Here is a 288358-nt window from a genome sequence, read left to right as displayed (position 1 = left end):
CTATTAAAGGTGACAGTCATCCTCCTTCATTGCAATTATGGAGCCATGATAAGTTCCAGCATAAACCTGCTCGCATTTACGTATTGGTCGGAGACACGCTTTGGGCTTTATCCTGGAAATATACATTGGGCGGATTATTCTTTAAGGGAATTTTTGAATTATACAAGCATCGATAGACATAGTGTTGTACAAATTGGATTTTGGCCTTGAGGAAGCCCATAGGGGGCGAAACACGCGTCGGCTGTGAAGAACCTTGTTTTAAAAGAAATAAAATTTGGAATTTGTCTACACTACGTGATGCTTTTTGGATTAAGAAGTTGTGTCTGTGCGTGCTAAATGCACATGGATGAAAGAGACTATTTATGATGTGCACTGATGTCTTTTTGGTATATACTATTCAGACCTGTACATCTATGTTTAGGTGAAGTAAACTGACACCCATCATGTCAGACGCACCTAAAAAAGGCCTCTTCAGACCCTGTGCACCTGCAGGAAGAAAATATTGCACATCAATGACCCTCACAAGGACTGTCTTTATTCTGACCACAAACCTAAGGATTGTAAGGTATGGCGCACGTTTTCAAGTAAAACTTTGAAAGATCATGGAGGGGGGCTTCTCTTGTGGTTGCAAAGGCTTAAGAACAGAGATACTTTCATCACTGATGAGGCAAGTAATGCCTCTTCAAGATCCTCCTCTAAAACACCTCACAAAAGAACATTGGATGACCCGCAGGTCCATCTTCTCAGCCCCTGAACATAGTACTCCTCCTAAGCCACCTTCCCAGATGCAGCAGGATAAAAAAACAGTATCTACGAAAAAATCCCTTCAAAAACCATTTCAGAACCCTCTACTCCTCCTTCAAAGCTTAAACACACATTTAACAAGCCTACATCAGCTCAGCTGACGGAGACCTTATCGATGACATCCCGGACGATGAGAAAATTCTCTTTACGTAGTGTTTCAGTGACATCGACGGAGTCCACAGTCACCACCGTCACTGTATCGTAGGCGGCGATTTCCTTGTCGAAAACGTCATCGTCAATAGGTCAGGCTTCTTTGTCGTCTACCGTGCAGATCACTCACGTCATCTAAATCGTCGTCGACGGAAAACCATCCTGTCGACTAACACCATCCAGTCAACGGCAAACCTCATGTGGACGACAGGGCTCTCGATGACAACCTAGTCTTCCTCTTCGTCGACGATACAAGCCTCGTCGGTGAAAGCAATGTCTACGATTTTGTCGTTGACGGTAGCCACATTGTCATCGTCCACAAAACTTCTTTTCACGGACTGTTCACCGCCACTGACGGCTATTGCATCGACAGAACATGCACATCTGACTGTAAAAAAAGACACAACCAGCAAAAAAAGTCCAAATAAATTTCCACCAAAAGATAAAGCATAAGATACTAACTCCAGCTTTAACTTCACCCAGTCAAGTACAATCACTGTTACCCTCACACCTTATGGATGATTATAGATGAGGATGACTGCCTCTTTGGGGCAGTGCAAAGCCCATCAGAGCTTAATGGTGAATACCAGGAGGACCAGGATTATCAAGACTATTATGACCAACAATGGCATTATTCAATAACTTCACAATAAAGGTATTAGTGGTTCCCAAAAGGGAATGTTACAGCACAAAAATACGTCACAAGTATTTTCTTTTAAACAGTACTGTTTTTATTATTATTTTTTGGGGAGTTTTATATAGTGCTAGCCAGACCCGAAGGTATTGTAGCGCTTTACAACATTTGTCGAATAACAGTTGAGTAAACAGAGAGTGGAACAGTGAACACAGTGTTGAAAGATGGGTCATTGATAGGTATAAGTCATGTAGCAATCGAAAGCAGAGTAGTAGTGGAGGTGGTAATAGTCGGAGAGTAATGTGCGGGTCAAGAGTAAGATGCTGTCCTAAGGGGTTGTCCTTATTGCATTAACTGGATCCTCAGTTGATGACGGATCAGTAATTGTAGGCCTTTGTCATTTCGTGAGAGCTCGATTGAGGAAGAGCATTTTGAGCTGGCTTTTGAATTCTTTGAAGGAAGGGTTCGTCCTGACATGTATAGGGATGGCATTCCAAAATCTTGGTGCATTTCCAGGGAAAGACCGAGATAAGGTCTTTTGTTTACGAGTTTTGGGGGGGGGCTGAGTAGCATAGTGTTGGTGCTCCTGAGATTTCTTGTCTGTCCCGATTTTTTTAGTTTGGCTGCTAGATTGGTGGGTTTGCCAGTGTGCAGAGCTTTGTGGGTGAGAGGCAGTTCTGAAGTTAGCACGCAATTCTATTGGAAGCCAGTTGTACTCTTTGAGAGTGGGGGAGATGTGTTCATATTTCTTCACTCCCATCACCATTCTGGCTACTGCATTTAGGGTAGATCTAAGAGGAGCAAGGTGTAGCTTAGCCGTACCTGTGAGGTTGGCGTTCCCGTAGTCTAATCTGGACAGCACGAGGGATTGCGTGACTTGCTTAAAATCTTTAGGAGGGATGAAGGGTTTGATTTTGTTCAGTAGTTTTAAGTTGAAGTAGGCACATCTTGCCGTGTACTTGATGTGTTTGACCATGTCAAGGTTGGGCTCTAACGTTACTCCCAGTGACTTCACGGAGTCTGCCGGGATGAGAGTGCAGTTGAGAGCATCAATGGACTTTAACCATTCCGTGATTCGGGGGGTCTGCTTTTTGTTTACTATGAGGAGGATTTACGTTTTGTCTTGGTTGAGTTTCAGATGGTTTTGAGACAGCCATTTTTGGACTTCTATTAGGGTATCACTTAATCTTTGCATGTCGGCTTTGGTGGAGGCTTCGAGGTAGATTTGGGTGTCGTCAGCGTAGAGGTGGAAGGGTATGTTGGCTTTTTTGAGGATGATGGTGAGTGGCTCCATGTAAATGTTGAACAGTGTGGGTGAGAGAACTGAACCTTGGGGAACGCCTCTGGTTATAGGGTGTAGGTCGGTCGTGAAGTTTCAGATTTTTATTCTTTGAGAGCGGTTTAGCAAGAAGTAGATGAACCATTGTAAGACCACTCCTTCTGCTCCTACCCTTTCCTGGAGTACGTTGATGAATAGATTGTGGTCAACTGTGTCAAAGGCCGCCGAAAGGTCCAGGAGTATGAGTAGACAGTAGCGGTCCATGTCCAGTGATTAGTGGATGTCATCAATGACATTCAAGATGGCAGTCTCTGTGCTGCATCCTTTTCTAAAGCCCGATTGGTGAGGGTCAAGGAGATCGTTGTTGTCCATGTGATGGGTGAGTTGACGGAGAACACATTTTTCTAGTAGTTTTGCTAGGAATGGAAGATTGGAGACAGGCCTGAAGTTGTTGAGGTTGTTAGGGTCATCGCCTGCTTTTTTCAGTAATGGTGTTACCTGACCGATTTTGAGGCAGTTAGGCATGATTCCTGTTTTAAAAGAGCTATTTATAATCTCCGACCAGCGTGGGGCTAGAGAGAGTATGAGATTTTTAGCAGACAGTTGAGCGGGGAGAGGGTCCTCAATGTGTGATGAAGGCTTGGATCCGGTAGTCAGTGCAATAATTTCAGTTTCAATGACGGGTTTGAATGTTATCTAGTTGTTTGTGGAATGCCCGAGTGGGTTCATGTCTTCCTTATAAAGTAGCGTGCCTTCATTGAGAGGACGGAGGTGATCCTTAAGTGAGAGCTTAATCTTTGTTATTTTTTCATTGAAGAAATTGGCAAATTTGTTACATAGGTCTTTGGAGGCCGGAATTGCAGAAGGTGGTGGTTTGGATGTTTGTCTGATGATATTGAAGAGTTCTTTGGGGTGATTTTTAGCATTATTGAGTGCACCGCAGCAGAAGGTGGATTTTTCATTTATGATGTGCTTTTTATCGTTCCTACGTTCCTTTTTGAGTTTTTCAAGGTGGGTTGTCGAAGGGTTATTGAGCCAAAGTCTTTCTGCAGCTCTTAGTTGTCTTCTTTCCAGGTTTAGGTCAGTGTTGAACCACAATCTCGATAGAAGGGTCTTGGTTTTTTTCAGTTTCAGGGGGCTATTTGGTCCAGCATGGCGGTCAGAGCCGCATCGTACTGTGAGGTGAGTTCAGTTGTGGACCTGTCGCCTGCGGTGGAACGGGGGGGAGGGGGAGAGTGTACTTATCCTTTCTTTTATTTCTCCGAGGAGGATCTGTCTCAGGTTTCTCATCCAGTGAAAGGGATCATTTGTGCTAGGCCGTTAATGTTTCTTATGATTGATATGAAAGAGAATGAGATGATGATCTGACCAGTCAACGGGGAGGGTACAGTCTATGGGAATTGCAACTTCGTGAACTATGATGGCATCCAGGATTGAGCCTTTGTTGTGTGTTTGTTCGGTGCAGTGTTGGGTCAAATTGGTATTGTGGAGGACCTCAAAATATTATTTTTTCTGAAGAAGGACAAACCGAAAGAGGAAAGAGGGTCTTATCGCCCTATTTCACTAATAAATACAGATGCTAAAATCTTCGCCAAAATTCTAGCTCTAAGACTAGCACCCATTATGCCCATGATTATCCATCCACAGCAACATGGCTTCATTATTGGGAGAGACACTACCATACATATCAACACGGCCATAACAGCATTTGACGTTGCAGAGACTGATTCCACCCCACTCGGTATGATTTTGTTAGATGCTGAAAAAGCTTTCGACCGAGTGGGATGGGATTTTCTCTGGTGCGTATTATCCAAATTAAGGTTTGGGGGGGAATTCTTGAAATGTACTAAAGCATTGTATGACAAACCAACTGCATTTACTAGCTATGGGGGGCTGGCATCTTCAGATTTCAGGATTTTACGAGGAACTCGACAGGGCTGCCCTCTTTCACCTCTTTTATTTGCACTTTCTTTAGAACCTTTTTTGCTAGCCCTTCAATCTCAAACCCAGATCATACCGTTTAAATCAGGACACCAAGAATTAAAAATAACAGCATATGCTGACGACATAGCGGTTTACACGGAAGATGTTGTAGAGGCCCAAAAAGGAATAATTTTAGAAGCAGAGAAATATGGCAAAGTAGCGGGCTATAAATTAAACCTACTAAAAACGCAAATAATATTTAATTATGCCCCTCCTGTGATGATGCCTGAGATATGCAAAATAGCCACTTATCTGGGAATAAGAATAACAGCTAAAATACAAGACATCAACAAAATAAACTATGATGAATTAAGTTAATCTACTAGGCTACTATTAAACTAACTAATGATCCCAACTACTACAAAAGAGTCAAATTTAAGACAGCTAGAGATATTACAAAGATATGGGGCAATATTTTATCTGAGATACTAACTTTTTTCATTCAAATTTACCACTATGGGGAAATCCAGGCCTACCAAATATCTTTAATGATAACACTGGCCACGGATGGTCTAGACTAGGTATTAATACCTTAGGGGACTTATATAATGTACAGGGCTTCATGGATTTCGACACTCTTAAGCAACTATACAACCTATCCGAAAATATGAGATACAAATTCCTACAGATACATGATTTCATGATCAATAAAAAACAAATTTTGGAAGCCCCAGAATCTGACATCTGGATCTGTTTACACTCATCAAAAAACAAATCTGTTATAAGTGAGACATATAGAACTCTTATTGCTGTCAAACCTAACGATTGCAGTAAGCTTGCTGATAAATGGAGCAGAATATTGGGATCAAACATAACTCCTACACAGATAACAAATTCTTTAATGAATATTAATAAACGAGTACGATCATCCAGCTTAAGACTCCAACAATTTAGAACAACATGTATGCTATATTACACCCCCGAAAAAATCTCTAAATGGTCTCCCAATAACACTCATAGCGATCGCACTAAATGCCCTAAATGTTCTACTGAAGCGGCAGATCTGACACATATGCTGTTCTCATGCCCGAACTTGAGAACTTTCTGGTGCGAAATTGAAAAAATCTTGCATATGAAGCAGATACAGATACCAGCGCTAACAGCTGTGTCTGTTTTATTAGATATTTATCCAGATTCACTCCCACACGCCGCCCTGATCACAATATTAATGTCCTGTGCTAAACTAACTGTGGCAAGAGCCTGGATCAGCTCAGAAACACCAAAAATCTGGGAATGGTGGGCATTGGTAAATGAAGTACACTCAATGGAGCTTGCTTTAGCAAACATCAGGGGCATATAAGCAATGAAAAACTATGAAAAAAATTGGGGTACTTTTATAGAACGCTGATGCTACACTTTTGAAAAACTGTGTTATTTGACAACTTTCATAGTGTTTGGAGATTGTTAACATGAAATTGCTCTCCTTTTTTTTTTTTCTCTTCTTGCCTTTCTTTTGCTTTCAACTGCAATACCGACCTAATTGTGTATACGTTATGTATGACAGCCATTATATATATGTATTGTGTTTTATGCACTATTATTATCTTCTTTCTTCTTTTGTTTGCTGTTCTCCTCTTCAGCCTGCTAACAATAAAAATTAAAAAAAAAAAAAAGTGGAGGACCTCATTTAAAGTTTGAATCGGAGGGTTGTTTACCTCGTTCCAGTGAATGTTTTGGTCTCCAAGAATTATGTATTCTGTGTCTGATAGTGAGCAGTGTGTGATCAGGTCTGCCAGATGGTCTCCAACAGCGAGAGTGTTGACTGGTGTGGTGGATGGTAGAGGAGGTGACAGTGAAGCATTTTGTTGTCTGAAGTCTTAATGGTGGCGGTTAGGTATTCCAATGTATTGTATTTGAAGAAGTCCGTTTCGGGTATTGAGATGTTCCTTTTATGTATGATTGCGGTCCCCCCACCTCGCTGATTTTTTCTGTCCTTGTTGATGATCAAGAACCTCGGTGGTACTAGCATATCGAAGATGGGAGGTGAGGATTCGTTCAACCAGGTTTCTGTGATGAACGTGATATCTATGTTGTGTGTTAGGATGGTTTCTGCCAGTTCGGTTGTGTGTTTGTTCGTAGATCTGCCGTTTATGAGCATGCAGTTAGTCGCCCTTTTGTTGTTGAGCTTCTCATTTGTGGGAGCTATAAAAATATTGGCGAGGTGAGCTGGAGGTCTCACTGTTCTCGGTACGGTATGTGCTCTACCAAATACAGTGATTACTTGGACCATAGCCATAGGAATATTAGTGAGGTGAGGTGAGCTGGAGGTCTCACTGTTCTTGGTGCGGTATGTTCTCTACCAAATCCAGTGATTACTTGTATCACAGAGCTGGGGGCGACAGCTGGAGCTGCTTTATAGGATTCAGCAAAATTCCTAGCCTCTTGCATGGACATTACAGCGCTAGTCCTTTTGGGTCTATGTTGTTGTATTCTAACGGGGGTTGTCTTCCATCTGAGTCGTTGCACCTTGTGGTGGTATGTGTTTGTTGGGAATGCCTGTGTGTGTGGGGAGGTGGGCATTAGGTAGTATTCGAGTTGTGCTAATCTTTGAGCTGTGTGAAAATATCTAGATTTGGACGAGGTGATCTATAGGTTCAGTCACCCTACCACCTGAAGGTGCTACTTGCAAGATTAGTAGACAAATGTGCTACATACATAACCATACTAGAACCTTTTTTTGCAGAACTCTCTTCGAGGTAAACCACATGACCATTTAATCCTATGTATCATAACAATGTGAACATAGTAGTCCATAATATGCCCAATTCAGAGCAGAGATCCAGAGTCGATGTTCTCTCTTCTCATGCCAGAAATAATTCTGAAGATTCCAAAATGTTCCCATTATTCATTTATTATTTGTATGAACCAGCAAACATCAGCCGACACGTGTTTCTTCTTAGTCACAAGACTTTTTCAAGGCTTGAATAAGAACAATATACATTGTCTGGAAATGTGCACCATGGATAAAAGATGGAAACAAATAATGTGTTTTACATTTACTTGTTCTTCCAAGAAACAGCCAGATATAACGTAATATGAATATTCAGTTATAAAATACATCATTTGAAATTTGATACAAAGACCTTTAAAAACATATCTTCCAAAATTTTACTATAAAAAAATGCGAGCAACAACACAAAGAAAGTCAATTTGTGGAGGAGGACCTTCGCGCGGTTCCAAGATGGCCACGTGAGCACAGGGCTCCTGAGACCCTCTTCGCCTCCCGCATCTATCCTGCCACACATCCTGATTTGAACGACGGGTATTTCTTGCTTATGCCCTGCTGATTCTGAAAACCTTTTTCCGGAATCAAATCGGACGCCTCGAACCGGACTTGCTGCTTCCTGAAGTTTGCGGCCTACATCGTAGACCATCCCCGGGCTTGAGTCCCCGAGGTACCCAGGTGGCAATTCAATAACAATGGCCCGTGTGCCATGCCCACAGCCCCTGAGGCACTTTCGGTTTCGCTTTGGGCTATTGTTGACGGCGCTCTACGGTCGTTCCATTCGACTTCTCGTTCCTGCGACAGATCCTACGCTAATTCTGGATTTTAGCCCTTTTTGCCCTTGAGAACCATCGTTAGCGGGATCATTTTGACCAGATCCCACCGGTTCCGTGGGAGCTCGTCACCCACTATGGCGGGCAAAGCAGATGCCGAGAAGCGGAACACCAAGGGCACGCATCATGGTGGTGTGCTTCAAACTCAAACCATAGAGCGCTACACTTGCCCAAAAGGGTCCCCTGGTGGAGCGAGTAAGGCTCTTGAGGGGACAGGAGATGGTACGCCTTCAATGGAGGAGCCGACATTGAGGGACATCATGGGTGCCATCACCAGTGTTCGTACGCATATGGGCCAACAATATGAGACTCTCGCCGCGAAGATTGACACGGTGGCGATCGAGGTTAACCTCATTAGGGCTGACCTGGGTAAGACGAATGAACAGGTCAAGTCCCTGGACATTAAAACTGCAAGCTTGATCACAGATGTCTCGGACCTCCAGGCTGAGGTTCGCACTCTCCGCACCTCCAATGACCAGTTTGCCCGCCGGCTGGAGGATTTCGAGAGCCGGGCCAGGCGCAATAACGTCCGCATCGTGGGGGTTCCGGAGAACTCTGCGGATGTATCCACAGACCTTCTGGTGGAGGATTTGGTCCTGAAACATCTTGTACCTAAGGGCCTTAGTAACTTCTTTACTGTGGAGCGAGCACATAGAGTTCCCGGCGGGAAGCCCAAGCTGGGGGCCGCACCAAGGCCTATCATCGCCAGGATTTTTAATTTCTGAGACCAGGACGCTATCCTGCAGGCCTCACGTACCATGGATCCCACTAATTATGACAATGCCTCAGTCAGTTTCTACCCAGACTTCACCCAGGCGGTGCAGAAACAACGCATGGGTTTCATTGGTGTGAAGAGACGGCTTAGGGATGTGGGACTGAAATATGCCATGCTTTTTCCAGCCCGACTAAGGATCGAGTATGAGGAGCGGGCGTTTTTCTTCGATCGCCCGAGGTGGTCATTGACTGGCTGGACACATTGCCATAAAACCGTACCTGTGGTGAGAGCTCGAGAGGTGCCGAGGGGGGCCTGGCCAAACAGGAGTAGTGAGTCCGCATCGGCAAGCCGGTTACTATGGACTTCTAGCAGTGGCTTTGTAATAGACTTGCTTTCTATTGTGGATACCCGGGGGTGGGGGGAATCGGGCCTCTTCTTCCTCCTCTGGGGACTTTTTCTCTCTTCTTGTAGGTTAGTTTAATGGGGCGATAGGCACACTACAAGTTGGGGTGGTTTTTTGATCTAACGCAGGGGTGCAGGGTGTGGGGGGTGTTTTTCAGGGTTCCTTGGGAGTGGCGAGGGGGTCTTTTCCTTTTTGTTTTGTTCGAGGCTGCTCTATGTTCTGTCTTTCATCCTGGGTGCTTGTTCCCGGGCGGGGGGGGGGGGGGGGGGGGGGGGGTGTTCAGTGCCGGGATGGGGGGGGGGGAGCTTAGGGTGCTGAGTTGGAACGTTAACGGTCTTGGTGATAGAATTAAGCGGGGATTTGTATTGCAATATTTGAACCGCTGTGCCCCAGATGTGATTTTACTCCAGGAGACGCACTTGGTCGGCGATACATACCACGCACTGAACAGACAGGGCTTCCGTCTGGTGGCCCATTCAGGGTTTACCTCTGGGTCGAGAGGGGTGGGGGTCCTGGTAAGAACTTCCCTCCCCCTGGAGATAGATGACATTGTGTTGGACGACAGGGGCCGCTATGCGGCTGTTACAGGTCGGTGGGAAGGGAAAATTATTTCCATTTTGTCCCTGGCCTGCAGGTCCCCACATTTGCTGATCTGAGTGATGTGATCCTGGGGCTTCCTGATGGCATACTGGTAGTGGGTGGTGATTTTAATTCTGTAGTTAGTGGGGAGGAAGACCGTAGCCCCCCAAGAGCCTTCCCTGCGGCACAGCTTTGGCTCGGGAAGCTCCTGGACACTCTTGGTCTAGTTGATTGTTGGAGGCAATTGCACCCTGGACAGCTCCAGTATACTTTTTATTCGGGAGCCCATGGGAGTCTATCGAGATTGGACTATATTCTTGTACCAGCAGCACAGATGGTCTTGGTACGGGAAATTAGGCATTTGGCCAGGGGGATCTCTGATCACTCTCCGCTTTGGCTTACAGTCGACATAAAATTGGGTGTCGAGGGCCGGATCGCTCCGATCATCCCTTGGCACCTTCGTAATCCTAGGATCAGGCCTGAGGTGGTGAAGTGTATGGACTACTACTTCGCTGAGAATGAGGGATTGTATCCTCCCCTGTTAGATTGTGGGAGGCCTACAAACCAGTGATTCGTGGTCAAGTTTTGTCCCTCATTGCCAGCGAAAGGAGACGTAAGAATGCTGCGGTGGTGGATCTGGAAACTGAAATCACTGACTTGGAAAGGCAGATGGAGTCCGGGGTCACTCCGGAGGTGGTACATTCTCTGGCCCTGAAACAATCTGACTACAAGGCGCTGGTCACTGATGCAGCCAAGGCAATGCACCGTGAGCAGCAGGGGCGTTTGTATGATGTGGGTGATAAGGCGGGAAAACTGTTTGCATGGTTGGACAAAAGAGATAGATTGAACCGGGTGGTGCCTGTTGTTGAACGGATGGATGGTGCGCGTGTCGTGGACCCGATTGATATAGTCTGAGTTTTTGCCCAGCACTTCCAAGCAGTGTATGCGCTGGTTTCTGACAGGCCGGAAGAGGACTCGCATTTATTGCTTCGGGATATTGCCCTGCCTAGCCTATCGGATTTGGACAAGGAGCTTATGGAGGCGGATTTTTCCACCGATGAAGTAGCGCTCGCTATCCGTTCACTTCGTTCCGGGAAGGCCTCGGGTCCGAATGGGATACCGGTGGAATTGTACAAACTATGCCCCGACAAAATGGCACTGTATCTTCGTCGGATGTTCCTGTCCTCGCGAGATCTCAGATCTCTTCCTCGAGATCAGAGGTTAGCATCTATTGTAGTCATCTATAAAGAAGGCAAGCCCCGTGACCATTGCCCGTCGTATCGGCTAATTTTGCTCCTGAATGTTGAGCCTAAAATTCTTGCCAAACTTCTGGCAAATCGGCTGATACGGTGATTGCTGATTTGATCCATCCGGATCAGTCTGGATTTATACCCCACCGTAACACCGCGCTCAATCTATGTCGCCTTGTGGTTCTGAAAATTCTGGACCCTGCTATAATATGGTACCGAGGCCCAACACCCGTGTCACAAAATATCATCGTACCATGACGAATTTGGTGTCTACAGACCGGTAATGATTAGGACATTATCCCTATACATTTGCGTCCTGATGCTATCACCCTTAAATCATGGTTTCCATCCCGAACCCTCGGACTCCATTTTGTGAACGGCATCCATCTTGTGGCTTGCCCTCATATAGTCAATTGATTAAGGCCGAGTTTGATCTGAAAGGACACGTTCACCTTAGCTGACTTCCCCATGACCTGGCCGAGCTGACTCCCCTGCCACCAGCCAAACCTGTTCGGGCAGTCCCTCGCCCAGTGGCCGAGTAAGATAGCATCAAGGCACAACATGCCATAAACCATTCACTACATACAAACCATGTTATCCACACACATACACCTGTCCATGTTTCTTGTTTATGGCCGGTTTTACGATGAGGAGGTGCCCGATTTTATTGGGGTTTCATCGATATCTGATGGGAGTTCTGGGCCTGGCTGGGTAATCCATCACGAACTGGATATCTAAAATGTGGGTTTACCATCATGACTTTGCTTTTTGCTTTATTGTGGAAATATGTATATGACCGTATTGTAAACTCAAGAATTCTTGCCTGCAGCTGTTATTTTTGTATAAAAGGAGAAGGCTGGTTCTGTAAAAACGAACAGTCTCCTGAGAATCTACATCCTGTGCTGTTGTGCTTCTAGGACACTTGTTACTTGGTTGCAGCCAATAAAACTCGATCTCTGACTTCACCTAGAAGACTGTGTTTCTGTAGTCCGGAACAGGGAGAACTCAGAGGTCTTCGGGTGTTATCCCCTGGCACCACCGGGCTCCTAAAAACCCGGCACCTCGGTTGGCGCCCAACTCGGGGCGGTATCAAGCGGTGACGGTCCAAGCCAGATGTTCGTGAGGAGCTTCGTGTGAAAATTCCAGAGGACTGCCAGCCACTTCAGCGACCCCTGTATGTCGACGTGGTTCCGAAGGTCTTTGCTGTGAGGTTCCCCGCATCCCGACAGCTACGAAGGACTGCTGCCCTGACTATCGCCCTGTTTTGGACCCAGTGATCCTTGGTAGAGCGAAACGATAGACGAGTCTTCTAGTGACGTCATCGATCATCAATACTTCAGTTAAGTATAAGTGGAGCGTCTCCCAGTCCTTAGTTTGTTCTTAGTTTTTGTATCCTTGAGATACACCTTGTTTGGAAATTGCAAGCGCCAAAACGAAGGGATTTGTGTATTCACGAAAATATCGTATTCGATAATCCTTTGAAGTTTGAAGCTAGACTAGTGAGCGAAGATGCCTGGTCTTAGCAGACTTGGAAACTTGTTTTGTCTTGGTTGTAGTAAGGATTCCCGATTAGAGGATTCGTGTCCGGTTCCTCCGATTGGAACTCCAACATATGAGCTCTATATAAAGCATGGAGTAGGCCCTATCACATATAATGATGTATGGATAAAGTACACCAGGAAAGATGGTGTTTTAAAATGGCCCCAATATGGTAGCTTTGACGCAGAAATTTTAGATAATCTCGAGGTCAAACTGTTTAAAAAGAAAGCCCGGCCGGCGATGTTTGATTCTTTTCGCTTATGGCGCAAAGAAGCCAAACAGAAAGAAATTAAATTAGCTAAGAAAAATAAAAGAGGTATGTCAATGGTGCAAGCTGCCATTGCATACAGGGATAATGAGGAAGAGCAAGAAAGTGAACAAATGCTCAGAAGCAAGAAGTTAGCAGTAGACAGATGCTACCCAATGTTGCCCCATGAAGGACAAGGTTCAAAAGAGACATCAGAGAAGGATCCATTAATGTCCCATTTACTGAGTTCACCACCCCCATATGCACTAGATGCTACTGCACCCCCGAAGCGTTTTGTTATACCGCGCCCCGGCGCAAGAACACCAGTTCTTGCACAAACACCAGCTCCTCTTCAGTTGGTTCCTACTTCTCCGGCGCAGCCCTCTCAAGGGCCGCCGCCTTTGCTACATACTCCATCTACTGTTTCTGCGACTTTGCCTACTGCTCCAACTGTTTATCATGATACTACTTCTGCCACTGCCTCGACTTCCTCTGCCATTGCCTCAACTTCCTCTTTACATCAGCCTGTCTTTTCTGGCGCATCTGCCTCTCCGCAAGCTTCTGTTCGACAGAGAGTGGCGAGTACTGTCACTGGTCTGTTCTCACCTTTCTTTGGGTTGCCCAAGACGACCCCTAAAACAGGACGTAGACAGTTGCGTAGTCAACTGCCTGATTATGAGGAAAGAGTAGTGCTGAATGAGTTAGCACGTAAATGGGTTACTGATACTGTAAAGTATGATGTTCAGTCTGTTATGGAAGTCTTCCGTCAGTGGGATGCGCCCACTCAGAGATATGTATTCGAAGAGATGTGTGTATATCTCTGCGAAGATTTGCAAGATAATGATCCCAAACGCAAAATGCAGGAATTATTCCGTATGCGATTCAAGTTTTATGAAGGCATGATTGTAGGTGCCGATGTTGAACGAGCAATAGATTTATTGTTATCTTATAGGAGTAAGGGAAACGTCTCTAGCTCACTATATGAGGATGACATGTCAGGTAGGAAAAAGGCGCGACAATACCCCATGAGAGAGGTTCCTCCAGTTTGGAGGGAAGGTGATGCGAACGCAAATCCGGCGATTCCGCCGCATTTTCAACGTGTATGGGTACATGTCCCCTGGAAAAGATCTGAAGTTTTAGCACTCAAGCAGACATTGCCTGATCCCCGTAAAAATCCTGCCGGATATTATAAGGAGTTATCACAGACTGCCAGCTCATGTATAATGAATTTAGCAGATGTAGACATGTTGTTTGGGAATGTTGTTCCACAGCCCTTATGGAGTAAGATTTGTCATACAGATCATGATCAAGAATTAGGTGACACATGGGCTAATATTGCCGCTGCTGATGCTAGACAAGTTGGTGGCTCTAAGCCTGAGCCTTTAGTAGCTGAACTTCCTGGTAGAATTATCACATATATCAAGACTTTAATGCCTGAATTACGTGTGAATTGGGACAAGTTATCTGCGTGCAAGCAGAAGAAAGAGGAGAATGTGTCTGACTTTTTCACGAGATTTGAAGAGACTTTTGTCGATCATAGTGGTCAGGATATGGCAACCGAGGGTGGCCAAAGATTGTTTGTAGACAAGTTCGTACATAATCTGCTTCCCGAACTGTGTAATAAATTGAAAGATTCAGAGAGTGCTTGGGCTGTTTCCACTTCGGCGCAGATTTTAGCCACAGCCCAGTACTACGAAAATAGGCGCAAAGACGAGCTAGATAAGGCAGACAAAAAGACTAAAGATTTGAAAACTAAAGTCCTTCTCCAGCAAGCCTATCCGCCTCGCACTACTAGTCAGCCTGATTATCAGCAACCTCAGCAGTATTCGAGAAACTCACAAAGAAATGAGTCTTCTCAACAGCGTTTACCGTATGGTCCGAATCAGTGTGCGTATTGCAAGGAAGAGGGTAATTTCAAGAATAGCTGTCCAGCTTTATCGCGACGTTTACATGGTGTTTCTGGTGCAAGAGGTAGAGGTGTTCAACAGGCTCCTAGGGGTAGGGTAAAACACAAACAATTGAAGAAGGGTCTGAGGGAAATTTAAAGACCTGCCCAGTTCGTATCCCCCTAACTGTAATCCTAACAACAAAAAGAACCGGGGGTCTATAACGGAGCTTCAAGTACTCCGAGCTGCTGCAAAACTCCTACATAAGTGAGTTAGGCGCTAATAGAGCTATATAAGTCTCTATATCAAAATGTGTGCCAGGACAAACCTGTCGAAGGACCTACTGAGATTGTTGGTAAGACCCGTACAGAGATGTGTTGGATTCCCATCAAATAGGTATGTAGATCAAGTGTTCTCATTTGGTCATCCATTGGTCTGCATTGGTCTGCATTGTTCTTGTTTGTTTGAGGGAAAGGACAAATTACATTAGAGTTTTTCGCCTATTGATCCTTTTACCCCTTGTTTTTAACTCACACATCTTTTGATTTTTGCACTGCACTCGATCCCATCTTTATCATTTGTTCATGGGTACCTTAGCGATTGATGGTGCGACCCAATTGAGTAAGGGCGATGGATGGGTCTCATTGATCAAGAGACATACCACCCCATTTTTGGATGACCAAATGAGAACACTTGATCTACATACCTATTTGATGGGAATCCAACACATCTCTGTACGGGTCTTACCAACAATCTCAGTAGGTCCTTCGACAGGTTTGTCCTGGCACACATTTTGATATAGAGACTTATATAGCTCTATCAGCGCCTAACTCACTTATGTAGGAGTTTTGCAGCAGCTCGGAGTACTTGAAGCTCCGTTATAGACCCCCGGTTCTTTTTGTTGTTAGGATCCTAGGGGTAGGGGCCACGGAAATTTCCCCCAGAATGCTACTTCTTTTCCACCTCAAAATTCCATGAACAGCTTTGACCAACAGAATAAGGCGTCTTCTAGGACAACTCAGTACTATGCTGATGACTACTATGCAGAAAACGTGAATGAGGGTAATGATTGCTAGGACAGCCATGGACAAAGAGAAGGAGTTGTTTCAGTTCCAGTAGATCAGAATGGACCTTATGTTGAGGTTATTACATCAGGAGTGTCGGAACCTTTTCTGCTGGATACTGGTGCTACAAAAAGTTCAATTATGCACTCAAAACTTCCTGGCGCACCTTTGTCTGGTGAAATGAATGTTTCAGTAGGTTTTTCTGGCGCCCCTGTTAGAAACCAGATTTCTAGTTCTATGGCCCTTTCTGTTGGCCCATATGAATTAGAAGCACCCCTCATTCTTACAACAGGTTGTGGCGAAAATTTGTTAGGTTTGGATCTGTTAAAGAGATTATATGCAACTTTGCACTGTTCTCCTTCGGGAGTACAACTTACCCTAGGTAAGAAAGTGATTTCCCCAATGTATTTGTCAAAGGAGAATATTCCAACTGAATTGTCATCACTTCCGGACATACTTTGGGCTACTGGTTCTAACGATGTGGGTCTTTTGGAGATAGCGCCATATGTCATAACCTTGAGAGCTAATGTTAGGTTGCCACGTATTCCCCAATACAAGATCTCTAGCGAATGTGAAAAGGCTTTGTTAGCTATCATTTACGATCTAATTGAGAAAGATGTCATTGAGGAGACAACAGGCAACATTTGTAACAGTCCTATTTTGCCAGTTTTAAAGCGTACTGATCCGTCTCAGCCACCTGTGTACAGATTTGTGATTGATCTTAGAGAAGTGAATAAGATTGTTGTGCCACAATTTCCCGTTGTTCCTGACATTACTGCCCTATTGACCATGGTTCCAGCTTCAGCCACTTGGTTCTCGGTGATTGATCTAAAGAACGCTTTCTTCAGCATCCCTATTGCTGAGGAGAGCAGAGATATTTTTGGCTTCAATTTAGGAGGACGAAGCTTCCGCTTCAAACGCGCTCCTCAGGGCTACTGTGAATGGGATTGGTGTCAGTACAACGCGATGTATTACAACGCGTTCCGTTACAACGCAGATTTTACAACGCGGGATACATTACAACGGATGTCGATACAATGCATGGCATTACATCGCAAATGCTATTACAACGCATGGCATTACATCGTAAGTATAGGTAAGTATAGCTTTTTGTAAAAAATGTTATTTAGTTTATTGTAATTAATTTATTTAAAATAATTTAATTAAAAGACATTTTAAAATTGTCATTAAATTAATTTAATTAAATAATATCTATTTAATAAACAATATCAATTTAATAAATGTAATTTCATTAAAAATAGTAATTAATTTAATTTAATAAAAAAAGGTAATTCGTTTAAAGTACATATTTATGATAATTAAATTAAATTAAATTAATAATAATTATTTATTTAATTTAATTAATTTAATTAAAAAATGTAATTAGTGTAAAATAATTAATTTAATTAATTAAATATATTTTAATCAATTTTAAAATAGTAAATATAATTTAATTATCCCTAAACACAAACCCTACGCTAAAACCTAAAAACACCCCTGTACCCCAAAACCCAAACCCTGCCCTAAAACCTAAAAACACCCCTGTACCCCAAAACCCAAACCCTGCCCTAAAACCTAAAAACACCCCTGTACCCCAAAACCCAAACACTGCCCTAAAACCTAAAAACACCCCTGTACCCCAAAACCCAAACCCTGCCCTAAAACCTAAAAACACCCCTGTACCCCAAAACCCAAACACTGCCCTAAAACCTAAAAACACCCCTGTACCCCAAAACCCAAACCCTACCCTAAAACCTAAAACACCCCTGTACCCCAAAACCCAAACCCTGCCCTAAAACCTAAAAACACCCCTGTACCCCAAAACCCAAACCCTACCCTAAAACCTAAAAACACCCCTGTACCCCAAAACCCAAACACTGCCCTAAAACCTAAAAACACCCCTGTACCCCAAAACCCAAACACTGCCCTAAAACCTAAAAACACCCCTGTACCCCAAAACCCAAACCCTGCCCTAAAACCTAAAAACACCCCTGTACCCCAAAACCCAAACACTGCCCTAAAACCTAAAAACACCCCTGTACCCCAAAACCCAAACCCTGCCCTAAAACCTAAAAACACCCCTGTACCCCAAAACCCAAACCCTGCCCTAAAACCTAAAAACACCCCTGTACCCCAAAACCCAAACACTGCCCTAAAACCTAAAAATACCCAAACACCCCAAAACATATACATCAGTACCCCAAAACATATACTCCTATACTCATACTTATTTTAAAAAATACTTAAATTAATATATTTAATTTATAATATTTAAAAACGAAATAAATATTTTTTTATAATTAATAATAATTAAATCAATTATAAAATATTAAATAAAATAAAAAAAATTAAATACTTACCAATACTTACGATGTAATGGTATGCGTTGTAATAGCATCTGCTATGTAATGCCATGCGTTGCAATGGCATGCATTGTAATGGTATTTGCGATGTAATAGCTGCGTTGTAACAGCATTACGTTGTAAAAGATGCGTTGTAGCAGTAACACACCCTGTGAAAGTCCATCGATATTCAGTCAGGCTCTGAAATCACAACTTGACACGATTGTTCTACCTGATGGTGCGACTCTTATTCAGTATGTAGACTATTTGCTAGTCGCTGCAGATACTGAAGAGATTTGCAAGGAAGCCACATTGTCGTTGTTACGTCATTTATGTGACATGAAGCACAAAGTCTCTCTTTCAAAATTGCAATTTTGTCGACAAGAAGTGACCTACTTAGGTCACATCTTATCGAAGGAGGGAAGGAGACTGACCCCAGAGAGATTACAGGCAATTGCAAGATTGAGTGTCCCAAGGACACAGAGAGAAGTTTGTGCTTTCTTGGGCATTACATCATATTGCAGACAATGGATACCGAACTTCTCACTGTTGGCTAAACCTTCGCTGGCACTAATCTGTAAAGACACCCCCAATCCTATGCCCTGGTCTGAAGATTGTCAGAAGAGTTTTCACTAGTTGCGCGATGCGTTGTGTTCGGCTCCTGTGTTGGGTAACCCCGACTACAGTAAACCTTTCACATTATACGTCCATGAGAAGGAAGGTTGCACATTATCAGTCCTGACACAATCCTTTGGGGACAAACAGCGTCCATGCGCGTATTTTTCAGCGACTCTAGATCCTGTAGCTAAGGCATTACCAAGTTGCTTGAGGGCCACTGCTGCAGCAGCTGTCTGTATTCGACAGTCTGCTGGATTAGTAATGAATAATACACTGATCGTTAGGGTCCCACATGCAGTAGACATTTTGCTAAACAGGACAAAGACACAACACTTAACTAGTGCTCGACTGTTAAGTTATGAGCTGACACTATTAGCGAGTCACATACACATAAAGAGGTGAGATACACTCAACCCGCCACGTTATTGCCCATTCCAACAGAGACAGATGAGGTCGAAATGCATGATTGCTGTTTTAGGACAGAAGAAGAGACAAAAGGGAGAGTAGACTTATTGGACACTCCCCTTCCTGAATGTAATGATGCTTTATGGGTTGATGGTTCATGCTTCAAGTTGCCAAATGGTGATACGACTGCAGCATATGCTGTGACAACATTGCACACGATTGTAGAAACTGCATGTATACCACACCATTCTGCGCAAGCAGCAGAGTTAATTGCACTTACAAGAGCGTGTGTGTTGGCAAAAGGAAAACGAGTGAATGTGTATACTGATAGCCAATACGCCTTTGGCGTGGCTCATAGTTTTGGACGATTGTGGCGTGAACGTGGGTTCCTGACGTCGCATGGTGCAAAGATACAGCATGGTCAGCTAGTTAACGAGCTTCTCGAGTCACTGACCTTGCCACTACAAGTTGCGATTGTAAAATGCAGTGCACACAGAAAGATGATGTTGGTCCTGGGAATGCATTTTCAGATGAAGTTGCGAAAGAGACTGCAAGGAAATCCAATGTATGTTGTGGGTCCTGCGAGATGGATTGCTGATGTGGGTATGTGTGAGGACACTATCGAAAGTGTGAAATCTATACAGTCCAAGGCCACTGAAAAAGAGGTGAATGAATGGAGAGAAAGCAAGGGTAGATTGGATGCGAATGGTTGTTGGGTCGAATTGTCAGAGCATCAAAGATGGTGGTAACCCGACGCATATGTACTTGCAGTGGTGACAATGGCTCATGGGGTGGCTCATATCAGCGTGAAAGGAATCTGTAAGTTGTTGGCCCCAGTATGGCAGAATAGTGGCATCCCAAAATGTGCAGAGAACTTGGTCAAGAACTGTATGGTGTGTTTGAAGTACAATCCCGGTAGGGGAACTCCAACTCCAGCTGGTCATTTTGCGCCTCCAACGTATCCGTTCGAGGTTTTGCAGCTCGATTTCATCCACATGGAGAGGTGCAACAATCTGAAATACGTGCTTGTTGTTGTTTGCGCCTTCTCCAGGTGGGTGGAAGCGTATCCCCTTAAGGACAATACTGCTTTGTCCACAGCCAAAGCCCTTGTCAAGGAATTCTTCCCCAGATGAACAAGTTACTTACCTTCGGTAACGCTTTTTCTGGTAGATACAATATCTGCCTGTGGATTCCTCACCTTGTGAATATCCCCCTTGCGCCAGCAACGTTCGGAAAATTCTTCGTAGCACGCTGGCGTGGACGACGTCATAGGAGCACGGCATCACGCGCGACTCCGTCTGACGTCACCGACTCCATATAAGGCCCACGTCGGCGTGATGACGTCAGTTCCGCCCTTTTTTCCGTGCCTTCGAGGCACCCGGACGGACCAACGAGTACATGTATATATATATATATATATATATATATATATATATATATATATATATATACACAATGTACACAGTACATGCAAATCAAAAGCAATTAAAGTGCAAAACTATACAAAATCAGATATACAAAACCATAATTACATTTGCACATAAACCCAGGTATAGCAGAGTGGACAACGGGGAGGCGGGTGGGTCAGTGAGGAATCCACAGGCAGATATTGTATCTACCAGAAAAAGCGTTACCGAATGTACCTCATATCGCCCGATATCATTGCTTAACATTGAGGCCAAGGTGCTGGCTAAACTTCTGGCCAACCGTTTGCTGCCACACCTGCATAACCTGATCCACCCTGATCAGTCAGGCTTTATGCCTCACCGAAGCACGGCACTGAATCTCCGGAGAGTTCATGGGGTGCTGGCCCGTTCACACCTCCTCTCGGAGAAGGCTGTAATTCTATCCCTCGACGCCAAAATGGCTTTCGACCTAGTGGAATGGGAATATCTCTTTATGGTACTCACACGTATGGGCTTTGGGCCGAAGTATATAGCTTGGATACGATTGCTTTATACAAAACCGGTCGCGCAAGTAGTAGCAAATGGCCACACGTGGAGAAGTGTGGCTCAATGCTTAGAGTGGCAGATCTTGATGCAGAACGCTGGCCAGGGACCAGGATTCGATTCCCGCCTCGGCGGGTTTCGGGCTTAAATTCCTCTGACCGGATATTCTCGCCTCAGTGCCGATTCTAAGCATGGGTCCCACGCTGCAACTCTGGGCAATAGCTTGCTTAGTCTCCACAAAGGCCCCCTGATACACAAGGGATGCCTGGTTTCACCATGGGATGCCCAGGAGTGGACACCCCACAAGGAAAAGCCAGGAGGGGTTCCCTTGTGGTAGGAGTACAAGCGCCGGGATGCCTCCGGGTCACTGTTCGCGCTATACAAATACGCCACATTTACATTTACATTTACATTTACATATCACCAAAGTTCCAATTAGGCAGGGGGACTAGACAGGGTTGCCCCTTGTCGCCCTTACTCTTCGCGCTGGTGCTTGAACCCCTGGCAATCCAGATCATGACAACATCCTTATTTAGGGGCATTAAATGGGAGGAGGGATGGGAGGACAAAATCTCCCTATACGCAGACGACATGCTCATTTACATGACTGCACCTGATGACGGAATCCCAGCCCTGCTGGAACTCTGCAACACACACGGGAAGTCGTCGGGCTATACCCTGAACTGGTCGAAATCGGTAATCTACACACTGAAGGGCCCGACACCGAGGCTGCAAGATGACTGTCCCCTGGCTGCGTCGACGACCTCCTTTAAATACCTAGGTATTGTCATCACACGTAATGAAGCGGACTTCTTTACCAATAACTTAAAGCCGCCTATAGATCGCCTACGTGCGGACGTTAAACACTGGGCGACCTTGCCCCTGACCCTACTGGGAAGGGCAGCCTTGTATAAAATGATGGCACTCCCCAGGCTCCTATATATCTTGGAAAACACCCCACATCTGGTGCCACCACGATATTTCAAACAAATCGTAGCGTTGGTCTCTACCTTGCTCTGGGATCATGGCCCGGCACGGATAGCTTACGACAAATTGGTAAAAAGCTGGTATGAGGGAGGGATAGCGCTTCCCAACATTCAGCTATATTACTGGGCAGCCCAGCTTAAAGTAATGGATCCACACCCCGAGAGAAGACCCAGCATATCGGGCAGACTGGTCTCAGCTTGGGACGGACTGCATGCTATCAGTACTGTACAATAAATCGCAACTTAAAAGTCTGTTCGGTCCAACAAAACACACGGCGGCCCTATGGCACATAGCACAGGCACGACTGGGCTGGGCAGGGAAAATCACCAAAATGACACCATTATGGGACACGAAAACACTGGGAAACCTCAGAGGGTGTAAGGGATTTGCGCATTGGGACTCCATAGGCATTTCCACGGTGGGGGACCTCTGGGACAAGGGCACGGTAATAACATTTCCGCAACTACAGCAGCAATATAACCTCAGACCTACGGAAACATTCAGATACGTACAAATTAAACACGCATTACTCCGGGCGATTCCAGCGGACACTACATTACCGGAATCCTCGCCACTAGAAGATAGACTGCTAACAGAATTCATGCTTCAGAGTGCAACCTCCCTCACATATAAAAAACTGATTAACAACCTAAAGGATCCCACGCTGAAACTTAAAGAAAAATGGGAGGGAGAAATAGGAAAGACGGATGAATCAGAATGGAATGAGGCGTTGGCCTCCCCGAAAGAGGTTGGAATCTCGACTAAGTTCAGGCTGGTGCAACTCAAAATTTTACACCGCATCTATTACACCAGGACACTACTCCACAAAATACAGAGAGCACCCCATCCCTTTTGCTTGAGGGGCTGCGGGGAGGAGGGGACACTATTTCACACATTGTGGGACTGCCCACAGGTATGAGAGTTCTGGAGGCAAATAATGCACACAATCTCCCAGACACTTAAAATTTCCGTTTTGCCTGAACCACGCAAATGCCTTTTAAACATCTTGGACCCCACTGACCTGGATAGGTATGGCCTGATTTGGGCGACACTGGCCATGACAGTGGCCAAGCGAGATATTGTGCAGAAGTGGGGAGCTCCAGACATGCCCACCGCGAACAGATGGGCTAAAAACATGGACATCCTGATGGTTACAGAAAGGGCGGTGTACGTACTTCGAGCGGCACCCCGAAAATGGAACAAAGTGTGGGCAGCATGGAATGTGTATAGGGGGGAGATTTGTGACCCTTTGCCAGAAGGAGACGACCTAGACTCCGAAGGGGAGGATGAGTAGGAGATGAGAATGGGGGGGGGGTTGGCCTCAACGGGCCAAATGCAGAACAGTTTTGCGACAACCTGACTAAGTGGTGACAAGGGGGCAACGAGAATTGCTGATTGGGAGAGTGGGTGAGAACATATTGGCAATGATGACTCATGTTTGAGGGGGGACGGGGAGTTTTTGTTCATTTCATATTATAAGGGGAATGTTCATGTTGAACAACACATAGCGGGAGAAAATTAAACGAACTACAGTGACTGCAATTAGACCATACAGAAGCACATATGAGGGTTTAAGAGGGTTTCATACGTCACGGAGTATGCATATGTCATAAATGCTGAAACATACCTGGATGTAAAAGTACAAAAAGCAGAACCAAACGTTTGATTGTACCGTAATAAATGCATATTATGCCTTCATGTCAATAAAGATTTAAAAAAATAAAAATCTTTTCCGAAGGTAAGTAACTTGTTCTTCTGATAGATACATCTGCCGTGTGGATTCCTCACCTTGTGAATAGAGTCCCACAGCAGTCCCCACTCCCGGAGGAGGGTGTCCACTCTGCTACACCAGGAAATCTTGGAGAACAGAGCGCGCGAAGTGGCCGTCCCTCCTCACCTCAGCATCCAAGCAGTGGTGCTTCGCAAAAGTGTGGAGGGAGGCCCAAGTCGCGGCCCTGCAAATGTCCTCAACAGGAACACCTCTAGACAATGCAGAAGTTGCAGAGTTCGCTCTAGTTGAATGAGCTCTAATACCCTCAGGAGGGTCCTTACCCGCCAGAGAGTAGCAAATCTTGATGCACAGGATAATCCACCTGGAAATTGTGCGCTTGTGCACCGCTCTGCCCTTCTTGCAGCCAGCAAAACCCATGAAGAGCTGATCGTCAGCACGATAGTCTTTAGTCCTATCAAGATAGAAACTAACTGCTCTCTTTGGGTCCAAGCGATTAAGCCTCTCCTCCTCCTTGGAAGGGTGTGGGGGAGGATAAAAGGTAGGAAGGGTAATGGACTGTCTGGAGGTGGGGGTGTAGAACCTGCCCCTCCATCTGAGAGAGGAGGTCTGCCCTGAGAGGGAGAAGGAGCGGCGGGTGAGAGGAGAGGTGGAGAAGATCTGTGTACCACACCCTTCTTGGCCAATCCGGGGCGACCAATATGACTTGGGCCCGGTCTTGGCGAATCTTCCTCAGAACCCGAGGAATCAAGGGCATGGGAGGAAACGCGTAAAGGAGCTGACCTATCCAGCTCAACTGAAACGCGTCCCCCAATGCTCCTTGCATCGGATACTGGAGACTGCAGAATGACGGGCAGTGAGCATTCTCGCAAGTGGCGAACAGATCCACCCGAGGAGTCCCCCACATCTGAAAAATGTTGCGAACAACCTCCGGGTGAAGCCTCCCCTCGTGGTCGGCAGAGAACTGCCGACTGAGAATGTCCGCACGTACGTTCAGGACTCCGGCCAGATGATTTGCCATCAGACAAATCTGGTGGTCCTGAACCCAGGACCAGAGACGCAGAGCCTCTTTGCAAAGACACCACGACCCTACTCCTCCCTGCTTGTTGATGTACCACATCGCAGTCGTGTTGTCCGTCAGTACCTGAACCGACCGACCGCGAAGGGAAGGGAGGAATGCCTTGAGCTCCAGACGTATGGCCCGCAATTCTAGAAGGTTGATGTGAAGCAACCTTTCCTCCGGAGACCAAAGACCCTTGACCTCCAGATCCCCCAGATGAGCACCCCACCCTAGAGTGGATGCATCCGTTATCATCGTCTCCACCGATGGTGGAAGCTGAAAAGGCTTTCCTTGTGACAGATTGCCTTCCACGCCCCACCAAGACAGATCCGCTGCAGTTTCTCTGGAGATCTTCACTGACTCCCCGAGATCTCCGTTGTGTTGATACCACTGCCTGCGGAGGCACCACTGGAGTGCCCTCATGTGCCAGCGTGCATGGTTGACCAGGAGAATTCAAGAAGCCATCAGACCGAGCAGGCGAAGGACCTTCAGGACCGGAACAACCGCTCCATTGTGAAATAAAGGAATCATTTCCTGAATGTCGCGAATCCTTTGCGGAGGAGGGAATGCACGACATACAGTAGTGTCCAGTACCGCACCTATGAACAGGTTGCGCTGGGAGGGCACCAGGTGAGATTTGGGCACGTTTATCGAAAAACCCAACCTGAACAACAGCTGCGATGTCTCTTGCAGGTGATGAAGCACCTTCTCGGGCGACTCCGCTTTGATCAGCCAGTCGTCCAGATACGGGAATACAGGTATCCCCGACTGTAGGAGAGTAGGGTCTGCAATCCTATGATCACCCAGATTTTTTGCTTTTGTTTCACTGGTTTACGACTTTCTCTGGCTGTGGGCCTGCCAATCAGACCCACAGCCTGGCTGTTCTCTCTCTAAATTACGATATGTGCCCTAGGTGCATTTACCAATTGGTACTGGGCCACCTTATCAGACCCTGTAACCCAGGGCATAGGTGTACCCAGGGCCGCCAGGGGCTGCAGCATGTATTATGCCACCCCTGGCTGGCCTCCTAAATCTGACACAACTGGCTGCATGACAGCTGGGGCGAAGTCGTGTAATCACCCTTTGCTTTAGGTATAGTAGCTCTATATCTAACCATACAATGGACACCCGAGTTCCTATCAGTCACTCCTATGGCAGGCCTTAACAATCCTAAAGGCGGAGTGCGTGGGCTCGTGTGAGCTAGGTTCAGGCCCGAGCCGAGCCCGGTTGCAGCTTGCGGAATCAAGACCCAATGGCTGTTCCATGATAACGCGTACCATATCGGTAACTTCGGTGTCGCGTTATCAAGGCATGTCGAGTAAGGTGTCATACGAATCGGGGTGCTGCCCTCTCACCAATTCTGGCGATGAGGTTAGCATTCCACCCTTCTAGAGGGACACGACATGCACGTAACTGTGAACCCCGGTTAAAGTTAACTGAAGCCTCAGCTCCACAAAATGGATGCTGCCACCACAGACACGAGTCTGACCTCCTGCTGCTGGGAGTCCTTCCAGCGAGGAGCGCTTGGACAAAGGGTTTCCTGTCGAGGGCGGTGTTCGCACCGTCCCAGACAGGGTTTGTGTATTCTGGGTAGGTAGGGCTTTGGCGAGAAGGTGACTGCGGAGTGGCACCCCGGTGCTCACTACGCATCTGCCGGTTAGAACCAGTTCCAGGGGCGACAGCCCTGGCCTGGGGAAAGCCCGGCAGGGGGAGAGGGGCGTAACTACCCCCCTTCCTGGTCCCACCCTTAGGGCAGGACCTAGTCATGTACCCACCCCTTTCTTTAGGATAAAGGCCGGAGCGGGGACCCTTCCAAATTAGATCATCTTTGAATCAAGAACTACTTTCTACGAAAGGACCTTCAAGACTCTTCTCAAGATTTCTCCCTTGTGGCTAAGGAGTAGTCACCCTGCATCAGCGGGCACCATCTAAGAACTCTGCGGTTTGCTGTAAGTCCTTCCTCAAGGAATCCGACGGCCCAGCTCGACGAGAACCGGCTTCCCTGGCACCTCTGACCTCTACCCACGTCATCAGCTCAGCTGTGATCTGTGGGTGCGACGAGACCTCGAGGGACCGGCCATCATCAGAACCTGCACGCTCTTAAAAACCAGCACGACCCTCGAGGTAACTCTCTGGTGAGTGCTCTGGGGTCCGAGAAGCCCCGACCCTGAGCCGCTCCAGCACCGAAGTGCAGTCTCCCAGCATCTCCACGATCTGCGTGGGGCCCTTCTGCTCGCTGCTCAGCACGTTGTCTGGTCACTAGCCGTTGGCTCGTGTCCTTCTGTGACGACATCCGAGAATCAACACTGCCGGTCTGGTTGCCCCAGACTGGCCCTTGCTTCCATCTTTTCGAGAAGCACCCTGGACCCTCCTGGTCCACTCCAGACGCCGACAGCGACATCCGTCGTGGGACAGCTCGCACCTCCACCGTGGTCGCCGACAACGCCTCCTGGTCCGAGAGACTGCAGAGCCTAGCGTCGCCCACTCACCTGGTCGAGGTGACGGCCAACCGGTGCCTTCCTGGTACCCTCTGACTACTGGCTAGTAGTACGAACTTGGTCCCCTCTGCTTTCAGGTTTCATCAATCTCCGATCCAGGCTTGGATCTCCACGAACTATTCAGCACTGGTCGCCGGCCAGCAACTCCTTTTCTTCCGGCTCCTGGCTCGTCAGCGAAGACCCCGACGCCTGTAAGACTTGTGCAGCCGCAGCCCTCGTGGCTAGGTAACTCGGCATTTCGGTGCCTGCATAGCCTCCTTACTCTAGGGTCCCGAGTCCCTCGCTTCCGACTTGCCTTAACCTTTCCGTGTCCCCGGACACTTGTTTTAAACTGTGCACTTGAAGTATTTACTAAAGAGATTTGGTTTGTGCTTAGTACCCTGTCCTCATAAAGAGTACAGGGCTGTTGTGATTCTTAATAAATATACTGTTTATTTTCATAACACTTGTGTGGTGTCCTTTCACTGGGTGTTCAAGGGGTACATGTGTGGTAAACAGCTGGCTTAACACGCCCTCTCGAGTCTTTAGCCTTAGACTGCTCGTATCCACGCTACTAGGATAGCTGGTCTATAGGTTGACTTACAACCAAACACCATAAGGGTCGTTGGAACGATACATAGCGGTCGCTAGAATAGCGAACGTTGCATATCGGGCCAACTTCTCACATTGGTGAGCAGCGGTTGGGATTTGAGCTTGCTGTTGTTTTACCACACGTATCCTAAGAATATCTTGTTGAAAGATCGCACAAGTACTGTTAGTACATATAACTAAAGCTTAGAATACTCTGAGTTCTACTGAACCAGCTGTTGTAGCTCCTCAAGGCTTAGCACACCTTGGCTACAGCTCTTAGCAAGGGAAAAGTAGGTAAACACATAGTGTAGGTAGGTGCATCACTTACACCACACTAGAACCAGTATGTCGGACAAAGGTGGAAACTCTGAGTCTCCCCTTGTGTCAGTTGACCCTCCACAGGTCATCCCGTCAAGATATACTGCGCTTAACTTCCATGAGTTACGACAAGTATGTACCTCTAGGAAGATTAAGCAAGGGGCTAACCCCACCACCTCCTTTCTGATTGGTCTCCTAGAGACTTATGATGCCAGAAAGGCTGAGAAGCTTCTTAGCCCTTCTAATCCAGAAGGAGGCATGCCTCCCCTCGAGGGAACCCGGGACGATCCTGACCTCATTCACCTCGCAACTGAGAACGAAGATGACGAGGAGGATGAGGATGAGGATCTCTCTGGGGACGAGGCAGATAAGGGACAGGTAGAAGTCGTCAGACTGACACGGTCCAACTTAAGCAGACATGATAGTGGTACTGGGGGACCCCCGGCGCTACTGTCAGGTGCGCTTAACATTGGGAATGGACGAGTTAGGTCTCTATCAAGAGGCTCTAACAGATCCCTTCGAACCAATGGCTCTCGCAACTCTTCTCAAAGAGGGATGACGTCCCCTCAGAGGAGAGTGTACGAAGCTAAGGAAAGGGCAGCTAATCTGAGGATCGAAAGGGAAGAACTTGCCCTGGCCAAAGAAAAGCTTGCTTTTGCTAGAGAGCAACAGTTAAGTGGGGCAGTCCCCACTGGTGGCAGCAATGTACCTAGTAATAGGGAAAAGAGTTTCGATACGAAACACCTTGGGAAGATAGTGCCCCCCTTTAAACAAGGGGACGACATCCACAAATGGATTACTGCTTTGGAGAGGGCCTGCACTGTGCAAGGTGTTCCCCAGAGTCAGTGGGCGGCTATCTTGTGGCTCTCCTTTGAAGGTAAAGGAAGAGACAAGCTCCTCACCACAAGGGTAGAGGACGCTAACAATTACCAAGTCTTGAAGAATACACTCGTTGAAGGGTTCGGCCTAACCACTGAGCAGTACAGGGTGCTGTTCAGGGATACCCAGAAAACGCAGGCTCAAGACTGGTCTGATTTTGTCGATTGTGCCACTAAGGCTTTTGAGGGCTGGTTGCTGGGCAGTAAGGTTACTGATTACAAAGGATTGTACAATTTGATGATGAGAGAACAAATTTTAAACAATTGTCAGAACCAGTTGTTGCATCAGCATCTTGTCGACTCGGATCTGACCTCTCCTCAAGAATTGGGGCAGAAGGCAGACAAATGGGTTCGTACGAGAGTTAAACAGAACCAGGGCCAGAATCAAGGTGGTCAGAAGAAAGCAGACCAAAAGGGTAAAGAGTCTAAAGGGGAACAAAATGACCAGAAGTCTTCGACAGGTCCCCAACAACCCAAAGAGGGTGGGGGTCAGGCTCCCCAAAAGAAGAAAGAAGGCCAATCCAAACGATGGTGCCAGTACTGTAAAAGTAAATCTCACTGGTTTAGTGAGTGCACCAAGAAAGGAGGAGGGCAGACTCCTGCCACTGCAGCCCCTAAGGCACCTGTGCCCCCTAGTACAGACAGCAGTGGTAGTGCGCCTCCCAAGGGTTTAGTAGGGTTAACCCTGGGTTCTGAGGGGCGTGACAACTTAGTTGGCACGCTCACTCAGGCTGTCCTTGTCAGTACAGGGGACGTGGACGTGTCCCCTGACGTAAGCCCCAATACCTTGGGCAAATACAGACAGACGCCTTTCATAAATGGAAAGATGGCTCAGGCCTATAGGGACACTTGTGCCAGCGTCACCATGGTGACGCCTAACTTTGTGGACCCTGGACAGATCATGCCAGGTACAGAATTCCTGGTGACCAATGCAAGCAATGTCACTACCAATCACAGTATGGCAATTGTAGCTTTCTCCTGGGGAGGGGTAACTGGCCAAAAGAAGGTTGTAGTTAGTCCAGACCTCCCAGTGGATTGTTTGTTGGGCAATGATTTGGAGTCGTCACAATGGTCAGAAGTGGAGCACCGGACTCACATGGAAATGTTAGGTTTGCCAGCACATGTGTTCGCTGTGACTAGGTCACAGGTCAGGAGATGCCCCACTGAACAGGTGCTGGATCCTGGAACAACGGACCAGACACCTCCCAAGAAAAAGAGCAGTAGGGTTAAGGCTGCGCCTTCCCCCTTGCCCCAGGTCGAGGATCAAGTCTCAGAGGAGGCTGACCTACAGGAATTGAGGGAAACTGAGCCGAGAGAGTTCGAACTTGATCAAGTTGAATTCTTGGGCTCAGGGGGACCCTCAAGGGAAGATCTGGGGAAGGACCAGTTAGACTGCCCTTCTCTTGAACCCCTCAGACAGCAGGCTGCTGCTGAGGCTGCTGGGAACGCCACAGGTACCCACAAGGTATACTGGGAAGATGGACTCCTGTACACTGAGTCAAGAGACCCCAAGCCTGGCATGACCAGGAGGCTGGTCGTCCCCTTGTCTCAGCGTGGTTTCCTACTTACCTTGGCCCACGAGATTCCCTTAGCAGGTCACTTAGGCCAGACGAAAACGTGGGACAGGCTTGTCTCGCACTTTCACTGGCCTCACATGAACGAAGATACCAAGGAGTTTTGCCGCTCCTGTGTCACTTGCCAAGCCAGTGGTAAGTCAGGTGGCACGACAAAGGCCCCCCTTATACCAATGCCTGTGGTGGGGGTGCCCTTTGAACGGGTGGGGATCGACATCGTCGGTCCCATGGAACCACCGACAGCATCAGGGCACAAGTTTATACTGGTGGTAGTGGATCATGCCACCAGGTATCCTGAAGCTATTCCCCTTAGGACCACTACAGCACCTGTTGTGGCAAGAGCCCTAGTTGGAGTGTTCTCCAGAGTGGGCTTCCCTAAGGAGGTCGTCTCCGACAGAGGTGCAAACTTTATGTCGAGCTACTTAACTGCTATGTGGAAGGAATGTGGTGTCAACTACAAGTTCACTACACCCTATCATCCACAATGCAATGGGCTTGTTGAGAGATTCAACAGGACCCTAAAAGGGATGATTCATGGACTACCGGAAAAGCTTCGGCGAAGATGGGACGTCCTGATCCCCTGCCTCTTGTTCGCCTACAGAGAAGTCCCACAGAAGGGGGTTGGCTACAGCCCTTTTGAACTTTTGTACGGGCATCCTGTAAGAGGACCCCTGTGTTTGGTGAAGGAAGGATGGGAGAGACCTCTCAAAAAGCCTGCAACCAACATAGTGGACTATGTGCTCGGCCTCCGCTCGCGGATGGCTGAATACATGGAGAAGTCATCCGAAAACCTTAAGGCCAGCCAAGAACTCCAAAAAGCTTGGCATGACCAAAAGGCTGTCTTGACTGTTTACCAGCCCGGACAGAAGGTGTGGGTGTTGGAGCCAGTGGCCCCAGCAGCACTCAAAGACAAATGGTCCGGGCCCCACACCATCCTGGAGAAAAAGGGAGAGGTCACCTACCTGGTCGACCTGGGAACTCCCCGGAGCCCCCACAGGGTGCTTCATGTCAACAGGCTAAAAGCATATGTCGACAGGAAGGACATGAGTTTGCTCATGGCCCTAGATGAGGGACAGGAAGAGGAGAGTGACCCTCTCCCCGACCTGCTCTCTCAGAATCCTGACGATGGCTCGGTAGATGGTGTTGTCTTTTGTGGCAGCCTCTCCGAACATCAACAGAGCGACTGTAAACAGGTTCTTCAGTCGTTCCGACATCTGTTCTCTCTGACACCCAGTCAGACCGATTGGTGCACCCATGAGGTCGACACTGGTGACAGCTTGCCCGTAAAGAGTAAAATCTACAGGCAGCCTGATCACGTTAGAGACTGCATCAAAAGTGAAGTGCAGAAAATGTTGGAGCTGGGAGTCATTGAACCCTCGGATAGCCCTTGGGCTAGTCCCGTAGTTCTAGTGCCGAAACCTCACACCCAGGGTGGTAAGAGAGAGATGAGGTTCTGCGTAGACTACAGGGGTCTCAATGCAGTCACTAAGACTGACGCCCACCCAATACCAAGGGCAGACGAGCTTATTGACAGGCTGGCCTCGGCCAACTACTTAAGTACGTTTGACCTGACAGCTGGGTATTGGCAAATCAGGTTAGCTGAGGACGCCAAGCCTAAAACCGCATTTTCAACCCCTGGTGGGCATTATCAGTTTGTGGTGATGCCCTTTGGTCTGAAAAATGCACCTGCCACCTTCCAACGGTTGGTGAATCACGTCCTTACTGGGCTGGATGACTTCTGTGCGGCGTATCTTGACGATATTGCTGTCTTTAGCTCCACCTGGGAGGATCACCTGGTCCACCTGCGGAAGACATTGGAGGCGCTGCAAGCGGCAGGCCTCACTATCAAGGCCACCAAGTGCCAGATAGGGCAGACACAGGTTGTATACCTGGGCCACCTTGTAGGTGGAGGTCAGGTTCAGCCACTGGAGAGCAAGATACAGTCAATCAGGGACTGGGCTCCTCCAACCACCCAGACTCAGGTTCGAGCTTTCTTGGGCCTGACTGGTTACTACAGGAAGTTTGTCAGGAACTATGGTTCCATCGTGACACCATTAAATGAACTGACAAGTAAGAAAATGCCAAAAAAGGTTCAGTGGACAGCGAGCTGTCAAAAAGCATTCGATGACCTAAAGCAGGCCATGTGCACGGCGCCTATCCTCAAGAGTCCGGACTACTCCAAACCATTCATTGTCCAAACAGATGCTTCTGAGTTGGGTGTGGGAGCTGTTCTTTCTCAACTGAATTTTGATGGTCAAGACCAGCCCATTGCTTTTATAAGCAGACGGCTGACCCCTAGAGAGAAAAATTGGTCAGCTATTGAGAGGGAGGCCTTTGCTGTGGTTTGGGCCCTGAAGAAGCTGAGGCCATACTTGTTTGGCACTCACTTCAAGATTCAGACCGACCATAAGCCCCTCTTGTGGCTAAATCAGATGAAGGGTGAAAACCCCAAACTGCTTAGGTGGTCCATTTCCCTACAGGGGATGGACTTCACAGTGGAACACAGACCTGGTACTGATCATGGCAATGCCGATGGGCTCTCCAGATATTTCCACTTAGAACAAGAAGACTCACCTGGTCAAGGTTAGCTAGTTGTTCCGACGTTTGGGGGGGGGGTCATGTAGGAGAGTAGGGTCTGCAATCCTATGATCACCCAGATTTTTTGCTTTTGTTTCACTGGTTTACGACTTTCTCTGGCTGTGGGCCTGCCAATCAGACCCACAGCCTGGCTGTTCTCTCTCTAAATTACGATATGTGCCCTAGGTGCATTTACCAATTGGTACTGGGCCACCTTATCAGACCCTGTAACCCAGGGCATAGGTGTACCCAGGGCCGCCAGGGGCTGCAGCATGTATTATGCCACCCCTGGCTGGCCTCCTAAATCTGACACAACTGGCTGCATGACAGCTGGGGCGAAGTCGTGTAATCACCCTTTGCTTTAGGTATAGTAGCTCTATATCTAACCATACAATGGACACCCGAGTTCCTATCAGTCACTCCTATGGCAGGCCTTAACAATCCTAAAGGCGGAGTGCGTGGGCTCGTGTGAGCTAGGTTCAGGCCCGAGCCGAGCCCGGTTGCAGCTTGCGGAATCAAGACCCAATGGCTGTTCCATGATAACGCGTACCATATCGGTAACTTCGGTGTCGCGTTATCAAGGCATGTCGAGTAAGGTGTCATACGAATCGGGGTGCTGCCCTCTCACCAATTCTGGCGATGAGGTTAGCATTCCACCCTTCTAGAGGGACACGACATGCACGTAACTGTGAACCCCGGTTAAAGTTAACTGAAGCCTCAGCTCCACAAAATGGATGCTGCCACCACAGACACGAGTCTGACCTCCTGCTGCTGGGAGTCCTTCCAGCGAGGAGCGCTTGGACAAAGGGTTTCCTGTCGAGGGCGGTGTTCGCACCGTCCCAGACAGGGTTTGTGTATTCTGGGTAGGTAGGGCTTTGGCGAGAAGGTGACTGCGGAGTGGCACCCCGGTGCTCACTACGCATCTGCCGGTTAGAACCAGTTCCAGGGGCGACAGCCCTGGCCTGGGGAAAGCCCGGCAGGGGGAGAGGGGCGTAACTACCCCCCTTCCTGGTCCCACCCTTAGGGCAGGACCTAGTCATGTACCCACCCCTTTCTTTAGGATAAAGGCCGGAGCGGGGACCCTTCCAAATTAGATCATCTTTGAATCAAGAACTACTTTCTACGAAAGGACCTTCAAGACTCTTCTCAAGATTTCTCCCTTGTGGCTAAGGAGTAGTCACCCTGCATCAGCGGGCACCATCTAAGAACTCTGCGGTTTGCTGTAAGTCCTTCCTCAAGGAATCCGACGGCCCAGCTCGACGAGAACCAGCTTCCCTGGCACCTCTGACCTCTACCCACGTCATCAGCTCAGCTGTGATCTGTGGGTGCGACGAGACCTCGAGGGACCGGCCATCATCAGAACCTGCACGCTCTTAAAAACCAGCACGACCCTCGAGGTAACTCTCTGGTGAGTGCTCTGGGGTCCGAGAAGCCCCGACCCTGAGCCGCTCCAGCACCGAAGTGCAGTCTCCCAGCATCTCCACGATCTGCGTGGGGCCCTTCTGCACGCTGCTCAGCACGTTGTCTGGTCACTAGCCGTTGGCTCGTGTCCTTCTGTGACGACATCCGAGAATCAACACTGCCGGTCTGGTTGCCCCAGACTGGCCCTTGCTTCCATCTTTTCGAGAAGCACCCCGGACCCTCCTGGTCCACTCCAGACGCCGACAGCGACATCCGTCGTGGGACAGCTCGCACCTCCACCGTGGTCGCCGACAACGCCTCCTGGTCCGAGAGACTGCAGAGCCTAGCGTCGCCCACTCACCTGGTCGAGGTGACGGCCAACCGGTGCCTTCCTGGTACCCTCTGACTACTGGCTAGTAGTACGAACTTGGTCCCCTCTGCTTTCAGGTTTCATCAATCTCCGATCCAGGCTTGGATCTCCACGAACTATTCAGCACTGGTCGCCGGCCAGCAACTCCTTTTCTTCCGGCTCCTGGCTCGTCAGCGAAGACCCCGACGCCTGTAAGACTTGTGCAGCCGCAGCCCTCGTGGCTAGGTAACTCGGCATTTCGGTGCCTGCATAGCCTCCTTACTCTAGGGTCCCGAGTCCCTCGCTTCCGACTTGCCTTAACCTTTCCGTGTCCCCGGACACTTGTTTTAAACTGTGCACTTGAAGTATTTACTAAAGAGATTTGGTTTGTGCTTAGTACCCTGTCCTCATAAAGAGTACAGGGCTGTTGTGATTCTTAATAAATATACTGTTTATTTTCATAACACTTGTGTGGTGTCCTTTCACTGGGTGTTCAAGGGGTACATGTGTGGTAAACAGCTGGCTTAACACGCCCTCTCGAGTCTTTAGCCTTAGACTGCTCGTATCCACGCTACTAGGATAGCTGGTCTATAGGTTGACTTACAACCAAACACCATAAGGGTCGTTGGAACGATACATAGCGGTCGCTAGAATAGCGAACGTTGCATATCGGGCCAACTTCTCACACCGACCTCCTGAGATGTGCCGCCACCACAGCCATCACCTTGATGAAAACTCGAGGCGCAGTAGTAAGACCAAACGGAAGGACCGCAAACTGGTAGTGTTGCGATCCCACCGTAAAACGGAGATACTTCCTGTGCGACTTCAGGATTGGGATGTGAAAATACGCATCCTGCAAGTCGATTGACACCATCCAGTCTTCTTCCAACAGCGCTTGAAGAACCTGCGCAAGAGTGAGCATTTTGAATTTCTCCTGCTTGAGATAGAGATTCAAAATCCTGAGGTCCAGGATTGGACGTAACCTGCCATCCTTCTTGGGGATCAGGAAATACCGGGAGTAGCACCCCTGACCCCTTTCCTGCTCTGGAACCACCTCTATCGCACCTTTTTTGAACAAAGCCAGGACTTCTTCCTGCAGGCGAACAAGGTGGTCCTCCGAACAAAAACCCTGGCAAGGAGGGTAATTGGGAGGGAACTCCTGGAAAGGAAGAGCATACCCATTTTCTACGAGATTAAGAACCCAAAGATCTGATGTAACCGATTCCCAATCCCGTAGAAAATGAGTAAGCCGACCCCCACCGGAGCCACATGATCCAGAATGGCGGATCTAGGGCTGCTTTGCTGCAGAGGGAGGGGGTTGATTATTAGAGGAAGAGGAGGAGGAGGAGGCCTGGCGTCCACGACCACGGCCCCTTTGCTTTCCTCTGTAGGTTTTATACAGAGGATTCTGACGCTGCTGCTGCTGCTGTCCTTGGTTGTAGGGACGAAAATTGGATCTGCCAAAACCCCTGAACTTCCTAGCCGCAGAGCCCCTTGTCTGAAGGCAAAAAAGACTTCGCCGTAGCCCGACTGTCTTTGAATCTCTCCAGAGCTACGTCAGCCTTCTTGCCAAAGAGGCCTGTCCCATCAAATGGCAAGTCCAACAATGTAGACTGAACATCAGAAGAAAAATCGGAGGACTTAAGCCATGCGGCCCTTCTTGTTGCAACAGTAGAGCCCATAATCCTGGCAACAGAGTCCACTGTGTCCATACCACTCTGTATAACCATACGAGCTGCAGCCTGAGTATCAGCAACCACCTCGTTAAAGTTCTTCCTATCGTCCTCTGGGAGCTTAGAAGAAAGTTGTTTAACAGAGTCCATCAACGCATGAACGTATCTCCCCAGAAGGCAAGTAGCATTGGTGGACTTCAAGGCCATGCTACCCGAGGAGAAAATCTTTTTAGCAGACTGGTCCAATTTCTTAGAGTCCTTGTCTGCCAGCACCTGAGGGAAAGAGCCCGCAGCCCTGCTGGAACAGGCGGCCTGCACTACCAGACTCTCCGGTGCAGGATGCGAGAAAAGAAATTCAGGGTCATCAGGAGCCACCCTGTAACGCCTTGCCACTGACCTGGAAACCGCAGGAGCAGACAAAGGTCTCTTCCAGGCCTCCTTTATTGGTTCAGTCAATGCCTCTGTAAAAGGAAGTGTAGGCTCCACAATTGAAGAAGGCGAATGCAAAACTTCCGTAAGGATGTTGGGCTTGTATTCAACTGTGGGCAAAGTCAAGCCTAGCAAATCTGCAGCCTTCCTAATAACAACATCATAGGGTGCTAAGTCCTTAGATGGAGTATCTGAAACGGATGGCAAACCCCACTCAGGAGAAAGTTCCAGGCCACTTGCGCTTTGAAGGTCCTCAAAACAATCCCCCTGATCTTGCAACTCTCCTTCCTCAACCTCGGAGTCCATATACTCCTTCTCCTCCAAGAGGCGTTGTGCCCTGCGCCTCGACCATTCCATGCGGACCGAAGTCGATGGATCGGGCAACGACTCCGACGGCGCCGGAGCCGACGTCGAGCGAGGAGCCTGAGGACGGGAAGCACCACGATCCGAATCACCACGAAGCCGATCCGGAGTCGGCGAAGCCACATGCGAAGTCGACGACCTCGGCGGCGCCGTACCGAGCCAAGGAGTACAAGGGGTCGGCATAAAGGGGGCCGGGGCATAAGCCTGGGGCACACCCACATTGAAAGACAAAGGACCCATGGGACCAACAGGCGCACCAGTGGGGTACAATGCCCTCGAGTAAACTCCAAACATGGCGTTTAAAAACTGCGAGGGATCCTGACCTGGACCTGGAAAGGGTGGGTACGAACCCAACGGCCGCTCCGAAGGAGGCTGATCCGGCAAAGGCGCACCCTGGCCCTCTTGTTCTTCAGGCTCCACAACCGGAGTCGGTGCTCGAGGAACCTCTTCTTCATGCACCGATGAATGGAGCGACTCCATATCCTGTTCCGGCTCCTGAACTGGAGAGCCAACGTGAGATCGAGCCGGAGAAGGAGACACGAAGTCCTTGTGATGTTTACGTGACTTCTTCCTCGAATCCGAAGACTCCTTGCCAGAGTGGTGTCTGGAGTGATGTTTACTCCTCTTATGCTTCTTTCTCGAGGAGCTCGAAGCATGGCCCGAGGCCGACTTGGATCTGGACCTCGACCTCCCTCTGGACCTCGACCTCTCTCTGGACCTGGATCTCTCTCTCGACCTCGCCTTGGCCCTCGAAGCCGACCTAGACTTCGACCACGACAGCTGTCTCGACTTCGAGCGCCTGGACACCGACCTCGAAGACCTTCCGGCTTCTCTTTCCTTCACCTTTGCAAGCAGAAGCTTCGCCTCCCGCTCTCGCAAGGCTTTGGGGTTCATCTTGTCACAGGAACAACAGTTCTTAACATCGTGACCCGAACCAAGACACCACAGACAGTCGGAATGTGGATCGGTGATCGACATCATCCGAGAACAGGAACCACATTGTTTGAAACCTGTCTTCCTCAACGACATCCTCGGCGAAGAAGTGAATTCCAACAGAGAAACTGTAACAGCTAAACAGAGAAAAGATACAAAAGTATCGCAGAAGATCCCAGAAACCGTTAGCGTCGACGACGCGGAAAAAAGGGAACTGACGTCATCACGCCGACGTGGTCCTTATATGGAGTCGGTGACGTCAGACGGAGTCGCGCGCGATGCCGTGCTCCTATGACGTCGTCCACGCCGGCGTGCTACAAAGAATTTTCCGAACGTTGCTGGCGCAAGGGGGATATTCACAAGGTGAGGAATCCACACGGCAGATGTATCTATCAGAATCGGTATGCCTAGAATGGTCTGGAGTGATAATGGAAGTGAATTTGTGGGACGAGTGATGAAGAGAGTGTGAGTGTCTAGGCATACACCAGAAGTTCCACGCTGCAAATCACCCCCAATCAGCTGGATTAGTAGAATGCTACAACGGCACGTTAAAGCTGAAATTGGCCAAGATCCAAGCCAGCACAGGTCTTAAATGGCCTGACGCCCTGCCTTTAGCACTCCTGTCTACCAGAAGGACTGTCCATTCTAGATTAGGACTTAGCCCTCACAAGATTGTGTTTGGCCGCCCAGCCAACATCTGGGGCGTGCCAAGGCCCAAGAAACTGAGTGAGATAGAGCACCCTGTACTACTCGACTATTTGCACGAATTGACAACTAAATTGCGTGTTTTACACCAACAGGTTCACAGTTCCTCTCCGCCAGCGTCTGATGATCCAGGCCACACCATTGAACCTGGCTCCGGGGTACTGGTGCGGAATTTTCAGCGCACGAAGAACGAACAGCCCAGGTGGACTGGCCCGTACCTCAATCTTCTTTCCACAAGATCAGCCGTTCGGGTGGAAGGCAAAAAGAACTGGATCCACGGGATCCATTGTAAACGGATCCCTCTGCCCCTTCCATATGACCGGTGGGTCCAGGAGGGAATTGCTGACTCTGAAACAGAGTCCGTGCCACGCTTTGGACCCTTCAGTGATGCACGATTGAAAGGAACTAATACAGAAAAGGAGAGTGATCACATTCTGCAAGGATTTGTGCCACCGTCAATGCAGTTGGACACTACAGAACCTGAAACTTTGTTTCAAGACCACACCATACCTGGGAAACAGCGGTATAATCTGAGGCCAAGAAAAACGAACTAATAAAAACAAACTAATAAGGTTTTTCTTTCCCCCAAGAACTATTTTTGATTGTACAGCTCTCTCGCCCAGGGAACTTGCTCATTTTTGATTTTCGAACCGCCATCCGGTTCTGCTGCTAGGGTCGCGGTTGACAGTCTTGGGAAGTGCAGCTGGAGACGTTTAGGTCAACGGTTCTGGTTGGTCTAAGGGAATTACCCTGGACTGAACAGAAGCACCCCTGAGCAGAATCAATCTCCCACCGCGGGCAGCAAGTAGAGGATGGAGTTTCCAAGCGTAGAGAGACCTGTTAGATCTACGAACTTTGATAATAGAGTCTGCACTGTGATGGCAAGTAAATGATTTTTAGTAATATGCATTTTAATGTTATGTAGCATAATAATGTTTTTAATTGGCTATGCTCTGTTCATCTTTCGTGTTCCATTCGTACACAACACTCAGCCCACACCACCTCCTACTGTTTCCCCGCATTCTTTCCACCCTCTACCTGAACACGAGTCTGCCAGAAGGTTAGAATTTGTAAATAATTCATTCATCCAACTCCTACACCAGCACCAATCTGTAATGAACACCACGAACTGTTGGGTATGTGGACTTATGCCACACACAACAAATAAGGGTATTCCGTATTTTGTCCTGCCATTTAGTTATTATGGTTCTCTGTGGGCTTTCCAGACCATGTTCCTGTTCGCCCTCGAACCATATGTTCCAGGGAAAAATTCAAGCAACAAGGAACTAGTGGCAGGAATCAGAAATATGAGTAGGGATATCGACACGGTTAGAACGACTCCCAAAGATGAGCTTATACCATACAGCCGATGGAATATAACTAAGTATGGCATTTCCTTGGCTGAGAGTCAGAAAGCAAAGAAATCCTCCCCAATCTGGATAGTACCCCACCAAGGTCACCTATGTCTGCAAGGAAATGGCAACAACCCTAGAGCCCAGTTAGGGAAGAGTGTCTGTACTTAGACTTATGTTTTCTCCTCTCAAACCTCCCCTTCATCCTTAGCGGCTAAGGGTACCTACTTCGTCTGCCATGACAAAGCATATACATGGTTGCCCCCTGACTTCTCGGGCACATGTTTTATCTCGTTTCTGCTGCCACCCACCTACACGGCCAAGGCAGATTACCATCGGACAAGGACAGTTAGGGGTGTCGTGAGTCAAGACGACACTGCGGGTCAAGAGTTTGGAGACTTCGCAAAGGGTTTTCTGCCGTTCTGGGGGCCTATGGTGAACAGCAGGAACATTTGCCAATTGACGAGGGTAGTTGAGTCCGCCGTGATTGAAACGGCCGGTGCCCTTAGTAACTTGACTGCTGAGCTCCAGTCGGACCGACTTATGACTCTTCAGAACAGGGTTGCCCTAGATGTCATACTTGCAGACCGTGGCGGGGTATGTAGAGTAATCCAATCCAGTTGCTGCATTTTCATCCCTGATAATGCTCAGACAGTGTACCAGGCCATCTCCAAACAGCACAAGATCTCTGATTCCATTCATGTGGACGAAGGAGATTGGTCCTTGCTAGGGTGGTTCTGGGAACTGATATCTGCCTGGGGATGGAAGACACTGATATTCGTTGGGATGATCCTAGCCATTCTGTTCCTGTTCTGCCTGTTTGTGCAGTGCGCTCCTGCAAAATGTGGCCTCTGTGCTACATCATGTATAAGGAAGCCTGTGTCAAGGGACGAATTGAGCAACAGGATGATGCTACAGCAGCATCTCCATGACTTCAGGAATACAGATTTGGACTCAGATTAGCATGAGTTATTGCCTAATATGAGGGCAAAAGGAGGGTCTGTGGTTCTGAAAATTCTGGACCCTGCTATAATATGGTACCGAGGCCCAACACCCGTGTCACAAAATATCATCGTACCATGACGAATTTGGTGTCTACAGACCGGTAATGATTAGGACATTATCCCTATACATTTGCGTCCTGATTGAGTGATGCTATCACCCTTAAATCATGGTTTCCATCCCGAACCCTCGGACTCCATTTTGTGAACGGCATCCATCTTGTGGCTTGCCCTCATATAGTCAATTGATTAAGGCCGAGTTTGATCTGAAAGGACACGTTCACCTTAGCTGACTTCCCCATGACCTGGCCGAGCTGACTCCCCTGCCTCCAGCCAAACTGTTCGGGCAGTCCCTCGCCCAGTGGCCGAGTAAGATAGCATCAAGGCACAACATGCCATAAACCATTTACTACATACAAACCATGTTATCCACACACATACACCTGTCCATGTTTCTTGTTTATGGCCGGTTTTACGATGAGGAGGTGCCCGATTTTATTGGGGTTTCATCGATATCTGATGGGAGTTCTGGGCCTGGCTGGGTAATCCATCACGAACTGGACATCTAAAATGTGGGTTTACCATCATGGCTTTGCTTTTTGCTTTATTGTGGAAATATGTATATGACTGTATTGTAAACTCAAGAATTCTTGCCTGCAGCTGTTATTTTTGTATAAAAGGAGAAGGCTGGTTCTGTAAAAACGAACAGTCTCCTGAGAATCTACATCCCGTGCTGTTGTACTTCTAGGACACTTGTTACTTGGTTGCAGCCAATAAAACTCGATCTCTGACTTCACCTAGAAGACTCTGTGTTTCTGTGGTCCGCAACAGGGAGAACTCAGAGGTCTTCGGGTGTTATCCCCTGGCACCACCGGGTTCCTAAAAACCCGGCACCTCAGCCTCCATGGTGTCTTAGCAAGGGCGGGGTCTCTTGTTGAGCCGGCCATCTTGGTTTCCTTGGATGCCTCGATGGCCTTTGACACGGTGGAGTGGCCATATTTGTGGGCTGCCCTTGCGAAGTTTGGTTTCGGCCCTAAATTCATTGGGTGGATTAAGCTTTTATATGAGCAGCCGCTGGCACAGGTGGTGGTTAACGGCAGGGCTTCGGAGCGCTTCCCCCTCGGAAGCGGAGCGAGACAGGGGTGCCCCCTGTCACCGCTCCTCTTTGCGCTTGCCCTTGAGCCCCTGGCTGCATGGCTACGTTGGAACCATCTCTTAAGGGCATCCAATGGTCGCCTGACTTTGAGGATCGGATATCGCTCTATGCTGATGATATCTTGTATCTTAGCTCTCCTCGTAAGTCGTTGGGTGTCCTGTTTGATGTGTTACGCTCCTTTGGGAGGAATTCTGGCTTGGTCATTAATTGGGCCAAGTCCTGTATTTATCCACTCACAGATGCTGTGCCTCTTCTTCCGCGCATTTGTCCGATAATATCAATTGTTTAACTTTTTACACACTGTCTATTTCCCTGTATTACGTATTCAGTATTTGAACAGGGGGTCCTTGTTATTTACATAGGGGTTCTCAGAGGCTGCCAGCAATTAGCGTGGAATGAACACATGGACTGGTCCATGTTCAGGGAAAAAACTGTATATGTCTCCCGTGGTAGACCTAAGAAATGGGGTAGGATCTGGGGTCAATGGAACGCGTTTCGTGGAGAGATTTGCACCCCCCCATTCACCGATACTCCAGATCCGCTTCTTCTCCCTTGACTGTGCGTTCCCATTACTTAGCCTTCGTTGACTATACTGCATTGTTTTGCCCCTGGTTTCTAGAGATGGCTTTAAATACTTGGGGATCTATATTTCTCTGGATCCCAAAGCCAGTTACGAGCTGAATTTGTTGCCTCCGCTTTCCTGGCTTCGGTCGGATGTTGCAGCGTGGTGTGGCTTGCCACTCTCCCCTTTGGGTAGGGCGGCCCTGTTCAAAATGATGTCTCTGCCCCGCTTCCTGTACGCCATTCAAAACACACTTGATTTGGTACCTGCTAGCTATTTTCGAGAGATCGAGAGCTTGCAGAGAAAGTGGATGTGGGGTGGGCGGCCGCGTATCGCACTGGCGAAATTGACTTTGCCATGGTATGATGGAGGTATCGCGTTGCCCGACATCAAGCGCTACTACTGGGCCTCCCAGTTGAGTGCTGTGAACCACGCTATGTATGGCCCTGTCCTCGAACCCAGCGTTTGAGATGGACAGATGGCAACTGCCCGGGGGGGATTATAATCGAGTGCTCTATTCTAGAGCTGGCCGTTAGTATCTCACGGGCCCTACTGCAGTCGCGGTGTGAGTCTGGGGAAGTGTGACCGCCGCCACGGGATGGACAGATAAACTGACGAAATCGACCCCATTGTACGCCGCGGAAGCGCTGGTGGTACCTTCAAGTCAGACATGCGCTTAATTCGGTTTTCCCGGCTGGTACTGCGATTCCGGAGTCCTCACCTCTTGAGGATAGAGTGCTTGACGGATATGTCCCCAACAGGACTATATCTCTTATTTATAAGAAGCGGATTAACGATCGCTCTGATCTCCTTCTACAATTGCGGAATGCTTGGACCAGTGACAGGTTGGAACTGGATGATGAAGACTGGCAGGCGGCGATATCTTCCCCCAAAGAAGTCGCGATTCCGGCGCGTCTTAGGCTGGTGCAACTTAAAATTTTGCATCGGGTATATGTCACGGGCCCACGACTGGTACATATGGGTTTCTCTGCGGATGGATTGTGTAGGCGTGGATGTGGTAGGTTGGGTACGTTTTTGCATATCCTCTGGGAATGTCCGGAGGTGGCGACGTTTTGGCGCCGTGTGCATGCGGTTATGGGTGAGGTGACGGGTGTTGTATTATTGCCTGAGGCTAGACGCGGTCTGTTGAAGGTTTGGGAGCTGAATGACTGTACTGTTGCTCAAACTCAATGGGTTACATTGGGTAATATGGTTGCTAAGCGAGATGTAGCCCAGCTGTGGGGTTCTCTCTAATTAGAGAACACTCATCCCGTGTTTCTCCTAGGTAAGACTTTAATTTCAGTCTATAGATCCATGCATATTACATCATCAACAAAATTAGGAATATTCTGATGGGTATAGTCACTACGTTAGATTTTCCATAGGATTCCTACTTCCCTGAATCTCCTATATCATCAACTGAATTAGGAATATTCTGATGGGTATAGTCACTACATTAGATTTTCCATAGGATTCCAATTTCCCTGAATCTCCTATCCTTGATTCCCATTGTCTAAACACATAGTCACTGCTTAAATGTAAAATCTTTATTGTATATATTGTGTAGCTATATGGTTCAGCTACATTCTGTAGGGAGTTTTTGTTATGTAAGCACAGTTTAAATATGTACAATGATTTGTGTGTTGGGAGTTATTTGATGTCCCTTTCATGTTTTTAATTTCTTCTGCATATGTCTTACAGATTGATTGTGGCTCCTGATGAAGGCGTTCTGTTAACGCCGAAACGCGCGTCGATGTTATACATTTTTCGCCACTGTTTTACTATATATAAATTGGTGTAAATTTGTTTAATATAAGTTATTTATGTATGACTGTTGATTTTTTAGAATTAATTAGTGCATATGATTTTGCACTGAGTCTTTTTAATATGAATATGTACATTTAAAAATAAACTCGACCTTGTATTTTTTAATTATTTGTTGTACTTTTTAATTATTTGTTGTGCTTTACATACTGTTTTTTCCCCTAGTTGTAATATCAATTGTTTAACTTTTTACACACTGTCTATTTCCCTGTATTACGTATTCAGTATTTGAACAGGGGGTCCTTGTTATTTACATAGGGGTTCTCAGAGGCCGCCAGCAATTAGCGTGGAATGAACACATGGACTGGTCCATGTTCAGGGAAAAAACTGTATATGTCTCCCGTGGTAGACCTAAGAAATGGGGTAGGATCTGGGGTCAATGGAAAGCGTTTCGTGGAGAGATTTGCACCCCCCCATTCACCGATACTCCAGATCCGCTTCTTCTCCCTTGACTGTGCGTTCCCATTACTTAGCCTTCGTTGACTATACTGCATTGTTTTGCCCCTGGGTCCCCCCCCCGTACCTTCCCCGGGACTTTTCCTCCTTTATTTTTTATTGTAGCATGTTCTCCGCCCGTCTCCCACTGCCATGAGGGACAGCCAATCTATCACACAGTAATTCCTCGATCTTCTTTCTGTTTTGTTTGTTGTTTATTTATATAAAATAGAAAATGTGAAACCTTCGCTAATCCTATTTATACCACATGTTTTTACAAGTAAACGAGATATCGCTGCCGGACCCTCGGGTTGTCGGCTGAAGAGCTGTGTACTTTGATGTAGATATTGTTGTGTGCTACTGCCCAGCCTCCGTGGTTGTGGATCTGTAATTGTCTCTTTCTTTACATAATAAAGGTTTTAAAAAAAAGTCAATTTGTAAAGATACGAGAAAACATCACATTGCAGAAAACGGTGTCTTATCAGAATGTGATTCTCTATCGCACAAATTTAACAACACCTGTTGTTAAATTAGTGCGATAATCACATCCTGATAAGAAACTGTTTTCTGCGATGTGATGTTTTTGATCAGGTAGTGATTCTATATTGCACTAATTTAACAGTTATTAAATTTGTGCGATATAGAATCACATCTTGATACACAGACTTAATGATCTTTGTATCAAATTGCAAATGATGTGTTTTATAACTGAATATTTATATTAAACTGGATTTATAAGTGTTTCGATACCCCGTGGAATTCATAGCTCCTTTAAAACGGTTTGTGTAACGCATGTGTGTAGAGTGCATATGGAGTGGTTGAAAGGTAGGTGAACCTAAAGGGAATTTATACTTGACTTTCGAGTAAAAAACATGGGTTACTTAACTGTAACTGTAGATTTACATGGAACCCACCTACCTCCCCTTAAGAGGCTCATCTATGGTTTCTCAGTTATTTCTCTTTGTACGCACTAATGTTTGGAAAATCTGAGGGACTGGAGCTTCTCTCAGGAAGCTTTCACAGGGTGATATCATCTGATAGGCTGTTTTCTAATTCTGGTCCTTTTTTAATAAGGACAAGGATATGTTACTAAATAATGAGGCATTAGGCCATATGTTCTAGGCTTACTAGGACGTTACTTTTAAAGATAGTGGGGACTCCCATCTCAACGACGGAGAATGATTCAAGCATGTGAATCTATGAAAGATTCCAATACTGGAGAACGACAGTTACAGGTAAATAACTTATTTTCTTATGTGCTAATTTACAATATTGGGGGATTTTAACTTTCACCTCGAGGATCAGACAGACCCTGATAATTCGAGGCTGGAGCAAATTATGACCTGAAGAGACCTCGAGCAGCGGGTAGAAGGCTCTACCCATGTAGCTGGGCACACTTTAGACGGAATTTTTTCCAATAATCACAGCCTTTCCCTCATCAAAGTACTGCCTCTCCCTTGGACAGATCATGCCGCCATTATTTTTAAACAATCACAGACTCGACATCACCAACATAAACCAGAGCCCAAGCAGATGATTGCAATACAGGACTGGAAAAATGTTAATAGCCTTGACTTAGGGAATATTTTCAAAGCAACAGCCCCATGCCTTTCAGACAAAGTGGAGGAGGCCACCGCTGCATACTCGGGATGGATTGAGGCAGCTTGCAGTAAACTGGCCCCAGTTAAATTGTATAGCCCCAAGCGAGCCCTTCCTTCAGCTCCCTTGTATTCTGAAACACTTACAAAAGCACAAAACTGAGTGCAATAGGCTGGAAAGGGTCTGGAGAAACGGGTACAATACCATCAATAAAGAGGCTTATAAAACAAGTCTCTCTAACTATAAAAAAATTACTCTTCGGAATCAAAAAAGCATATTTTGTGGACCAAATCAACCAGGCCATATCCTCAACAAAAGAACTTTTTAAAACCAGAACCAAACTTACAAACCCGGCCAGAACCAACTCACACAGTAGCCCAGCACTCAGTGAATCGTTAGCCTCCTTCTGTGGGATAAAGGTGGAAGCGATCTGCTCCTCCTTCAGCTATCAACAAAAAGAGGAAGCTGAGGTCTCAGACAGGCAATGCCCATTTCCACCAAATCATCACCTCTATTAGAGGGTTTTACACCACTCGAGACTCAAGACTTAATTAACATTCTGATGGAGACCCAATCCGAATCTCCCCCGGACCATTGTCCAGTGTCGGTGCTTAAAGGCATCCCTGAGGTCAATGGCTCTATCCGTACTCCTTTGTTTAACATCATCTTCAAGTCAGGCCAGTTTCCTAAGACCTGGAAATGGGCCTCAATACTTCCATTGTTAAAAAAAACAACAATCTGGATCTAGGGGATACTAACAACTAAGAACTATCTTGTGCCTCCCTTTGCCGGCAAAAATAATAGAGAGGCCTATGAATGTACAACTCAGCACTTTCTTTCAGGTAAACAGTTTGCTATATTGTACGCAATACAGCTTTCGTGCAGAACACAGCAAGGAGCTAGCCCTGATCAAAGCCACGGAAGAAGTACGAGGCCGTGGACCAGGGAGGCGCTGCGATCCAGATTATGTTGGATCTGTCAGCAGCCTTAGATATGGTCAAGTCAAGTCAAACAAGCTTTATTTCGATATAAATATCATAAAAGCAATAACGGATTCAATATGGGAAAGGGAAGGAAAAAAAAGAAAAACGGTCCATCACAAAGTTTTGATGGACCGTTTATCAACTGCACGGGTTCAGGGGAAGGCCTGGAATCTCCTGAAATCTTTTATGGCCGACAGATCTCACAAGGTGGATTTGGGGAGGGATAGGTCTAAGCCTTTTTTCCTTCCTTGCGGGGTGCCCCAGGGGTCGTCCCTTAGTCCCACTCTCTTTAATATCTATGTGTGCCCACTGGCCACCCTGAAAAGATCTTTCGGGCTACAATTAACATCTTACGCGGACGACACACAAATTGTGCTGTCGTTACAGCGAGGCAAAGAAGTGGGAACAGGTTCAAGATACCATGATTGCATGAAAGCCATTGCAGAACGGATGTCTTCGAACTGCTTGAAACTCAATGCAGGGAAGATAGAGGTCATCATATTTGGCAATAACCCTAACATCTGGACGCCGAACTGGTGGCCTTAAGAAATAGGAATGCCTCCATCCCAATCAACGAAAACCAAGAATCTGTGGGTAATTTTGGATAATAAACTCACCTTTGGTGATCAGGTTAGCGGGGTTATTTCCACGAGCTTCTTTCTCCTCAGAATCCTGAGGAAAATAAAATTCTTTCTGCCAGAGGATAGCTTCAGGACACCAGTCACAGCGCTCATTCTGTCCAGTCTGTACCTGAACATTCAAAAGAAACATCTGAACAGACTCCAGCTTGTGCAGTTTTCTGGAAGCAAAGCAAGTGACAGTTCCCAGAGTGAAAAAAGCCAACTGGGGTGGCAGGAGTGTCATCGTTTGTGCTGCAAAAGCCTGGAGCAACCTGCCAGTGCATCTCAGGACATCCACTGAGCTCCTTTTCTTTAGGAAGGGGCTGAAAACGTGGCTGTTTTCTGAATAACCATCTTCTTCTTGGCAACCACCTAGGCAGTGCTCAGCGCCAGGACACCCTTGGGTAACATTACACTTTAAAAGCTTCATTAACATAACATAACTCTGACAGCCTCCTTGAATCCAGCGGAACTAATGCATCTCCTCTGCTATATGGCGCAACCCCAAGTGCAACCAACACATCGCCGCTACTGTGTGGATCAGAACAGTCGCACAGAATGGCATCGCAGCCAATTACCACATTGGAACCGCCACTATGAAACGCATTCTTGGCGCAGACCATCACAGCCTCAACAACGACGCAGAACTCTGCATCTCAGCTCCTCAGAACCGGCGCATCATACAGACTGCACAGCGCACCCTCTACTCCTCTTCACAAATTCTGGAAGACAGGATCCTCGATGATGCAGGATCTTGCACCGCAGCCTTGCTACATCTCAGAACGGACACACTGGTTCCGCTGCAAACCAAGATTTAAGGTACTTTGTTTGGCTTAACTGGGTCCCTGTAGCTGGCACACGCTCCATTGCGGTCGGTGTAAACTTGTGACTTTGTCTCGGTACAGCACAACCATATATCCACAGTTGGTGCCACTATTTACACTAATATCTTTAAAATTGAATATCTCTGGTTCTACTAATTTAATTTTTGTTTTAGTTATTAAAAGTAACTTAGTCCGATAGAGGCCAAAGTCTTTATGGGGGAGCTACCAGACAAGAAACTGTCCCGAATATATCAAACCGTGGTCCGACACTGCACTACCGACCTGCAGCACCTCAGAACAACATGGGAACAAGACGTTGGGGACCTGGATGAGGAGGCTTGGGAGGAGGCACTGGAGAGCCCTAGGGAAGCTGCAATATCCACGCGCTTGCGACTCATACAATTTAGGTACTTACACCACACATATTATACTAGGCAGCGCTTGTGGAAGGCGGGTCTAATTGCGTCCCCGGATTGCCTTAGGTGTGGGACGGAGGTTGGAACGCTTCTCCATACAGTGTGGGAGTGCAGGGCGTTGCAGAGATTCTGGACAGGAGTGCTTCGGTGTTTAGATGAAGTCCTTGCATGGGTACTTCAGAGATACCCTAAACTGACTCTGCTACATGTTATGGCTGGGGTGGGAGGCAACAGGTACAAGCGTCATTTGCTCCTATTGGGCTAAACCTTGGCTAAAGGACCAAACTTTGGCCAAGAGCCAATCAACTATCACCACCCTCTAGAACCTTCCTGGAAGGAGCTCTAGTCCCTCAGATTTTCATAAGCACAGTGCTAAGTAGTATATTACTGAGAGAAAACTAAGGTGAGCCCTTCCAGGGGAGGTGGGTGAGTTGCATGTGAATCTATGAAAGATACCAATACTGGATAACTGCAGTTACAGGTGAGCAACGCATTTCTTATCCTATATTAGGGGTATCTTTCATAGACTCACATGCCTGAATCAGAGTAGCGAGCAATAACAAGCACATTTCGAATGGTACAACATGAAATCTCACTAGATAATAACATATCAATTGTGAAATGCAAAAGGTACCAAAATGCAATACAAAATAGAAATGTGCAAGTAGACAGTAGGAAGGTGGGATGAAAGAGAAGGCTCAACTCTTGTGAAATAGATGACGGAGCACAGCTTGTCCAACTGCTGCATCTTTCATAAGTTCAGTATCCAAGCAGTAGTGCCTGGTGAACGTATGCAGTCTTCCATGTCGCAGCTCTGCAGATGTCAATGATGGGCACTCCCGCAAAGAGCGCCAAGGAGGTTGAGACTGCTCTAGTGGAATGAGCACGAACCTTGGAATGCTGAGGATGTCCTGCTTGCTGATGACAGACAGCAATAGCTGCAGAGATCCAACATGAAATGCTCTGCTTAGTCAATGGAAGACCTTTCCTAGGTCTGCTAAAGGCAAGGAAGAGTTGGTTAGATTTCCGAAATGTCTCTGTTCTGTGGATGTAGAACTTAAGACAGCGTTTGAGATCAAGAGAGTGGAGAGACATCTCTGCTGCGGAAAGTGGATTCGGGAAGAAAGACCGCAGAACTATAGGCTCATTAAGGTGAAAGTCAGATGGGACCTTTGGAATGAATTTAGGATTAGTCCTTAGAATCACTCTGTCCTGCCTGAATTGGAGGAAAGGGTCTTGAATTGAAAAGGCTTGGAGTTCACTAGCTCGTCTCGCTGAGGTAAGCGCCAGTAGAAGACCCGTTTTCCAGGAAAGATATTTGATATCATCTTTGTGTATTGGCTCAAAGGGATGTTTCATTAATTGAGCAAGCACAATGTTTAGCTGCCAGGTAGGCGGTAAAGACTTTACCGGAGGGAATGTCCTGAATAAGCCTTTAAGAAATTGTTTTATGAGTCTACTGGACCAGAGGAAAGCACCAGTTGAGGAATGTCTGAAACGAGATATGGCAGCCAGGTGAACTTTTATGGATGCATGAGCAAGACCGGAGTTTGCCAAATGAAGAAGGTAAGGAAAAATCTGTGCAGGTGACGAAGAAAAAGGATGTATATTCTTTGATTTACACCACATGCAGAACCTTTTCCATTTCAGGGAATAAGTTTTGTTGGTACTGTCGGCTCGAGCCCGGGCTAGAACAGCCCTGCAATCTTGCAGGATGTCTAAATTCTGGAATTCTCTGAACTCGGGAGCCAAGCCGATAATTTGAGAGATGCTGGATCCGGATGTTGGACTTGTCCGTGGTTCATTGTGAGGAGATTGGGGCATGGTTTCAATGGGATATGCGGTTCCAGTGATAGGAGATGAAGCTCCGTGAACCAGTGCTGGCGTGGCCAAGCTGGAGCTATCAAGATCAGGGTACAATGTTCCGCCTTCAGTTTCCCCAGGACCCTGGGAATCCGGGGAAATGGAGGAAATGCGTACGCAAAGACGTTGAACCATGCAATCAAAAATGCATTCCCTAGAGACCCCTTCTGGGGACGCAAGCTTGCATAATGTTGGCATTTGGTGTTGTGTCTGGTTGCGAACAGATCCAGGTGAGGCCTGCCCCATCGGGAGAAGGTGTGACTGAGAAGTTGGTGGTCCAGTTCCCGCTCGTGGCACACAAGCGCTGTCTGCTCAGTGAGTCTGCAAGGACATTGTCTGTTGCAGGGGCGTATTCCGCCCGAAGGGAAATGTTGTGAAGAAGTATTCAGTTCCAGATTCTCTGAGATTCGTGAGACGTCAGAGAACAAGTCCCCCCTTGTTTGTTTATATAGTGCATTGTGGTGGTGTTGTCTGTTCTCACAAGCACTGGGAAATTTTCGATCCGAGGCAGGAACGCTTGAAGCGCCAGGTAAACTGCTCTTAACTCAAGAAGGTTTGTGTAGTTGTCGTTCGGCAGGGGACCACTGTCCGTTGATTCCGAGTTCTTGGAGAAACGCACCCCAACCTTCCAGGGACGCATCTGTTATAACATGCGGCGAAACTGGAAGCAGGAAAGGCATACACCGCAGAAGGTTCAGTGGGTGAATCCACCACTGTAGAGCTTTCACCATGGGAGGAGTCACTTGGATTACATCGTCGAATGATCCTGTACACTGGATCCATTGAGTGGATAGCACTTCTTGAAGAGGGCGCATATGAAGACGGCAGTGTGGAACTAACAGGATGCAAGAAGAAATCATCCCTAGCAGGGACTTGTAAAGGCGCACCGTGAGGGTTCTTTTGGTTTGTACACGGACCGCCTAGGATGCCAGCTTGGATTGACGCTCCTGCGAAGGGAATGCTTTCTTCTGAGCCGTATCAGGGACAGCGCCTAGGAAAGTGAGACACTTGGAAGGCTGAAGGACAGATTTCACTCGATTGAGAGTAAGGCCCAAATCGTTGAAAAGTTGATGACAGGCATTGGAGGACTTAGTCACGCCTGCAAAAGAAGGTGCCTTGACGAGCCAGTCTTCCAAGTATGGGAAGACTTAGTGATGTTGTTGCCGGAGGTACGCTGCTACTGGAGACAGGCATTTTGTAAAAATGTGTGGTGCCGACTTCAGGCCGAAAGGCAACACCCGAAACTGGTAGTGCTTGTCAGCCACAGCGAACCTGAGGTACTGCTTGTGATTCCTGTGGATAGGCACGTGAAAATAAGCGTCTTGAAGGTCTAGAGACACCATGAAGTCATTCGCATTGAGGAGTTGTAGCACCTCCTTAATGGACACCATACGGAATGACTGTTTTTTGAGATACTTGTTTAGGTCTCTTAAGTCCAATATAGGTCTCCATTTTTTCTCTTTCTTCCGAATTAAGAAGAATCGGGAGTAGAACCCCCTGCCCCTCTGACAGCGAGGGACTTTTTCTATAGCACCTTTCTGGAGCATTAGTGAGAGTTCCAGTTCCAATTGCAGCAGATGTAAATTCTTGTGGAGCATTGGGCGAGGAGGAGTTTGAGGCGGAGTCTCTATGAACTCCAGAGAGTGTCCGAAGCTAACATGTTGGAGGACCCATCGATCAGTAGTAATCTTTCTCCAATTTTGCAGGAAAGATGAAATTCTTCCTCCAACTTGCATGGTGGAGAAGAAGTGGAGACCTGTGGCAGGGAGAACTAATTGTCTTCTGGCTGGGTCCTTCTTTCCTCCTTTACCACGAAAGGAAGACTTTGTGTAAGACGACTGTTGTTGTCTTTGCTGATATTGGGGTTTGTACTGCTGATTTGAGCTGTACGAGGACCGGTAACCTTGAAAATCACTTCTTGAAGATTGGCCTCTCCCTCTTGAGCCCCGAAAGGGAGGATTTTTAAACTGGAGGGTACCCAGTGCCTTCGCTGTATCGGTATCTTTTTTAATACCTTGAAGCGCTTCATCAATGTGTGCTCCAAACAGAAGTTGGCCATCGTAAGGCATGTCGAGCACCTTAGTTTGCACTTCCGGTCGGAAAGTAGTGGCTTTGAGCCAGCCTTGTCGTTTTAGTACCACAGCCCCAGCTAGATGGAGGAACCCCGTTGATGCGATATCCATCGCACAATCAATCATCTTTTTAGCCTCTTCTTTTTCTTCCTCTGACAATGATCCCAAATATGGGGCGATATCAGCCCACATTTGACGGTTGTAACGTCTTAACAGTGCTATAGAGTTTGAAGCGTGCACTGTCAACGCGGACATCAAAGAAAACTGCTTTCCAATATTGTCCAGTTTTCGTCCCTCCTTATCCGGTGGCGCCGTTAGAGCAGCAGAAGGATTTTTCAATTTGCGCTGCGCTGCTTGATAAATGACCGAGTCCGGCTTGGGATGACCAGTAAGGCAAGCTGGAGCCCTAGATTTCTTGTCCAGCCTGAGCAGAACTTGGAGAAAGGAAGAAGGGTTTTGAATGATCTTAACCCCTTGTTCCCAAATGTAGTCGATGATAGGGATGGACCTAACAGCCTTTTTGAATGGTTCCTTAAAATCATAATGGAAACAGTCTTGTTGTTGAGTGGTAATTGGAATCTTGAAACGAAAAGCCGCCCTTTCCAGGATATTATGTCCTCTGGGGGCGAATCGGCTTGCGTTGGCACAGGAGATGCTGGAAATGGAATGACAATCATCCCACTCGTCATGTGAGTCCTGGAGTTCCCCTTCCTCCTGCTTTTGCTCCTCCTCTTCATCATCCGAGGATGGTGGAGGATGTGAAGAAGTAGAATCCGGCTGAAGCACTAGAGGTGGAGGATGAGGTCTAGGCGGAGGGGAAACCACTGGAGGTGGTGGAGGTGTAGAGGGAAACCTTTGTTTATAGTCCGCAATCAATAACTGCAGATCTGTGACTATGGATGCGGGTAGACACACCATAGATTGAGGAGGAGGAGGAGGCTGGAATTCCTCCTGGTAATTCACTTGTTCGTCCTGTTCTTGCTCTTCATAATCTGAACTCACGTGATATTTTACGTTCAGTTCAGATGGGCTAGTAGCTGTCTGGAACATAGAGCCCTCATCCGAGTCTTCGTCGTCCAGAAGATGCGCAGGTGGTAAAGCCTGGACTCTGCTCGGAGAGGTTAAATCCGGTGTCAGCGTGCTCTTGATAATTTTAAGTGAACATATACGCACTTTTTAAGGTAGGTGCCTGTGTCGTTGTCGAGCCAGTCGACTGGGTGGTCGTCGACGGAGGGACGTCGACGACAGATCCAGATGGCATCGTCGACGAGGACGATGTAGTCGACGGTTGCAGCGTCGACGGGGATTTCTTCGTCGACAGCCCCAACGTTGACGACTATGGTCTCGACGACTTCGTCGACGACGATGGAGCTTTCGTCGACGACCATGATGTTTATTGTTATAATAAATGAAACGGACTTACCCGTCGACGACGAGGATGTTGTAGACGTCGACGTGGATAATGAAGATGACGCCACAGAAGTGGAGATAATCGCTGTCGAAGTTGTCACAGGCAGAGCTGATGTTGTCGTGAAGGGTTTCTTGAAGGTGGAAGCAGAGCCCTGAGGAGAAACCTTCACAGGCAAGGCCTTAGAATGAACCTCTGAAGACTTCAGCGTCTTCTTTTGAGGTGGCTCCGAAGAAGGTCCTGGGGATATCACTCTAGGCCTTTTAGGAGAGGAATGTGGACTTCTGAAGGAACACTCACTCTCACCAGAAGAGACTGCCTGGTCTTTATCTTTCAGTCTCTGAAGCCATATCAACAGGCGCCCCTGTCGGTCCTTGAGGGTCTTTGTTGAAAAAGTCCGGCAGACTTTACAATCCTTAGAAGAGTGGTCTGGTTGAGACAAAAAGGCAATCCTTATGCTTGTCATCTACATGAAGCCTCTTCTTGCCACAAGAGGCACAAGGTCAAAAGTCCTTTTTTAGGAGTATCAACCATGGTAAACTGAAAACCCCACACAAATGAAGTTCTGTGAGAAAAGTACTGGAAAATCCAGAGAAATAAGGAAAACTGAGAAGAGCTCAGTGGAGACTCCCTTAACACGACGTGTGGTAGAAAATCTGAGGGACTAGAGCTCCTTCCAGGAAGGTTCTAGAGGGTGGCGATAGCCGATTGGCTCTTGGCCAAAGTTTGGTCCTTTTCACAAAAGGACATGGATATGTTACTAATGAGAGGCCTCTGGCCCATTACTATATATATATATATATATATATGTCTGTGACATTACTTTATTTATGTACCGGGGACTTCCACCCCGACGACGGGGAATGATTCAGGCATGTGACTATGAAAGATACCCCTAATACTGGATAAAGTGATGTCTTTTCTCTGTCAACCATGGTGACAGTTAGTGACAACTGGAAGTTGAAAAGGGTTCCCTACCTCAGTTAAAAGAGACCTTTTCCCCTTCAACTTACAGTAGTCTCAAAGCTGAAGGTAGGGCTGTGTCAGTCCTAGGGTAGACCAGAAAAGGTAACAGGTTGAGGTCACAGAAAGGCTAGAGCAAAGCTCTTCTATGGCCCTCACACAACTGTCTGTCGATATCTGAGGTATGGTGGCCTCTAGGGGGCGTATGACAGTTGGAACTTCCACCTCATTGACTGAAATTCGGATTGCTACAAATGAGGTGGACGCACCCCTAAACAACACTGTTGTTGAGGCCAATGCACATTTTAACACTGCTTCCTGCTATTACACATATGTCATTGTCAGCTATCTTTATACAAAAAAAAATGAAGCCAACTGGTGTGTTTTTTCGGTCAATGACGGAGAGGGTGGCAGACAGCTGTTCATAATGAGCAAGAATCTACAGGCTATAAGCAAAGGAGTTCTAGTCAGCTGCTACATCCTATCTCTTTTCAATGTAATGATTTAGTGCGGGAGGGGAGGAAAAGGCCACCTCTGGCAGTTTACACCTACAATAACCAGTATGAATACCTTTCTCGACAAATTTGTCATTCCTCTAGGAATAGGCCTAAGGCAGAATGCTTGTTGGGTATCCCACAGAGCTGCCTCAACATAAGTTGATCAGTCGAATCCAGAGCCCTGAATTCACTGAGACAAAAGCTCAAGATGCACCCACTGTCCAAGTAGTCTGTTACTCGCTCAGCAGGGCACAAATGCAGAACTAATGTGGGGGCAACAGGGGGCTTCATTCACATGGAACTCCATAATAAAAAATGAAATGGAGTAGCACTCAGGACCACTCAATTCAGTCTAAGATTTTGAAGCACATATGACTCAAAGCCCACTTGTGCACCTGGCTGAGCTCATAGCCATCATTAAATAACCTTCCAGAGAGAAACCTCATTTTCACACGAGGCCATATATTCAAAAGGTTTATACATAAATCTGACTGGATCAGGGTAGAGGGCCAGGTAGGCTTTGCAGCACTTGACCAAAAAAAAAAAACACATGGTATACTGGGAGTTTCATGTGATGAACTCAGTGGCAGTGGAGAAGATATCACCAAGCTCGTTTTGGTAGGCCCACATGGCAGCTATGTAGGTTCTGGAGGTGCCCTATAGCATGCTTTATTCAATCAGATGTTGAGAAAGCATCATGACTCCTTCCACCAAGCAAAAGCGTCGGTTTGGTCTCTTGACAAGCCCCAATAACAAAAAGCCATTTTTGTTGTACTGAGCTCAGATGGAGTTCTTCCAGATGGACATAAGACATCCAGGTCCTCCAAGAATTCCCAGGCGTTTCCTTTCTTTCTCCTTATAAAGACTAAATAGTAAGAAAAGAAAGGGAAACTATCGCAAATACTCAAAAATAAAGAAAACACAACTGCTGAATTGTTCTCAACTGCTAGGTATAGGGGCTTTTTATGCCTGAAAAGACCATGGGGTAGTGCCCACTTCTGACTTTTAAAGCTATTGTATATTTTTAATACAAAGTTCCCAATCTAACCTAGCCTAGTACCGCAGTGGAGTTCCTAATGATTAGTGAATGAAAGACGACAATCTTGTGTACTATTTTCACAAGATTTTACAAGCAATAACATTCTATTTCAAATGACCTTTACATTTAAAACACTGAATAGATTTGAAATGCATTGATCGAGAATTTACATATGCAATAGAGATTTTCACAAATGAATAACAGACAAATATGGAAAATGTTTCTTAAAGTAAAAACAGTTTTCAAAAGGCACACTGCTAGTTTATTAATATTTCAATGACATAACACTGCACAATCTGAATTATTAATGCTCTATTTTGCCAATAATTCATTTCTAATTTTTTTTTACAATAAATATCTGTATTCAAAGAAGAGCAATATAACATTTCAGTTAAAATGTGATTGGTAGAACAAGTTTTCAAATCAAATTCCAGAAAAAACATCAATTCTCCATGTCCCTAAAAAGTAGACATTATCTACAGTTATAAAAAAGAAAATTCGAACTTCTCTGACCATAGTTTCTCCATGTTTTAAGCTTTCAACATTTCCATAGATGTTGAACTAAATAAAGACAATACTGTCTTTAAGGGACGCAACATGCGATACACTCCGGAGTTTGTAGCAAGCCCTTCATTACATGGTTATCCATTTCTAAATTGGGAGAGGTGTAAACTGTTTTCTGCATTCTGTTTTATAAACATGTATACTTTTGTAATTGTCTTTTTTCTAAGTGAATGAAGCCATTCTTTTCAACTGTTCTGTAATATGGTAGACCGCCTTCTCAACAGTATTGTGTAATTCCGCGTTCCAAATTTCATGCAATCACCCACCATTCATGCACACCTTACTTTTATGAGATTTTCTTAATGTTTTACTTATTAATACAGTAACTCTCACCTCCAAAGTGAAATAGCACATTTACTAGAAAAACAGAGTGCTCATGTTGTAGTCCAATCCACGTCCACTAGAGTATGTATCGTCTGAAATTGCGCTCAGAGCAGAGCTCACTAAAGGAACTTTAAATGAGCACCTAGCGCTGCTTTCAATGCTACAATAGCAAAGGGTAATACACAACAATGCAACATTTGAACTAAAAACCCAAAAAAACACATGGAAATGGGTGCTAGCAGGTGGAAACAGCATGAACATTATTGGTCTGGCAGAGGTGTATACACATAGGTGCCCCCCAACACCCATCCCAAAAACAAAAGAACAAAAAAAATAAGGTAGAGCAGATTTGTAAAGTTTTAGAACAACAATCATTTGCCTGGGTTCTTCAGGCACTGTTGCACTTAAAATGTTGAGGGTGAAATCCAGAATGTGAATCATGTGTTTAAGGAAGTTATTTAACCTCATCATTAGGTTACCTACATCGAAAGGTCCCCCATGAGCTATGATTTTGAGGCACTGTGCCAACTACGAAGGATGATTCTATGGTAAATAAGTAGTAGACTACGATCAATGAAAAATACACTACCCTTCCGGACATACTCGGAAGCTCGCAGGCCAGAATACTGTACTGAGGGGGCCTCAGAGCTTGGGACCCCCCCACCCCCCACTGCGGGCCCTGCAGGGGCCTTTGTTACGCCACTGAGTCGATTAGTATGACTTTGAAGCCATTACAGCCAACAGAAAGCACCGGAGGTTCAATTATGTTCAATCAAATTGAATACAACAGTGGAGAGACAAGCGTACATCTTGTTTTTGGGCTCCTTTAAAAAAGGGAATCAGAGGAGAAACAGGACTAGAAGGTCAAGAATACTCGTATTAGGAATGTTATTTCAGAATTCAGATATCACAAATCGGGAGGTGAGTGGTATATTACAGAAATTTTTTGAAATATGTTGTGAAGTCCTACTTATAAAATGAATACGGTGGCGTGGTTAGAGGGCAGGGAGAGTGAAATAGCCTTCAGCGGCAAACTATCAAAGTAACTTAGCAACTTTAACTCTGCAACACGGGCAAATAAAGCCTTAAGTTAAAGTAAACAGTAGCACTTGAACTGGCATACAAAAAGAGGTGAGGTGAAGTTACATTATACGGAATCTGTATTCCCCTGGATTTTAGGAACGTAGGGCTAGCATATTATATATATATATATATCACAGATGTATACACACACACGCATACAATCAGTCGCTCTGGGCCAGGAAAATGTATATTGTCTTCTGTGGCAAAATATGAAAGTTCCTCCTCTCTGCTAAAATGTTTGCAGTTTAAACTACTGAAATACTACTAAAGAAAATAGGAAGTTTAGAGACTAGCACCTTTCAAAGCATTAAAAATCTAATAAAAATAAAATTTGTGGTCTGTGAGAGGTAAAGCTCTAGTGGGTCACAAGTGTTCAGAGGGCCATTTTACGGAGTGTGTGAATAGTAAGATGTGTTCGAACTTAAGACAGACCAACACTACCAAGGAAAAAAGAAAATGTAACTAAAGTAGGACGGTGCTTGAAAAAGACAGGTAGGAAAGAACATTTCCCCTAAATACAATAGGAAAGTGAGATTCTTGAAAGGTTGGTGAGTTGAAGGGAGTAAATCTGATGTGTTAAAGGTGCAGTCAGTGACAGTACTAGGAAGAAAAAGGAAGAGCTAGGGCTGAAAGAGAAGGGTGGTGATGAGTTAAATGTACACATACGATTAAAATGTGTTCATGGATACACCATACTATTGTATATCTATCTGTACATTGTAGGTGTAAAATACTGTAGGTATGGATGCCAAGGCCAGGCAACCCATTGGTGCCTTTCATTTTGCTTTCAATGTAAAAATAATAATGTTTTTATTCACATTTATCCTAAAAGGTTGGTTCGTCTACTCTCAAGAGCATGTCTATCAATTCAATCCTAACTGTTGTCAAAGGTGGGTCAATACAGATAACATTGAGCCACTACAATGGTATACTGACAGACAGAATGTTTAATGTGGTGAACAGTAATACAAGCGAGTGTTCCGAATCAAATCTAAAAACAGAAAAAGCTGTCTGTGTGAGAAATATTTACATCATCGAGGACTTGAATTGACGCATTAATCAATACACCGAGATATTATACATACTGCTCAATAAAATATATATCTTTTGTTAAAAAGTAATGTAAGAAAACAGAACTGCAGCGTCACATCCAGGCATAGACTCTGGGTCTAAAGCTAACCTAATCAACGTATGAGGAAATAGCAAGCGAGCATTTATTGCTATTCTGTACAAAGCTGCTTTACTAGTAGAATAAAGGTAAAGTTACCACTGTAACAAAGCAGAAAAAATAACCTATGAAATCTTATTACACTAATACATAAAGTAATAAAAGGCTTGTTAAAATGAAAAGTTTAATTAATACATTCTCGATTCTTCATGTTGTGTGAAATTCTAGATAAACATGGACATGTTCGAAGAGCCCCCTAGACTAACCAATGCACATGCATACAACTGTTCCCCTACATCACAATCTGAGAAGCTCCTCAGTCTTTTCTGAGGTCTTCACATTTAGGAGGGTCATACCCATTCATAGCCTTCTCCCTTGGAGGCACTTGTACTCTAAATGGGGATGCACTTAGAAATATGTTTAATATGATAAGTTGCCTCCCATGCCATTGGGAATTTGTAAATGCGATTTTCTAATATGTACACAACTTTGCAGCTCCGTAATAAATATCCTATGCGTAAAAGCAAGATAAACCTGTTCTTGCAACTTTAACCAACTTTATAAATATGTCAAAATTGTTAATTTTCAAATGGCAATGATTTATAAAAAATAATGGCAATGGGAGACCAAAGCTTGAAATGCCGGCTGGTAGTGCCAGGTTTGAACCCGGACCTCTTTGACTTCCTGCCTTAGCATTGTACCTTCATACTTCTAACCTTCAACTTCCCCATTCTATAACAAACATTTGTTGAAACTTGAAGCGCCTTCACGTCATTCAAGTCCCATAAAGGCAAGCATATAGTAACCTAAAAAAGATGAAAGTTTAAAGAACCAGTCCCCCTCCTTTCAATCATATATAAATTATTAGCTCGGGGCAGAAGTAATGAGCAGGATGCTAATTCAGAATGATCCTTATCTTTCTTTTTGAACCACTGAAAATATGGGCCAGATATTTAGTCCTGTGTCTGTGAAATGTTGATGCAGCTATAAGGCACAAGTGAGAAAGCTTTAACAACTCAGGACGAACAGAGATATAGGAATATTGAAGTGAATTTAGCTTTATGTTGGAATGCTAATAAATATTGTTTTTAAAACTATGCTTAGGATGATAAGTCACACCTATGATGGGATGCTGGTGATTTTAATAATGGAATGGTTGCTAAAGTTAATGTAAACATCATAATGTCAACTTTTCATATTCTGAGATTGAAAGCAAATTATGACTATTGGAAATGATGCCCAGATTTCCACCACCCCCTTTTGTACCAGATTTCTCACTTAGCACAGGCCTGATTTCAAGGTTTGGTCATGTTTAAATACCTAAAACAGCATCAGAATTAATTTACACTTAAAATGTCCGAACACTGTTCCTCAACTCCGATCTCATCACTCCACATTATAGACTGGTTTTCTGTGAGATGGTGGAAGAAGATGGATGGGCAGTTCATTCGGTAGCTCGTACCCTTCTAGTTTAATCTTTATTAAGTGCTTTGCCAAGGCAAATTCCTCATCATCCAACATTCCATCTTTATCGCAGTCAGCTAACTTCCAGATCTTCCCCAGGACACTGTTCGGTAGCTTGGAATTTACCATTTCTTTCTTGGCACTCACTCCAGAGATCTTGCCATTTATTGGTGACAACATGTAGAAAAGTTCATCATAGCTAGGTTTGTCCTTGGCAACCACCCATTCTTCTTCTCCCAAACCTTCTCCAGCACCTTCACCATAGCCTTGACCAAATGGCCCTTCCATTGTTCCTTCAAAGGCCCCACCGTGTACCATCTGAGTTGGCATGCTGGTCTCTTCCTCGCGAATCATGCTCATCAAGGAAGCAATTTTATTTGCCAACATGTTGTCTACTGCCTCAATCAACTTTGGCTTCAGTGTATGAAATTTAGAGAAGTCGTACGTCTCCAATTGCGCCTGTAGAACACAAAGATAAATTGGTTAATTACAAAGAATTAAAATACCAGCCATGTTTAAATTGAGATTACCATCCTACCTAATCGTTCCATAGTAGGAATTACGAGTGAAATTGAGATTGTTTTTAACACTTCACATTTTAAGAACATATCTACTTGGGGATCTGAAACAATGACTTTGCTAAATAGATGGTGTTATAATCTGATGTGAGGTTTTCAATTGCCTTCTTTAATAAGAATGCCAACAGATGGAAAATGGAAGTTCTGCTACAGCAACAGGTGGATTAGAAGGCATTTGGTTGTCTGTTGTGTTGTCTCTTTAAGAGATTTAACTTCATACTTACACAGCAAAATAATTCACACCTGGAAACACTACAGTACTCTCATTTTCGGAGATGTGACAACATTCAATTTCCCCTCATATCAATCTCACTGGAAACAACACAGAGCAATTCCAGTTTATATTTCCGAAATTCTCCTTGCAGATGGCCAATGTGATACCTAGAATTGGGGTAATTATCCAGACCAAACAACAAGGGTGAGACTGTGTTTTAAAAATGTCCTGTTATGACAGTACTTTGGTGGAGGCTTTCTGGCCTTGAGACAACTTCTAAGGGAGAACTACTTCTCCTTTACTTTGCAGTTACCTCTAGGTGCACTGTAGCCGTCAGAGACCAAATTCAAATTTTTCAGGAACCATCAGAATTGGAACCATTTCTCGCAAACATCTCACTACAAGGACACTGAGTTATGACTAGGTAGCTAAACATGTCCTTGCTTGCTCAATCTCAAATCTTTTTGCTGACGGCACCTGCTAACTATATGCATTATGGATGCATGTATTTACCCCATGAGTTAAGGATGTTCTTTAAAAGTAAATGGTGGTGTAACTATATGTGAATTTTAGATCAACATAGGCTTCATCTGCAGTGCAAGATTTTGCTCTCGTAATAACATTTTGTGAGCCGTTTGGTGTGTTTAATACTGGGGATTCTCTTTCGAAAGTCAGATTTTCAAGTGTTTACATGGCTATACATTGGCTAGCAGTTGAGTTACTAACAGTTAGGATCATTAAGGGGTTTCAGATAAACATCTACAAAGATTATGGACTCAACAGTTTGGTAGGGTTGTTTGGGGGAGGGAGATGCGATTAAATAGACAGGGTTGTTTCGTGGGTAGGTTTTTTTGTTCCATTGTAGAGCAATTTGATCTATGTTTATTTTCTCCTTTGATTTTTATTTTATTTTCTCCCATACTTTTCTATTGCCGAATATCTATCCAGTTTTCCTAGACCTGGACAGGTGGTAACATGGGTTCTAAACTAAATAGGATAATGGTATGCTCGGGTTAGGCTGACAAATTGTCCTACAAGTCGTGGATGGAGTGTTATGCAACACTGAGTATAAAGAGTTCACTCTCTAGTTATTTAATACCTACATCTATGCTTCGAGTTGTTGAAGTGATTACATTTTAAAGGAATCCGGTGACCATCTTAAAAGGATTATTTAAAACTGTTTTTATTAATATTTAAAGCAGCTATATCATACAATTGACATGTATTTCTTTTAATGACAATATTCTTCATTACACTTATGGCCATTCGTATCATGGTCCTGTGGGTTAGTTGTTCGATTTGGATAATACAATAGTACTGTGACCTCTGTCTTTTATTGAGACCATAATATCACTTGCATTGCTATTAACCTGTTTGCTACCTCTCTTCTCTGGTGTTAAGAAAACAATGTATGGTCCTTCACAAGGGCGCATTACCTTACTAGAAGTAAAGGGAAACTGCTATCACTAGCTGTTGTGAATATGCTGCACTTATCCTTACACTACAACAGTGTAAATGATCTGAATGTACAAGGACTTGCTGTTGTAATAAAAATGAAAATAAAGTTTAAAAATATATATATATATTCTGTATTACATATCGTAGTCAACAAGCCAACTACTTTAGGCTTCATACTATGATAATTGCCATCAATTTAACACCTCAATATTGTTCAAAGAATTCTGCTTTTGTCACACTTTTCATGTGCCGGACCACCCAACCAGTCCTGATCGTCCTGGAATAATGAATTGCAGTTAATACACAATTTAAATATGGCCTGTAAACTAATGAGCTCACCACCCCAGTTCCAGTGCAATCCTGGAGACTTACAGGCATCAAATTATGGTGTTGACAGTAATATTATCTACACTTAAAGATGGGTTGTACCCAATAACTTGCGTTCATGAGGGCCTGGCGGGTCAGTCAGTTAACAACCAGATCATGGGTGCCCAAGCCATTTGGTCTTCAAATAAACGCTCATCTTGTCGCATATTTTTCCCATTCCTCCACAGTAGTCTACTCCACCACATCTTTAAGCCAACCTTCTATAGTTGGAAAACTGCTTTTTATTTAATAGCTACTCATTTTTTTGTCAAGGACAAAGCCTGACTAACCTAAAAGGTTATGTTACTAAATGTGCACAGGAGGCTCATACACAGAAAAATAATTGGACTGATGAGGTGTTTTTTGAAGCTAAAGGATAAAAGAATGGGGTAGTAATACTACTAGCCAAGAAATCTGAGCTCTTAGTGATTTCTGCTCAAACAGATGAGTAAGGTACATGGCTGATTACTAAACTGCAGAAAACTGATAAATATATGATGTCAATGTCCAAACACAGAGGTACTGACTTTTGGACGTGGCAGAGTGAGAAGATGAGCAACATTCCACCAGAGTCTATGTTGATTTTTGGAGGAGATTTTAATGTACTTCTGAACAGGATACTTGACAGACAATATACAAGTAAATATTCTCTATCCTTAATCTCACAAAATGATGAAGGATCTTTACTCACAAGGTCAGCAAAAGAACTCTAATCTGGATGGGAAAGATTTTACATTTTTTCATATCCACATCATACATACTTGAGAACCAATTATCTACTCGTCAATGCCATTAATATACCTATGCTTCAAGATGCAGGGCTATAACCAACTGTAATATTTGACCATGGGAAATAACAATGTCACGTTCTTGACTAACCCCGACCTGAAATGGTCTTCCGAAGACTGAATGACCTTTTGAATGAATATCGATTTGTTCTTGGGTGGGTTAATATATGTTCATATTTTTCTCTGCAAATATTAGGGGTTGTAATAAAGTTACCAATCATACGTTTTATTATTGGTTTTATGAACAGGAGAAACAAGAATATACACAATACAATATTACAACTGAAATAAGAGGTTCAGCAACTGAAAGAATGGCAGACATACTACGGAGTCAGTTTTATGGTCTATACTAGAGAAGTCTCTAATGTGGCTCAATGATTAGAGCGGCAGACCCTGATGCAGAGGTCTAGCCCGGGACCAGGGTTCAATTCCCCGCCTCGGCGGGTCTTGGGCTCAAAATTCCACGGACCTGATAATTCTCGCCTCGTGCCTATTCCAATCATGGAGTCCCACTCTGCAACTCTGGGCAATAGCTTGCTTAACCTCCACAACGGCCCCCACAACGCTAAGGATGCCTAGCCTCCACCTTGGGGGTGCCCAGGAGTGGACGCCTCACAGGGAAAGCCAGGATGGGTTCCACAGCGGTATTCGTACAAGCGCCTTGAGACACTTGCGGGTGAGTAGTGCGCAATACAAGTATCAATTTACAATTTACATTTAAATACAACCAAATACTCTGAAGCAAATAAAGCAGCTAAAACTTTAGCAAAATATATAATGTTTAGGAAGAATAGCTCAAAATTACAACAATGAAAAATTCCAGGAGATTATGCAAGACTATCCCAAGAAACACTGCAAATGTTTTAAAGATTACCATGCTGAGCCTCATACCACAAATTGACCAGTATCTGCTAAAGCTTGGGCTTTTTATCATAACTCACTTAATTTGGGAGAAATTCTCGGATTAAGAAAGGGATAGATTATGGAGACCACTAAAGATACAGAAATATCAAATGCTAATAGATCACTAGCAATGATAAAAGGCACCGGGATCTAATGGAATTACAGTTCTATATATATACAGGCCTCTAGTACCTTAGCAGACCTCCTGCACAAGCCTTATCACAATTGTGCAATCATCCAGGGAACTGTTTTGGCGGAGACAGTAGTGGTTCTTCCCAAAGAAGGAAAGCTAAATATCCTACCAAAAGATAATATGGTCAATTTCTTTTTTATCCACTACAAAAAGTATGCAAAGGTTCTAGCGAGAGATTGGAATTGGGCACTCCACATTTGTTTCATCTCTCACCACCAGATTTCATGAAGTATATGTTCTTGAGTAATTTCAGGCTTGTTAAGCATTTTCTAGAAAGCTCTAAATTAGTCTGATAATGTATGGCTGTTTCAAAGCTTGATGCCCAGAATGTTTTGATAAGGTTTCATGGTTCTTCTTAGAATCAGTAATACACAGATTTAATAATTTTGAAATTAATCAAATTTATCAATGACTTTGTATTATGAACCTTACGCAAGGGTTAACTATAAAACCTTATTGCAGCTGTTGGGAATTGGCCAAGGGAAGTGATAGTGATTCCCACTTATCCCCACTTTAAGTGATTGAAACTCTTTTGGAATGCATATCCATCACAACATGACACATATAATAACCATGGAGAAAGGGTTATACAAATTAGTGGCATAGGCCAATGGTAACTTGGTCATGACAAAACAAGCTCAATACAGCCAATTCTGAGTTTTATAGAAAATACACCAAAATCTCTGGATATTCCTCAGATAGGAAAAATCAGAACGAAGGCACTTTAATATTTATTGTAACTAATTATGGTTTCAAGATCAACTTGTAGAATCTTTCAAACAGAATGAAAGCCATATATTCAATAAGATAATGAAAATAATAAGCTCATAGTTGCCTAAATTCTAGACTCAATGGAGCTGTTTTAAAGCATAAAGTAGATAATTACTGCCGTGATTCACAATGTAACTAGTATGTCACCTCTATGTTTGTCCACGAATTCTGGACAAGATGGTTGAAATGTGAACAGACCTTTTATGAAATTCCTCAAAACACAGGAAGCTAATTGGTTTCACAATTAAGCAGAGAATATCTCAGAGTGAATTGAAAAAGAGAATTCACTAGTGGAACCTACCATATTAATCTTCTTTCTCCTTTGGGAGGAAAGGTGATTATCACACTCTAAATTGGTTCTCTTGGGCATGGTCAAGTCCCTACTCTGTTTTGATATATTGCGGAGGAATAGAATAAAATTATTCACTCATCAGTCAATTTAGCAAGACAGGAAAATTTGCACTGATGGGAAACAAAAATACTGGAAAGAATGGGATGAAAGAGGGATTTAATTACTTGAAAAATTAGATTAAAGGGAAAATCAACTCCTTTGCCCTACTCCAACAAAAGTATGGTCTAGAAAATACCAATTTTTTTTTTGCAATTCTTAAATTGAAAGCGAACAAGAATAAAATGGAGGCACATAATACGCCCAGCTTTATATGTGACCAGAAGGACAAGTTAGTTGCCTTTGGGTAAAGCCTTATCTTGTAGAGATACGATCTAGCTGCAGATTCCTTCCCTTTGAATTTCCCAAGCATCAGACTGGATCCCAAAGATTTTTCTTAGAGCAATACCCTTGTGTGCCGGCAGGTGGCGTCGGTTGGCACAGCATGACGTAGTCTGTGTTGTCTCCGCTGTTGTGACGTCCGTGTCACCTATACAGGTGCCACCTCTGTGCGCTGATGTCAGTTACTTTTAACGACTTTCAACGCCAGAAGCACATAGCCATGAAGTGCACTGACACTGGTGTGTTTCTGATCAACTAGGGCCCTGAAAGTGGGTTAGCCTTGACCCTATAAACCTTTCCACAGTGCAGGGAGGATGGGTGTGCCAGTAAGGAATCTGGGGCTAAATCAGGTCTCTACCAGATAAGGCGTTAACAAAAGTAAGTAACTAGTCCATCTGATAGAGATATCGAGTCACAGATTCCTTACCTTTGAATAGATACCCATGCAATACCAACCCCAGGGGAGGAGCTACGGAGAAGTTTAGCCCAGGAAATCCTGTAGGAGAGAGCGGCCAAAAGGGCTGTCCCTTCGGACTTAACTACCCAGGTCGTAGTGCTTGGTAAAAGTGTGCAGGAATGCCCACGTGCTACCTGACAAATATCGCAGACTGGAACTCCAGGTTGCAATGCCTGGGTAGCAGACTTAACTTAGGTGGAATGAGCCCTTAAGCCTTCAGGAGGCTGCATTTTACCCAGAGCATAGCAAAATGTGATGCAGAGGATGACCCATCGCGAGATAGTCCTCTTCTGCACCACACAACCTTTCTTTGATCCACCGTACCCCACAGAGTTGGTTGTCCACCCGGAACTCTTTAGTGCTGTCAAGGTATAACGACAACGCTCTTTTTTGGATACAGATGGTGGAGTCACTCCTTTTCTTTGGAGAGGTGTGGAGGAGTGTAGAAAGTGGGCAAGGTGACAGACGGCCCATGTGGAATGATGTTACCACTTTTGGTAAGAGAGAGGCCCTAATACGAAGCACCAACTAATCAGAGAAGATGGTCAGGTAAGGAGGTTTGGGTGACAGGGCCTACAATTCGTTCACCCTTCTGGCAGAAGTTATTGCCACCAAAAAAATGATGTTTGATGGTAAGCAGCAGTTGCACAGAGGTTTGAATGGAGCACACACCAGGAAGGTGAGAACCAATTTAAGGTCCACTGAGGCATGATGAAAGGGGCAGGTGGAAACATATGTACAAGCCCCTTTAAAAAAATCTATTTTCAATAGGGGATTTAAATAAAGGCTGGCAGCCGCAGAAAGGCAGACAGGGCCGAAAGTTATCCCTCGAGAGTGCCCAGTGCGGAGTCCTACTGAGCAAGGGTCAAAATGAAAAGAAAAATAAGGGAAAAGGGACGCTGACAGAGGATCAATAGACTTTTCTGTACAATATTTTACGAATTGTTGCCTCAAGCAGGCTTAGAGTGACACCTGGCTGCTAAAATAACATTATAGACTTCGGGAGGAAGTTCGAAAGTTATCAACTGCCGCCACTCAATCTCCAAGCAAGAAGGCATAGAGTTGGCAGGATCGGGTGGAAGACCCTCCCCTGCTCCTGCGACAGAAGATCCTCCAGAAGGGGCAGCCTGATCAGAGGATCGATGCTCATTTGGAGAAGCTTGGGGTAGCAGACTCTCCATGCCCAGTCCGGTGAGTGAAAAACGACTTTGGCCCGTTCGCTCCCAATCTTCTTGAGCATTCTGGACAGGAGGGGTATTGGCGGAAAGGTATATAGGAGGCCTGTGTTCCACTCGAGATAAAAGCATCTTTGAACGAGTGCTGCCTTGGAAACTTCAGCGCACAAAGCACCTGACATTACTCGTTCTCTGCGGAGGCGAACAAATCTAACCAATGCTCTCCCCACTGTTTAAAGAAACCTGATGCCACCTAGGGGTGGAGACGCCATTCGTGATTCGCTAGGCATCGATGGTTGAGTTTGTCCGCCCTGGCATTCAAAGAACCTGCCAGGTGTTGAACCACCAGGGATATGCCCTTCTATTTCAGCCATGTCCAGATAAGCAGGGCCTCCTGACAAAGAGTCCATGACCCAACCCACCCGGTTTGTTTCAGTGCCACATGGTGGTGGTGTTGTCCATGAACACTTGAACCATCTTTCCCTTGATTGAAGGAAGACCAGAGTCCTCTGCTCTCCACCTCTCCCACATGATCGCCCCATCTCAGAAGTGACACATCTGTCACTGTGTGTCTTGGTTGGGGAAGGGAGAGGGATCTGCCTCTGACCCAATTGCGGCCGTTGAACGACCACTACAAGTCCTGGGCATTTTTCTCAGAGATCTGGACCATGTTGGAGACTTCAAATCCCACAGCATATGCCATATGGCATGTGTGACTAGCAGGATGGAGGAGGCCATAAGGCTCAGCAGCCTCAAAGTCATACTAACCAAAATCTAGGATAGAGGCTGAAACGTCTGTATAGTAGCCTGATTATCTCAGAGCCGCCATTCGGGAGACTATGCCTAAAACTGCACTGTGTCCAGAACAGCTCCAATGAAAGGGAGAGTCTGAAAGGGAGTCAAGTGTGACATCAGCACGTTAATAGTGAACCTCAGCAAATGCAGGAGGTTTGCCGTAGTCTGGAGGTGGGATATTACCGACTATGGCGGTTTTCCCTTTAATAGCGAGATAGGGGAAGACTGGCACCCCTGATCTATTCAAACCATTTCAGCTGGATAGGGGCACCTGACAAGGGTGACCCGTTCCCACTTCTGTTTTCAGTCTCCATGGAGCCAGTGGTGGAGACCCTGAAATCGCATTGGTTGTCCATGGGACACATCACTGGAGGACATCAATCAATCAAACTCAGCACCTATTTTGCTAAGTGTTGGGGAAATCGTGGGTCTCCATATTAACCTCGAAAAATCTAAGTTGTCCCCCCTGGGGAGTTTGATCGGAGTGCCGAGAGACAAGTTGCCTGTGGTGGGGTTTCCCTGGATGACATATGATGTGCGCTATCAGGGAGTTTGTTTGGCTCATACTGCCCCGATATATCTAGATCTTAATATTTGAAAGGTGCTGGAAGAGATAAGCCCCTCGATTCGATTTTGGAGGGACTGCCTCGTCGCTTATTGGCAAGATTCAATTGTGAAAATTATAATATTATTATGCGGTCTTTATGCCTTATAGAATACTTTTTATGCGACCCTCCCACATTATTTTCGAACTCTAGATAGCTTAATCGTGGATTTTTATGGGGCTCCAAACACAGAAGGGTTAAACTAACTACTCTACAGAGACCTGGAGTCAGGCGGGCCTTGAGGTTCCTTATCCGGAACTATATTGCATGGTTTATCAGCTGCAGCACCCAGTGCATTGGCTGGATGAGGCCAACAACTGGGACAAACAGCTCCTACTTGGTACTCATGAGGGGAAACCTTTGCCGACCCTCCTGTGTCACGAAGCTACATTGCAGCTTGCCTGCTGCTTTGCACACATTACTACACGTCTTTCTTTTTGGTAATAACTCATCGCTGTGTTTGTTCTCTGCATGTTCCTGGGATTTTGACTGAACATTATGTGAAAGGTTGAACAACAATGCCCCTTGTTATTCTGTTCTGACCAGTCCTTGGCCCTTAGACAAAACATACTGATGCAGCTGTTGGTTGGACAGCGTACTTGGGTTTTTAGTGGGGTGCACAAAAAAGTGACACACACTCGGAGAGGGACCTTTCCAGGGAGAAGAGCACCCATGATGTAGATCCACCATCTTTAGGCTAAGGTATGGGGTCTGCTGACAAAGCCCAGAAACCTTCTATTATATAATAATACTTCTTAGCAAGGGGAGGGAGGTTAGACACTATAGAACTTTCTCCATTGTCTGTTTAAGATGACTTCTCACTTCATGATTTATGGATTGACTGCTATGCTGACAATATTTGTACTGTGCATTTTCCTGCTTGTTTTGGTACGTATTATGTATGTTAGGGCACGCTAGTTAAAATAAATATTTTAAACTGTTTTGTGTCTCCGTCCGGTCTTATTGTGGACGAGTACAAGAGAGTGAGCGAAAGGTGTGTCTTGTTACCACGATTCCGAAGAGATCTGTGAGTGTTGTGTTCTGGGGTGTCTAGTCATTAGTTTCTCTCAGTAGGAGAGCAAGTGAGACACTATAGCTGGTGGGTCCTGGGTACTAAGGTGGTAGGAAGACTCAGTCCCTATACACCAAGGTCCCATTTCCTGCGCATAGTTTTGTATTGTGCAGAATCCCTGCAACATGGCGCCACCAACGATTGGTCTGATACTTATTCACGAGACCCCTGAGAAGTGGTTGTGCTTGGCCACAATCCTCTCACACCGGTTTCCGGAGACGTCCGTGGTGTGAGGGCTTAGCCTCCTATATTTAAGTTTAGTTTCTCTCTGACCCTCTTTTGCGCTTCCGTTCTTCTGTTTTGTTAATCTGCATTTAGTCTGGCGGTCACTATCGTGGCTCCTAATTATGCTGCGGTCACTGCCCACTTGACTGAACATGGAGTCCCTAATGAGGGGCTGCTATTATCTTTGTCGTCGAGGCGGATGCAGGTTATCGCTTCGCGGTTTTCTATTCTTGGTTTACATTTCCAGCTGTGGATGGGAATGAGAAATTGTTTCATGAATATACTGCAGCAACGGTTCTGCCGAATTGTCGTCCTTATAGATTACTTGAAGTTCAGTTGACAGCCTGGGAGCATACCATATGGTTTAGTGGCGTCCTTCCTCACCCTGTTTCTGTGGTGCGGTTAGGCCCCTGGTCAGTCGATAGGGCCACATTGCCTGTTTTGGATGGTTTAACACCACACTGAAATTATCTTAATGTCACACCGCAGAGCTACGTCAATTACATATGACGTTGATTCATATACATAGAACAGTCATACAGTTTATGTCACGTAATATTCAAGAGGCTCCAGCTGAAGCCGCTCCTTAACCACCTGGACATAGTGAAAGTCTTGTCATTAGTCCCATCAGGATTAATTCAGTGATGGGTAAGCGTCCTCAGAATAGGGATGAATTCCCTTACTGGCTTGCAGAATAATTTGAGCAACTCTAAGCTGTTTTTCTCCATACTACACCTGTTGAAAAACACAGGATCCTTACAATGAGTTTACCGAGCGCTATAGTTACCGCTTTAGCTGATTGCACCACCAGGGGGATGGTGTCTGCTGAAACGTATGCACTGTGCTTTGGCACCCCTTCCATGAGCATTCTACCTAGTGTTCTAAAGAAGGTTTAAGATGAACACAGGGCTTGTCCAGCCCTGGAATTGGGGATGAGATTAGAGGACATGTTACCTATTGTTTCCGCTATGATTCTGGCCAATGTCAAAGGTGAAGCAGTTAGCTTGCAAGTGCGTCAACGCCTTTAGGCGGTGGCGGACGTTGATCGGCAACGCCAGTTATCGATCATTATAGTGGATGTATGTACATCATTGGGTCGCAATAGTTTGGGATAAGAACTTATACACGGGTACAAAATAAACCCCCTCAGGACAAGGAGGGTCATTCAGTCTTTCCTAGAAAGACATGGAATAAAAATCAGCAGCAGCAACAGCAGAAGCCTAGCTTTCGTACTGGTTCACCAACACCGAACGTTTCTGAAAGTAGATATGATCTGCGTGACATCTCTAAAATTAAAACACCCAAGAGGTTTCAGGTTCCTGATCCTCATTCTCGTTCCTTTCAGGAATCGTTGGATCAACAGTTCGGCAGCTAAGGACGTCAGGATCGCAGGGAAGGTGAGTCCATTCAACCAAGACGTGACCCGCAGCTCCAGTTTGACGTAAAAGCCAAACCGGAGGAACCACCTCAAAGGCGTGCCCCATTTCAGAAGAAAAAAGTTGCCTGTTTGATTGGAAAGTGTGCCTCAGACAGTGAGAACCCTGCTCCTCGATTGGAGATGGGCGGTAACACTCCTCGACAGCGCTGCGGAAGTTACCATTGTGCGGGAGGCACACCAACAGTGTCAGGGGGCCAAAGCAACTGACACATTCATTACGGTTGAAATAGCGGTCACACGAGTTGCACTCTCTGATGTGCTTTATGAGATAGGCCTCCAAATCGAAGGTGATAATAAACACACAATTAAGGCGGTCTTATGGGACAATCTTACTTCTTCCTATATTTTGTTGGCGGAGGTAGATAGGCCTCCCTAATTTTTTCTAGCTTCTTCTAAAGGGGAAGATGTTATTCTCCAGAGTTTTTCGCATTATGTCTCGGAGGAGGCTAAATAAGTTTGCCCCGGCTGAGTATCGTAATAAAGTGGAGTGGGATATGGAGTCCCCAGCATATGAAATTCCTTTGTGATCCATGCCGCAACCCCAACCACAATAAGTGAAATCTTGACCCAATTGTAATATCATGGTGTAATTTAACCCTGTGTTTCTTCGGTGAATAATCCTCTTTGTCAGATATTGAAACCAGACTGCTTATATCATATTGTTTTGGATTACTGTCATTTAAACAATTGTGTTCGTACCTTTGCGGTACAGAACATCCACAGCTGTACGTTAGTCAACACCATTGTTCGTAAAAAATATAAAACAACTCTTGATATCTCCAATGGATTTTACAGTCGCAATTTGGCTCCTGAGACCAGTGACCTGACCGCATTCAGCGCCCTTGGCAATCATAAAAAGGTATATTTGATTGCCTATGGGGTATTAGAATAGTCTTGGCACGTTTGCGGCTCACATTGGGATTGTTTTACATGAAATTGACCCAGATGCATTCTCTTACGTCGATGACATCTATTTGACGGATATATCAAAAGGAATGGTGGATATGCTTTCTGATCTGCACATCGAAGTGTCTATTAATCGTAAAATCCACACTAATTTGCAGTCATATCAATTATTGTCAGCTGCTCCCATGGTGCCAAAATTCCTGAATTCTTGTTATCTTGAGAGCGTCTGAAATAGCGCGTTTTTACTATATAAATTGTAGCTAACGTTTTTATCGCTAAATTGTTATTTGTCTGCTTTATTCTTGGGGGGCTCACCTGAGTTAAGGGGAATCTATAAATAGGCACTCTGACACCACTGACACACATCTAAACAGCATTGTCATTGTCCTTTACTGCTGCTTTGCCGATTCTCGGCGACGGTGGGCGCCATCTTGAGGGAGGCAGGGAGAGCGCTCTAGTCGCGCCATACTCCCACCCCCTTTTCTACCCATATCATGTGTAGACCGGCCAGACGGCGCAGCGGGCTGGCGCAGCGGGCGCGCCGGACGCGCGCCGAAGCCGCGCCAAAGCCAAGCCCGTCTGCGCCCGTCCGCGACCGGATCGCTCCGGGCGCAGGGCACGCCGTCGGGTTGAAACCCACCATCAGGTACGACACTAACTATTTACTGTCCCTACGCCCCCCACCCGATCCCCACTGTTCTGATTGCCCCCATATTGACCCCCTGTCCAGCCCCCTTGCATGCCCTCATTGTGAATGGACTCCCCCTCTGCTTATAAACGACGCAGCCGACACGCAGGCCCCCTCGAAATTTTATTCCACCTACTTCAAGGGAGGTCTTGTGAATGCCAGGTCCTTAGCCTGCCATTGCCAAGACGTGCACGACTTAATATTAAGCCAAGAACTTGATGCCCTGTTTATTACTGAACGTTGGCTCAATGACTCCTCGAACCCTGATTTGACTATTGCCCTCCCCCCTGGTTTCACCATCTTCAGGAGGGACAGACCTTCCGGTCGAGGTGGCGGGGTAGCACTTATCATTAAGGAAACTTTTCCCTGTCACACATTTGACCTATGTCACCTTAAGGACACGGAAAGCTTGGGTTTTTCTATTAAAATCAACGCCTCATTCTCCTTCTCGGGAGGGCTCCTATATCGCCCTCCGGGCAATCCTACCTCTTTCCTCAACTCTCTGGATGAGGCCCTCGGAGCGCTCATGTTACAATACCCTAACTTCACGCTTATTGGTGACATGAACCTACATATGGAATCACTTGTAGACCCCCATACCAGCTCCTTCCTACAGTCCCTGAACATCTTTGGACTCTCCCAACGCATCAACACTGCCACTCACAGTGCTGGACACACTATTGATGGCATATGCTCCAATCTTTCAACCCTCTCCACTTCCCCTCCGTTACCCCAAATTTGGACTGACCATTACTTCATCCCTTTTGACATTATGTCACCTCTTCCCACCCGATCCAGTTCTAGGCATGCCCAAGCCTCCTTCTCAGTCAACTGGAAGAAAGTGGCCGAACAAATTAAACTGGAGTCAAAACCATTGCCCCCACCTCCCATTGTAACTGGAGATGTCGAAATTGACTCTTGCAACTTTCATATCTGGATGAACCAAATAGTCACGGCTAATTCTGAGCCCAAAAACCATCAAGAAAAGGGCCCTAAGAAGAAAAAACCAAATGCCCCCTGGTACACTCAGACCCTAGCAGAGAGTCATCTTCTATGTCGGAGACTAGAAAGACACTGGAGACAAGCATATGATACGATTTCCAGAACATGTTATGTCCAACAGAGGAAATCATATCTCTCTGACATAAAAACAGCAAAAAAGGAATACTACACCAAGCTTATAATGGAAGCACACCAAAACCAAAAAACTATCTTTACCATAGTTAAGTCTTTCACTCACCCGAAAGCCCTCGCTACCGATATACCTCCTTCAGAGAGTCTTTGCAATCAAATTGCAGATTTTTTCGTCGACAAAATAGTCAACATTCAGAAAGATTTTCCCCTTCCTTCGACAACCCCCTTAGAGGTAACAGTCAACTACCCTCTTCTTTCCACTTTCAAATCTGTCTCCCTGCAACAGACAAGCAAGGCAATCCGGGCCTGTAAATCAGGAGCGCCTACTGATTCCTGCCCCCCCCATCATCCTTCATCACCTGATCGGCACAGTCAATCCCTACATTAATGTCATCATTAATGAATCCCTTGAATCCGGACTTGTACCTGCTGAATGGAAGAAGGCCACAGTAAAACCCCTGTTGAAAAAACAGAACAAATCGCCAACAGATTTGACTAATATGCGCCCCATCTCCTTACTTCCTATTCTTGGCAAAGTCACGGAGCATCTAGTGCATGAGGAGTTAAAAACTTTTGTAGAAGCCCATAACATCCTACACCCTCAGCAATCGGGCTTCTGCTCCGGTCACTCCACCGAAACAGCTTTGATCGAACTTGCTGATTCCATCAAGTTCCTGCAGGATGAGGGCAAGCAAGCTGTCCTCATCCTGTTGGATCTTACAGCAGCGTTCAACACCATCTTGCATGCCATCCTAATTAATCGAATGCGAGAGATTGGCGTGACAGACAAAGCCTTAGCCTGGATCTCATCTTTTCTATCAAACAGGTCTCAGACTGTGTCCCTTGGACCCCACCTATCCTGCGAAAAATTCATCACATCTGGAGTGCCCCAGGGGTCCATACTGAGCCCTTTATTTTTCAACATCTATATGGCACCCCTCTTAGCTGTGATAGAATCACATGGGATTCTTGTCACGTCTTACGCTGACGACACTCAATTGGTCGTCACAATTGACAAACAGCGGACTGACGCTGATCTCCGGTTTAAAAACTGCCTTTCTGATGTTTTTAAGTGGTTAAATACTAACCATCTTAGATGCAACAGTGCTAAGACGGAAATCATCCCATTAGGTAAAAATCTTTCTTTCTGCCCGAAAGATTGGTGGCCCCTAGGATCAGAGGCCCCTCCAAGTGCAGTCCCATCAGCCAGAAACCTAGGCGTTCAATTTGACTCATCTCTTTCTTTTGATGACCACGTTAAGATTACTGCCGGTCGCTGCTTTGGACTAATAAAATCTCTGAAATTTTTTTTCGATTTCCTTCCAATTGCTGCTAGAAAGTCAGTCGCGGTAGCTCTCATACTCTCCCGACTTGACTACTGCAATGGCCTTATGGCCGGAGTGAAAAAATCAACTCTCAGAAAGCTGCAGAGCATCCAACATGCTGCAGCTAGACTGGTCTTACAACTCCCCAGAAGGTCATCAGCGTCTGCAGCCCTAAATTCGCTGCACTGGATGCCACTGCATAAAAGAATCCTCTTTAAACTACTCCTTACAGTTTTCAAAACAATGCAAAATACAGGGCCCCGCTACTTCGCAAATCGTTTCACGCGCTATAACCCCCCACGCTGCTTGAGATCCTCTGGGACAAATCTGGTTCTGATCCCCAGATTCAAATATAAGACCAAGGGTGGGAAATCCTTCAATGTTCTGGCCGCCAAAGCCTGGAACAATTTACCTGTCAACCTCCGATCCACAGATAATGAAAACAACTTTAGAAAACTTCTCAAGACATGGGTCTACCAACAACTAGACTCCTCCGTCCTGGCTGCCATTTAGTTTTTCCCTTTATCACACTCCACTCTTTCAGTTATTCTCCGCAGCTTGCTCAGCGCCATGATGCTCCCCTGGGAGCGAACGTTAGCGCTTTACAAATGCACATAAATATCAAATCTCAAAAATATCAAAAATATCAAAATACCCACCCCCTCAGAGTATTAATCCACTAGAAGGATTAGTTACTCACCCGTAATCCTAGTTCTCTTCCAGGCGTATCCTCAACAAAGTCATAAGCATTAGAATATTCCCGCCCATGCCTCCAGATTCCACCGTCCAGGGACAAGGAAGAATGCTCTTTTGATGGACTGGTCAGGGACATTTGCCTACGCCTTTCCTCCTCTGCCCCTGATCCCGAAGGTGGTGTCCAAGCTACTCAGATCCAGCATGACCATGATTCAGATAGCTCCAGACTGGCCACGGCAGTGGTGGTACCCGGACCTTCTACATCGGTCGGTATTTCCACACAGGAGACTACCTTGCAGGCCGAACCTGCTGACCAAGATGGGAGGGAGGATTTATCATCCCAACCTTCCCTCACTGAACTGGATAGCATGGCTCCTGAGGTCCTGCAATACGGACATTTAAATCTGCCTCCTGATTGTATGCATATTTTAAAAGAAGCAAAAGGACCCTCCACAAGAACGTCATACGCGTTTAAGTGGAAGAGGTTTTTTCTTTGGTGTAGAGCACATCACTTCGATCCTACGAAGGGGCAGGAGGATGTCATCCTCCCTTAACTTCTGTATCTAGCAAGATCTGCTCTTCAGTATGCTTTTATCAGGGTGCATTTATCGGCCATTACGACGTACAGGAAGTCGCCTAGTCAGCCCTCCTTTTTCCAGATGCAGGTAGTCAAGGACTTCTTACAGGGGTTAAAGAAAGTGTATCCCCCTGTTCGAAACCCTTCTCCTCCGGGGGAGTTAAACCTGGTGTTATCAAAGTTGATGGGCCCTCCTTTTGAGCCGATCCAAAGATCTTCCTTGAAGCATTTGTCTTGGAAGGCCGCTTTTCTGGTAGCAATTACATCAGCGCGCAGAGTAAGCGAGATCCAGGCATTGTGTACCAATGAGCCTTACACTGTTTTCCACCATAACAGAGTAGTCTTAAGGGCGCATCCTTCTTTTCTCCCTAAGGTGGGGTCTGATTTTCACATCAATCAGTCCATTTCCCTGCCATCTTTCTTCCCTGATCCAGCGACCCCAGCTGAGCGGTCGCTTCATTCCTTAGACCTTAAGAGGGTGCTTAAGTTCTACTTACAAAGTACCAAGGAAATAAGGAAGACAGGTCAACTGTTTGTTAATTATGGCGCCATGAGAACAGGCTTCCCAGCCGCTAAGAGATAAATTTCGAGATGGATTGTTTCATGCATTACCTTAGCTTACCGGGTGGCGAAAAAGCCCTTACCTTACCTCCCAAGGCACATTCCACCAGGGGAAAGCGGCCACTGTTGCTTTCTTGCATGACGTCCCTATGTCAGAAATTTGCAAGGCAGCAACCTGGAAATCAGTTCATACTTTTACGAGGCACTACTGCCTAGAATCTGATTCCAGGGCTGATGCTCAAGTAGGCCAGGCCTCCTTGAGAAATCTGTTCAGATAGTGTTTTCCTCTATCTTAGCTTGGTTTTTACTTGGCTTACTGATCACGTTTTCTGTGTTCTCCTTAGCCCGCAGGGGGATGAGGTGAGGCTCGCTATTCTATTCTCATGCTTATGACTATTGATGAGGATCCCCTGGAAGAGAAGGATTAGTTACTTACCTGTAATCCTAGTTCTCTTCCAGGGGTATCCTCATCAAAGTCATAAGCAACCCTCCCGCCTCCCCGGGCAAAGGACTATTTTAATTTGGAGATTGTTAACCTCCTTGTTCAATGTTTTTTTCAGTCTCCGCAAAGACTGTGGATCCCCTCAATGCCCCTCAGAAAGAGGGGCATTGAGGGGATCCACAGCCTTTGCTGTGCACCATGCCACAAATCTGTTCCACCTGCAGGCGTATGCCGACTTTGTGGAGGGACGCCTGGCTGCCAGAATGATGTTACAGACTTCAGGAGGCAAGCCAAATGGCCTCAACTGTCGCCGCTCAATCTCCAAGCATGGAGGTGGAGACTGGACAGGTTCGGGTGGAGGACTGTCCCCTGCTGCTGCAACAGAAGGTCATCCTGAAGAGGCAGACGAACCGGGGGATCGACTGACATACTGAGTAGCTCGGAATACCAGTACCTTCGTGCCCAGTCCGGAGCCACAAGGATGACTTGTGCCCGGTCGCGCCTGATCTTTTTCAGCACTCTGGGCAGAAGTGGTATAGGCGGAAAGGCGTACAACAGACCGCAACTCCACTCGCGACGAAAAGCGTCTCCGAGCGAGTGCCGCCTTGGAAATTCCAACGCGCAGAACAGATGACATTGCGCGTTCTCTTCGGTGGCGAATAGATCTAACCAAGGCTCTCCCCACTGCAGAAAGAGGCCTTGCGCCACGTCCGAGTTCAGACGCCATTCGTGATCCATCATGCACTGGCGGCTGAGTTTGTCCGCACTGGCGTTCAGAGAACCTGCCAGGTGTTGAACCACCAGAGTCACGCCCTGATGTTCCAGCCATTGCCAGAGGCGCAGAGCCTCCTGGCAGAGGGTCCACGACCCCACCCCGCCCTGTTTGTTGCAGTACCACATGGCGGTGGTGTTGTCCGTGAACACCTGCACTACACTCCCCTGGACAGAGGGGAGGAATGCCTTCAGTGCTAGACGAATCGCCCCTAGCTCCAAAAGGTTGATATGGAGCCGGGACTCCGCCGGAGACCAGAGGCCTCTGATCTCCGCCTCTCCCATGTGGCCTCCCCAGCCCTGGAGGGACGCATCCGTCACAACTACGTGCTCCGGTTGGGGAAGGGAGAGGGATCTGACGCGGACCCAATCGTGGTCCGTGAGCCACCACTGCAGCTGTCTCGCAGTGCCCTCCGAGATCAGGACATGGTCGGACAGGTTGCCCTGATGCTGGGTCCACTGTAACTTCAGGTCCCACTGCAGAGCCCGCATCCGCCACCGGGCGTGATGCACCAGAAGGATGCAGGAGGCCATCAGCCCCAGAAGCCGCAGCGTCAACCTGACCGAAACTCGGGATAAAGGCTGGAAGATTAGAATCAGAGCCTGTATATCCAAAACCCGCTGCTCGGGTGGGTAAACCCGAAACTGCGCAGAGTCGAGAACCGCTTCGATGAAAAGGAGCTTCTGAGAGGGACACAGGTGTGACTTCGGCACATCGATGGAGAACCCCAGGTGGTGCAAGAGGTTTGCCGTTGTTTGGAGGTGGTTGACGACTGTCTGGGGCGAGCCCGCCTTCAACAACCAGTCGTCGAGGTTGGGGAAGTCTGAGACCCCTAACCGGCGCAGATGAGCTGCGACCACCGCCATCACCTTCGTGAACACCCGTGGGGCGCTGTTAAGGCCGAAGGGGAGCACGGTAAACTGAAAGTGCTCGAGGCCTACCGTGAACCGCAGGTAACGCCGGTGGGCCGGCTGGACGGGGATGTGGAAATAAGCGTCCTGCAAGTCCAACGCTACCATCCAGTCTCCTGGGTCCAGGGCAGCTAAGACCTGAGCCAGAGTCAGCATCTTGAACTTCTCCTTCCGGAGGAAGCCGTTGACGTTCCGTAGATCCAAGATAGGGCGTAGGCCCCCTTTGACCTTCTTGGGTACCAGAAAGTAGTGGGAGTAGCAACCACATCCTACTTCTGGCCCAGGAACGTGCTCGATGGCCCCCTTAGCCAAGAGGGCCAAAACTTCCTCCTGCAGAAGCCGCAAGTGATCCCCCGATACGCGGTGGTGTTGCGGTGGCATGGCTTGAGGGGTCGTCTCGAAGGGGAGGGAGTAGCCCCTCCGGACGATCTGCAGCACCCACCTGTCCGAAGTGACAGTGCACCAGTGAGAGTCTTGATGGCGAACCCTGCCCCCCACTGGCGTCACATGGGCCGAGGAGGGACTAGGAGGGTTTAGAGGCAGATGCTACGGGGGAAGGTGTGGACTGGCCTCGCCGCTGTCCCCGACCGCCTCCACAGCGATTTCCACGGCCACCACCGCTCTGGATGTTAGTCTGCGGCGTGTGGCTGGCGGCACGTGTGGGGGCGCCCCTTACTTGGCCACGAAAGGAGCGTAAGGCACCCGTTTGCTGGCGCGGGGCCGAGAGGCCCAAGGTCTTGGCTGTAGCCCTGGAGTCCTTAAAGCGCTCAAGCGCGTGGTCTGCCTTGTCGCCAAAGAGGCGACGGCCATCGAACGGCATGTCCATGAGTGTATTTTGGACATCTGCCGAGAAGTTGGCGGACCTCAACCAGGCGTGGCGTCTAACCGCCACCGTTGTTGCCATCGCTCTACCTAGTGAGTCGGTGGTATCCAGCCCACACCGGATTGAGTATTTCGCTGCATCCCAACCATCCACAAGAGCTTGGCCGAGTTTGGCCCGTACCTCCAGCAGTTCCGCAACCGTCTCCCACAGAGAGTGGGTGTTGCGGCCCAAGAGGCATGCAGTGTTGGAAGACCGCGGTCCCAGACTAAGGGAGGAGAAGATCTTTTTCCCGTACTGCTCGTACCTCTTGGATTCCCTGTCCGGCAGAGCCGACGGGAATGCGGTCTGGGAATTGGAGGCCTGGATGACCAGACTCTCGGGGGTGGGGTGTGTGGACAGGAAACATGGGTCGCCCGGGGCCGGGCGGTGGCGTCTGGCCACGTTCCTATCTACGGGCGAACCCGTAGCGGGCCTGGACCAAGTGCCCAAAAGAACGTCGAGCTTGACTGCGGTTTAAGGACCTCAGTGAGGAGGTTAGTCATCACGGCCGCGACGGGGAGCTCAAGGCCCAAGGCCTTGGCAGCCCTCATCAACACCACACTATAGGTTGCCCCCTCCTCCAAAGCCACGGTAGGAGGGGAGACAAAACCAGTGTCTGGAGAGGTGTCCAGGCCACTGGCCTCCCCAAGGTCTCCTGCCCAGTCCTCTTGAGACTGACACTCCTTGATCAGAGGGTCCTCAGACCCCTCCCAATCCTCCTCATCGCCCATCTCCTGATACTCCGGGTTTTCAATCAATGGGGCCGGTTCGTAGAAGTAAAAATCTCCAAACAGCATCGAAAGCGGCGCCCAGCGGCGCTGTTCCGATGCCGGAACCGGAGCAAAGGAGGCACCGAGGGCGGCGCCGCCCGAGGACGGCGCGGGAAGTGACACCAGACGGACCGACGCCGGGGGGGTTGTAAGGTCCACCAGATGACGCCTCTTTGACTTCTTGTGCTTCTTACCTGACGACGACTTCGACCCGGAGGAGTGGTGCCGACTCCCGGAGCTGTGGTGGCTCCGTCCCCGCGACCTGTCCCTCGACCTCCCGTGGGACCGGGACCTCAGCGGCACGGGGCGGGGCCGACTGCCGGAGTTCGAGTCGCCTGCGGGACCGCTCCCGCCTAGCTTTCGAAGAGAGGGCCCGGCAGTCGGAGCAGGCCTTGTCGTCGTGGTCGAAGCCTAGACAAGTTAGGCACAGGTGGTGAGGATCCGTGACCGACATCGTGCAGTCGCAATCCTCGCAGTGCTTGAAACCAGGCATCCCTACGGCACCGATCGGAGTCGCAAGACTTCGAGAAATGATCAAAAATTATCCCAAAAAGTTAGTCAAAAATTGATTAGGGTTACTGCTTTTTCCAGATCTGCGCTGGCTGGCGCGGAAAAAAGAAGAACTGACGTCATCACGCTGAGGCCGCGTCTAAGTACTCCGACGACGTCATCACGGCGCCCATGACGCTGACGACGGACGCGGAGCCGCAGAGGACGCCTACCGACGGGCAAGGGTACTGCTGCGCAAAAGTTTCCGGATCCAGTCTGACGCCTGGGGATATTCTAAGGTAAAGAATCTATCAATAACGTGTCTCTTTTAGATATGAAATTTAAACCATCTGCGTAATCTGCTTCTCTAGTTCTGAGACTCTGAGGCCACCGGACTGGTAGCACCGTTGGCTCCAACAGCCCTTCTGCCCTCACACTACTCTACAGATACCCCCGGGGAACATCCTTTACAACGCAACTTTTACAACGAAGTACCATTACGACGCAACCATTACAGCGCAACTTTTACAACGTCTTGCGCTGGGGGGGGCGCTCTAGGATAGGGAATAGTTTCCAACACCTTCCCTACTATCCAAGTGGACTGGAGTTGAAATAGTAAATTAAACTATTCACTATCCAGCGCCCCCCAACGCAAGTCGCAGCGACTTGCGTTGTAAAACCTGCTTCGTAAAGGCATGCGTTGTAATAGCATGCGTTGTAACCTCATACATCCGATACCCCCACTGCTTCCAGCGGCGCCCTCTGCTGGTCTATCCCTGCTGCCCTCATACGGTTCTGTGAGCCTCATTCCTAAGTGCCCCCTGCGTTCTAATTCCGTACCCTCATACAGCTTGCCGATGCCCTACCCACCTGGCCGTTCCCTCCCCTGACATCCTCACACAGCTCCGTCAGTGCCCCTCAATCCTGAACGAAAGCTTTCTCTACTGTTTTAAAGCCGAGTGGGGTCCGTCCTAGCACCGCTCTGCAGATGCACCTCCACCTGGCCTGCAGCGGCCACTGCTGTTTGGGTAATCCCTCTGGCTGTTTCGGCTTCAGAGGCGGGAGCAGCCCGTGTAGCTCCCAAAAGCGCCCCAGCGTCCCACGAGGCTGGAACCAGTGACGCAAAAACTCTTGCCACAGAGAGATCGAATTGGCACGTTCCATGCCCATATGATCCTCGGCATCTCTGCTGCGACTCCCAGTAAGGCCATCCATTCTAGGGGAGCTACTTACATCTGTTGCATGGGGATGGGCCGCTCTGGAAGGAAAGAGGGAGCTTTGTCAAAAGGCTGGGGACCCGAAGGCCTGGGGTTGACATTGCCGTAGACCACTAAAATACAAGTTGCGTTAGAATTGGCGTACAAACGCAACAGATTCTAGTGTGGGGAAACCTCCCACGGCTGTCTTCAGCGTGAGCAGAGCTCTTAGCGCTTTGAAATGGCATATTGGCATCATAAGCTCTTTTATTACTGTTCTATACTGCGATGTATATTCTTTTACATTTCTAAGCACTGCGTGACGTGTTAAAAACGTATCACTTTAACAGTGCTTGATTTAGCGACCTCTGAAGGCCACGGAAGGCTGCACCAATTGGTCACTGTCCTTTTGCTCCGCCGGGCATTTCCCCAGTGGGTTGAAGTCATTGCGGCCGGTTATAAAAGCCAAAGGCCGGTGCCGGCGCCTCTGTAATTTTCCCCAGCTCCGCAAGGTTAATTGCATTGGGAATAGGTAGCTTCAAGAGAGAAAAATATGTGTGCTGCACAAGAGACTGTAAAAATACACACCCTGTTATACTGTTGTCCTCATCAGCCACAGAGAACAAGTATTTGAAATGCAATAGATCTTGCATTTTCGCGAGTTTGAGCTATTGGCTTGGTAACTTACAATGCCTTTCATTTGTGTTTTGTGTTTTAAAACAAAAATAAAAGGAGTTACCATTTACAATACTAATAGCTCAAACTCACGAAAGTGCGAGAGACTGCATTGCAAATGCTTGTTTAATTATACCCAATGGGAACATTGCCCAACACCATTACTGGGAAATTCAAAAACCCAGTAAAGTAAATTTGTGTATTTTTCCGGTTACAATCTGTCTGACCACAGTCCTATTTTTATCAATTGAAGATGCCACCCCAAACTAAATGTATGATAACACAGGCTAAACTGGTTTACTCTATGTCTGTGAGGGGAAACAGCCATTACAACGCGGCTGTTACTTCGTAGGCCGTTACGTCCTATGCGTTACAACGAATGCAACGTAACCACGCGTACACTTTACGACGCGGGCCATTACATTGCATGCGCATTTAAAACGCATGTGATGTAATGGCATCGGAGCACAGACAGCAACGCAGGAACCGGGAGCAGAGACTGGGCGGCACTGGGAACGGACCACGAGGAAGGAGAGAAGTAAGTGGGATTAGGGTTTAGTGTAGTCTCAGGTGGTAGTAGTGTAGGCGCTAGGGCTCAGGGTTGTGTCAGGGGGTTGTAGTGTATGCTAGTGTTTAAGTCTTTAGGGCTTAGGGTAGTGTAGGGGGGTTGTAGTGTATGCCAGTGTTTAATACTTTAGGGCTTAGGGTAGTGTAAGGGTGTTGTAGTGCATGCTAGTGTTTAAGAATTTAGGGCTTAGGGTAGTGTCAGGGGGTTGTAGTGTATGGTATTGGTGTAGCCTTTAGGGTTGTGTAAGCAGGTCCGGGACAGACTGTACGTAGGGGTAGGGTCGTGTTTTGAGTACTGTTTTGGGGTAGTTTTAAATTATGTACTCTAGGGTATTATTGTGGACAGTGTGTTTGTAGGGTAGTGTGTTAGTGTTTGGGGGATATTTAGCGATTTAAATACATGCAGGAAAGTGGAGTACAATGTAAAGGCATATAGTAGGCATTTCAAAGGAAATGCGAACTAATGCCATGCGTTGAAAAAACATGCGTTGTGACGGTACATGCGAACTAAAAACCGCGTTGTAAAAGCACGCGTTGTTTTAGTTTGCGATGTATCGTCATACATCCGTCCGTGAGGAATGGTTTCTCCCTGATGGGTTATCAGCATTAAAAGGACACAATTGATTTATAATCCATTTGGGATACTAAAGATTGGCAAGTGCAGGGCAGAGAAGCTTTGCATAGTGCAAGTCTAATATCGTCCCAAATCTTATTTTTAACTGACACAGTACAGCAGACTACTTGTTTTGGTTTAGCCAAAAATCTAAACATTCCCTCCATTCCATTATTGGCTCCATATAATACATGGCAGACACACACTAACTACACAATCGAAGACTTAGCGGTCTTATTTCAAAATGGCACTCTTAACACGTCCAATATGGACTCCTTAGGATGGTTAGTGTGACAGACAACTTCAAATGCATGTCAGTTATGTTTTCTAAATCCTACACAGGGTTTTAAATAAAGTCGACCTGATCCACGTTTCCCACATTCGCATACAATTACCACATATTCAGTGGGTAAATTATGTCAGCAATGTTTGGAACATTCACCACTATCGTCTTTGAAACAACAGCTCTCTCGTTTGTCAGGTGACATCAATTTGGCTGATTTTCCATTAGGTACAAAGTCTCCTTGAACAAAACTTTTTATTTATTCCGCATATAATGAATTTTTTTAACGGTTTCAGATGGAAGCTGCGGTGCGTCTGCGCCAAATTTATCAGGCTAATTTAGAAAAGGTGCTTACAGTTGTCGATAACAGCATTAATACAATGTCTTCCCATATATATACTTTGGATAATATTGTATCTTCTGTTATTGACATTGTACAACTTGAAGTGGGTTTTGTATCATGGTCAAAATCAGTTACGTTTTGTAATGCAGTTAGCTTGGACATCGCAAACACTCAAAAATGGCAAAGTGCCGAGGGATTATTTGAATGCTTCTGCACTATTTTTGCCGTTTAATTTGACTGATAAATAGAGATTAATGTCCATGAAAGATGCCACATACACAATGTTAGCTGTGTGGTTAATACATGGGGTTATTTCAATGTCTATCTCTCTTTTTTCGGTTCACAGCATGAATGAAACATCATCCCGTTCGGAGATATGAGCCCCTTGCAATACTTTTTTCCACTAATTATGGTCATTACCTTTTGCTTACAGATGCCAACGCGCTGGAAAGGAAGTTTTCCTTACAGGGGAGGACTGCGTTTCCACAGTAGGACATTCCCTAGTCTGTAAACAAGTTAAGGTTCACAGAGCCTGTAACTATTCGGCCCCTTATCAGAATTGTTTTTTGAAAGGCACCACTGTCCTGGCGACTATTCCCGTCTGCTTTCAAACTGTAGTTATCTTATTTTGAATAACCACGATTGCTGTGGCTTGAGAACGGGCATCCTGTGTATAGTAACGGTTTCTCAACATGTTACTTGTTGCAGCAATGTCCTATTTCCACCCCTGCATGGGATTGTAAATAGTTTGCTTCGGCCTTCCATTCCAACTTTGTAAACAAATTTCAATAACTAAGCAGACTCAAAGCGCTATTGTTTCAACAAGAAGTGGCTCTCACATCGGTTCGAGAGACCTTCGAACTGCAGGTAGCAAGAACCGCAAGCAAGATACACTCGCCGTTAAACACTAATCTTCTACTCCATTTTGGAGAATTAATACACCAAATATTTAATGTGTCTGATACGGAGGGCCGTGCTGACTTTTTTAAACTTGTGGGATCCAACCTTGTTTCTTCCTTTCAGACTATTTTTGGAGTAATTCCGGCCTTTATTTATTCTATTTTTCCCACCGCCTTTGGAGGGTTTTCCCTGGTGCTTCTCTTGGTTTGTGGCTTGCTGGTTCTCCTATTATTGGTTCGCAATGGATGCTCGATCTGTGGAGCTGCCAAACCTGGTCCAGTTGCAACGGTTCCATGATAGTATGGTGCAGCTCTTTGGTGCTGTGTCAGTGCAGTCTTTTGCCATCGACTACTGGCTGACCTTCTGTTATGCCTACTTAACTGCGTGCAGCTTGTTTCACTGCCTCTGGTGCCCTTTTCAATGGGCCATAGATGTCTGCCTGTCCAATACCACACACGCTGCCCTGGATTACGATCTGTTAATGACGCCTTTAAAGTGTCTGCCAGGGGTAGACGTTTGTTGTGCGATCCTCTACTCGGACCAATGGCAGACTTGGGTACATGTGCTCTTGTGCAGCTCCTCATAGACGACAGTTTTATTGAGGTTAACACAGGTTGCCCTGAGATGCTGCTGGATATGAGGAGCATCTGTGCTAGTTCGACCTACTGAACTGGATGGCATACATGTTTTCGATGGAAGGAATAGTCAACGTTCTGGAGTTCACAGCATGCTGCTTTTCTCTGAACTTTTTTGACTTTGAAGAGTAACTAGATATGGTTAGCAGTTTTTGAGCGCCCAATTGGCACAATTTTGGAACATAATACCTGGTAGAACAAAATTGTTTTTGGCTTCAAAATTACACGAATTGGTCTTCGACAAGCCTCTGTTACCTCTGATTTTGTTGCATATGGGCAACATCCTGGTCAAGCGGAGGGTGTCACTTGGCCCATGGGGAAATTTTTGTTTTTCACTAACTTAGCATGAGCACGTTGCCCCTTGCCTGCTGCTTTGCACACGTTACTACACGTCCATATTTTTTGCAATAATTTCAACGACTGCTTTCACATGAGATCTCATCGCTGTGTTCGTTCTCTGCATGTTCCTGGGATTTTGACTGAACATTATGTGCAAGGTAGTACAATGCCCCTTGTTATCCTGTTCTAGCCAGTCCTTAGCCCTTAGACAAAACATACCGATGCAGCTGTTGTTTGAACAGCGTACTTGGGTGTTTAGTGCGGTGCATGAATAGGTGGAACACACTTGGAAAGGGACCTTTCCAGGGAGAAGAGCACCCATGATGTTGATCCACCACCTATAGGCTAAGGTAAGGGATCTGCTGACAAAGCCCAGAGATCTTCTATTATATAATAATACTTCTTCTTAGCGAGGAGAGGGAGGTTAGGCACTATAGTCCTTCTCCATTGTCTTTTTATGATGACTTCTCCCTTCATGGTTTATGGACGGACTGCTATACTGACAATGTTTGTACTGTGTATTTTCCTGCCTGTTGTGGCATGTATACTGTATGTTAGGGCACGTCAGTTAAAATAAATAATTTAAACTGTTTTGTGTCTCCGTCAGGTCTTATTGTGGATGAGTACAAGAGAGTAAGTGAAAAGGATAAGTTACTTACCTGTAATCCTAGTTCTCATCCAGGGGTATCCTCATCAAAGTCATAAGCACTGAATATTCCCGCCCATGTGCGGGGACCCTGGAAATAATATAAAAAATTATATATGGAAATCACATATATACAGCTCTACATATATATCATTTTTTCTCATACCAATGCAGCTCCCAATAGGAAGGTAACCAATGTAATTACGCACAAAGACTGTATTTGCAAATATATAAAAACACAAGAGGGCAAGTAGCACTTTAACTCTGTTTTTTAATGAGCAAAGTACTCTTAAAAAGGTAAAAACTGCAAATAAAGTAGACATTTTTAGCCTACAGGCTGCATAGTAAACCAATAGCCTAGAAAATGAAAACATTTTCAACCAACTGGCACCGTGCCTTTAAGGCAGCCATGACACCTAGCTTTCCATCATGCCTCAGGGGTGACAGTTAGGTCAGTTGTTCTTTGCATAACCCTGAAGGTCAGGGCACAAAGATATCCTTTAACACTTTAGAAATATCTCATTTACCTGGGGAAGCGGGTGGGTTGCTTATGACTTTGATGAGGATACCCCTGGATACCCCTGGAAGAGAACTAGGATTACAGGCAAGTAACTTATCCTTCTCTTCCAGGGGATCCTCATCAATAGTCATAAGCACTGAATAGAAAGCTCATCAACCTCCTGCAGGTAAATGAGAATAACATGACCAAACAAAAAATAACAGCCAAAATCAGCTGTTGAACAGATTCCTCAAGGAGGTCTGGCCTACTTAGGTGTCTGCTCTGGTGTCTGACTCCACACAGTAGTGCCTCGTAAAAGCTTGGTACGCCCGACCCTCCAGGTTGCCGCCTTACAGATTTCAGACATGGGCACGTAATTAAGAAAAGCAGCAGTAGCCGCTTTTCCTCTGGTAGAGTGCACTTTAGGAGTAAACCCAAGGGGTTTCTGAGCTAATTGATAAGCAAGCTTGATACATGAAACTATTCATCTGGTGATGGAACGCTTTGAAGCTGCAAAACCAGTTCTGATCGACCCATAGTTAACAAATAGTTGATCAGATTTTCTTATAGACCTGGACCGATCCAGATAGAATGTTAAAACCCTTTTTAGGTCCAGAGAATGCATAACCCTCTCAGCTGGAGTGGAGGGATTGGGAAAAAAGGTGGGTAGAGAGATGGTCTGATTCACATGAACATCTGACACCAACTTTGGGAGGAAAGAGGGGTGCGTCCTCAACACAACCCTGTTAAGATGGAAGACTGTAGAAGGTTCTTTAGAGCATAGAGCCTGTATTTCGCTCACTCTGCAATCTGACGTGATCGCTACCAAGAAAAGCTGCCTTCCAAAAAAGATGCTGTAAGTTTGCTTTGTGTATGGGTTCGAAAGGCGGACCCATCAATTTTGATAGCACCAGGTTTAGCTCCTAGGGTGGTGAAGGAGGGTGGTGAAGGAGGCCGGACCGGAGGGTAGACCTTCTTTAAACCCTGCAAAAAATTCTTAACAGCCTGTAACTGGAAGAAGGAAGGTTGAGAAGGAGAACGTCTATTTGCAGTTATAGCTGCTAAATGCACATTAATTTTTTATTTTTTATTTTTTAAATCTGTTTTATTGAAACACTTGACGTACAGTTACATTTCTGTATGTGCATAATTCAAAGGGGAAACAACAATTGGAGCAGCTCGTACAGTATCAGAGCGAATGTTGGCGACGGTTGAAAATCCAATAAATGCACTTGTAAATAAAAGAACTCCATCTGTTGTCATTTGGGCGGACACTGCATGCACCAGACCGTTCATTCCATTGTTACATTACAGTGTAATTCGCAGTGCTGATCCTACCAGGATGTCTGACCTTACCCGTCCAGGCGGGCAGCCTAATGGCCAGCCGCACCCCCGGCGTCCGCTACCTACTGGCCAGTGACGAAGCGTGATGTTCCTCAACAGTGTGAATAACCATCCAGGCCCGGTTCCGGGCAACGTGTATGTGTGCTGTGGACGGCTAGAAGGTTCAGTATTTCGTCGCCGTGGGGTAGAAGGTTGCGGCAGTGGCTTGCATGTGTGCTGCACTCCTGTGTGTAGTCGCCGTGTGTTAAAAGTAAAAGGTGTGAGTGGGAAAGGCAGATCTAGCGTGGTCAACTGGGGGGCGACCTCTGCTGTGGGTGTCGCTGTTCCAATCTGGGGAAAAACAGGAAAGAAAGTGAGGGTGTAATGAACCCTAACTCCGGGAGGGGGTGCTGCAGTGTGGGCCCTGTCTCGATAGTTCCGGGTGGAGTGGTCTCGCAGGGTGCCGGCCTCAAGTGTTCACAGGGAGGTGGTACGAGTGGTGCGTGATAACTCTAAGTCCCGGGGTGGGGGTGCATTGGTGGAGTCGACTGTGTGTGTGGCCCCTGCCGACAGGTGGAGGAGGGGGGGGGGAGAGCGGAATGGGCGGAGAAGTGGGGGGGGGTGGGGGGGGGCTCTGAGGGAGGGGGAGGGGCGAGCGGGGGGGGGAAGGGGGGCGAGCGATGGGTCTCAGGGGTGGTGTTACATGTCTGTCTGCGCGCGGCTCTCGTTTCTCCCCTTTCTCACTACGCTGCCTGCTGCCCGGACGTGTCCCCCGTTCCGCTGGGGAGGAGCCATCCCCTTACATCACTCCTTTATCGTGGCAGACCCTGGTAAATGTTCGCAGGAAGCCCTCCCATATCTGGGCTATCGGTATGGCCCTCCGCCCCGCTGTCTCTTCCCTACGTAGCACCGTGCCCTCTGCGGTCGCCCAGTAGATGAGGGAGGCACTCCAGTGTTTCGTCAGGGGTGGTTCCGCGGCTTTCCAGTGGCGGGTTATGAGTCTTTTGGCGGTTACCAGCCCCAGATCCCAGAACCTCATGTGCGCCTTGTTATGTTTCGTCCTGGTGAGGAGGCCCAGCACACAGGTGTCCCAGTCGTGGCGAACGCTTAGTGCCGTCCCTTTCGTCAACAGCGTGGTGACATCGTGCCAGTACGTCCGTAGCTTGGGACATGCCCACAGCATATGTAGGAGATCCGCGTCCAGTAGCGCGCATCGTGGGCATTTGGAGGTATCCAGTCCAAAGTAGCGGTTAATCTTGTCCGGGGACAGGTATGCCCTGTGTGTGATGTAGAACTGTATGATTCTGAATCTCGAGTTGCGGGGAATGTGTTGCGGTCCCTCTAGAATCCTTTCCCACTCCTTATCCGACCAGTCCTCCCCCCTGTCAGTAGTCCACCTGTCCCTGAGCGACTGTAGGGAGCTCGTTGTGTGGGACCTCAGCGCCTGCGTTGGCCAGTGTACGACGTGTGACCCTGCCCCCATAACGTGTAGGTATTGTATTAAGAGGTGTGTCTCGGGTTCCGCGGACATATCGCCCCAGTGTTCCGTTAGGACCCGTATCATTGATGCATGCATCAGGAAGTGTCCCGCTGGCAGTCCAGGATTCTCCACTAGCCCCTCGAACTGTACCAGGGTCCCGTCGTCATATAGATCCGCCATTGTTTCAAGTCCCACCTGCACCCAGTCGTGTAGGCGCGCTGCAGTCACTACTCCCCCAGGCCTGGGCAGTCCCTCCAGTGGTAACGCTGGGGCGTAGGGTGTAGTCTACTTGGTCAATTTTAGTGCACGCTTGTAGCATCGCAGTGCCACTGCTAAGTGCAGTTGCGTCTCATGTGTCGCGCCTCTAAGGGGGTGGAACAGTGCGAGAGCCTCCGCATGGGTCATGGCAGGGACTGTTGAGGCCGTATCGTTCAAGTTTCTGCCCGCGAGCCAGGCCACCACCCACTGGAGCTGCACGGCGAGGTAGTAATGCTCATGATTCGGGACCGCTAGTCCCCCCCGAGGACGTCGGGGCATACAATTTCTTCAGGGCCACCCTCGGTCTCCCCGCATTCCATATAAGCGTTCGTGCTAGGGCCTCCAGGTCTTTGAAGACCCGAGCTGGGACATACACCGGTATGTTCGAGTAGTAGTACAGAAGTCTAGGTAAGACTATCATTTTGGACAGGGTGATTCTGGCCGGGACGTTAAGCGGGAGCGTGCCCCAGAACCGGATCTGTGCCCGCAAGGAATTTATGGCTCGAATCAGGTTGCCATCCAATATATCCGCTGCGTTCCTGTAAATGTGAATGCCCAGGTACTTAAAGGTGCCGGCATACCATGTCAGTGTCGTGTCCCCTAGCTGTACTGCGCACTCCTGCATATCTGGGTGAAAGGGGAAAACCCCAGACTTACCCCAGTTGACCCTTAGTCCCGAGTGTGTTGTGAATTCGCGGAGGGCATCGGTGAGCCCCGGGGGTATCCGCGTCAGGTCTCTGACGTAGAGGAGTAGATCGTCGGCGTACAGGGAAACCGCGTGTACCCCGTCTATCAATGGGATGCCCCACTCGGCGCCCTGCATCCTCAGTATCTCCGCCAGCGGCTCCATGGCCAACGAGAAGAGTAGCGGCGATAACGGGCAGCCTTGTCGCGTGCCCCGCCTCACCTGTATGGCATCCGATATCAGGCCCCCGATCCGGACCCGAACGGTAGGTGTTTGGTATAGGAGTCCCACCATGTCCAGATAAGCGTCACCCAGACCAAACTTTTGCATAACCGTTCTGAGATACGGCCACTCTACCGAATCAAATGCCTTTTCCAGATCTAATACTATGCAACCCGATTGTGGCCAAGGGTCTCTCGCGTACTCCTGCACCCTGAATCTAAATGCACATTAATGGAAGAAAACTTCAACCCTGCTTTCGCCAGATAAAGTAGGTAAGGAAGGATGACCTCCTCCTGACCTCCTCCTGACCCTTGGTTGGATTACAATTGTTTTGCATACACCACATGTAAAAGAGTTTCCACTTGCATGCATAGGAATGCCTCGTGTACGGACTTCTTGCTTCTTTCAAGATGGACATGCACTCCAGCGGTAGTCCTAGGTGGCCATACTGGGGGACCTCAGGAGCCATGCTGCCAAGTTCAGTGAGGGAAGGTTGGGGTGATGAATCCTCCCATTCATCTTGGACAGCAGGTCCGGTCTGCACGGCAGCTTCTTGTGAGGGTACTCTGATAGGTGTAGAAGATCCGGGTACCACCATTGTCTCGGCCAGTCCGGGGTAATCAGTATCAACCTCGTGCACAAATGGGCCAGCTTGGTCACCACCTTTGGGATCAGCAAAAGGGGTGGAAAGGCGTACACAAATGCCCCTGGCCAGTCTATCAAAAGGGCATTCCCTTTCGATCCTGGTCGGTAGAACCATGAGTGCTTAGTGCTTATGACTATTGATGAGGTCCCCCTGGAAGAGATGGTGCGTCTTGTTACCGCGATTGCGGAGAGATCTGGGAGTGTTGCGTTCTGGAGTGTCTAATCATTTGTTTCTCTGTGTAGGAGAGCAAGTGAGACACTATAGCTAGTTGGTCCTGGGTTTGTGGGAACTAAGGTGGTAGGAAGACTCAGTCCCTATACATCAAGGTCCCATTTCCTGTGCATGGTTATGCATTTGTGCAGAATCCCTGCAACATTTATGTCTGGTTTCCATGTCCCATCATGGTTTCCTTATATTATACGACAGGTGGCGGCTGTGTGAGATGGGGTCTTCCGGTGGGTAATCCAACAAGCTCCATACATGCCGGATATGCCTTTATGGCTGATCAGGCCCTTCTTGAGCATAGCTGAGTCTATTTCGGTTCAAGGGATGGAGAGATAAGGACTGTAACCTTACGGGGGACCTATATGTTGAGCAGCACTTTACCACAATTACTTATTTCTCTTTAGGAACTGGGCAATATCTTCAATATATGAAAATCTTCAGTACAGCTAGAGCGGTGTGGCCATCCTTTCCTGAAGAGCCGTATAAGTCTAATACTCTAATGGTCATGTTGGGAATGGCCCAGGGCTGTCGACTAATATCCCATCTCTATCGTGCTCTTCGGGATGGCTTGCTCCGAGCAGAGCTCAGTGTACAAACCAAATGTGACACCTTATTAGGGGAATTCTTGTTGGCCAGGGAGTGGATGAAAGTCTATGAGGGAGTCCTGAAAGTCAGCTCCAATGCACGTTTCAAACTCCTACAATACAATTTTGTACATCCGACTTCTCACTCTGTGGATGTTGAATGCTATTTACGGTGTCCACCTGGACACCTGCAGGTTGCAGAGTCCCAGCTGCAAACATTTTTCATATGGTGTGGACGTGTCCCTCCCGGACCTCTTACTGGCAGAACATTGTTGCTATGTACTGATCTGTTCAGTTGGAGATATGGCACATATTGCTGGGTTTGCTCCTAGCCCCTCTGTCAAAGAAATTAAGGAGTAAATGTATCCTTCTAAGGCTGGTTTTGGAAACAAGACTCATTATTTTAGCATGGCTCAGTCCCACACACCTTTGTAACGTGGTTGAGATATAATTGTGAGTGGGCGGTTGCGGAGGAGGTGCGAATGGGCCATGTGTGCAAGGATGAAAAACTTGAGCAAGACTGGACGGCCTGGTCGGCTATGTTGTCTGCACTACGAGAGTGACTGATAGTGCCCAATCCTGAAGACGTGACTGCATGTACAATATCCTTTCATCCAGATGTAAAAAGGTAAAAAGGATAAAAAAATATTTTCAATGCATTTCTTAGTGCAAACACTGCCCAACAGCTATTTAATATTTCACTTTTTGCACATAGACCCAACAGTGTTGTATTTCTAACTGTCACTAGCAGTTTACCTGCATTCTCTTGACATCAGGAAAATCTCCTGGTGATATATGGTGCTCCCTCTGTAGCTGGCCATAGATTTCAGGCAATTTGCTGATCAGTTCTTTCTTCTTGCTTTCCTTTCCAAATACTGCAGGCATTTCCTTCTTTAAATAACTGATGATATAGGCATGGACCTGGTAAAAATGGAATATGTTAAAGATAAAATAGTTCAGCTTCAAATCTCACTTCTTTTGTTCGTGGAGATTACATAGCCAACAGTAAAAGGAATGGTTTCCTACCTGCAAAAGGTTCTCCTTCAGGGGAATCTCCACTGACATCACAAGCCCAGAATAGTCCCACCCACAAACAGCATCCTAAAACACTTTATCCAAAGAAAATACATTTCATATTTGTTTTCTATTAGAAAAGCCATGCTTTTCTAACAAACAAAAAATATTTAGTAGCCTGTCAAAAAAACCATAACTGCAAATTCCATGTATTTACTTGAAATGTAAACCCTATTACAAATATAGAAAAATATGTGACACCAAAAAAAAAACACTTTCGCAAACCTTGTTAAAGGAAAAAATAGAAAAATTAGGCAATGTAGCCAGATAGGCAGTAGATGCTTAAGGCTCAAAAACAAACTGCAGCTTTAGGGAGTCGCAGCACTCCAGTACCCCTAAATGGTAGTTGCTCCAGTTCTTATTATTACAATAGAAACAAAGCTCCTACTACAGAAGAACATTATCTTCCTTCCTTTCTTCCACCAGGAGGAAAATGGCTTGCTTATGATTATAATTGAAATTCCCTTCAAGGAAAATTATGATTACAGGTAAGCAACCATTCCTTCTCCTGCAGGAGATCTTCATTGATAATCAAGCAATGAATAGAGAAGCAAGTCCATCCCTACTTAGAGCAGTGTAAGAATAGAAGGAAAATAGAATGAACTTCACAAAGAGTTCCTCAAGTCTTACTAGGGTTTCATAGGGTAAATATATGCAACAGACTATATATCTTGAAAGTGATTTTATAAAAAGTGGCTAGCACTGTATGTAAGGGCCCATGGTTACCAAGTGCTTAGTTTTCCTTTGTGTTGTCCACATACAATGTAAACACTCTCCTTACATCCACTATATGGAGAGATCACTCAACTAGCCAAGTAAGATTCTGAAGGAAAGTCAACAGAGGCGGATCGCTTTAATTAAAAATACGAGAACAGCCTAAGGAGAATGCCGAGGAGAGTCCAAATGACCACTATGTTCTTACGGAACACTGTTTAGGGTTTATGGGAAAACAATGCCTGAATATTTCCAAGCTGTGTTGTGATGTTATAGCTACAAGGAAAGCAGCTTTCCACAATATATGCTGAAGGGAATCTTAACTATTTGGCTCAAAAGGAGAGTCAATGAGCCTTGAGAGAAAAATATTTAGTTACCACAAAGGAGATGTTCTCCTTATCAGTGGGGAAAACATTTCTAATTCCTTCAAGGAAGTCCTTAACCACTGGGAGTTTCAAAAAAGAGCTTAGTGTACAACACTTCCTAATGGCAGGAACAGCTGCCAAATGAAACCCCAATGGGAGAGAACTGTAAGCCTGGCCTAGCCAAATGAAGAAGAATTGGAAATAGTGCTTCTTCTTGACATAAAGTTAGATTGAAATTCTTTAGTGACCACCAGTTAAAATGTTTTCCATTTGAAGGCATATGAAACTCTTGTTGATGGTCTTTGCCTTCTTTCAGATTGACCATACACTTTTAAGGGAGTTTTAAGTGTCTATTTTTTTATGAGTGCAGGATCCAGGCGGCAAAAATTAAAAGACGGCAGCTTGGGAGGGAGAATCTGACCCCTGAACATGTGAAGGAGATACACCCCGTACGACAATCTCTTTTGTGGATTCTCTGACAAGAAATGAAACCTCCACTTTCCACGCAACTCTGGTGATGTTAAATCATCCTGGCTCGGGGGGAGGAGCTACACTAGCAAACAAGATGGCCGCGTAAGCTCCCGGCTCCACCGACCACCGACTACTGCGAGATGATCCTGTCATTTATCCTGATTTTGCGCCCTGCCTCCGTGTGTATGAACCGAACTACAACTTAATGGTGCAATCCCGAGATTTCTACCGGTTTGGTGGACGAAGTTACGTCGTGTGGCAGTTTGCAGCCTAGACCAGCTTGGAGGCCGGGGTCTCAAGTACTGACCCAGCCGGGTCTCAGTTGAACAACATCGGCTGTGGTCTTGGGACGGGGTCCGGTCTACCGAAGTGGAAGTTTTTCTTTGGACCGAAGTTGACGGCGATTGGCTGAGCTGGTAACATCGAAGGAGGGGTGACGATGCACAACTGAAGCGTTGGGCGGGGGTCCCTGGCCCGGTGACCCGGTCTGGCCCCACCGGTGCTCGCTGGGTTAAGATCTCCGCCTGCGGTAGCTGAGTCCGGATTGATATTGAACCGATCAATAAGTCCCCCTCTGCCGCTGTCCGTTCCACATCTATCAGTTCCCCCCGGGGAGACCGGGCTCTCTGGGGACGTGAACATGACTGAGACCGACCGAGGAGTAGTGGAACGGACTGAGAGTGACCCGTCACTACGAACTTTGTTGGCAGCCAGTCACTTCATGATCGTGTTGAAGCCCGCATTCATAAAACGATGGAGCGTTTGTCTGAAATCGGGCAGAGTGGACCGGACCCTACTCCACTACAAGTAATGAAACGACTCGAGACCCCCAAGATGGCCACGTCGTTGGAAGAAGCAAACCCCGTACTGTAGGAGGTGTTGGAGCATCAGACCAATGTTTTGGTTGATGGAAGCGTGCTCGATGCTGTGAATGGATTGTCTGGCCTACGATCGTTGCCGATTAAGTAAGGACTGCTAGATCCTCTCTTTCCGGAGTCTTTTGATGGGAACTGTTGCTAGCTGGAAACCGCGTCTCTCCCCCGTATATCGGCACCACTAAGATGGCGGACGAAACGAAGCTGGGAGTCAATAATGGCGAGGAGAGTTTTTGGACTTGGTGTTCTCAGCGCTTTCATCTCTCCGCTACATCTCGATTTTAACTTTGATACATCTTTTTCGTGTTCTGACTATCCTGTGGAGGCGACAGTTTGTCCGGAAGGGGCCCGCACGTCTGATCGGACGGGTCAAGGATGAGACTGAGTGATTGCGTTTAGCATCGAGTCTTGTTGGACAGGGGGTCTGCTATCATGATGCATTCGGGAGGTTGGGCGGTGTTTAAAGTTTCCCCTGTTGCGCTACGTATATGCGGCTTAATAGACTTCTGGACCTTAGTTTGGGGATTCTTGGTTCTGGCAGGGAGGAGGGGGGGACCGGGGGCATGTATGAATATGCTCTCCTCCACTTTCTCTTTCTACTTTTAGAAGTTAGTTAGTTGGGGCGACAGGCATGCTGCTAGTTGGGGTTAGGCAATAGCCATATGCAGGGGTGCAGGGTGGGGGGATGTTTTTTTTATTTTGTCTTTGGTTTTTTAAGTCAAGTCAAAAGATCTTTATTCGGAATGAAAAACATCCATAAAAGTACAAACAGAATATAATTAAAACAATACAGTACAATAATGACATCTGGGAAACAAATCTAGAAACAATCAGGCATAATCAATTTCAATTTCACATCTACACGCAAATTGTCCCTTCTTACTATAAAAACCGCTTTATACACAGTTAAAAAATACATTCTAACAAACATAATTTAAAAATGGATGAGTAATGACAGCATCGTTAATATGTCCACATTAAAAATTTTACAAAGAAAGAGGATGTGCAAATAAGAGATTTTTTAAAGTGCATAAAAGAGTGCAGTGTGCAATTATTATACCTCAGTATATAAAGTGGCTCGTGATCTAACAGCAGCTTTAAGGAAGCAGCTCACCCTGAATATTACTTCATCCGATCCCAGTAATAAGAAAGACCTCAGTGCTATTTTAAAGTTAGTCAATTCATGTTTTCTACAATAAGGCATTAAATAATGAGCGGAAAGCTTTTTATAAAAACCACAAAAGAACAAAAAGTGCATAAGGCTCTGTTTCATGTTAGGGTTACATGGACAATTCAGAGTTTCTAGGTGTTTGTTGTAACCCAAAGGGAAATTTAGTAAGTTTACTATGCTCCCATCTCGGAAGCGAAACAGTAAACTCCTATTCCATCTGCCAAGATGCAAACGTAAATACCTGTGTGGTGGGCCTGGATGTTTAATGTGTTCAGAATAGCCCATGTATTTTATAACAGTGCATTTAGACAAGTTCTTCCTTTCCCGCTCTTCTCTATACAAATCATATAGTGCCCTACGAATAATGGCCTTATGGGAACGATTTATTAAACTGGGTGTAGTAAACAAAGAGCCCTGCCCTACACTTTCAAGGCAATCTTTTACCGCTTTTAACCATGGTATGCAGTGTGCCTATCGCATCTCAAGCAGTCCAAAATTATGTCACGGGTCAGAGTGGCAGCCGGGTTAATCCATATCTTTAGCCAGAAGAGTGCTGGTCTGGATCTTACAAAGTCTTCTATGTATGAGATATTTAGTTCATTATGGCATACATAGTAAGGGGAGCAAATAACCCCACCCAGCACCTTCCGGCAGAACCTATTTTCTTCCGTTTGGATATGGGAGCAGTTTGTGTAACCCCAAACCTCGGCGCCATAAGTGCCGGTTGGTATACATTGGGTTTGATAGATCTTAACTAGTGGTGTAATTACATCAGCATGGTTGGGTTGTCTCAAAGAGGTGACACAATTTATGGCTTTACCCAACTTGTTCCTAGCATAAGATACATGTGCATGCCACGAACCAGTGTTTGAGAACAGCAACCCCAGATAGGGAAAAGTACAAGTGCTATTCAAAACATTTGACCCTGATTTAATCTCGGCAATTTTATAATTTTTAGGACAACAGCTCATGATTAGGGATTTTTTAAAATTGGTTGTCAAGCCTAAGTCGGCCATAAAAAGAACAAATCCTGAAATTAAAGTGCGAAGTGCCTTTGGAGTGCGGCCTATCAGGACCGCATCATCGGCGTAAAGAAGGGTAGGTATGGGGACTCCATTTACGTGGGGTACATCTTTTGTTAAAATACTCAGTGAGCCGCTCAAATTATTAATATACAGAATAAACAGGAGGGGGGCCAGCACACACCCTTGTCTGACCCCCCTACCGATGCTGATGTCGTCAGAAACTTCACCAGATTGGTTTACACGCACACATGCTTTTAAATCACTATGTAAAAAAGCTAAAAAGTGGACCAAATAGTCATCTAAACCATAATCGAGAAGGGTGGACCATAGACGGGAACGGTTAACAAAATCAAAAGCAGAACTTAAATCCATAAAGCCAAAATATAGAGGGGATTTCTTAGCAGTATTATATTTCGCCATAATCAGACTCAGGTTCAAGCATTGTTCCACCGTTCCAACGTTACTACGGAAACCGAGCTGGCTGGGATGTAGGATCTTACTCTCGTCTGCCCAGGTTCTAATCCTTTTAAAGATAATCCGCCCCAGAACTTTCAAGGTGTTATCGATTAACGAAATGGGGCGGTAACACCCAGGATCCAGCCTATCGCCCTTCTTAAAAATGGGAACGATTTTGCTACAAGACCATGTTTCTGGAATTTGCCCGCTCGTTAAATTATTAAAAACATTACATAACAGTGGAGCCCAGAAATCGGCTTCACACTTCAACTGGTCAATTGAGAGCCCATCAGGGCCGGGCGCTTTGTTTCCAGCGCTTTCCGATATGGCATCCTCAACCTCAGATACAGAGATGTTAAGTGGGTTTAAGGGGAGTAGAGTTGAAGAAGGGTTGTCTGGTGTAGCATAAATTTTAGCAAAATGTTCAACCCAGATAGGACCAGTGATGTTCCAGTTAATTTCCGTTAAATTAGAGCCTATAGATCTTATCTTCTTTACCTCCCTCCAAAACCCAGTAGTATCTTTCAATTCGGCCGAGCGTGCCAAGGAACCCCAGTGAGTTTTAAGCAGTTCATTTGGTTTTTATTTTATGATTTCTTTTTCTTCACTCTCTTTTCACTTTTCTTTATAAGTATAGTTGGTGGAATATCCTTACTTCGATCGTCTTCTAATATCTGGTGATCATGCTTCTTATTATTCTGACTGTTTTGGGTAGACAAGCTCTGAGGACTGGCACTAAACGTGGATCGAATATTGTACTACTGCACATCCTGTTTCTCAAACGTAAGCGTAGGCGTCTCAACTGTTTTTGCATTGTTCGTGTATATCCTGTTTTATGCCTGTTCACCTCATTATTGTACCGGAATGTATGGCACCCAATATGTCTATCTCTTTTCTTTGTTTTTAAAATAATAAAAATATTTACAACAAAAAAAAATCATCCTGGCTCTTCAGTATGTTAGTTTGGTGATGGTATTAGGGGGAATCAGTGGAAAGGCGTAAACAATTTCCAGCACCAGCAGTTTCACAGGGTATTCCTCTTCTCGATTGCTGGTAGCCTTCTGGAGCTGAAGATGGGACATTTTGGGGCTTCTACTATTGCAAAGAGATCTAACAAAGGAAAAACATAGTGTGGCTTCCCTGAAATGTGATGTTTAGGGAAGCTTCTTGAGCATGTTGGGTGCCTGGAAGATGAGCTGAAGTGAACCTTAGATTCCTGGCTATCAGCCACTTCCTGAAGAACTGCGCTTCCACAAGCAGCGCTCTAGATCTCGTTCCCACTTTGTTCATATAAGGCATGGTTGTGGTGTAGTTAGTCTAAATAAGCAGACAGTCCATCTTGAAAGCAGGAAGAAACACTTTCAGGGCTATGCATACAGCCTTTAGTTACAGAAGACTGATATGATGAACTATCTACTTGGAAAACCATGTACCTTAAATCTGCCTTGAGTCGTACAAGTATCCCAAACAGTTAGGGAGGCATCAGTCACAATTGTCTGAATTGGAATATCCTCATAGAAGTCCATTCCACAAAGGAAATTTCATTTGATGGCACCACCACCACCACCATAGGAGGTACTAGGCTCCATGCGGAGACAGTATGACTTTGTCTTGTAATGGCTTCAATATGAAGATGGGTATTTTCTGTGAAACAGGAAAATGCAGGATGCCATTGGGACCCAAAAAGGAGAGATTTGTCTTGGAGTCTGTTGGTTTGTTGTCAGACGACTGCTATACTTCAGATGGCAAAATAATAGTCTTGCCTATGGAAGATACACTTTTGCTCATTGGATATTCAACACTGCCCACTGGAAGTGTAAGGACTGCACCAGGTAAAAGTGACATTGCCTGATTAACATACAACCCCAGTTGTTTAAGGATAGTAACTACGCGCTGGAAATGCTCAGGGCTTACTGCAATGCTGAGGCTTTCATCACCCAGCCGTCTTGATACAGATCGATTGAGATCTTCTGACACCCAAGATATTCCACATCTACAGCCAATAGCGGCCAGCATGGCTCGCCGGGGGAGGGAGGGTGGGGAGGGTTGGGGGATATGAAGGGGGTCATAATTTAAAAAACACAAATTAAAAACCTACCTTTTCGTGGGTCCCGAGTCTTCTCTCCTCCTGCTCTTCTGTCTCCAGGCACATGAAGGTGGCAGCTGGGCTCCCTCCCCATAGCCAATCACAACGCTGCATGCAGAGTTGTGATTGGTCGGGACGGCGCCCATTCAGGGGCTAGTGGGGTGGGCATGCCTTCTGATCGACTATGATCATTTCACCCCATCTATTAACTGGACTGAGGTATGGTGGGAGACTGGACTTGGACTGGTAGACGTCCTGATGAAGACCGGCGTGAACTGTTCACTAGGGGCACAGTAAGACGGTTGAAACATGTTGGCATTGGAAGTTTAACCCCTTCGATGCTCATAACGAGCTGAGCTCATCATGAGGCACAGTGGAGCTATGCTGATGACGAGCTGAGCTCGTCATGAACAATGGTAGTCATAAAATGACAGCACAGGAGGGGAAAAGCCACAGCAGCCAAGATGTTAAGGAGGGGTGTTTTGGGAACTTGACATTCTCTATAAACACTTCCCATCCTTCACTATTTTAATCCTGGCCATAGAACCTATGAATAAAGGTCCAAAAGGTATCCATGAGCCAGTTTTAAGCACTTTCTAACACTGCACTTTCTTCCATCACTGGGTAACACTCCCTTTGTTATCACTGTTTTTGTCACTTTTGTGTTTGTCTGGTGTTTCCCCCTCCCTGTGCTGAGTCATGTGCGTGGCTACGCCAGTGCGTTTTGTTAGCAGACCCGATGATGAAGCAGGTCACACACATTTGTGTGTGAGTGAGGGCATTTTTCAAAACACACTAGTTTTGTCACCACATGTCTGTTAATGTGGTGGTGTTGGGTGCGTTCCTCTCTACCCCTCGTTGTGTTAACAAAGTTGAATATAGCACAGAGGTCAATTTGAAGGTAGGTTTGGAGTCTGGCAAAAGGTTGACCTACCTGCCCTTGCACGTTTATCCACTGGGACCTTCGGCAACAACGCTGACCAAGACGTGGTGATCTCTTCAACAAATAGGGGGATACCAATGTGGAGAAGCAGCGCCCAGTTTTGTAAATTCGCTTGTGAGTGACACTTCTGTTTTTTCATATCCAATTCAAGAAGTCTCTTGCAAGAGAGACACAATTGTATTTTCCCAATCCCAACTGCACACTTCATTTTCCTCAAGAACGCCGCTACCACCACCATGCATTTCGTGAAGTGTGAGGAGCAGACTTTAGCCCGAAAGGCAGGACCTTGAACTGGAAGTGGTCTGATTGTATTCTGAATTTTAGAAACTTACGATGCTTCCAAGAGATTGGGATGAAAATAAGCATCCTGAAGATCTTTGGAACACATCCAGTCTCCTTGATGAATGTGTGGAATGACTTGGTGTAATGTCAACATTCTGAACCTTTCTCAGAGTAAACATTTGTTTAATAGTCTGAGATCTAATGTAGGCCTGAACTCCTTGTTTGGACCTTTCTTTGGGACCAAAAAGTAACTGGAATAGATACCGGGTCGACGTTGGTGGCAGGGAACCTCTACGATGGCATGTTTTTGTAGCAGGGAGGAGAACTCCAATCTTAGCATACTTATGCGATGTACTGTATTTTTCCGAGGAGGTACCGAAGGTGGAGGTGACTTGAATCTGATTGAGTACCCTTTCCTCACAATATTGAGCACCCATTTATCCTGCGTTATTTTGGTCCACTTGTCCAAGTGAAAACCTATACTCCCCCCCCCCCTCCCCCACCGGAGTGGGTAACGGAGTTGGGGGAAGCAAGCACTCACTGCTTAGACGGTTGTTTAGCTGCTGGGGTTGTCTGTCTTGAGCCTCCTCTTCCTCTACCAAGTCTACGCTAGTGGTAGTAAGATCTTGCTTGATGGTGCTGCGAAGACCAGTTAGGGGTTTGAACCCTCTGCTGGTATTGGCGCCGATCATATGGTCAGTAGCAACCCCTGAAATATTTTCTTTTCTCTAACCCCACAGCCTTCAAGGTGTCTAGTTCGTTTTTCATTCAAGACATCTCATCGTCAGCATGAGAGATAAAGATGAATGGTCCGTTGAAGGGAAGGTTGAGAATCCTGTGCTGGGCCTCTGGTTTCAACCCTGTAAGTCTTAACCAAGAGGATCGACGGGCCCAGATTCCATGAGAATAACCATGAGCCGCAGGATATGAGGCATCTGCTGCTGCGCTCATGACCCGATTAGCCACAAGACCCCCTTCATGTAGGAGTTCTTGAAAATCCTGCCAGTCTTCCTTCAGTAGCTTCTCTGCAATTCGTGATAGAGTCCCAAAGAGAGCGGTCATATTGGCCCAACAACGATGAAACGCTGGCCACCTTCATGTAAGCTGCAGACGTGTTGCACATTATTTTGCCAATTGAGTCCATGGCTTTGCTGTCCTTATCAGAGAACAGCAGAAGATGATGACCCAGTGTGAGTCTTTCTAGCCGCTGACACAATGACAGCGTCAGGTGGTGGATCAGACCTAAGAAATAACGGGTTCTATTGAGGTGCCCTATACTTCTTTGCTATCCGTGAATGTTCTGCTCCCACTGAAGCCGGAGTTAGGAGTGTATGGAGAGCCGGTTCTCGCAATCCAGGTACCAGAGGGAGTAGAAGTCTAGAGGAGGGCCTGTGATACAGAGTCTCAAAGATCACAGATGTTGAAGGTGCAGAAGAAGGCATTTCAATGTTTAGCTTTGTAGCCCCTCTGCACAAGACCTCATTAAAAGTCACGATATCATCTAGTGGTGATACCCTAGTTGGTGGAGTAGCTGAGAGAGTTGGTGAGTAGTCTGGAGTCAGAGGACCACAAAGGTGACCTGCGTCTTCGCTCTCTAGGAGAGCGGTGTTGAAATCTTGTAGACCGACTTCTAGGAGACCTTGATCTGTGTCTCCTTGAGACTGATGACCTCTGAGGTATGGCACGTCTCTATTTTCTGTCAGGAGAATGAGAAGGAGAACAAGACTGAGAATGTGCCAAGTTGAATTTCCTTATCTTCCAGTCCTTTATGTTTCCAACCATCTCTGGGAGATGTTAGTAGGACATTCTGGAGCTGGAGAGGCTTCTGGAGTGATCTGTACGATCCGGTGGTCAGGGGAAGAAGAAGCACTCCTGGACTTCAGCACCTGGATTTCCCTCGACGTCAGACAGACCTCTCGAAGTCGGTATTGGAGACCGATCTGATCTCAGTTTCTTGGCAGGTGGAGACCTGTAGATGGAGGTAAGTTTCAACGTCCACCTGGATGGCGATCTCCTCGCTGGTGACCTTCTCAACACAGAAGACTTTCTCTTTGATGCCGGGTGACCTTTGCACCATTCTCGACGTGGACCGTCTCATCGGCAAACTTCTCGTCAGCGACCTCCTAGTCGGCGATCGGCTCGACAGCGGTGATTTGTTGTGCCCTGCCCGCCATCGATGACGCCCTTGCTTTACCGGCGTCGACTTCGTTGTCTGAGGTGTGCTCAACTTCGGTGATCTTGACGCCGGCACCGATATCCTCAATGGCGATCTTTCCAGTCGACAATGAGATTTCAACATCAAGTGTCTGACCCCCGTCATCGTAGGCTATCCGGATCTGGACCGTCTAAGAGGTGGTGTCGACTTCGGCCTGGATTTAAACTTCGTACCTGAAGTTGTTCGCTTCGGCGGCGAAGGAGGCCTCAACGTCGACTTTGATGCTGAAGGTGAGCACAAGGGTATCTTTGGCGTCGATCTGTCCCTTGACGGTGAATTTGACCTGTGTCTTTTTTTCCACCCTTTTCCTTGTGCTCTGACCTTTTTTGAGAGGAGGGCTCTTTAGAGGGATGTCCTTCCAGGCCACATGTTGACTCCTTTCCTCTCTCCTGCATTGCATGCAGTTTGATTTTTTCCCTTTACTGAATGGTTCTTTTGGAAAGCTGCTGACAGTAGTAGCTCTCATCAGGTCTGTGAGAAGATGGTAGACCCACAATACAGACAGAGTGCAAGTCTGACTTTGCCATCTTTTTCCCACAGGAAGGGCACTTATTAAATAAGACTGGCATTCTGACATGAAGAACAAGTTACTTACCTTCGGTAACGCTTTTTCTGGTAGATACAGTATCTGCCTGTGGATTCCTCACCTTGTGAATATCCCCCTTGCGCCAGCAACGTTCGGAAAATTCTTTGTAGCACGCCGGCGTGGTCGGCGTCATAGGAGCACGGCATTGCGCGCGACTCCGTCTGACGTCACTGACTCCTCATAAGGCCCACGTCGGCGTGATGACGTCAGTTCCGCCCTTTTTTCCGTGCCTTCGAGGCACCCGGACGGACCAACAAATATATACATATATACAATGTACACAGTACACGCAATCCAAAAAAGCACTAAAAGTGCAAAAGCATAAAATGCCAGTAATACAAATTCATAAATACATTTGCATATAAACCCAGGTAAAGCAGAGCGGACAACGGGGAGGCGGGTGGGTCAGTGAGGAATCCACAGGCAGATACTGTATCTACCAGAAAAAGCGTTACCGAAGGTAAGTAACTTGTTCTTCTGATAGATACATCTGCCTTGTGGATTCCTCACCCTGTGAATAGAGTCCCACAGCAGTCCTCACTCCCGGAGAAGGGTGTCCACTCTGCTACACCAGGAAATCTTGGAGAACAGAGCGCGCGAAGTGGCCGTCCCTCCTCACCTCAGCATCCAAGCAGTAGTGCTTTGCAAAAGTGTGGAGGGAGGCCCATGTCGCGGCCCTGCCAATGTCCTCAACAGGAACACCTCTAGACAATGCAGTAGTTGCAGAGTTCGCTCTAGTTGAATGAGCTCTAATACCCTCAGGAGGGTCCTTACGCGCCAGGAAGTAGCAAATCTTGATGCAGAGGATAATCCACCTGGAAAGTGTGCGCTTGTGCACCGCTCTGCCCTTCTTGCAGCCAGCAAAACCCACGAAGAGCTGATCGTCAATACGATAGTCTTTAGTCCTATCAAGATAGAAACTAACCGCTCTCTTCGGGTCCAAGCGATGAAGCCTCTCCTCCTCCTAGGAAGGGTGTGGGGGAGGATAAAAGGTAGGAAGGGTAATGGATTGTCCTAGATGGAAGGGAGTTACCACCTTAGGCAGAAAAGCAGCCCTGGCCCCGAGAACCATTCTTTCAGCATGAATGGACAAGAACAGGGTCTTGGAACTAAGAGCCTGAAGCTCACTTACCCTCCTTGCCGAGGTAATTGCAACCAAGAAGACCGTCTTAAAAGAAAGAAGCCTCATGGGACACTTGTGCAAGGGTTCAAACGGAGAACCCATCAGATAGGTTAACACAAAATTCAAGTCCCAATGAGGAACAATAAAGGGAGAAGAAGGGAACTTATTAGTGAGTCCCTTCAAAAATCTTAATACTACAGGAGACTTAAAAAGAGAGGGCTGATCCGGCAAACAGAGAAATGCCGATAAGGCCGAAAGATAACCTTTGACCGTGGCAACAGCAAAACCTTGCTGTGCCAGAGAAAGAGCAAACAACAAAATGTCAGACAAATGAGCCTTCAATGGGTCAACATCCCTCTCCCTGCACCAAGAGACAAACTTAGACCACCTATACGAATAGATGGACTTGGTGGAGTCGCGCCTGGCAGAAAGAATGACATCCACCACATCGTGAGGGAGAGAAAAGGAATTCAAGTTGCCCCGTTCAATCTCCAGGCATGAAGGAGTAATGTCTGGAGGTGGGGGTGTAGAACCTGCCCCTCCATCTAAGAGAGGAGGTCTGCCCTGAGAGGGAGACGGAGCGGCGGGTGAGAGGAGAGGTGGAGAAGGTCCGAGTACCACACCCTTCTCGGCCAATTCGGGGCGACCAATATGACTTGGGGCCGGTCTTGGCAAATCTTCCTCAGAACCCGAGGAATCAAGGGTATGGGGGGAAACGCGTAAAGGAGCTGACCTCCCCAGCTCAACTGAAAAGCGTCCCCCAACGCTCCTTGCATCGGATACTGGAGACTGCAGAATGACGGGCAGTGAGCATTCTCGCAAGTGGCAAAAAGGTCACCCCCGAGGAGTGCCCCACAACTGAAAGATGTCGAGAACAAGCTCCGGGTGAAGCCTCCACTCGTGGTCGGCAGAGAACTGCCCGACTGAGAACGTCTGCACGAACGTTCAGAACTCCGGCCAGATGATTTGCCATCAGACAAATCTGATGATCCTGAACCCAGGACCAGAGACGCAGAGCCTCTTTGCAGAGACACTGCGACCCTACTCCTCCCTGCTTGTTGATGTACCACATCGCGGCCGTGTTGTCCGTCAGGACTTGGACCGACCGACCGCGAAGGGAAGGGAGGAAGGCCTTGAGCGCCAGACGTATCGCCCGCAACTCTAGAAGGTTGATGTGAAGCAACCTTTCCTCTGGAGACCAAAGACCCTTGACCTCCAGATCCCCCAGATGAGCACCCCACCCTAGAGTGGATGCATCCGTTATCACCGTGGCCACCGACTGTGGAAGCTGAAAAGGCTTTCCTTGTGACAGATTGCCTTCCACGCCCCACCAAGACAGATCCGCTGCAGTTTCTCCGGAGATCTTCACTGACTCCCTGAGATCTCCGTTGTGCTGATACCACTGCCTGCGGAGGCACCACTGGAGTGCCCTCATGTGCCAGCGTGTATGGTTGACCAACAGAATGCAAGAAGCCATCAGACCGAGCAGGCGAAGGACCTTCAGGACTGGAACGACCGCTCCATTGTAGAACAAAGGAATCATTTCCTGAATGTCGCGAATCCTTTGAGGAGGAGGGAATGCACGACATACAGTAGTGTCCAGTACCGCACCTATGAACAGGTTGCGCTGGGAGGGCCCCAGGTGAGATTTGGGCACGTTTATTGAAAAACCCAACCTGTACAACAGTCACGATGTCTCTAGCAGGTGATGAAGCACCTTCTCGGGCGACTCCGCTTTGATCAGCCAGTCGTCCAGATAGGGGAAGACAGGAATCCCCGACCTCCTGAGATGTGCAGCCACCACCGCCATCACCTTGGTGAAAACTCGAGGCGCAGTAGTAAGTCCAAACGGAAGGACCGCAAACTGGTAGTGCTGCGATCCCACCGTAAAACGGAGATACTTCCTGTGCGACTTCAGGATTGGGATGTGAAAATACGCATCCTGCAAGTCGATCAACACCATCCAGTCTTCTTCCAACAGCGCTTGAAGAACCTGCGCAAGTGTGAGCATTTTGAACTTCTCCTGTTTGAGGTAGAGATTCAAAATCCTGAGGTCCAAGATAGGACGTAAACTGCCATCCTTCTTGGGGATCAGGAAATACCGGGAGTAGCACCCCTGACCCCTCTCCTGCTCCGGGACCACCTCTATAGCACCTTTTCTGAACAGAGCCAGGACTTCTTCCTGCAGGTGAAGTAGGTGGTCCTCCGAACAATAACCCTGGCAAGGAGGGTAATTGGGAGGGAACTCCTGGAAAGGAAGAGCATACCCATTTTCTACGAGATTGAGAACCCAAAGATCTGATGAGAGAAAAGGAGTAAGCCGACCCCCCACCGGAGCCACATGATCCAGAATGGCGGATCTAGGGCTGCTTGCTGTAGAGGGAGGGGGTTGATTATTAGAGGAAGTGGAGGAGGAGGAGGAGGGCTGGCGTCCACGACCTCGGCCCCTTTGTTTTCCTCTGTAGGTCTTATACAGAGGGTTCTGTCGCTGCTGCTGCTGCTGGCCTTGGTTGTAGGAACGAAAAGTGGATCTGCCATATCCCCTAAACTTCCTAGTAGCAGAACCCCTTGCCTGAAGGCCTAAAGACCTTGCCGTCGCCCGGCTGTCCTTGAATCTTTCCAGGGCCACATCCGCTTTCTTACCAAAGAGGCCTGTCCCATCAAATGGCAAATCCAACAAGGTAGACTGTACATCAGAAAAATCGGAAGATTTAAGCCATGCGGCCCTTCTGGTTGCAACAGTAGAGCCCATAATCCTGGCAACAGAGTCTGCCGTGTCCATGCCACTCTGTATTAGCATACGGGCTGCAGCTTGAGTATCGGAGACCACTTCATTAAAATTCTTCCTATCATCCTTCGGAAGCTTGGTTGAGAGTTGCTTCACAGAGTCCATCAATGCATGAACATATCTCCCCAACAGGCAGGTAGCATTGGTAGATTTTAAAGCCATGCTACCCGAGGAGAAAATCTTTTTAGCAGACTGGTCTAATTTTTTAGAGTCCTTGTCCGCCGGCACCTGAGGGAATGAACCTGCAGACCTGTTGGAACAAGCGGCCTGTACCACGAGACTCTCAGGAGAAGGATATGAAGAAAGAAATTCAGGGTCACCAGGAGCCACCCTGTAACGCCTTGCCACCTGGAAACTGCAGGAGCAGACAAAGGTCTCTTCCATACCTCCTTTATAGGATCAGTCAAAGCGTCAGTAAAAGGAAGAGTAGGCTCTATTATAGAAGAAGGCGAATGTAAAACCTCCGGGAGAATGTTGGGCTTGTACTCAACAGTGGGCAAAGTCAAGCCAAGCAAATCCGCAGCCTTCCTAATCATGACGTGATAGGGTGCAACATCCTTGGAAGGTATATCTGAAACAGATGGTAAACCCCAATCAGGAGAAAGTTCCAGGCCACTAGCACTTTGGAGGTCCTCAAAACAATCCCCCTGATCTTGCAGCTCTCCTTCCTCAACCTCGGAATCCATATACTCCTTCTCCTCCATGAGGCGCTGAGCCCTGCTCCTCGACCATTCCATGCGGACCGAAGTCGATGGATCCGGCAAAGACTCGGACGGAGCCGACGTCGAACGAGGAACTTGAGGACAGGAAGCACCACGATCCGAATCACCTCGAGGTCGACGACTTCGGCGGCGCCGTACCGAGCCAAGGAGCACAAGGCGTTGGCATAAAGGGAGCCGGGGCGTAAGCCTGAGGCACGCCTAATTTAAAAGACAATGGACCCATGGGACCAACCGGTGCGCCAGTGGGGTACATTGCCCTCGCATAAACACCAAACATGGCATTTAGAAACTGCGAGGGGTCCTGACCTGGACCAGGAAAGGGAGGGTACGAAACCAACGGCCGCTCCGAAGGAGGCTGATCCGGCAAAGGTGCACCCTGGCCCTCTTGATTTTCAGGCTCCACATCCGGAGTCGGAGCTCGAGGAACCTCTTCTTCATCATGCACCGAAGAATGGTGCGACTCCAGATCCGGTTCCTGCTCCTGAACAGGAGAACCTACATGAGAGACTGTGCAGGAGAAGGAGACACAAAGTCCTTATGATGCTTACGAGACTTCTTCGAATCTGATGCTTACTCCTCTTATGCTTCTTCCTCGAGGAGCTCGAAGCATGGCCCGAAGCAGACTTGGATCCAGACCTCGACCTCTCTCTGGATCTCGACCTCGCTCTGGACCTCGAAGCCGACCTCGACTTCGACCGTGACATCTGCCTCGACTTCGAACGCCTGGAAACAGACCTCGAAGAACTTCCAGCTTCTCTTTCTTTCACCTTCGCAAGAAGAAGCTTCCCCTCCCGCTCTCGCAAGGCCTTGGGGTTCATCTTGAAGCAGGAACGACAGTTCTTAACATCATGGTCCGACCCAAGACACCACAGACAGTCGGAATGCGGATCAGTGATCGACATCATTCGGGCACAGGAACCACACTGCTTGAACCTAGTCTTCCTCGACAACATCCTCGACAAAGAAGAAATTCTCAAAAGAGAAACAGTAACACCAAATAGCAACAAGATACTCAAAGTATCACAGAAGATCCCAGAAAACCGTTAGCGTCGACGACGCGGAAAAAAGGGAACTGACGTCATCACGCCGACGTGGGACTTATGAGGAGTCGGTGACGTCAGACGGAGTCGCGCGCAATGCCGTGCTCCTATGACGTCGACCACGCCGGCGTGCTACAAAGAATTTTCCGAACGTTGCTGGCGCAAGTGGGATATTCACAAGGTGAGGAATCCACAAGGCAGATGTATCTATCAGAAACCATGACTTTGATTAGTATCACCTGGAAGGGAACATTGCTTTCTCCTGTTATCTCAGCCTTGGGTCGATTCTCTCTTTCTGCCCCCTTAACGAGACAAGCCAGCCGTGGAAGGTTGACGGTAGCTAGCAGGTTGGTAAGATTGCCTGTATTGTGGCTGGTAGGGCTGATATTGTTGAGCTCTCTGGAAGTTTCCTCTGTAGGTGGCAAAACCACGTCCTTTTTCTCCCCTGAATGGTATTTTCCTGTACTGGAGGGAGTCTAAAGATTTTGCTGTATCTGTCATTTTGATGGATAGAAGCGCCTCATCTATGTTTCCCAAACAAAATCGTTCCCAAACGCCATATCCAGGACCTTTGTCTGGAACTCCGGCCTAAAAGTGGTGACTTTCAACCACCCTTGGCGCCGCAAGTCTGCCGCACTTGCCAATTGGCGAAACCCGTGTTGGCTATGTCCATAGTGCAAATGACTGTTTCAGAGGCTGCCCGCTCTTCTTCTACGAGAATTTTTCTGGCTACCTGCCTCTTGTACTCAGGAATAAGGTCTAGTAAGGAGGCCATGTCCGACCACATCTGTCTATCATAGCGGCCGATGATAGCCGACGTGTTTGCCACCTTGATGGTAGTTGAAGCCATAGATGAGAAACGCTTCCCCATAATGTCTAGCTTATGCCCTTCTTTGCCCGGAAAGGTTGGATATCAGGGTGGCTTGGTTCTTTGATCTCCTTTGCGCTGCTTGGGAAATATCAAAATCCGGCTTAGTGTGGCCCGTCAGGCAGGAAGGTGAAATTTCTGGGGCTGTGTACTACTTCTCTATGCAAGAGAGCACTGGTGGTATCGAGGCCGGGGTATACATTATCTTCATTCCCTCTTGCCAGATGTAGTCTAATATTGGTATTATTCACATCGATTTCCTAGTCCGTTTGTTTAACACCATGGGGAGATGGAATCTATTACAGCTCTCTCCATTACGTTGTGGAAAACCCCTATGTCTTCTGAAGGGGTTTCGCTGATGGTGTGAAAGGGGGGGGGGGGGGGAGGGGGAGGGGGAGTGGGAATTATGTAGTCCTCCCAAGGATCTGCAGGCGTAGATTCTGGAATTTCACCTACTGTCTCCTCACCAGATCAGGCTCCTGTATAGATGGGTGTGGTACTGTAGGTGTCACTGGTGAAACTAATGTTTCAAGGGACTGTGGTCGAACCTGAGACGGCTCCTTGTGAACATTTTGAGATGGAAATCTTTTTAGTGTGCCACCCTAGCCTGAAGGTCCTGAATCAAGTCTGGCATAAGATGATCTTCCTAGGGCGAGATTCAGGAGTATATTTACTGTGTTGATAGAGGCAGTGCTAGATAAGGTTGATAGTAATGTTCATTTTCATAGCCCTCGTCATCTTCCTGGCACTTAAAGTGCAACTCTGATGGAATATGCGCCACTCAATATATTCCACCATCCTCTTCTTCCGACTCCTCCAAGTCCAATAGATGTGAAGAAGGCAAAGGGGAGATCTTACTGTATGCTGACATTTGTGGATGAAAATATTTTTTCATCACTTTAGTCATCGTCAACGGTGGTGTAGACGGAATCCTGGCCACTGACAATGGAATGTTGGTCGCAGACAGTGTTGCTGCAATCAATGCTGCCGTCGACGGTGTTGTTGTAGGCGATGATGCAGTCAGCAGAGCTGTCGGTGGCGGTGTCAGCGGCGACGATAGTAAGGATGCCGACGGTATAGTCGTTGACGGTATCTTAGTCAATGAAACCTTTGTTGACAGCACAGATGGGGTGGTCATTGACAAAGTCATCAACGATGCTCTCGTCGACAGTATGAGCCGCTAGCGTCGTACCTGCCGCCGACGGGACAGACGACGTACTTATTGTCGTCGATCATCTAGCGACTGTTGTTGACTGAGGCGTCTTTGATGGGGATTTTTCAGATCTGAATTTCCTTGGATCTGATGAGGAGGCTTTGTGGTGCTTCTGGTCTTTCCTCACTGGAGTAGAGGAAACTGAAGGCTCCGAAGAGACGAACAAAAGTTACTTACCTGTAAACTGTGGTTCTCCAGTATTGGTGTCTTTCATAGATTCACATGCATGAATATTCCCCGTCGTCGAAGTGGGAGTTCCACAGTACATAAAGCAATGTAGCAATAAAACAAGTATATATGCATAAAAGAAAGAAAAACCATAGGGTTTTCCATAGATAGACAACATATCACTTCTATGATATATCATAGTCATTATGTTTTGGTCCAAATTCCAGCCAATCAGGCGTCAGCACCCTCTTAGAATGTTCTCCTCAGAGGCTCAGGCCCTCAGATTTTCGTAGCACAAGAGTAATATAGAGTCACGAGATAAAGAGGGCCTCTGAGGGGAGCACGGTGGGTCGCATGTGAATCTATGAAAGACACCAATACTGGAGAACCACAGTTTACAGGTAACTCTTGTTCTTCTCCAGTATTGGGGTGTCTTTCATAGATTCACATGCTTGAATAAGAATAGTGAGCAGTGGCGTTAGAAAAATTCAAGGTACACATTATTCAACATAATAATAATAATAATAATAATAATAATAATAATAATAATAATACGAAAAGACTGAAATATATATAAGAAAAAAGTACCTTGTATGCAGGAGGAGGGAAGCAACAGAGGCTCACCTTATTTAAAAAGATTACGTAGGACTGCCTGTCCCACCATGGCTGAGTCAGTGTTGTCAGCAGCATCCAGACAGTAATGTCTCATAAAAGTGTGCTTGCTGGACCGTGTTGCAGCTCCACAGATGTGATGAAGAGGCACACCAGCAAATAGCGCAGTAGAAGAGGAAACCTTTCTAGTAGAATGCGCTCAGACAATTGCAGTAAGTGGTTTTCCTGCTTGCGGATGGCAAAATGCAATCTGAGTAGATATCCAGCGTGCAATTGTTTGTTTGGTGACTGGGTGCCCTTTCCGTATCCGCCCATAGGCCACAAAAAGCTGGTCAGTCTTACGGAGAGTAGCCGTCTTTTGAAGGTAGAATTTCAGACACCTTTTAATATCTAAAGAATGAAGTGCCCTTTCTGCTGGTGTTTGAGGATTAGGAGATAATGTCTTTAAAACAACTGGTTCATTGAGGTGGAAATACGACCGCACCTTGGGGATAAAGGCTGGATTGGTGCGGAGCAAGACTGAGTCCTTGGTAAATTGAAGAAAAGGCGATTTAGTAGTAAACGCCTGTATGTCACTGAGGAAGGGAGAGCCAGAAGCAGAGAAGTCTTCCAAGTAATGTATATAAGATTGACCTTATGGATTAGCTCAAACGGGTGTTTCATTAGTTGTGCCAATACAATGTTCAAATGCCAAGGAGGAGGTGGTCGACGAATTGGTGGAATCATCCAAAAAAGACCCCTGAAAAATTGTTGAATTACTCTGGAAGAGTAAAGAGAGTTAGAGCCATCTTGACAAAACCGTGAGATTGCTGCTAGAAAAACTTTTAGGGTAGAAAACGAGAGGCCTGTCTTTGCCAAGTATAAAAAGAAAGGCAAGAGTTGCTCAGGCGTGGAATGAATAGGATGTACTTGAGCACCATTTCACCATAGACAGAATCTTTTCCATTTGCGTTTGTATGTTTTCACAGTTGAAGCTGCACTAGCCTTAGCCAAGACCTTTCTACAATCTAAAGGAATGTCCAAATTTATAAATTCATAGTGCTCAGGTTTCAAGCCACTAAGCATAGAGATTCTGGGTCGGGATGACAGACTTGGCCCTGATCCATAGTCAGAAGATTTGGAAGAGGGCGAAGAATGATCGGGTCGCACTGTGACAGGAGCAGGAGTTCCGTGAACCAGACTTGTCGAATCTGGGGGCTATTAGTATAATATGACAGGGTTCCTTCTTCATTTTTCGAAGAACTCTGGGAACCAGAGGTATCGTAGGCATATTTTTTCGACAAGTTCATCAAAAAAGCATTTCCGCATTACTTTGGTTGGGGAAGCCAGCTTGCGTAGAACAGGCATTTGCGGTTCAGATGTGTTGCGAACAGATCCAGATTCGGACAACCCCATACTTGAAAAATGTGATCCAGAGTGGGTTGATGTAATTCCCACTCATGGTTGGTTGTGGAAGACCTGCTCAGTGAATTCACAAGATTGTTTGATGCTCCCGGAACGTGCACTGCTGAAAGGATGATGGATGTTGAATCGCCCAATCCCAAATTTGCTGAGCCTGATGGGACAGTAGGATGGACTTTGTGCCTCCTTGTTTGTTTATGTAGTGCATGCACGTTGTGTTGTCCGTTCGAACTAACACGGATGCTCCTTGTATGATGGAGCTGAAAGCTTTTAAAGCTAGAAAAATGGCCAGTAACTCCACTAGATTCATGCGCCAGGTTTTTTGCTGACTGTTCCACTTTCCCTTTACTATTAGTCCCTGAAGATGTGCGCCACAACCTTCTAAAGATGCGTCATTTGTGAGAGTGAAACTTGGAGCGCCCACCAGGAATGGAAGCCCTGAAGAGATGTTTTTCTCGAGAGTCCACCACAAAAGAGCTTTTTTCATCCGAGATGTGACTCTGACTAGATCGTTGAAGGATCCGGAAAATTGAGCCCATTGTTTGTCCAATTCCTCCTGGATAGGTCTCATTTTTAGCCGGCAGAGGGGAACAAAAGGGATGCAAGAGGACAACATCCCTAGGAAAGATTCCAACTGGGGGACAGAAGCGGACTCTTTTAATAGGAGGGAGGTCGCTAGATTGTGAAGTTGCAGACGTCTTCCATGCGACACAAACACTTTTGCTAGCGTGGTGTCTAGAATGGCTCCTACGAACAGTCTGTTTTGGGCAGGGAGAAAATTAGACTTTTCCATGTTGAATGTAAGGCCCAGGGGACTGGAAGAGGGACCTGCAGAATAGTGTGTGTTTGGAAGCCTGTTCGAATGACCGTGCCTTCAGCAGGCAGTCGTCCAGATATGGAAAGATTTGCACTCCTAGCAGGCGAAGGTAAGCTGCCACCGGTGCAAGGACTTTGGTGAACACACAGGGGGCGGTGCAAAGGCCGAGTGGAAGAACCCTGAATTGAAAGTCTTTCCCGGCCACTCTGAACCTGTGAAATTTTCCGTGTCTCTGCAGAATGGGAAGATGAAAATAAGCATCTTGAAGACCCAAAGTTGTCATATACTCCCCTTGAGATAGTAAAGGAAGCACCTCCTGAAGGGACAGCATGCAAAAAGTTAGTTTTTTTGATGTATTTGTTCAGGGCACATAGGTCCAGAAAACGGCGCTATTCTCCTGACTTTTCTGTATGAGGAAGAACCTTGAATAAAAATCTCTACCCCTTTGTAGTTTTGGTACCACTTCGATCGCACCTTTTCTTAGTAAAATTGTGAGTTGGTTTAAAAGTTCTTTCAGGTGGGCAGGAGGTGGACCTTTTGGTGGAGAATTGGGAGGAATCTTTAGAAACTCCAATGCATGTCCCTTGCGCACAATATCCAGAACCCATTGATCTGTAGTAATCAGTGACCATTTTGAGTAAAAGTGGGAGAATCGACCTCCAACCCTTGAAAAAGCAGGCGAAGTCAGGAATGGTGAGTGGTGAAAGTCATTGTTTTTTTGAAGTCCTTCCCTCTGCAAGAGGATTTACCTCTGTATTGTCTGTAGGACGAAGAATGCTGTTACCTGTATGATTTTGGACTCTGGGAGGAGTAACATTGTTGCCCTTGTTTATACTGATTGGAATTTCCTCGAAAGGAAGAAGTGGAACCACGACCTCTTGCCCCTCGAAAACTGGAGAGTTCTGAGACCACGGGCTGTGTTGCTGTCTTTCTTTATTGCTTGAAGAGCATCGTCGATATGTTGGCCAAGAAAACAAGTTACTTACCTGTAATGCAAATGCTACTTACCAGTATGCATCTGTTCTTGGCATGTAGGGCTGCTGACATTCATATCTGTGCATAGATCCCCGCCTAGTGTTGGGTCCGGATGATTGCACATTGTTGTCCTGGAAGAGTCTTCGAAGTATCACGAGATAGGTGGCTCCTCCCCTGGACTACAGTGCGCATGGGCATCGCCTCCATCCCCAGATTGTTTTTAGCCATTGGTCGAGATGGAGTGAACTATGTGAGTGATGCCCATGCTATGAGCATATATAAATATGAATACTGCAGCTGCTACAGGCGCCGGGGAGGAGGGCGGGCGATATGAATGTCAGCAGCCCTACATGCCAAGAACAGATGCATACTGGTAAGTAGCATTTGCAGTTCGAGGCATGTGGGCTGCTGAATTCATATCTGTGCATAGAATACATAGCAGTCCTCCTATTATTGGCGGCCGCCCGTGCCAGCTGCAGCAGTTTGAAAAAGTGTTTTGAGAACAGCCTGACCAACAGCTGCCTGCTGTTTAGAGTGCACGTCTACACAGTAATGTTTAGTAAAAGTATGTGTGGTAGACCATGTGGCTGATCTGCAAATATCCTCTAAGGGAATGTTCCCAAGGAAAGCCATAGAGGCCCCCAACTTTCTGGTGGAGTGGGCTCTTGGTGGAATTGTGAGAGTGCGTTTAGCCTTAGCGTAACAGATCTGAATGCATTTCACGATCCGCCTAGCAATACCAGCTTTGGAAATAGCGTTACCCTTGTGGTGTGAGGCAAATGCAACGAAAAGTTGCTTGGTCTTTCGAAAATCCTTTGTCCTGTCAATGTAGTACATTAACGCTCTTTTAACGTCAAGGGTGTGGAGCATCCGCTCCGCCAGCGATTCAGGGTTTTGAAAAAACACTGGCAACTCAATTGTCTGGTTTAAGTGGAATTGAGATACAACCTTGGGTAGAAAATTAGGGTTAGTGCGGAGCACCACCCTATTAGCATGTACTTGGAAAAAAGGTTCTTGGATGGTGAGTGCCTGTAACTCACTAACCCTCCGTAGCGATGTAATTGCTACTAAGAAAGCCACCTTCCAAGTCAGAAACTGAAGCTCACAAGAGTGCAGTGGCTCAAAGGGAGGACCCATCAGCCTTGTAAGAACCACATTGAGGTTCCATTCCGGAGCCAGTGGTGTCCGTGGTGGAATGACCCTTTTGAGTCCTTCCAGAAATGCCTTGATAGCAGGAACCTTGAAAAGTGATAGGTGTTGCCTATTCTGGAGGTACGCTGCCATAGCAGACAGGTGAATGCGGATGGAAGAGTATGCCAGATTGCATTGATACAGGTGAAAAAGATAGCAAATGATGTTTTGAATGGAAGCATCCAGCGGGTCAATGTCGTGGTTTACACAATAAACGACAAACCGCTTCCATTTAGCCGCATAACATGCTTTAGTAGTGGGCTTCCTTGCCTCCCGAATGATGTCCATGCAATCGGGGGGGGAAGATTGAGGTAGCCAAACTCTAGGACTTCAGGAACCAGATCGCCAGGTTGAGCTGTTGCGGATCTGGGTGCTGAATGTCGCCATGGCTCTGCATCAGAAGGCTGGGTGTGAGATGAATCCTTTGATGCGGTACCACGGAAAGTTCCAGAAACGTGGTGTACCATGGCTGGCGAGCCCACGTTGGAGCAACCAGGATGAGAGTCATCGAGTGCTGCCTGAGCTTGCGTGCCACCAGCGGTATCAGAGGTGCTGGGGGAAAAGCGTACGCAAATCTGCCTGACCAGTTCATCCACATCGCATTGTCCTGTGATTGCGGGTGTGGGAACCTGGCGGCGAAGCTTTGGCATTTTGCGTTCTCCCTTGTGGCGAACAGGTCTATCTCTGGATGACCCCACCTTTGGAAGTACGGTTGGAGTACTGATGGATGTATCTCCCACTCGTGCATTTGGTGGCTGTGCCTGCTGAGCAGGTGCGCCATCTGATTGTCCTTGCCTGGGAGATGCTCCGCCATGAGGAAGATGTTCCTCTGAATGGCCCACTTCCACATGCTCTGAGCCAGATGAGACAGCTGCGGAGAGTGTGTGCCTCCCTGCTTCTGAATGTAGTACATGGCCGTCATGTTGTCCGTCCGGATCAACACGACCTTGTTGCACAGATGTACTTTGAATGCCTTCAAGGCCATGAAGATCGCCATCAGTTCCAATACATTGGTGTGCATCCTCCTTTGCTGTAGTGTCCATAGTCCCTGCACTGTGTAGTGGAGTACATGCGCTCCCCATCCTTGGAGAGAAGCGTCCGTCGTCAGGATAATCTGTGGCACAGGCTCTTGGAACGGTCGGCCCTTGCAAAGGTTTTGTGGATTACACCAATGCAGAGAGTTGTACGCCCGACCGCTCACCAACACTAGGTCTGTTAGTTGCCCGTGAGCCTGAGTCCACTGACGTGCTAGGCACTCCTGGAGCGGACGCATATGTAACCTCGCGTGCGGGACGATGGAGATGCAGGAGGCCATCATGCCTATCAACTGCATGAACACTCTCGCTGGAAGCGAGTGCTGAGGTCTGAATCGTTGGATCAGCGTCTGGATACTGGCGATTCTCACTGAAGTTGGCTGCGCAGTGGCTGCCAGAGTGTCTATTGTTGCGCCCAGATACTGCCGTATATGGGCGGGTTGGAGATGGGATTTTGGGTAATTCAGCGAGAATCCCAGATCGTGCAGGAGATGAATGGTGCGGGACATGTGGTCGGCGCACTGCTGTTCTGACTTCGCCTGAATGAGCCAGTCGTCCAGATAGGGATAAACGTGGATGTTCTGGCGTCGTAGATGCGCCGCAACAGTCGCCAGGCACTTTGTAAAAACTCTTGGCGCTGTGGTGACCCCGAAAGGCAGAACCCTGAACTGGTAGTGCTGGTCTTGAATTGTGAATCTGAGGTACTTCCTGTGTGAAGGATGCAGGGGAATGTGAAAGTATGCATCCTTGAGATCCAGCGTAGCCAGGAAGTCCCCTTGCCGAAGCAGAGGGAGAACCTGCTGCAACGTGAGCATATGGAAGTGTTCTGACAGAATGTACCAGTTGAGGGGCCTGAGGTCCAGGATGGGCCTGAGGGATCCGTCCTTTTTGGGGGATTAGAAAGTACAGAGAGTAAACTCCTGTTCCCCTTTCTTGCAGTGGCACGAGCTCTATTGCCCCTTTTTGCAGCAGGACTATGACCTCCTGCTGCAACAAGTGCAAGTGCTCGCCGGACATAGGACGGTTTCTTGGAGGTATGTTTGGTGGAGTGGAAGTAAGTTCCAGACAGTAACCGTACTGGATAAGAGATTTGACCCACCTGTCCGTGGTGATGGATTTCCACGCGGGCAGGAACTGCTGGAGTCTCCCCCCGACCGATGTTGTGTGGTCGGGGGGCAGTGACAAGGCGTCACTGCTTGTTGGTGGTGGAGGACCTGGAGCTGTTGTTTCCACGTCCCCTGCCTTTGACGTTGTTGCCCCTGTAACCACCTCTACCCTTGTTGGTGTATGAGGTCTGGGTGTTGCTTTTATAGTACTGCGTGGATTGCGATGCCTGACCCCTTGAGGTGCCTCTGTTATTGGAGCGGCGAAAGGAACCACCCCGAAACTGCTGGGACTGGAGGGCCCCCATAGACTTGGCAGTGTCCGTGTCTTTTTTCATTTTTTCAAGGGTTGCATCCACTTCAGGGCCAAACAGGTGGTCTGGATTAACTGTTTGATTTAAGATGGTTGTCTGTATGTCTGGTTTGAAGCCTGATATTCTAAGCCATGCATGCCTACGCAGTAACACGCTAGTGTTTATAGCCCTGGAGGCGGTATCAGCCACGTCCAGTGCACACTTAATGGAAGCATTGGTGATTAGCTTCCCCTCCTGAATTAACATTTCAGCTCCCTCCTTGTACTGATCAGGTAAGTGCTGCAGAAGTGTTTCTAGGGTGTCGTAGTGCGTGCAAGTAAGGCCTGCGTGTTTGAAATGCGCCAAATATTAGCTGCCTGCGCAGCAATACGTTTTCCTGAGGCTTCAAAGATTTTCGATTCTTTGTCTGGGGGAAGAGCATCACCCGTGGTCTGTGAGTTTGCCCGCTTGCGTGCGTTGGATACAACCAAAGAATCCAGTGGCAAGTGTCCCTTGATGTACGTTGGGTCAGTGGGCGCTGCCTTGTATTTTTTGTCAATACGAGGATTGATGACTCGCGCCCGAGTGGGCCCCTACCTCTGGCGCGTGCTTCAGCACTCCCTTGAGCATAGGCAATGTCTTGACCGACTTTTCAGCCACTGAGAAAGTGTCAAACAGAAAATCGACATCCACTGGGTCCGCATGGAGGTCGACATCATGATTAGCTGCAGCTCTCTCAATTAGAGCGTTGAAGGCTGCAGAGTTCTCTGTTGGAGAAGTTTTCGCTGCAAAAAGCTGCGGTTCGTGACCTGACTGAGGGTCCTCAGGGTCGCCTCCAGCAGACCAAGGTTCGTTGACCTCCTCCGGATCCGAGTACGCTGGATAATTGTACTCGTCCTCCTCATCTCCGTCACCATCCCCAGCGTTGGAATGAGTTGGTGAGAGTTCTAGATTTTGTGGAGATGCAGGCTCTATAGGGGCCGAAGTACCCGCAGAGTCCAACTTCTTTTTGAGTGGAATACGAAAATGTTCCAACACTGGCTCCGGGGTGATCTTCCTTTTAAGGAGAGAGAGTTTGCCTGTGTTGGCGTCGATGACAACCTCTCGACGCTCCTCGTCCGCGAGTGGCTGGAGCCGAGGCTTCGGCACTACCAATGACGCTTTAGGCGTCGACACCAGCTTCGAGGGCACCCCAGCCCCATGTCCTGGAGCGAAAGCCTTCGGCGTAGTCTTCGGCGGCAGCGTGAAGCGGATCGGCGTCTGCGCCTTTGCCGGTTTCTGTGGAGGCTTCGGCACCACATCCTTCGGTTCGGGAGCCAATGCGTCCTTCCGAATACGTTGAAGGGATTCCGTGACCTTTTTGGTTAAGGACGGGGAGGGCTGGCCTGGCCCGAGCGATTCCCCCGAGTCCGGAATAAGGTCGGCGATCAAAGGCACGGTCTTCGGAGCCGACACATCACCACCCTTGGCCTTGACGACCGGAATCGGCGCAGCCAGAGCTTTGGGGTCGTCTTGACGCTTCTTCGAGGCTTTTTTCGGGTCATCGACCTCGACCATCTTCGGCGCCGACGCGGCCGCGTCGGTCGTCTTCGCCTTCGACACCGGGGTCTTCGGGTCGGCCATCTTGGCTTGGCTCTTGATGTCGGCGGCCATTTTGGACCTTTTAGGCGCGGAGGCCTCAGGAGCCTTCTGTCCCACCAGTGCGACTTTCACTTTCGGTTTTGATACCGTTGGTGTGGACCCTGACGGCTTCACTTTCGGTTTCTTTACCGGGAGTGGCGCATCACCATTGTCCGTGGCCGGGCCCGGAGGCGGGGCCGTGGGACGAGTATGGAGGTCTTGGGTAAGGCCCGAAGGCGATCCCTCGACCTGGGCCGTATAATGGGGATTGACCCCTGAGTCAGTCTGAGGATGCTCCTCCTCTGAGCTATCCTCCACGGTGGCAATGGCCCCGTCGTCGTCCCCTACCTCTCCGACGACTTCCTCAAACTCCTCGTCCCCCGTGTCGTAGTTTTCATCCTCTGACGCCGGGCTGGAGTCCGAAACTTGTAAGACGGTGTCGTCATCAACGTCTTCCTCGAAGATGTTGTCTGGCGGGGGCGCTGATAACTGGGCCTGGAGTCTAGCGGCCCGACGAAGCTTGAGAGTCTTTTTACACCGGAACTTGGAGCAGGCCATACACCTGGCCTCATCGTGGTCCGGCGACAAACACTTGTTGCACACTGGGTGCACGTTGAGGTGTGAATACTTTGAGGTGCACACCGGGCACCTCTTAAACGGAGTTCGTTCCATGTTAAGTAGTCAGGAGCGTCGTGTAGGCCCTTCCGCGTCGACAGCACGCGGAAGGGCAGCAAGTGTTCGGAGCTGAGGAATAAACAAACCCGAACGATGGACAATACCGACGCTAATCCTAAAGACCTTTTGGTCTCAAGTAAGGAAAGTTAAACAACTATCGATTCCGACAGAGGGAACCGAAACACATCCGAACCCAATGGCGGAAAAAAACAATCTGGGGATGGAGGCGATGCCCATGCGCACTGTAGTCCAGGGGAGGAGCCACCTATCTCGTGATACTTCGAAGACTTTTCCAGGACAACAATGTGCAATCATCCGGACCCAACACTAGGCGGCGATCTATGCACAGATATGAATTCAGCAGTCCACATGCCTCAAACCTTTAGTTACCCAGTATTGGTAACTTTCATAGATTCCCATGCTTTTGTATCATTCCCCGTCGTCTGAATGGGAGTCTCGGTAACAAAAAATAACATAGCAGTAGGTACAAAAGAGAAAGAAAAAGGCCTAGGCCTCATTCCCTTTTGTAGCATATTCACCTCTTTGTGTAAAAGAGACCAAACTAGGCATCAGCCAATCAGAAAAGCCTCATCCCTTAGAACCCTCCTGAAGGAACCTCAGAGCCTCAGATTTTTGTAGCCGGGTGGTTGCATGGGAATCTATGAAAGTTGATGGAATGTACTAGCCACAGCATTGATTTATGTGGTGTGTAATTGTTACATCTAGTGGCTTCTTCCTGTCTGTGTCTGTATATATGTATGTGTTGGTATATATATATATATATATATATATATATATATATATATAACCAGAGAGAGTTCCGTTTTGCTGGGGGCCACCGGTCCTGCAGGGCGGGCTCTAAACCAGGAACGGAGGTCCTGGGAAACTGCGGGTAGAACCACGAACAACAAAAGAGCCCCACAGTGACTGACGATTCAGCTGACCTTTATTCGTCATTTCATGTGCAACATTGCGCTCTTTACACCTAACGCGTTTCGACGTCACTTACGTCTTGTTCACAGGTGAGCGTAGTTGATTAAAAACCAAGTGGTGTTTGCCTGCCAATAACTTCAGGTCCCAGCATGCACCAACAATGTTCAGGGAACGTGCAAGTTGATTCTTATTGCTGCTTGATAGCGTTATTTTCAATCTTTTTGCCTTGTTATCCCAGGTTCGTGCTTCTGTTGGTTTGCTGCTTAGTGCCGGTTGTTGCCATGATTTGAAATCATTGCCGTTTCTGCACTGTTCCAAAGAGAGGAGCACCCTCTCTCATCACCCTTTCTCCGTCGTCCTTGCCAAATTGCTGCGGAGCGTCCATTTAAGCTGGCAAGTGGCGAGGAGCGGTCCATGCCCCCTCCATAAACATAACCAGAGAGAGTTCCGTTTTGCTGGGGGCCACCGGTCCTGCAGGGCGGGCTCTAAACCAGGAACGGAGATCCTGGGAAACTGCGGGTAGAACCACGAACAACAAAAGAGCCCCACAGTGACTGACGATTCAGCTGACCTTTAGTCGTCATTTCATGTATGTATGTACATTATTTTACATAAACCAAATTATCTCTCAGAGACACCGCTTCCAGATTTTGGAACACCGTCAAATGGTAGGGTCTCTCGGATTATTTACTTTCATTATTATATATTTTCTTCAAATATTTGCAGTAGTGTTTTAGTATTTGGTCTTTAAGAAAGCCACTGGATTACTTATCATCCTGGATTGGCTGAAACATGTCGACCTATTCAAACATCATTGGATAGTTACCATCTATTTTTACTATCCTAACACTATCTTTAATCTCGACATTATGATGACCGCTTAATAAATTGGTTCTTCTGGCATAAGTCAATTTTAGTTTTCACTTTTTCTCCTTTTTCAACACTGCAATTTATTTTTCAGCACCACCGCATCTCAATCTTTGGTTGTTGTACACCACTGGCGGATCCTTTCTTGGATGTCCCACGATAACAACTAGTGGGACTCCTGGATGAGATACCAGTTTTCTTTTACAAAAAATCCCAGATGATGATGCTCCGCCATTGGGTGGGCTGATGGTTTTTTTGTACACTGTGGTGCCACATACATAAGACACAGCCTATGCCACTCTCTGTTTTTTCTCAGCCACATACTGTTTGACCACTAGTGTCCCTTTTGTTCTTTAGCACATGTAGATTGGGGGATAGGACACTTAAGGGTCAGTAATCTCAAATCCCCTTGGGCTCTCCTTTAAAGTTTTTGTTTACTACTAATATATGAAAGTTACTAATACTGGGGAACTAAAGTTACAGGTAAGTAACTTGTTTTCTTGCCCCAGTATTGGAACTTTCATAGATTCCCATGATTTTGTATCAGAGAAGCAAGCAGTTAGCAATAAAAAACACATTTTGTGTCATAACATACCTTGCAACAGCCAACATGACAAAGATGCAAAGTGCGCAAAATAACGGAAGGTGGGATAGAAAGGAAATCTCACCAATTAGTGGAAGAGGTTACTCAGGACTGCTTGGCCCACTGCCGTATCTTCTTGTTGTAAGGATTCCAAGCAGTAATGCTTAGTAAAGGTGTGGACGCTGCTCCAGGTAGCAGCTCTGCAAATTTCCTTAATCTGCACACCTGCGAAGAGGGCTGTTGAAGAAGCCACTGATCTTGTGGAATGTGCTCGAACCCTGCCAGTCAGTGGTTTACCTGCTGCAGTATGGCAATGTAGAATGGCACTGGTAATCCATCTTGCAATCCCCTGCTTTGACAGAGGGAGACCCTTGCTCGGACCACCAAAAGCAACGAACAATTGGGAGGATTTCCAAAACCCATTGGTGCGATCCAAATAGAATTTTAAACATCGTTGTACATCCAGAGAATGTAGCGACCTCTCCGCTGGTGCAGCCGGGTGAGGAGAGAAAGCCTTAAGAATAACCAGCTTGTTCAAGTGGAAGTCCGAGGGTACTTTGGGTATGAACTTTGGGTTAGTTCTCAAGATAACCGTGTTCCTTTTGAATTGCAGAAAAGGCTCTTGGATTGTGAGAGCCTGCAATTCCCCAATACGTCTTGCTGATGTGAGGGCAAGAAGGAGAGCCAATTTCCATGAAAGGAACTTCATGACTGATCGATCAATTGGTTCAAATGGGCTTTTCAGGAGTTGAGTGAGGACTAGATTCAGGTGCCAAGTAGGAGGCGGAGGCCTCACTGGTAAATAGACCCAGAACAAGCCTTTTAGAAATTGCTTAACAATCCTGGAAGACCACAACGAAGGTCCAGACTCAGACCGTCTGTACCTTGAAATTGCCGCCAAATGAACTTTTATAGATGAATGGGCCAGCCCCGACTTAGCCAAGGACAAGAGATAAGGCAGAAGCTGATGAGGTTTTGAAGAAAAGGGGTCAATTCTCTATCTCGTGCACCAAATGCAAAATCTCTTCCATTTGAGGCTGTAAGTCTTGTTCGTGGAAGGAGCTCTCGCCTGGGAGAGGACTTCTTTAATTTTGTTTGAGATGGGGGAGATTCATAAATTCTCGCTGCTCAGGAGCCATGCTGTCGGGTGTAATGACTGTGGATCTGGATGCCAAATCTGTCCTTCGGACATTGTGAGAAGGTCTGGAATAGTCCTCAGGTGGAGCGGAGGAGCTAGCGACAACAGATGGAGCTCCGTGTACCAGAACTGTCTCAGCCAAGCAGGGGCCATCAAGATCATCCTGCATGGTTCCACTTTGATCTTCCTGATAAGCCTCGGGATCAGTGGGAGGGGGGGGAAAGGCGTAGACAAATGTCCTTGACCAGAGATTTATGTGGCGCCGACGATCTTGAGGAGACCAATGGCCACTGACATGCAGGTCTTGCATCAACGCTCCCCAACCATCCAACAACGCATCTGTTGTCACTACTTGAGGAGACGGATCGCTTACGAAGGATAGACCTTGGGACAAGTTTCTCTGGTCTGTCCATTTTCATTGTCGGAGTGACGGTCACCTTGTCGTCGAATGATCCGTGAATCTGTGTCCTTTGGATGTCCAGTTGCTCCTGAAGAGGACGCATTTGCAGTCTGCAGTGAGGAATCAGAAGTATGCATGACGAAATTACCCACAGCAGAGATTTGTAGAGGCGTCCTGAAAGACATCTTCTTTTCCATAAGTCCAGAGCCATGGTCTGCAGTTTTTCTCCCCTTTCTAGGGTTGGAAAAGCTTTTGAGAGTTTTCAGTTCAGGATGGCTCCCAGGAAACGTGCCTTCCTGGATGGGATCAGATATGATTTGTCTTTGTTTAAAGTGAGTCCTAGATTTTGACACAGGTTTGTACATGCCTGAACCGCGTCCCGCGCAGCTCCCCTGGACGGGGCCTTTAGCAACCAGTCGTCCAGGTAAGGGAATAATTGAAAATGATTCCTTCGCAGGAATGCAGCTGCTGGCGCCAGCACCTTCGTTTAGATCCTCGGGGCTGAGCGAAGACCAAAGGGTAAAACCTTGAATTGAAAATGGCTCTTGGCTACTGTAAATCATAGAAACCTTCTGTGCGCTGGGTGATTCGGTACATGAAAGTACACATCCTCGAGATCGAGCATAGCCATGAAATACCCCAGATTGATCAGCAGCAGGATGTCTTGAAGAGAGACCATCCGGAAAGACAGGGAGATGAGATAGGTGTTGAGCTCCCTGAGATCTAAAATAGGGCGCCATTTTTCTAGCGTCTTCCTTACCAGGAAGAACCTGGAATAGAATCCCTGTCCTTCTTGGTCGGAGGGGACCGGCTCTATTGACCCCTTCAGGAGCATTTGATGAACTTCGAGCCACAGAAGACGCAGGTGTTTTGATGGAATGGCTGCAGGGGGCTTGGGTGATGGGATTTGAGCGAATTCTAAGGTATGGCCCTTTCGAATGATGTTGAGCACCCAATGGTCCGATGTAATCTTGGACCAATTCTGAAGGTATTGGGATACCCTGCCTCCCACTGATTACTTCTTGGAGGAGGGTACAGTAGGAAGAGCCAGCGGCCGCTATTGTCGCTTGGACGTATCACGTCCCTGGCGAGCTTGCTTTCCTCTGTTGGGCCTGGAGTAATTGGAGGATTGGCCCTGCCTTTGCTGATAAGACTGGCAGTATTGTTGCGAACCTGAACCGTAGGAGGAGTATCTGTTGTTGGCAAGATCCTCTGTAGTTTGTACTTTTGCCTCTGGACCCTTTAAAAGGATTCTAGCGGTACTGAAGCGTACCCAAAGATCTGGCGGTCTCAGTGTCCTTTATGATGTCTTGGAGTGTCGTCAATCAATTTCCCGAATAGTGCTTCTCCATCAAAAGGAAGATCCAGGATCTTATTTTGGATCTCTGGTCGAAACCAGGTCGCCTTCAGCCACCCCAGGCGACGAAGGACCGCAGCTCCAGCCAGAGAACGAGACACCGTCGTGGCAATGTCCATGGCATAGTCAATGACCTCCATTGATGTAGCCTCCCCTTTCTGTAAGACCTTTTTTGCTTCTACTTTTGATTCTGGAGGAAGCTGATCCAGGAACGGTGCGACATCACACCATAGTTGCCGGTCGTATCTGCTCAATATTGCTAGGGCATTAGCTGCCCGCACCATAAGACTCGCCATTGAATGCCATCCCGGCATTGTCCAATCTCATTCCTTCCTTGTCTGGAGGAGTTGTTAAAGGAGCAAAGGGGTTGCAGGATTTTCTCTGCCCCGCTTGAGAAATTACAGAGTCCGGTTTTGGGTGGCCCGTCAAGGCAGCTGGACCATCGTCAGGCGCTTCGTACTTTTTATCTAGACGCGGTAGTACAGGGACCACCGTAGCTGGATTTTTCATTGCCTTAAGGCCTTCATCCCACAGATGCTGCACTATTGGTATGGACCTTGTCGTCTTCCTATAAGGTTCCTTGAAATCATACAAGAAACATTCAGAGGCCACCACAGGCATTGGCAACTTGAATCTGCCAGTCGCTCTTTCCATCAGCTGATGGAATCCTCCAACATCCACTGGCAGGGAATCCATCGGATCCGGACATGGAGACGGAGGGTCCGGAATGATGTACTCCTCCCATTCAGAAACTTGATCAGCTCCATCGTCTGTATTATGATCCTCATCCAAGGAATAATCATGGGAGTCTGCTGGTCTGGAAGGCTCTTGTGGAATTGGTGCCTGTGGCTGAGGGGACACCTGAGCTGGTATTTTAGCCGTTGAGGTAGGCGCCAGGACAGGCATGGCTTGCACAATTGGAGCCGGAGCAGGCTTTGCAGCTTTGGATTTGTAATCCCGCAGCATCCTGTGCAGGTCCTGCAGGAAAGAAGATGGAACCAAAACTATGTCTTGACCTGAATATTGTTGTGGTGGGGCAGAATAATAATGATAATCACCTTATTGGTCATACCCTCCTTCCGAATCCGTCTCCTGGCACTTGACCAGAAGTTGAGAAGGACTGTCAGCGTAGTCATATGAGTCCTGATCATCCTCTTCTGACTCATCCTCATCAAACAGCACAGCTGGTGGCAAGGGAGTACCCTCCTGGGAGATGTCATGTCCGGTGTAATTCTGGTCATTGAAATAGTGATTCTCTTCTCCGATGCCAAAATCATCAGAACTGAAAATGCAGCCGTCGTCAGCTCCGTCAACGGAATATGCATCGTCGACACAGGAACACTCTGCGACAGGATAGGCGTCGTCGCTGCCGTTGACGGCGAGACTGTCGACATCCCCGCCGTCATCGTTGTCAATGTTGTCGTCGAGGCCCTGTCGTCGTCGACGAACTCATCATCGTCGACCTCGTCGTCGACGCCGCTGTCGTCGTTATCTTAGTCGACGATGCCGTCGTTGGCGACTCCCTCGTCGACGCTGTTGTAGCTGTCGTCGACGATTTCATCCTAGTCGACGATCCCGTCGTCGTCTATTGTCCGGTCGACGAGCCCGTCGACGGAACCAGTTTCAGTTTAGGCTTCTTTTTTCATCGTCGAAGACTTGGAACTTCTGTCAGACTTTCCAGAAGATGGGGAAGAGGGTTTCTTGAAGGCTGGATCAGTCTTCAAACCCTTAGAAGGCGTAGATGGTCCTACCTTCTCCTTTTCACCATGGTGAGGAGATTCGCCTGGACCCAGGCTCTCACTCTCTGGGGGTCTTTTTTAAGGCCTTAGAAAGATGCTCCACAGAAGGAGAAGGGGAACCCCTACCCATTTTGACTGACCTACTTGTTGAAGACGCAGATGCAGAGTCCTCACTGTCACTGGAGACAGTATCCTTCCTGGACTTCAACTTCTGGAGCCATGTCAGGAGACTACCCTCACGCTCCCGGAGGATCTTGTTGAAAAGGTGTGGCAGATCTTACAGTCCGCAGCCTTGTGATCAGGATAGAGGCAATAGATGCAGTCTTTATGCTTATCCTCAATGAATAGTCTTTTCTTGCCACAGGTGGAACGTGGATTGAAAAGGGCCGCCTTCTTTTCCTTGTCAGACATCCTGGAAGGATCAGCTAACAATCTGAAGAAAACCTGAAGAAAAAACCTGAAGAAAAACTTCTGAAGAGTAGATGTTGAGCAGAGCTCAAAGGAGACTCCCTAGCACAATGTGCGGTAGAAAATCTGAGGCTCGGAGGTTCCTTCAGGAGGGCTCTAAGGGGTGAGGCTCTTCTGATTTGCTGATGCCTAGTTTGGTCTCTTTTACACAAAGAGGTGGTTATGCTACAAAAGGGAATGAGGCCTAGGCTTTTATCTTTCTTTTTTGTACCTACTGCTATGTTATTTTTTGTTACCGAGACTTCCATTTCGACGACGGGGAATGATATAAAAGCATGGGAATCTATGAAAGTTCCAATACTGGGGCAAACAAAGATTCTCCATCGTAAGGCATGTCCAATATTTTCGTCTGTACTTCTTGACGAAAATAGGTGTCTTTCAACCAGGCCTGTCGCCTGAGGACTGCTGCACCAGCCAAAAGGCAGAAACCAGTGGAAGACCCATCCACAGCACATTCAACTTCGGAAAAATTCTTCTCTCCTTTATGAAGAATTTTTGGTACCTCGGCTTTAGAAGATTCTGGTCTTAGATCTACAAGTGATGATATATCTGACCACATTTGTCAGTCGTAGCAACCAAGGCTAGCCAGAGAATTGGCCGCACGAACTGTAGTTGAAGCCATAGTGGAAAATTTCTTGCCAATAGCATCAAGGCGTCTACCTTCTCGGTCAGGCGGTGCACATAGTGGAGATGAAAGATTCCTAGCTCGACGTTGTGCTCCCTGCGTAATAACAGAATCAGGCTTTGTTTGAGAAATGAGACAAACGGGTGAATTTGTAGGGGCCTTGTACTTCTTATTCAGCCTCGGTAGAATTGCTAGAATTTAATTGGGGCTTTGCATGATCTTGAGACCTTCTTGCCAGATAAAATCAATGATGGGGAATAGAACAAACTTGTTTCTGAGGCTGAAACAATCTTCTTCTCTTGTTGTCATAGGAAGTTGGAATCTTTATGCAGCTCTTTCCATGAGTAAATGAAAACCACCTATGTCCACTGGTGGAGAATCCGTTGGAGCTGGAGTGGGAGATGGTATTTGAATCTGGTAGTTGTCCCACTCAGAAAGAAGGGATCTGTCATCCAGCTCACCCTCTTCTCTGTCATCGTTATCATCGTCATTGTCCTCCTCTATGACCTGATGAGCATCCTGTTGTTGATTCTTGGCCGTCGATGTAGAAGGTGTTGCAACTGATTCTTTATTAAGAGGAGGTTGAATAGGCGCTTGATGTGCTGGAGAGGCCTGTATTGAACTCGGAAAACGGCGGTAATAATCATCCAGCATGAATTGGAGATTATAAATAAGAGTTCAAGGCATCTGTGGCATAGAAAAATCCTCTTCTTCTAGGACCTCATTCTCAGAGTCCTGACATTTTATAAGTAGCGAGCAGCCCGGAATCTTTCATCATCCTCAGATTCCTCATCATCAGAAGAAAATAACTCAGATGGAGGTTGAGAAGGAGTTTGAAATGGAATTAGGGTATCCAAAGAGGAATGTCGCAGTTGAAGTAAAAAGCTTGAAGATTTCAATGGTACCAGATCCCTGGAAGCTGCTATTAAAGTCACTGTCGATAAAGCCGCCGTCGACGACGAAGTACGCGTCGACGAAATCTTCTTCTTCTGCTTGCTTGACACCGTTGACGAGGTCAAAGGCACCCTAGACAAAATAGGCTTCACCTTAATGGATACGAACGTTGACGGTGAAGATGCAGACGACAGGATCATAGCCAGCTTCATAGAGCTTGATGTTGAAGTCATTGACGTAGACGTGACAACGGCAGCTCTCGTTGACGGGGGAAGCGACGACGAGCTCGTCGACGAGATAGGCAGTTTCTGAGGTATAAACTGCCTAGATGGAGTCTTTGACACCTGAAAGTCAGATCTCGGGGACGTAGAGGGTGCAGAAAGACCCTGAGGGGCAGAAATCAACCCTTTTGAAGGTTGGATAGGGGGCTTATCCACATGATGTTTCTTCACCACTTTAGGTTTTGGAGAAACCTTTTGATATTCACTAGTTCTCTTCGATGATGAAGAAGCCTTGACTGATGACACACTCTCCACATCTGAGAAAGGGTTCTCTGAAGTCTTCAACTTCTGTAGCCACAGAAGGAGATGCCCTTCTCTGTCCTTCGGCGTCTTCTGAGAGAAGGTTCTACATATTTTACAGTCCTTTACCTGGTGTTCAGGATATAGGGAATATATACACTTTTATGAGGGTCTTCAGAATGAAGTCTCTATTTTCCGCAGGCTCCACAAGGTCTGAAGAGAGACTTCTTGGTGGTAGACATCCTTAAAGTTGACTTCTGAGTAGAAATGAGAAAAAAATTGAGCAGAGCTCAGGGAGACTCCCTTCACACGACGTGCAGTAGAAAATCTGAGGGCCTGGGCCTCTGAGGAGAACATTCTAAGAGGGTGCTGACGCCTGATTAGCTGGAATTTGGACCAAAACATGACCATGATATATCGTAGAAGTGATATGTTGTCTATCTATGGAAAACTCTATGGTTTTTCTTTCTTTTATGCATATAAACTTGTGTAATTGCTACATTGCTATGTTATGTACCGTGGGACACCCACTTCGACGACGGGGAATACTGAAGCATGTGAATCTATGAAAGACACCCCAATACTGGAGAATTTAGAATCTCTCTCCTGTTTTGAGCTCTTGCTCTCTGGAGAGGGTTTAAGGTGTTTCCGTCCGTTTCCGGAGATCTTGGACTCTTGTGAGGCTTGGACGAAACATCACTGTCCTCTTCAGACGATTTCTGCTGCTTAGTGGACTATAGCCATAAAAGCAGCCTCCCCTCTCTATAGTTTTTGAAGAGAAAGTGTGATAAATTTTGCATTGCTTTACCTCATGGGCTGGGTGGAGGCAATAAATGCGGACCTTTGTGAGGATCATCACCATGGACCCTTTTCCTGCCACAGATCTTATAGGAATGGAAGAGTTCTTTCTTATCAGACATGATGAAAAACTTTTTCGGAAAATCTCCTAGCAGGTAGAAGAAAACTGAGTAGAACTCAGGGAGACTCCCTTCACACACGGCTTGCGCTGAAAATGTGAGGGAAACTGCCTCTGATGGGAAGGTTCTAGAGAGTGCTAGCAGCTGCTTGGCTGCATGCAACATTCGCCCTTTTTATAAAAAGTACATAGATGGGCTATACAGAACATGGCTCATTATAGCCTATGGCATTATTTAAATACTACTCAATTATGGAACAGTGGGACTCCATCTCGACGACGGGGAATGATTCAGGAAAGAGAATCTATGAAAGATACCCCAATACTGGATAACACGCACTCCTTGGGTTGGCATTCCCCGTCGCCTTACCTACTGCGTTGCCTGTCTTGTTAACAACTAGGCTAATTTTATGGTAGATTACATCTTGATTAAAACTTATATTTACACAATTGAATTACATTTACACAACTGCACTGGGAAGTTCCCATACATTTTATGTAACAAACAAGTCTTTACCTTTGCAAGCCTTGCTCTCTTTATTAAGTCATTCAGTTTCCGTAAGGCAGCATTTCTTGGCAGTCCCTGGATATCACGGAAAAGGTCCTGTGCTTCCATTTCAAAAAGCTTCCGATTCTCAGTGATCTGGAGCGGTTTAGACCAGAATGAACCAATGTAGACCCGCACCACCTCCGGTGTATTGATCACCTTACCAAGGGACCACATGAGAGCACCATATACTCTCATCAATTGCTGAGTGTCCACCTGGTCAGCCTTATTCAGCACAACTCTGATTTTGTCATCTTGACCACGGAATGCTCTGATGGCTTCTGAAAACTCATCAGAGATATCCAATTTATGTGCATCAAAGAGAAGGATGATCCGATCGACCCTCTCAGCAAACCACTGCAACACTTGACAGAAATCATAGCCTAGTAAGAAGAAAAACAAAGAAATACATGGTAGAAAAAAACTTTGATTAATTTTTACACAAATACAAACATAAACAATTCATTGATAGCAGTCATCAGCTCCATTTAGAGTTACACAATATAACCACTTCATCAAAGCTTTTAGAGAATTTACCTGTACACAATTGGGATAAAAAAAATTACCATTAAGTCAGTCGATATTAGACCACACAATATTTTTCATGCTAGTTCTAGCTTAGGTGATTACTGCAAGACCTTTAGATATTCTCAAACTTACTAGACTGGTCTCAGGAACTAAAAGAAATAACCACATTTCTCCAACCTTGAAAGCTCTGAACTGGCTGCCCTACGAGGTAAGACTACACCTAAAGATAGCCTGCATGACACATAAAGCCCTGCACAGCAATACCCCCCAGTTACGTTGCACTAAAACTAGAGAGATCGGGAGGATGCAGACAATTGCCAAGTGCGAGGTACTGAAACCACAATCCTTCCATAAAAAGAGAACTAGTTGCAGAGCTTTTCAGGGATCGCACCAAAGATTTGGAAATCCCAACCTCCAGTAGTACGTGGAATCTATTTTTTTACCTCGTTCAAAAAAAGAAGTAAAAAGGCTTCTAATGAACAAATTCACATCCTAAGACTTTAATTCTATGTGGACTAATAGTCATCTATGCTATCCATATATTACGTTCTACCTCTTTTGTATTGAATGGTGAATACTGAATGTATGTAAACTACCTCAACCTCCTACTGTTTAATAACTATATATTGTGAAGTGCACAGATTCCCTCTTGGATCATTCTTTGTTGACTACTACTCACCTATGCTATCCATATACCATCTCCCCCTTTTATACTGAATGGCGAATACCAAATGTTTATATCCTACATCAACCATCTAATGTTTAATAACTGTATATTGTAAAGCGCTCTGATACTCTTGTGGGTCATGTTGGCGCTATATAAAACTTTATAAATAAATAATAATACTAGGACCACCCTACTTTTTCTATGGTAGTCATTCTACCTGTTTACACCAGTCACGATTCCTAGACCACATTTCTAATGTGTGGGAGATTTAACTGCCCCACTTCTGAACTGTCTCTCTTCAGGACATCGCAAGTGAGACATCTATGAGCAACTTGCAGTATCTTGTGATTTCCCCATCAACCCAGATACACAACTTTACCAGCATTTCCATGCCGGTTAAGCCTATAAAACAAGTGTCGTGTGAGCATGGGTGAGGACCTTGATGGTGATCCTCTTGTTGATGTGGAGCCAGTGCAGGTCTCTCAGGTGGGGTGTGATGTGGCTGTGGTGAGGGATCTCGAGGATCAGGCATGCAGAGGCGTTCTGTATGCGTTGCAGTGGTTTCAGCAGTTTGGCCGGGGCTCTCGTGTAGAGGATGTTTCCTTAGTCCAGCCTGCTGCTGACGAGGGCCTGGGTGACCGTTTTTCTTGTGTTGGTGGGTATCCACCTGTAGATCTTACGGAGCATGCGGAGGGTGTTGAAACAGGAGGACGAGATGGCGTTGACTTGCTTGGTCATGGAGAGTGTTGAGTCGACGATGAATCCCAGGTTGCATGCCTGGTCGGTGGGTGTCGGTGCGGTTCCCAGGGCAGTCGGCCACCAGGAGTCGTCCCAGGCTGGAGCACAGGATGAGGACCTCCGTCTTGTCTGAGTTCAGCTTTAGATGGCTGTTCTTCATCCATTCGGCGATGGCTTTCATTTCTTCTTGGAGGTTGGTTTTGGCGGTAAGGGGGTCCTTGGTGAGGGAGAGGATCAGCAGTGTAGTCGGCGTATGAGATGATGTTGAGGTCATGTAGTCTGGCGACGTGGGCGAGTGGGGCCATGTAGATGTTGAACAATGTCGGGCTGAGGGATGATCCTTGGGGTACGGCGCAGATGATCTTGGAGGCTTCGGATCGGAAGGGGGGGAGGCAGACGCTCTGTGTTCTGCCAGGGAGGAAGGAGGTGGTCCAGTCCAGTGCTTTGCCTCAAACTCCTGAGTCGTGGAGGCGAGTGCATAGGGTGCGGTGGCAGACAGTATCGAAGGCGGCTGACAGGTCCAGAAGGATGAGGACTGCGGTCTCGACGTTGTCCAGCAGGACCCGGATGTCATCAGTGGCGGCGATGAGGGCAGTTTCTGTACTGTGTTAGATGCGCGGACTTGGACAGGTCAAGGATGTTGTTCTCCTTGAGGTATCGGGTCAGATGTATGTTAACGTTTTTTTCGATGACCTTCGCCGGGAACGGAAGCAGGGAGATGGGCGAGAAGTTCTTGAGGTCCCTCGGGTCTGCCTTGGGTTTCTAGAGCAAGGCGTTGATCTTGGCGTGCTTCCAGCTTCCAACCCCTTTAGGACTCTTCGGGTTCGCCAGTCCAACCCACAGCTCAACCCCCTTGGTAGCTGTGGCACTGAGCAGCAAGGCTTACCCAGAGTAACAAGTGTTAAGCATTTAAAACAGCACCAAAACAACGAGGAGGAAATCGACGTAACACTCAAGAAATCAGGCACCAATTTATAAAAATAGACTGTATTTTATAGGCATTTAGACACTATAACAAAAAAGATGCACCGGAGGGTTCTCGTGATAAAGATTTTACAAGCAATATTAATCAAAGCAATTTTACTAATCCGCGAACAAGCCTTGGCAAAGTCAATGAACTTGACACTTTTTCAAGGAACACGTAGGTGAGTGTCAATGCAGTCGGTTAGTAGTACATGTGGCGATAAACTCTGGTAGGGAGCTAATCAGGGGTATCAGCAAGGTACTCAAGAACACTTACATTATACAGAAGAAGAAGTGCTCCAGCAGCTCTAGATACTTAATTTGCACTGCAATGGATTGCTATGGAGTGGTACTGATGCAAGGGATGAAGGATGCTGAAGATGCTCTATAGATGTTGTGGATGCGACAAGGTCAACAGGAGTCTTCCTGCAGAGATTTGTCGGTCCACAAAAATGGTGAGGGGGTCCTAGCTGCAGGGTCAATGCCCCATAAAGTCCATTCTGGTCTGGCCAAAGTCCAGTCACCACTGGACTACCAGTCACAATCACAGGCTAATAAATTTCCTGACCCATAACTAGTCTTCTGAAGGTCCTGGTAACTCTCCGACAGCACTCGCAGTCTCAGCAGACTGGTGCAATTCTGTGTGTCGGGTCTTGGTTCTCTGTGCTGCACGACGGAGGTGGTAGCGGTTTGAAGAATTTGGGCTACAGGCATCTTTGGCAGCGTGTCCCTGTGCTGCGAACAGGAGAGTTAGCCGGCCTTGGCTTGAATGAGCACTGGAGACAGTTTCTTATTGAGCAGGACCACCAGGTGCAGCAAATGCAGTCTTTGTCAGTGCAGCCTCTCTTTGATGATCCCTTGGTGCTCATTTGGTCCATCTTCCAAGTTGGTCGAGATCTGAGGTCTGGGCATCAGGGGTGCCCTCTTTATGCTTGTAAAGTACCCTTGCGGCAGGATGCAGTTGGTAGCCAATGGGCTACCCGGTTCCCTCCCACCTGGGTGACCATTTCCTGGAGAATGTGGCATCTGGCTATCCCAGGAGGCCCCATTCTGCTCAATCCCAAGTTGGCAAGTCTGTGCTCTCCATTTTCAGACCTTCCTTCCCCACCCCAGGAGTGTGGCTACCTCAGGGTTACATGCCCAGGGAAAGCCGGTTTGGCAACCAGATTTCCCTCTCTGTTCCTCGTACCAGATTATCTACCTCAACATTGGTGCAGCACTCCAGCCTGGTGTTAAACATCTGCTCTTCAAAGGCAGCTTCACCTTTGAAGTCTGCCTTTTGGGGCTAACACCCAAGTTGCTTCCTGCAGGAGGGAAGTGACACACCCCTAGCCTGCAATCCCTCACAGTTCTCCTTTCAGAGAGTTGTTGGTATGTCTCTCCAGGGAGGCAAAAAGCTATCGCGTGGAACATGCTCCATGTGTGCTTGGGAAGACACAGAAGTTTTCAAGGCAACAAAGTGGCGATTTTGCTAAAGCTGCACACTGCACTACATTGGCAGATAGCTCGATTTGGATTCATAAAGAGTGTGTTTTGTGATTTGATGTAAATCCGTTCAGTAGTTTTTGAATAATAAATGTTGAAAAACGCTATATATTTCACTCCGCTGAGGGTCTGTGGGCATGCAGATCTCAGATTGGATGTCCTCACATCAACAAGGAGTCCTTAAAAAACAGTTTAAAAGAAGACATAAGGGTGAGGGGTAGGGATACCTAATATTTCCTTTGAAAATGGAGTCTATTACGGCCCGGGGAAGGGTCCCGAGGGGCTCTGCCTACCCTTTTCTAAGGAATTCAGCCTCAGGGGATGAGGTCCCTGGGGCTATTAAAGGCTCTAGTAGAGGAGCCAACTCCGTGTGCGGCATGGATGCAGGGTGCAGATCACTGCACATGGCCAAAAGCTGTGGGGAGTTAGCTTTACGTATGGTAAAAAAAAATGTTTATGTTAAAAAAAAACTAGAAATTCACTCAAAAAGTTAAGGTTAAAGTAAAATTAAAGGTGAGAATGTAACATTTTAAACAAATAAACAAAAGACATTTATCTCAAATAACTGTAACTTGTGCCCTAAGGTAAACTATAACTTGCAACATTGCTAATTACCCCATATACATCTTCTATGACATCTTTCATAATATCACTGCAACATTTGAAATAAAATCATTGATGAAAAGATTGTTCATGGTGGAAGCACACGTTAACTAGAACAGGTGAACTTCAGTGTTTTTTTAAAGTTTAAAACCATATATATATATATATATATATATATATATATATACACTGAAAAAACCATAGGTTATAGACCATATATAGTTAGGAATTCGCATTTACAAAACCTTATTTTACTCACACAAAACCATTGAAATTCCATATATAGTTAGTGCACTAACTATATATCGCGCACCCGCAATCCACTGCTGATGATGTCACATATTACATCATTCATGACATGGTCAGTGACATCACTGATGACATCACTGATGACATCTCAAATGACATCACTGATGACATCACTGATGACATCTCATTTGACATTACTGATCACATCACTGATGATATCATTCATGTGATAATACGATGAACCTCTTCAGACTCTAATATAACCTTAGATACAATCAGTGTAAACAGACACTCACAGACTGTCACTCATCCATGGAGTTACTCACACACCTAGTCAGTCATGCAAAGAATCAATCACACCTCCATTTCCTCAACTATACAGTTATACAAACTTTACTTATTCAAACATATACTAACACATATTTACTCTCTTATACAATCCATGATACAAGTTCACAATGATCCATACAGCCACTCACACATTCACTGGCTCTTATGCACAGTTATTTATATATGTCAACTCTCACATGTACTGTGTTTTACATATGTACTTACTTTGACATGTAGCACTGAGATATCCATTCACTCACCAATACACTCATGCACACAGTCAACCGCCCATACAGCTGTTTCCACATGCACTTTTGAAACCATACATCTAGTGAATCAACTGCTCACACATCTATGCACAGAGTCATACACCTCCCAGCCACCCACACACACACTCAGTCTCCCATACAAATACTTGGGCAACCAATCAATAACCCATATAGTTACTCATATAGCTACTTATCAACACATGCAACAGTTTACAGAACAACAGACATAATGATGCACAAATTAAGACAGTTTAGTCACTAACCCATGCACTCAGTGAGACACATTTAATCACTCACTCATACAGTCAGTCATGCACCTACTAAATCCTTCATCCAGACACTTATACATCCACTCATTCTTCAATATGTAAGACATATTTTAACTTTACAGAAACATACAGTCACTGGATGTTGTCATCAGTGATGTCAGTGATGTCATTTGAGATGTCATCAGTGATGTCATCAGTGATGTCACTGACCATGTCATGAATGATGTAATATGTGACATCATCAGCAGTGGATTGCGGGTGCGCAATATATAGTTAGTGCAACTAACTATATATGGAATTTCAATGGTTTTGTGTGAGTAAAATAAGGTTTTGTAAATGCGAATTCCTAACTATATATGGTCTATAACCTATGGTTTTTTCAGTGAATTTTCAAGGTTTTGTAAACGCTAATTTTTTAAGAGTTACCACTTTATTCCAATCAAGATGGCTTCAGGTGTGCCATACCTTTGTAATAAGTAGGACTGTTAGCGCTCTAGTTGTTCTTTAGTCTCTGGTGGCCATTTTGGGAGACTGCATGTCAGAATTTTTTAATGAAATAGAAGAGGATTTGAAAAGTCACTCAAAATGTGCCCTCATTTTTCTTTCTGCAGCACTAATAATACCTTCTATTGCATAATATACCCCCTCATTTTGTTCCTTTTTAAATTAAATGTTTTAAGAGTTACCACTTTATTCCCATCACGATGGCTCCAGGTGTGCTATACCTTTGTAATAAGTAGGACTGTTAGTGCTCTAGTTGTTCTTTAGAATACTCTGGGACATTATGTCATTGGGCTATACTTGGGCTACATCTGGGTGATATTTGGGCTACATTTGGGCTCTTTTGTCTCTGGTGGCCATTTTGGGAGACTGCATGTCAGAATGTTTTAATGAAATAGAAAAGGATTTGAGAAGTCACTCAAAATGTGCCCTAATTTTTCATTCTGCAGCACTAATCATACTTTCTATGGCAAAATATACCCCCTCATGTTGTTTCTTTTTAAATTAAATGTTTTAAGAGTTACCACTTTATTCTAATCAAGATGGCTTCAGGTGTGCCATACCTTTGTAATAAGTAGGACTGTTAGCGCTCTAGTTGTTCTTTAGAACACTCTAGGAGGCTGCAGTAGAACACAAAGGAATCAACTGACAGTCTCTGTCCTTGTTGGATGTACATGTTTTACTGAGAGTCAGACTTTATTTTCACATGACTGAGAAAGATTATGTGAATTTACAGAAAATATGCTTTCAGTTTAGCTTATAGATCCCCTTCCAAACCACTGTGGGAAAATCATGAGATATTAGTTTTCTTTCAAACAATATTCATGATATCACAGCAGAAGGTTTTTTCACATGGTAAAATCACCTTAGAACCCACCACAATTCCTAAAACGAGTATGGTACCATCAACAAATGATTTATAATGTAACTAAAGTCCTAAAACCCTCTATTAACTACAATGCTTTTTAATGAGGTGCTATCATGTATATTGGTCCCAAGATGGCTGCCAACACTTCTTGGATGAAGTGCTGACAGCCAATCAGATCAGATGTGTGGTTAGGCTCCACCCAGATATATATCTTTTTTTGAACCTAAATTACTCAAAATCCACTGGAGCACATATATTGAGACCTAGCAAAGGCACATCGGGCTAACAGTCCCTACAATTTTGCCAAGTTTCGTGCAAATCCATTCAGCCGTTCGAGCTAAAAGTGAGGCCAACCGCCCTATGGAAATTAACATGGGAAAAACGCGTTTTGGGACCCCCCTTTTTTCTCGGCCCCCCCTTGATGAAACCCCCCTAAATTGTCAGGGGCTGCTCAGAAACAAAATGTTCCATTTTCCTGAAAATTTCAGCCAATTCCGTCCACAAACGCCAAAGTTATTAGACATAGAATTTTCAAAAATCCCATAGAGAAAAAATCCTAACTATATATACCTACTGGCGATCGCCAGTAGGTAATATATATATATATATATATATATATATATATATATATATATATATATATATATATATATATATATATATATATATATATATATATATATATATATATATATATATATATATATATATATATATATATATATATATCCACCAACTGTATGGCTGCATTAAATAATGCAACATGAGATTAACTACTTAACAGACCTACAAGAGCGTTAGACCATAAATATTGTGTATTTGCCCATCAGTACATTAATTGTGTTCTCAAATATCAACAATTCTGTTGAAGAACACACATAAGGGGAACCAATATTTAAACATATTTTTTGCAATCACAGTAGTCAACCATCACATACTGCATAAAAGCAGCTTTCACTGCTCACAGAATTCATAAGTATCAATCACTTTTGAAACTGTAAATGCGATCCATTACTTTAAAATGTAAATGATCCCTCAGAACAAATAAAATTACTTTTTATAGGTAACTAAAACCTAAGTATCTTAAGACTTCCAGTCATGTTAGGGTACACGTAAGCAGAGAGAAAAATCAGACAGCCATTTAAATTATAAACTGAATTTCCTTAAGAATCTAAGTTATATTTCAAACTCACCTCTGCTGATACGTTGTTTCTCTCCAGAGAGAATACCAGGAGAATCGATGATGCTGATGCTTTTTAAGACTTGATTTGGCAACTGAGAGCACATAAACCTGCAAGAACAATGCAATGTCACAAGACTATTTGCTAAGAATACATTAGAGATCACAGAAAGAAAACAAGTTACTTACCTGTAACTGTAGTTCTCCTGTATTGGAAGCTTTCATAGATTCTCATGCCTGAATCATTCCCCGCCGTCGAGACGGGAGTCTCCGGTATATAAAAAAGCAATGCTTAGCAGTATAGCAAAATGAAAAGAGGCCTAGGCCCATTTCCCTTTTGCAACCCATAGCCTTTGTTATGTAAAAAAGGCCCAAACTTTTCCCTGAACCAATCAGAGCTCCTTACCCTCTAGAACACTCCTGAGAGAACCTTCTGCCCTCAGATTTTTTGAGCACTTGTGCATATAATACACCTTTTGTGCTAAATCCGAGGTGAGCTCAGGGGAGGAGAGTGGGTGCATGTGAATCTATGAAAGCTTCCAATACTGGAGAACTACAGTTACAGGTAAGTAACTTGTTTTCTTACTCAAGTATTGGAACTTTCATAGATTCACATGCCTGAATCAGAATAGCGAGCAGTGATATTACAAAGCACATTCCTCTGATACATTTCATAATCCTGTAATACAACTTTAAAATCAAGCATAATACAATACATCCATAAATATATAATGTGACTTTGTAAAACAAGAGAAATAAAGGATGGAGGGATGGAAAGAAGGCTCACCGTTACTGGTTGATATTCCGCAGTACCGCCTCTCCCACCGCCGCATCAGACTCTGCGGCTGCCTCCAAGCAGTAGTGCCTGGTGAAGGTGTGCACAGATGCCCAGGTCGCTGCTCTGCAGATGTCCTTGTTTGGCACTCCTCCAAATAGCGCAGTGGATGTGGCCACTGCCCTCGTGGAATGAGCACGAACTCGTGCATTTAGCGGTTTTCCAGCCGCTTGATGACAGTAGACAATTGCACTGGAAATCCATCTTGCAATTCCCCTTTTTGATCAAGGGAAACCCTTCCTGGGTGCGCTGAAAGCAACGAAGAGCTAAGAAGATTTACGAAAGCTCTTAGTGTCCCTTAGGTAGAACTTGAGACATCTTTGAACGTCTAGCGAGTGTAACACTCTCTCTGCTGCTGTTGATGGGCGAGGAAAGAACTGTTTCAACACCAACGGCTCATTCAGATGAAAATCAGTTGGCAGTTTGGAATGGATTTTGGATTAGTTCTCAGAATCATTCTGTCTTCTTGAAACTGTAGAAAAGGCTCCTGAATCGTGAGCGCTTGCAGTTCCCCCACTCTTCTCGCCGAAGTTAGTGCAATGAGAAGAGTCACCTTCCAGGACAAGAACTTAAGGTCCGCTCTGTGTATAGGCTCAAACAGTGGTTTCATCAATTGCGGCAGTACTACATTGAGATTCCAGAGTGGTGGTGGATGCTTTACTGGAGGAAAGACCCTGAACAAACCTTTCATAAACTGCTTGATGATCCTTGACCATAAGGAAGGGCCTGAGGAAGACCACCTGTAGTGGGCTAACGCAGCCAAAAGCACCTTGATGAAAGTGTGAGCCAATCCGGACTTTGCTAACAGCAGAATGTAAGGGATAATTTGATGAGGTGCAGCAGTAAGAGGGTGAATGCCATGCCTATTACACCACAGACAAAACCTCTTCCATTTTATCCTGTAGGTTTTGTTGGTACTATCTGCTCTAGCTTTGGACAGGATCCTCCGACATTCGTGTGAGATATTTAGATGACTAAACTCACAGTGTTCAGGAGGAAGGCCGCTAATCGCAAGGATTTCGGGTCCGGGTGGAGTACCTGACCCCTGGACATTGTTAGAAGCGATGGAATTGGTCGACAGCTGAACCGGTTGGTCCTCCGACAGCAGCAGGAGTTCCGGGAACCAGTGTTGTCTGGGCCACCACGGGGCTATCAGGATCAGCCTGCACGGCTCCCTCTTGATCTTCACCAGTACTCGGGGGAGAAGAGGAATTGGAGGAAAACCGTAAGCACCAACACCGGCGAACCTCGTATTCGTGGAAGGAAGGCTTGTAATGCTAGCGGGATCGCCCTGAGTTCCAGTAGATTTATGTGTAGTTGTTGCTCGTGTACCTTCAACGACCGCTGACTTGAAGGTGCTGAAGGAAAGCACCCCATCCTTCTAGGGACGCATCTGTCGTCACCACTAAGGGAGCCGCTCGTGGAAGAAAAGTCACACCCTGAGATACATTTTCTTTTTGTGTCCACCAGTAGTCATATGATCTCCTGGGTTCAATAACGAAAGGATGTCCTGTAGAGACACCATCCTGAAAAATTACTTTTTGAGATAGGTTTTTAGGCTTCTGAGATCCAGAATGGGACGCCATTGGAGCTTGTTTTTCTTGACAAGAAAAAAGCGGGAGTAAAACCTCTTGTTCTCTTGGGCATTAGGTACCGGTTCTATTGCTCCCTTTCCGAGCATTGTCCGAATCTCCTGCTGGAGTTGATGCAGATGGCTGGCTTTCTGATGCATCAGTGGCGTACATGGGGGCGTTTGTAGAAATTCTAAGGTGTGGCTGAATCAAATAATGTTGAGGACCCATTGGTCCGTCGTTATTTTTCGCCAATTCTGAAGATGGTGAGCAATCTTTCCGCCCAGGGGAGCACTTGACCTCTTGAATGTTGACGCAGCCGGAAAATTAAGGTTGTCATTGCCGTCGGGTGTTGTCCTTCCCCCGACGGCCTCCCCTTCCTCTTGGAGTTGATTTTGTATACCCTCCTGATTGACGCTGATTGCACTGTTGGCGGTAGGGCTGCGATGAGGTAGAATAAGAGGAATATCTCCCTTGCCGATATCCTCCTCTGCAAGAGGACTGTCCTCTACCTCTAGAGCCACAAAAAGGGGTTTTTCTGTACTGCAAAGTTCCCAAAGCCTTTGCAGTATCGGTATCTTTTTTGATACTCTGCAGAGTGTCATCAATGTGCTTCCCGAAAAGATCTTCTCCATTGAATGGGTGGTCTAGGATTTTGTTTTGAACCTCCGGCCTAAAAGCCGTTGCTCTTAGCCATCCTTGCCTGCGCAGAACCGCTGCTCCTCCCAAGGATCTAAAGACCGTTGCCGCTATATCCATAGCGCAGTCTATGTCTTCCGCTGAAGACCTATCCCCCTCCAGGAGAATCTTTCTGGCCCCATGCTTCTATGGTTATTGCACCTGGTCAACGTAGGGAGACAGGTCGCACCATATTTGCCTGTCGTACCTTCCCAAAATAGCGAGGGCATTAGCTGCTTTAACTAGTAGCGCCGACATTAAGGAAACCCTTTTTCCTGCGTTATCCAGTCTTCTGCCCTCCCTGTCCAGAGGTGCCGTGATTGGGGCAGACTGATTCCTTGACTTCTGCTGTGCCGCCTGAGTAATCACCGAATCAGGTTTGGGATGACCCAAAAGACATGCTGGAGCATCAGAAGGTGCCTTATATTTTTTGTCTAGTCTGGCCAGAACCGGCGTCACCGTAGCTGGCGTTTCCATGATTTTTAGTCCTTCCTCCCAAATATGACTTACGATAGGCAAGGACCGAACAGACCTGCGATAGGGTTCCTTGAAATCATATAGAAAGCATTCTGCTTTCTCTTCCGACATTGTAAGTGCAAATCTTTTTGTGGCTCTTTCCATCAAATTATGAAAGCCGCCAATGTCCTTAGGTGGAGAATCAACAGGCTTCGGCGTAGGAGTTGAAGGTGAGGGGATGAGATAGTCATTCCATTCTCCACTAGGCTCCACAATCTCTCCATCCTCGTGGTCATCGTCCGAGGTGTCTGGATCGTGATATGACGCTAGCGGTGGAGACCTAGCATTGGGCTCCGGTAAAATCTCCCTACTACGCACTGGCGTACCTGTTACCGACCGTGTACGAGGAGTTGCCTCCTGTATGTCCTGAGTGGTTTGAGTCGTCGTATACCTTCTTCTATAATCCTCCAACATGCCCTGGAGGTCCTTCAATAAAGAGGATGGCACACTTCATTTCCTCACGCTGCTGTTGGCGATATTGCTTCCGCTCTTGGGGATGCTCTTGAAAACCCCCATAATCTTCTTCCGATTCGTCATCCTGGTACTTGACCTGTAATTGCGAAGGACTACTCGCAAAACCATAAGGACCATCTTCATCCTCAAGAGTCTTCCTCCTCCAGCAGGTGAGAAGAGACCAATGGAGATACCTTGCTTGGAGACGTAACCTCTGGCGTTATAGGCTTTTTCCAGGGTACCAATCTTTTTTCTGGTGTTTTTTTTTTTAGTCGACGAGCCCGTCGTCGACGAGCTTGTCGACGAGATTCCCGTTGTCGACCATATTATCGTCGTAGACGCTATCGTCGACGTTGTAGTTATCGTTGAAGTTGTCCTAGTCGACGCTCCTGCAGCCGTCGACGCTCCCGTCGACGATGCAGATACAGCTATGCTCGTCGACGCCTTCGTTGACTATGAACTCTTTCACCGTCTACGGCCTCTTTCCAACAGCCTTTACCTCCTCCTTTCTCGTCGACGATGTAGCTGGCTTTGTCGTCGACGATGACATCTTTCTCGACGACGATCCAGTAGACAGTGCTGAAACCTTCCCTTTCTCCTCAGAAGGCGTAGAGGAAACTTTCCTGATGGTAATCTTAACTCTCTGAGGCAAGTTTGGAGGTTCTGAGGTGGACTTTCCAAGTTTTACCTTAGAAGCAGAACCCTTCTTCTCCTTAGGTTTACCTGAAGGAGATTTTGAGGGACTGCACCCTGAAGACCCTGCGGTGGTCTTTTTTGGGGCCTTCTCAGGTCTCTCCCCTGAGGTATGTGTGTGAGGAGATCTACTTCTTTTTTGAGATCTCTTAGACGAACTAGACTCCTCCTCACTCTCACTTGAGAGGATTTCTTTTCTGGATTTAACCTTTTGGAGCCAAATCAGCAGTCTTCCCTCACGATCCCTCAGGGTTTTATTTGAAAAGGTTCGACATACCTTACAGTCCTCTGCCTTATGGTCTGGATAAAGGTAGTATATACAATACTTATGAGGGTCATTTGTGTAAAGCCTCTTCTTAGAGCAGGTGGCACAAGCTCTAAATAATCCCCTTTTCTCTTTCCCAGACATGGTAGATGAATAAGGGCTTCCAATAAGAAGAAAATAGAAGATGAGAGATCTCAAATTCCAGTCAAAATACTGTAGAAAAGAAGAGTTTGAGCAGAGCTCAAAGGAGACTCCCTAGCACAACGTGCGGTAGAAAAATCTGAGGGGCAGAAGGTTCTCAGGAGTGTTCTAGAGGGTGAGGAGCTCCGATTGGTTCGGGGAAAAGTTTGGGCCTTTTTTACATAGCAAAGGCTATGGGTTGCAAAAGGGAAATGGGCCTAGGCCTCCTTTCAGTTTGCTATACTGCTAAGCATTGCTTTTTTATATACAGGAGACTCCCGTCTCGATGACGGAGAATGATTCAGGTATGTGAAACTATGAAAGTTCCAATACTGGAGTAAGTTCAAGTTGCAGAGCACACTCTGGATTGAGATCACTGGGACTATTACTGCAAACGTCTTAATGAGCATATAAGTAAGTAGACATTTCCCAGTTGCCGAACGGACATTCCAATTAACAAGCATTGGCATAGCCAATAGGTCTTGCCTTTGGGACCCTATAGGTGTATAGCCATGCAACAGTTAATGTTGTTGCAGTAAGGATATTGTGCTGCATAACTAAATACTTATAAGGTCCCAAAGGCGAGACCTATCGGCTATGCCAATGCTGGTTAGCTGGTAGAGGCTGGGCAGAGCACGCGCAAGTGGTATAAATGGCCGATCGGCGCCATAGTAACCAACACCGTCACACACATGGCTGCCAGAGACATGGTGCACCTAAACGGACTACAGGGTCAGACACCGAAGTAACCCCTACGATGATAGTGGTATTCAAGCAGGTACCCACTAGGTCTATGCCATAGGAGGCAAACTCCGCATTTGATGTGCACCTGCGATGCTTTGTTAGCGACCTGACGCACAGCTCATAAACGGGTCAGACTTACAAACAAGCACAATCTAACCAAGCTCAAACACATTCTGTAATTAAACCGTTCCATCAAAAAATATAAATCTATTCATAATGACAAAATAAGGAAACATGTCTCTCTGCACTCAGCAAGAGATGTGAACCTGGAGGGCAACCAGCAACATCTGAAAAACCAGCAGCGGCAGCATGAACGTACAGTTGCCAGCAGGGGGTGGGGGAGAGAGAGAGAGAGAAAGGGAAAGAGTGAGAGGGGGGGATAGAGAGAGAGAGAGAGAGAGAGAGAGAGAGAGACCCTTTGGTTAACCCTTTGGGTTAGTATTCATGTTAATTGCACAAATACTAATTCAAAGGACCACAATCAGCCCCGCAGCTGTGAACTGTAAGAATCGTCGTCTCCCGCAACGAGGAAATGGCAGTGTTTTGCGCCGTTCGCATTGTAAAAGCGGCGGCACGAACGGTGTCGCAGGAGTGCACGCTAAATACAGCACACTGCACGCTTAGGGTGACTTCTGTGCGCGCACGCTCACGAGCGCTGCTTATTGGGAACAGTGGTTACGGGTATTATTTATATGACCTCTTCACCTTAAAATTATTTTCCCTGTATGCGCCCCTGTGTAAGGTTTTAGCAGTGGAGGATTGTCCCTAAGTTCAATAGGAAGACTGTGTTGTCTGGGAAGGCAGATGTTGCACCTCGTTTGTAATTGGACCTACGAAAAGAGGCACGGTAGGTGCTAGTTTGTAGAGCCCCATTGATTTTGCAACCTCTGTCCTTTTTCATTTTCTCAAGGGCTGTGTCTACTTGAGGGCAGAAAGAATTGACTGCTGCACTTGAGGTTTAAAACTGGAGACACAGAGCCAAGCATGTCTATGTAAAAGCAGGCTGGTGTTTATTCCTCTGGCTGTAGTGTGTGCTAAATCTAGTGCAGATTTTATTGAGTTGTTTGTAATTGGTTTCTCCTCATTAACACTTTCTTGCCCTCTTTTCTTATATTCTTCAGTGAGATGTTTATGTTAATTCCAGTGAGCTCTATCGTACTGAGCTAATACTGCCTGGCTGTTGGCTATATGCCAATGATTAGCAGATTGTGCCACTACACGTTTTCCAGAGGCATCAATTAATTTGGGGAGGTGCATCTCCCATTGTTTGAGTCTGCCCTTTCCGTGCATTAGAGACCACTAGGAAGTCAGGAGTTAACGGACCTCTAATGTATGTGGGATCAGAGGGTGCTGCTTTATATTTTTTGTCAATACATGGGGTTATTATTCCAGCTTTGATGGGGTCCTTAACCCTTCCACTGCCAGGCCTTTTCCACCTCATGCCACACCCTTTTTTGGCTATTTGGGATAGTTTGCGTTTGGGCCCCCATAACTATTTATCCCCATAAGGTATCCAAGCCAAATTTGTGTCCTTTTTTCCAACATTCTGAGGATACTAAAGGTACCCAGAGGTGTGGATTCCCCTGGGGGTGTGAGGGGGAGGGATCCGAGAAATTTGCCAAACTACAGCTAAATCGTGAGCTTTTGGAGAAAAATGGAGAATAAGTGCTGCAGAAGAAAGCATCTGTTTTCCCCTGCAAATGTTATCAACAAAGGATTTGTAGTGCTAAAATCACCATCTTCCCTGCTTTCAGGAACAGGCAGACTTAAGTCAGAAATCTAACATTTCTACAGTTTTGGCATTTTACTGGGACATAGATTATTTTTGTGCTTTCAACCTGCTTCCAGTTAGTGGTAGAAATGGGTATAAAACCTATAACGGATGCCAGAAAGCTATACATTTCTGAAAGTAGACAAGGAGGTCATTTGTGTAGATTCTTTAAGGCTTTCCTATAGAAAGTAACAGTTGAAATAAAGAAATATTGAAATTAAGTTGAAATAAACAGCAATTTGTGCCTACATTTTCACCCGTAACTTCTTTTAACTATGGTAGATTTTTATTTTTGAAAGCAATATACCATTACGTCAAGGGGACCCTTCTGGTTGTGGGGATATATGGGGCTTGTGGTTTCACCATGAACCCAAGGTACCCAGAGCCAATAAATGAGTCGAACCTTGCAATGGTTTTTCATTGTGTACCGGGTATACAGCAATTAATTTCGTAAAATAAAGAGTAAAAAAAATAGGTATCAAGGAAACCTATAACAAGATATGGAGTTTAAAAGCAGTGGTTATTTGTGCATCTCTGAATTTGTGAGTACCCATATTAGCATGTGAATTAGAGGGTATTTTTCTAAATGACTTTTTTAACACACTGTCTTACATTTTGAAGGCACAAATGCCTAGAAAGACAAATGGTAATAAGTACTATTCTGTGTTCTCCTAAATCTCACAAAATAAATGGTACCACACTTGTGCGGGTAGGCCTAGTTGCCAAGACAAATAAAAGTTTTCCACTGAAAACTGACCCATTTTTTGCAATGTGCCTTGTGGATTTTGGGCCCTACCTTAGCCAACACCTAGGGAAACCTACCAAACCTGTAAATTTTTTTAAACTAGAAACCCAGGGGAATCCAGGATGGAGTGAATTGTGTTGCTCTAATCAAGTTATGCTACCCAGAATCCCTCAAAAACCTCAAAGTTTGTAAAACAAAAAAATACTTTCTTAACATTTCTGCAATGGAAAGTTCTGGAATCTGCAGGGAGCCACAAACTTCAACCCACCCAGAATTCCCCCAAGTCTGCGGATAAAAATTGTGGGTAGGCCTAGTGCCTGCAACAGGAAATGGCCTAAAACGTATTATGGAAACATCATAATTATTTAGCACAAAACAACCAGACTTTGGAAGGGAGTCAACTGCGTTTTTGGTCCTGGGCTCGACGACATCTAGGGAAACCTACCAACCCCAGACATTTCTGAAAACTAGACACCAGGGGTAGTTGAGGTAGGATTGGCTTGCATGGATCTCCTGATGTTTTCTTACCCAGAATCCCCTGCAAACTTCAAATTTAGCTAAAAACAAGAAACACTTTTTACTCACATTTCTCCGAGGGAAAGTTGTGGGCTCACTGGGCAGACACACATTTTCTACCACCCGCATCGCCCAGGTTTCCTGATAAATATGGGGTGGGCCAAGTACCCGCGACAGGATAGGGCCAAAAAAACGTATGGTGGAGACATCAAAATTATGTATTACAAAACAACTTTTCTGAAAACTAAACACCCGGGGGAGTCCAGGGAGGTGTGGCTTGCGTGGATCCCCCAACATTTTCATACCCAGAATTCCTCACAAACCTCAAATTTAGCTAAAAAATTAAATAAAAAGGATTTCACACTTTCCTCACATTACAAGGATCACTTAGCTAGCACTAATTTCCTCCCACCCAGCGTTCCCCTTGGTTTCTAGATAAAAATGATATCTCACTTGTGAGGTTGAGTCAGCCTAAAAACGTATATGTACCTACTGGCGGTCGCCAGTAGGTAGTTATAGTCAGGACCTAGTTTCCATAGGAAAATCGCAACATTCTATTACCAATAATTTTGGCGCCGGTTGACAAATCTTCGCGAACTTTTCAAAACTCGTGGCCTGCTTCTATCTTGAAAGTTTTGGGGGGATTCGGCAAGCAGGGGCCGAGAAAAAAGAGGGGGTCCCAAAATGTGTTTTCCCCATGCAATTTCCCATACGAAAATTTAGAAGCGGCTACAGTCCTAACTGCTGAACGGAATTACACCAAATTTAGCAAAAAGGTAGCCCTTGGTTCAGAAAGATGCCTTTTTTGTTAAATGGTGTAAATCCGTTCAGTAGTTATTGAGAAAATCAAATTTAAAAAGTTTTGATATCTATGGCCGCGCAGGATACGCGCACCCTCCCGATCACGAGCTTTATGCTAATTGGCTGTCAATATTCCAAACCAGGAAGTGTTGGCAGCCATCTTGTGCCTCGGTAGAACCGAGGCACAAGAAATCAGTACAACAAATGCGCAAAACACAAAAAGGGGGCAGGGTAGAAACACCCCGACCCTCTTAGCAGCTCCCCATGTGGAAACGCAATGCCGGCACCTGCAGGACGCGGAGAGCCGGCGGGACCGTGGTGGGATTGGGGACCCCCCGCGGTCCCCAATGAAAAGGGCCAGCCCTGGGGGATGGGGTCTCCGGGACCATAAGATTTGACATGTTTTATTTATTGTTTTTAAACCAAAAGCCTGGACCTGGGGATGGGGTCGCCGGGGCAAATTATGGCCTCAGGAGGGGGGCAACGTGTCCCCCTTCCAAATTTTTATAAAAAATAAATTTAAAAAAAGGGGTTAGGCCCTGGGGGATGGGGTCCTCAGGGCCAATAAATTAGGAAAAGAAGGGGGCCACACAGCCCCCCTTCTTAATTTTTTCTATTTTTTTTTTTTAAAAGACAGACATCGCACCAGAGGCCCCACCCCCTCCCTGCAGCACTCTGCAAACGCGCCCCCTAGCGCGTTTGCTGATGGGGAACTAATTCCCCTTGAATACATGGTGAGCTAGTTGCACCCCAGGGACCCTCAGGATTCAAGGGGAGTTAATCCCCCAACTTAAAACGCGCCACGGGGCGTTTGCACAGTGGTTAAGGGAGGGGGCAGTTTTAAAAGATTATTCGCCAAACCCACTGATTCCGTGGTGCGTGTGGGACTGCATTATTTATGGGAAACCTATTCATGCTTCCTTTTACCATAGGCGCATGATGACCAATCACCCACAAAGGGCAGCAACCCTGCATAGCCCATTGGTCCCAGTCCGATAAGTCTACTGTGAAAAAACACCATTCTACCACCAAGTTATAGACGTTTGTGCTAATATAGGTAAGCCTTGCGCACCCGCCTTTTTCAAGCCCGTACCATCCCTGTGTTATCACTACTCTCACTGACTCCTTTCCCATATTAGTCCCCAGAAACGCTGCCCTGAAGAGACCCAGTTTTAAGAGAGGGTCGAAACGTCGTCGACAATCAGAAAAGAGAGAGACAGAAAAAGAAATTATATTGTTCATTGTGAAAAGGTCTGCCTTTTGATTTTGACCAATAACCTGTTACCCTTCTTACCGTTTCACTTATTTTTTCACCATGTTGGGTTATGATCACTTCACTGGGGCTCACTAATCACTATGATGTACTTGTAGTGTAATACTTTAATGCTTCATGTACCAAGAAATTCATCTGTGGTAAAGACTAACTAAAGAATAAATCCTAATCACTTCGGCTGAAGTAAGCATTACTTTGACTTATCCTTGTTTTGGGCTTTTCTATAAAATAGTATTGATTACAAATACATTTCTGTTTGATCAAATAGAGTTTAGGTCCCACCAGGATTGCATATGTTTCTGACTAAACCCAAGCAAGTATTAATAACTTGCCAAACCTGTAATGTTATTAGAAATGAGTTCCTTGTGAATATGGCCTTACTAATAGAACAGGCAAGGTACCGCTCTCTAAATCTATATCTATGCTACGTAGATTTTCATTCAGCTTTTTTTTTTTTGTAAAATGTTTTATTTTGTAGTATGCAAGGTGAAACGGAAAGGGGGGAAGGGAATAGAGCAAGAGGATCAAAGGAGAAGGAAAGAAGAACAGGCGACATGCCGCCACAAACCCCACACAGGGGGAGCAATGATTGGGGAGAGGAACGTCCGCAGAGCAAGGCCAGCGAAACTCCAAAGTCCACACCATGACACCAGGGACCGGGCAAGCAACAGAGGCGTGGGCAGGAGGCCCACCCATCAGAGCGTCCACAGTAAGCCAGGCGTACCAACAATAGAGGCAGTGTCCCTGGAGAGGGGGAGCAGCTCCAGCCTTAAGCAAGATGTAGTGTTCATCCCAAGAGTAAAGTAAGTCGCAAAAAAGAAAAACGTTCCCAACTACCCCCCCACCCTCGTCCCACCCCAACATTCACCCCCCCCCAGTGGTGGCGACACCAAACACACAATCCATCACAATCACACCCACAATCAGATCTGGAAAAGATGAAGGGATCGCAGTGCTGACGGACACACTGCCGAAGGAAGGCCCCGAGATAGAAATCGTACAAGTGGGCCCCAGTTGTGCATGAAGTTCTTAAATTTACCCAGAAAAATGTCAGAGAGACGTTCCATGCTCAACAAGCGCCACAAACGGGCGTGCCACAAGGAGACAGCAGGGGCAGACGGAGCCTTCCAGGCGGCTGCCAAGGTCATCTTAGCCGCACCCAAACACAACCACATGATACGCTTATCCGCCCTAGTTTGATGCTCGAGCAGAGGGTCCCTAAGGCCTAATAGGACAAAAGCCATGGAGTCTGGGATTGGATAACCCAGGATATCCCTCATGTGTGAGAGAATCTCGGCCCAGAATGGCCTGATGGAGGGGCAGTCCCACCAGATATGACTAAAATCCCCTAACATTCCACAGCCCCTCCAGCACCTATCCGAAGCAGTCGGAAATATGCGTCGCAATTTAGAGGGATACAGGTACCAATCAAAGATGAGTTTCATATGGGCCTCCCTGAGGTCGGTGGAGTGGTTATGCGCCGACACGTCCCGCCACAGGCCCCGCCATTCACAAGCTAAGATGTCCCTTCCCAACGCAGATTCCCAATGGTCCTGGTACCGCGGTCTCGGAGATATAGTAGTGTCCAATAGCAGCTTATATATGAAAGAGATCGCCCCCTTCATGGTGGAGGTGCGAAGAAGGAAAGATTCGAAAGTCGTCAGGGGCCTGGTGGCGGCATCCGCCACCGAGGGCGATGTCGCCCAGTGGAGGAGCTGGAGATGTCTAAAACGCTCCGTTGGCAGCACCCCGTAGTCCCTCATACAGTTGTGGAAAGTGAGGGGCACAGAACCATGAAATAAATGAGTGAGGGCTCTGCAGCCGCCCTCCCTCCAGGCCTCAAAAGGACCCTCCGTCATGGCCGGGGGGAAGGCCGGGTTAAAATGGATCGGGGTGAACGGGGACGGAAATGTGGTCCAGCGGTCATCACCACTCACCACGTCCCATACCTTCAATACCGTGCTCGTGGGGGTGCTAAGGTATGCGTTCCTGGGCCGGTCCATCTTAGGCTTCCATGCCAAATCCCATATGGAGCGGCCCGCCACACTCCGATCCATATGGAGCCAATGTTTTTCCGAGCGTTGTTGGGACCACTCCACCAGGACTCTCAGTTGAGCAGCTTTGTAGTACAATTGCATGTCCGGGAAACCCACCCCTCCATCTAAGCGTGGGCGCCGAAGAACCGCAAATGGAAGCCGGGCACGGCCACCTTGCCATACATATTTCAGCATCACGGTCTTCAATCGGCGGAAATAGTCCAGCCCCACCGGAATCGGCAAAGCCTGAAAGAGGTACAAGAGTTTAGGAAGAAGAACCATTTTGAGTGCGTGAATCCTGCCAAGCCAGGAGATGAATTTAGGCTTCCATCGTTCCAGTTCAGCCCGGATTGAGGACAATATCGGCGGAAAATTAGCCTGAAACAGGGCTCCCACGGTGGGGGTCAGTCGCACCCCCAAATAAAGCAGGGACGTGGACGCCCAAGCAAGCGTAGTAAGCATCCGGGTCTGTTGCACTTCTCCCGGGGGCAGGGTCAGGTTCAAGATATAGGACTTATCAAAGTTGACCTTAAAACCTGCCACAGCCTCGTAGGCGGAGAGGACTGAGAGGACATGGGGTAGGGACTGAGCAGGGTCGCGTATGGACAGGAGGACGTCGTCGGCAAAGAGCGATATCTTATGTTGTTCACCTGTAAAGGGAAGCCCCAAGATCCGCTCATTTTCCCGTATCGCCAATGCCAAAGGTTCGATGCTGAGGGCGAAAAGGAGGGGCGAGAGGGGACACCCCTGGCGCGTCCCCCTGGAATGGCTAAAACTCTCGGATCTGTGGCCATTGACCAGAACCCGGGAGGTAGGACCTCGATAATTGGCCTCGATCATGCGAATGAAGCCGGGCGAGAATCCGAAGGCCTCCAGCGTCCGGTGCAGGAACCCCCAATCCACGCGATCGAAGGCCTTCTCCGCATCCAGCCCTATCAGCACCGCAGGTATGCGGAATCGTTCCGCCTTTTCTATGAGATGGACCACGCGGCGCAGATTGTCATGAGTCTGCCGACCTTTGATGAAACCAGATTGGTCAGGATGGATCAAGGCCGGCATGAGGTCCTGCAGTCTGCCCGCCAAGATGGAGGAATACAGTTTAGCGTCCAGGTTAAGGAGCGCTATCGTGCGATAAGACGTACAGGAGGAAGGGTCCTTCCCTGGCTTGGGGATTATGGTGATCAATGCCTCGGCCATGGAGTCCGTAGTCCTACCGTCAGTCGCCATAGCATTGAAGAGGGAGACCAAGTAGTCACAGATCTCCGAGGCGAAAGTTTTATAGAAGAGGGCCGTGTAGCCGTCAGGCCCAGGCGCCTTATGTAGCTTTAGAGCCTTGATAGCGTCCAGAACTTCCTCCCGAGTGATGGGGGAGGACAACAAATTGTTCCATTCATCGGAGACCTTCGGGAGAGGGAGCCCCTCCAGGAATCTGGACTGAGCCTCCGGGTCGAGAGCATCACTCGAGTAGAGTGCTGCGTAGAAGCGCCCAAAGATGGCCGCCTTGTCCGCATCCTTATGCTGAACCAAGCCCGTGCGATCACGCACCCCTCCAACGTATTCCCGCTCGCGCTTGTCACGGAGTTGCCGGGCAAGATGGCGCCCAATCTTGTTGCCCTGGGAGTAAGAGGCGCGCCGTAGGCGCAAAAGAGTGAACTCCGCCCTGTTATTATAATGGGCCCTCAGCTTCCCACGCACTGCCGTTAGGGGCCGTAAAGTCACCCTGGAGGGGTTCGCTTTGTGGGCCTGCTCCAGAGTGGCAAGTTCCGATTCAAGAGCCTCCCTCTCTTCGCGCCGCAGTTTGTTCAGGCGCGCATTGAGAGCGAGGCAAGTGCCCCTTAAGGAGGCCTTGCACGCATCCCAGGTGGTGTACACCGAGGTGTCCGAAGGGGGATTGAGAAGAAAGAAATCTCCGATTGCCTTACGTAAAGCCTTACAGGACAGGTCATCCCTCGCCAGGGCTGCTGGGAAGTACCATTTGCGCCAACCGTCCCCCCCAGGGGCCCAGCGTAGTCCCAGGACCACCAGGCTATGGTCGGATAAAGAAAGTGGAAAGATATTAGATAGTTGAATATCACCCCGGAGAGCTTGGCCCACCAAGACATAATCAATGCGAGAGTACGAGCGGTGAACATTAGAGAAAAAAGTGTAGTCCCTAGCCTGCGTATGGACAAAGCGCCAGCCATCCACCAATCCCACATCACCCAACTGACGCTTAGTTTCCTCCGAAAAGACTCCAGTGTCCGCCCTTCGCGCTCCAGAAGCGTCCTGGTCTCTGTCCCACACCATATTAAAGTCACCCAACAAGATCAAGTGTCCCTCCACAAAATCCCCCACCTTATCAAGCAAGCCTTGCAAAAAGCCATTCTGACCCGTATTCGGGGCATACATCACAACAAAGGTACAGAGGCGGCCATGTAACCCCCCCTTCACCATCAGCCATCGACCCTCCCTGTCAACATTCACTCCCAGGGGCTGAAAATGCAGGGAAGCTCGGAATAGAAGGGCCACTCCCCTATGCTTCGTGGCCGCAGACGCCCTATAGATAAGAGGGAACTGTCTGTGGCGGAGCCGCAGTTCATCTTTCCTAGCCAGATGGGTCTCCTGGAGGGCAACCACGTCTAAGTGGTGGTCCACAATGTACTTCCATAACTTCTGCCTCTTCTGCGGGGAGTTGAGGCCCTTCACATTCCATGTACCTATGCTAATAGTCATATCGGGAAACTAGAAAGCCACGCCATGCATACGTCCGAACAGCCACACAGCCCGATCAGAACCTCGCGGTCAAAGGCCCAAAGAGGCACCAGGGCCCAAGGACCCCTCAAACAGAGCATTCCAGGAAGCGCGGGAGTAAACAGGGTTGTAATCACACGCACCATACCGCTAACACACCAGGTCGCCACCACCACCCCCCCAACCCCCAGCCCCAACCAAAACTGTACTGCCACTACAAGCGCACCAACTGGCCCACCCCCCCCCAAACAGCCCCAAAACTAAAAAAACAGAGCACAAGGCCCGCAACCTGAAGATTACAGTCAGCAGTTCCAATGGGCCACAGGTCACACGGTCCGCATCAGACTGGTACCGGGGCGGGGGCACCAGATCGGGGGCCCCCAGGGCCAAGGCCCGGGGTGTCTTCTCCAAAAGTACCATAGTACCCCAGGGCCGTTGAAGTAGAGGCGCTCCGGCGCCCAACCTTGAAAGAAATCAGGGGTCATGCCGCTCCAGAGGAGTGCTGAGAGTCTGCAAGAGTGACCGAGGCCACCGATGCCACTGCTGATCCTCTCTCCTGCAGGCGAATGGAGTGGTCCGGACGCAGCCGCCCCGGGGAGGCCCCAACTCTTTGCCATGACGAGGAGCGATGGCGGCGCCGTGAAGGCGAAGATCGTGCTGCCTGTGAGGGTGGTTCTTCCTCCAGTCCCAACAGCTCCCTCGCGGACTTCAAGGAGCGGATTTGCACCAGCCGGTTCTGCCACCGGAAGATGATTCGGAAAGGGTGACCCCAAGAGTAAGAGATGCCCTGTTCCCTTAGATAGGTAGTCACCGGCCGGAACTCCCTCCGTTTCTGAAGGGTAGACGCCGCCAAGTCCTGGAACAACTGTGGCCGATGTTCTCGAAAGGTCAAGGAGGAGAGGGCCCTGGCATTCCGGAGGATGCGTTCCTTGATCTGAAAGTCATGAACACAAGCCAGGATATCTGGAGGAGGGCCCCCCCGCCTGGGCAGGCCCACTCGATGCACCCTGTCCAGTTTAATCTCTAGAACGTCCTCCTCATCAAGCACCTGGAGGAAGAGGGCCTGCACGTAGCCCCTCAAATCACCAGCCTCACCGTCCCAGGGGACCGCTCTGATCCGGATGTTGTTCCTCCTGGAGCGGTTCTCCAGGTCTTCGGCGTAGGATTGCAAATTCAAGTTCTGGTCCGTAAGGCGAAGAACATCTTGCTGTAGCTGGTGGACGTCATTCGCCATACTTAGGTCATGGTCCTCCAGTACGGCCACTCGCTCACCAATGCCATCCACGTCCCTCCGGACTTCACGGAGGTCCGAAGCTAGTTGGGCTCGCAGTTCAGAGATGTCCTCCTTGATTGAGGCAAAGAGCTCCGACATGAAGGCCTTAGTGGCCGGCGCCTCTTCATCCGATTGTCTCGTCGAGCCACTCGCCCCTGGGGAGTTGGGCGGTTGCGATGCCTTGGAGGTCCCCTCCTTCACCGTCCTTCCTTTGCGAGGCAAGGTAGACATGGCGGCGGGGTAGCGGCACAAGGCCGTCCGAGTTGCAGGGAAGAGCACTTGCACACAGCAATGAACACTCGAGAAAAGTTCCCCAGCCGAGGAGCCAGGGAGTGGCAGCAAAATCGACGAACCGGACTCGCAGAGCCAGGCCGTAATCAGTCACTCGGCACAGTGCACGGCTGAGCCCTCCGTCTCCCGGTCGCTCGGGCCCAGTGGATGGTCCGTACAACAGCCAAGTTGCTCCAAGTAGTCAGCCGTTGAGCTCCCCAGATGGCCAAGGCAAGAGGTGAACCTCCAAACCAACGTTCCGTTGCAGCGAAGGGGGCCCGAGAGCCGAGAAGGCAGAGGACGTCCGCTGCTCCGTGAAGCCCCGCCCAGCCGTCGCCGATCTACTGCGCTCCAAGGCGGGCTCGTCCGTGCGCAAGGGCGGTGCTCAGTAGGCCCGTCGCTGCAGAGCTCTGAATGGCGCCGGACGACCACTCCGGAGGGCGCCGATAGCACCAGACCACTCCGCTCAGCACCACGGACCGCTGTCGTCGTTCGGGAGCGGGTCGAGGCCCCGTGGGCGATGCTGTACAATGCTTAGCAGGTCGGGCGCCGGAGCGACTCAAAAGCACGTCTTACTCCGACGCCATCTTGGCCACGCCCCCTTTCATTCAGCTTTTGATGCGGTGCAGAGAAACGTCTTATGGTTCAAGCTGTGGAAATGGGGAATTCATCCTCTCCTATTAAAATCTATCCATTGCTGCACATAGACACCTGGACAAGGGTCAGTTTGGGTAATGATTTCCCCAAACAATTACACAAGAAATTACCTAAAACAAGACTGTGTACTGGCTCCGCTTTTATTTAATTTGTATCTTGCGGAAATGTCTCCTGCCCTAAATAGGGTAAATTCTAACGCTTCACATACTACGATGCTTACGATGTGGTTTTGATTAGTTATACAAAGGTTGGTCTACAGCATTTAATCAACACAACCTGTCAGTATGCTGATCCTAGGCTAAGAGTTCATCTAACTAAAACCATGCTTGTATCAAGAGGAAGATCTTCACCTACACACCATATAGGAGGGATAGTTTTGGAAACAGTGCCAGAGTATAAATATTTGGGGGTGATTTTTGATTCTATAGGCCCATTTAAGAACTAGAGTTCTGCAAAACAAGGAAGAAATAATACACCATCTGCCGCTTTCTCTTTGTTACGGAACTTTTTAAAAGGCCTGTCCCTATATCCAATCCTGCAAGTAATGGCCGCTACACTTGACCTGTCTCAGAAAAATGAAGTTGAGGTATGGATAGGAAAAGTGGACAAAATAATAGGTAACGCAATTGTAGGGACCCTTTGTTGCATGTTTAATCTACCGAGGCAGATTATGCCTGCCCAAATTTGCTTAGAGTTTGGCCTTAGGAGGTAGTTTATACGTAGTTTGGGTGTTTATTTCAAATTCTGCTAAAAAGCTAAAACACTATCCAAGATTTCAGTTAGGTTCAATTGACCCCAAGAAACACTGCAGCACATTATTATCTTAACTTGCCCCTAACCATCGTCAAGGAACAGCTCTAGGCCTTACCCCTCTCTCAATCTGCATTCAATATAAATGGATCAAGGAAAAAAAATTCTCTCCTAATGAATAAAGCTGTGCTGTCTGAAAGAGGTCATGCATGGATGGTAATAGTATCATATGGTCCCCTTAAATTTCAATTATACTTAGGGGGATTGAATGTTTGAAAGGCAAAATTAAAGCTGCAGCATTACCGACTTGATGACTTGCATTCTCATTTTAATTCATCTATTTGGAGGAGATTGTTCATGTCGTCTTTCTAACTACTTTAAGAAGACAAGTCACATTGCCATTAGGGCTGGGCAGGTAAAGACAACAGTAAAGGACTGAGACTGTTGAGACAGTTTTTTATTAGAAATACCATATGTACATGTCGGCATGCAGTTTAAGTCTGTCCCCAAGGGGATGACTTGATGTTTTGTAGGATGTTCCTGAAGTTTATGTCTTTTGCAGAGTCAAAACTATCAAAGTCTGAGTTATACCGGTAGTTGTCAGTGGTACATGTAGTGCACAGGAGATACCTATGTGTCCATTTATTTTAGGGAGGAAAAAAAATGTGAATTAGTGACCTAATCAAGTATGAATTTTATTGTTTTTTACCCTTAACTGTAAACGCTTATATTAAAGTATGATTGATCATGTTGATTGATCATGTTGAAATAAAAAATTTGTACCTGTGGCTCTGCCATCTTAAGAATAATTTTAATACGAAGTATGAAAGTTAGGAAAGGCACCTAGCACTATGCTTTGACAATTTAACACAATTTAGACATTGAAGGTAACAACTTTGCCTGCTGGGATATTTTAAATGCAATTATACTAAACTGGAACAACATGTTCCATGCCATACTACTTTGAACACTAAAGCTCTTTCTCTCCAACACTTAATTGGGAATATATTCCATGATTGTTGGTGTTAAGATGTGGATTATTATTATTATTATTATCGGACATATGACTTAGGACTAGGTTAACGATTTCTCTTTACAAACATGGGATTTGTTTTAATGAAGTATATCTTGGGCATTCCCACTGACTGATGACGGATTTTATTATGGTATTTATTTGATGATGTTTTATCTGGTGATAATACTGTGAAGTATTGTAAATTTTAATTGAATGAACAATAAAGTATTACTTACTCACTTACCATAATGGCAGAGATACCACAGAACGAACTCTGTGACAAGCATTTTCTTGCCATACACCCAAAGTTGGTAACATTTTACTGTCTATACAGCGGAGATCGTTCCATCCCTCCTTCAGTTCAGAAACAATCTAACATGTTTACCATTTCTTCAATCTTAGCCTCCTCTACCAACTATTATGAATTCTTCCATGTAGGCGCTTGCTAACACCATGCAATATGACAGCGCACTTGCAATCTCTAAGGAACGAACAATCATTTTGCCAATCACTATATACAGAAGCATCAACATTATTTTGGCAATTTAAAAAAGGATTGGGCCTAACCAATACCTATACTAGTAAAATAAAGATACATTGGTAAGAGTGACTGGGTAAACTGCATATTTAATATTTACAGGTAAAAATAGAGAGAGCATGAGCGCACGAGAGCGAAAGAAATAAAGCATACATTATAAATTGTTCACATTTTTAAGCCATGCGTTATCATACCTGTTAAGGAAAGCATTTCCAAAACTGTTCAGTTTGCGGAATGGTTTTTTCGGGTCCACTACCAGTGCATTTCCAGGAATGGAGCCTTCTTTCTCCCCATACATCACTGCAATAAAGGAATCCGTTGTTGGCTCTGGCCCAATTCTCATACCTGGAAAGTCTTGCTCCAAGAGGTATCTGGAAAGATTCACAATAAGAAGATGAGAATTCTTCTGAGACCAACAGATTAGGCAAAGTACTTGGTGCCATTTCTCTTTCTAGTTCATAGCTTGCCAGGCTCAAAAAAGGGATTTGATCAGTGACCAATTGGAGAAACACAGCCACATCGAATGCTTTCAATTAAGTTACAAAACATGATTTTGTGTTCCAAAAACAGTTCTCTCCCTACAATCGTTGAAGATGTTATCTTTGTCACAATCCCATAGGCAGGTAAACTAAGCAATGCTTGTTGGACCCGGGAACACCGGTCCACCTAGGGTTGCTTGGTACAAGTGGGAAGGCCTAACTCCGAGGCTTTGTGTTGTACTTGCGTCACACTCACCACAGCAACCCAGCGCCCTTCCACCAAAAATGACACCACAGCTTGTTAGAAAAGGATGGAATACTTAATAAAAATCCTTAAATTGACTTACTTTTTTAGCAGTGTATATCTTTAACACATTAAGCACTTCCACATTTGATTATTTGCATCAATAGAGCCCCACATTGCATTAGCTAACAAACTTTTTCTCCAAGAAGAAAAGAGCTCAGCAAGTACCCTAGTACCCTAATCTTCCAGTAGTTACTTCGCAGTTTAAATAAAACAAACAGAAAGAAAAGTGCTTCCATTTAGTGAAACAAGACTGTACATTACTTTGATAATGAAACAGAATTACATCCTTCTTTTAGTAAGACTGGTATTTCCATTAATAAAACAGAGACCAGAATTATGTATCCCCAGTGAAACAGGAACATGCATTAATTTTGGCCAGTAATCATGTACTTGGTCTGGTAACATACAACTCCCTGGCTTCTGATTAGCCGTAGTAATGGTCCAGCAGGGTTTTATGATTGGCAGGACCCTAAATTCTGTGGAGTGGTTTTATTAGTTTAAGTTCCTCTGGTTCCTGTTACATCTACTACCAGGGAACAGGCAATTAGGCCAACCACTAGGCCCTGTAATGATTTCCCAGAGTCTGTGTCCCGCACCAGCCCCAAATCCCTGCTTACTTGTAGGCTCGAGGTTATTAGTAATGATTTTAGCCGTCACCGGCAGCTTGGGTAGCTTACTTCCTCACTGGCAGGCTCCCAGTGAAAATACCCGCCCTCGCGCAAGAAAGGCAGGCCTTCACACTAGACCTGCTCTGGAGAGAGGACGCTTCCGTTGGAGAGCCCAGGCAAGGCTGCCGAGGCTAGAGAACCTCTTCAGGCCACAACTCTTCAATTCTGATGCAGATCCGTCTCCCCAGCGAAGGCGCCAAGCCCTCCACTGTGCCTGCGCGGTAAGAAGGACACCACAGAGGAACAATAGTTACTTACCTGTAATCTGTGGTTCTCCAGTATTGGTGTCTTTCATAGATTCACATGCCTGAATCATTCCCCGTCGTCGGAGTGGGAGTCCCACGGTACATAAAAAAGCAATAAAATGCTATAAATATATAGTAATACCAATAGAAATGAACCAGGAAGTAAAACAGCCAATGGTACAGTAAGCAAAAACTTCCCATCTATGACTATCATAGTCATTTTGTATAGTCCAAACTACAGCCAATCAGGCGCCAGCACCCACCAGAATGTTCTCCCCAGAGGCTCAGGCTCTCAGATTTTCTCGCAAGGAGTGAAGGTAAACCATAATAGCCTAGAAAGCCTCTGAGGGGAGGTGGGCGGGTTGCATGTGAATCTATGAAAGACACCAATACTGGAGAACCACAGATTACAGGTAAGTAACTATTGTTCTTCTCCAGTATTAGGGGTGTCTTTCATAGATTCACATGCCTGAATCAGAGTAGCTAGCAGTACATATCTTTGCTGAACAGACGCTCATAACACCCAGCTTGTCAGCTAGTAATGTAAATAACAATGCGAAGTGAATAAACACATATCATATAAAGCATAACATAATGCAATCAAGAAAATATGTGAAAACATAACATAAGAAGCGTCTGACAGCAGAAAACAAGGAGGTGGGAAACAGAGGCTCACCTTAATGAAACAGGTTCCGTAGAACAGCTCGACCCACAGAAGTATCAGCCTCGCTGATGGACTCTAGACAGTAATGTCTGGTAAAGGTATGGCGACTTGCCCAAGTCGCCGCCTTGCAGATCTGCTGAAGTGGGACTCCAGCGAATAAGGCCGTAGATGAGGAGACTGCTCTTGTAGAGTGCGCTCTGGGCGCAGATGGTAGAGGTCTCCCAGCCTGTGCATGGCAAAAGGCAATGGCAGCAGATATCCATCTTGCAATAGTCTGTTTTGATACTGCCTGCCCTTTACGAATCGCACCGTAGGTAATGAACAACTGGTCAGAGGTGCGTACAGCAGAAGTTCTTTGTAGATAGAATTTGAGACATCTTCTAATGTCAAGCGAGTGTAAAGCTCTTTCCGCAGGAGTTTGCGGGTCTGGAAAAAATGATTTAAGAACAAAAGGTTCGTTCAGATGAAAATCCGAAGGCACTTTCGGAATGTATTTGGGATTTGTGCGAAGTATGACAGAATCGCTAGTGAATTGGAGGAAAGGATGATGAACAGTGAAAGCTTGGATATCACTAACTCTCTTGGCGGATGTTAAGGCTAAAAGCAGTGATACCTTCCATGAAAGATACTTCAAGTCAGCTCGATGGATGGGCTCAAATGGGTGACGCATGAGTTGACCCAGGACCACATTCAGATGCCACAAAGGAGGTGGACGACGTACTGGAGGGAACATTCTAAAGAGACCCTTAAAGAACTGTTGGATAATTCTTGATGAATACAGAGAATTGGACCCATCCTGTCGATATCTGGATATTGCAGCCAGAAATACTTTCAAAGTAGCATGGGACAGACCTGTTCGTGCCAACTGCAAGAAAAAAGGAAGAATTTCCTCAGGCTTTGCCAAAAAGGGGTGAACACCTGCTGAACGGCACCAGATACAGAAGCGTTTCCATTTGAGACTGTAAGTCTTGATGGTTGCGGGTGCTCTAGCTTTGGCCAACACCTCTTTACAGTCTGCTGGGATGTTCAAGTGTGCAAACTCATGGTGTTCAGGAGCCAAGCCGCTAATCTCAGCGATGCTGGGTCCGGATGGAAGACTTGACCTTCCTGAACACTGAGCAAGTTCGGGATTGGATGTAACTGAATTGGTTTGCTCTCTGATAGTAGGAGGAGCTCCGTAAACCAATACTGGCGCGGCCATCTGGGCGCGATCAGGATCAGTCGGCAAGGTTCCTTCCTCATCTTCCGCAGAACCCTGGGGACTAACGGAATCGGTGGGAAAGCGTACGCAAACCTCAGGGACCAATCGAGGGAGAATGCATTCCCCAGAGAATTCTTGTGGGGGTGCCAGCTGGCGAAGCTCAGGCATTTGCTGTTGGTACTTGTCGCAAATAGGTCCAGGTCTGGCCAACCCCACTGATGAAAGATGTGGTCCACTGTGTTCTGGTGAAGCTCCCATTCGTGGTTGGTGATTGTGGTCCTGCTGAGTGCATCCGCAAGGACGATTTCCGTTCCCGGAACATGCACCGCATGCAACTGTACATTGTGGTGAAGAGCCCATGTCCATAATTCCTGCGCCTCTTGAGACAGGAGAAGAGATCGAGTTCCTCCCTGTTTGTTGACGTAGTGCATACTTGTTGTGTTGTCTGTTCTTATCAACACATTGGTGTTCTGAATGATGGCACAAAACGCCTTGAGGGCAAGAAAAATGGCTCTCAGTTCCAAACGATTGATGTGCCACCGTTTCTGTTGTACAGTCCATTTGCCACTGATCGTGAGGCCTTGCAGATGAGCCCCCCAGCCCTCGAGGGATGCATCTGTAGTGATGGTGAGACTTGGTGTTTCTTGAAGGAACGCATGACCCTGACTGAGATGACACCTCTGTGTCCACCACAGAAGAGACTCTTTCATGAGTGGTGTGATTTGAATGAGGTCCTCGAAAGTGCCTGAAACCTGTTGCCACTGCAGGGCTAGTTCCTCCTGGAGCGGCCTCATTTGAAGCCGGCAATTTGGAAGTAATGGAATACAAGCCGATGCCATCCCCAGAAAGGATTTGTATAGTCGGACAGAAACTGACTTTCTTTGCATGAGATCTTGTGCTAGCCGACTTATTTTCATTTGTCTCTCCTTGGAGACGAAAGCTTTGCATTTGTGAGTGTCCAACATTGCTCCTAAGAATGCTATTCTTTGAGACGATTGCATTTGGGATTTGGAAAAATTTATTGTCAGGCCTAGAGACTGAAACAGGTGGAGACACTGGTGAAGGTGACGTTGAACGGTGCCATGAGAATTGGCCTTTATAAGGCAATCGTCCAGATATGGGAAAATTTGTATTCCCTCCAGCCGGAGGTGCGCAGCTACTGGAGCTAAAACCTTCGTAAAAACTCTTGGAGCTGACCGTAGTCCAAAGGGAAGGACTTTGAATTGGTAGTCCCTGCCAGCCACCCTGAAGCGAAGGAATTTCCTGTGGCGAGGTAGGATGGGGATGTGGAAATATGCATCCTGGAGGTCTAGGGTGACCATGCAATCTCCCGGTGATAAAAGATGCAAAATTTCTTGAAGAGAGAGCATCCGGAATGTTAATTTCCTTAGGTATTTGTTTAATGCTCGAAGATCGAGGATCGGGCGCCACTCCCCGTTCTTCTTTCTGATCAGGAAGAACCTGGAGTAAAATCCTAGTCCTCTCATCCTCTGAGGAACGCTCTCGATAGCTCCTTTTTGTATCATCATTTTGATTTGGGTAAGCAGCTCCTTCAGGTGAGCTGGAGGCGGGCCCTTTGGCGGTACATTTGGGGGAAATTTTTCGAATTCTGGGGCATGGCCCCTGGCGACAATATCCAGGACCCATTTGTCCGTTGTTATCGACTGCCAATTGGAGTAAATTTTGGAGATTCTTCCGCCAAGTCTTTTGAGAGGGTGAAAAGACGGTGGTGGCAGGTGAAAAATATCACTGGCGCTTGTCCTTGCCGCGGTATGTAGCCCTACCCCTGTTTGGGGTGTATTGAGATTTTTTCTGCCCATAAGACTGGTAGCGCTGATTTTGGTAGCGCTGATTACCCTGACGGTATGAGGATTGTTGATGTTGTTGCTGGTATCCACCTCTATTGAAGGACGTTCCTCGTCCTCTCGCTCCTCGAAAGGGCGGCTTGTGAAATTGTAGAGTGCCTAAGGATTTGGCCGTTTCGGTATCCTTCTTGATAGTCTGTAAAGCCTCCTCTACCTCGGGGCCGAATAAATATTCGCCATCAAATGGCATGTCTAGAACTCGGTTTTGCACTTCCTGTCTAAAGGCAGTGGAACGTAACCAACCCTGTCTACGGAGAACCGCAGCCCCTGCTAATTGGCGAAAGCCTGTAGATGCCACATCAACAGCTGAATCAATTATCTCTTCAGAGGTCCTTTGACCTTCATGGAGAATCTGGAGTGCTTCCGCCTTGGATGGCTCAGGGAGCAGATCGATAAATGGTGAGATGTCAGACCACATTTGACGGTCGTAACGACCTAAGATGGCTAATGCGTTGGCAGCACGGACAGTTGTTGCAGCCATGGTGGAAACTCGTTTTCCTATTGAGTCTAGGCGTCTGCCATCTCTATCCGGCGGTGCCGTAACTGCAGAGGACGGATTTCTGGCCCTTTTCTGAGCCGCCTGGACAATTACCGAGTCAAGTTTTGCTTGTCCAATGAGACAGGCAGGCGTCTTGTCTGGAGCTTTATATTTCTTATCAATTCTTGGCAAGACTGGAGGAATGGAAGCCGGCGTTGACATCACCTTAACACCTTCCTTCCAGATGAATTCCACAATGGGTATTGTCTTAATTTGTCGTCTGGGCTGATCTTTAAAATCGTAAAGGAAACATTCTTGTTGAGTATGCTCCATTTTCATATAAAAACGTGCGGTTGCACGCTCCATCAGCAAGTGAAAATTTGCTACATCAACAGGAGGGGAGGCCGACGCAGTCTGAGGAGATGTAGAAGGAGATTGGACCTGATAGTCCTCCCACTCCGATAAATCATCCACTTCTCCTTCTTCCCGTTGGTCGTCATCTTCCGAGGATTGCGGGTCCTCTTCGTGAGCAGGTTGTGGGTGTGAAGGTGGGCACACCGATGGGAGCACGGGTGGAGGCGTTTCCGAAATTGGAGTTGCTTGTCCAGAACCTGCCGATTCCGAAGGTGGAAACCTCCGATAGTAATCGTCCAGCATAAATTGTAAGTTGGATATTAAATCCAAAGGCACTTGACCAACAGGGGTAGTGACAGGCATCGATACCTCAGCAGGAGAGTGAGGATCCTCATATTCATCATCTTGAAGTTTAATATGTAACTCCGATGGACTAGTGGCTTGTCCAAAAGTATTCTGGACCATCTCATTGTCACTGTCAGAATCCAGTAGTTGGTCTGGGACTTCAGAGGACACCTTGTGAGGTGAAACACGCAGGGGTGAAAGCCTCATTACAGTGTTGCGCAGCTGTTCTGCTGCTTGGCGTGGTGTTAAAAACACCGTCGACGGAGACCACACCTGTAGTGCCGTGCATGAGGATAACTGCGGCGTCGTCGGAGGGTTAACTTCCGATGGATTTGTCGTCGACGGATCACCTCTCGTCGACGGGACACTTTTCGGCAACGAAATAGTCGTTGTCGACGGGACACTCTTCGTCGACGGGACACTCTTCGTCGACGGGACACTCTTCGTCGACGGGACACTCTTCGTCGACGGGACACTCTTCGTCGACGGGACACTCTTCGTCGACGGGACACTCTTCGTCGACGGGACACTCTTCGTCGACGGGACACCCTTCGTCGACGGGACACCCTTCGTCGACGGGACACCCTTCGTCGACGGGACCGTCTTCGTGGACGAGTCACTCCTCGTCGACGGTGGTATTTTCGTCGACGGCGTAGAGCCTGACGACGAGCTTGTCGACGGAGTCCTTTTCGTCGGCGGTAAAGCCTTTAAAGACGTCGACGACGAGGCGTCGACGACGGACGTCGACGAAATAGGCCTCACAGAAACAAAAACCATCGTTGGAGATGCCGTAGACGAGGACATAACCATACTAGGTTTAGGAGATGAAAATGTTACCGTAGATGTCACTGAAGTCGTCGTTCTCGTCGACGAGGAAGCTGAAGAAGACTTCACAGGAGGCGGAGATGAATTCTGTGGTAAAATCCTGTCAGAAGATAGGGGAAGCTTGAGTTTTTTCACCTTTGAGGAAGCAGAAGCGCCTTCCATGCCCCTGGAGGTGGGGACAGCCTGAGAAGTGGAAGGCTGATCCAGTCCTTTAGCAGGTGGTTGTTTTTTAGGCAGTTTAGCCTTGGGAGATGACATTCCCTCAGGCGCAGTTCTCTTCCTGGAGGCTGAAGTGGAAGCAGAAGTGACACTGTCTACTTCTGAAACAGTATTAGAAGAATCCTTTAGCCTCTTCAACCACAGCAGTAAACGACCCTCTCTATCTCTGAGAGTCTTCTGAGGCATGGTTCTGCAGATTTTACAATCAGAGGCCTGGTGGTCTGGGTAGAGACAATAAATACACTTTTTGTGTGGATCCTTCTCAAAAAGCCGAGGCTTACCACAGCAGTCACAGGCTCTGAAGAGAGATTTCTTTGAAGACATCCTGAAGAGAAGACACAGATGAAGTAGAAGTTAGAAAAACTGAGCAGAGCTCAGGGAGACTCCCTTCACACGACGTGCGGTAGAAAATCTGAGAGCCTGAGCCTCTGGGGAGAACATTCTGGTGGGTGCTGGCGCCTGATTGGCTGTAGTTTGGACTATACAAAATGACTATGATCGTCATAGATGGGAAGTTTTTGCTTACTGTACCATTGGCTGTTTTACTTCCTGGTTCATTTCTATTGGTATTACTATATATTTATAGCATTTTATTGCTTTTTTATGTACCGTGGGACTCCCACTCCGACGACGGGGAATGATTCAGGCATGTGAATCTATGAAAGACACCCCTAATACTGGAGAACAGCGCCACCTCTCCCGTGAAGACGCCAAGCCCTCCACTGGGCCTGCGCGGTCAGAAGGACACCACAGAGCAGCGCCGCCTCTCCCGTGACGCCAAGCCCTCCACTGGGCCTGCGCGGTAGGAAGGACACCACAGAGCAGCGCCGCCTCCTCAGCGAGAGGCAGCTGCGCAGGCACCGTCTCAACCGCTAGTCCCCCACTCCGAGAGGAAGTCGCGGTGCCCTACAGGAGGGTGTTCCCAGCTCCAACTCACACCAAGGCCTCACGGAGCTTTCAGCCCGACACAGAGCAGGATACTCCTCTACACAGCAGCGCCCCGCAAAAGCGCTCCAAGGGGTCAGCGGCAGTGCGACCTCCCAGCGCTCCTCAGCGCAGGTAATTCTGGCCAGGCCTTCGCTATTTACAACCTCACAGAATCCCCGACAGTAATGGTGACGCTAAGAAGAGAGGGGGGGGGGCGAGTTCCTCACTGTCTTTACTTCAGTTCAGGGGGGCAGCACTCCACAATCAGCACGACCTCCAATAGCTGTTCGGGTACAATCCAGTGGAGGGTGGGTGACTGTCCCCCTTCCTTAATGTGGAGACACCTGGGCAAGATTTCAAATGGATGATTTCTAAGGCGGGCCATATCTGTAGGTAGGGGGGCAGCAACAGCAGCAAGGAAGCAACTCCTAGGAGTAGTCAATCCCCTCAGCGCCCTATCCCCCTAACACCACAGCCTGTCCTCCAGCCAGCCCAACAGTGCCCTAAAATGGCCGCCCAGTGTCCACCCTTATATAGCCTAGGCCCAAGTCACCAGAATAGGACGGTAGGTTCTAGATTCCCCTAATGCTATACTATGGGCCAAAGCTCTGAGGTAACTCCTGGCAGGGCAACCATCTTAGGAAGCTTACCTAAGCCACCATTTTAGAAAAGGTGCACCTGCGCCTCAGCACTGGTTAGCAGTGACGAGGCGCCCGGAGACATATGGTCCAACACCCAAAGATTACGGTGGACACAAAAATAGAAGGCAAAAAGGGGAGAAAAATAAGGAGGGACCACCCAAAGGGCTGACAGGTCTAACAATGCTTACCAACAACAATGTACGGTCTAACACATTTCATCTTTTGGTTCTCATATTTTCTACTTCACCTTTGTGTCACAGGGTACAGCATGCAATCCTTTCCCCGTTCTTAAGGCAGACAACTATAATTAAGTGGCATAAAACTGTATTTTGAGGGGACACTTTGCAGTCACAATTACAATTAGGTGGCCTTTCAAACGTATCAGTTCCAGGTGGGTAAAAGCTGAAATCTGAATTTGCCAAATTTTGCTGGACAATGACAAATTTCAATTTTTGCTGCAAGTGCAAAATACCTAAACGTCTGAAGAAAAACATCTATAATGTACTGCAACCATTTCATATAACATTACCTCAGATGTCGGCAACTTAAATGTAGAACAACTAGATAAATAAAACAGACAAGTGACAAGCGTATGCATCTTACTACCACTTGGTTACCAAGTGGCACTATTTAGTCCAAGCTAAAACCTAAAGCTGTATTTCCCTAGAAATAGAAATAAAACAAATTGTGGCATTTAGCTAACTATTTACCAGACTAGGGCCGGACTGGGAACCCAAAGCAGCCCTAGCAATTTTGAAGGACCACGTCCCCACCCCCTCCAGAGGGGAGGGGATAGGACTGTGAAGCATCGCTCCTTTTGTAACTGGGGCGGATATTGCAGCACTGCTGCAAAACCGGCCCCCACCAGTGCAAAATCAGCTCCCACCCTTCCCGCCTCCCGGAAAACACCTGATGCCCGCTACGGCCAGCCTGGCCCTGACCAAGATATTTATTCCACAAGCAGGCCTCTTCATCACTCTTTCAAACTGTTCTCCCAAAGCAAGATTCTAGGGGGTGTATTATAGTAATGGCACACTCACCAACAAGGTGTGCATGGTGCAGACTGGGACAGTATGCCCTATTACCACCAATGTGATGCTGCCAGGGCAGTAGTGAACTGGTTCTGGGGGCAGCCCATTAGTGAAAGACAGACTGACTGACTGACTGATGAGCAGCTCCATCTTTTGTTGCACCCCTGGGGCACTGTCTGTAATGCCATTCCGAAAGGCCACTAGGTATTAGGATAAAGCACATATATGCACGTTCATATGTCTGATACACCAAAAAGAGTGGAATACAAAGAATACTCATTTTCAGGGTTTTTCAATCAAAACATACAAAAATAGTAAACCCAAGAACCTTGAAAATAGAAGACATTTTAAACCATAGCGAGTTCTCTTGCAATGATACAGTTCATTGGTCTAACTACTCACATCACAGTCACTATCTCAGTAGTGAGTCACCTGAGAGCTCCTTCGGTACACATCTGACTTGGCATGTACCGTCCACTGGTCATTAGGTGATAAAACATTCAAAAGCTATTATACTTCACCTTTGCACTGACATGTTGCACCTCTGCCCTGTCATACATCACTCAATAGTTTATGAGTGCTAGGAAATTAGAATAATGTCTTCTAGTTTGTGAACCACAACCATTCATATTCAATTACTATACAGTATGGTACTAAGGAAGCCCATCAGTTCAACTGAGGCATAGAACCATCAGACTGCAGCATAAACAAAGGGCTTACAGTAAGCCAATTCGAAAGACAAGTATGCATATGTGTGTGTGTGACTAACACACCATCACCTCACCCAACGAATGTCACAAATTTCAGCCCCAGTAGAATTATGGGGAAACTTTTCCCCTCAGGTTTTCTGAGTGACATCAAATAGGCAACAAAAACGAGGCTGGGGTTGTCTAGGATGTGACTCAGAAACCAGAGGTGAAACACTACCTTGTTAGTTGCTTTTAGACATCTACATTTTTGTTACATATGTCCCACACATTCTTCTCACTTGAGCCGCACATGGGCAATAGAGTCTGGGGGGAGCCACATATGACCAGATGCCACTTCACCCCATGTACCCTCTGTGTAAGCCCCATTGTTAAAATATTAATGTTGCTGCCACCATTCCCACGCGCCACTACAAAGAAAACAAGCATTTGCAATGCAATAGGTCTCGCATTAGGAAAGTTTGAGCTATTGGTCTTGTAAATGACAATTTTTTTTATTTATGTGTTGGTTTTGAAAATAGCTAAATTAATAGCTTTGTTATTTACAATGCCAATAGTTATAACATTTGCAAATGTGACACCTATAGCATTTGTAATGTAACATGTTTGTAGTGAAGCGTGAAGGAGAGCACGAGCCTTCAATTTTAAAAGTAAACATGGCGCAAGGATTAAAGCGCGAGGGACATTTCATACTGGCAACAGATTGAAATAGTGGCAGCTTTTACCAGAAAGGTTAAATAGATGTACAGCAAGCTGTAAGGTGAAAACAAAGCTCGTAGCTGGCATTTAATTGCGCACTTTCATGCCGGTTGTCAGAGCTTTAGTACAACGCTAAAACAAAAAGGTAAGAAAAGTTTGCGTGAATAAATAAACATTTGCCCAGAATCACAGGTTGTTGACTCCCTCGTCGAGACTCGAACCCGCTCCCCCAAGATCAAGGTCGGGCGCTCGCGCCGTTAGGCCACATCTTTTTCCTTTACTTCTGTATGTCGTCAACTAGCACGCGCACAGGCGTGCAAGGAAGGTCGAAAAGCTGCCTGAAGTGGAGGTAAAGGGAAACGCGCCCCTGGCAGCGCGTGAAAGTGCGCTCCGGGCTTGTATTCAGCGCCTGGCTGTCAATAACTCACTCAGACAGCTTGGAGACGGGCGCTCAACCAATCTGGCTGTTTAACATGCAGCATTTCAAGGTGAACAAAACAGAAGCCGCAACGGAACTCATCTCTCAATCCTTCCCGCTTCCTGTCGTATTTGTATTGCTTTCTGAAATAACATCAGGAGCGTATTTAGCCAATAATGTACTTTAATTAAGTAAAAGTTACTGCATTAATATAATTAAAGTGTACGCAAAGCAGATGGCTGCACTGTCGCAGTTACTCACTCAATGGAGCTCTGAAGTACATCGGGTTTTAAAACAATGGAGACAAATTGTGCTTTCTTGAAAAGGGCAGGACACACAAGGGCCACTTTTATTAACCCCTGCGGCGCTGCCAGCTTCGCCATGTTGGGGGGCAAGGGCCCCTGACCGCATGTGCCTGGGGACTGAGAGCTGAAGGCGGCCAATTCCGCCCTGGCACAGTTTCCGTGCCGCAGTAATGATTTTGTTTTTAGCAAAAACAATCACCAGACTATTTGAAGATTTTCGCTACAAAAAAAAAAGATGCAGCCAAGAAAAGGTTTTTTATAAGAGGTCTTTTTAGCATCGCTCTCCCAACTGGAGCCGCTTGTATTATTTTATTTACAATTAATTGAAATGCACGGTTATACGAGATTTATTTTTAAAGTGAGTGGGATAAAAAGCACTAAATGCATCCAAAAATTGAAAAATCCAGTTCGCGTAAGATGTTGATTCTTATTATAAATGTGCAAAGCTGGCGCATTGGCACGGGTTCTGCCCTTTTTAAAAAGAGAACGAGGGAATTGTCAAGGACGCTTCGAATAAGATCAGAACAGAGCTGGCAAAACTGTGTAACATGATCCGCGCGGGCACACACCTCCCAGGACAAATTCGGACTAATTGCTTTGTGAAATCAAATAGTGCCGATGAACGCATGCGCAGTCGCAGAGCCGGTGTTCTCATATCCTCCACAGCCATACTCCTGTTACACACTGTCATTCTCAGATTCACTCTTGCAAGTAGTTGCATAGTCTACACAGACGAGACATTCCGATAACAAGTGTGCACACACCGGAGATGAAATCTCTAAGATATCGCTGCACAGATGCCAGTGTCCTTGTGCGCACCATACAGTGGCACAAAAGCAATGTAAAAAAATAAATACATAACGCTAATCACCGCCGTCACTCTGCCGGCCTGCGACCAGGAAGTCAGGCAGGCCGGCGCGACAACAGGAAACAGGAAGTAGGAGGGCGGGAGCCTACCCCGCCTCCCACGGAAGACCCGCGATTCGACGGAGCCGTGTTTGGAGCACCGGAGCAGGCAGGAGCCTACCCTGCGCCCCGGTGCCGAAGGAGGGAAGAAGAGTCCTGCTGCCGGGCCCTGCAGCGGAGGAGAGCCGCCGCACGAAGGAAGCCGGTGAGTGGGTTGCTGAGGGGGGGCGGGGGGGAAGCATGTGCGCGCGCGAGTGCGGGGTGGAGCGGGGGGTGGGGAAGCATGTGCGCGCGCGAGTGTGGGGGCGGGCGGGCTTTGTATGTATGTGTGCGTGCGTGTGTGTGACTGTGGGGGAGGGGTGTGTGTGTGTGTGAGCGAGTGTCTGTGTGCCTGCGTGTGCATGCGCTCGCCTGTGTGTGCGTGCGTGCATGCAGAGGGGTGGGGGCTGCCTGCCTGCGTCTGTGTGAGCAAGGGCTGTGAGTTACTCTGCGCATGCACGGGTACTCTGCGCATGCGCAGGTCAGACGCGCGCTCCCGCGGTGAAAACTGCGAGGAAAAACGCTCGTGACAGATTGGTGTCCTCATTCCCAATAACACAGGCCGACGGGCCACAATAGGTCTGAAGCAGACACCTTCAATGCTCACGCATTGAGGGTAGGTCTGCTCGACCTAAAAACCTACCGGGCGCACTGCTACATTACCACATCTCCATCTACACATTGTCTCCAGTCTTCCTACAGAAAGCTGCGTTCTCTGCTCTCACCTTGAGAGCCCAAAGCTGGCGCTGCAATATCAGCAGCTTTCTGAGAGACGTTCGCTAGGATGCCATGTTCTCCCGCTCAGCTTGAGACCCATGGCTGATTTGGAATTTAGCAGGTGGTGTAAAAAAACAGTGCCTGTGTGCTTCCTACGCCTTCATGTTTGTTTCCAAGTCATAAAGGAAGATCATGCTGCAGTCATCAGATGACTCGAGCTGGGCTATTCCTGTAATTATCTGGGAAGTCATCCCAAACAGAAGTATGTGTATAGGCTGAAATATTTAAATGAGACGACTCTAGAGTCATCACAAAAAAACTACTCTGTTGTGGTGTCCTAATCACTTCAATTGACCAATTGATCAATTGAATATGCATGATGACCCTTTACTACTCAAGGAACACCAAATGACACGTTCAGGATGAGTGGTAATTACTACAGGAAGATTCCATGGCAACTTCACAATGACTGTGGATTACTCTAGTATGTTTCCAGGACTTCTTTTGGATGCCTAATAATTGCTCCAGGATGACTTCATGACAAACTTAGAGTGAGTGTGGATTACTCCAGAATGACTTCATGACAATTTTAGAGAGAGTGTGCTTTACTATAGGATGACCATGACAACTGCAGGGGGAGTGTGAATTCTACTGGAGGATTCCAGGAATTATTCTGATGGCTGTTGGTAACCTATGAATGCTTTATTATTGAGTGAGGGTTGTACTCATTGCATATTCTATGACATGAGAACATTCTATGGTCACTGTAATGATGTGTAAATGACATAATGTTGGTTCTAAAAGGAATGTTAGGTCTGAAGCAATACGCAGGGGACATTCAATAGATGCACTGAGATGAAAGTGGATGCTGATTTACAAGCTCCATTAAAGGATATTATTATTTCATATTTACTGCGTTTGGATTATTAGTTGGATCACAAGAGGTGCCTTTTGTCTTGGACAGCGGAGCAACATGTAACCATGTGTATAACTGAATACATGAAAATGGAAAAACAACCTAAGTTGATGCCAACAAATGTTAGCGTTTTTCAATGGGGCGCAAAATGTCCAGTTCTATGTCTAGGAAAATTTAAAGAAATGTTAAAATATGGAAATATAACAAGTAAAGAAGATATACATGTGTTGCAAGGTGAAGTTCCAGGTCCATGTTTATTAAGCAATGTAACTGCTCAACTAATGGGTTTTTTGGCAATGAATTGCAATATTTCAACGGATCATCCGATTTTAAAGAAATATCCTAAACTATTTGGGGGGCGGAGCTTGCCGGCGTCAATGGTGGACGCGTGAGCCTTCGGCTCCTCGCCTATGCCCCTGTAAAATCCTGGTAATCCATCCTTCACAGTGTCCAGCCTGACCCTCGTTGCTCTGTTCCTCCCCTGGTGACCCCCGGATACTGTTGGAGGGGTCCGTGGCCCCGACGAACTGCGTCTCACGGCGTGGGAGAGAGGGCGCACCGGCGGCTGGGCCTGAAGCCGCGACCTGCCCTGGAGAGCGAGCCGAGCGACGTCGCCTGACGTGCGGCCGCAGCGGCGTTCCGCGAGCCGGGGACCTGGTTCCCCCTGATGTAACTCGGAACTTTGGTGAACGGGCGCCGGCGCCCCACTCCCGTCCCCCCCCCCCCCCCACCTGGACACACGCGCGTACAAGAGGCGCTATACCCGGCGACGCTGCGGCTGCCCGCCTACCATCGCAGCTGAGGAGGTGCTCGTGAGGTGCTTTGAGTGCCGACATTGGTGGACCGGCCCGGGCCTGACATGCGCCAGACGGAGCACTTGGTGGAGCGGGACTGCGCACGTCAAGCGGACGCCTGACCGCAGGAGAGCTGCCTGGAGCGATGTAACACTCGTGAGCGACTCGCAGATACTGCCAGATGTCCGCTCCTATCCGGCGGTGCTACAGTGAGTACACAGTGGGGACATAATACCCCGATGGAGCATTAATCTGGGACAGGCCTTACTGCGGACCCCCCCTGCTGAGTGATATTTGATCGAGTGCATGCTGCAGTAAACGACGACTAGGGTGAGAGTGGGGCCGGCCCTCGCCGGAGCCCGGTGGTGAGCTGCGGGCCTTCACTGTTGCCGCCATCTTGGGTCCAGGCCCTCCTGAAAGTAAAGCTGGCCTTGAGGTACTCGCGCTCTGCTGCAGCGGCTGGGCCTTGGTGGCGATAGGCGTGATTGAGTCTGCACGCCCCGTCTGAGGCGTCGTGCCCCTGGTGTTGCAGGGAGAAGCGGGTCTCCTGGACTCTAACCACACCGAAGCTGAGCAGGCCCCCAGCTTGGAGCAGGGTGGCTGTGTGGAGCAGTTTGGGCCTAAAGGGATCTACCTGGCGCGGCCCTTGCTGACGGCTAATGTGTACCTGTCTGGCGTAACGCACAACGGGATACCAGGCCCCGGCGACCTTATAGCTGGTGGCCCCCGCCGGCGACCAGGGCGTCACTGCGGAAAGTGAGTGGACCCCCGATGTGCGAGGTGCACCCCCGGACTGCCCTAACTTTGCTCAGGAATCGACACGGCGGCCTACATTTCTATCAAGTAGATTAGCTATGGGAAAGAACGGCGGAACGCAGGCTAAACTCTCCTTTGAACGGCGACGCACCAAGGGGACAGAGGCGCCAGTCAAAGAAGCGTCCCCGAAGGGAGCCGCAATGGATGGCTCGGCGGGCACGGAACTACGAGACCTGCTCGTCTCCATGGAAAAGGGAATACAAGACAGTATTGCGTCCATTGGAACCAAAATTGACGCCTTGTCATATCGTATGGACCGCATGGCGGAACGCGCCGACAAACATGCCGAGCGCCTCGACATGGAGGAAAGACGGCTCACGGAGGCGGAGGAGGCGCAGACAGAATGGGACAAAGACAGAAAGCAGTTTGGTAGACTTCTACAGGTGATCCAAGACAAGTCAGAAGACTTGGAAGCGAGGTCACGTAGATCCAACATCCGTATCACGGGAGTGGCGGAGGCCACCCAGACCGGTAAAATGGAGCTCTTTGTCGAGAAACTCTTAAAGGTGCTGCTTGGAGAGGATGTCTTTTCGCCCATGTTTATTGTTGAGAGGGCCCACCGCACCCTGGGTCCTAAGCCAAAGCCGGGCGCGCTCCCCCACCCTATTATAGCGAAACCTCTGAACTATCGTGATAGGGACATGGCGTTGCGCCTGGCCAGGGACAAAGGCAAGCTGCAGTATGAGGGCATGGACATCTCCCTCTACCCGGATTTCACCGCCAAGGTACAGGAGGAAAGGAGGCAATTTGCTCCTTACAAGAAGCAGCTGCGTGAACTGGGCTTAGATTACGCCATGATGTACCCTGCAAAACTTCGGATCAACAAGCAGGGACACTCTCACTTCTTTACGGACCCTAGGGATCTCCAGAAGTCCTTGAAGGAGTGGTCCAGAGAGCACAGGGACGCCCAGAGGAACCGCAGCGACGACACTGATTTCGCCTCGCACATGGATGAGCAGGACTGATCATGCAGCCATTGTGCGCCACGGAAAACTTTCTGTTCTGTTTGGTACATCCCCATTCGGTGGTCCCATGCAACTCGGGGGGCAGTAAGGGGCAGCTTTGACTTGTATTGGCAGTGCCAATTGAACCACACGGCGGAGGAGCTCAACGGACACTCTGGTGGGTGACGATCTACTGTTTTGTCTCTGCGTTAGGCGTAGATGGGAGGAATCCTAGCCTTGGGCCGACACTCAGTGTGGATGATCATAAGTCATGAGGGGGTGGCCAGGGAATCGAGGGACTCCGGGGAGACCCGATCACGGCACTGAACTATTGGCTGGGGCTGGGCGAAAGAGCTAGCTAGCTTTGTGTAGTTGTGCAGTTGGGGAACTGCTCCTGACTGGCAATCTCTGCCCCGGCGCTTTTGGCTGTTAGGCTCCGCTGTGAGCCAGTTTTAGGTCTAATTTGAGTTTGTTATTTTTGGGATGCTGGGGGGTGGTTTTGGGTTCTGTCTGACCTGGTTGGGGGTGGTCGGCTGTGGGTGGGTTGGAGTTTGGGTGGCCGAGTTGGGGGAGGCCTGCCATAAGCGGGGAGGGTTCTGCGTTGAGGAACGTTCACACTGTTTTGCTTGTGGGGAGTTGAATAGGATGCCATGCAATGTGTTGCCTGAAGTTGTGTCAAGCACGGGGAAATGCAATGACGGTACTGCTATCTGCTACCTATATTGTTTAATGATGGGATGACTAGTGCTGCCGGAGGGAACACTGCACACACCCCGCTGGAATTGAAGATGTTGGCTTGGAATGTGCGGGGCCTGAATGATTACCGTAAATTGCGTAAGGTCCTCAGCTATTTGCACAGACATCATGTCGACCTAGCCCTTCTACAGGAGACGCACCTACCACTCAATAGTAGGATGTTGCAGGCCCGGGGGCTCGTGGGACACACTGTGGCCGCAGGGTTCACGACACACTCCAGAGGGGTACTTACCTGGGTCAGCCCTACCTCCCAACTAAAACTATTCCCACTGGTATCTGACCCTGAGGGTCGGTTTGTACTCGCTAGGTGTGTGGGTAAGGGTCTTGATCTACTGGTCGTCAACGTCTATGGCCCTAATTAAGATAACCCAGACTTCTACACGAATCTATCGGCACAGTGTAGATCGCATGCCAACACTAGGGTACTGTGGGGAGGTGACTTTAACTTTGTCTTTGACCCTGCCCTGGATCGATCCGCGGGGCCTGTCCGAAGGCCTGTTGCCTCGGCCGCACACATGAAGGCGGATTTAATTAAATTAGACCTGGTGGATGTGTGGAGAAGTAAGCACCCCACGAAAGGTGGCTTCACTCACTATTCTGCCTTTCACAATATTCATACCAGAATTGACTACTGGGTGGTATCACAGTCTATTATAGGTAGTATTCGTAGATGCGAGGTGCTCCCCCGCACTCTCTCGGATCACTCCCCCATACTGCTGCACATGGCCACCCCTAGGAGAGCTATCCCCCCCCTTCACCTGGAGGTTCCCTCCCTATTCCCTGCTGGATGACGCTTTTCGGGGTGAACTGGCTGACGATATTGACACATTTTTTTGAAAAAAACCTGGGTACGGTAGACAACTTCAGACTTTGTGGGAAGCGTTTAAGGCCTACATAAGAGGCATGGCTATGTCTAAACACTCGAGTGTGCTGAGGTCTATTAGGCGGGACCTGGCGACGCTTGAATCCCAACTGTCGGACCTGGAGGGGCAGCAAGTGGGTGACCCTGAGTCCAGCGCCGACTCCTGCTGACCGAATTTCAGGGGCTAGCTGACAGGGAGGTTTTTCACATGGGCAAATATGCGACGGCGTGAACTTACGGGGAGGGGGATAGACCGGAAGCCCTCCTGGCAAGAATGGTACGTGGTTCTAGACGACCACTCGTTGTGGAAGAGCTACGCACGCCGGAGGGAGGAGTGATCACGGACGAGGAGGAGATCCTCCAAACCTTTCGGCAGTACTATGCCGAGCTGTACAAGTCCAGATCGCTATGTGTAGAAGACGAGATTGATGACTACCTCGATCATATTGCCATGCCCTTTTTACCGAACTCAGACAGAGAATTCTTGATGTCCCCCATACAGGAGGATGAGGTCCTGGAGGCACTTTCTGGCATGCGATCGGGCAGTGCACCCGGCTCTGACGGTCTGACTGTGGGCTTTTACAAATCATTTACAGACAAGCTGGTCCCGCACCAGATTACCCTCTTCGATGATATCTGCGAGGAGGGCACTATGCCCCTCACAATGAGGGAGGCCCTGCTCGTTACCATTTTAAAGCCAGGGAAGCCCCCGGAGTCCTGCAGCTCATACAGACCCCTCAGCCTGTTAAATGTGGACGCCAAGATCTATGCCAAGGTGCTGGCCAACCGCTTGGCGCTTTTGGTTCCTGACCTGGTTGCGCCTGAGCAGTCAGGCTTCGTCCCCAACAGAAACCTGACGTACAACATCCGCACAGTGCTAGGGACAATGCAGCATGTCCGCCAGGAAAACACAGCCCTAACAGTTTTCCTCGATATGTGAAAAGGCCTTTGACTCTGTGGAGTGGCCTTTCATGATCAGAGTCCTCAGGAAACTAGGACTGGGAGAGCCGTTCTTACAGATGCTGGGAGCCCTGTATCACCAACCCTCGGCAAGGCTGAAAATAGGGGACAGAGTGACGGACCCATTTGGCATCAGCAGAGGTACTAGGCAGGGATGCCCCCTTTCGCCCCTGCTGTATGCGCTTGTTGCGGAGCCGTTGGCCTGTGCAATAAGGGAGTATCACAGCCTGGAGGGTATCAGCTTTCATACATATAAAATAGGCATCTCAATGTATGCTGACGATACCCTGCTATACGTCCGTGACCCGGAGTCGAACCTTTCAGCCGTTCTACGGGAGGTCGTCCGTTTTGGCTCGCTCTCCGGGCTGCAAGTGAATTGGGACAAATCTATTGCCTTCCTGCTAACGCCTGTGACGCAGCCTTTTGACACGGAGTACCCCCTGAAATGGTCCTCAGATTCTGTCAGATACCTAGGCATACAACTGCACACGGATTCGGACGTCTTGGTCAGGGACAATTATGGCGTAGCTTACAATAAACTTGTTGAGGACGTTGAAGCTTGGTGTAATCTTCCACTATCTTTCATGGGCAGAATAGCCATCATGAAAATGATAGTGCTGCCGAGGTTCCTTTTCCTCTTTTCCAATATCTCAGTGGTCCTGTCAAGGGCCTTCTTCAAACAACTTACACAAGTCCTCATCAGATTGTCGTGGGGAGGCAAACAACCTAGAGTCCAATGGGCGACGCTGATGCTCCCTTGTGAAATGGGGGGTCTGGGGGCCCCTGACATGGAAAGAGACTACCGCATAGCGCAGGCGTCGCATTTACACTCGTGGATCCATGGGGACCCACGCATACCACATGTGACGCTGGAGCGCCTGTTCGCAGAACCCCTCCCCCTCCCGGCCACAGTCTGCCATCCGGAGGATCGCTCCATCGGTCAATTGGACTCCCTTAAATCAACCAATCATGCATGGCACGCGCTGACCCGTGCACGTGGCTGTCTCATCTTGTATTCCCCGCTAATACAGATTGACTGGGCGTTGTGGCTGGACCCCCTTGGGGAAAGGGGTGTGACGGAGGCGCTCCGTTCGCTGGGGCTCGTGAAAATGGAGGATCTGTTTGCAGAGGGTATTTTGAAGACATGGGATCAGCTCCCACCCGCCCCCTCGGGTGCCTCACTGCTGCAGCGGTTCCAGTTTCACAGACTCCGGTCTGCGTTCAAGGAAGTACTGGGCCCGACAATGGAGGAACCCATGGAGGTCCCGGAGCTCACTTACGTCATTAAAAACAAGTCCCCTAGTAAACTAATCTCAAACATCAATAAGCTGGGTATTGCACATCAGCAGATCCAATACTCCAAGGCCAGAGAGGCGTGGCAAGGTGATCTGCAGTCACCAATTGACGACGACATGTGGAGATATTGCTGCTCCAGCACGCGTAGACTCTCCCTCAATGGTAGGCACAGGCTAGTGCATTTTAAGTTCCTTCAGCGGGTTTACTGCACCCCGGAGAGACTCCACCGGTACGGCTTACGGCAGTCGGCGGAGTGTGAACGTTGCCACACGCCGGTTGCGGACTTTTTCCATATGGCATGGTACTGCCCAGGCACTCAGAAATTCTGGGCAGGGGTCTTCTCAGAGATTATTGAGATCCTGAGCTCGAAGCTACCTAGCAACCCAGAACTGGCTCTGTTGGGTTACTCTAAGCCACTCCCAGCGTCGCCTAGTCGATATGGCCCTGCTGATAGCTAGGAGAGTGGTTGCACAGTGCTGGATGAGGGGGCCTCTCCCCACCAAGAAAAGGTGGGCGGGTGACCTACTCTACTGCTGCACTCAAACTGAACTTTATAGTGAGCTACTCCCCCCTAGAAGTAGGCCAAAAAACTTTTGGGGTCTTTACCAGGAATACATACAGCGGGGGGTCGAGGAGGGCTCAGATGACAAGGAGGCGCTGGACCTCCCGGATGCCACGGAGGACTAGGCGCCGAGGTTGACACAGGGTTCTTTGAGGGGGGCTTCAGGGGGGGGGGAAATCGGGGACAGTATGATTAGAGTCAGTGCGAGTTGGGCCCCGTCCAGGCGGTTTGAAGAGGGGGGATGGGCGCTCCGGGTTGACGAATGTAGGTAGAATACTATTTGCACACTGTCGCACATAATCGGAGTTTGCACTCGGGGACATCATTGCAGGCACTCAGGAGGGAGAGTGGGGGGTTGTTGGGTTAGTTAAATCGTTTCTGGACTTGTCATGCTTTCCTGAGACCTTAGATACATGCGAATTTCAGAAGCTTGCGAGTGGCCATGGCACACTTTATACTGCCGAAGGGTTGTGACCACACACTGTTAGCTACGACAGATTGCTGACTTGTACGCCGCCGGGCCCCCAGGATGCCGGCTAAATGGCTGTGTTCAAAATTATGAAGATCAGCGATCCAGGTACACTGTTACTACAAATATGTGACCATATGTGTTGTGTAACGCAAGCTATGATTCATGAGAATAAAGGTCTTTAATAAAAAATAAAAAAAATAAAAAAAGAATATCCTAAACTATTTGAAGGACTCGGAAAATTAAAGGAAGTTACTTTACACATAAATGAATCAATAAAAATCGACAGCACAAACACATAGAAAAGTACCAATTCACATGCAAGGAAAAGTTGAAAAAGAAATAAAATCACTGCTTGAGCAAGACATAATTGAAATAACAGGTCCAACACCACGGGTAAGTCCAATTGTCATTGTTCCAAAAAAAGATACTGATGACAACAGGATATGTGTAGACATGAGGATTCCTAATACTGCTATTGAAAGAGAATGTTACTAAGGCCCTCATTTGACTGACATGATTAGTACCATAAACGGAGCAACAGTATTTTCAGAACTTGATTTATGTAAAGGATATCACCAATTAGTAATTGACAATCAAACAAGATATATCACAACATTTTCAACGCACCTGAGATTATTTAGATATAAGCGGTTGAATTTTGGAATTTGTTCTGCAGCAGAAATTTTTCAGGAAAATATAAAGAATGTTATAAGGCTGATGGAGCAAGGATTCGCATACGAAGCGACTTGCTCGTACTCCTGAACCTCGAATAACAAATAACGAAATAACCAACCTGTTTGTCTTACTAAATTCGTACATCTTACACTTACATGGGGAATCCGAGAGAAGCTTGCTTATGTGTCTTCTAATCCTAATACGCTTGCATCTAATATGGCTGCTGCTACGCAGGAATTTCTACTGCGCATGCGTCTGTCATACCCACGTGACATGACGTACTCCCAGCTTTGGAGGGAACCCTTTTGCATCTGCGCACTAGTGCTAAAATGGCTGTTCTGTGTTCTCACATGCGAGAGGCTTGCATTGCTGCTTTTGCTAAGATGTTCGTTCTGCTTAATCCTAATGCAATAGTTCATTATAAAGTAATGGGTATAGTGTAGTAATTCATGGTATACAGTATAATCATTTATTTTGTACTCAAACGGTTTCTCTTTTATTTCATGTTACACTGTGAAACTTGGCCTGTGGTGTAATGCTGTACATCTTTGTTGAAACTGCGACTGCGCGAGAATCGCAAGTCTCCGGAGCAGTGACCTTAGGACTATTGCCAAGGAGCTGACTGACTAGAAGATGCTCCTGGGATGCTGCCCTCATGAGCCCTGGACAAATACATTGTATTCGTAAATAGAACATCCATTGTTTGAAGGACTGAAGATGCCATGAGAACCTGAAATTTAAGGGGCGTAGACGGAATTTGAATAAAGAGACGGAGAATATCTAAAATGTAGGTGGTGTGATGACCTGTCCTCCTCCTTTGTCCAATCAAAATTGAGGATCCTTACACTTGCAACATTGGGGGTGGTACACTGACCAGAAAACAGTATAATTAGAGTAGGTTTAGCTAGAGAAATTGTCCGGCTTGTCTGAATAGCTGACCTGTCACTGACCCAACGCGCTCAATAGGTGACTAGGAGCAGAGAGCTGCGGTGCACTCTGTCGGGAGGTTCGAGAACCCAATCGGGGTTTTTGGGAAGTGAAAGTGCTGGCGAAGCACTTTGTTGGTGAAAGTTGTAACCCAATCGGGGTTTTGGCAGATTCCTTGCAGAGAGGGAGTAGCGCAGGCGTTGCAACCGAAACTGCGGGTGCTGGTCTTAACCTTTGGTGATCCGGTCCTGATTCAAATTTTGGGGTTATCCTGTCCTGATTGTCCATGAGCTGCACCTGCTTGCCTACTGGCACTGAAGTCTTTGGGGTTCCTCCCGTCTTTTCCAACTGACCCATGGCCAGGGTTGGTCTTCACACTATTCTTGGTAAATATAAATCTGTGTGGGTAATTGTCTTTCTAAATTGCGTCCTTTTCTTTACCCTCTCTGAAATTTGCAAAGCTTTGATTGCATATGTTCCTTTTCTTTCCCGTCCCTTAGTAAATGAGATTTTCATGTATTATTGTCTAATAGCGTGTTCCACTTTTTAACCCACCTTTAGTAAAATGCTAAATGTTTCTATATTAGTATATGTTCTTTATCTCACCCTCCCTATAAGGAGATAAGCTGAATTTATAGGATGTTCCAAATCTTACCTTCCCTTTCGTTATTGAGCTAAAATCTGAATAATCGAATCATACAAGTGGAGTTCTCCTTTTTCAAACTGTCAATGAATTATGAAAGTCTTTGGGTTTAGTATGTTCCCTTTCTTTACCCTCCTTATAAAAGTTATAAAATTGTAAATTGATACTTGTATAGCGCACTACTCACCCGCAAGGGTCTCAAGGCGCTTGTACGAATACCGCTGTGGAACCCATCCTGGCTTTCCCTGTGAGGCGTCCATTCCTGGGCACCCCCAAGGTGGAGGCCAGGCATCCTTAGCGTTGTGGGGGCCCTTGTGGAGATTAAGCATGCTATTGCCCGGAGTTGCAGAGTGGGACTCCATGATTGTAATAGGCACCGAGGCGAGAATTATCAGGTCCGTGGAATTTTGAGCCCAAGACCCGCCGAGGCGGGGAATTGAACCCTGGTAGACCTCTGCATCAGGGTCTGCCGCTCTAATCATTGAGCCACACTTCTCCACTTGCGAAAGTCTGTTTTCTAAAATTAGCATGTTCCTTGTTTCCACCTTCCCTTTATTTCAAATTTTCTAAATGGTTGGCATAATCTATCTTATTCATAGCTATACGCTGTTTCTGATCTTGGTTATTGATAGTTTGATTGCATTTAACCTGTGGCTTATGACTTTTGATGATGATGATTTGATAAAGAGTTTGAACCTACCCAGAGTCTGTGGTTATTATAGACGTGCAAATGTTGTGGTGTTTTTGAGTGCCTTTTCTTTAATTTTATCTCCCGGATTCATCGTGTTTAAGTATCTAGTGACAAGGATTGGTAAATTACTGGTATAGGAATTAGTATAAACACAAACTGATAAGAGAGCGTGGGTTACCTGTCTGAGGTATATAAAATTGATGACCTTTTTGAAGTATGGTCCCAGGTGAGTATTGGTAAGACCCTAGTCTGGTGACCTGCACGCTCTATCAAGGCCAACACAAAATTGTATGAATTACAGTGATGATATTTTGGTCTCTGGAAGAACACAAGAGGAACATAACCAAGTGTTAGAAAAAGTATGCCAACAGCTTGAAGAAGCTGGATTAACTCTAAATGAAAACAAATGTGAAATAAATAAGAATGAATTAACATTTTTTGGTCACATATTTTAAGAAAAGGGGATGAGACCCGATCCAATCAAAATAATAGCGTTGAATGCAATGCAAAGACTGAAAGATGTAGAAGAACCGAGATCTTTTCTTGGAATGGCAAGTTACTGCGCAAGATATATAAAAGATTTTGAAACCATAGGTTCACCTCTAAGAGAGTTAACAAAGCAAGGAAAACAAATTCAATGGAATATTGACTGTGAACAAGCATTTAAAAAAAATAAAGATGGAAATAACAAATGCAGCAAATTTAAAATATTTTGACCCACATCTATGTACAGAATTATTAGTGGATGCCAGTCCTGCAGGTCTAGGTGCAATATTAGTACAACATAAACCAGGAAGAGAAACTCCAATATATGTAGTCTCACATGCCAGCAAAAGCTTCTCTGAAATAGAACAAAGATATTCGCAATCCGAGAAAGAAAGTTTAGCCGTTGTTTGGGCATGTGAACATTTTCATGATTTTGTTTATGGAAAATCATTTGTGATTATCACTGATCATAAGGCACTAGTTTCTATTTTTGGAAATCCTAAAACAAAAATGCCACTGAGGATTGAAAGATGGGGAATGAGACTCCTGGATTAGGATTTCAAAAATATTCATAAACCAGGATTAGACCATGATCCAGCGGATTATTTATCCAGGCATCCATCTAAAGCAGTAGATGAGCAACAGCTAGAGGTGGAAGAATACATACATTTTATAGTAAGATCAGCAGTACCAGGAATTGTTAAAGAAAGCGAATTAATTGAGGAAACAGAAACAATAATACTCTTCAATAAGTAAAGAAAATCTTACATGAAAATAAGTGGAGATTGATAACTAATGGAAGTCAATTTCAAAGAAATGTCAAGAAAAATGACATACTAGCATTTAAAAACATAAGTTCAGAACTATCTGTAACCTCGTCAGGAATACTACTCAGAGGAACCAAAATAATAATACCATAATAATACCAGAGAGTCTTCAACGTTGTGTGATTGATTTGGCTCACGAAAATCATCTTGGAGTCTCAGCAACAAAAAACATTCTAAGAGAAAAGTTATGGTTTCCAAGGGTGGATAAACAAGTAGAAGAAATTGCTCAATCTGGTTATGTATGCCAATGCACTGTAAAAGAAAAAAGAATTGAAGAATTACACATGTCAGATCTGCCAGATGCTGTATGGTCAAATGTAGCAGCAGATTTTTATGGGCCATTAGATTCTGGACATTACTTGCTAGCAGTAGTAGATGAGTATTCTCGTTTTCCAATCGTAAAATCAATATCTTCTACATCCACTGCAACAGTACTTCCAGTATTAGATGAGATATTCTCAACATGGGGAATACCTAATATATTAAAGACGGACAATGGACCACCGTTTTTGTTGAGAAGAATTTGGAAAATGTATGAACTATTTAGGAATAATATATAGAAAGGTAACTCTAATGTGGCCTAGAGCAAATGGAATGATAGAAAGATTGATGGCAACGATTAAAAAAGCAGTACAAAGAGCAAAACTGTCATAAATTTCAATAAATCAAGCGTTACGTCAAATTTTAAGAGACTATAGAAATACTCCTCATCCATCAACTGGAAAGTACCCTTCAGATTTAATGTTTGGGCAATCAAGGTGAACTCGTTTACCACAGTTACCCTCAATTCCTCCAAAAGTACACAACGAAGTACTAGAAAAAGACAAACAAGCAAAGGAAAAAATGAAATACTACAGAGAAAAAGGAAAAACCTACCAAAGTAAAGGCGGTCAAGTTGGTGACTTAGTGTTGGTTCGACAACAAGCAAAAAAAAAAATCACAAACCAGATTTCACCCTACACCTTTGGAAATTACAAGAGTATGTGGTACAGCAATGACTGCAAGAAATGATAACAGAACAATAACAAGAAATAAATCTTTCTTTAGAAAAATTGCACCAAATACTGAACAACGAATTATACAATCAAATGATCAACAAGATGAATGGATACAGAGAAAATCGGAAAGAATTTCAAAAGGACCAGAAAGACTAATTGAGCAAGGTTGATTTATTTATTTTATTTATGTTGTTCATTTTATTCACTATTTTAGGGGGGAGGAGGGAGAATGTAAGGATGTGTAAATCACATCATAATGTTAATGTTAAAATCGGATTTATATAGCGCTAAGCTACTCCGAGGAGTGTCCCGGTTCTAAAAGGAATGTTAGGTCTGAAGGAATACACAGGGGACATTCAATAGATGCACTGAGATGAATGTGGATGCTGATTTACAAGCTCCATTAAAAGATATTATTAATTCATATTTACTGTGTTTGGGTGACTATTTTACAGTCACATCTTCTCAAATTCAGTGCCCACCAAGTACTTTAGATCAACTAATCTGTTACTAAACAAGTACTTTGAGGTGCATGACCTATGTACCATCCTGTACAATAGGGAACTGTGCTTGAAAGAAATTAATGTACCTTGTTTACACAGTCCAATGATTTCTAAGAAACTAATAAGCTAAAATTAAAATACGTCTTTGGCATAATACTTTATTGTTCTGCGCGATTGTAAAGATCAGTTCCTCTCAATTTCGTATTAATCTTCTTTATTGGCAACTCTGCTCCCAGATAATCATTACAACTTCACATTACTTCAACTCCCTTCAAACTGTCCCCCCAAGAATCCCCTCTAAATTCTTTATTCTATTGATGATGCTTGTAGCATTCCAAACATAGAATGCTCCAACATAACATCTTCCTCCTTACAAAAAAACAAAACAAACAAAAAATAAAATGATAAAAAAACTATATACAATATAAGATACGAGAAAATAATTTTACTCTAACATGTAATCTCTGAATTTGTTAGGAGTATTAATAACTCTTCCAAATCTTTCCAGTCTTTTTGAACCTCCACAAATTTGTTGTTCACACAAATCATTATTTCCTAAATCATCTCACTGTCCACTTCCTGGACCGCTCTCCTGTTTCTATTTCATCCTCTACTTCATCCTCCCAAAGTCATTCATCAAACATTTCCGCAGCTCCAGCCGCAGCTCCAGCTCCACCAACATCCTCCACCTGAGTTTTTTCAACCGCATCGCTGCAGCGGTTATTTTTCCGCTGTGCGGCAATTTACAAAAAGCTGCGTTACATGACGAGCTCAGCTCGTCATCCGCACACGACCACCGTGGCTGATGACTAGCTGAGCTCGTCATCAGCAGCGAAGGGGTTAATATTCCTAGATTTCGCTATACGGCTCAAATGCCAAACTCGACCTTCACTAAGTCTGGCCGAATTCCTCAGACACTACACTACTCTACATGGTTTTGAAAATACACTTTCTCCTTTTGCTACTTTTCCCCATTTCTTAGTTTTTACCCTATCACCCAAAACAAGTTCATCCATCCTTGTGACATTCTTCTAATCAAAATTTCTTTTTTAAATGTTGTGCCTTAATAATGTTTTCTTTGACATTCCTTGGTGACCATTGAATGTATTTCGTACTCTCCATCCATCCAATATTATCGTTAGTAAATGGCTCTCTACCTCTCATCATCACAAACTGACTCAAACCCGTGAGAGAAGGTGTGAGACGATAACCCCATAACATTTTTTTAAGTTCTACTTCTTATTCTCACACGCAATCTGAATTGTCCCCTTTATAACACGATTAAAATCGCTCTACTGCGCCATTTCCCGCTAGATGGTAAACAGATGTCAAACCGTGTGTTATTCCATTTCTTTTCAAAAATTCCTCAACTTTCCACTGTCCCCAATTACTCTTTTAGGCAAACCTGCTCTCAAAAATACTCCATTGAGAAAGATTACAAGTGTTTCTGCATCAGCTTTCTCTACAACCTCCAAACTAACCCACTTGCTAAAATAGTCCATTAAGACTATAATGAACCGTCTTTCACCACTTTTATTCCGTATTGGACCAACAAAATCAATAGCAATCAAATCCCAAACCATTTCTGGGCACTGTACAGGTGACAATTGTGGTCTCATTGTCGTTAAACTTTTGTCTGAATCAGCACATTCTTCACACTCCCTCACAACTCTCTCCACTTCTATGTCTACACCTGGTCACCAATATGAACCTTTAACTCTCTTCTTTGTCCTCACAATGCCAAAATGTCCTTCATGACACAGATCTACTATTCTTTTCCTCAAACTCTTTGGTGGTATCATTTTTCCTCTCCTTAACACAAATCCTGAATCTACACTCAACTCACTTCTTACTTCCCAAAAACTCCTCTCTTCTGCTACATCAGGTTTCTTTTCATCCCAACCATTTAACACTCTGTCCTTGCTTTTTTCCATCAATTAATTCTTTCCATAATGCAAAAGCCATTCCTTCTTATCAATAGATTCAACAGCTTCTTCCTCCACAACAGCAATTTGATAATCATCCCACTCACTTTTTGTTGTCTCCTTAATCGGTAAAGGCATCCTACCTAAACAGTCTGCAGTTTTATTTTGCACACCCGGAACATATTTGATCATGTAATCATAATCCTGTAATCTCATTGACAATCTTGCTATTCTTGCCAAAGCTCTTATCATACCACTAGTAGTTAATAAATTCACCAAAGGCTTATGATCAGTTTTCACATCAAACTCACTCCCCCACAAATACGCTCTAAAATGTTCCATGCCCCACACACAACCTAAAATCTCTCTTTCTATCACTGAATAGAGTTCAGCTGGTGTTAAACTCCTTGACGCAAATCCAGTGACCACTTCCTTTCCACTTTCCTCATTCTGTGTCAACACTGCACCCAAACCTTTTCCGCTGGCATCCACTGTTAATACACTCCTCAAATTCGGATCGAACCCTTTAATCGGTGCAGCATTGCATACTTCTTTTCAAAATTTCAAAACTCTCCTTACATTTGTCACTCCAAATAAATTTACTCCTTTGCTTCAACATTTGTCTCAAATCATAAGATTTCTCTGAAAAAGTTCTCACAAATTTGGAGTAATACTCCGTCAAACCTAGAAATGAACGAAGTTCATCCTATTTCCTGGTTCTGGTGCTTTCCTCACTGCCTCGAACAATTCTTCCTTTGGTGATATACCATCAACACCAATATTATGTCCTAAATAGGCTACTTTTTGTTTCGCAAACTTTCATTTTTTATACTCTGCCGTTAGACCTCTTTCTCTCAAAACATTGAACACCTCCCTCACTCTTTTGTCATGTGACTTCCTGTTCTCCCCCATGAACAATATATCATCCTGAAAATATAATACACCTTGAATACCCCTCAAAATCTTGCTCATAATCCTTTGAAATACAGCTGCCGCAGAGGCTAACCCGAACGGCATCCTAACATACTGAAAACATCCAAACGGTGTGATAAATGATGTTATTCTTCTGCTTTCTTTATGTAGTTCAACCTGATGGTATGCTGATGACAAATCAACCGTTGAAAACCATCTCATACCTTTCGTTCTTGCCAACAACTCATTAATCTCTGGTAAAGGGTATTTATCCACCTGAGTTTCTCTGTTCACACCCCTCAAATTAACACACAACCTGATCTTTCCATTCGATTTCCTGGCCACAACAATTGGAGACATCCACACAGACGACTCAGTCCTCTCAATTATACCTGATGTTTCCAATCTGTTCCAAACTCTTTCTCAAGTTCACTCCTCACTGCAAACGGAACATTCTTCACTTTATAATTCACAGGAACTGCATTTTCTTTCAACTTAATTTCATGTTTGAATCCTTTGAGTACACCAATTTTCCCTGAAAATACGTCACCATACTCCTCATTAATCTAATTTTTTTAAATCATCACTCTCACCAATAACCATAACTTGCTCTCTCGCGTTCGGATTTAATATTATATCTAAACTTGCCTGATCTTTCCATCGTAAAACACTCGGTTCATATTCAGCAACATACATTCTTCCCTTCACTACTCTCCCTTTGAATTCAAATCTCACATCTCTACACCCCACCATAGGAATGCTTTGCTCAGTGTAACTTCTTGGATTAATATCACATTCCATTAACTCAACTCCAATTTGGTTCTTAACTTTCTCCTTCCACATGTCTAAATTCACAATAGTATATGGTGATCCCGAATCGGCTACCAATATCACCTTTACACCTGAAACATCAATCTGACATTTTGGTTTACTCCTTCCCTTATATTTAACATCCAAAATTAAGTCTCTTATCATAAACACATCATCATCTTCCTCTGAATCTTCTTCTTTTTCTCTTCCAATCCTCTCTCTTCCTTCTTCCGTCACATATTTTATCATTGTAGTTCTTTCTTTCCTGTAACAAACTCTTGCGTAATGTCCAATTAAACCGCATACCGTGCACTTCTGATCTCTCGCCCTACAAGCCTTACTGTCAGCTAAATGTGTGTAGCTTCCACATCTGTAGCATGCCAAATTAGTCTGGCAACCTCTCCTATACAAAAAAGATCTGAACCATTCAGACCCAGAGAACCTAGCTAGCTACTGAGACATTACACCATTGGGTCTGTCTTTAGGAAAAACAAAATAGGACAGGGAAAGAATTTTTTTTCTTTTTAGTCCCCTCACTCACCGGAGTTTCCTCACGGTGACATGCTTCATCATAGGGGCTTCCCAACCCGCTGCGGGTTGAGGCGTGCTACAACTATCAATATTGCGTAGGAGCACTTTTTTGTGAGGACTATGTGTCGTGTAATGTGAAAAAGGGAAAGTGAAGTGGAGTGATAAGGGTTAAAAATATCCTACTAGTGAGCTAAACTAACTTTATTTAGGCGCCTAGCGGATACATTAAAAATGGGGTGGTTTACTAGGTGAGCCGGTTCTATTATGTAACACAGTACCCTAGTAAAAAGTCAACTAGTTTCGAGCTGTACCCTCCAGCTCTTCTTCAGGACTGCACAGGGTCCCGCCCTGTGAGTACCACTCCAAAAAGAAGGTGAAAAAGTATGCCTATATTAATATATGGATATACATACTATTTTTCTGCAAATCATTGGCATATCTGTAAAGAGAAAAGACACTTCCAATGTTATATGTTCAAAAACCGATTTCAGAATTATCAAAAGTCTTTTTATCATAAAAAATTGTGTCTAAATGACATTTATAGAGAGAAGTTGATTACACCTTCACCCGTTTTACACACACACTCCAAAGACGAGTGATCCCCCAGTGAAGGAACACACTAAGTGATTTGCCTGTGACAATATATACACATTCATTTTAAAAAACACAAATGCGGCGTTGTTTTCAGGTTCAACACAAAACATGACGGGCATACAAATAAACGGAGAAACAAAACACATACTTTTTCAGAGGCTTAACTGAGCCTCATGGTCAATCCCGGGAAGATTATTTGTCCCCGTAAACACCTAAAAAATGGAATAATCAGAGAGTGGTATAGATCTTAAATACCTGGGTTTCCGGTATACCACGCTCTTCAAAAAACGTGTGGACCTCATAACTGTTCTATTTCATTGATTAAGACAGATCTTACTTGTTACGAGGCTCTGTTGTTGCGGAAAACCTACTCTGCTTCCCTTGAGACCGGCGGACCCGGTCTCGTTCTCACAGCATGAATATTAAGCTTCCCTGATCTTGCTTCCGGGTGGGTAGCTATACCGCGTATGTTATACAAAGATGGCCGCTCGTGTTGGAACCGAACGGGAGCCATCTTTGAATACTCGGGATAGGTAAATAAACAAATACAAATGAGTTTAAGAATACGATTACAAAAATATATAGATACGGACAAACATATGAAGGGACTTACGATTATATCAGAATATTCATTTTACAATCTTTCCATGTAGAGACCTTCAGGGCATGATCGTTCACAGAGGGTGTATTGTGATGTTAACAAACATAGATCCTTTACATTGTTTATCATTGTTTTGGCAAAAGGCCCCAAGGGATGGAATCATTTAATCCTTGGGTGTCAGTTTTCAATTTATACACCCACCGTTGTTCTTTTTCCAAAAGACGCTGTTCCAAATTGTCTTGTCCATACAGTCTTTCAAGGATTACCCACTTCATATCATTTGGCGTGTGATTGTATTCAATGAAATGGGATATCATTTTGGTCGTGATCTTTTTCCGTCTGATGTTACTTCTATGTTCAACTATCCTGGTACTGGCTTTTCTAGTTGTCATGCCAATGTAGTGTAAATTGCAATTACCCTATAGTCACTTCTAATTGGCTGGAAATTCCTCTTCTCCATCCTCTTTTCATTACTCTTGTCTTTTTTCTCTGCACCAACACTACTTGCCCTTATGGTCTTCCTTACAACGCATACTTCTTTACTTTTTCCGTTTTCATCATCCAAAGCTTCCTTCGCACACCTGACAGATACTTCTGCTTTCCTTACTACAGCCAGTACTTTATTCAATGTTCCATCTCCCATAGTCCATAATCTTTCCTGCACACTTTTGTTGTTAGTAAGCATGATGACCTGATCTCTTATCAGTTCTTCTTCAATTTGCCCAAATCTACACTTCTCCGCCATTTTCTTTAGTGCACTTAAATAATCGTCTATCTTCTCATTTTGTTCTTGTTTCCGCCTGAAGAACTTGTATCTGTCGATAGCTACACATACTGTCGGTGCGTAATATCTTTCCAAATCATCCAATGCGTTTTCATGTTCATTCGTTTCATCTTCTTTCTTTCTTTTGCATTTGTTCATACTGTCTAATTCCTTCTGGTCCCAAAGAATGTAGCAAAATTCCTTTTTTTATTTCAGGTGTCATATCATCATTCTTTATGGTAAACATGTATTTCTTAAAATACACCTTCCATTCCTGCCATCTAATTTTCGGTTCCCCTGGTTCTGCTAGTAATGGTATTGGTCATGTTAATGTGAAAGTTTGCGCTGCACACATCTTTTAATTACTCCTCAAATTTATTATTTAAAAAAATAATCAATTCTCTCTTTTTTTTAATTAAAATATATATATATATATATATATATATATATATATATATATATATGTATTTTTTTTTTTAATTCAAAATATCTAAATTTAAAATATTTCTAATTGGTCTGTTCTTTATTTCAGAAAAAACGACCTCCTGCTTCTTTTCAACGCACTTGCCGTGTTCTTCCTTCTTTACAGCCTTTTCTTCGTTCACAATGCGCTCATTTAACCTTATTTTGCATTTTAATCCATGTAAATCTTCCCAACCTCTCAAAATGGCCGCAGAGCGTGATGACGTCACACGCTACACTTCTCGCGTTGTCTGCTTCGTGACGCAATGTCTTCTCAGCCTGCTGGCGCACGACAATTGCTCCTGCACTATTTCGGCACAGACGGCGCACAAGACACCTCTCCTCATGCTCGTGAAGCTTTCAAATTACACTCCACACGCCGGCATGCTCGCGCAAGGTACTGATTCCTTTTCTCTTAATCAGCCACTCTTATCCTGCTTGCACTCATTATACGCTGTATGCGCTTAGTCTCTTTAAATTTCCCCGTCCTCCTCACCTCAATATTTTCTCAATTGCCTTCAAACGTATTATTTCTTCGTATTATTCCTTAACTCCTCTTCTTTTCCTCAGTGGGTCCACGCAGAGTTGCCTATCCTCTGTCGCCAATTTGTAAACATCAGTTCCTCTCAATTCCGTATTACTCTTCTTTATTGGCAACTCTGCTCCCAGATAATCATTACAACTTAACATTACTTAAACTCCCTTCAAACTGTCCCCCCCAAGAATCCCCTCTACATTCTTTATTATGTTGATGATGCTTGTAGCATTCCAAACATAGAATGCTCCAACATAACAGCGATAAAAGGGGATGATGGGGCTGGGAGATATCAAAAAAATCTGAAGCTGGAATTAGCAAAAATACAAACCCACTGTATTCAAATGGAGGCTTTTAACTTGTGATACTCCCTCATATTCAGTAGAGATTGCCTTCATTTGTGTGTAAGACATTACCTAACACTTTTTCTAGTATTGTGATCTGTGGAAAAAGACTAAACAAAACACAGGTTGGGATGACTTCTAAAGTAATCCTGTTTGACCTGGGTTGTGACCTGAGAGAGGAAGACACAGGTAAGTGAGTTCGCCAGATGCCATTGCGCTGCTTCGCCCAGATCTCTGAAGACCTGGGGAACGAGAAGTCACACCGGGGATTTAAGCACTTTCCCTTAGGACATTGCAACAACAAGAAACAATCTGTGTCCCACTGTTGCTACAGCATACCAGTGAATACCCAGATTCAAAACCCAGTGCGGATGCTAATGATGCTCCATTAGTCCTACATTTAGTGCTTGCATGGGAGCTGCGTGTATTCTGCATTTCAGATGTTCCATTTCCCACAAAATACATCCAGAATATAAGATGCTTTATGGAACTTTTTACTCTATGGATCGCATCAGCACAGGGGTTAAAGTGCCTGCAGCTCAGATCTATTGTATCATGCAAGACAAATATGCCAATTCCAATGAGAAAGATTAGCAGCTTAATTTGCTGTTGAGACTTCTAGTTAAAGCTGAGCCTCACTCTGGTCTGCGACAAACACCGTAGACCCATTTGGAAAGTCGACCGCAATTACTCAATGCTTACCAGTGCAAAAAATGTTTTATTCATGTTCAATTACTTAAAATAGTTACAGGATACAAACAAACAAAAATGTTGCTAAAATCGTAAGAGAAAGTAATAAAACAATGATTCTAACTAAATCAGTTAGGGTATGTACTAATCTGCGACACCAGATACGTCTAAGTGCTTCTAATTGTCCTCAAAGATTGGCAAGATTATTGAGACGTTTTTAAGTGCAATAGCACACAGTTTAAATTAGTTTGTGTAGTGCATCAGGAAATAGTGAGTCCAAGTGTGCCATCCAGACGGGCTGGGCCTACAAGTGTCTAAAGTCGTGGTTAATGCTCACCAATGGAAGACTGGGTACTATACAAATGCAATTTCACGTCCACATATTCAAAAGATTCTGCCAATCTTGCCATTTCATTTTAGCCATTCATTGGTAACTTCCTTAGGCAGTCCTCAGACTCCAACAATGAATCGTGACATACAAATATTATACACAACACACCCAGGGCAACGCATGCTTGCCATATTCCCCCAGTGCACTACTACACCATGCCACCTTACATCTTATAATGGCATAAAGCAGGACCACGTGCTCTTTATCTGCATAGCAAGTTCACCATTAAACAAAGTGAAACCTAGTGAATTTAAATAAGCCCATCTATAGGAGCAGAGTACTTTGGAAACAAAAGGATGTGTACTCTTATATCAGATATTACTAAATCACTAAAAGAGGTTTAGCTCCAAGCCAATATTATTCTCCTTCATTATCTGAATTTTGGAATTGAACATAGGTGCTTATCTCGGTGCATAACTCTTGAGAAGTATAAATCTTTCAGGACACTGCAAAATGTTGAAACATTTCACTTGGGCCATTAAAACCGGATTACATTCTCTAGGAGAGCCTGTGCAGGATATTTTTGTTGCTTGGCCAGAAGTTGGATACCCCTTTTCTATTTGAGAGGTTATGACCAGCCTCTTCTGGGGCGAGTTTGTTATTGTAATAAGTGGCTAGACAGAACAGCTTCCCAAGCAACAACTGAAACATGATCAGAATAATGTTGTGGTCATTAGAAACATTAGGTGAACAAAACTAAACATAATAAAATAAATACATAATAGCTGCAAAGGTCCATTAGTGGAGATCCCACAATAATGGCTAGGTCTGATGAGAAGATAAAGTCCAAAGAGGACTACTACATCCAAGGACTATTATGTCCAGGTCTATGTATTTGGATGAAATGGTTGGTGCTGGCTGAGCAATCGGGAGCACCAACAAAAGATTACCTTTGCTCTGTGACAATGCACAACCGAGTTTATTGTTGTGAAAGCACCAGAAATAAACAACATGTTCCCTATATTTTCTAAAACACAAGGGTGGAAAATGTTAAAAGTAACCTACCATTTACAGAGACCTGCACAATCTGATGTTATAATGTTTCTTTATGAATCAAATGCATAGTACAGTTCTTTTTCAACCCTCAAGGATAATGATAATCTAAAAAGTAAACCTTTAAACAAGCATTTGCAATGCAATAGGTCTCGCATTAGGAAAGTTTGAGCTATTGATATTGTAAATGACAAATTTGTTATTTATGTGTTGGTTTTGAAAATAGCGAAATTAATAGCTATGTTATTTACAATGCCAATGGTTATAACTTTCGCAAATGTGACACTTATAGCATTTGTAAGGCAATATGTGTTGTATTTATGTGACTTAGATGTATTGATATTACAAATAACAATGGCTTTTAATTTTTTTAAATAATTAATACTTTAATAAAAGTTATTGTAATTCATAATGCACCCTTTACAATCGCGTTTTATTTGAGAAATAAGAGTAGAATGCTGACCACCTGAGGTAGAGCAGGGGGTCGAGGTCACATTTAAAATGCACCGGTTGCTAGAACCGATAAGTAGTGTCTCGTACCAGTAGTGTCATGTCAAATCGCTCGGCTGCCGAGCATCTATTGCTTCTGCAGGTAGGATGCAGCGTGGTGATGGTTCTGAGCCGCGGCGCTATTTCAGCACATTACTGACACGGGGGGCTCACAAGTGGAATTAACTTCCCGCCAAATCCAGTTGCCGCAACAGCTGCTGCGGAGGAACCTAGATTTACATTTGGCAAATATTTACTGTTCTGTGTAAACCCTTCTCTTAAGAGCCCACAGAGCGCGCGACACAACCCAGTACTTACAGGTGGCCCTGATTACTGGCTGAAGCGGGGGCCGTGACCGGGCCTGGCTGAGCCCAGGAGCGGCGGCGGCCGGCGATTATAGCGCTCGGTGCGTTCGGAGAAAGCCCGCGAAGTACGGCATGGAGGACCTGTGCTGGTGTTTTAACCAGTGTTTAAACCGCGGACGTGCGCTGAAGCTCTAGATGTGACCTTCACCTTCGTTGTGCTCCGAGGACTTACCGACATTCACTGGCACTGGCTGTAGGGCCGCCAAAATGTTGTAGAGAATCTAGACCATCGAGGGCAATTCTAAGGACAGATGCCATCGGGCAGCTCTGAGGGGAAGGCGTGTTGAGACTGTTCTGAAGGCACAGCTCCTAGAAAGAGAGTGCCAGAACCAGGGCTTTAAGTGAGCCGGTTCCTGCTGGTGCTCAGCACCGGTAATTCTAAAAAAGCAGGTGCTGAGACGGGTCTTTCGGGCTCTCCATTTTTGCCCTCACCCTCAGAGTGAAATAAAATCTTAACTCTGCAGCAGGGGCAGTTCCACCCTTCACTGCCTGTGATGTAACTTTGAAGAGATTCGTTACAGTTCTTTCATAATCTAACCATTTCGGAACTGAAGCATTTTCAATATTCTATACAACGAAGCCATAGTTGTTGCTTATTTATCTTATACAACTATCGACAAAGCCAATAGTCCTGGCATGTTGTAGGTGCAATGTCACCTTCGGGATTATATATCTGGTACAATGACAGCAGCAGTAAAATACCAGTGGGGCAGCACACTATGCTAAGCACAGGTTTTTAGTTTTGGTTTTAAACCACGCCCTTAATTCCATAGACCACGCCCCTTTGAGTTTCACTTCCGTGATCAGTAACTATGGACCTTACACATTGTCTGCACACTTATTCGGCTTACAGCTCCGAGGTTCTTCTGGAATATTAATACTCAGATCATAAACGAGGAGCGAAAATAAAATAAAAGACGGAAGCTAACCACACCCCAATCCTTTTTCCATGTGACATGCCATCTGAGATTGTGCACCTTTCAGCTACAATGACACGCCTATCATCCTTATTTTGCCCGACCAGTCACCGTATGTTGAACTAGAAGCAAGAGGGGTTACAAGTAACAATTAAGCTGCAAATGGATGTTGAGTAGCACGGACGCTGTTTATAAAAAGTGTGTAGCCTTGGTGAGCGCCCCCCCCCCTCCCCTACGGCGGGTTTATTACGGATTGTGCACCTAATGAAGGGGGGGGGGGTAGAGGGCTGCGGCGGCGTGTGTATGCGTGCGTGTATGTGTGTGTGCAGGGGGGTGGGGGGCGGCAGCGTGTGTATGTGTGCGCGTGCCTGTGTGCGTGCGTGCATGCAGAGGGGTGGGGGGTGGCTGTGTCTGTGCCGTTAATGCGTGCGAGGGAAGCGAGTTAGTCTGCGCAAGCGCGGCTCAGACGCGCGCTCCCAAGGTGAAATCTGACAATGTAAAAGCGCGCGTCTGATTGCTGTCCACATTCCTAAATACGGATAACATTAGGTCTGAAGCAGACACCATCAATGCTCACGCATTGAGGGTAGGTCTGCTCGACCTAAAAAAAGAGAGAATATTCGTAAACTTCTGAGGATCTCAGACAAAGCAACTGCATTTTGAATCAACTTGCAATATAGAGGTCCACCATGGCGGTAGGAGCAATGTAGAAGTATTCCAGCTATATGTAAGGTCCTGCTTCAGATTTTGTGCCTCTTCTCGCACCTGGGAGTCCTTAAAGTAGTGTCTAAGTAAGGTGGAAGTAAAATGCAGCTTTCAATCTTTACAGGGTTCAACCTGAGGAACTGAGCATATTCTCCATTGGATCTGTCGGGCGGGTCGTCACTCATATTCCAGATGCCAATGAGTAATATATATTAACAGTTATTTCCATATTATCTCCTTTGAAACCGCTTCTCCCTGGCCATAATCCTAAAAGCTGTAAACTGTTGGTTTGTTTCCTTCAATTAGTGCACACAGCACTATACAGTTAAACTTTACAGCAATGTAAAGCTCTTCTCATAAATAGCTTTAGGATACTGATCTTCATATTGTAAGTAGGAGGTCTACGGAAAGTAATGACCAAGACACTGGACAGGTAAAATAATAAAAATGGGGATCCACATCAAATAAAATCTCATTTAGGCTTAAACAGTAGATTGCTCTAAAGAATGGGAGTTAAAGCAGTAGGCGTGAAATGCATGGACCTTCATTGCAGGGGTAGTGGGAACCAGAAAGGTCATCTTACAAGTCAGAAACTTTCAAGACAAGCTTGTCAGTCAAAATGTGGATGCATTAGAGACTCACAGTCTCTAAGACATTAAGAACTGTCAACTTATTCGGTGGAAACAACTTCACTTCTTCAACAGCTCCATAAGAAGACAAAAAAAACTTTAACCGATTTAGTCCCTAGGAAATGACTTACAAAAGCTCTTCAAAAACCAGGTGTAGGCAAACATACAGAACATTCTCTGAAGAAACCAAGGGCCTGATATACTGCTCAAGTGAAGACTCATTTCCATTTGTAGCAGCAAATATTTACTGCACAAGGTTTCTTACTCACTCGAGTAAGATCCTGCACATAGACAGCAATTGGAACCCTATCGTCGATACAAAACAGACAGGTTAAAGAACTGATGCAGGTCCAAAGAGAACCTGGTATCAAGTGGGCAATGCTCATACTAGAGGCAGAGAACCTGAAAGTCACAATTTAATTACCTAGTGAAAAACATGAGACACAGTGAAGCAGGGCCCTTGGGAATAAAAATACATGTTTGAAACATGCGTCATCAAATAACATTTTCATTTTTGAAATTCATTCCAAAGAAAATCCCCTATATAAGATAATTACTAGTAACTTGCCCATCTCCCCTGTAAGATCTGTGATATAGATCATCTTTAGAATACAACAAGCTCATCCCTGTATTGCAGAAGTGGGGAAAATCATAATATTTGCGAGAAGGGAAGAGCAAATGTTTCAGTTTTGGAGTCAGAGCCAACGCAGCAATGTGTGGTAAGAGTGTGGACCAATCTCTAACCAGTTGGTCAACAAATCGCAGAGATATAAACATTTTTCAGGCTCAAGTGGCTGATCTACGTCTTGTGAATTAAACTTTGTGTTTATCAGGAACTGGGATGGTGGTTTTTGAGGCAAGCAGTAATGCACAACACCACGCACTTAGTCATAGGCTCTCTTGAGAATTCTAAAAACACCCTGGATGGGCTGTGAGCATGTATTCCAAATTAACATTTATGTTACACATGACACTTCCACTCAAGAGATTAGACTATGGAAACGTGCATGTAAATGTGTTGATTAATTTAAAATATGATTCTCCCTGCCCCCGGAAGATATCACTTCTGACTCCTCCTTATTGTGGTGAAGTGTGGAACCAAATATCATAAATATTGTCTACAAAAATGGAACTCATTAGGAATGAATAATATACAATTTACACCTAATTGGACAATAATTTTGTTAACTATATTTAGGACAATATTTATCACACAATATTTCTGTATGCAATACACAGACATACAAGCGTGGTGGATTAGTGTGTCCGATTTGGGATCACCTAAAGTTTGAATCAAAAGCATTGTGCTAGCAGAGGTTACATCGCAACTACAAAAGCCACCTTACAAGGCATATTCTGCGTATCCAACCTAACCATGGATGCAAATTTTTGACTCTTCCTTGGGTAAATCAACTTCCCCAGACATCAAATGGAGTCTTTTCCACTTTAAGGTGTCAAAGTTTTGAGAACTGGGTTCGACAGAAGAAATGGGAGCAGGGAATGTGCGGACTTTCCGGTTGAAGGAGTACACAAAGTAGGGAGAATTGGTTGTCTTCGCGGGTGGCCAGCTGGTCGTGGCATGATGCAAGCATCAATGCGGATATTGGTCTCCAGAGTAAAACCTGTTCATTTGAAATTCTGCTTCATGAGAGTGGGGTCAAACCCTGGACCCACGGACTTCAACCAGAAGTTAGAACAAGCATTTGCAATGCAATAGGTTTCGCATTATTAAAGTTTGAGCTATTGGTGTTGCATTATTATTACCAATGCCAAGAGCTCAAACTTTAATAATGCGAGACCTATTGCATTACAAATGCTTGTTTTGAATCTGTGGCTGCTGTGTTTGTAAACAGAAAAGCAAGCACACCTCATCACTACTGCCACAGAACAGGCCTTTCTCGTTTCGGAAGGCTAACTATGACGTTATTCCCTTGACGTAATGGATCATGTAGGTTTCCCTACAATAACAATTACACAATACTACATATTTCTACGGTTGAGCAATGAGCCCTGATCGAACGGTCCTTGGCCAGATCCAACCCGGGACGAACACCTCATTTCCTAAGCAAATACGAGGGGGAAGCTGTCAAGGCGCCACTGAAAGTTTGACAGCTCGGATTTCTCGCTCTTTAAAGCCAACAGTCTTCTCTTTAAATGAACATTTACGACCGGTCACGGATTGCGCTTGAGGGATGCAAAAACGACGTTTTGTTATGCAGCTATGAAGAATTATATCAATGATTTTATCCAAAAATGTATTTACTGACATGCTGGCCTTAACTGGAAAGAAAACACATCAAGAGCTCGTTCTCTGAAACAAATGGCTCTTTTAAAAATCAGCACGTCCTAGTTTATTTGAGCAGGCTAGGGCCACCAGCACGCTCGGCTCAGGTTGTGTGAGGGGCGAACCCCGATACTGGCTCTGTGCGTGGGGAGCTCTGCGCCAAAGGCAGTCGCCACTGCAAGCTCACTCTCCCCCACAAAAGCAGCCTGGACCTGCGGCGCTGCCCGGCAGACATGTAATTTAAAGGCTGGTGCAAGAGCAGCCTGGGTATTCAGCCCTGTAATCTGCCTGCGAGCGCGCTGTCTGTGCACACGTTTACCAAAGGGCATCCCGGAGAGGTGATCTCAGACCAGGGAGCGCGGGACGGCCTGGCATACCAGGCACCCCTGGGGGAAGAGAGGGGGACAGCAGCAACCACAACACCCCGGGGAGAGAGGGGACAGCAACAATCATGTCTGTGTCGGGCCCCCATTGACAGGAAAGAAATGTCCCCTCTAGCTGCTGTATGAATTATCACCCACGGAAATGAGTGCTCAGGGGGGCCCGGTGCCACTGCACCCATGGAAGCCACGCCCCCTCCACGTTCAGCCCTCAAAAGATACACCATACACAACCGAGCATGGAGTTAGATTTCAATACGTGGTCTTAAAAGTACACGGCGACCAGACTGTGCGGGACAGCCACAGGGCTCCCCTACAAAAGCCATTGATGTCGGCCTCTTTACTTAGGAGTACGATCTGGACTACAGACGTCCGGTCCACCATAGTGAAGCTCCGAAGATTAACCTAGACTGCCGGAGCAGAAACTCAACCGGAAACACCACTCAGGAGCCGGATTGGGAGTCTGTAAACACCACCTCCAACATATCAAACACTCCCTGCCACCGACCGCTCAGAAGCATGAGCTGTGAGCAACCAAGCACTATAGCTTGCTCTGACTCCAGCGGTCGTAGGCTCACACCCTCACCAGCCCCCCCCCCTTCATTTCGGAGCATCGCCTCAGGCACTACTAAATCCACAAATCACTGTCAAATTCAACTGTGCAGCCCCCTCCTCTAAGAACGAGTTTGCCGAAGCCGGCCATAAATGCTACTCGATCCGCCCTTCTCCCCCTCAGCGGGAAACCAGCCCCTTCTTCCCACAGGGGCAATACTACATATTTCTACGGTTGAGCAATGAGCCCTGATCGAACGGTCCTTGGCCAGATCCAACCCGGGACGAAGACCTCATTTCCTAAGCAAATACGAGGGGGAAGCTGAAGCACCGGTGGTCAGAAACAGCTACTGCGCAGGCGCACAACCTGTCGTCATCCATTCACGTGGCATTTGTGACGTCTTACCCAGGACGGTTCAGGGCATACGGGCGGAAGTGGCTTCTTTCGAAGAGGTGCGCAGACGTCCAACTTTGTCGTCATCATTTATGTAACGTATGTGAAGACCCACGCATGGAGGGTCAGGCAGTACAGGCGGAAGCGGCTTCCTTCGAAGCTGTGCGCAGGCGCCCCTGGTCCTACCGGAGAGCTTCGCCGTCCCGCAGGTGACGCTGATCCAGGAGAGTGGCGGGGTTCCCGGGGAGCTCCGGCTGACACAGCCATGGCCGGGGTCTTCGACCTGGAGACGGAGGGGGTCAGCGATCCCGAGGATCTGGTTAGTGGAGCTCAGGACACGGGTGCCATCACCTTAACACCTGGGCATTATAAACAAGTCAGGTCCCGGGCCGGCAGCCAATCACAGCGCGGCCTGGGGAATGACGTCACGGGGGTGTCCCGGGCCGGCAGCCAATCACAGCGCGGCCCGGGACAAAGGGGCGGGGCTTAAAAAAAGAACGAGAAACGCCCCCGAATCACGTTTTCGCAAGAAAGCGTGATTGACAGCCTCTGTCTCCCAATGGCTAGCCTCCATTTATGGAGCTAGCCAATTGGAAACAGAGGCGGTCCAAACATCTCTACTGAAAACAAAAGTTTTCGAACTGGGAGGGGCACTGCGTGCCCCTTGCCAGGTCGAAACCTAAAAAGCACTGCTTCCTAATGCACAAGTTACTACTTGTGTAACGATATATCTGTAAGAGACATTAGTTAGTGATAGATTCCTTACCTTAGAATATCCCCAGGCGTCAGACTGGATCCGGAAAGTTTTGCGTAGCAGTACCCTTGCGCGTCGGTAGGCGTCGTCTGCGGCTCCGCGTCCGTCGTCGGCGTCGTGGGCGCCGCGATGACGTTGTCGGAGTACTTAGACGCCGCCTCCGCGTGCTGACGTCAGTTCTTAGCCACAGCTTTTCCGCGCCAGAAGCGCAGAGCCATGACAAAAACCGACACTGGTGCCAAGAAACTAGGGCCCTGAAAGGGGATGACCTTAACCCTAGATATCGGTTCGCAGAACGGGGAGGATGGGTGGGTCGGTAAGGAATCTATCACTAACTAATGTCTCTTACAGATATATCGTTACACAAGTAGTAACTTGTGCATCTGAAAGAGACATGTTAGTGATAGATTCCTTACCTTAGAATAGATACCCCAGCAATACCATCCCCGTGGTGGTGGATCTGCAAACCAATATTTACACCAGAAAGTCCTGGAGAACGGAACGGCCAAAGTAGCCGTCCCAGGCAGTAGTGCCTAGCAAACGTGTGCAACGAGGCCCACGTAGCTGCCTGGCAAATGTCCTGCAAGGGCACACCTCGGCCCAAGGCAGTTGTAGTGGCCGTGGCTCGAGTGGAATGAGCCCTCAGCCCAACAGGGGGTTCCTTCTTAGCCAAGGAGTAACACGCCTGGATGCACATGATAATCCATCGAGAAATGGTCCGCTTGTGCACCGCTTTCCCTTTCTTAGCGCCCGCGTACCCAACAAAGAGTTGATCATCCACCCGGAACTGGCGTGTGCGATCCAGGTAGAACGAGAGCGCACGTTTTGGGTCCAGACGGTGGAGCCTCTCCTCCTCTCTCGAGGGGTGCGGAGGCGGATAGAAGGTGGGCAATGTGATGGACTGCCCAATGTGAAGGCCGTGACCACCTTAGGCAAGAAGGAGGGCCTAGTCCTCAAAACAACCTTGTCCGGATGGACTGAAAGGAAAGGAGGCTTACAAGAGAGAGCCTGGAGGTCACTCACTCTCCTGGCAGAGGTGATGGCTACCAGGAAGGCAGTCTTCAAAGAAAGAAGGCGAAGTGGACAGTTATGAAGTAGCTCAAAGGGAGCGCACATCAGAAATGTTAGAACCAGGTTCAAGTCCCACTGAGGCATCACGAAGGGAACAGGAGGAAAGGTATGAGTGATGCCCTTCAGGAATCTGTTTACGATAGGGGACTTGAACAAAGAAGGCTGGTCAGGCAGCCTCAGAAAGGCTGAAAGAGCCGAAAGGTAGCCCTTGATAGTGCCCAGAGCAGAGCCCTGCTGGGCAAGAGAAAGAAGGAAGAGAAGAACCTCAGAGAGAGGGGCATTGAGGGGGTCCACAGCCTTTGCTGTGCACCATGCCACAAATCTGTTCCACCTGCAGGAGTATACCGTCTTCGTGGAGGGACGCCTGGCTGCCAGAATGATGTTGCAAATTTCAGGAGGCAAGTCAAAAGGCCTCAACTGTCGCCGCTCAATCTCCAAGCATGGAGGTGGAGACTGGACAGGTTCGGGTGGAGGACCGTCCCCTGCTGCTGCGACAGAAGGTCCTCCTGAAGAGGCAGACGAACCGGGGGATCGACTGACATACTGAGTAGCTCGGGATACCCGTACCTTCGTGCCCAGTCCGGAGCCACAAGGATGACTTGTGCCCGGTCGCGCTTGATCTTCTTCAGCACTCTGGGCAGAAGAGGTATAGGCGGAAAGGCGTACAACAGACCGCAGCTCCACTCGCGACGAAAAGCGTCTCTGAGCGAGTGCCGCCTTGGAAATTCCAACGCGCAGAACTGATGACATTGCGCGTTCTCTTCGGTGGCGAATAGATCTAACCGAGGCTCTCCCCATCGCAGAAAGAGGCCTTGCGCCACGTCCGAGTTCAGACGCCATTCGTGATCCATCGAGCAAAGACGGCGGAGTTTGTCCGCCCTGGCGTTCAGAGAACCTGCCAGGTGTTGAACCACCAGGGTCACGCCCTGATGTTCCAGCCATTGCCGGAGGCGCAGAGCCTCTTGGCAAAGGGTCCACGACCCCACACCGCCCTGTTTGTTGCAGTACCACATGGCGGTGGTGTTGTCCGTGAACACCTGCACTGCACTCCCTCGGACAGACGGGAGGAATGCTTTCAGTGCCAGACGAATCGCCCGCAGCTCCAACAGATTGATATGGAGCCGGGACTCCGCCGGAGACCAGAGTCCTCTGATCTCCGCCTCTCCCAAGTGGCCTCCCCAGCCCTGGAGGGACGCGTCCGTCACAACTACGTGCTCCGGTTGGGGAAGGGAGAGGGATCTGCCGCTGACCCAATCGCGGTCCGTGAGCCACCACTGCAGCTATCTCGCAGTGCCCTCCGAGATCAGGACATGGTCGGACAGGTTGCCCCAGTGCTGGGCCCACTGAAACTTCAGGTCCCACTGCAGAGCCTGCATCCGCCACCGTGCGTGATGCACCAGAAGGATGCAGGAGGCCATCAGCCCCAGAAGCCGCAGCGTCAACCTGACCGAAACCCGGGATAACGGCCCGAAGATCGGAATCAGAGCCTGTATATCCCGGACCCGCTGTTCGGGCGGGTAAACCCGAAACTGCGCCGAGTCGAGAACCGCTCCGATGAAAAGGAGCTTCTGAGAGGGGCACAGGTGTGACTTCGGCACATTGATGGAAAATCCCAGCCGGTGCAGGAGATCCGCCGTAGTCTGGAGGTGGCTGACGACTGCCTGGGGCGAGTCCGCCTTCAACAACCAGTCGTCTAGGTAGGGGAAGACTGAGACCCCTAACCTGCGCAGGTGAGCTGTGACCACCGCCATCACCTTCGTGAACACCCGTGGGGCGCTGGTAAGGCCGAAGGGGAGCAAGGTAAACTGAAAGTGCTCGAGGCCTACCGTGAACCGCAGGTAACGCCGGTGGGCCGGCAGGACGGGGATGTGGAAATACGCATCCTGCAAGTCCAACGCCACCATCCAGTCTCCTGGGTCTAGGGCAGCCAAGACCTGAGCCAGTGTCAGCATTTTGAACTTCTCCTTCCGGAGGAAGCCGTTGACGTCCCTCAGATCCAAGATAGGGCGTAGGCCCCCTTTGCCCTTCTTGGGTACCAGGAAGTAGTGGGAGTAGCAACCACGTCCTACTTCTGGCCCAGGAACGCGCTCGATGGCCCCCTTGGCCAAGAGGGCCGAAAGTTCCTCCTGCAGGAGCCGCAAGTGATCCCCCGATACGCGGTGGTGTTGCGGTGGCATGGCTTGAGGGGTCGTCTCGAAGGGGAGGGAGTAGCCCCTTCGGACGATCTGCAGCACTCACCTGTCCGAAGTGACTTTGCGCCAGTGAGAGTGGTGATGGCGAACCCTGCCTCCCACTGGCGTCACATGGGCCGAAAAGCACGGACTAGGAGGGTTTAGAGGCGGATGCTGCGGGGGCAGATGTGGACTGGCTCCGCTTGTTTCCCCGACCGCCTCCACGGCGGTTTCCACGGCCGCCGCCGCGCTGGACGACAGTTTGCGGCGAGTGGCTGGCGGCACGTGTGGGGGCGCCCCTTCCTTGGCCACGAAAGGAGCGAAAGGCACCCATTTGCTGGCGCGGGGCCGAGAGGCCCAAGGACTTGGCCGTAGCCCTGGAGTCCTTAAAGCGCTCAAGCGCGTGGTCTGCCTTGTCGCCAAAGAGGCGACGGCCATCGAACGGCATGTCCATGAGTGTATTTTGGATGTCTGCCGAGAAGTTGGCGGACCTCAGCCAGGCGTGGAGTCGTATCGCCACCGTCGTAGCCATCGCTCTGCCCAGCGAGTCAGTAGTATCCAGTCCGCACCTGATTGAATACTTTGCTGCGTCCCGGCCCTCCACTAGGGCTTGGCCGAGTTTGGCCCGTACCTCCAACGGACACTCTGGCAGCACTTCCGCCACCGTTTCCAACAGAGAGTGGGTGTAACGAACCCAAGAACCATGCGGTGTTGGAAGACCGCAGTCCCAAGCTAAGGGACGAGAATACCTTCTTGCCATAGGCCTCGTACCTCTTGGATTCCCGATCAGGGGGAGCCGTCGGGAATGCGGTCTGGGAGTTAGAGGCCTGGATAACCAGACTCTCGGGGGTGGGGCGGATGGGCAGGAAACATGGGTCGCCCGGGGCCGGGCGGTGGCGTCTTGCCACGTTCCTATCTACAGGCGAACCTGTAGCGGGCCTGGACCAAGTGCCCAAAAGAACGTCCGTCAAGGCCTCATTAAACGGCAGCAGAGGCTCCATGGAGCATGACTGCGGCCTAAGGACCTCAGTGAGGAGGTTAGTCCTCACGGCCGCGACGGGGAGCTCAAGGCCCAAGGCCTTAGCAGCCCTCGTCAACACCACACTATAAGTAGCGCCCTCCTCCGAAGCCACGGTAGGAGGAGAGACAAATCCAGTGTCTGGAGAGGTGTCCAGGCCACTGGCCTCCCCAAGGTCTCCTGTCCAGTCCATGTTAGACTGACACTCCATGGTCAGAGGGTCCTCAGACCCCTCCCAATTCTCCTCGTCTCCCATCTCCTGAGATTCAGGGTCATAAGTGAATGAGGTGGGTGCATAGAAATGAAAATCTCCGAACGGCGTCGAGAGCGGCGCCTATAGGCGTCGTCCCGACGTCGGAACCCAGTGAGAGGAGGCATCGGGGACGGCGCCACCCGAGGACGACGCCGGAGGGGACACCACACGGACCGACGCCGGGGGGGGGGGGGGGGTCGTAAGGTCCACCGGTGACGATCCATCGCCCGAGGAGGGCCCAGCGGTGCCCTGCGGCGCCGGGCCCAAAGGCACCGGCGACGCCGGGGCCGCTGTACCCTGCGGCGCCGAGCCCGAGGGCACCGGCGGTGTCGGGATCGTGGAGCCCTGCGGCGCCGGGCCCGAAGGCGCCGGCGGCGTCGAGGCCGAAGCACCCAAGAGTGTCGAGGTCGTAGCCCCCGACCCACTAGGGCCCCCAGACGGGTTCACTGGGCCCGAAGGCGCCGCGGAACCCGTCGGAGGAGAAAGGGACCTCATGGCCATGAGGAAGCGCTCGATCTCCTCCGGCGTCGCGTTCAGCCCAGGGACCAGGGGGTATGGGGCCGAACTCGGCGCCCGCGACTCACGAGGAGCCGCGTGGGCGGTGTCACCCGAACCCCCGGCCACATCCCGCGAGCGTCGGGGGGAGTCAGAAGAGCGATGATGTCTCTTCGACTTCTTATGTTTCTTACCTGACGACTTGGACCCGGAGGAGTGGCGCCGACTCCCGGAGCTGTGACGGCTCCGTCCCCGCGACCTGTCCCTCGACCTCCCGTGGGACCGGGACCTCACACGGCGCGGGGCCGACTGGCGGATCTCGAGTCGCCTGCGGGACCGCTCCCGCCTGGCCTTCCTCGAGAGGGCCCGACAGTCGGAGCAGGCCTCGTCGTCATGGTCGACGCCCAAACACATCAGGCACAAGCGGTGGGGATCCGTGACCGACATGGTACGGTCGCACTTGTCGCAATGCTTGAAGCCGGGCATCCCTAACGGCACCGGAGTCGTAAAGACTTCGAAATGGATCAAAAAAGATCACAAAAGTTTAGTCAAAAAGTGACTAGGGAACTGCTCTTTCCAGATCTGCGCTGGCTGGCGCGGAAAAAAGAAGAACTGACGTCAGCACGCGGAGGCGGCGTCTAAGTACTCCGACGACGTCATCACGGCGCCCACGACGCCGACGACGGACGCGGAGCCGCAGACGACGCCTACCGACGCGCAAGGGTACTGCTACGCAAAACTTTCCGGATCCAGTCTGACGCCTGGGGATATTCTAAGGTAAGGAATCTATCACTGACGTGTCTCTTTCAGATATATCTTAATAATGATCTCCCTGTAATTGTAGAACAAAAGGAAAATGGTCTACATGGTTCCAGAAACAGAAAAAACAACCTTAGCAGAAGATTCCCTTTCTAATGCTCCGGAGACTTTGCCTTGTACCACCCTTCACAGTCTGACATCATTGAACGTAAACCTTGTCCCCTGCTAAATATGACCATGTGGCCTTCGCTGCCATCCTGTGCCCCAAGTCATTAATGTGCCCCAGAAATGCACGCTGCTTAGTGCAGCCTAGTGCCCTCCCTCAGGACCAAAACCAGTGGTTCATCGAAGGAACAGCAGCCAGTGCTACCCCAGAAGAGTAATGGTCTGGAATGCACTGGCCAATGCTCTGCCAGTAGTGCATCAGCCAGTGCTCTGACAGGAATCAATAGACCAGTTCTCTCCCATGTGTGCATCAGCCTCTACAACCAGTTGTACAGCCAACAATTACTCATGGTCTGTGCACATGGGCATCTGTTTATCTATTGGTCTGTCTGCATGTGGGGCTGGAAGTCTATGGAGCTGTGTGCCACATATGTGCCAGTGGTTTATACACTACAGATCCAAACCTATTTACTAATGCTTGCTTTTCCATCACTTTAAAAACATTTACTTTTGGCCCTTAGATTTTTATTTCCAAGAAGATTCCAACATGGTACTTTCGGTTGTGAGGAATGACGAGATGAGATAAGCAAAGGATTGGACATTTGAATAACCTGTGTGGGTTTAAGATGCATCGTTTCGAGTTTTGCCTCTTTGACTTAGAAAGGTTACTTACAGCATGCACTACCTAAATACAAACAACATAAATCAGCACTTAAACAGTCATCTTATCAGCAAAGTAAATAGATCAAAAAGCACAGCACACTGTGGCTCACAATTTAAAGCTACATGTCCTGCCGCATCTCCAGTTTGAATTTCCAAGACAAGAAACCTCCAATTTTGTACCAGTAAATATATATATTTTTTTAATTTAAACAGGACTGGCCTGACAGCAGGAGGTCCAAAATGACGTTGCATGGTGATGATGATGATGATAAACAAAGTTTATTTAGATAATAGTCTATAAACCATACATAGAACAATGGATCCACATAGCAATAAGAATATTACACCATAATTCATTTTAAACACTCTGTACACGATTCAAACCATAAAAACACTATATTGAAATACTCCGTATTTTTTAAATCTTAAACTTTCCCATCCTCCTTGGTTGCCTCCATTGCGGATTCTCTCATTCATGAGGATATTCATGAGCTTCTGGTGACTAAGGAACCGCTGGGCCTCTTTCTAACCAAGACATGGCTCGGGGAAAGCTCAAACCCTGATATTGCTACTGCGATCTCGCCCAACTATGTGATTTTCAGGCAGGATAGGGTCACAGGCAGGGGTGGGGGAGTTGCGATTGTGGTAAAGAGAACTGTCACTTGTTCCATCCTTTCCATCAATGTAATTTCGGGCTGTGAGTCCCTTGCTTTCTCTATAGCCTTGTCCCCTCACCAGTCGTGCACTGGCCTTTTGATTTACAGACCTCCAGGACCCCCTGGCTCTTTCTTTGAAGAGCTGCAAGCCGTGGGGTCGTCACTGTGTCTGAAGGCCGAACACTGCATAGTACTGGGGGATTTTAATATCCATATGGATGTTGGGACGGATGTGGATTCTATCAAGGTCCGGGATGTTACTCTCCCCCTTGGACTTGTTCCTTACCTCTCTGTTTCCACGCATAATAAAGGCCATACACTCGACCAAGTGTTCTCCACCATTCCGGTCGATATGGTCTCCCCTACACCTGTGCTCTGGTCTGATCATTTTTTAATCAACTTTTATATCTGGGGCAGCAGCAAGCCAGGGAGCAGCATCTCTAGTCGGTTCTGCCAGGCCCCGCGGGCCTTCCATCGCGTTTCCGTGGAGATGATGGCCGGGGCTTGTGTACGCCACCCGTGTGCGTTGTCTGGCAATCTGGAGAGGGACTTGGACTCTCTGCAGACATGGCTCACGGATAGATTAGAGGAATTGGCTCCCATAATGCCTCCACGTAAATCTGTTAGCCGATCCTCTGCCCCCTGGTTCTCCGACTCGTTGGTATTGGCGCGGCGGCAATGTAAGGTAGCAGAGAGAGCCTGGCGGCGCCAGTATGATTCCTTGGCTAAGGAGACATATAGGGCGGCCAGTAAAAGCTATCATTGTGACATTTTGTCTGTAAAGAAAGCCTACTTTTCTAAAAGAATTGAGGCTGCTGCCAATACCAGTAAGGAGATTTTTTCAATAGTTAGGGAATTTACTTCTCCTAAATCCATTATTCCACCCTGTCTTCATTCTGAGTCTTGGGTAACTTCCTTGGCTAATTTCTTTACGAATAAAATCAAGTCCATCCAGGCCTCCTTTCTGGCGTGTGGGGCAGTGGCACCCCCAGCGTCAGTACAGCACTGGATCCGCCAAGAGATTTGGCCCATACCTTCTCTGAATTTCCTTTACTCTCTACTGCTGTTTCTCTGGACATTTTGTCCAAACTAAAGGCCGGCTCCCCTATGGACCCTTGCCCAGCTAAATTGTTGGCCAGAATGGCGGTAGTGCTGAATCCTGTCAACAACCCGGTGCTGAATCTGTCTCTCAGCACGGGGTGGTTCTGTCAGTCTGGAAGCAGGCACTTGTCATCCCACTGCTCAAGAAGCCCAATCTGGACCTGGAGGGGTGTGCCAACTATAGGCCAATTTCTCTTCTACCCGCTCTTGCTAAAGTAGTGGAGAAACATGTACAGACTTCTCTCTCTAACTTTTTGGAGACTAATAATCTTCTCCACAGCTCGCAGTCCGGTTTTCGGGCTAACTTGAGTACCGAGACAGCGCTGCTGGAAGTTACTGAAATCATCAAGGAGGTGTTGGACTCTGGAGGTAAAGCCATGTTGGTTATGTTAGATCTTTCAGCGGCATTTGACACTGTCCCCCATGAGGGTCTCCTAGTAAGACTCAGGGAGATTGGTGTGCGGGGGACGGTGCTCAGCTGGTTCCGCTCCTTCACTGGCGGAGTCCTTTGGAGCCCAGATCCTGCCATACGCCGATGACACGCAGCTCCTTTTCACTTGTGGGAAAGGGGCTGAGTTCGATGGGGAGAGTATCAGAGGTTGCCTGGGGGCTGTGTTTAACTGGTTCCATCTACACAGCCTCAAGTGTAACTATGATAAGTCAGAGGTGCTTTTCTTTGGTTGTCGCTCGGATCCCATCTGGCAACCTTGGTGGCCTGAGAAGATGTTTCCACCTTCGGCTGCCTCTACGACAGCCAAGAACCTTGGGATAAAAATTGATAAGGATCTAACGATGAAACCCCAGATTCTTGGCCTAACCGGGAGGTGTTTTGGTTTGCTCAAGATGCTGCGCAAATTCCTTTCACTCTTGACACCTGAACATAGAAAGATCACTGTGCAGGTGCTTATTGGGTCACATCTGGACTACGCCAACATCCTGTATTTGGGTCTTCCAGAATACCTTCTCCAACGGCTGCAGGTAGTGCAGAACTCAGCGGCGCGTGCCATTTTCGGACTCCATTGGCGCGCCAGAGCTTCTGACCTCTTGCAGACCTTGCACTGGCTGCCCATCCGGAAGCGTATCGCTTTTAAAGCCCTTACTCTGGCCTTTAAAGCCCTTCCCATGACCGGAGCTAAATACATTAAAAAAGGCTGGCTTTTTACCAACCTGCCAGATCACTGAGATCATAGTCTTTGGCTCTGGCCTCGGTCCTGGCCATAGGAAGAGCTCTGATTGGCGGCCGGTCATTTCGGCGCCTAGCCCCTCAGCTGTGGAATACACTGCCGGTCACCCTGCGCAAGAATCCTAACCTGTTGGCCTTTAGGAAGGACTTGAAATCGTGGTGGTTTGTGCAGTAGTTCTCTTTTCCCCTTTTTACTTTTGTCCTTTGTTCGTGTTAGGTCAAAGCACCAGGACACTCCTCGGAGTAGCCGAGCGCTATACAAAACCATCCTCAACATTAACATTAACATTATTGCTTTCAAAAATTTCCCCTACCCAATTGTAATATCCAAGAAGGACATTTCTGTAAGGAGAACAACAGCATCCGCACGTGTATTCACCTTGTACTTTAAAAATATTGGGTGTAAAAACATTTTTCGAACAGCTAAAATCATGTTTTGCATGGTGGGAAAAAGAAGGATGGGTTGGAATGCTACAGCGAGCAGTTACCAGTGGTTAGTCTCTTTGCAGGAATTCCTCCCATCACCTTTTGTGATTGAGGGTTGGATAAGCTCCCAGTCTGAAGCACCAAGCTAGTTGTGTGTCAAGGACCAATTAGTAGTGATACAAATGAAGGGAACCGTGTCACAGATCTGTTCAACGTACCCTAATCATCAATGAAAGGATTGATGAACGCTTCGTATTCTACCTGAAATACTCAGGATGTAACTGGCTTCTAAATCAAATGACTACTTAGAAATACTCCCCAGATCTCAAGCAAGCAATAAAACTGTATTTCAATCCATCTCTCCGGATGCTAACCTGAGGACAGAAACTAGGCAGACAAACCAACCTAAGGTACTGGACCATCACGTTTCAGGATTAGGATTATCTGAAACTGCTTCAAGAACACTAGGATATCAGCAAAACAGTCACACATCCCTAGAAACCAAACATGTCTCTATTCCACTTCTACATACCTCTTCCATAGCAATTTTCAGTTCAGTACCAACTCAGAATACTAAGCAGGGCAGCTGAAGTGAAGCAGCAAGTACGGCTAAATTATGTGCTAGTGCGGACTAGATTACGCCCATCTTACCAATGTCCTTAATGTTGCCATCTCAGAGGGGCAATATCCCACTCAGTGGAAGACAGCTGTAGTGAAGCCACTTTTGAAGAAACCTTCTTTGGATCCTGGTGAACTGAAGAATTATCGGCCGATCTCTCTGCTCCCGGTTCCAGCTAAGATCCTGGAAACCTACCTAAACTTTCATCTTAGCACCTACCTAAAAGATCACCACCTACTTGATGGTTCTCAACATGGGTTCAGAAGCCACCATAGTACGGAAACAGCACTGACGGCTGATTTAACAATATCCGGACTCAAGTGGATGCAGGGCACACCACCCTGCTTCTTGTACTAGACCACACAGTAGCCTTTGATACCCCGTCTCCTCACAGGCTGATTGATCGCCTTAGAGAGATAGGTATCAAGGCTTGGGGCTTCTTGCTTCCTTTCTTAGTGAGTGGTCACAGACGGTGAAGCTTGGTCAATTCTACTCAGTCCCCAAACCTTTGTTGTGCGGGGTTCCTCAGGGCTCCTCCCTGAGCCTTACTCTTTCCAATATCTATGTCGCTCCTCTTGCTAAGGTTGTGAGATCCTTTGGGTTAGAGGTGCTGTCCTATGCGGACGCACCCAAATAATGGTGTCTATTTCGCACAGTATAAGTGATTCAGCCCTAAACTTTAGGAACTGTATGCAGCCAGCCTCCTCCTGGATGGTGGGAAATTTTCTGAAATTAAAGGGAGAGAAGACGGAGGTCTTGATTTTTGGGAGCAAACAGGAGATCTGGTCCAGTGTCTGGTGGCCGGATGCGCTTGGTGTCTGTCCCTGCCCGGTTTCCATTGGGAAAAACCTTGGGGTTATGGTGGACAATTCACTGTCACTAAGTCTTCAGGTTAGCAGGACAGTCTCCACTTGTTTCAGGATCATTAGGATCCTTAGAAAAATCTCCCATTTCTCTCCTTTGATGCACGTAAGCAGGCCGTCATTGCTCTGGTAAAGTCCAGATTGGACTTATGTAATGCCTTTTATTTGGGCATCAACAAAGGTTTAGTGTGACGTCTGCAGATGGTGCAGAATGCCTCGGCCAGGCTGGTGATGAATTTACCAAAATGTCATTCAGTCACAGCCTCCATCAAGTTACTGCACTGGCTGCCTATGGACCGTAGGATCCTTTTCAAGACTTTGTGCACAACTCACCGTGCCTACTATACGGTTCAGGCCCTGAGGCGATTAAGGCTATTGTCCATCGCTATGTTCCTAGCAGGCGGCTCTGGTCTGCAGATAAGAATCTGCTAACAGTACCGATATTTAAGGTGGTCAAATGGGGAGGTAGAGCTTTTTCCACTGCTGCTGCTAAACTGTGGAACTCCCACCCAGAAGAGCTCTCGAGTCAGGCGTCTCATTCTCTTTTTCGTAAAGCCTTAAAGACCTGGCTTTTCTCTCAGCCCTAGGTATAAGCATGTATTTCTGCCTGCACCATTATGCGCCGCTTACAGCGCCTTGATGCCCTTGGGCTAAGTTGGCGCTCTAAAAGTCAAATATTCGTTCATCCATTCATTCACACCGACATGCCCTCTTGTGCTACACGTGAGATCCAGCCTGCCACATACCGACTCCTTTAACATCAAAAGAGTTACGAGGTCATATCGAGGGCGTACAAGAGTTAACATAACACATCTGTGCCGACATTCCACAAACAAGCGAAAAGACGATTTGTAAGAAAATAGATTGTGTTTGGCATTTTACTGAAAATTTTCCACAGATTCATAGAAGAGTATCATAAACGTATATACAAGTCTTGCTTTAAGCTGATAAATCGATGTTTAACAAAATTAAAATGAAAAGAAACTGATGAAAAGTTTCAACATGAAGTCGCTTTTATGAACTTTATCTGCGCGGAAATGAACAGACTTGTAAACGAAATTGCATAGCTCTGGCATAAAACCGTCGTTTCATAATGTGTTGTATGCATGAGACTTGTGTAGCCCCAGCAAGTACCGAAAGCAATTCCCTGCTCGCCGGACATTGTTGCATCAGCAAAACAAATGTTGTCTGCTCTCTAGTTCTCCTGCTCTCAGATGACATTTCTTTGAAACGGGGCTACAAACAGATTCTAATTTAGCAGTGACACTTTAAGAATAGATCGGTCATGTCCTCCGAGCTGTACTAGAAGCCGCAACTATAAAAGACAAAGCAACGTAGCCTCAAATGATAACAAATCTCAGAAAGAAAAGGCTGCAAAACGAATCGCTTCGCATTGCTAATCCGGTCAATTGTTAAAAGCCCCCACCCTCTTTTCTGATAAGGCTTTCTTTCATCTGCCCCTCCTCAATGCCAAGAGTTTTAAGTGCAGCTTTATCTGAGTCCCTGACCTCATGGTTTCAAAAACAAACAAGCATTGGCAAAGCCAATCAGTCGTGCCTATGTGAGAGAGATTAGCTTTGGCAATGTCTTTTAGCAATGTTGTACAGCAGTGTGGCTGCTGAGCATCATTGCTAAACATTTGTGTTGTGGCGAAGTGGAAAGTAGAGTGGAGGAGAGTGCCGAGCAGTGGCGGAGAGCACAGAGTGGCATAAAGTGGAAAGGAGTAGAGTAGAGTGGAGTGGAATGAAGTGCCATAACTGTCGTATTGTTTTAAAAAAACGGCAATACAACGTGATGTAACATTATGGGATTTGTATGGGTACTACCAGCATGAACTTTATATTTCTCGATTTCCTCTCAGCATTAGCAACAAAGCAAATAGGTCTGGCTTTAATGAATGGACAAACGCTGTTTTGTCATTGAACCCTGCCCTATTGGCTTTGCAGCTAAAATATCAGAAAAAATGAGTGTTTTCTGTATAGAATGCACAGGAGATAAAGAACTGATTGTGACAATGTATGATGACTGAGTGTACTTCAAATATAAAATAGGCCCGTGGCTATTTAAATGATAGCACATCCTGGAAGGTGGAATGATAGACAATACAAGCAACAGCATCAAGTGAGAGGCCACACTCCTCTGGGTGGAGCCAAAAGCCCACTATATGTATATTTTAAAGAACTGGTAAAATAAGTCTTGCAGACCGCTTTGCTGTCGAGCCACACCGAAAAAGAAGCAAAGTATACCCAAAAAATGCTTGTGCTGCTCTAGAAACATTTGAGCAATTGCTGTTCAGTATCAGACTGACTTGGGATATGGCTGCACATAACTGAAGATAGCCATCCTGGTCAATATCCCATTTGCCACAAACACTCTGTTTACTTCACCTACCCTCGCTTACCAAAGTTCACACACTCCTATCAGCGTCTATCCTGAATTAAATCTACAAAGACCTATCACCTTTACAATTCTTTACACGCTTCCCCAACTTAACATTACCCTTGAACATGCCTTTGATTCAGAAACCCATGCTTCTTTTCGGACACACCTAATAGCACAGTAATGGACCAAAACGAGAGCTATCCTCAGCAAATGCCATAAAACCAAGTCTGTCAAATTTTTGATAGGTACGAGCAAGGCCTGGCTATTGATAATGTAAAATCTGGATATTTCTCAAGTTTCAGCTGCTCAAGTCGACCTCACCAACAAAGTCCACGAGCTACACCACATGAATCAATCGGACAATCTTGGCTAGTGATTATGTATCACACTTCTCAACTGAAATCATGACCGTATGGTTTCCTCTTTGATAAATTACTCCCTGCTCCCCATCTACTCTCAGCTTTCCCCATGCATTGTTTTCCTACCTTATTACCACTCACAGTAATCCATTTAGTGCAAACGATTAAATCTTTGACACTCTTCTGAAGAGCTCCTTAGCCATACTCTTTTCATTCAGTTTCTTAGTTCTGCCATATGCAATAGAATGTTTCAATTCTGAATTAGTATTTGTATAGCGCTAAATCACCAGCAGGTCTCTAAGAGCTTTGAAGAGGCGAGGCCAGGGGCATTTGTAGGGAAGTGGTGGAGAGAAGTGGGGCAAGTTTCCGTAGTTGTCTTAGAAGCCCTATACAGGTGCCTACCACCTTGGTATGCCTAGGCTTTTTATGGCGGCAGGAGTGGGAGTAGTACCCAGCTCCTGGGGCCAAAAACAATCATTCCATGGGTTGCTTTTTGTCGGGATCCCAAGAACTTCAGTTTTCTCAGGGTTAATTTTCAAAAAAAATTCGGTCATCCAATTTGTGGTGAATCTGATATTTTGTGCCGTTTCCTGGGTGCGGGCGGTGTTGTAAATTCAAAAAATGAGCTGGGTGTCATCTGCATAGTTAAAGACACAACAGTCCATGTGAGCCAGGGCTATTACCAGGGGTTGTAGGTAGATGTTAAAGAGGAGCGGGGATAGGGCAGAGCCCTATGGGACGCCACAAGTGAGGGCACCCCTGTTTGATATCTGTTCCCCCAGCTGAATCCTCTGGGATCGCCCTGTGAGGAAGGGTTCCAACCACAGGTAAGCTGATCCTTGAAGACCTAAGGCTGTTAGACAGTCCAAAAGCTGTAAATGATTGACCGTATCAAACGCCGCTGATAGATCTAATAGAATCAGGGCGCTCGCTTGCTTTTTATCCGTCATGATCCTTAGGTCATCAAGGACCGAGAGCATCACTAGTTCAGTACTGTGGTGTGCTCTAAAGCCCGCTTGTTGCAGTTGGAGTAGTTGGTGTTCCTCCAGGAAAAGTGAAAGAATTTTTAGAATGTGTTGTTCTATCACTTTAGCCAGGAAGGGAATTTGGGAGATTGGTCTATAATACTTGAGACTGGTGGCGTCCGCTTCCGGATTTTTTTTTAGGAGGTGACTTACTCTCGCTTCCTTTAAAGTGGAAGGCAGGTAGCCAGTCTCCAAGGAGCTGTTTAGTTGTGCCAGAAACTGGTTTTACAGGCCAGGGGCAGCCACACGGAAGATCATTGGGGGGCAGGGGAACCTGATTTAGTGCAATTCATTAATTGTGTTAGTGAGGTATGGTCCAATGGAGGGAAAGCTGTAAGTTGACGGCCGGAGGGGTGATCTGCCTGAAAGTGGGCTGTCACATTTTGATTGATTGGGATGCTGTCGATCTCAATGATGATGTCTTTGACTTTTTGCAGGAAGTAGGACTGGAAGGTATTACAGTCTTACGAGACATCAGCCATTTTCACCTCTGCTTTTTGGCTTAGTTCGCTCAATATTTTGAAGGTCTCTTTCTGTTTATTAGAAGCAGTGGTAATCCTTGTGTTGTAAAAACTTGTCTTAATATAAATATTTATATACAATTATGGCTGGAATTCAACCTCCTCCATCCTTTTTAGCCATAAAAGGTGATCCTCCAATTGAATGGGATATTTGGGAACCTATGTTTTTGGCATTTGTGGAAGTTGTAGAGGAAGAAGATTGTGGAGCATAGAGGAAATTGGCCTTGTTAAAACATTGTCTTGGAGGAATTGCTCTCCAAGAATTTAAAAGTTTACCTCCTTTAAGTGATACTTCTAACCTCGATGTATATCAAATCGCATCTACACAACTCTCCATTAGATATGGGAAGAAGATTAATATGGTCATGGAAAGATTCAAATTTTACTCGAGGAAACAACAAAGTGATGAGCCTATTGACAATTATGTGTCTGCGTTGAAAGCATTAGCAGTTACATGTGACTTTGAACATATTAATTATGACTAAGTGCTAAGGGATCAAATACTTATGCGCACCAACAATAAAAAGATACAACAGAGGTGATGGACAACTTCTGATATGTCTTTAAATGCAGCGATCGAGATAGCCAAGTCTATTGAACACTCTGAAAAGTTTGTGGATGAAATTAGATCGCAAAACAACAGTAAATCAGATGTGTTGATCGTTAATAAGGAGAATGACAAGTTTAAGGATTCAGACAGGTATAAAAAGTCTGTTAATTTAAGGAATGACAACCAGTATAAGGTTGAAAATAAAAACAGATGTCAAAAACCGGATCAAAGAATGAGCGGTTGGCAAAGGCCAGACCAAAGGATTAGCAATTGGCAAAGATCAGACTCTAGGGTGTACAATATGTATTGTTTTAGATGTGGAAGTGGTTGTCATTTAGGAAATTCAAAGTCATGTCCGGCTTTGGACAAAGTATCTTTGAGATGTAAAAAAAGGGGCATTTTTCAAAAGTCTGTAGATCGGCTCCAAGGAAAGTTAACTTAGTTCAAGATCAGGAGCAAGAGAGTTCAAGTGACTGTGAATTTGATGTCAATACTATAATGTGTATTACAAGGGGTGGAGATTCTAATTACAGCACTCCTGATAATTTAAATTATAATAGTCTGGGCATAAAGTACATAAGGCCCTAGATATAGCACACTCTAGTTATCATAGAGAATAACGTAAGGGACAAAAAAAACAAGGTTATATTCAATGAGGGGTTCCAGAGAAACTTCAAATACAGTCCAGTTTTTGATTTCTTTAGTCTTTTCTTTATTGATATTCAAATTACATAAAAACAAGTTCTCCCAGCACGTAAATCGTCAACACATGTTTCGTCCTATACAAGGACTTCATCAAGGCAAAAATGTGGTAGAGTGGAGACTGTGTTCGTTCATCAAGGTAAAAGACCCAAACTGTAGTGTAAGTGATGTAGATTACCATTCAATTTGAAGATGGTGTCAATATCTACAGTGTAAAGTGAGGAAATTGTGCACCTTGGAACAAACTTGGTATTGATATTATTGGACCGTTTAGTGTGCTACCACAACAGCATTCTTTTGGCATAGTGCGGATACATTATTTTTCAAAATGGCTAGAACTAAAAATGGTTAGGGAAGTCACTAGTGATGCTATTATACAATTCATGGATGAGATTATTTTTCAAAATGGCCAGAAATAAAAATGGTTAGGGAAGTCACTAGTGATGCTACTATACAATTAATGGATGAGATTTTTTGTAGAGAGGGTATTCCTCAAGAGGTGGTAACAGACAATGGACCACAGTTTGTCAGTAAGCAAATGGAAAGTTATTTTAGTAGGTGTGGGATTTCTCACAAAAGAATAGCGGTATTTCACCCAGAGGCCAATGGCCAAATAGAAAGATTTAATAGAGTAGTCAAGGAAGCTATTCAGTTACCTATGAAGGGTGGCTTATGTTGGAATAAGGCAATCCAGTCTATGTTATTATCATACAGAACTGCTCCTATTGCGGTTACTTTGTTGTCTCCTTTTGAGTTGTTGAGAGGGCGGAAACCTAGCACTAATCTTTTACCTTGGTGGTTAAAAAAACAAGGATAGAAGTCATATTGATTTTGCTGAAGTTGATTTTACAGAAATCCGCAAGAAAGTTGATGCATATAAAGAGAAAATGAAGAATGATTTGTTAAAAATGCGGACAAGAAGTTGTGTTTCTATTCAAGTAGGGGATTTTGTGAGATTAAAAAAGGGAAGTTTTGTACATAAGGGGTTGGCAAATTGGTCTGATCCAGTTGAGGTAGTTGAAGTATTTAGGAATGCTGTGAGAGTGTTGGATGGAAGTGTTTGGCATTTTAGTAGAGTCTCAAAATTTAATAAGGACAGACATTTCAGAGGATGATTCATCTTTGGATGTTACTACTGATGGGTTGGGGTTACCTGAATCTACTGTAGTTTCAGGTCATTCTTGTGGTTCTGCTTCACAAGAATTATTGAGGAGCTCAAGGAGTCGCAGGGTTCCAAGTAGGTTCAGAGATTTTTGTTCTTAAAAAAAAAAAAAGGAGGGAGGTGTGTTGTACGTTATTGTTTGTAATGACGCGCGTGGCCACATGTGCGTCATCTACAAACAATACTCTGTTATGTTGTGGTTTGAAAGTGTTAGTGTCGCGTGCTGCTTCTCACGTGCTGTATGAATGTAAGCTGAGAGTCCCGTGTGGGTGTTGTGATTTGAATGGTGAGTGGGGAAGATATATGGTGGAAATGGACCGTTTCACGGCATTCAGTTACGGGCGGTGCCGGCGAAGACTTGTTAAATAAAGACACGTCTTACTTGATCTTCTGGATCCTGTTGTCTTTCTTCCTAGAATGGATTACTACTTTTATAACACCATGTCAAGTCAAGTCAAATAATTTATATAGCGCGCTACATACCCAGAGGGTCTCAAAGCGCTTGAGGAAGGGTGGGGAATTACTTGTCGAATATCCAAGTTTTAAGTTGCTTTCTGAAAGCTAGGTGGTTTTGAGTGAGGCGAAGGTGAGTGGGAAGTGAGTTCCAGGTTTTAGCTGCCAGGTAGGAGAAGGATCTTCCTCCCATGGTGGTTTTGTTGATGCGAGGTACAGCAGCAAGGGCTTGGTCGGAGGAGCGTAGATGACGGGAGGGGGTGTAGAAGGAAAGTCGTGTGTTGAGGCATTCGGGTCAGAGTTCGTAGAGAGCTTTGTGTGCGTGGGTTAGGAGGCGGAATGTTATTCTCTTATTGATGGGGAGCCAGTGGAGGTTTTTCAGGTGACTAGAGATGTGGTCTTTACGCGGGATGTCTAGTATGAGTCTGGCTGATGCGTTCTGGATGCGTTGGAGTTTTTTCTGAAGTTTTGCGGTGGTACCGGCATATAGGGTGTTGCCGTAGTCCAGGCGGCTTGTGACCAGCACGTGGGTGACCGTTTTTCTAGTTTCGGTGGGGATCCAGCGAAATGTTTTTTTGAGCATGCGAAGAATGTTGAAGCAAGATGATGAAACTGCGTTGACTTGTCTGTTCATCGAGAGTGTGGAGTCCAGGATGACACCCAGGTTCCGTGCGTGGTCCGTCGGGATGGGTGCTTTTCCAAGGGCCTCTGGCCACCAAGAGTCATCCCAGGCGGAGGGGGAGGTACCTAAAATGAGGACTTCTGTTTTGTCAGAGTTCAGTTTCAGACGGCTGTGCTTCATCCATTCGGCTACTTCTTTCATCCCTTCATGTAGGTTGGTTTTGCCTCGTAATATTCGACCTTCCTATTGGTGATAGATTTTTTTGTAAAGGGTGAGTTGGGTTTTAAATATTGCCAGCTGCTCTGGTTCATAGGCTTTCCACCATTGCTGCTCGGCATGGCGGAGGCTTTGTTTTTGAACTCTTCAAGATTTATTGAACCAGGGCGCTCCCTTTCCTTTGTTTCTAGCTCGGATTGTTCTCTCTGGGGCTACCCTATCAATGGCTTGGAGCAAAGTGTTAGCCGGGGTTTCGCTCTCTAGGTCTAGATTTCCTGATTTGAGCATGGGTGCCAGAGGGGAGCTGAGTAGAGCTTCTGCCAGGTTGGCGGCATCAAGTTTCTTCCAGTTGCACACCCTGATCCATTCTGGGGGTGGTTGTGATATTAGGCAGTCCTTTGGGGCCCAGCAGTGTGGTCATGGTCAGACCAGGCACAGGGGCTAACCTCTGTTAGACTGACCCGGGCTGTGAAGTCCAGATGAGGTCGAGGGTGTGCTCTTACTGGTGGGTGGGGGCATCTACAGTTTGGTGAAGCCCCATTGCTTTCATTCCTATATCAAACTGACTAGTGTGTGACTTCTTCGGGACAACGTCCCAGTGAAAGTTAAAGTCCCCCTGTGATAAGGAGCTGTTTGTAGCAAGATTAGAAATCGGTGACAATTCCCAGAAATAATTTGTTAAAGCTAGGGGTTGACCTTGGGGGGGCGGTAAACAACTATCAGTAAGAAGCAAGATGATTTAAGTGAAACTGACCGCTAGAATGTCTGCCTAGTCAATACTTTCTGCTACTATTTTGGTGCCTGTGGTCGTTTGTTAAAGAAAATGGCTACTCCCCCTCCCTGGGTGGTTCCTTGTCTATTATGCCAAAGGACATCATAGTTCTCTGGAAGTTAGGCAATAATATCTGGGACTGAAGAGTCCTCAAGCCTGGTTTCAGTGAGGGCTAAAATGTCTACCTCATCATCTTGGAGGAGTGTGAATAGTTCTAGGTGGTGTTTCTGTAGAGAACGAGTACTTAGAACTGCTATTTTCAGGCCAAGGTGGTTTTTGGGCAAGTGATTGACGTAAGGGGGTGAGTCTGGAGTTTTAGTGTGGATGACCCATAGCAGATTTTCAGCGCACAGTTTGTTTGCCACTCTTTCATTGAGGGTTTGACTGCCTGATGTTAGAGCATACAGGTCTGCTTTGGAATATGTCCGAGTTTGACCAGGGGGTCTGGTCCCCGGACAGCAACAGACGGGCGCAGATGGGCGTGCCCGCTGCGCGCATCCGCTCCGCGTTAAGGCAGGCCTCATCCTTTAATGGCAGGATTTTTACATTTTCACGAAAATACAATACAGCCAAAAGACAAGCATATGCAAAGAAGAAAAATGCTGCGGGAGTAAATACTGACAATGCGACAGCAACCACCAGTGCTAGCACAGTAGTATCCGGTGCTACTAACATCGAGGGGGCCGAACAAAACAACGAAGCCTCATCTGTAACAAGCGCATCTAGTGTAGAATCACTATCATCGGGCTCCACTAGCTCAGATTTAAACTTAATGGGACTGGAAACTCTCAATCTCCAGCAAGAAATGGATTTTGTAGTAGAAGAAAGGCTCCAAACTCTGAGGTCTTGGCAACCCAACTCACAAGCAGGCAAGGGAGGAACCAACGTCGGAAAGCACGACGGCGCAGAGGGAAACAGCGCCGGTGCGCAGCAACAACAAAAGAAAAAGAAAAAAACATGGGGGAAACGTCGTTAGTTGATAATACCATCATCAATCTTTCCAACGTTACCCTGAATAAGGCTGAGGAACAACTACTTTCGTTAGGTTTGAATTATTCTCCTATACAGAGTTTTAATTATGCCATGACCAGAGTGGATCTCTTTTGCTTTATAAGAAAACTAAAAAAACATTTTGCCTTACAATCTGCTAAAAACATCAACCAACCAAATAATCTGATTGGGGAGACAGAATCCGACGAGATACATGCATTATGTGCGTCAGATACTCATACCTTTCTGGATGCTAATGACTTACTCAATTCATCTGATATTTCGGAAATAAGCCCCGAAGAGGCAACACAGAGTCGTTTAAGGCAAATATCCATCTCTCAAAAAGGTGCTGGTTTGAGTCCTTTTCGTAGCAAATCGAAGTTTATCCCTTTAATGCCTAAAGATGCGATCGACATCTTTCACGACTGCGTCACTAATGATATCAAAAGACTTTATACTAAAGTAAACAACAAACATCGGAAAAAAGAGATACTTATGAAATACGCTTATGATAAGTTGATGAGGAAATTGGGTGATAATCCGGACATCGTGATCAAAAAATCAGATAAGGGGGGCAATTTGGTGATTTGGCCCAAACAGGGCTACATCAATGAGGCCAAACGCCAACTTGAAGACCCTTTATGCTATGTTAAAGCCTCACAAAAAGAGTATGAGAAAGCCACATCTAAACTCCACAAGTCGTTAAACCAATGGAAAAGAGAGGGTCTAATTTCATCTGAAGAGCATAAATTTATGTACATCAATTTTCCTATCTTGCCTTCTCTTTACCTTATCCCAAAGGTACACAAAGCCACGCAACCTACACCGGGTAGGCCAATTGTGTCTGCCATAGGTAGTGTAGGCGAGAAAGTGGGGGAATACATTGACTTTTTCCTCCAGGATTTTGTGAAACAACTTCCCAGCTTTACCCGGGATATAAACAAAAAGCAAAAAGGGACTTGCTGACCGTGAGAAAAGCCGTGAGGCTGAAACGCGTCGGTGGAGTGTTTGTGTGATTAAAGCTTCATAAAAAGTATCCAGTTGTGCCGCCCTCTTTGTTCTAAAATTAATACTGGGCTATGATCCAGCCCTCGGGCCGAGCACACACTGTCGAGCGCACTCAAGCTTGAAGGATCGTTTTGGATTTATACTTTGCTGCGAGATGCGCCCGATTACCTGCGTGAAGCAAGTCTGCTGAAACGTGAAGGAGACGCCCTCGATTGCTGTGTGGAAGAAGCGGCGGGCTCGGCTGCAGCTGTCTGAAGTATCCACTGCGAGGTGAGCGTCCCCGTTTAACATTGAAATGACAGAGTTAGCGGGTAATCGAAGTGGCTGCTAAACAGCAACGGTTAATGCGTCTGAGCGTATACGATACGCGAGGCGAGTTGTTGTTATCAGACTGGAGAAAGTGAAGCATCACTTAAGTGAACCACCCAAAATTAAGCACTCTTGCAGTAAAGGTGTGCTCTGACTCGAACTGAGAGTAAATTGCAATAATGGAAGCGCGTGTTGCTAAACGCGCTACAAAGGCGTCCACAATGTTTAAACCAGGGGCTCCAACGGCAGACGTGACCCGTAAAACAAAGGCACCTGATACTGAAAATGTCACGTTAAAACAACAAATGAACGCATTGGAACGCTTGTATAAAAAAGAAGTGAATAAAAGCTGGGAAATTATAACTCTTGAAAACTATGTGGAAGTCAAGCGAATCCCGCGAGGGTTAAGGATATTTACTATGCCTACTCATCCAGACACCAAGGAGGAATTGATTCTGGAATGGTTAGAAAACAACACAACGTGTTCCCTAAATATGATGCGCATCCTCAAACACGCTAAAATGGATATTGATTTATTTATTTACAGATTTGTAACGCGCTGGGAACTCGACTCCCTAAGGAGTATCTCCGCGCCTTTGGCAGCATCTGTGAACAAAAGCCCTAACCAGTGGATAACAAATGCCCTAACAGAGCTAGTAGTTGAACAAAAAAGTTTTTAGTTTTTTCCTAAAAGGAAAATGTTCTTTACAAACTCTGATGTCATAGGGAAGATCATTCCAGAGCTTAGGCCCAGCTACTGACAGAGCCCTTCCCCCTTGTCTAGATTTCCAGAACCTGGGGACACATAACAGTTGTTGCTCTCCAGATCTCAGAGACCTTAAGGGGGTGTAGGGAATGAACTTTTTGGTCAGGTAGTCGGGTCCTTTGCCAATAAGGCATTTGTGGATGGTGCAGCACGTTTTAAACAACACCCTCTGTTTTACAGTAAGCCAGTGGAGTTTGTTTAGAAGTGGCATTGAAGGAGTACGGGCTGGGGCATTGAAAACAAGCCGTGCAGCTGTATTTTGCACGACTTGTAGTCTGGCCATGACACCCTCATTGGCGGCCAGCAACAGACCATTACAATAATCCAGTCTGCTTAGCACTAGCGACTGTACTAGTGTTTTCCTTGTTGTATCGGGTAACAGGGGAAATACCCGTCGGAGAAGGCCAATAACATGGAAACAGGAGCTTATGATATCACAATAAAAATAAAAGAGATTGAAGAACTTATTTCCAAAGAAACAAAACAGGAAGAAATAATTAAATTAAGATCTGAAATGGAAACCAGACTGGATGCATATGAAGTAGAAATACAGGAACGCAAAGAGCGCAAGTTCAAAAGAGATGAACTTCATTATCTACATGGCCGCATCTTGACTTTTGCGAGACGCTGCGACAACTTAAAAAATAACTTTCCTCCCAACACACAGGCATCTAGTGGCAGTGAATCAGATGCAAGTATAATTGAAGTGACAGGCGACCAGTCAAAAAAATTCAATATTTTAGAAGTAAAAATGGTGAACCTAGAGAAGAATATCACCAGAGGAGGAGGAAGAGGAAGAGGAAGAATGTACTTTCAAAGCAGAGGGAGAGGAAAAGGTGCACAAAACCAACCAAATCCCTCACCAGCACCCGAAAAACCCGCAGGTCCAAGCAACAAAAGAAGGCAATACCCTCTACGCAACAGGAAGTGACCAATTTAATCGTGAACCTATCGCAATACCAACCAACACAGGAAGAACAAAACGTATTGAATAAAGGTTTATCATTTTGCCCAGAAGCCCATTTTGACTATCCACAAACAAAAATTGACCTGTACAAATTTGTGAGGAAACTAAAATTGGCCAAAATCCATGCCAATAAAGTGATATCAAACTGTGATAATGACACCATAGAAGAAGCTACGGAGGAAAATATCACTACTACCATTGAACAAATATCTGACCTGAGAGAGACATTTGAGACAATGTTTAACCCTGATGGTAAGACTATAACTGATTCATAAATGTTGGAAAAAATGGACATTCAAACCAACTTGAGCAAAAATACTGGATTAAAAAACAAATCTCGATACTGTCCAGTCCTGTCGCCAGGAAATAAAATTGATTTGTTCTCGGATGCCATGATGGAAGAAATAGACAATCTCATCAAAGTCAAAGACAACAAGAGACAAAACTTAACAACCAAAGAAAGAGAGGCAATTCAAAATCTAATGAACAATGCAACCATAACGATAAAACCCGCCGACAAAGGGGGAAATATCGCTATCCTGGACACTAAGGATTACATCCAAGAAGCGGAACGTCAACTAAAGGTCCCACAACATTACAGCAAGTTGAAAACGAACCCCATAGGTAAAATGATGTCCGACTTAAAGGAACAACTACTATCCTGGCAGGTGAAAGGACTGATAAACGAAGACGAGAGAAAATATATGACCACGGAACATCCAATCACTCCGTGTGTCTATTTTTTACCGAAAATCCACAAGACACTTATCCAACCACCAGGGAGACCCATTGTGTCCTCTTGTAACTCGTTATATGAAAAGGTCTCAAGGTATGTTGATACTTTTCTGGCTCCGATTGCCCAAAGCATGCCATCGTACTTAAAGGACACCGGAGACTTTCTGAGAATCCTAATGGACATACCATGGAATCCAAGTTATCTCTTAGTGACAATTGACGCTGTGTCACTCTACACTTCAATAAGGCACGAAGTGGGTTTGCATGCATGCAAATATTTTTTACATCAGCGCAGCATCAAGGAACTGCAACACACAGCAATGCTTCTCAAGATGATAGAACTATGCTTGACGAACAATGTATTTCTATTCAACAGCGATCTGTACAAGCAAGAGTGTGGTACGGCCATGGGGATATCTTTTTCTCCCAATTATGCAAATATCACCATGGGCTATTGGGAAAAAATGATAGTATGGAACAACAACGAACAGGAAGAACTTGATCGGATTATACTTTGGGTCAGATATATTGATGACCTTTTCCTGATCTGGAATGGGACCAATGATCAGTTCCAGAAATTTTTCATCAAACTCAACCAGAATGAGATTGGACTCCAATTCACTTGTTCAACTAACAAGAAGGAGATAGACTTCTTAGACACTAAAGTCTACATCTCGGAAGGAAAACTTGAAACAACGTTGTTCCGTAAGAAAACTGCCACTAATAGTGCTCTCCATGGCACTAGCTTTCACCCGAAATCACTGCTTAAAAGCATTCCGTACGGAGAATATGTTCGACTAAAGAGAAATTGCTCAAAATCAGAAGATGCGGAGAGAATGATACTTGAAAGTAAAACCAGATTCCAATCCAGGGGATACAAAGATTATGTATTGAAGGATTGTAAAAAGAAAGTTGACAAAATCAGTAGAGCTGAAACCTTGATCGAAAAAAGAAACCCCTACAAGACAAGGATCCTCCAAGATTCATAACCACTTACAACAAAGAGAGTGGGTTGACTGCAAAGAAAATGAAAAAAGTATTGGCATTTAATAACCAGCGATCCAGATATTGGACCACTAGCGGGTAAACACCCTTCCATTACATACAAAAAGAACACATCCTTACAAGACTTACTAGTCAAAAGCCATTTTCAGATTGATCAAAAACCTAAATGGTGGACAGAACAAAGTGTGGGCTTTAAACCATGCACCACATGCAAAGCTTGTAAAATAGGCAAAAAAATGAAGAATGTAATGGAACCAAATGGAAAATATATGCCAATCAGACAATACATCACATGCACATCCAAAAACGTAGTGTATGTGATTGAATGCAAATGTGGTATGAAATACATAGGATCCACAACGTGTATGCTGAAGAAAAGAATTCTGGAGCATATCCGGGCTGTAAAAAACTCCAACTTGCTATATGCCACAGCCAAACATCTAAAGACTTGTCGAAATGGGGATTGGCGTGCCATGAATTTCTACGGATTAAAAATGCTGACCAAACTAGACAGAGGGGGAGACACAGTGCGTCTCCTACGACAGATGGAATCACGCCTGATAATTCAATTCCGAACAAAACACCCCGGAGGCATGAACTTTGGAGAAGATCTCCACATACATCTGGAGTGATATTGAACTCAGCATAAACTGTAATTGACTGTAATAGGGTACTATACCCAACACTGCAGTATTAAGAGTATGATTGAACAATATGCCCTAAGTGAATATAACTAAGGACGCCTCAGTACTACACTGTCATATTCAGAGCACACCAGTCCTTTGTTTTAATTATATTGTTTCAAATGTATTGCTTTATAAACTACATATCCCATAATGCCACCTAATGGCTAAGATGGGGCAGTATATAAACAAAAAGCAAAAAGGGACTTGCTGACCGTGAGAAAAGCTATGAGGCTGAAACGCGTCGGTGGAGTGTTTGTGTGATTAAAGCTTCGTAAAAAGTATCCAGTTGTGCCGCCCTCTTTGTTCTAAAATTAATACTGGGCTATGATCCAGCCCTCGGGCCGAGCACACACTGTCGAGCGCACTCAAGCTTGAAGGATCGTTTTGGATATATATATATATATATATATATATATATATATATTTACGTTTACACACATTATAATATATATCCCAAAATTGAGAAGTATGCATTTGAAATTAGAATTGGTGTTATCTCTGCGGAAACAGTTCTTATGCCCCCAACCTTTTAAAATACGGCACCGTATCACGTGCACAAGCCACTGAACTTCTTACAGATATGCCAAACCTTGAGACGGCAATAACTATTGGGAGATACATGACTGCTGTAGAAAAGGTTTTTTTGGGAAAACGAAATGGAAAGCTAAAAGTTATGATGGTATTGGGTTTTAGATAGTTTTATCTGATATACATTTTTAGAAAGATACATTTTTAATATGAATTATTACTTCTAACGTATTTATGTTTATACACAGGCATGCCTATGATTATACATGGAGTACTGTGCCATTCTGTAATGAAGCGTAGAGAAATCAGCCTATTGTAATGGTAACTTGATTAATTTGTGATGATTTTAGAATATCCATAAACATGTTATGTTTTTATGTTGTTTAAAGATCTGCGGTCTAAATAAACGTTTCTTTGACTGACTGGCTGACATTAAAATGTATGTATTTACAGAATTAATATGCTGATGTTTGGAGAAAAACTATTACATTTCCCAAATAAATTTAAAGATGATATTTGATTGATACAAATCAAATGGTGTTGAGGAGACCATTATTATTAACTTTGTGCTAGGGGTATTGCAGTTATAGCTGTTATGTATCGCTCATTTTGACAATCCACATTGACTAAGCATTTTATACAAAACTGCTGACAACCATGCCTGATGCACGTTGGTGATCTTGTAATCTTGCAAATGGTGGCCACTAATGTAATCTTATCTGATGTGGTTCTTGCTACATCTCTAATAGTAGGTTAGGAGGATTTTCATTGAACATAAGTAGCTCTCATTGCAGAAAAGGTTGGAGACTCCTGCTGTAGGATGTCACTTTTGTAACTCACAACAGAAAGTAAATATTTGTAAATGACTGTACACATTCAGCAATTAGGATAGCAAAAATAAAGCAATTGTTTTTGTAATTCTGAAGTGTGATGGAAACCAAGATTTTAATAGGATGAAAACAAATCAAGACATTTTACTTGGTGACTCACAAATAATATATATTCACAGAAACCTGATTTTGGTGCATTACCATTTGTGTAGGATATAGTTTTATCAGTAAAACGGTATGTCTATGCAAATTTAGTGGTCATTTGAATGAACAAGCATTTACAATGCAATGGTTTTGCCTTTGTTAAAGTTAGAGCTATTGGCATTGCTCTTGACATTATTTTTATTTATGTGTTTTTTAAAAACATAAATAAATGGCATTGTCATTTACAATGCAACTAGCTTTATCTCTCGCAAATGACACACACAAACACCCACAGAGAGCCCCCCCCCCACACACACACACAGACCCCCCCACACACACACCCACACAGAGCTCCCCCCCACACACACCCACACAGAGCCCTCCACACACACCCACACAGAGCCCCCCCACACACTGCGACCCCCCCACACACACTGCAAGCCCTACACACTGCGACCCCCATTTCAATAGATGTGTGATGCTTACCTGGTACTAAATTGGTCCCTGCATGGCTGAAAGGTTGAAATGGTGTAGGAGGCAAGGGGACAAATGTGAGCATGGAGAGAAAGGAGTATAAGTTTGAGATTAGTGACTAGGTGAAAATAAAATCAGGAAGGACACAGGGTGGTCTTTCCAAATTAGATGGTCTATTTCAGGTAGAAAATGTCAGTAGGTTATTTGTGTTCTTGAGGGGGGATAGGTCCAACCGGCACCATAATCGGACGTTTATTGTTTATACCCATTCACAACAGGCAACTAGGCAGTATGGCCGTCTCAGAGCCCAATCAGCAGTGAAGCAACAAGGTCCCTAAACCTCCGTAAAAGCATGTCTAACACTGAGGGGCCCTCCTCAACACACACAGGGCTTGATAGAACTTAATTAGTTCCATACTGACAATTATTGCCAGACCAAAAATGTGTTTAAAACAGTAACATACACACTTGATATCTAGGAGAGCTGACCGTGTAGCACTGCAGACCCCAATTTTACCCCCATTTTTGCCTGCACACCCTAAAAACAACCACATACAACATGTATACACAGAGAAGTCATCTGGAGTATACAGAGCAGAGGGAGCAGGCACTAGGAACAGACAAGACACAGGCAGGGGCACAGAGAAGTCATCTGGAGTATACAGAGCAGAGGGAGCAGGCACTAGGAACAGACAAAACACAGGCATGGGCAAAGAGAGTTATCTGGAGTATACTGAGTACAAGGAGCAGGCACTAGGAACAGACAAGACACAGGCATGGGCAAAGAGAGTTATCTGGAGTATACAGAGTACAAGGAGCAGGCACTGGGAACAGACAAGACACGGGCATGGGCAAAGAGAGTTCTCTGGAGTATACAGAGTACAAGGAGCAGGCACTAGGAACAGACAAGACACAAGCATGGGCACAGAAAGACATGTGGAGTAAACAGAGTACAAAGAGCAGGCACTAGTAACAGACAAGACACAGACACAGGCATGGGCAAAGAGAGTTATCTGGAGTAAACAGAGTACAAGGAGCAGGCACTAGGAACAGACAAGAGACAGGCATGGGCACAGAGAGACATCTGGAGTATACAGAGTACCAGGAGCAGGCACAAGTAACAGACAAGACACAGGCATGGGCAAAGAGAGACATCTGGAGTATACAGAGTACAAGGAACAGACCCTGATAACCGAGGACGTGACCTAGGAGCAGGCAAGAGACAGGCAGGGGCACAGAGAGACATCTGGAGTATTCATAGTGCAGAGAATAGACACTGAAAGACAACCGAGGACGTGACCTAGGAACAGGCAAGAGACAGGCAGGAGCACAGAGTGACATCTGGAGTATATAGAGTACAATGAGCAGGCAATAGGAACAGACAAGAGACAGGCATGGGCACAGAGAGTCATCTGGAGTATACAGAGTGCAAGGAGCAGGCACTAGGAACAGACAAGACACAGGCATGGGCACAGAGAGACATCTGGAGTAAACAGAGTACAAAGAGCAGGCACTAGTAACAGACAAGACACAGACACAGGCATGGGCAAAGAGAGTTATCTGGAGTAAACAGAGTACAAGGAGCAGGCACTAGGAACAGAAGAGACAGGCATGGGCAAAGAGAGTTATCTGGAGTATACAGAGTACAAGGAGCAGGCACTGGGAACAGACAAGACACGGGCATGGGCAAAGAGAGTTCTCTGGAGTATACAGAGTACAAGGAGCAGGCACTAGGAACAGACAAGACACAGGCATGGGCACAGAGAGACATCTGGAGTAAACAGAGTACAAAGAGCAGGCACTAGTAACAGACAAGACACAGACACAGGCATGGGCAAAGAGAGTTATCTGGAGTAAACAGAGTACAAGGAGCAGGCACTAGGAACAGACAAGAGACAGGCATGGGCACAGAGAGACATCTGGAGTATACAGAGTACCAGGAGCAGGCACAAGTAACAGACAAGACACAGGCATGGGCAAAGAGAGTTCTCTGGAGTATACAGAGTGCAAGGAGCAGGCACTAGGAACAGACAAGACACAGGCATGGGCACAGAGAGACATCTGGAGTAAACAGAGTACAAAGAGCAGGCACTGGGAACAGACAAGACACGGGCATGGGCAAAGAGAGTTCTCTGGAGTATACAGAGTGCAAGGAGCAGGCACTAGGAACAGACAAGACACAGGCATGGGCACAGAGAGACATCTGGAGTAAACAGAGTACAAAGAGCAGGCACTAGTAACAGACAAGACACAGACACAGGCATGGGCAAAGAGAGTTATCTGGAGTAAACAGAGTACAAGGAGCAGGCACTAGGAACAGACAAGAGACAGGCATGGGCACAGAGAGACATCTGGAGTATACAGAGTACCAGGAGCAGGCACAAGTAACAGACAAGACACAGGCATGGGCAAAGAGAGACATCTGGAGTATACAGAGTACAAGGAACAGACCCTGATAACCGAGGACGTGACCTAGGAGCAGGCAAGAGACAGGCAGGGGCACAGAGAGACATCTGGAGTATTCATAGTGCAGAGAATAGACACTGAAAGACAACCGAGGACGTGACCTAGGAACAGGCAAGAGACAGGCAGGAGCACAGAGTGACATCTGGAGTATATAGAGTACAATGAGCAGGCAATAGGAACAGACAAGAGACAGGCATGGGCACAGAGAGTCATCTGGAGTATACAGAGTGCAAGGAGCAGGCACTAGGAACAGACAAGAGACAGGCATGGGCACAGAGAGACATCTGGAGTACATAGAGTACAACGAGCAGGCACTAGGACCAGACAAGAGACAGGCATGGGCACAGAGAGTCATCTGGAGTATACAGAGTGCAAGGAGCAGGCACTAGGAACAGACAAGACACAGGCATGGGCCCAGAGAGACATCTGGAGTAAACAGAGTACAGGAACAGGCCCTGACAATCGAGGACGTGACCTAGGAACAGGCAAGAGACAGGCAGGGGCACAGAGAGACATCTGGAGTATACAGAGCAGAGGGAGCAGGCACTGAAAGACAATCTGGATTATAAAATGTAAACAGCCAGGAGACAGAGAGGGAGACACTCGAGCACAAAGAGACACCTGCAATACACAGAGAAAGCTCAAAACCTACTCTTGAAACGGTCAGGACAGGCAGGGACGCACTTGGCCCCATGGAGGCGTCTGCAATAGGACCATGGGAGAATACGGACCATGCACAGAAACTGACCGACAGGAAAACCCCTGGAAACAAAGTATCCGAAGTTCAGAGAGAACAGGGAACAGGCACTGAAAGACAACCAGGTGCATAAACTGGAGACAGGCAGCAAACAGACAGGGCCACGGCTCGACACAGAAGCACATCTGAAATACACAAACTGCAAGAAATAGACAGTGAAAATCAATAAGGACACACACTGGAAACTTACAGTGACACACCTGTGCACAGAGGAACATCTGAAGTATTGATTAAACAAAAAACAGACACTGAAGAAACAGGAACATTAACTGGAAGTAGACAGAAGACAAACAGGCAACCAGAGACATCTGAAAATATTGAGAAAAAGAAACGGATGCTGAAAACAACTAGGGGAACTCTCTGGAAACAGACAGTCGACACCTAGGGACTCTCCTGGGCACCGAGGGGCGTCTAAAGTATTAAGAAAACAAGGAGGAGAACGGAATTTGCACATTATGATTACATGTCCTGCGATCACTGTGTGCACATGTGAAAGTTACTGTATATTATGTTTACATGTGGTCTGGGTGCCTCTGCATGTAGGTTACATGTGGTCTGGGTGTCTATGCATGTAGGTTTCTGTCTCACGTACACACATTTAAGGGATCTGTATATTATATTGTGTGCACTTGTTAAGCTTTCTGTGTGTGTACATATCGTGGAGGTTTTTGTATACTAGATTTGCATACGATCTGCAAAATGTTTCTGCATGTGTTGAGTTCTGTATATTGTGTTTACTTGTGGTCTGGAGACATCTCTGTGCATTGTGCCTAAACCTGGAGAAATCTATATATTGAGAATGAATGCAGGGAGACATGTATGTGGGAATGTGAGTGTTTCTGTATATAATATATTGTATGTACATGTGGTATGATGGGTGTGTACATCGTGTGTGCAACTGAAGATCACAGCAGATACATGTGGTTTTTTTGTACTCTATAAGCATATGTGGAGGGATAGGTATATACGTAGAGTGAGATGTAGACTTTGTTTAAATGTAGGGAAGCTGCATATTATTATGTATGTTTACATATGGGGGCTTAAGTGTGCTTCATTTTAAAGTTGACGATCACAGTTTTGAACGCATGTAGTTGGCTCTGAGAATTGTTTACACGGGCTGGCTGAATATCAGTTACAAACAGAGCGGGCCACGCTATCACACGTTGGGGGTTCTCGTGTTCTCGTTACACCGTGGGATTAGTGCATTTTGCTTGCACGAGCCCGCGGGATATTCTCTGTCTTGTGGACGCGTGGAAGGACAGAGAGAGGTCCTGCAACTCAGCACGGTACTTGCAAACGGTAACAGTGCGGTTACATTGTAGCTACTGGCAGTCATTCCTCGTGGATCGGATGTCAGTCAGGGCTGTGATTCAAGGGCCTCGGGGACAAAGCCGAGGACTTCGAATATTGGCAGAACAATGGGGCGGGGTAAATGCAAAAACGTACGCGTCGTTATGGAAGTTTTCCAATAGACTACTGAATTTAACTTAAAATATAACAGTTGAAAGCGAACACGAGTCTTAATTGGAATGTAAAGGAGGGTGGGGCTGGGAGGGGCGCAATACGAAACTAACCAAGGCGCACGTGGCGCTAGAGTGAACAGGATCCAAGACGTAGGGCCGGCCAGGGCGTCCAGGGCAGGCAGCTAGGCGTTCAGCGGAGGTGCACTCCTCTGGTGGATCCCACCCAGAAAGACCCGAGGTGCAGTACAATTTTGAGTGGGACAGCGGACATCAGAAATATGGATTGCTACATACATTTGAGATCGCTTGGGCACAACCCCGCGGGCGACGCCATGCTGCTTGCCGTCTTCCTCTCCTTCTTCCCCCGGGCTGCGGGGGGCGGGCACTTCCGGCCGGCCGCGCTAGGATTGGCCGGCCGGCCAGTCACGGGGCAGGAGAGACGCAGAAGTGCCGGCAATGCCGGACCAGACACGGGGGCGTTCCCGGCGTCGCGTGACGTCGGCAAAAGCCAAAGAATCTCGGGAACGCCCCCGTGTCTGGTCCGGCATTGACGGACAGGCCCCTCGTCCAATGGCAAGGCTCCGTTTACGGAGCCAGCCAATCAATGACGAGGGCCGACCCAAAGCCACACTACAGTTCTCATTAGGTTTTTGCTGCGCAAAAAAGATGCGCAGAGCGCATCTTTTTGGCGAGGCAAAACCTAAAAATGTACAGTCTGTAAATGAAGGTGTTCTACCAGACAATGCTTTTGTTACATAAAAAATTGCCCGCCTCATGTCTATAAAATCTAGGTCGGAGGCAAATGTTTATTGTTCTAAAAATTGGTTTGTGGTTCTAAAACACTTGGGAAGCACTGTGCTGAACTATTCCGCAATGCACGATTCTCAGTGAAATCCACCATGACAGAACCATTCTTCCCATGGAGGAGGCTATTGGCTCATCCACTGGAGTGTCAGGGAAATGAGCTGTGCCCTCCTCTTCAACCACTCCAAACTAGTTATTAGACCAACTTTCCTCCCACTGGATGAAATGAAAAGAAGATTTATAAAGCGCGGTGGTTACCCTGAGGCGTCCCAGCGCTACAGACAAATGCAAGCTGATGGAAGAGAAGATTAGTCAGGGTGAGAGAACAGTAAATTTTTTAACTGTTTGCGGAAACAGAGGAGATAAGATTCTGAGCGTAGATTGAGGGGGAGGGAATTCCAGAGTTTGGAAGCATTATAAGAAAAAGAACGGCCTCCACTTCTGGATTTTTTGATCCTGGGGACTGTGACCAGTGAAGAAAAAGATGATCTGAGATGTCTTACAGGGTTGTGAGGGGTAATCAAAGGATGATTTATGAGAGGACCAGTTTTCCAGTAGGCTTGGTGGGAGATGCAGAGGGTCTTGAACTCGATTCTACGCCTTACTGGTAACCAGTGTAGGGTCCTCAGACCGGCCTTTATTGAAAGACGCCGGGGGATTTGAAGGAGAGTCCGGGCCGCAGCATTCTGCACCACCTGGAGAATGTTAAGAGTAAGTTGGGGGGCACCTAGGTACAGGGCATTTCCAAAATCCAGTCTGGATAGAATTAGACGCTGAACCATTATTTTCCTTGCTTCGAAAAGTAGTAAGGGAAGGATCTTCCGAATTAGCCTAAGAAGGCCAAAGCAGGTTTCAGAGAGTGTGGTGGCTTGGGCATTAAAGCTGAGGGTTTTATCAAGCCATATACCCAGACTCCATTTTTTCCCCAGGTAGGGGAGGCACACCCAAAGAGGGGGGCCAGAGTGAGTTAAGAATTGATGGAGAGGGATTGCCTAAAAACATTAGCTCGGTTTTGTCACCGTTCAATATCAAGTATGATTGGGTCATCCAGTTTAAAACTTCTTCCAAGCAGGGCCTAAGGTTGTCTGGGTTTGTGTCAAGTTGGTTGAGGGAGACCACCAGCTGTGTGTCGTCCGCGTATGTTATGATTTTAATACCAAATGGACGAACTACCTCAGCTAGTGGCCCCATGTAGACATTAAACAATGTGGGGCTCAAGGATGAGCCCTGAGGGACGCCGCAAGGAAGAGATTTACTTGGAGAGATGGAAGGACCCTCGAACACCTGAAAGGAACGGTCAGTGAGGAACGATTCAAGCCAAGAGATAGCCGTGCCCAAAATCCCAATGTCAGAAAGCCGTGAAAGAAGTGTGCTATGGTTGACTGTGTCGAAAGCGGCACTGAGGTCCAAGAGGATTATGGCTGCTGATCCTCCCTGGTCCAAGATCTTTCTTGCCTCCTCCATCACTGCCAATAGTGCACTTTCTGTTCCATGCCTGGGACGAAAGCCAGTTTGGGAAACATCAAGTAGATGGTTGGATTCGATGAAATCTACCAAAGTGGCATTGGCGAATTTTTCCAGTACTTTGCTCATCCAAGGGAGCAAAGAGATGGGACTGTAATTTTTTAACTCGGACTGATCGAGATTTGTTATGTTATGTTATATGGTCTCTTTTATCGCGCATGGCTACTCCAAGGAGTGTCCCGGCGCTTTGGCAAAGAGAACTTGAAAGGAGTACACAACACAGCAACTCACCGAGGGCCGAAAGAATATTATTGGGAGAAAAGCCAGGTCTTCAATTCCTTTCTGAAAGAGAACAGACTGTTGGCTTTTCTCAGGGAAACGGGAAGCTCATTCCAGCATCAAGGTGCCAAGTATCGAAAGGAGCGACCTCCAATACGAGCACGTCTAATGGGGGTGGGGGGGGGGGGTGGGGGGGGGACGTCGGCTTTGGCCAACAGGGCCGACCGTAAAGTCCTCTTAGGGGCGTAAAAAGCCATACGCTTCCCAATGTATTTTGGGCCAATCGAATGAAGGGCCTTAAAGGCAAGGATCAAACCTTGAAAGTAATTCTCTTAGAGACAGGAAGCCAGTGCAGTCTCTTGAGCAACTCCGAGGCTTTTGCCCTACGCTGAAGACCAAAAATGGCTCTTGCAGCAGAATTCTGCACGATCTGCAGACGTGCCAGAAGATATTTGGGAAGGCCGAGGTAAAGGGCAAGGGCATTCGCGTAGTCCAGACGCGAGCCTATCAAAGCCTGAACAATGATTTTTTTATGGTGCAGAGACAACAACGGAAGAAACGTCCGCAGCATTTTCAAAATGCCGAAGCATTTCCCTGACAGCCCAATGATCTGGGGTCGGAAAGAAAGGTCGACATCGCACAGAACACCAAGATTTTTGGCTTTTCAAGAGGCAACGTCAGAAGGAAACATATCCTGAGGCCACCATGTCTTCCAACTGGGATCAGGCGGACATCTGAAAAAAAGCAACTCCGATTTATCGGAGCTGCATTTCAGACTGTACCGCTGAAACCAGTCAAAGACAGCGCCCAGGCATTCTTTGATCCGACTACCGTTGAAGGCCTCACCCTTATTGCACGTAAAGAGGAGCTGGGTGTCATCAGCATAGGATATGATCCGGGCACCAAAGGATTCCGCCACCGCCGCCAAAGGGGCCATATAGATATTAAAGAGGGTTTTTTTTAAGAGGGCCCTAACCATCGCACGTTTCCAGGGTGATGGAACCACCCCTGAGCCTAAAGAGGAATTCAGTAGGTTGAGCACTGTGGGAAGAATAATGTTGTGGACCATATACAGTGAGCATGGGGTAGCTGGGTCATTAGGAGAGCCTGATTTGCCCTGGGGTATTATGGCGTTTAATAGAGTGGGGTTGAGTAGCGGAAAAGCTTGTAAGGTGACCGTACGGTAGGTGTCAGAGGTCAAGGTAGTTGGGGATCGAACGGTGGGAGGGGAGGGCGGGAAGGCAGAATAAATTATTTGAATTTTTTCTGAAAAAAACTCTGCTAAATCATTACAGCGGACTTGTGCATTGCCCGGGTCTAAAGGCTGCTCTGGGCACTTTAGCAGGGTTTTTGCAATCCTGTAAATTTCTTTAGGTTTAGATGCCGCTGTATTGATTTTTTCTGCGAAAAAAACGTATTGGGCCGTTTTCATTTCCTTTTTATACGCTCTAAGCAGGAGTCTATAATTGCTTTTGCTAACAAGGGAGAAGTCTAATCTCCATTTCCTTTCAAGACGTTTGACTTGGTTTTTAGTTCCCGTAGTGCAGGGGAGTACCAGGGGGCCGTCTTGGCACTCTGCTTAGGATACACAGCACTTAGGGGAAATAACAAGTCTAAGGAGTTGGAGATCCAGTGGTTGAAATCCTCATTAGCTGAGGTAGGGTCTAAATTGTCAAGAGGTCTGGTATTTACCAGGGTCGACCTCCAGTCATCCAACGGCAGTTTGGTCCAGTTCCTACGCTTGGAGGAATGGACTTGTGCAGAAGGAGGAGATTTAGAGACCGTCCAAGTGAAGGGGGATCAGATAATGATCCGACCATGGAACTGGGGCGGGGGTATGGACAACTAGTTCCGGGCAATTACTAAAGATAGGGTCGAGGAGGTGACCTTTTAGGTGGGTTGGATTAATTACTAACTGAGTTAACTGTAGGGCAGCAAGGCTGGCCAGCAAATGACCAGCAGTAGAGTTAGTGGGATCGTCAAAATGGATATTGAGATCACCCAACAGGGTGAAATTAGCTGGTGTAGTTGCTAAACAGGCTAGCATTGACGGAAGATTGGAGGTAAAGTCACCCAGGGGTCCCGGAGGGCGGTATACAAGAACTCCCGAAAATGTATTGATAGGGGAGAATTCTATAGCAAAAAAGACGCTTTCATAGTCCGGGATAGGATGGCAGTTGCTACGACACTGAAAAGTGTCCCGAAAAATAATGGCTAAACCCCCTCCCTTCCCAGTTTTACGGTCAGTTGCCGGTTATCTGGTACCCGTGGGGAATGGCCTGAACCAGATCCGGTTTGGAGTCATTGGTAAGCCATGTTTCCGTCAAAAAAATAATGTCCGGATGGAGCCAGGATGGCTGCAATGTTCCCTGGAATCAAAAAGGCTTTCTTTCCAAGGTTCCACTTTACACGTAACTATGAATGGAAATATTTCACCCTGGTCCCTTCTAAGTTAATGGAGTTTCTCAATCCTCTCCAACTGTCTATCCTGAGAGGAGATGAGTACATATCTCACACCCAGGTCTTTCTGTCAAACGACCATGGGAATGTCTCTGTTGTGGGAGAAGTTTTCACACCCATCACGAGGAAAGCATGGAAGGACAGCTACAGATATGCTAATGCTAAAAAGCCTACTACAGCTTTTGGCAAAAAAAGCATAGCTTGTTAACAGCTAATTCTCCTGTAGACTGGTCAAAAAATGTACTTCATCACTGAACTATATTTTTAGCGGTGGAATGGATCTTGTTGCTCATTCTAAACTAAAAAGTTACAAAATAGCATTTCAACTGTACTTTAGTTATTCCTCATAGGAACAGCTACATCCCTACATAGTGAAAATAGCTTTGGGGGCTAGTAACTGTAGAAACATGTCAACCTTAAATTCAGGCTTCACTTTCAAATGCTAGGCCTACATCTTGTGGGCAACAAGGCTTACAAATGGGTGGTGAATATAATATTTAAAAGTAGGGTTTCATTGCTGTCAAAAAGGGTTACTTTTACAGGTATGATTGTAGGAATAAAAGCTGCAGCAGTCAGGATACACATGTAGGCCGAAAGCCTGTTCAGTCTGGTGGATGGGATAATACACGCAACAGTAAACAAGTGTTTTAATTTCCAAGCTACTGGTGTATTTCCTGCACCATGTAGTAAGAGACGAATGGAAAGTTACATTTTCCAAATTGGGGGTTAGCCAATTTACCATGTTTAGGGGTCAGAGCACATTAACTGGGGACTGGACAGCAGTGCTCTAATGTGCAGAATTTAAAAACCAGAAGCCTCAGTCAAATAAATTGGAATAACCACGCCCAATAGATATTTTGTCACAATATTCAATATAAGGCCTTGCCATGATACAGTTTTAACTAAGACATATTATAAATGTGCTGAATTTGCTGCAGCTTAATATATATTTTTCTGCTTCTCTGTTATATATTACTTTTGTTGTTTAAACACAGGCCCATTTGTTTATGTTTACCATAGTGAGGAAGGAGCAGTACAGCGTTCTACATAGTTACAGTGTGCATGTACAATGACATAAACAACATGGTGAACTAACATTTGAGGTATTATGTATTGAGCATAGCATCCTGCTAATTAGGAATCAGACTGTTTCTATATACAAGACCCTCACTATAAAAGAGGCATGCCTTCCGGTTGGCATGGATATATATAAGCATCCTGAAGTTGTGCTCCAGATATAAACACAATTGCAGGATACCAAAGTCCTGCACAATTTCATGGCAGCTAGATTAATACCTTTCCTCAATTTTACACACAAAGGCAAAGTCTGGGGCCTGCATCCTAAGCTACTGTTATAAAATCCCTTACTGTTGGAAACAAGAAACTTTATCATATAGTCAGAAACTACATGAAAAAAAACGTGAAATAATATCATGCTTGTGTGAACAGACACTGGTGAAGGGGTTGTCAAAAGGCCAAATGAAGACTTTTACCTACATAACCAGAATGGGGAAAACGTTCCTAATAATCCAGGGTATGATTTGTGATGTCCGATAAAATTCCCAAATTTATAACATTCTGGAATGGGCAGAGAATTTCATGAAACCACACACTGCAGAGCTATTGAAGTCGGTTTCCTAGATTCTTGGTGAAAAGTTTCATAATACACTGGATCACACAGGTCACAAGGTGGGGGAAGGTTCAAAACAGCTGATTAATAAAGACAGATTTTAAGATCCACCACATTTTTTTTAAAGAAAAAAATCTGGTTAGCATTGGTGGAAATATTCATGTTGGTTCCAGAATATATTCCAAACAAAAATGTCTTACATGAATTAAATTGCACACAATTGACATTTGTCCTGGTGATTTACATTATAGATTCCTAATGAACTGAGATGTGTTGATACTAACACTAGATACAATATTTCCAGATCATATTAGTAACATTACTCCTCAAGTGTGGGCTAAAATACATCAGGTGGGTGGGGGTAGGAAACAGATAATCCAATCAGGGAACTCCTACCATAGTGAAGAACTAGCAAGCCAGTGTTTTTGCATGCGAGTAGACGTGGTTCTGAAGAGACACAATAAGCCACTCGGAGAGGTTGTTAAACTTCCCCCTAAAATGTAATTACCCATCATGCCTTTGAGGGAAGAACTGATTCAAATTATCAGTCCCAACAAACATAATCTGCATCCTGTTTATCCTAATTATCGACAAGAAAAGGCTAGAGTTAACAAATGTGTGTTTTCCTACCGTCTATTCTTAAAAGTATGCATTCATGCATCAAAACGCATGTGGCAATTTAACACTTCTATATAGTGATGCTGCAATAAAGGCAATTTGGGTGCTTGAAGGAAGCTCAACCGATCACATTACATAGAGGCAAAGGTACATTCTATTCAGAAAGTTCATTAGAAACCTGAATCATGCACAGAATGTATAAAAGAGAAACATGATGTGTGCGTACTCAAACAATGCCTCAATATTAAATCATGTTTGTCGCTTCGCATTCTATAGCACATGGCTGTGGTTTTGCACTGCAGCAGAAGCTTATAATTATATGAAACATGGGGTAAGTTTAATTTATTCATGTTTCGAAAACTCTGAAGAGGTCCACATAAAACAATTTAAAACTAGTTAATATACAATATTTCATACAATCGTTAAAAAAGTTCATAAAGTTCATTGAGGCATATACATATTAACATCACGAATCCGAATTTCCCAGTAAGATCAGTATAAATTTTAAAAAACTTCTCAAAAAGTTAAAAAATTCGACAACAAAAAAATTCATTAGTGGGATCAGTTAAGAGCTTTAGAACTTCCAAGGATGGTCTACCAACAGTTTCAAAAAGACAAGTCTCAACCATTTACGGGACAAACAAATAAAACATCATTCAAGTTTTGGACACCGTTCTGGCAAAAATTACATACTTCGGATATTCCATACCATTTAGATGTTACTGAATTCAAGGCAGCATATTAAAACGCAAAAATAGCCAGAAGTGTCTAACCCCATGGGGCATATTCCATGTTATGTATGACGTCCTAAAGACCAGAAAACAAACATTGCTCAATTAGACAATTAACTATAACCATTTCCATTAACCTGGTCTAAATCCATAAGGCTTCCACAAACAGAAGTGAAAAAGGTGTGAAGTTAGCCATGAGCCTTGACAGAGAACTCTCCTCTTACAGCTTTACCACATTGCATTGTTATGCCAAAAACTTTATTACATAATTGACATACATAATCTCTAGGTTTTACTAATACAAGACAATACTCAACACCATCCCTCAACATCCAATTAATACTTTGATCATTTTTCATCTCAGACAAAGAGAGCATATCATTGCCTCAATTTGCTGAAGCACCAGCTGAATCCTTTGCTTGGCTGTGCACTCTCCCACAAAACATACCGATATAGTCTCTATTTGTAAGCCTCCGACGATTTGTAGCAGTCTATTAAAACTTACATTAAACAATTGTCTGACAGTAACATGTACAATACTCATTGTACGATCAGGTAAGCGTAGTGCATGACAGACGCATAAAAAGTATCTCTGCCCTGATGTCCAAGGGAACAGAAGCAAAAGCCTTAAAAGTAATATAATTTACAGCAAAACTTTCTGTCAATTGGCATCACTGGTGAACGATGTCTTGTCCGTAGGGTAAATGTAGCCAGCACTATTGTCTGAAGAACAGATTGCAGCTTTCAGCAATACAGTGAATATGCGTTTGCTCAACTAACCTGATTAAGTGGGTCTCATTCATACATAGGTACTGAAGGATGTACATTACTGTCACTAGTTCAACACGACACCACAGAAGAAATCCTCTGGTCATCAAGCATAATACCAGAACTGTTCCTACACATGCCATGTTTTAAACACATGCCCCAGCCAAGGACAACAAACGTTATAGCCTTCATGCATCCACCACAAAGAACCTCGGGCACTTTCAGATGGTTTGACAATGCGTGCATACAAACGTGGCTTGCCCCTGTTGGCCAGGCATTCAGGACTGTTAAATGCCTTAAGATGCCTATGATGGGTTTACGTTACTCATTCAGCTTTGTTTATTTTTCCTTTTGCATTTTGGGACTAGGGGGAGAAGCAAACAAAGTAAACAAATGCACATTTTAGAACCTAGGCTGAATAAGTTACTCAGGTCACTCAAGTAATACGTTTCCTTTTTCCCTCGCCAGAAGGTGTAAACAATACGAGTGCGTTTAACTGGATTGAAACAAAGCAGCTGAAATTTAAATATAAGTCTTACTGTGTGCTTGATGTTAGCGGCACCAGTTTCTTGATTGAAATTAGCCAAGGCTGTAACAAGCAATAGTTTTGAATAGCCATGTTAATGTTATACCAATTTGTAGTGCGCACTAATACCCGCAGGTGTCTAGGCACTCACGGTCTACCATGCTGAATCAAGCATAGCTAATTTCTAAAAAGCCATATCTTGAGCAGTTTTCTGAACTCAAGTAGGAAGGAAGTCTTACTAAGGGAGAGCGGAAGGGAGTTCCATTGCTTTATTGCATTGTGGCTAAAACTCCTTCCCCCCATTTGCCCTTTTAACTCTGTTAGCCATGTTCCTTCCCATGTTCAGAGCGAGATACAGGATAATCTGTATACAATCAGCACAGCCTTTCCAAAACGTTTTTTGTAGTTAGTGTTTTTACACTGTTCTCGTGTCTTAGGTAGAATGTAAAGGTTTGTTTCTCAGGTCTTAGCGCTTTTTTACAATGTACATGTTTATTGACTGGGGAGAATATAGCACAATCTAAAGTTTTGGTTTTTAACCCTAAATCCTCAACAACACTTTCACCTGGATGATAACGTTGATTTCCCGTCCTCATCTAAGCATCACTTTTGCTGTGAAATATCATTGTTCTTAAGATTCACACTTGGTGCCACCCCCCTCCCCAAGATATATCAGCGGTCATGTCAAAAGTAAATGAGCAAAATAGCTATCAAAGACAATGTGCATTAACTGAGGCATCTCCTTTTATTAAGTCACTTTTAAGCATAGATAGCCAAGTGGTTAGCTCAGAACCACGCACCCTCCATGATATGGCGGCAGGATTACACAAAGTACATACAGAATTGATATTCCTATGATCATGTGATGATTTGTAATTCCACGCTCTACATACTAGTTCACAAGCCGCTACTGGGGCCCTGGCCATTAATAACTACAAACTCACCAAGTGTTCTCATGTCATAAGACACATTTTCACCCAATGCCGCGCATAATAAGCGGCATATTTATTGATTCACAGTGTTAAAATCAAAACTACTAATCCCTGATTACAGCGTGATAGGATCTTACACCAGGGCTGCCTTAATGTGCACACGATTTGGCTACTATGTACACAGGGACCTGACGGAGATTGTGGCAGTAATGTCCAGACTGTACATACCTGATAAAGGTTGTCTTGCCCGTACTATACTGCCCCACCAGCAACACCATGGGCTTGTTCTCGAAGTCGGCCTCCTCCAGGGCGGGTGAATGGAACTCATGGAAGCGGTAATGCTCCTCCAGCGGCAGCAGCTTCCCGTTGTACAGCGACTTCAAACCACCCGTCACCGTCTGAAGAACGTCTGGCTTCTCCGCGCTCTCCTTATTCATCCAGCTGAACATGGTTCCTGTTCGCGCGCCCCTCTACCCCTTTCAACCGCAGAAACCGTCACTCGGAGCCTGGCCGCACTTAGCGCGCGCCGCCTGCGAGTTCCACAGCCAGTCACGCGCACACGCCCAGATCTGAGCCCTGCAACCGGCTGTACCAGGAAGCGCTGACGTGAGCAGTCACCACGCCTCCCCAGGCCATACCGTGGTTCCCGTCCGTGCCAGCCCATGGTACGTCACCGCCCGCCAACCACACGCAGCCTCACATATCCGCCACGTCACTTCTCACACCAGCCTGCACCGTTACCGCTCTCACCAGAAGACCTCAGCACTCTTCGCGTTCATTGTGGCCAACACCGCATCCCACTGCTAAACCCACCCTGAAGCCACAGCATCCTCCATGCTTCCTCACTCACAACATGCAAGCACTTCCCACATATGATCTAAAAAAAAAGAGGCCACACCCTTACATTCACACACCTTACATGGCATAACGTGCACACACTGAAGACACACCTTACATGGCATAGCTTGCTACACATGTAAGTAAGCACTTAAGGTGTCCGCATAGATGTAGTAAGCGCTATATAAATGCTTCACTACAATACCACGGGTGAGATTTGCTAATTTTTTTTCACTTGAAAATTCATTGTAAACGGGGCTTACGCTAACACAAACCGTTTTTACACTGTCCTCTATTTTGAACAGGGCTCACGGTTTTATGTTTTTTTTTATATACATTTCTGTCTGTATTTATCCATATTTATTTTTTGCCAACTTTATCTGTATTTGTCCATATTTATTATGGATTATGTAAAAAAAATAAGTCGGAAACTGGTATATTTCCACATTTATTTAACCAATAAATATGCAGTCATGCTTGATTGCCTGCCAGGTTTCAGTGATATAAACACCTGCTGAAGATAAATCGATGCACTTATATGAAAATATGTACATTTCAGTATCAGCCTTGTGCATATCTACTGCTGTTCAAGCGTCTACTAAAATTCCATTTTGTTAACCCCTTTAACTATCAATCCACACAGTTATTGTCCTGGCAGTCATGGCAACATGTATTTAGATTCACGGAAAAGCATCCAATTTCCATTTTTATCCACATTTAAAAATAAATACAGACAAGAAAAGAAATGGTTTTCTGTCTGTATTTATCTGTAAAAATCAGTAAAAACAGAAAACAGGGTGCCTTAATTTTTAATAAATGCCGTAATATACTATGTGATGGCTAGTAATACCGTTTCTTGTTCTAAATAAAGGTTTGAGTTTGCTATAACAATAAAAGAGTGTTCCCATAGACTTCCAATATCTAATTTACTATGCTTGAATAAACTATGAGAACAACCAAATCCACTGTAATCCTACTATTAGAGAATTCCCAAATTTACTCTTGTGTAAATTGTTTCCTCTTGCTTGTTCTTCATTGGTAAATATACTGGGAACCATGTACTTGTGAAAAAATATATGAAAGTCTTTGGTTAAACTCCTCTAAAAAGACTGTACTTACTGAACAAGACTGTCTTTTTTGAGCTGGAGTTTGTATAGCGATGCCTGAAGAACAGATTGAGGTCTTGTTGTCTTGTCTTGTTTTCTATGAAACTTTAATAAAGAGATTTAAACCATAAAAAGGATGTACTTTTCTCTGTAACCGAGAACCCCCTATTTACCGCTCTAGATGGTGAATCTATGTCGAATATCATATAGAACTTTACTAAGTTCATTGTACTGATGACTTGTATGCTTTTCAGCTAAACTTATTGATGGTATATTTCATGTATTTTGCTTAACAAATTCTTATACAAAATTTCAAATTATAACTACTGCCTGTCATTCTTATTAGAGCGCTGCAGAACTGATTATTAAACTTGATTACAAATGTATAATTGACGGGTCCAATTGGGGGACACCAAAGTCCGTATCGGGAATACATCCCTCCCAGTCCTAGTCGTGCTTTGGTATGATTATTTAAGATAGGTTTGCGTTCTGATAGATCTAGTAGTAGAGGCGATGATTCAGATTGGATCCCACCAGTAGGTGACAAACCAATTTGCTATAGAACCGAAGAGTGCTTAATTTGAACCAGTGGTTTCCAGGGCTCAGCACTGGCACTTAATTGGCAACACCGGCGTTTAGGGCCGTCTGCCACATGATGGCGATGTTTATCTAATTTGAAGATGAGCATCACAGTTGTTTATTAAATATACAGTAAAATGGCTAATACCTGCTGCCCAAGCCATCCTTATAGCTTTGGGGCCTGGAATAGTGTGAATTGTCAACCTCTGGGATTCCTGATCTCCACCTGGCAGTGCCCTGCTTCTGTGCTTTTGGCCGCCCAAGACCTCTGTTTCAGCCCCGTGCCGCCGCACTTGTGTCTAGTCTTGCTCTATTTTTATCGCGGCTGGTCTATTTATCTATTTCTGCTGTTCCATTTACTTTAATTCCAGCTTAATTTAATTCTGCTCTTACCCCTTATCTCATTTTCTCTCCTCCTCTCCCTCACTTTTCCCCTTGTTGCCGGTCCCTGCTGCTGTCCCAGTGGCCCCTCTTATGCTTTCCCGCTCCCACTTCCCAGCTGTTCTGGCCTACCCGACCTCTACTTAATAGAGGACGCTGCGCGCAGCGCGGACGCTAATTGTTAAGCCCGTCTGCACCCGTCAGCGACTCGACCGCGACTTGTGCCAGGACCCCTGGTCCTCCGGCCTTCCAACACTACACAAACTCAACGCTGGCAAGAACTACAACTGCAAGCTCTCCTCACCTCTTGACACCCACAGACCATTCACCTGCCATCACTGCTGCCACTCCTTCACCTTCACCTTCGCTGAGACCCAGAACCTTACACCTCCCTCCAGCAACAACCCTGCTGCACACCAAACCATGAGATGCATCCTCCTCAATGTCCGCTCCCTCCACAGACACACAACGGATATCTAGGACCTCCTCGACAGCACCACCCCGGACATCGCCTTCCTCACCCAAACCTGGACGAACGCCACCTCCGGACCAGACATCGCGATCGCCTTCCCAGAAGGATACAAGTTCACCCTTAAGGATCGCCCCAATCTCCTCGAAGGAGGCATCGCCATCGTCCACAAGGCCAATCTCCAGCTGAGCACCTTTTTCGACGGGTCCACAGACCTGATAGAACACCTCCTTTTCAAGATCCAGACCAACCTGTCCTCCACCCTCCAAAGCACCCTCATCTACAGACCACCCGGACCCCACTCTCCTTTTTCAGACTCCATCACAGACATCATCACGCCGCATGCCATCACCTCCACCGAATTCACGCTGCTAGGAGAACTCAACTTCCACCATGACAACCACCAGGACCCCAACTCCGCCTCCCTCCTGGAAAACCTCCACAACATAGGACTCAAGCAAGTAGTAGCAGAACCAACGCACATAGCTGGGCACATCCTCAATTCCGTTTTCACAGCTGGGAACTCCATCACCTTCAGCCACACCTCCGAACTTCCATGAACGGACCACTGCTGTGTTCACTTCACCTTCAAAGCCAACATCCCCCGCAGACGCCCACATCGGCTCCTGCGCAGGAATTGGTACATGATCGCCGACGGCCAGCTGGCCGCTGGTGCAGGACATCTAACCTGGGCTTCTATTGGAATTCTATAACGCATATTAGCAAACCCATTATCGCCGTTTTAGCAGCAGTTTCCTGCCGCTAAAATGGTTATAATTTTAACGAGGTTCTTGCTAATATGCCCCATAGATTTTATCTGACCCATTACCTCCCGTCCCTCCCTCGCCTTCCTTCAGTACAAATGAGGCCCGCCTTCCACCCAGACCCACCCCCAGCATAAAAACTCTGCCCGCCCCCACCTCCACCTGTTTTTTTCTGTCTCCCTAGTGAGACTTACCTTTTCAGCTCATCCGTGTGGCTGTGCCGGGGAGTCTTAGGTCTGGTTCTCTGCTGCGGCGATCCCTCTGCAGCATTCTCCTGGTGGTGCCTCCTCTCCCTCGTGGTGTGGGGGCGGAGCGGTGGCTCAGGAATCCGCGGCGGTGTCGGGCGGTCCTGGTGTGGCTGGGGATGTGTTTCTGGGTCGGGGTGCGTGGCTGCGTGGCTGCCTCCTCTCGGTATGCTGTCTTCCCGGAGGCCAGGTAGGACGGGTTTATGCCCGTTTTTTGATTGTTTTCTCCTTAGTGCTTGGGTGTTTCTCTTGCCCTGTGGTACCAGCATGTGTGCTGTACCTTGGCGGGTATTCTTGTGCCTTTGGTGGCGCTGCATTTCGCTGGATGGGGTTCGTGTCCTGCCTGTGCTCATGATTCTTTGGTGGTGACCTGGCAGTTGTCTGCAACTGGGTCGCACGGGGTTGGTGGGGGCATACTGGTGTCCTCTTCCTCTGTGGCTGGATCTCCGGTCCCCCTGGGGCGCCCTGGTCACCTGGGCTCCGTGGGGGTGTTCTGCCTCTCATGTCTGAGGATGGTGTTAGACTTGATTGTGGCTGCTCTGACATGTGCTCTGGGGTTCGGTTGGTGCCTTCTACGTCCCCTCCTCATCCAGCGGGTCCTGTGGGCAACTGGTTCCCCCCTGGGTCCTTGGATGTTGTGGATCCTCTTACCACCACTGACACTGCCTGTGGCTCCAGGGTGGTGGGCGTTCGGGACATTGGTCGCTGGACTCCTGTGCTGGTCGGCAGGGTTTTCCTCTTTCCTGCTGGGCAGGGACTGTGGGTTTCCTTCCTTGGAGTTCCCGGCCCTCCCGGTTGGAATTGCCCTTTGGTCCCGGGGTGGGGCTTGGTGCTGTGGGAGTGGCGTACGTTGTTCGTACTTGTTGTATGTGAATTGTGCTTGTGGCTTTGTCCGCGGTGGTACTGATCGGCTGACAGTTGCCTGTTGGTTGCCTGTGGGGCCTGCCGTGTGCGGTCTCTCCTCAGGCCTCCGTATTCCTTCTGCACTGTGTTGGTCCTGAATGGTTACAGGCTTCTCTACACACTCAGTTTGCATCAGGGGATTTTGCTTCTGTGCTGCACGTCCCTCTCCTCCTCCAGTGGCTTTGTTTCTTGGTGGGGGTCACCCCTTTCCTCCCGTTGTGCTGTTGGACACTGTCCTGGCCACACTGCTTGGTGGGTCTGATGTTCTGCTTGGATGCTGCTGTGGCGCTGGGGGCTGGCCTGTTCTCTGCATCTTCTGTGCCCTCCTTGGTGCAGGGTTTCATGGAGTTGGCGGGGTAGTTCGTGGTGGCTGGGTGTCGCTTCCTTGGGCCCTCTGCATGCCTTGCCTTGAATGGGGCATCCTGCCGTTCTCACGTGCCTTGCACTGGGTCCTCTCCGTCATCCTGCTGTGGGTGTCTCCTCCGTCTTTCGGGTGGGCGCGGTTTTGAGAGTTTTTTCGCCCTGGCTTGCTGCCTCCTTGTTTGAGTGCTCTAACCTGTTGGGTCCCTGTCACTGCTGTCCGGTCGGATCCCTGTCTGTGGATGGTCGTCTTTGGCGTTTCTTCCTCAGTGGCTGCGGAACGTTTCTGTTGGCAGGGTCCTGTGTACTGTGGGTCATGGGTACTGGGTCGGCTTGGTGCGGGTTCCTTTGGATCGGGGGTTCCGCTGCCTCTGGTCCCTCTCTCCGGTTCCTGCTGGGTGGCTCTGCTGGACTGGGTGTCCTGTTTGCTTGCCATCTGTTGGGTTCCTGTCAGTTGGGCTAGGGTCTGGGGCCAGCTCCATTCTGTTGCTAGGGCTGGGGTGTCCGACGGCTTTGTGCCCGTCCTGGTTCTCCTGGGGATCTGCTCCTGGATTTGACCCGTTCTCTTCCGCATGTTGGCGCTTCGGGCCATCTTTCCGTGGGCCCTGCCTGGTGGTTTTTGGCTTGCCCTGGGTTTTGGGGAGGCTTCTCTCCGCTTCCCAGTCGCTGCTTCTTTTCTGCGTTTCCTTCGGTTCTCTGTGAGGTACGCCCGTTTTCTGTGTTGCGTCCTTCCTCTTCAGCCTCGGGCCTTCGCCCTGGGTCTTCCCGCGTGTCTGGATGCTCTCGTGGCTCTCCTTCTTGCGGCGGAGGTTTTTCTTCTTCCTTCTCTGGTCAACCTCTTGCGGCATGTGGCTGGAGCGTCTTTTGCTTGTTCTGTTCAGGGGGACCTTGGTGGTTCTTCGGGTGATCGGGGTTTTGGTGACCCGGGAAGTGTCTTCTCTGGTCCCCTCTCGGGGCAAGGTGTTTGTTGGGGCTCATCTTCGGACTGTGCTCAGCCCCGTTCCCTTGTCCGGCGGGTGCCTGGTCTCTCTTCCTTCGTGGGTTCGGGCCTTTTGGTCCTGTGGGCTCCTCAGGCGGTCCTGTGGCTGCTGTGGTGTTTCTGGTTCCCTGGGCTCGTTTTCTTCTTCTCCGCCTGCCCGTCTGGCTCCTGTTGGGTTGGTCTCCGGGGTCTGTTATTATCTCTGCAGCCCTTGTTGGTCCGTCCATGGGGAGGCTCTCCTGGTGGTTTGACCTCTGTCGCCTTCTGGCTGGGTGTTCGCTGGCTCCTCCGGCTCCACCTGTGGTGGCTTCGGTCACCTGCCTGTTCGGGGCTTGGCTGGGTTCGGTTCGGGTTCCAGTTCTGGTTCCTGCTACTCTCCCGGGGGTCCTCTTGCTGGCGGCTGTTGAGGCGTTTGGGCTTTCCCTGGTGCCCTTTCAGGGCTCTCTGCGGGTGTTGGCTGCATCTGTCATTCCGGTGGCGTGGTCCACGATCAGGGTGGGTCCAGGTTCTGGTCCTTGTTCCTTGGTTGACTGTGTCCCTGTTTCTGTGGACTCTGGTCTGGGTGCTGGGGCTGTCGGCTCTCTGCCTCGGTGTGTGTCCTGTGTGCTGACAGTTCTTTTATGCTGGGTCTGCCCTTCCTCCTGGGTTTCCTCTCTCCTTCCCTGTGTCTGGCCTAATGGTGGGTCATTGGGGCGACCCTGTGGTGGCCCTGTTTGCAGCACCGGGGTCGGCCAGGGTGGCCCAGTTCTGGTCTCTGGACAGGGATTCCGGGACTTTGGGGGGGGGGGGGGGTAAGGGGGGGGGCGGTTGTCGACTGGCCCTCTCCTATGCCTCTGGGTCTTCTGTGTGCCTCCCCCTTCCCCTACCCTGCCTTTCCGCTGCTAAGGACCTTTCTGGTGCGGGCTCTGTGGGTCTGTGCTTGGGGGTTGTTGGTTGCTCCCCGTTGGCCTCCTTGTTCTCCTCTCCTGTCTGGGTTGTGTTGCACTCAGTAGAGGTTCCTACCGGTGGCTCCGTGCCCTTTGGAGTTTCGAGACCTTCCCCTGGGTTCTGTGCGGGGTTTGCGCCTGCTGCCTGGTGGTTGTGCAGCTGGACTTGGCTGTATTGGGGGTTCCTGTCCGGTTGGCGGTGGCTTGCGGGCTTCCCATCGGTCCTCCTCTTGGCTGTCCTGGTCTTGGTGTTTGCGGGCCTTTTCAGCCTGGTGTTCTGCTCTGGGTGTTGTTCCCATGGTGCTGGCCTCCTTTTGGTGTGGCGGTTCCCTCCGGCTGCGGCTCTTCTGGGGTTGTCGGTGGCCCCTCTGCAGGTGCAGTGGACGGCTTTCTGGCTTCCTTGCGTGTTGCCTGGGGTCTGTTGTTTAGTTATTTTTCCGGGTATGGTTCGTTTGTTTCCCCACCCTGTCGGGTCCTTCCCTTCGGGGTCTTTGCTGCTGGTGTTGGATGTCCTATCTGGTCCTATCTGGTCCTCCCTTTGGGCTCCTTGGGGGTCTTGGGTTGCGACTCTTACCTTTTGGGCCTTGTTTTTGGTTGCCGTCGCCCCTGCGGGCGCTTGGGGGTGTTGTGGGTCCTGTCTTGAACATTTCCCTCTGACTGGGCTGTTCGGATCTGTTGGTTTTGGGTCCGGTTCCGTCCTTTGTCTCTCCGGTGACTTGGCGTTTTGGCTCTGTCACGGGTTGGTCTTGCCTGTGTTCTGTCCAGCTCCTTCCTTGGCTGTGGATTCTCATTTGCTCAGTTTGGCTGTCCGGCGACTTTTGCTGTGGTGCCTGCTGGTTGTGGAGTCCTTCCGGGTGGTGGTCTCTTTGTTTGTTCGCTTTGGTCCAACTCAGGTGTTGTTTGCCTTCCTCCGCTTCGTGGGGTTGTTGGTTTCGGTCCGCGGTCTTGGTGGCTTTTCCTCTTGTGGGGGTGGTTCCTCCTGTGGGGGTTCGGGCCACCGTGTCTTGTCCTCTTTGCGAGGCCGGGGATGTTGATCTGTTGTGTTTGGGGCACTGTTTTCTCTTCTTTGTCACTCAGTTGTCCGTCTCTGTGTTCTTCTGCTTGCTATGTCCTCAATTGTACTGAAGGGAGGCAAGGGAGGGAAGGGAGGTAATGCATCCATTTCTAACGATAATGGCATTACTCCTAGTCCTACTCCCTCGCCTTCCTTCGAGGAACCTCCCTCCCGGTGCGGTTCAATTGAGTACTAGCTCGGCTTGTTTATGTACAGGTGGAGGTGGGGGCTGGCAGAATTTTTATGCTTGGGTGGGTCTGGGTGAGAGGCGGGGCCTCAATTGTACTGAAGGAAGGCGAGGGAGTAGTACTGAGAGTAATGCCATTATCGTTAGAAATTGATGCATTTGAGACTTAGCACCTTGCACTTGTATGGTAGCCTATCCTGAACCGGGCACCTGGTTTCAAACTCCACCACCTTGTTTCTGTGACAAAACCTCTAACCAAGCCCTTACTCACTTTATATTCTTTTGCAGTTTTTACGTGGATACCAGACTGTAATACTTTAGCCCGTTGCTGCGTAGTTACAGCTCTAGTTCATATAATGTATGCTTACAACATCTTCAGCTTTTGGACACAGAATATTGCTGCTCAGTCTCTATTTGTTATGTTTGATAAGCCCTCAGAATCGGAAAAGTGGAGAATTTCACTAATCCTGATGAAACTTGAAGTGCTTCGTGCCTGAGCATATTATATTCATGCCACATTCTCTGTATTGAATGTTTCTGACCAAAACAGAGTCCTTAATATGGCTAATTCGTTTACTACTCCAAGACTGCATTATGAATTTTGACTCATGATTTTTTTTATATTTTCTTCTTTTATTTCTGTTCGGTTGTTATTTGATATGTTTCATAAACCCTAAGAATCTGAAAAGCAGAGAATTACGCTAACCCGGGTGAAATCCGAATATCCTCACACCAGAGTTTATGTTTTTATTTATCTCACCTTCTCTGTTTTGAATGTTTATATCCTTGATCAAGACAGAGCCCACACATTGGCTACTCTTTCCACAACTACATGACTGTACTGTGAATGTTGTTGTTAGTTGTTTTATATCTTGTGTTTATTAATTATTTATATATTTGCATGTATGCATTAATGATTCATGGATGTTTTATCTAGCTATGGCTTTTTAGCTCAATAAGAGTTTTTGAACTGAACTGAGTTGTTATACATATGGGACAGAGCTAAAGAGAAGCACCTCAAGTTAGAGTAATGAACAGTTGAACTTGCCTGCTAAAGCGAGGTGTACTGTGAGGTGCTGTCAGTTACACCAAGATAGGGATATAACCTTTCTTGCACGATTGTACTAATTGAACTCGGTGATGGTACGTTCCCTAGTGCCCAAGAGAAAACAGTACAGTGACTTTCTCCATTTGGGGGTCTACTGTTGGGGGAAAGTAGACAGCATCATGCTATTGTATAGATTTTTCTCTAATCAAACCAGGAAATTTGGAAAAAGTTTGTGAAAAGTGGTTCAGAAAAATTCTGGCAGTATTCAAGCTTTGCATGATCAAGGTGCTGGGCAGGGATTGGCTAGTGGACACCGTAGTTGTGCTATGAGTAGGTGACCTTTGACAGAAAAGCGCTGGTATTGGTGGATAGATTGGGACCCCATTAGCACAATGTAAGTGAGTGATTGGAAGGGAGAGTGTCTGAGAGCTTCTTAGAATGGGGAATCCCTTGTCAAAGAAGGAGAAAGACGTAGATAAGGAGGAAAAGCTTGCCAAGAAAACACACCAACTAGAGAAATGGCAGCGAAGAAAGGATTACATACGGGCATGGGGTTTCGCCAATGGCACAAATACACATTCAAAGATGGGGAATTCCCACTAAACAGAAAGTTCCCAGTGGTGTAGCTAGGTGGGTGTGGGGGGCAAAAGTATTTGAGGGCAAATGGCAAGTGAAAAGAAAAGAAAGAAATTTGATTTGAGAATTCACTGTTGGGCTCATTAATGGAGACGTGCACAGGATGAGGAAAGGCAAAGAAAGTGGAGTGAGGAAGTAATTGAGACTTAATAGAAAGCGAAGAGAGGAAGAAGTGTTGGGACCTAACCCTTGATAGAAAGCAAAGAGAGGGAGAAGGAGAAACCAAAAAGGGAGACGGAAACAGAGAGTGAGGAGTGCACAGGATGAGGAAAGGCAGAGAATGTGGAGGGAGGAAGTAATTGAGACTTTATAGAAAGCGAAGAGAGGAAGAAGTGTTGGGACCTATCACTGGATAGAAAGCAAAGAGAGGGAGAAGGAGAAACCAAAAAGGGAGACAGAAACAGAGAGTGAGAAGGAGGATGCCTTCATAGGTGAGCTCCTTAGCATAAGACCACCTCCATACACTGCGGCAGCCACTATACTGGGTGCTGCAGCGCCAACAGTAACCAAGACCGGGACAGTCACAGAATGCCATATAGGAGCTCATGCTCCTCCGAGCTACACTAAACTGCTGCTGATAAGATCCTGGGATCCTTAGCAGTAAGTATACTGCCATAGTCAAGTACCACAATTACTTCCTCGGTTGAGGCACTTCTCGGTATCTACTTTTTGCTTTAAAAGTGGACTTCGAATAAAATTCACAGCCCAGCGATGATTTAATGGGATTTTAATTGACACTGCTACCTAATTTGTTAAAATGTGCCTGCTGGAGGCTACATTGTATTTCCATGAATGCCACTTTCCCTTGGGGCATAACATTTAGCTTTATATTTCTTGTGTGACAATATAGATCCGGGAATCCCGGATCCTTAAACCCTCCTTTAATATAATTGATCCAAGGGATCACTAACGCATGATCCGGGCAAAGGAAGTCTTACAGTAAATATTTTGAGAGTAAAGCCCTTTTGTTCCCCAAATTCAGATCCAGAGTAACAAAGGATTCTACTTAATCTTGCCCTCCAGGGGGTATGGTCCACCTTTGAGTGGAACATAAAACAAAGGGTCTCTTGGGGACTGCAAGAAGTCCTCCTAAAAACCTGTTCACAACCCTTTGGAGTATACCAGCACTGTTATACTTCCACACCCTAGCTCCTTATGAAGCTGCAGCAATGCACTTACTTTTATAAATGCTAATCACCACACGCATCAGGCTATGCCCTAGCCGGCATCAAAGGTGAATACAGCCTCCTCTGCTCTTTGGGACTGAATAACCCAATTAGAGAATAGGCGATGCCAGGTTAAATTGTTATCAGAGATGCCAAGATAATTAAAAGTCATAGGGCCTGATTTGTATTTCGGCTGACGGGTTACTCCGTCACAACAGTGACAGATAACCAGACCACCGAAATATAAATCCAATAGGATATAATGGGATTTGTATTTTACCATACAAGTTATATGTCACCGTTGTGACAGAGTAATCTTTCTGTCGAGATCTAAATTAGGCCCATAACCTTATGAATATTTGTGCCACCCAAATGAAACATTCAGTTGTTAACATATTTCAGGCCAATACTCATAGAAAAGGATTTACTAAGATTGTTTTTTAAATAAAGACCCCCATTAAAACTAAAAAAGAATCTAAAAGGCATGGTAAATCATTAGCGGCTCTTGACGTAAGAACCACATCATCAGCGTACAATAAAACAGGCAGGGCACTTGATTTCACTTTGAGGAGATATTTCCCTGCTTTGCTCAAGCCTGCCTCAAGGTCATTGATATAAATGAAGAATAGCAAGAGGGCCATCAAGCACCCCTGTCTTACCTCCATGGAGGATTTGATTACAGAGGAAAGTTAGCCTTCAGTACAAAACCTGATCCTAATCAGGCAGTCCCAATTCATCCTCTTCAAAAAGATTATGGCCTGGTCAATGCCCATTCTTGCTATAATTTCCCTAAAGCTTAGATCTATCAGCCGTGTCAAAGGCTGAGTAGAGTTCTGTAAACGCTAGGTGAATGGAACCTCTTGTGGCGTTGACATACTTGCCAATGACCAGCTGAATGTCCAAGCATTGCTCCACTGTCCCCAGCCCGGGACTAAACCTGTACTGGACTCTGGATAAGGATTCGGTTTTCTCCAACCAATCCTCAAGTTTACCTGCTGTAAATCTACCAAGGGTCTTAATGAAGCTATCCAGAAGGGAAAATGGTCTGTAACAGTAAGGATCATGCCTGTCCCCTTTCTTAAAGATGGGGACCACTACAGCTCCCTGCCACGTATGTATGAGTTACCCCCTGATAATAGCTTTAAAAACATTAGTAAAAAGTGGGACCGAAAATTCGATATTATCTTTGAAGAGTTCTAAGTGGAAACCGTTGGGACCGGGAGCTTTTCCCGCCGATCTCTTCCTAAGGGATGCTGTTACATCCTTGACTACAATAGAATTGGAGAAATTGGAATACAACCCCAGGTTACTGTAAACAATTCCTTCACCCTCTTGATTGAGAGCCCTGTGTCCGGGTTAAAAATACTATTGTAGTGAATAACCCTTACCCCAACTGGAATAACAGTATCCAAAGAGGGTTTCTCATTCCCTGTAAAAAAGGGCCACTTAACAACCTTCAAAAACAATGCAGAATTCTTCAAAGCGGAAGCTTTTGACATATCCTTCCAAGACCTGAAGTAATGGCATTGGGATACCCACAAGGAGAGCGTTTGTCCAGTAGGGCAATGAGAGGTCAGGCAACTAGTACAGCCTTACCAGTTAATAGCTAGGCTCAGGGCAAACCCTACATCGACTTAACATCACCTGGATGGTAAAGGTGGCTTATGAGTGCAGAGTTGACATAACTCAGCCGAAAAGGCTACAAAAGAATGCAAAGATGACAATGGGTCAAAAGGAGTTAAAACTGTTAAAGTTGAGAGGCTTCAGGACTCATGTAAGGAAATCCATAGCAATTTTAGGGAGTGGAGACTGAAAACTTCAGAGAGCTGTGGTCCAGGAAGGAGAAGGTCAAGGTGAAGTACAAGAAAAAGAGTGCTAAAGAGACCGGGAAGGAGCTACGGGGGGGAGCGATAAAGGAGTACCCTTTGAGAGAAGTACAGGGAGGAGCATACGTTCATGTCCCACGGTCTCAATCAGATCTTTTTCATTTTTCAAACTCCCTTCCGAAACTCAGAGAGAATCCTAATAAGTGGTACACCCAGATGGAGCAGGTTGTGACCATTTCCAAGGTCTTGTGGGAAGATTTGGATGTGTTATTTGAGGTGGCTATCCCAAAGGACCTGAGGGCAGAATGTAAGAGGGTAGTTGATTGTCTGAAATAAGAACCCGCTAGGGTGGCAGGGACGAATGAACCCATAGTCAAAACTAAATATGACAAAGCTATCAAAAATCTGAAGATGAATGTCCCTCAAAAGGAAATTAATTGGCCCAAGATTTTCCAAACTTCTCAAGAGCCGAAAGAATTGGTGGATGCTAACTTTGAGAGGTTGATGCTGGTGTACAGGGAGCACAGCAGGATGAATGATCCCTGTGGGGATAACATGGGAGGTTTTCTAGCCTCCTTTGTGCAGGATTGGAGACCCGAGATCACCAACCAGACTATCAAAGGTGTCCTCTGCTGGCAGAGCATACCAGTTGATGAGATCCTCCAGTATGCAAAATAATGTAGGGATATTTTGGAAGCCAAGTGAAAAGGGCTTAAGGGAAAATATATGATAGCCCAAACCCAATAAGCACGAAGTGAGCGACAAAGAAATTTAGAGTTCCACTTCAAGGACCCGAAATAGATACTAGTTACTGGATGGCAATTCAAGAAGTTTCCCTGAATGTCAGTGGGAATGTCCCTGGAATGGCTAGAGGTTGAAGTAATATGACAGGACCTAGCATCAAGGGCGTGCGACATCAACGCCTCGCTTTAGAGGCTACAGCGGGGTAGAGTTCTTGACGGGCTCTTCTACCTGCAACTCTGTAGACAGAAGCTCAAAAATATCATGAAAGGGAGGGTGGGTGTGCAAATGAGTGAATGTGTGGATGGGTGTGTGAGTGAAAGAGTGGATGAATTGTATTTTTTTGCCAATATTATTTGCCATCTACAAGGAGGATTTTATTGCCTTTGTTGCATAGATATAAATTCTCAAAGTGTGAAGCGGCTCTATTTATTCTATTGCAATTCAATGATTGTGACACATGTTATTCAGTTGCTAGCTTTTTGAAGAGCATTTTTGCGCAAAGAAGGAGTATGCTGTTTTCATAATAGTGTGTTTATATCCATTTGTATAATGAGTAGTTGACCTCTTACCATGATGTTGAATTTTGACCTATGCACTTTAAATTCCTTAAAGCTGCTGCTGGGGGACGTGAGTTTATTTGTATAATATGCTGCCATTCTCGTCTTCAGTTATTGAACCAAGATCTAAGCATTTATATTCCCTTGAATGTAATTTATCAAAGGTTTTTATTTTAGATGTTTTTAATATTTCTGTTTTTATTGTATGATCTCTTTTGTGTATCTTTAATGATCTGCCTCAGGAAGATCAAATAAAAGACAAAGAAAGAGAGAATGGATGAATGGGGGGCGTGGCTACGAGCCGATCATGGCGGACATATAGCGACTGAGCTCCGCCGATAGCCCGCAACATTAGCTACATATCCTGTTACCCTGAGGTCCCATCCACCCGACTCAGGCCCCTGACGACGCAGTAAGTGCTAGAGATCCGCCGATGGCAACGATCAACCTTGTGGCACAAGCTGGGACCGTGTGAAGCCGCCCGGACTGCTGCGGCCTGTACCCCTGGGTGAAGCCACGGCCTAAATTTTGAGCGCGGCCCGGCAGGACTGTGGGCGACTGGCGAAACACCGAGGAGGCGGCAGAGGCGAACGGCGCTGCTGAAACCTGCCGCGGCACCCGGAGAACAACACCCGCTTCCCCTGTGCACGAACAGCACATCGAAGACGCCCCGGGCACACGCTGAGCCGCCTTTATCGAGCCGAGGGGATTAGCGCCGAGCCAACGGCCCGCGGCGCCATCTTGATCACCGCACTGCCCGGAGCATAGGGTAGCGAATACAGCGACACGGCGCACAATGCGGCCACTGCACGAGTGCTGCACCGACACTGACAAAACTTTGGGCAACAAGGATTGACCCGCGGGAGGAGGCACTTGGTTGCGGGCTGCATACGAACTTGCCGCACCGGAGGCTACCGGCTGAGAGGCGCGGAGGACCGACGATCCGGGTCCGAAACAACGCTTCCTTCCCCCTCCGGAGGACGCAGCTGTTGTGGCGCCGAGAACCCTTCCGCCACCGAGTGAGAGCAATAAGACCTGCGCCGCTGCACTCGGAGGTAGGCCTAACTAAAAGCTGCACTAATAGCGGCCCCAGCTACACCGGCCGAGTTGTTAAAGGTCATACCCACACGAAGCGGGAAGGGGACAGAAGATACGTGGTGCCAGCCGTGACATTGAGGGGGCTATCGGGACCAATCCACCGCCACCCTGCTAACGAGATCCATGGAAAAGCACAGGGTCAAGGCCCAGGACCAGGGCACGAACGCGGACATGCAGTCCACTGGATCGGAAGATCCACTTGCCTTCTCCAACGTGGACATCATACCGCCGACCGGTAAAAGCACGCAAGATGCCAAGCTGGACCTTATACTGAACGAAATAAGGGCCGCGAGGGAAGCGCTAGAATCGCGAATGGACAATATGGCCACTGGACTGTCGCTCCTATGAGCGGATCACAACAAACTGGCTGGGAAGGTATCAGAACACAAGCTAGCACTAGATGACCTGATACCGCAGCAAACGGACCACTCCACGAAGATTGAGGGTATGGAAAAACAAATTAAACTACTGTGGGACAAGATGGATGATGCGGAAGGACGGGCCCGCCGCAACAAGGTCCAGATCCTGGGAATTCCGGAGCGCAGCGAAGGGAGGAACCCCACGCAGTTCGTGGAAGACTGGCTTAAGACGGTTGTTGACCCACAAGACCTCACTCCGCTGTACAGTGTGGAACGTGCTCACAGAATACCAGCGAGACTGCAGAAGCCAGGGGCACCGCCACGTCCGCTGATAGCGCGGCTCCTTCATTTTAAAGATTGTGACTCAGTCCTTCGCGTGGCAAGAGAGAAAGCGCCGCTGCGGTATGAGAACAAAACTATATCTGTGTATCCGGACTTCACACCTGCGGTGCAAGGAGCCAGATCCACCTTCCTAGGAGTGAAACGTAAACTGCGGGACAGGGAATTAAAATATGCTCTACTGTTTCCCGCTCACCTTAAGGTACTGTACGAAAACAAATCACACTTCTTTGAAACCCCGGAGGAAGCGGAGGAATGGATGGAGGTAACACTAACCCCACCGACCACACAAGATCCATTTGCGGATAACAGAAGCAACAGACCCTCAAATCCAACGGACCATCACCACCCCGAACCGGCCACTGGCAAGGAACGCGCTGCACACTCGACAGCAAGCGGAAAGTCATCTGGAGGCCGCTCTGGGAAACACACGACGGTGACCCACCTAACGAAAGAGGCCCTGGCCGCACATGATGCAGGAGGCGCGGCTAGATCAGTCAGCACTTCAGGTACGCACACAGAGGTATCTGGTTCTGTGGACAGCTTGCAGCTTTTCCCCAAAATCACAGCACAAATGGAGGAGGAACTCTGACAGCGCCCTAGACAGACGCCGGATGGTAACGTATGAACCTCATGCACGGGCACATGAAGGGATGGATGGTGGCGGGGACATATCAGCCAAGGGCTCGCCGTAACTCCACCAACAGGTGCTAGTCAGGTGTACGTGGACTACGCCCCCCACCGTATAGACATGTTCTGGTTTAGCATTAGCCAGCGTTGGGCAACCTGGTTTGGACCTCAGGTTTTTTCACTAGGGGACCCTCATGTTAGGGAGTTATACGTTCACATGGCACTCGAATCATCGCACATGGTACGCATGGCATACCAGCCCAGAAATCGCAAGGAACCACGCATCACGAACAGACATGGGGTCCTTTAATGACTATAAACTGTGTACCTGGAATGTGCGGGGCATGGGGTCTGTACACAAAAGACACCGGATACTGGCGCAACACAACCGAAGAGGTTTCATGGTGGCCTGCCTCCAAGAGACTCACTTAAACAAGGCGGAGAACACGAAACTGCTAAAGAAATGGAGGGGACAACTGTTCGCTACCTCTTACTCTGTTTTCTCAAGGGGGGCGGCCATCTGGCTCCGAAACTCAGTTCCCTTTAAGGCAGTAGAGCAGAGGATAGATAAGGAGGGCATATATGTATTTGTGCGTGGTCTACTAGATGGTTCTCCTGTTGTGATCGGAAGTGTGTATGCACCGAATTCAAATCAATCGGACTTTCTAACCAGCGTGAGTGTGTTGTTGGCTGACTGGGCAGAATATAAATGGATTATAGGCGGGGACTTTAATGCGGTCTTGGATACCCTTCTTGCTAGATCGCACCCCCCATTACACGCTACAGAGAGCAGAAGGCAGGCAGACGCGCTGGGACCTGGCGGACACTAGGCGCTGCAAACACCTACTCAGCAGGGAATACACCTTTTACTCCCTGCCTCACAAACTACACACTAGGATAGACCGAGTTTTCTGCTCCACACCACTATTAGAGGCAATACCCACGACAGAACATATGGCTAAGACCCTTTCTGACCACAACCCAGTGGAAATAACAATTCGATGGGGCCGGATCCCAACGCCAATACTAACATGGCGCCTAAACGCTGAATTACTGGAAGATACTGTCTTTAAGGCGTCGCTAGCTGATACCATCATCAACTATTTCGCTGTGAACACAAACGCTGCTAGTTCAAGGCAAATGGAATGGGATGCATTTAAGGTATCAATTAAGGGGAAGCAATGGCCACTAGAGTGGGTAGGAGACGTGAGGTGATTGATAACCTTAAAGTAGTTGAGGGCGGACTCGCAATGCTAGAAAGTGAGGCTGCAGGCACAAACTTGCCCTTCACACCACTGCAAGAGGCGCACATACGTCATGCTGAACTGTTAGAAGAATTGAGATTGCTAGACTACAGGGAGTACACATGCAGGCAGCATACACAGGCGGACAGAGCAGGCCCCCTACTAGCCCGCATCATACGTGATACCCGACTCACCTACCCATACTGGAAGTTATGGACCAAGAGGGCTTCATGGCCACGACTCAAATAGACGTTAACAATGCCTTTAGGGACTACTATGCCACGTTATATAGCCCACACCAACAACTCTCGGATACAGCATTCAAGGATTTTATGAGAGACCTAGACCTGCCCCATTTAGCTGAAAGACAATGAGACGATCTCAAACGCCCTATCACGGTTGCAGAAATCCGTCAGGCCATTCACGCACTGCCAAAGAACAAAACCCCTGGGACAGACGGCCTCCCAGCTGAGTTTTACAGGACATGCATTGACCTGCTGGCTCCGCGCAGGTTATTTACCAGGAGGCACTGCGCACTCACTCGCTACCACAGTCGTCCCTTCAAGCCCTGATAGTCTCCCTCCTGAAACCGGGCAGGAATGGAATACATCTGGCTAGAGCCTCTATCTCTACTAAACACTGATTATAAAATACTGAGCAAGGTACTGGCTACAAGACTGGCCCAGTACATCCCACAACTAATACACCCTGACCAGTGTGGGTTCGTACCTGGCAGGAGCACGGCTATGAACCTACGGAGATTAGCCCAACTTATGCTGTGCGAACACACATCAGGAAGGATGGAGGGCTGTGTCTCCTTGGACCTTAAACAAGCTTTTGATTCCCTCAGATGGGACTTCATGTTTGCGACATTTGCAAAATTTGGGATACCGCCCGAATATATTGCCTGGGTCAGATTACTATACACTCGCCCAACGGCGAGAGTACGCACTAACAGATGCACATCAGAGACCCTGAATGTCGAGAGAGGCACGAGGCAGGGATGCCCGCTGTCCCCGCTCTTGTTCACCGTAGCACTTGAGCCACTGCTCTGTAAACTTCGGATGTTGGCACCCCATAGGGGCATGTTGAGAAACGGGACGATACATGTGGTGTCCGCATACGCTGATGGCATTATTCCATACCTACGTGACCTGAGAGGTGATTTGGACCCCATACCTCAAATATTCGAAGACTTCCGCGCGCTATCAGGCCTCACCATCAGTGAGCCTAAATCGTATGGGTACTGTTTAAGCGCTACGGGGACGTCCCCCCTATTGCCCTTTGCACCGCATAACTTTCAAATGGCGGAAACGACTTTCCGATATCTGGGAATACAAGTCCACAGGGGAGCCGGAGAAATGATAGACGGCAATCTGGGTAAATCATTGTCGGCACTAAAATCCCAGGTGCAATTCTGGACTACACTACAATTATCCGTGGCCGGCAGAGTGGCTATCTCCAAGATGGTAGTACTCCCCCGCCTAATTTACTATTTCACCAGCCTACCATTCCTGATCCCAGCCGCACTGTTTAGAGCACTAGACACGGGCCTGACTGAACTCATATGGGGATCAGGACTGAGGCGTATAAGTCTTGCCAAATTACAACTCGACTCGACAGCTGGGGGCATGGGAGTCCCAGACTTCCGGGCGTACAACTATGCCTGACAGCTGCAATGGCTCGCCTACTGGCTGGCAGGCCGCAATGTGCATGAAATCGGTGTGTCGGAAGAGGATTGGTCGAGAGGGAAGATACATACACTGCTATTGCCTCGTTCGGAGGTTCCAATGGCGTCACCCTCATTGCTCCGACTAGCTATAGCATACTGGAGGAAAGCGGTAAAATACACAGCACCAACGACCTCCTACGCACCCACGATACTGCTACTAGGTATCCCACTGGGGACGGGACTGCTGTCTACCCAAGCACTCACGGTATGGCATGATGCAGGTGTTACACAAATCGGAGACCTGTTTGCGGACGGTCACATGATGCCATTCGAGGACTTCCGCACCACACATCGCATCCCAGGAGGGTTGTTTCTTCTACATGCAGGTACACGACAATACATATCGCAGACATGGACACGAACCGGAGATGAACCTCCCACAAACCCGCTAATAACTATGCTGTACCTTATGGGAACAGGCAGCCACCTGACTAAATGGCTTACCTCTAGTATTAGAGCAGGAAAAGCGACAGCGCTACAACCTCTACGAGCGAAATGGGAAGGCGACATTGGTAGGTCGCTTAGGGATAAGGAGTGGGACCGTATCCTCAATTTCCCAAAGAAGGTGGCTAGGAACCCAAAGTTCAAGTTCATACAACTGATGGTGTTGCACAGGGCATATCTTACACCCCACCGCATACATGCTATGTTTCCAAACACGACTAACACTTGCCCGCATTGTAGAACGGATGATGCGCGACTGTTGCATATGCTATGGGACTGCCCGAAACTAGGCTATTACTGGACCACGATACACGAGGCGCTCTCCGGCACAGCTACATCCAGTCCAACAGACACCATAGAATACGCTATACTGGGACTACGGCCGGTGGAACGTAAAAGAAGTGTAGCGGCCCGATTCATTGATATGGCCTTATTGCTTGCTAAACGTACAATCACAATGCGGTGGAAGTCAGCCAAACCACCTGACCCGGAATATGGCGGGCGGAGGTATTACGCTGGGGTAAGGCAGAAGGCGAAGCATTACAACGCGAAGAACGCAGGGGCCTTAGGAAAACACTGATTTCCCTTGATTGGTATGCTATATTGGGGACATTCCAAACAGAAGGGACCAGCGGGTCTGACCACTCATCAATTGCCGGTTAAGGAAAGGCTTATATAATTGTTAACCACTTCCAGGCTGATGACGAGCTGGGCTCGTCATGGCGTAGCCTCCTCGCACGCTGATGACGAGCCCAGCTCGTCACGTAAAGTGCGATTTAAAAAATCTCAGCGCAGGAGCGGAATTCCGCTAGCGCGCATGAGGTTAACGCTCTACACCCACATGGCGATGCGCGATTCTAGGTGCAACAAATGCGCACCCTATACATTTATTGTTTATGACCCTATGTAGTAGTGATGGAACTGAATGATGTTAATGGCTATGCTGGGCAACGCCAAGTACTAAGAATCTGACATATATTAGCTCAAGAGTGCCGGGGGGAGGGTGGGGTTGGGAGGTGGGGTGTTTCCTGAGGAGTTGACTACATATCAATGTTAAGAAAATTGAAAATGTTTAATACTGCGTCAAGGCATTAATAATGTATGTATAAATTACTGCACAAATCTCTTGCATGTTAAATGCCAAATATCAATATGCCATTTCTCCTGTCAATAAACAGACTTTCAAAAAAAAGAGAGAATGGATGAATAAGTGTACGGATGGATAATTGAAAGAATGGATGACTGAAAGAGATGGTGAATGGATGAAAGGATGGATGGATGAGTGAAAGGGTGAATTGATGATGAGAGAAAGTTTGGGTGCTTGAAAGTATGTATGAATGGGTAGGTGGAGTGAGAGGTTGGATGGATGGAATAAATGAAATGGTGGAGGGATGAGCGAAAGGCTGAATGGACGAGTAAAAGGATGGCTGCTGGAGTGTCATGTACCCCCAACGTTAGCAGCTACAGCGAGGTGAAGTTCTTGATGGGCCTCGTCTGTCTGCAACTTGGCAGACAAAGGTGAGTGAGTGGATGGATGGATGTGAGTGAAAAAGTGGATGGATGGGTAAGTGAAAGGATAGATCAATAAATGGAGAGATAAGTAAAAGAGTGGATGGATGACTGAAAGGGTGGGAGAATGGATGGATTAAAGGATGGATGAATGGATGCAAGAAAGAATGGGGGTGGATGAGTGAAAGGGAGCGTGGATGGATGGATGAAAGGGTGGATGGTGAGAGAAGGGATGTATAAGTGAGTAAAAGGATGGATTGGGAAGGGTGAAAGAGGATAAACAGATGGATGGAGTGAAAGGGTGGATGGATTAGAGAAAGGATGAATTACAGAAAGGATGGGTGATGAGTGAAAAAATGGATGGATCGGTGAAAGGGTGGATGGAGGGATGAGTGAACGGATGGAAGAGAGAACAGGAAGGTGAATGCATGGACAGATGAGTGAAAGCGTAGATGGATGAGTGGGTGGAATGGATGGATGAATGAAACAGTAAATGGATGGGTAGATGAGTGAAAGAATGTCTGGAGTGAAAGGGTGGATGGATGAATGACTGAAAGGATGGCTGGACGGTTGAATGACTGAAAAGGATGAGTGAAATTGTGGTTGGAGAGATGGATAGGTGAAAGGATAATTGATAGGTTTAATGGATAGGTTTGGAGATGAATGGATAGGCTTGGATGTGGATGGACTGACAGAATGGTGAAAGACCAAATGATGGATGAAAGAATGAATGGATGACAGAATGTAAAGTTGAAATGGTAGAATTCAGTAGGTGGGTGAAAGGATAGTTAAAGAGACAAGAGATCGCTTCTGGGGAGACTAGTGATTATTTGATTGGTGCCATAAGACCTTTGGTTAAAAGTGAGGGGTATGTTAATTTTCTTCTACCCCCTTGATCAGAATAAGTGCCACAAAGAAGGTTGCCCTGTGTCATATTTGCAACAAGGCGGAGCATTGGAACTGGAAGTGTAGTTGTAAGCCTGATCGGATTATGACTGACACACAAGCCGCAAGTCTTGCGGGGGAGGGAGAGCTTCCCCCAAAACCCAAACCTCCTATGTCAGCCCGGAAGATCCCTAAGTCTGGCATGATGCCAAATTCCCCTAGCCCAATGCAGATTAAGAGAGGGATTTCACATTTCCAATTGAGCAACAGAAAATGCCAAAATCCGATGATGTCTCTGAATGTCCTGATCCCTGTGATGTTTGAGACTTCCACAGATTTTGATCAGGACCCATGTCTGTGCCTTAGGGGGGAGGATGAGAGCGTACTTGGCGCAGTCCTGGAAGTGGACCAGAGTGGACTGTATGTGGATGGAGAGGTTGACGGGCAACCCGTATCGTTCCTAATATACACAGGACCTATTCGATCAATGGTTAGAACAGTTGAGGTCCCCAACCTACCCCTCTTGGGAAAAGAAGTCCAAGTTGTAGGCATTACAAATCAGCAGTATACCAACCAAATTACTTCCCCAGGTAAAAATAGGAGACATCAAAGAGCAACATCAGTTTTGGTTTGTGATGCTAGCCCCGTAAAGCTGTTAGCCTCTTCTTTGTAAACTCAACTCCGTCATTTACTGCACACAGAATGGAGTCAGAATTGAAACACAAGCTGCAGATTCTGAGCTTAAATTACAATCCCTGGAACTTGTTGACAGGCTACATCCGGTCATTACAAAAGAGGACCTACTGGTCCATCTGAGAGAGGCAGTCAGAGAGGATGAAAGGGATTTTAAAGGGAGAGAAATCAGTTTGATCAAAGGTGCCAAACTCCTAAAGATCACCTTCCGACCCAATGCCATTTTCCCTTAGAACCACCCTTATAAAATAACCCCAGAAGCCATTGCAGGAATTACCCATTTCATTGAGTGCATGATAGGGCATTTTAAAAGAAGCTATCCGGAGTCCATGTAATTCACCAATTATGGGCTTACAAAAAGCAAACAAAAAGTGAAGGACAGTTTAGGATCTACAGAAACATTAACCAAATTGTCATTCCATGCTATCCTGTGGTACCAAACCCTTCTGTAATTTTGTTCCAAATTCCTCCTTAGGCCCCGTGGTTCACATTCTTTGACCTCTAACAAGCCTTCTTCCTGGTTCCCTTACATGAAGAGAGACAGTTTCTCTTTGTGTCCGGTTCCAAGAAAAAACCCTTGTGTGGTGTTGCGCCCCACAAGGGTATACTGACAGTACATTTTATTTCAATAAGATATGAAAAAAGAATTTAGAGTCTCTACAGCTACCATGTTGTTAAAAAATAATACTATACATCGACGATCTTTTGATCGTGTCGATGAACAAGGAAGCTTGTAAGCAAGACACGATTGCTCTGCTCAACCACTTGGCTGAGAACGGGCATAAAGGTTTCTCTTGATAAAATGAAATACTATCAAAAGGAAGGTATGTATCTGGGATATCAGATAGAAAAGCGAGCGAGGCAAGTGTCTCATGAATGCATAGAGATAGTTCTTAAAATAAAGGTCCCACCCACACAGAGAGAAGTGCGAATGTTCCTGGGCATGTTTGGCTACCCACGACAATGGATCCCAAACTTTTCTTTTGTGGCAAAATCTTTACTGATGCTGACACACACCAATGTTCGAAGCAGATGGTACCTTTGTGCCTGTTGGTCCGCGTATCTCACCTCCAGCTGGATTTGTCGGTGAGATCTCAATGAATGCAGTCATCAGGATTGGTAGCCGTTGGGGGCAACACAATACATGACTGACGCTGATGGCGATGTTTCACATCTGTGTACAATTGACCTTCTCAATGAAGTGGTTCAACTTTAATCTACTGTGGTAGACGATTTCTTTGCCAGCCTAGACGACTTAATGTTTTCTCCTGACACCGAGAATAACTTTTGAAGTTAACACACAGCGTCCCTTGAAATCGGAAAATTTGACCTTCGCTTTTTCAAAACAAAACTTCTAACTTTGGAACTCTATTTTTCTACGATTTGATTTGACTTTTTTCCAAAATTGAAAAAAAATGTGGGGCACAAAGTAATCTGCTTAAAGTAGAACTGTTCTTAGAGAACAAGAATTCTTTGAATACTTCCTAGCAACAATATTGACCTAATACGCATACCAAAACCGAAACAGTTTGTATATTCTGCTATGGGATGGTCTCGACTTTTTCTTCTGTAACTAAGAGCCATTTCATAAATGTAATTGTCGTGATTCATTCGGTTAACATTGCTAATATATCATATGCTTACAATTAAATCATTGCTTTTAAAATGTGTACTGTACAAATGCTCATTTTATGTGTACAACCATTTTCAAATGCATTTTATGTATTTTTGGGTGGGATTGTAAACACATGCTCTAGATTATATGTTTTAGTGCTTGAACTTAGATGAACATGATAACGTGGAGTGGGTGTTGTATAACATTTTAGGACCCTATTGTAATTTAACGATTCATGCCCTTATATAGTTATAAATCACCATATCCTTATATAGGCATAAGAATCATAACCATATTTAGACATAGCTCAGGCAGTCCAAATACGGCAGGGCTACTTCCACTAGTTCCGAAAATCTACAACGATTTCTTGGAAAACTCGGCTCCAGCAGCTAGGGACTTCCTCTTGCTCGAAAACTGACTTGTCCAAGAACTCATGGAGTTTTCAAAGAATTGAGACTCTTTGATGACGTTATTATGTCCACCTTTACGTCAAACTCGGTACCTTCAAGGTATAAATATGCCCACACTTGCCATAGCAATCACACGGTGGTTTGGAGCAGTTCAACTATCTACTTTCCTGACGCATCCTGCTACAGCAAGTGCCGAAGGAAGCCGACCCTCCAGCAGATGCTCTGAGAGAGACGCTGTCTTTTCTCTTGCCGTGAAATCCAGCTCCAGTGTTTCCAAGCTACCCTTGCTGGTTGTTGTTAAATCGAATCCAGAGACTGACCTTCTTCATTCTAAACCAAGGTACGGAGCTGATTAGACCCTAAGAGAAATCTTGGACAGATTTTTGGCAAAGATTATTACATTTATGCTACACCTCACTTAGTTCTTCCCTTGTACTAAGTTTAGGTTAGGTATATCGTGGTAGGTGTATTTTAGAAGCACCAGTTGAGTACTTTTAGCCTCTGTTATTTATGTATGTATTTATCTATGGTCTAGGAACCATACAATGCTCTTACGGTATTATTTTTTTCTACTCTTTTTACTGTATGAATTATATTTTGCAAACAGTTTTACGATTGTAGCAGTTCATTTCTTATGCTTGAGAAAGAAGACTGTTCTAAAAATCTGCCCCTCTGATGAAACGAAGCATGCATGATTGACTGAGTGAAATATCTATCTATTGTTTTCACGACTCTGAAGATCCGTTGTATCTTGGGGAAACAAAGTTGTCATGTTTATGCGGTTGTCAGAAATCCCGTCTTGTGAACTCGAGAAATGTTCTAGTGACCTCTGAGCTAGCTGGCACTCACAATTAAGTCTAATATATTCCGATAGAGACCTAGTTGACATAAGTCCTACGTCACATCTATAGGATATATTATTCCAATACGCAGAGCCTATTGGGAATATAGGAACTACACTACAATACATGCGTGGGTAGTCAGCTTATTTCCAGTTGACACAGAACTGGGTAGGTCATTGCTATGCTGCCCTAGTTTTCCCAAGTATCTATCACACTAACAAGTTAGATTTCCCCATTGAACAATACATAAAGCACAGCAAGCTCAGTTTTAAACAGATCCTTAGCTATAACTTTGGAGAACTTTTACCTTCTATGGGAGTGGCCTTTAATGATGTAAAGATTAGAAAGCTCTCTGTATTAGTAGATCAACTTGCTGCTAACACGGCAGGAGTGCTGACTGTGATAAATAAAGAATTGCTTGCTATGAGAGCTATGATTATGCAAAATTTCCCTGTGTTGAATTTGCTCCTCTCAAAGGAGGGTGGAGTTTGCAAAGTAATTCATGCTCGGTGATACTGTGCTCGCTTACCATACATAGATAAGCAGCTTGACAACTACGTTACTAATATTACAAATATAACGCATTAACTAACTGAGTTGGAGGAGTCCGGTGCCTGGGAAGGATTAAGCTATATATTTTAATCTATTGGAAGAGATTTTGCTATGATAGGGGACTGGTTGGTAGAGTAGGTGAAAAAATTCTAAAGTTGCTTCTAACACCTTTTCAGGTTATACTAAGTGGCATTGCATGGGTGCTTATTTTTCTGAAATGTTGTAAGAGAATTTCATCATGCAGTGGGATGGATTGTGGGTATAAGAAGCTGTCAGCAATGAGAAAAGGAACCAGAAAGAGGCTTGACATGAAGGTTGAAGATATGCAAAGTAATCTCTGTGACACCTTGAAGGATTTGGGAGAATCCAAGGAGAAGAATCCAAAGTTAATGAATGATGTGTTGTAATAAAGAAATAAGGTGATGATTCAGAAATCATCAAGGAGAGGTTGTGTGAGTTGCTTCATTTTTTTGCTATATATGCATTAGAAAATGGGCTAACACTAACATAAACTGTGTTTACAGTGTCTCTCATGTTGAATGCCTGTTGTAATATACCACGTGATGACTAGTACTACTGTTTCTTGTTCTAAATAAAGAAGAGCGAGTTTGTTATAACAATAAAAGAACATTTGCAGAGACTTCTCCCAGCACCGTGCTTAACCAAGGACATTCTAACAGTCCTAAGCCATTTATTTACAATGTTTCATTTAGTATGCTTGAATAAACTATGAGAACAACCAAATCCAATGTAATACTACTATGAGAGAACTTCCAAATGTATTTTTAGCAAATTGTTTTCTTGTGCGTGTTCCTCATTAGTGAATATCCTGAGAACCTTGTACTTGTGTAGAAAGGTATGAAAGTCTTTGTGTAAAGTCCTTTAAAAGAATGTGCCTTTTGCTGAACACCGGAACGCCCTATTTCCCACCTTTAGCTGGTGAATCTATGCAGGATTTCATATAGAACTTTACTAAATGCATGTTGTACTGATGGCTTGTTCACTTTTCTGCCTAACTTATTTATGTCATAGTTCATGTATTTTGCCTAATAACTTCTTATATAAAATGTTAAATTATAACTGGTGTATGTCTTCCTCATTGAAATGCCTCAGTACTGATTATGGAACTTGATCACAAATAATTTTTTGACATATCCAATTGGAAGGCAAAAACAAAAAAACAACAGTTGATAGAAAGAATGCAGAACAATGTCATACATTCACCCGAGTACAGAGATCTGGGCCTAAATCCATTGTTTCTTTGCACTCCACACCACCCCAGTTCAGACATGGCCATATGCAAATCAGCCTTAACCCTGTGCCTCATGGGAACATTCCAGCCCGAACTGCTGAGCCAAGTCTTTCCTGGACTGGAATCAAGCATCCTAGGACCGGTTTCTGGCTATCAGCCGTCTTCAGCCAGCCAGTGGTGTGGAGAGCATGGGAGTCACGTCTGAGCATACCCATCCCACTCGGGTTGACAAATGCAAAAACAACAGTTGATGGACAAAATGCAGAACAATGTCATACATTCACCCCAGTACAGAGATCTGGGCCTAAATCCATCGTTTTTTTGCACTCCACGCCACCCCAGTTCAGACAGGGCCATATGCAAATCAGCCTTGACCCTGTGCCTCATGGGAACAGTCCAGCCCGAACTGCCGAGCCTTGTCTTTCCTGGACCGGAATCAAGCATCCTAGGACCTAACTTATTTTTGTCATAGTTCATGTATTTTGCCTAATAACTTCTTATATAAAATGTTAAATTATAACTGGTGTATGTCTTCCTCATTAAAATGCCTCAGTACTGATTATGGAACTTGATCACAAATTATTTTTTGAAATATCCAATTGGAAGGCACCACAGCCCTTATCAGGACTACACTGCTCCCGGTCCTAGCCGTTGCGTGTTTTGGCATGATCATTTAAGATAAGTGTGTGGGTCAACACACGCAATAATGACCGGTGTGAATCCCCTGGTGCTTCAGCTTTGAAAATGGTCAATACCAGCATCCCATTGCATACCAGATAAAGCTACCATAGCTATCACTTGCACTCGTCGGGAGCCTTTAGTATCACTAGAGCCTCTTTGGAACTTCAAAAGCATATTAGGACTACTGCTAGTACCCTTAGGGGGGCCCCCAGGGAGCATTCAACTGGAGTTCAGATGCCCGCTGGAGCGGTAGGTCCTACCAGCAGCACTGCCGCCAAGGTGAGGGGCCGCCAGAATCACGGCCCGGCAAAGGACCGCTGCCCCGACAGGCCTCCTTGCGGGACTGCTGTGCAGCCAGGAGGACCTCAAACTGAGAGCCGGGTCATGCTTTGCTCCCTTCCAGAGTCCTGGACACAAGTGCCCCTGGGCACAGAAGGAGGGGTCCTGGAGTGCTATCGAGGCACTGAGCACCTAAATGCCTCTGTAACCTGCAGTCTTAACATACCATTGGAACCCCCCCCCCACACACATCCTCCATCAAGCCCTGGCCTGACCCCTCATTAGGCCGTTCGCAGAGTTTTTCGCACTCCCTGGAGCTCGCGGAGTTCCAAAAAACTACTCTCCATGTATGGGAGCCGAGTATTTTTCCCCGCTTGCGCTCACCAACAGTAAGTCACACACTGCAGTAAGTGGGGCATCTTAAGCAGCATAGGCCGTGCTGCTTGTGGGTAGCATACTTTTGTACTTACCCACCTGGTGAAGGACCACGCTGAGTGGCAGGCGCCACAGGACATAACCCGGGCCTATCCTCACCGCAGGGTGACAAAATGCACCTAAGCAAGGAAGCCTCCTGAACTTGGCCTATGGACAGGTGCTTTTCCATCCTTTCTACCAGCTGCAGACACTGGACCGACCTTATTTGGATCCTGGGGGCACGGCCCCCCTGTGGCCTGCTTGGCGCACCGCCATACTAAGGAGTGGCTAACCGCGGGGCACCCCCTTCTGCTGTGCGTGGGCTTCCTAAGCTGACTCTTAGGGTGTGTGAGAAGGGCCCTCCGGGGGGCTCCTGGAGGACTCCTTGGGAGTCTGGCCGGCGATCGCCTGGGCCTGAAGGTGTTGTTGTAGCTAGGCATTCAAGGAAGGGGTGCATGTCCGCCAACATCCAATCAGAGAGTGACAGAGATAGCAAGTCTGAGACACAAAGCCCCCCATCACGAGTGGGTAACGGCGATAGGTGTGTTAACTTCTGATAAGTGCTTAGTATTGCCATGTCAAACCAGCTAATATTAATCCGGGGGAAAAGGTCTAGTATTCACTGGGTGTGAATTTTGGTGTAGTAAGCTTAAGCCCCAAAAGTCCACGTTATTCCACAAAAACATGGATTTGGCTAGTATTTGTCTCACCCGGTAAATTTTCGACAGGCAGAGTTTGGATTTTTTTTGCTGTGATATCAATCAATCATATCATTTGTAAAGCGCACTACTCACCCGTGAGGGTCTCAAGGCGCTGGGGAGGGGAATACTGCCACTGTTCCAAAAGCCAGGTCCAAGTATACATACACCAAATACCAGGACACTGGAAATGAGGGCCAAATACGTATGTGCCGATAGAAGAGGAAGAAGAAAAACATATACAGAAAAAGAAATATGTGGTATGTATAAGAGAGAGAGAAATAAAGAGAACCAGAGAGCGTGAGTGAGAGAGAAAGGAAGAGATAAGGGCTGGTGCAATAAATGCAAGGTTTTGAGGTTAATGGATGGGTTTATTTTAGCCTTTACTCAAAAAGGAAATGCCCGAGGGTGGGGCTTGCGAGCAGACCGGCCTCTGGGATCGCCTCGTGGATTCGTCATACTTTTCCGCATAAGTCATCGGTTTGGTGGTTTCCCTTCTAAAATAAATGTAGTCATATTACAGGGAGGGCGGGGGTTGAGCGCGCGATTAGGCAGTGGAGTTTCTGCTCTGCAAAACCAATGGACAGGGGCGATATCCACACGTGCACACAGGGATGCGCGAGGAGAGGGCTCCAGGGGGAAAGTGAAGGGGAAGGAGAGAAGAGAAAAGCCGAGAGGGCTCCAGGGAAAAGAGATGAGAGCAGGGCCGGCTCTGGGCATGTGCAAGCTGTGCACCTGCACAGGGCCACCAAACCCCAGGGGCCACCACGCCAATATATATCCTTCATATATTAATCCTCTGAGGATGGATACCAATTTGCGTGGTGGCCCCTGGCAGGGATTTGGTGGCCTCTGGCTCTGTTCCACTTCTAAACTCCCTGACCCTCTCCCCTCTTTACTGGCCTGCGCGCTCCGCCCCGCCCGGACCCCCTCATCCGGGCCCCCTACCTACGCTCCCTGCCCAGGGCCACCATGAGCCTAGAGCCGGCCCTGATGAGAGGGCCCCAGGGAGGAGAGAGAGCTCGAGGGGAAAGAGAGGAAGGGGCTACAGGGGAAGCGAGGAGAGTGCTCCAGGGAAAAGACGGAGGGGTGGGGGGGGGGGGGGGGTGGGCGGGGGGAGAAGAGAAGAGAGGGCTCCAGGTAGAAGTGATGACAGGGTCCAGAGAGATGAGAGAGCTCGAGGGGAAAGATAGGAGAAGGCTCCAGGGGAAAAGAGAAGGGGGGGAGGAGAGAAGAGAAAAGAAGAGAGGGCTCCAGTGAGAAGCGGGGAAAGGCTCCAGGGAGAAGCGATGAGAGGAGATCGCCCCGGGGGAGAGGCGAGGGCTCCAGGAGAAGAGAAAAGAGCAGCGGGCTGCAGGGAGAAGGGAGGACTGGGCTCTAGGGACAAGAGAGGAAAAAACTCCAGGGAGAAGCTAAGAGAGCGCTCCAGGGAGAACCCCAGAGAAGGCTCCAGGAGAAGCCAGGATCGGCTCGGGGGAGGGGGGGGGGAGAGAGAGGAGAGGACCCCAGGGGGAAGAGAGGGGAGATGGATCAATGGGGAAGAGAGAAGAGGCTCCAAGGAGAAGCAAGGAGAGGGTACCAGGAGAAGAGATGAGAGGGCTTAAGGAGAAGAGAAGAGAGGGCTCCAAGGAGAAACGAAGAGAGGGCTTCAGGGAGAAGAGATGATGGGGTTCCAGGGACAAGCAAGGAGAGGGCTCCAGGGGGAAGAGAGGAGAGGGATCCAGAGAGAAGACAGGAGAGGGCTCCAGGGAGAAAAGATGAGAGGTCTCAAGGTAGATGACAGGAGGGGGCTCCAGGGGGAAGAGATGAGAGGCTCCAGGGTGAAGAGAGGAGAGGACTCCAGGAGGGAGAAGAAAAGAGAGGGCTTCATAGGACGAGATGAGAGGGCTTGAGGAGGAAGCTAGGAGAGGGCTTATGGGGGGAGCAAGGAGAGAGTCCCAGGGGGTGAAGAAGGAAAGGGCTCAAGGGAGAAAAGAAGAGAGAGCTTCAATGAGAAGCGAGCAGAAGGTTCCAGGGGGAAGCGAGGAGAGGGCTCCAAGGAGAAGAGATGAGAGGGAGGGCAGAGAATAGAGGGCTAGAGGGAGAAGGGAGTAGAGGGCTCCAGGGGGAAGAGATGAGAGGCTCCAGGAAAAGCGAGGAGAATAGAGCATTAGGGAGAAGAGAAGAGCGTGCTCTAGGGAGAAAACAGGAGAGGGTTCCAGGGGGAAGAGATGAGAGGTTCAAGGGAGAAAACAGGAGAGAGCTCGAGGGAGAAGAGAGGAGACGGCTCCAGAGAGAAGAGAGGTGAGGGCTCCAGGGAGAAGAGAGGAGAGGAGAGGGGAGAGCTCCAGGCAGAAGAGAGGAGAGGGCTCCAGGGAGAAGAGAAAAGAAGAGAAGAGAGGGCTCCAGAGAGAAGAGAGGAGAGGGCTCTAGGGAGAAGAGAGGAGAGGGCTCTGGGGAGAAGTGATGACAGGGTCCAGAGAGATGAGAGAGCTCGAGGGGAAAGATAGGAGAAGGCTCCAGGGGAAAAGAGAAGGGGGGAGGAGAGAAGAGAAAAGAAGAGAGGGCTCCAGTGAGAAGCGGGGAAAGGCTCCAGGGAGAAGCGATGAGAGGAGATCGCCCCGGGGGGAGAGGCGAGGGCTCCAGGAGAAGAGAAAAGAG

The 288358-nt window shown here is 46.6% G+C and overlaps 1 protein-coding gene across 1 annotated transcript; it reads right to left on the bottom strand.

Annotated features, from left to right (window-relative positions):
- Positions 1–58302: 58302 nt before the first annotated feature.
- Positions 58303–255868, bottom strand: EHD4 (EH domain containing 4). Its single transcript, XM_086937222.1, has 6 exons — positions 255504–255868; positions 166735–166911; positions 146244–146341; positions 137551–137963; positions 97443–97607; positions 58303–63125 (listed from the first exon to the last, which is right to left on the bottom strand). The coding sequence occupies exons 1-6, from the start codon at positions 255722–255724 to the stop codon at positions 62589–62591; spliced, it is 1611 nt and encodes a 536-aa protein (XP_086793348.1). The 5' UTR covers positions 255725–255868; the 3' UTR covers positions 58303–62588.
- Between the last annotated feature and the right edge of the window lie 32490 nt (positions 255869–288358).

Source organism: Lissotriton vulgaris, chromosome 9 (genome assembly GCF_964263255.1).
Source record: "Lissotriton vulgaris chromosome 9, aLisVul1.2, whole genome shotgun sequence".
In the NCBI taxonomy this organism is placed as follows: Eukaryota; Metazoa; Chordata; class Amphibia; order Caudata; family Salamandridae; genus Lissotriton; species Lissotriton vulgaris.
This window is presented reverse-complemented; position numbering and strand designations above follow the sequence as displayed.

What these genes read in the sequence shown, in the direction of transcription:
- EHD4 (XM_086937222.1), bottom strand. Translation starts at nt 255,724, where the DNA reads ATGTTCAGCTGGATGAATAAGGAGAGCGCGGAGAAGCCAGACGTTCTT. An exon ending in GGCAAGACAACCTTTATCAG is followed by an intron (nt 166,912 to 255,503) that starts GTATGTACAGTC and finishes GAATCTTTCCAG; the next exon opens with ATACCTCTTGGAGCAAGACT. An exon ending in GAAACAACGTATCAGCAGAG is followed by an intron (nt 137,964 to 146,243) that starts GTGAGTTTGAAA and finishes TCTTCTTACTAG; the next exon opens with GCTATGATTTCTGTCAAGTG.